General features: G+C 42.4%; 2 protein-coding genes and 1 pseudogene across 5 annotated transcripts; 2 read left to right on the top strand and 1 right to left on the bottom strand.

Moving 5' to 3' along the window:
• Positions 1-62,961: 62,961 nt before the first annotated feature.
• Positions 62,962-86,050, top strand: SERPINE3 (serpin family E member 3). Of its 4 annotated transcripts, XM_053563167.1 has the most exons (8): positions 62,962-63,431; positions 66,323-66,556; positions 68,252-68,419; positions 69,286-69,484; positions 76,571-76,671; positions 82,353-82,439; positions 82,925-83,008; positions 85,389-86,050. In XM_053563167.1, the coding sequence occupies exons 1-8, from the start codon at positions 63,176-63,178 to the stop codon at positions 85,430-85,432; spliced, it is 1,173 nt and encodes a 390-aa protein (XP_053419142.1). In that variant the 5' UTR covers positions 62,962-63,175; the 3' UTR covers positions 85,433-86,050. The 4 variants fall into 4 exon arrangements, 3 of the variants coding, with proteins under 3 accessions (XP_053419142.1, XP_053419140.1, XP_053419141.1); XR_008374561.1 differs by lacking the exon at positions 62,962-63,431 and having other exon boundaries at positions 66,077-66,556; positions 82,925-84,779; XM_053563165.1 differs by lacking the exon at positions 62,962-63,431 and having other exon boundaries at positions 66,077-66,556; positions 84,529-86,050.
• Positions 86,051-86,331: 281 nt separating this feature from the next.
• INTS6 (integrator complex subunit 6) lies at positions 86,332-179,652 on the bottom strand. The gene is made up of 18 exons (XM_053563163.1): positions 178,860-179,652; positions 178,426-178,503; positions 177,570-177,719; positions 157,069-157,158; positions 117,333-117,516; positions 112,607-112,732; positions 108,148-108,302; positions 103,379-103,531; positions 103,117-103,249; positions 101,924-102,018; positions 99,833-99,943; positions 98,579-98,794; positions 95,926-96,052; positions 94,964-95,106; positions 94,525-94,756; positions 90,166-90,540; positions 89,060-89,153; positions 86,332-86,971 (listed from the first exon to the last, which is right to left on the bottom strand). Exons 1-18 carry the CDS (start codon positions 178,968-178,970, stop codon positions 86,878-86,880), a joined length of 2,667 nt encoding a protein of 888 aa, XP_053419138.1. The 5' UTR covers positions 178,971-179,652; the 3' UTR covers positions 86,332-86,877.
• LOC128566976 (small nuclear ribonucleoprotein-associated protein N-like) lies at positions 138,770-139,828 on the top strand (annotated as a pseudogene).
• Positions 179,653-214,938: the final 35,286 nt, after the last annotated feature.

Genomic DNA, 214,938 nt, shown 5'->3' with positions numbered 1-214,938 from the left:
GTGGAGGTGAGTGCTTCCGGCACCTGGCAGCAGGCTCAGGGAACCTCAGTGACCCTTCCAGGGAACTATGCTTGGTCACATTCTCATTTGATGCTAACCTGGACTTTGCTCTCAAATTTCACAAACACTGGAGCTGACCCTTGAGTGAGCGCTGGCCTGCCTGCCTGTCCTGCATGGCAGCCTGACCTCTCTCATACACCTGTCCACACTTTGTTGGGTGCCAGGCCTGAATTTCCCTGTGCTTCCAAATCAACCCACACCAAGCCACCATACACACTTATTCACAAAAAGGGATCCACTCCTCCCCGCCTCTGGATTGACTTGGTTCTGTTCATGGTTTCTTCTCTCTCCTCATCACTCACATTCAAAACCTGGGAGTGAACCACCAGGACAGCCTACTAGAGGGTTTTGGAGTAACACATACCCCAGTCTGAACCCTACACCACGACCTACGAGCTGTGCCCTCCCCAATCGAGTTACTTTGCTTCTCACTCTTGCTTTTCTTATTTGCAAAATCAGGGAATAAAGCTTTGAACTTGGGTGAGGTGCAAGGGCAAAATCTAAGAGGGTGCCAAAAAACTCATTCATCGAGAGTAATACTATTTTTGATCTCATAAAAGTAAAAGGTAAAACAGGGGATTCTAGAGGAAGGGTAGGGAGAAGGGAAGATAGGGAGAGATTTGTTAAAAGATACAAAATTACTGCTAGATGGGAGGAATAAAGTCTAGTGTCCTACAGCACAGTAGGGTGACTAGAGTTAATAATAATATACAATTTCAAATAGCGGAGAATATCGAATGTTCCCAACACAAAGAAATAAAAAATGTTTAGATGATGGATAATTACCCTGATCTGATCACTGTCTTTTCTATCTACTGAAACATTACTGTGTGCCCTTGATACGTACAATTATGACTTGTCAATTTTAAAAGATTAATACTATTTTAGGTAATGAGGCCTTTTTCAAAGAGTCATTCATTCTGTGAACTAAATGAAATAAAAAGACAAAGCCTGGAATAGTGAGATGTTATTTCCACCTTCGTGTTAGCAAAGGTTTTAAAGATAATTACTCCATTTGTATTGACATGTGGCCTTTAGCAGTAAAAGGTACAACCCTTTTGGAAAGTGTGGCAATAGATCCATCAGTAGCCTTAAAAATGTCTCATAATTCAATTTCTGGGACCCTATCCAAGGAAGTGATCCAGAACAGAGGTAAAGACTTCCACACCTGCTTGTCACAGTACAGTTCACGGTGGCAAACCATCGAGGAACAACTTGAATGTGCAGTGAGGTGGAGAGTTAAGAAAGAAACCGAAACGGGGTGTACATTGCAATGGCTATTAGAGAACAAGGACAAATAATACTTTGAATGACGATGGAAAGCTGAATATAACTTTTAAGATTGAAAAAAATCAGGATAAAATGTTAAATATATCAAATGACCTGATGATGCAGAGAAAAACAGACTGCCAAGACATGTGTCAGAGTGCAATGCACTTGCTTCCGTGGTAGAATTATGGGTGGGATTCTATTCTATTTCGTTTTTCCTTTTGAAATTTGACATATTTTCCAAGATAAGCTTTTAAAAACTTTATAATTAAAAGGTAAATGTAATAAAAGTGGAGATACTCACCCACTGGAGGGCTCTCCATCTTCACATCACATCTGACCTCTCCTGTGCGTTCACGCTCTCCACATCTGTGGGTGTCTGCGCCTTCCTTGCCCGACAACCCCAGTTACACAGGGGATGTGGACTAGTGGTTAGAGCAGGTGTCTCCTGATCCTTCACCTGAACAAGTTCTTTAACCTCCTGTGACTCAGTCTCTTCACCTGTAAAGTGGGGACATTCAGATACTCACTCACACCTCAGGGCATTTATCTTCATGGTACAGAAACTGCCTCCGGGAACCCACAGGCTGGGACAGTGAGGACAACAGCAGGATGGCCACGAGACCAGTGGCCCTGATTCCATCTTCACCTATCGTGTGATCCTCCGAGACTCGGGCATGTCCAGATTTGGGAGAAGAGGTCCCTAATTGTGACCATAACGGCAATTCCTGATGACACACAGGATGATGGCTTTGAGTCAGAATTAGTTTCATTTAAAGGAAATGTGAAGTATTTTTTGCACCCCGATGTTGTTACCTGAGAGTCATGCCCTCTGCCGTTACAAGCTGAGTTGTCACTGTCCTAAGCTGGGGCCATAGACTCTCAACTGGTCTCGTGGCCCCAGCATCACCCCCTCCTGTCCATCTAAACACAGCTGCCAGTTATTTTTTTTAGGTGGTACGCACTCCTTCCTGCCAACAGCTTCCCTCTTACCAACCAGGTAAAAGTGCCCTTTTCCCAGGGACGCTTACTTGCAAGGCCTTCACTACGTGTACCACCTTTTCCACCTTAGCACTTACTATTCTGTGCCCCAGCCAAAGGAGCTCTTAACTCCCCATCAAACATACGTTTTGTGCTCCCATCTGCAGCCCAAAGCTCAGGGTGTTCCTCCGGCTCGCCCTCTCTGCCCACCAACTCCTACCATCTACCAAAGCCCAGTGCAAACACTGCTTCCTGCAGGATGCCTGCCGGGTCAGCCCCACCAGACCACCCATCCTGCTGTTGAAGTGAAGTAGCACTGGGTTGTTCCTGACTCAGGAGAAATCTCAGTTACTTAGGTGCTTATAATTCTTTAGGCATAAGGCTTATCTACCCAAGAAAAGTGTAAACTGGTCCTGAGCCCAAAATAGTCCTGGAGCAATTAAGATTTGAATGTGTGCACACCTGTGTGGGGCAGTCTCTCAGCTACCTAGCACGTGGGCTTTTCACGGTAAACCCCCACTTTCATATTCCCGTACCAAGGCCCCCACCCTGCCCAGGCTGCTCTTTTCATGGTCTCTAATCCAAATGCCCTGGGGGGGCTCCAGGGAGAAGTTGTGCACAGAGGGGAGGACTCCGAGGCCGTGACCGAGCTCATCCCTGCTCACCTTCTCTTTGTCCATTAACTTTGTGTCCAGTTTCCAACCCTGCTGCCTTCATCCTTCCAGACTAAATAGTTCTGACTTTTCCAGTCTGTTTATATGGAATTTTCTCTCCCTGTCCCTCCCCCACCTCTTCCTAAAATTTTAATTATTTTCTTCTGGGCTTTTAATTCTACCCCTCCCACCCCACTTCACCACCCTCCACCACCCCACCTGCTCCCAGTGGATCCAGCTGCAGACAAGGCTGCCACCTTGACCCTCAGATGTTTCCTGTCTTCGCTAACATTCGGGGCTGAACAGTGAGGGGTTTACCCCCAGCCCCTACAGACATCCTACATGCATACAGTTATTTTAAAATGTTTCACCCACAAAAAGGTTGGCAAAAACACAAACCGAACAGATTCCAAACCTGGCTGCTTGGACCACAGGTTCGAGAAGAGCATTCATTTGCTCGTCAACATCTGAAGGCTCACACTTGTAGCATTTCAAGATAGGGCTGGGGGCTCAGGCATTTGACTTGTTTCTCTGCCTTGGACTGGAAATCATTTCCATTGTCACTTTCCAAATTTCCCTCAGTGTCGGCCTTCTGTGCCTCCAAAGCCACATGTGTAACATAAAACAGCAAGTGGGGTCCTCCAGGGGGATGGGGCTGTGTGTCCAGAATTTCCACGTGGAACCCACTATGCTGGCTGTTCCATTACTGCTCCTGCAGGGGGATGAGGGGGTGTGCAGGCTGAGCCCAGCACTGGGAGGCCGCAGGGCAAAGGGAGAGGGTGGAGGCTGGGCAGGCCACGGTGCGCTGCTGCCCTCTGTGCTCTGGGCTCTGACCTCTCCCTCCTTCATCCATGGTTGCAGCAACCTTCCTCCCAGGTTGGTCCAACTCAGCGGATCAGCATGCTCTGGTCTGTCCTGGGAGAAGAGGCACATGAGACCCCGGAAGTGTAGCGTGAAGAGCCTCCCCACAGCCCCAGGGGGAAAATGGAAATAAAAAACAGGGAAAGAACCTGTAACCTGGAACATGCCCAGGTCCTGCTGAAAGCCCTTCAGTGCTTACAGTTAGCCTTGGACTGAAAATCCATTGCCTGTCCCAGGGCTGCCGAGGCCTGCATGCCTCACCCCTCTGTGAGCGGCCTTGTCCCCACACCTGCTTTCTATCTTCCTGTCCCACCAAAGTCCTGCAGCACGTCAGACATTGCCGGGGTACCCCTCTCCTCTGTGCTTCTGCAGCCCCTTTACATTCCCTCCAGCTCAGCTAAAATGCCACCTCTCCTAACAGCCCTTCACTGGCCGTCTGTCCACCTGCCTCCATCCCACTCTCCGCCCACCCTCATGCATTCCCTCCTTCCACTCTTGTCAGTCTCCTCTGTGACACGGATCACAATTTGTAAGTCCATATATCTCTTTTACTGCATTATTTATGATCTGACACCCTGACTACGGTACTCTCCATGACAACAGAGGCTGCCTCTAACTCACACACGGTTGTTCCTCAGGGCCTGGCGTCTAGCAGGTGCTTGGTAGGTCTGTGTTAAATGGACCGTGTTCAATGGACGTCCACTTGAATCACAGACATTGATGAGGTATTGGTTTAATGTTAGACCACAACTCCAGAGTACATGCTATATCAGATTCCTTTGTTTCTACCGATTACATGTTACCCAAAGCACCCATCTGCTATCCCCGAGGGAATTCCATCCCAGCCTTCTCCAAGGTTCATACAATAATATTGCCTTATGTGGTACAGAGAAATCAGGGGTGGGGCTGACTGGTCCATGGTGGGAGCCAGTGGGCCACTGGAGTGCAACTCTGGCCCCGTTTGTGACAGCTATCTCACAGATGTCCACTGCATGGGCCACTGGAGTACAATCCTGTGGTGCCTGGGGGAGGACAGTGACCCCTTCATGGGAACTAGGGGAAGCTTCTGCAAAATGAGTGAAAGTTCAGGATGCAGATGGAGAAAGATACAGAAGAGCTTCCCGAAACAGGAAACATTGGTCAACATGAGGGGAAAAGGCTGGATCCAGCTCTTAGTTTGGAAAAATGAAGCTCCAGGGAGATTCTGCCTCCCCCTCGTCACCGAGGGATGTGGACCAAACCTACTTCAACTGTTGACCGGAGAGTCACCGAGTGATTGCAAAAGTCTCTGCTTGCTGTGGGGAAATGAATGCAGAGAAAAATAGTCATCAATTTAATCATCCTTGGGAAGTCCTTGTAAAAGAGCAGCGTACCCAAGGCACCCTCCAAAGCCACGCAGTGTCACACGGAGACCAGCACAATATGAGCTCACTTGGCAGCGGACGCAGTTATCCTGGCTGTAGATCAAAGTCATGATGGGGCTGAGCTGTGGCTCTATGTACTCAATGTCTGCTGCACTTCTGGAAACTGCCCATTACTGTATATGGAACTTGCTGCATCCTTTTACCGTTGAAATTACTCTTCATTTATTGCTCTTACTTTGTTTCTATGGGATACTCTTCCTCATATCTACCCTTCATTTACTGCTGTGCCCTTGGTCAGCAAAGAAACCACCCTACCTCAATGTATCTGCTGAAAAATACTTTCCATGTTAACAATGATAAAACAAACAGCCAACATTTACTGAGAGCATGGTGTGCCAGGCCTTTTGCTAAGCAATTATATATACGATCTCTCATTCCATCTAACATGCCGGAGGCTGCAGTTGTCACCACTTTACACACAAGGAGACAGAGGGTCAGAAATTACCTGAGGTGACACAGTCGTCCAATAACAGATTGTCCGCCTGTATTCATTCCTCCTTTCTTTTAAGTTAGTACACTGAATATTGGTAAGTCGCATCCGAACATGTGACGTTGTGTATGCCATGAACTTTCCCCAAGGATTCCACCATAGACTTCACAGGTAAAGTAAGACAAAGCACGGGTGTGTGGAAGGAGGAGCAAGGTGTGTGCCGAGCAGCGTGAGCACCTGACTCACAGAGGAGTGGGACTCTCCTGGGAAGGCAGTAACAACCAGGCTGCAGCTGGAGAGAGTAACATTTTAGAACAGGATGTGGGAAAGTCTTTCCAAGCAGGAACAATTCTCAAGTTAAGCTCCCCCGAAACAAGAATAATAAAAGCAGCACACACAGCACAACCCATTTTATTATAATATTTGTAATGTATATGCATTTTAGTTAGTATGCGTTTTTAGAAGTTCAGATAGCAATGTTGCTCTATTTCTCAGAGGCTATTGCACCCTCCACGTATTTCTACCTAAAAATACGTTAGACATGTTTTGTTAGCAAAGTATGTATGCATTTTAGTTATTAATCCACATATTTAAATGTAAGCATGAATCACAGCCCTGTTTTTCTCAGAGATGGCACTTGAGTCTGAGATGAGAATCTGGCAGGAGTAGCGTGTGTTGCTGGGGACACCGTTCAGGTTTTGGAAGCCCTAAGCAGATTCTAATAAAACTATCCTATCCACCCAGTGGTGGTCACTGCGTACCTGTGACCATACAGGCTACCTGTGACCTGTCTACTTTGCATGTCTAGATCCTGCCTGTTGCAGGTGGAAGCAGGGAATGCTTGGAGAGTCCAAACTCTTCCTTTGAGGAAAAGCAGGCAGGAGCCCTGCGTGTGACTCGTGAAAGATCTGTCTGTATGACAGTCAAAGACACAGAATGCCAGGCCTGGCCAGTCAGTCAGTGCACTGAGGGGATGTCGTTCATGGGAATGTCCTCGTCATTCCACACAGGAATTTAACAGGGCTATCAGTTTCTTCTCTCAGCAACTAGGGTGTCCTGGGAAGGGGACAGGGGTGGCTCACCTTCCCAGTTTAGGATGAGAGGAAGAAGAAATGGGAGCAAGTCTCCGTCTTTCCTTCACTCCCAGCCCGAATTCTTTCACCACTTTGATGAATGGAGCAGAAGGAAAAAGGAAAAATATGTAGTGAGAAGGAAAGAAGACAGAAAGAAGGATGGAGGGAAGAGAGAGTCCCCACATGGGAATCAGACAAACTCACCCATCTCAGCCCCGTCTCACTGGTATGGTCCCCAGAGCAGGGGCAAGAGCCTGGAAGGGACCCCCAGCATTTTGCACTGTGCCTTCAGCCCCACTGAAGCTCTTCGTACCTGATTTGGTTTATTTATTCTCTTTTTTGTAGTGGCACCACAAATTATAATTCAAAACAGACTCTTAACACAGTAAGTAAAAACGTAATAATAAAGTTCAACAATCTGTCTTTCTGAACTTACAACCAAGTACACCAACAATCACAGGCCAGTTTCAGAATGGCCTCAGAAATGCACAGTATAGCAGCTGCACACAAGTATTGCATTTTTAAAAGTTCCGACAGTGAAGGATCGGAGCAAGATGGCAGCCAAGTGACAGCTTCCTTGCAACTGGGCGCAGTGAGTCTGGGGAGACAGGACTCCAGGCATCTCTGGCTGGTGGGACTGCCCTATGATCATCCCTTTGAGGACACAGGGAGTCGGCGAGAGACTTCTGGACCCCAGGAGGAGGACAAAGGCAATGGAAAACTGGAGGGTGGTTGCATATGTTCGTTCGGTCTGATCCTGCCAGCAGCTGTAAGTGCAACAGCAGTGAGACTGCAAACTGGAAAGGCCTTACCTGTGAGCTGTTTTGGTATTTTTTGCATGTGGCACTCAGTTGAACTGCCTTGGGAGAGCTGGGGCAGGAGTGCGGAGAAATTTGAGTGTTGTCTGGGGACCCAGATTGAGCTGCTGAGCCCGATGGAGCTGATTGTGTTCAGCTGTGGGCCAGGTGGAGCCATTGTGAGAGAATTGCCCTGGCAAGCTCCTGCCCTCAAGGTCACAGAGCAAGGATCAGTTGGGAGCTAGTAATCTAGTGACTGAGCAGCATACAGGTGGGGACTGAGCCGCCTTACAGCCTTAACCCTCAGAGGCAGAGTGAGACCAGTTTTGGCACGTGGGGTAAGTGGATAGCTACTTCAGCAGTGATCCCATCAACAAGCACTTTCCTGGGAAAGCTTCTGCTTAGCCAAGTTTAGAAGTCTAAAGTGCCTTTTAAGAGGGCTCAGGAGAGATTTAGGCTCTCCACCCTGCGGGGCTTGAGAAATCAAGCAGAGGCCTCCAATCATATCAGCATTGTGATTAACATCTCATACCCCAGAAGATCACCTGTTGCCCAGACAATATTCAACAAGATATATATACTGCTTTGTTTTTGTTTGTTTTGTTGTTGTTGTTGTTTTGTTTATTAATTTCAACCTTTTCCCTATAGATTTTTTCTTTTTTTTCTTTTCTTTCTCCATTTTTCTAGTTTAAATACAATTTCCCATTCTTGCCGTTTTCAATAATTAGAACTTCATTTTTGCTAGTGTTTTTATGCCTATTATTTGGTTTTTCCCCCAATTTTATCCTATAAAGTTTTCTGTTTGCTTGTTTTGGTTTGATTTATAGCATTTTTGTCTTTCCTCTCTACTTGGTGGAGGTGGAGTACTGTGTCCAATCAGGCTAGCCAATAGCTGCTGACCTCAAGGGAACCACCCAACTCGGCACTCCCAGAGGTTGGGGTTTTTTTAAGGTTGTGTCAAAGTACCCTACTGTACACCTATATTTCTCTGTCTCTCTCTTTCTGTGCCTCTCTTCTGTTTGTCAATATTCCCTTTTACCCACCCCTTCTCCTTTGGGAGAACTGGATATCCACAGGTAAAAGACTAAAACTGGACCCACACCTTTCTCCACTCACAAAAATTGATTCAGGATGGATAAAGGACTTAAATTTAAGGCATGAAGCAATAAAAATCCTCAAAGAAAACATAGAAAAACACTGGAAGATATTGGCCTGGAAAAAGACTTCATGAAGAAGACTGCCATGGCATTGCAACAACAACAAAAATAAACAAATGGGACTTCATTAAACTGAAAAGCTTCTGTACAGCTAAGGAGACAACAACCAAAGCAAAGAGACAACCTACACCATGGGAAAGGATATTTGCATATTTTGAATCAGACAAAAGCTTGATAACTAGGATCTATAGAGAACTCAAAATAATCCACATGAAAAAAGCCAACAATCCCATATATCAATGGACAAGAGACATAAATAGAACCTTCTCTAAAGATGACAGACAAATGGCTAACAAACATATGAAAAAATGTTCATCATCCCTATCTATTAGAGAAATGCAAATCAAAACAACCCTGAGATACCATCTAACCCCAGTGAAAATGGCCCACATCACAAAATCTCAAAACTGCAGATGCTGGCATGGATGTGGAGAGAAGGGAACACTTTTACACTGCTGGTGGGACTGCAAACTAGTACAACCTTTTTGGAAGGAAGTATGGAGAAACCTCAAAGCACTCAAGCTAGACCTCCCATTTGATCCTACAGTCCCATTACTGGGCATCTACCCAGAAGGAAAAAAATCCTTTTATCATAAGGACACTTGTACTAGACTGTTTATTGCAGCTCAATTTACAATCGCCAAAATGTGGAAACAGCCTAAATGCCCACCAACCCAGGAATGGATTAACAAGCTGTGGTATATGTATACCATGGAATACTATTCAGCTATTAAAAAAAATGGAGACTTTACATCCTTCGTATTAACCTGGATGGACATGGAAGACATTATTCTTAGTAAAGCATCACAAGAATGGAGAAGCATGAATCCTATGTACTCAATTTTGATATGAGGACAATTAATGACAATTAAGGTCACGGTGGGGGTAGGGGAAGGGGAGAGCAGAGAGAGGGAGAAGGGGGGATAGAAAGAGTAGAGAGAGGGAAGGAGGGAGAGGGGTGGGGCCTTGGTGTGTGCCTAACAAATGCAATCAGTGTCATCTGGTTTATTGTACCCTCGATGGATCCTCAACAATAAAAAAACAAAACAACAATGACGTTCCGACAGTAATGTTGCTGTATTTCTCATAGGCTGTTGCATCCGCCATGTATTTCTACCTAAAAATACGTTAGACAGGCTCCTGAGCTGCATCCACCATCAGTGTGACTTAGGATTTAAACTGGCCTCCCTTCCTGGCTCTGGTGCTTTCAGTTATTCTATACCGAGTGGGAGGGAAACCTGCTTTGGTTTAAAGAGGGGTGGATTTATCTCTCCACGGTACCCGTGTGGGACATGAGGATGGGTGTTTTAAAACTCTTGTCAGCAGTAAGGATAATCAGGCACAGGAAAGAATAGTAATGCAGCCAAGATCAGACAGTTTATCAAAGTAAGATCTGTGACAATTCTAACTGGGTCACTGGGTGTCATAAATTCTCAAAACAAAATTAATTTTTACTTGCTGTATTTGGCAAGTTCCAGTGTTCGTTTGCAGCTGGGGGGAGTGAAGAAGAAGCGAAGTCCAGCTGTGGTCGAAACAAACACAGCCACAAGGGTGAGGTGTCTGAAACAAGCAGACGAATGAGCCCCAGCTCCCACGCTTGGATTTCACCCTTGATTGAAAGTCATTTGTGCAGGTCAGGGCTGGTCACAGAGTCCCCTCAACTCATTAGCTGGTCCAGCTTTTCCTCAGCTGAGTACAACCAACTGGGGAACGTATTTGATTTTATATAACCAGTATCTTTAAAGCACCAGCCCCGCCTGTCTGGATTTCTGTCTGCCATTTAATTACACTGTCTCATTGCTCTAGACATTGTAAAGATGGCACCATAGTCCATCCCACTGAACTGCAAATGTCTTCCCTGCGGTTGGCAGCTCACTGCCCTACCGCACATCTCTAGCGGGGCACCAGAAACCAGCAAGGTCTAAACAGCTAAACCAGAAATAACCCAAGAGGATATTTGGACCAAATGGTGTAGGAGGCCAGGATGAAAGATTTCAACGCTGAGGGGAAGTGTACGCTGAAGGAACGCAGACATACATATTAATAGAAGCTGCTTTTATATTTCATGGAATAAACGGACATATTTACAGAAGCCTTGGGGAAGTCATGCCCAGCACTGATGCGTGTACTCTGTCCTTTATCCATCCAGTTTCTGTCTTCAGAGTTGCTATCGCATTAGCCTGATTGGAGCCAGTGACAGAGCCAGGATCCATTGTAGGAAAACCATCCATATTATGGGGAGACAGCGCTTTCCCCCACTGCTGGCTTACAGAGGATTCTAAATGGCCTGGGAATAGCAAAGTTGGGAAAACCTCCTCCACGGGAGAGAAAAGGAGGGGCTTTACCTCCAGCTAAGCCCAACCCTTCATCTTGCATGTTCATGGCAGAAAAATTTTAAAGTATCTAACAGATTAGCAGAGGAGATGTGTGCACAGCTCACGGGAACAGCTGCCCTTCCACTCGCTGATGTCAGCGACATGCCAGGAGTCGCGCTGAATGCTTCACCGACATTCTTTCTTTATTCTATCTCTTTACCCCTTTACTAGCTGTGTTAAGAGGTCTCAAAACCAGACCTGTCAGATTGCACAGACCTTATTCTAAATCACCACGTGGTACTGTCTGCCCACCATTTGGTTTGTTCTTAGTGTAAACAACAGAACCCAGAACCCTGTCTTCTAAATGAATGTTGGAAGAAATGTGTGAAAAGATGCCAGACTGGGCGGCGCCTGTGGCTCAAGGAGTAGGGCGCCGGTCCCATATGCCAGAGGTGGCGAGTTCAAACCCAGCCCTGGCCAAAAACCAAAAAAAAAAAGAAAAGATGCCAGACAGATCCCAGAGCCTGAAGTGGCAGAGCTCTAGGCCTGAACGCCACCAAGAATTAGGAGCCAGGACAGAAACCAAACCACCCTCTGCACTGTTTCTAGTGGAAATGCCACCACTGCTGTGACCCACTGCCAGTCCTGAGCACTCCTGGGTATCAGATTCTCCACTAAGAACACCCTGGAAGGGCCAGAAGCCTCTGCCACCACATGTCCCAGGAGGCCATCCCTCCCCCCTGCGCTGTCTGCCCTGGCTGGCTTTCCATTTGCGTTCTGTGCAAATGCTTCCCATCAAATCACATGTCTGCACCTCGTTGCAAGGGACTCTGGGAGTTGTAGTTTGGAGGTTTTTTTCTGGAAAAGGTGAGACTCACATGGACACTATGGGGGAAAGAGGTAAACAGAAAGATTCAGGTCCACTAAAAGTAGCATTACCGAGCATCTCCTGAGGACCTGCTGTGCACAGAACATGGCGCTAACTCGAGGATCTCAACTACGAGGAAATACAGTCCAAGATCTGGTCCTCAGAGGATAAAATCTGAGGATAAAAAGTAAGTGGTCCCCCACCCAAGGCAGCCCACGGAAGGGCTAAATGAGCAGTCAGGGAACAGATGGGACAGGGGTTCAGGGTCAGGGGCCATCTTGGTGGGCTGGGACATCAAGATGTGATGATTAAAAGATAGGACCAGACGCTTGGACCCTGAAAGACATAGAAGCCCACCCATAAGGAGAGGAGACCCGGGTACTGCCCAGCCTGGCCTCCCGTGCAGGGGGCAGGGAAGGAGGCCACATCCTGCACAGGGCTGGGTGTAGATTCCACTCCACCCAGATGGCAGAGGGCTCACGGTGCCCACTCACTGACCCAAGAGTGGGAAGAGGGAGGGGACATGGTGAGATGTAGCAGGGACCCTCCTAGCAGCCTGCTGGGCCTTCCAAGCATGGAAGAAAGAGAAAACCTTGAGGTTTTCCTCAAGGAAAAGTCCAGGTTCCAAGGAAGCCTTCAGAAGGAGAAGGCTGCCCGACAAGTGTAAAGAGAGTGACAGTTTAACAGTGGACTCCAAAGCTAGTTAGAGCCACCAGGAGTCCCAGTTCCCTGTAGAAACTGAACAATAACATCTCAACATATGTCTTGGGTAGTTTTTCAGAAACCCAGACCTCCACCAGATCACAAATGCCATGGCCGCTGCCACCTAGACCTCAGACGAGAGGAAGCCCAGGGCTGAACTCTGCCTGGTTCTCTGTTCTGAGTTTCTTCCTGTGGGGCTGGAAAGTCACACCCACAGGCCAAGCCCTAGCATTCCTTTCTCCTGACCCGAGTTTTCGCTTAAAGCCTGGCTTCCTTAACCAACTGCAAATCAAGGAATCCATGAAATAATCTGTAAGCCCCTCTTCAAGATATCCTGCCTTTTCGGCCATACCAGTTGTTTTGATTTATGATTTTCCCTACAACTTCTGCAATGTACTTTTGCCTTTAAAAATCTTCGTTTATGAGCCTCCAGGGAGTTCAAATCGTAAGCATCAGTGGCCACGCTTCTTGCTAGGCTCCATGCAATAAATGTCTCACTCTCGCAGCAAGGATTTGTAAAGGAATGTAGTCAGCTCATGAAATCTCAGAAAGACCAAAGGGTCAGCTTGGGGCTGTGTAGCCAGGAGCCATGCCCAGTTTCTGTCCCTCTGTTGCTGCTACTCAGGGACAACCTTGTAACCCAGAAAAGAAAATGGAGTCCACAGGGCACTGTGTGTTCAACAGGGCACCTTGAAGAACACTCAGTGCCGTGCAGTCCACGGGGTGCCATGAAGACCATTGAGCACCATGCAGTCCATTAGGCACCGTGAAGACCAGTGGGTGCCCTAAAGACCACTGGGCATTGTGAAGACCACTAGGCACCATGAAGACCACTGGGCATTGTGAAGACCACTGGGCACCCTGAAGTCCACTGGGCCCCATGAAGACCACTGGGCACCGTGAAGACCACTGGGCATCGTGAAGATCACTGGGCATCGTGAAGACCACTGGGCACCGTGAAGACCACTGGGCATCGTGAAGACCACTGGGCACCCTGAAGTCCACTGGGCACCATGAAGACCACTAGGCCCCATGAAGACCACTGGGCACCATGAAGACCACTGGGTCCCATGAAGACCACTGGGCATCGTGAAGACCACTGGGCAATGTGAAGACCACTGGGCCCTGTGAAAACCACTGGGCACTGTGAAGACCACTGGGCACCGTGAAGACCACTGGGCACCCTGAAGTCCACTGGGCACCATGAAGACCACTGGGCATCGTGAAGACCACTGGGCCCCATGAAGACTCCTGGGCACTGTGAAGACCACTGGGCATCGTGAAGAACACTGGGCACCATGAAGACCACTGGGCTCCGTGCAGTCCACTGGGCGCCGTGCAGTCCACTGGGCGCCGTGAAGACTACTGGGCTCCGTGCAGTCCGCTGGGCGCCGTACAGTCCCCGGGTGCCATCTTCCATTACTCTGATGTGACAGCATCTCCTTTTTGGTGCCTTTGTCACACACCAGTGTCCTGGCTTCCCGGGAAGGCTAAGGAAATGAGTTCTGCCTTCTCTCTTGGGGAAGCAGGACAAATATTGTGTGAAAGTGTTGTTGAGGGGATCCAGGTAGCCACGTTCAGAACAGCTATCCATATAGACAGTCAAACACCCTCCAGAGGGGCATAGTTGAGCTGGCCTGTTGTGCCTGCCTAGAGCACAGTGACATTGGACTTGGCTTTGCATCTCCTAACTAGGAAGCAGCATCTCCTACAGCCACACAGAGAGGCTCAAGGGTCCCAGACTCCGGGTGGAGGGGTGGAGGTGCTTCCAGGCAGCTGGACCTGGTGAGGAAAACTGATGTCTGAAAATACGGTCCAGGTGGTCATGTGACCAAGTTTTGGCCTTTGGGGTTATTATAAGCAAAGTCAACTGGGAGGGATTCTAGGGAAGCTATTCTTTCATTGATGAAAGGGGACTGACTCCACTGGCTATTCGTTTATATATATAGTTTTTAATTTTTAGAGAAGTTTTAGGTTCATAGCAAAATTGAGCAGAAGGTATAGAGATTCCCACATGCTCCCTTTCCACCCCGTGTGCAGCTCCCTGACTACCCACATCCCCCCACAGTGAACCTTCTCTGATGCGTCATCAGCACCCACCGTTTACATTAGGGCTCTCCTGGTGCTGGGCATGCTGTGGATTTGGACAAATGTGGAGTAACATGTCCACCACTGTGGGGTCGCCCTGAACAGTTTCACCACCCTCGGAATCTCTGAGTTTCTTTCTCCTCACAGTTCCTCCTCTGAGTCCCTCTGCCCGACAACCCCCAGTGACTCCTGACCTGTTCCCGTCTGCCATTTTGCCTTTTCCAAAAAAACCATATAGTTGGAATCCCAGCCCTTTCAGATTGGCTTTTTTTCACTTAGTAATATGCATTTAAGTTTCCTTCACCTTTCCCTGGCTTAACGTCTCATTTCTTCTCAGCACAGATTAATATTCCACCGTCTAAATGCAGCACTGGGGGCAATGGCTTGGTTCCCAATATGTTGTCAGCCTGGGAACAACTGTGGAGGTCCCCTACCCTTCTTTATTGCTTGATTTATGTTCCATAAGATATGAATCTTGAATCTTTTACCTTTTAGTTAAAATAGATCCCCCTCCCCCAAGTAAATCTCAAAGAAAGGAGAAAATGCCAGTGTTTGAGAGCTAGGCCCCTGCCGTCCTCAGCAAGTCCCTAGTTGGAAATGGAAAACACCATCTGCATTGCAGTACCTGCTGGGCAGAAGACTCGATTCTGAGCAGAGAATCCATTTGCTTTTATGAGAGAGGAGTTTTTTTCGTTCTGTGCAAGTCCTATTATAAAAACAGTCTCCTCGAAGCATTTTGTTCTGCAAAAGAACTAATTCTCTGCACAGCTGCTCATTCCTAGAAAGGGCCTAAGTACCGAGAGAGAGGGTGGTCCTGATACTTCTGCAGAGTCTGTTTCTGAAGCCAGATCCCACTCAGCCAATGCAGGGCCCTCCTACCCTGGACCCCAGAGCAGTGAGGGCTACAGACCACGGCGTTGCTTCTGCCCTCCTGGTCAGGCACGGAGGAGGACACCCCCTACTCCACATGTCCAGAACCAGGGATCCAGGAGACTAGCCCGGGCCTCCAGCGATCAGCACTGCTCTGTGGTCAAGAGACCCAGTGGCTCAAATCCAAGGGGATAAAAGGTTCAAGGCCACCTAGTTCATGTGGGCAGCTGACAGCATATTCTTCAAAACCCTCCATACTTCACAGTGTGCTCAGCTGCATTAAAATGGGCCTTTCCAGCATCTTTACTATTACTGACATTTGCAATCTGAGTGAGGAGGCTCCCCTTATGAAATATAGACAGGAAGCAGATTTTCTTCCTAATAAAGCATTATGCTTTGTGAAATTCAACTTTTCTGCTGGGTGGCTGCTCCCCTTAAGGACAGGTCAGGCCCATATAATAGATAAACCTTCATCTTGTCCATTTTTAAGTCTCCATCTTGTTTGACCACGTTCTCTCCCACCCCATGCTGGGCTCTAGGAGGTTGTGAGCACCCAATACCACCCCCACTTGGGGAAGAGGCGGCACCAGTCTGAGATCTTGCTTATTCCTGCAGCAGAGCTCCCCACCAGAGTGGGTTTCCAGCTGTCCAGGGGAAGTCACTCAGCCCAAGCGAAGCTGGAAGAGCTGGGCACAGCAGCTCCTGCGGCTGAGCACCCAGAAGAGCTCCGTGTGGGGCCTGCAGAGATATGGCCTCCTTCCCTGCGCCCTCCCTCAGGGCAGGGTGGAGAATAAGGAGGCCGAGACACGTCCAGATTGAGCAAGTGTGCAGAGGGAGCAAGCAGCTGTCACGCCCCCCCTTTTACTGACAATTATCACAGATCTGGCCTGTAGGCATGGAGCCCCAGGCAGCTCCCCCAACTATTGACAGTGAGTTGTGGCATGGCTGCCCCTAGATGGTGACTCTGCCCTGCCAGGGAGCCTCTGTGCCTCACTCTGCAGCCTGACAAGCTGCACAGCCTGGTTTTGTCTGGCTGAGCGCCTGGGCAGGTACATTTCTGTATACCCTAGAATGGGGACCTGGGAGCAGTAAGAGCTCTCTGTTCCAGGGAGGAGCAGCTATCCATCTAGGGGACAAGGGACCAGGATATGAACCATCTCCAGCCCCGCCCAACACAGTCCCCAAAGGGTGGGCTCTCACTCCCTTCCTCTAGCCCAGCATGGATCACAACCCCTTTGGACTGTATTAAAGGTTCACAGCATTAGGAAGATTGAGAACCACTGCTCCAGCCCCTTTGAGGGTGGGAGAGGTGGGGAATGACACCCAGACCAGTGGAGAGCTGGCTTGCCCAACAGAAGATTAAGTACTTACAGTTGTTTTTTACTCTGTGGGCTGTGCCTGTGACTTTGTAAAAACAGAAAAGCTGGGCTTGGCCGTCGCCTGTGGCTCAAGAGGCTAAGGCGCCAGCCACATACACCTGAGCCGGTGGGTTCACATGCAGCCCGGGCCCACCAAACAAGGACAGCTGCAACCAAAAAATAACTGGGCATTGTGGCGGGTGCCTGTAATCCCAGCTACTTGGGAGGTGGAGGCAGGAGAATCACTTGAGCCCAGGAGTTGGGGGTTGCTGTGAGCTGTGAGGCCATGGCGCTCTACCCAGGGCGACAGCTTGAGGCTCTGTCTCAAAAAAACAAACAAACAAAAAAAAAACAGAAAAGCTGCACATTCTTTAGAGCACACAAAAGGTATGTTACCTCCATTGATCCTCACAACCAGTGGTCTTTAGACTGGGGTCCATGTATTGCTGGGAGTCCCCAAAGACTTTCTAAGGTGCGAATGCTAGACATGAATGAGTTGGGGGGATCCATTTCTGGCTGTCCACCCTACTCTGCCACCTTCCTACAGTTGATCTGCTGAGCATACCCTTGGTTGGGGGTGTTAGGAACTCGCCTTCCCATCTCCCCTTTTCCAACTGCCTTCTCCCACTTTACAGGAGAGAGGTATGGCTCTCACCCACCCCAAACCCCACAATTAATTTGTATCATAGATGACCATGTACAGTTAGTGCACCACTCAGAGGGGTCCAGAGAACTGACCGGCCTCACTGTTATAAAACGCCGTCCACCGTCATCCACCTGTCTCAGTGAGCAAGGGTGCTCCGCGCTGAAATCCACAGACTTGGAAATCAGAATGCCATGGAAGCCAGCTCTGCACAACTGCAGCAGTAAATAATATTCTTTCAGTGGGCATGTTTTAATAGCATTAAGGAAGACATTTCCAACAAAATAAAATTGGTTTTATTTACTTATGAAAATTTATACTATATAGTGTTCTGGGTAGTTGTGCCCTGACTCATAGATCAAAACAAGAACAATTCAAAAGAAATGTTTGTGACAAGCCTTGCAGTCCTGGGAGATGAAGTTTATCTATTTAATTGGCAGTCATGTGTGTTCATGGAGGCACCTGAGGCCCTTGGAGCAGGCACGTGGCTGCCTGTCGTGTGGCAGTCGCAGCTCTCTGAGGGGGCAGAGTTCCTTCCACAGTGTACCCTCATTTCTCCAGCCAACTAGCAGCCGGGACACGGCCCTGGGATCCTGAGGAAAGTCTACAGGGGATTCTGGGAGACATTGTCCTCCCTGAGAAAAGGAAAAGGAAGAACCCCCTTTTCCCTTCCCGTCTTTGGATGGGTGGGAGGATGTGAGCGTCGAGCTGCTGCAGACGTCTTATAACTATGAGGGAAAGGCCAAGAGAACTGAAGCCAAGGTGAGCCAGGGTCTGACACCACCGAACTACTAAACCAGCCTAGGAAACACCTCCCTCCCGATCTCTTATCATGAGAAAAGACACAGCCCCAATGTTTAAATTATTTTCAGTCAGGAATTGTGTTGTTTTCAGCCGAAACTAATTCTGTGTAGCTTCTATCTCACGCTAAGGGTTTGGGCTTTTTGGTTCCTAGCGAGCCAGCGGAGGACTTCAAGCCGCAGCAAAGACTGTCTCTGATGCCATTTTGAGGAAGGTCAGAATGAAAGCGGTCACTTGTCATTAGAACCCTGATAGCTTTAAATAGCTTTCCCTGAAATCTCTTGCATTCTCTAACAATAAGGGGTACACATTTTTAACAGTTTAATCACCTTCTATCTTAGTTTAGGAACAGACCATGAGGTTGTCCTCATCACTACCACCCACAGGCCAGTGGTCTGGGACAAATGGAAGGAGTGTGGAGGCTTTAGCCCTCAACACAGGGCTTGCAAGGTTGCTTCAGTCTTTGCCTCTCCCAGGCACTATGAAGAACAAAGGGAGAAGCTAGGACAAACGTCTTTAAGTGGAAACCCCGAAATTGCACACATGATGTCCACGCACATCCCATTAGCCCAGCCATATATAGCTGCAAAGGAGTCTGGGAATCATGGTTTGTGCAGGAAGCCAGGTGCCCAACTAAAACTCACACAGCTCTATTTCTAAACGGAAGAAGGCAAAAATGGATATTGGGAGACATGTTGTTTGGATACTAATCACAGGTATGGTTTAAGATGATTTTGAAGATGAGGCATCAGACGTCCTTAAAATTAGTCAATTCTTTCGAAAGTAGACAAGATAATGTAAGACTTTGGAAAGTCTTATGTTTGAAATACTGCTCACTTCATTGCTTACTGGCTTTTCTTACCGATCCAGTAATGTACAGATGGACATGGCCTCTACGTGGATGTCAGGAAGAGGAAAACATGGCCCAGCACAGGGCCAAACACCTCCAGTAAACAGTGGAGGAGGATGAGGACTGTGACCTGATTTCCAACAGTGCTGTCAGTTTCTACTGAACCATGATGACATTAAAGAAGACATGCTAAGAGAAGATGTCACTTACCCCTTTAATTTCCAAATATATAAGTATAATTTCCAAAATATAAATGAATTCCAAGCTGTGAGGGATCGTGTGATGGGCACACCCCTGCACCAGGGATGCAGACTCATGGAGTGCCGTTACCTGAAGTGAACGGCCATTAACCTGTGGCTTGAAAAATGGAAAAAGAAGAATAAGAGATCTGGGCAGGAAGTCCAGGCAAAGCAGTGACAGCTTACTAAAGAGCTATCCAGTGAAGTCTCTTCTCCCAGCTATGAGAAATCACAAGCTCGTCAAGAGAAAACTCTGAGAGAGCTGCTCAGGTGGCTTGCCCTGGCAGGATAATGCCGTCCTGCCTGACGCAGGTCAGTGGTCCTAAGTCCCCCCAGTGAAGCTGCAAAAGCCTGCTGGTGTCCAGCTTTAAGTAAAGAGCTGCGGCACACACCACACGCACGTCCACACGGGCTAAGCCTGCCCAGGAGCTCTGAGCCGCCTCCTGCATGCGGAAGATCTCTGTGAAGTGTCACTTTGTCATGGGGCTCTGTAACAAACCCATGCGGTATCTGATGAGGCTTTTGCTGTTGAGAGAGGCAGGGCATACCACCTGGAGCCTCTGCCTGCCAGCTGGAGGGTCAAAAACACCACCCAAGAAGCCCAAAGCACCAGGGGAAACCTGCTCCCACAAGGCAAGGCCTCTCCGCCCTGAGGGAAACCAGGCTTTTTTATCATTTGGATAAATTAGCCTCTTAAAAGGAGCCCAGGAAGCTATGACTCATTCCTTCTTCTGTTCTGACAGGCCAAAGAAAAAGATAGTAAGATTGTCCTTACCTATATAGTGAGGTATTTACACATATCTCCAAATTTAAATTAATAATTAATAAAACAGAGAGCAAAGGCGCACTAAACTATCCTGGATAATCAAGTCCGACACGGCATCGACCATCATCGTTTCTTTCCCTGTACGACCCAGGAACTCCCCTCTCCCACTGCCAAAGCTGTGAGATAAAAGGAAAAAAGCCTAGAAGATGAGAAAGTGCTAACGGCACACTGTCACCAGACTGTCTCAGCAGTGACCGAGGTGTGGAGATATAAACAGAAAAGCAGGAACAGGGTGTCCCTGTAAACAGTCTTTTCCACAGACGCAACCACAATACAACTCTCCAAGTAGCAAAAAGAGATCAGCTATTCATTCATGTCAGCAATATTAAATGCAGTCAAGTTTGGGAACTTGACAACGGACCATCCCTTAGAGTGTGCTGTGACAGCGCTCAGTCCCAATGCCCTGTGGCTTCCCTGTCACACACTGTGTTCAAGGACACCATGGCAGTGGCTGCCTCGGGAGGCAGCTGGAGCTCACTGCTCCCTGCGTACCTGACTGCCGAGGGACTGGGCCTCGCTGCCTTCCTTCCATGACCACTGAGACCCAGAGACTCCACCAAGTGTCCGGCCCTCCATGTCCATGTTTGACTTTGGTCCATCCTCAAACTCTCTCACGCTGTAGAGACACTCCATGAGCCCCTTCTCAGGCCTGATTTGGCCTTCTGGTCATACATAGGCCCATACCAGCACTCGCAGGCCACAGTGTGGATTCACATCCAATTCAGGCAAGGTGTCACCGCTCTTTAGTAATTGTGCAATTATTTAACATGTTACTGCATTCTATCTTTCCCTCTTAAAAGAAAAGAAAAGAAACAACTGGGCAGAGTCTCTGGCTCAAAGGAGTAGGGTGCTGGCCCCATACGCCAGAGGTGGCAGGGTCAAACCCAGCCCCGGCCAAAAACTGCAAAAAAAAAAAAAAAAAAAAAAAGAAAGAAAGAAAGAACTACTGGAAAGTCAGGATTAAAATGTTGCAATCACCCTCCCTCCGCCCATCCTCCCCCCTCCCTCTCCCCCTTCCCCATATTCTTAGGTTATAACTGGGTTATAGCTTTCATGTGAAAGCCATAAATTAGTTTCATAGTAGGGCTGAGTACATTGGATACTTTTTCTTCCATGGGCGGAGGGAGGGTGATTGGTGGGATTACACCCGTGGTGCATCTTACGAGGGTACATGTGAATCTTAGTAAATGTAGAATATAAATGTCTTAACACAATAACTAAGAAAATGCCAGGAAGGCTATGTTAACCAGTGTGATGAAAATGTGTCAACTGTTTATAAAACCAGTGTATGGTGCCCCATGATCGCATTAATGTACACAGCTATGATTTAATAATAAAATAAAAAGCATTTTAGGCATATACTTCTTAGGTTATCTCATCTTCAGATGTGAGTATTGCCATGATTACTGTTTTCTTATGCCTCTTGGTCATCTCAAATTCTTAATAAAATACTTGCCAAAAACAAAAATAAATAAATAAATAAAATGTTGCAATTAGTGCCATAAGAATGATCTTCAGCAAATTGAATTGATGTGGGCTTTTTCTCCAGTACCATTGCCTCCACTGATCTCAGTTGCTAAGGATGCTATCTTCGTCTACTAAGGATTTTATCCTCTGTTTTGGGGTGCTTATGACTGTCCTAGGTCATTAGGAAAAGGGTGCCCATGTGTGGAAGTCCACATAGACTCCAGGTCTCAGGGCCAGAGCAGGCATCGCACCCCCTCCATTCTGTATCCTGATGGGAACAACAACTGTGCCTTCCACCTCAGCTCCTGGGCAAGAGGGTTTCCTCAAAAGTTGGTGGAGGTCCACAGACATTGGCTGGGCCCGTGTGGCCCTCTGGTGTTCACGACGTGCAGGGATAGTCCATCCCCAGATCCTGGCCACCTCCTTTCCTCCTGATGTGGTTCCTTCAGGTTTTGTGTAGAAAAAAATGTCCCCAAAGATGTTCTCGTCCCAAACCCTGGAGCCTTTCAGTGTGCAGGGGACGTGCGATGGAGATGTGAGCTGCGGGTGGCGTGAGGTTGCCAATCAGCGGACCCTCACATGGAGGTGAGCCCAGTGCAGTCACGGCGGTCTTTAAAGTAGAAGGAGGCAGAGGATAGGCAGAGAAATCAACATGGTGATACACGCAGGATCAGAAAGATGCTGTTTCTGGCTCTGAAGAGCAGGAAGGTGCGATGAGCTGAGAGGACAGGACAGCATGTCGGAGGAGAAAGGCCCCTTCCAGCCTCTAGAGAGCGGCACAGCCCCGCCGGGGCCTGGAGTCTAATTTCAAATTTCTGAGTTACTGTAAGATCATGAATTTGTGCATTGTAAACCACTACTTTGTGGTGACTTGTTACAGCAGGAATCTAACACGAACAGACCATTTTCTAGCTGTCCCCCTCTCATTGCCCCTCCTGACAGTGCCCTTCTCCCTGAACTTGATGTGAGCAGCTCACCCTGTGGATGAGGCAGGTGCAGCACCGGGTGAGATACTGTGAGGGCTTCTCTTGGTTCTGTAGCAACATGAAGCACAGACGTGTACTAAGTGTTATATGCTTAGAAGATGGGACATACCAAAACTGGCGAATGAAGGTTCGTTTCAAATCCAATGTCTTAATCAAACCCTTAATCAAATACATAGCCAGGCTATATATTTCATCAAGGTTTATTATTGATATAAACATTTCTGTTATCATCATCACTTTCTGCCAGGAACCTGCCTGGCAAAGAGACCCTGGGAGTAGATGGGCACGGGATGGAAAAGAGAGGCAGAGAATAGCAGGTCAGGAGGGCTTTTCCTCAATAGGAACAAGCAAGCTCAGCTTTATTGCACAGCTTTTATATACAGTAGCTTGGAGGCATGAGCTTGTCATAATTGCATAACTTGATTAAAAGCAGCCTAGGAGGAAAATAGCATTCTCAGCAGTGGGTGCTGACCAAAGGGGCATGGCTCCATTTTAACCTGGTTCAGGAACCAGCCGTAACAGGAAAACCACTGAGGCCAGGTTTGCACTCAGTCCTTGACTCGAATGCAGTTTCTCAAACTGGGCGGCCTGGCCTCCAAGGAGGTCGGCTTCCAACAACTTTCTGTCTCTTTCTCTCTCTTTTTTCTGAGACAGAGTCTCACTCTGTCACCCTGGGTAGAGTGCAGTGGCATCATCATAGTTCACAGCAACCTCAAACTCCTGGGCTTAAGTGGACCTCCTACCTCAGTCTCATGAGTAGCTGGGACTAAAGACATGGGCCACTTCACACAGCTAACTTGTTTGATTTTCTAAAATGTTTGTAGAGGTGAGGTATTACTATGTTGCTCAGGCTGGTCTCTAACTCTTGACCTCCAGCAATCCTTCTTCCTCGGCCTCCCAACATGCTAGAATTACAGGTGTTAGGGCTGTAACCACACAACCAAAACTTAAGTCATCCTGATTTCATTGAAATGCTATTTCTCATCATAAACACAAAACAGCTTTACATCCTTGTTAGCATGATTTAGTGGAATTAAACCAGTCAGCTATAGACAAATCAGCTTAAGTAGCTCTTAAAAAGTTAATATACAACAGCCAATCACAAAAAAAAGATCAAAATTTTAATACTTCCTCCTTTATGCTGTATAAATCTTGCTTTAATTATTATAAGGTGAGCTTCCTATTACTTGATTTCAAAGTCACTGGATCAAGATCTGAACTTTTATTTATTTATTTTTTTTAATTAATTAATTTTTTTTTTGTAGAGACAGAGTCTTACTTTACCACCCTTGGTAGAGTGCCATGGTGTCACACAGCTCACAGCAACCTCCCACTCCTGGACTTAAGCAATTCTCTTGCCTCAGCCTCCCAAGTAGCTCGGACCACAGGCGCCCGCCACAACGCCCGGCTGTTTTTTGTTGTTGTTGCAATTTGGCCAGGGCTGGGCCTGAACCCACCACCCTCGGTATATGGGGCGGGCACCCTACACACTGAGCCACGGGCCGGCACCCCAAGATCTGTACTTTTCATATGGAAATAAAATGTAACATTTTTCCTAACTTGATCTGGTTTTATTTCGACACATTGCCATCTGAGCCCAGTCAAAATAGAAGCTCTCTCTTCTTAGGGATATACCAATGGTAAAATACATACAATTATCAACACCGTGCATTATTCTTTCTTTATCTATGGTAATTACATTAAATTTCTTAGAATTCCTATGTCTGTAACATGCAAATCTACTGCTAATAATAAAAATAGTTTGTGCTTCAGTAATGAAGTTTCACATTTTATACATCCTGACACCAATCATGGGAGAGAAATGTCTGAATTATCTTTCTAGTCTCTCTACAGAAAATGATATTACAAAATCATTGTTATAGGAATTAGACAAAAACCAAAAAAAAAAAAAAATTAAGGAAAAAGTATTATGGAGGCATGTCAGGTGCTTGGCTCATCAAAATATTAGGTTATTTTTGTAAATTTTGTGATTTTTGCACTCCTTGTCAGATGTTGTGGTGTTTTTACTCACTCTAAGTATTCTCCTACCTAATTTGTTTCAAGATTTTCTATCCTTTTTCTAAAAGATGGTCCCCAAAGTACATGAACTTGGGCCCCTCCTGGGTACTATCAATTTAAAATTTGAACTCGTCACTCTCCCATGTGAAGATCAGAACTAGAGAGCCAGGTGATTTTTATACTATACAGTTTTTATACACACAGGAAAAAAAAACTATATTGTTTTTTTTTTTTTTTTTTTTAGATACAGTCTTGCTTCATCCCCCAGGTTAGCTAAAGTACAGTGGTGAGATCACAGCTCACAGCAAACTCAAACTCAAGCCATCCGCCTGCCTCAGCCTCCCAACTAGCTGGGACTACAGGGGCTCGCTACTGCACCTGGCTAATTTTTTCTATTTTTAGTAGAGACGAGGTCTCATTCTTGCTTAGGCCGGTATACAATCTCTTTATACAGAAAAGAAAAAGAAAAAGAAAGAAAAAAAAAACCTACATTTTTTATACTAAAGACTCTGACATCCAAATCAGCTCAGTAACCTGAGCCAGTGAAAATGCTGGAAACAAAGCCCCGACTCTTGGTTTGCCCAGAATTCTCCCGTTTGGGCACTAAAAGTCCCATGTCCTAAAAAACCTCCTTAGTCCTAAGCAAATGGGACACTTGTTATCCTACTAATTGCAAATGAATTAACAATTAAAAATAATTTAGAAAGTGCACAAAACTGCTTTTACGTGCAGCGAAGTTTCACAGATAGTACAAAAACCTGAGCAGGGGATTAGAAACATCCACTTTCAACCAATTTTGTTTTTCAGGCGGATCATTCACTAAGAGCTAAAGGGAAAATTTTAAGAATTCATGGAAACATCAACCAACAAGTAAATCTGAAATTGGCTAAAAGAAAATTGAAGATAAATTATTATAAAAATAATAAAATCCATAACTATTAAAAAGCTTCAATATTCTAGAAAATGAGCAAAAATGCTTGAGCACATGCAAGAAATATTGTTGAACTGCCTATATGACAACATAAGATTCTCACTCTCTGGGGAAATGGTCACCACTTTGGCCGGTGTGTTACTGCAAGCAAGGCGCTCTGGCCAGCGTTCTTGCCAAAGTGTTTCGTACCATTCTTGGCCATTTGTGTTCATCAGAGGGCAGTGCTGATCCTCTGAAGAGAAGCTGTCAGGGACAACCCACCCCCAGTGGCCCTGCCACACCTGGGCCCCAGCTCCTTGCTGTGGAGCCATCTTGGTGGAGCTGCCTCCCGCGGCCTGCTTTTCTGCCCACATTATCACTTCTCTCTAGCACTGAGGCCACATGTTCCCTCTGGGTGTGCTTCCCTGTTCCGTGGTCCAAAATCTCCCAGCCCGAAAGGCAAGTCTAAGCAAAGAAAACCCAAGAAGAGCCAGCTCCCACGTTCTCTCCAGAAGGAAAAGAGGCTTCCCCGGTTACTCCCACAGGGACACACACACAGAACTCTCCGTCCCCTCCCGTGCACTGACATCACACATCCATTCGGCTTCTGCAAGTGGCCTGAACCTCTCACGGGACTTCTCCTTCACTGCTCCGTGGACTCCTCCTGGAATTCCACACTACACCTGACTGCTCTGAGCTGCTCAAAATAGCCTTGCCCTGACTTAAAAATGTCTGATGAAGGATGGATCCACAAACTTTAGTCTCGTGATAAAGTAGAATTGTCTAGGTGGAGATTGGAACAGCTACGGCATTGGCAATTTCTGTGAGAAATTTGAGCTCTAGAGGGCCACACGGACAAATCTGTAAATGCTCTCAGCTTCAGCTGTTGGGAGCCATAAAATTTTCCCTCTTTTTCCATGGCCGTTCAGGGTTCAAGACCCTGATACCAGCTGAGTCTCCCAGCCACTGGGGTTCAAGCACTTAGGTAGTTGCTGATTTAAAGGAAGTCAGGGGGGCTGAACTAACTTTTGCTCTTCACAGCTATGAATCACAGCTGTGGCCCCCAGAGTGCCGGAGTAACAGAGCAGTGCACTAACCCAGCCTGTCCTCTGCCCCGGGGCTGTAGTTACTGCACTCAGGGTGAGCACAGGACATGAAAAGCTCCAGGGCAGCCACGACGCTGCAGTGTGAGAAGTGACACAAAACCAGGTCTGGGCCACACTGAGGAGCTGTCAGCAGAGGACGAGGTAGCCAGAGGCCCAGGGACCATATCACAGGGTGTCCCAAAAGCCACCTAGAGTCACCATCCATAGGGAAAAATGAAAAACTGTAGCTAAAATGTTCTCTACATGATGGCCGCCTCTTTGTAAAATTTTGTAATGAATATTTTGTAAATAAAGGGACATTTGGCTATAATTCCCCATTGTTCCCTATGGATGCTGAATTCAGGGGCAACTTTTGGGACCCCCAGTACTATAGCCACTAAATATACTACTGTGTACACGTGCAGGAAACAAACCTGCTCCACCCACCACACACGTGTGTCAGGACACACACAGCCTCTGTGCCTACAGTGTGCTCAGCGTGCAGCTGTGTGTGTGCTCAATGTGCAGCTGTGTGTGTGCTCAGCGTGCAGCTGTGTGTGTGTGCTCAATGTGGAGCTGTGTGTGTGCTCAGAGTGCAGCTATGTGTGTGTGCTCAATGTGCAGCTGTGTGTGTGCTCAGTGTGCAGCTGTGTGTGTGCTCAGCGTGCAGCTGTGTGTGTGTGCTCAATGTGGAGCTGTGTGTGTGCTCAGAGTGCAGCTGTGTGTGTGTGCTCAATGTGCAGCTGTGTGTGTGTGCTCAATGTGCAGCTGTGTGTGTGCTCAGCATGCAGCTGTGTGTTTGTGCTCAGCGTGCAGGTCATGTGTGCACATGCATCACCACTCCAGCCCCCACCACAGCTCCTCCCTGCTGTCCTGAAATCCGCCCAGTGCGCTGCCCCCCTGCTGTCACCACACTGCCTTCTCCTGGCACCTTGCGTGTGTCACATTGTGTCTAAGCTGAATTTTATAGGTGAGGCCCTTTTTACAGTCTGCCCGGCCGTGACGGGAGACAAGCTCCCCTTACAGATGTGAGAGCAGTGGCAGGGGAGGATATACGGGGGCTAAGGCCTTTGGAATATCAAGACGTCTCACCGTCATGGGCCACGCCATGTCCCTCTAAACTTCAAATGTTAAGGTGTCGCCCTCAGTAACTCTGAATCTGACTGCATTTGCAGACAGACCCTTGGAAGGCCATCAAGGCAGGCCCTAGTCCAGCATGACTGGTGTCCTTGTAAGATGTGGCAGTTAGGACAGAGATGGCCCAGAGGGAAGACCACGGGAGTTCTCGTTGAGAAAGGGCCATCGATCGGCAAGCCAAAGAGAGAGGCCTCAAAAGAAACCAACCTTCCAACATCTTGATCTTGAACTTGTCATTTCCAGAACTGTGAGAAAACAAATTTGTGTGGTTTCAGCCACACAGTCCATGGTTCTCTGTGACAGCAGCCTGGGCAGACTAAGACACCCACGCACCACATCAAACGTCCTCCCTCACGATCTCCACCTGACACAATGTTCCACTGTCCTGCCTGGACTTGGCTCCCCTCAGTGGAGGGACATTCAGCTGCTCCACCTTGGGCCAGCTAATCCGCCCTGGCAGATAACCCAGACTGGTTAATCTCCGGTACCTGGCAGCCCACTTCCGTGCAGTGACCAAATGTTAAGAGGTACGGGTTACGTGGGGCTACTTTAATCCGTGCTGACTCCTTTGCCTGTATATGTGGGGCATGGGAGGTTAACAGTATTAAGAACCTTAACCATGGACTTGACACTGCAGGTTTCCAAGGTCACAGACATGAGACCCAAGGCTACCCTCTAAGTTTCTCAAAGAGAAAAGCTTTTCTCACAAGACTGGTCGGCTGTCTGATATCAAGGCCGTTTATGCGGATCCGTCAACAATTATTTATCAGTCTCTATTGGCACTGTGGCAATTTCAAAGAAACATTTTACTTGACCCCTGCCCTCAGGTGGTGACCGTATAGCTGGGATGAGTGTCATTTAACATCTGCCAAACTTAAATAAAAACAGAACAGCTAAGTAACAGAACGGATTCCTGATTCTGACTCTGGTTAGCCATGTGATGGAAGCAAATTCTTCCACCTGAGTCTCAGGGGGCTCATTGGCCTAATAAGGGAAAGAGTGTCTTCTTCACAGGGCTATTGAGAGCATGAAACAAAACCGTGCATGCAGGACGTGTCCAGCCGGGGGACAAACGTCCTACATTTGCCCCATACTTGCTGAGTACCCGTACCTGCCAGAAACCTAGCTCTGTGTTGGGACCACTGGTCACAAGACACCCAGTCTGGTGGAAGCAGGCAGGTGAACAAGCAATAGCGTCCCAGTGCCGGGGAGGGCAAGGGCACTGTGACCCCAACTCTTCAGACCACCCATCAGGCCAGGGTGCACCCCAACACACGCACTCAGGGGATTCGTGGACGGTCCTCTTCATTTTGCAATGCCGTGTTTTGCCTAGAATAGCACCAAGAGAAGCATGAGGGTTTACATCCATTTTCAGGTTTCTGTAACGTGATAGTTTTTACTTTCTATTTCAGTTTCTACAGAAAATTTAAAAAGAATGTCTATGAGATGATTCAAAATGTAAAATAGTTACAGGTGAGTGGTCTGTTTCCCTAAAGTCCTAATGTTGATCACGGGCTGACGTTCTAACCCAGATGCGGTTGCACATTCAAACTGCAGCAGCTGGCCTTGGAGTCTGGGCCGGGGGCTGCCCTAACCAGGGAGGGTGGGGGACTGGGTCTCATATGCCAGTGTAATTCTTCTGGGGTGGGGCTGGGGGTCTGCATGGGCAGGAGCAAGACCCAATGTGACACGGAAATAAGGCTGTGGCTCTCTGTGGCCTGTCTGAACGCAGATAGGGCCCCAAGCGCATGCAAAGCGTTTCTAGGGGTTCCAGAGAAACAAAACCAATAGGAAATAAATACATATGTACATATATATTCACAAATATATACTTGTTGAGGGAGATTTATTGCATGTGGAAGTATTGTGTATGTGGAGTGACAGAGGCTAAGAAGTCCTATGCCCTGTCTGTAAGCTGGAGACCCCGATGGCATAGATTTCAGTCCAAATCTAAAGGCCCAAGAAGCAGGAGCACCAAGGGCAGAAGACCTCTGTCAGAGCAGGTAGAGAGTGAATTCCACCTTCCTCCAGCTTTCTGTTCTATCCCAGCCCTCAGCACCTAAGCTGAGGCACACACACTGCTTCGTTCAGTCCCCTGTCCTGTGGCCCAGGCAAGTTGGCACACACAACCAGCCATCATAGCCAGGTAAACAGTCATCACCGAGGCCAAGCACAGCCAGAATCCAGGCGTGGTCACTGTCCTCGGGTGGGGGTGAGGAGGTGCTATTCCTGCAGGAGAAGCAGCAGAAATCCTAGGACTGGGGGCGGGGGAGGCTCACAGTGGGAGGAGGGCGGGTATTAAAGGTGCACTAGCTACTGGGAGTTGAGGACTCATCCTACACCATGTACTTTCCATGTGATCTCCCCTGAGCCTCACAGCAGCCTTACGGGGTAGGTCTTTAAAATCCTGGTTTTACAGATGAGGAATTGGAGGCTTGGAGAAGTGACAAAGCAGCCCAAGATCTCACAGCCTGTAAGAAAACAGTGACCCAGCTCGTGTCTGATCCTAGAGTGCATGTCTGTCACCTCCACCCCCACCATCTTCAGGGGGACCAGGGGGAGCCTGGGCATTCAGGGAACACTCTCAGGTTCCCACTAGCGCGATTAACCCCAGGCCTCCCTCACTCAAGGGGAGAGATTCTTCCCATCTTCACTGACCTGGGCAGCACCGGCTTTCAAGCCAGGTGGGGCAGAGCTCACAAATGCTGGCCCCATCACACTAGCTGAGAAGGGCCAGGGAAGGCAAAGGTAAAGAGCTGACAAGGGTAACAAAGAAGTGAAAAGGTCAGGCTCTGCGTTCCTTCCATCCAGATCTATGCAGTGGACATCTGGAGGGCAAACGGCCTTGTCTGTTCTCTATTTGTGTGTTCTGATTAACAGAATCTAGAATACCTTCTGTTCTTATGCTTAGGACTTTTCTGGTCCTTCGCAGTCATTCTGATACTTTTTTTTTCTTTTGCAGTTTTTGACCGGGGCTGGGTTTGAACCCATCACCTCTGGCATATGGGGCCGGCGCCCTACTCCTTTGAGCCACAGGCAGCACCCTGATCATTCTTAGTAATACAGTGAACTCTCGGTAGGAAGGGCTAATGTTTCATCCTGCACTTTGTCCGCACATACACACTCCAGAGGCTGCGTCTTGCTGTAGCGGTCACTAGAAATGTTTATTTCATCACGAAGAATGTTGTAATATTCAGACCTGTGAAATGGGCTTCCGGCCAGGGGTCAGCCGGCAACAGCCAGCAGAGTAGATCTGGGGAAGTTCCACATCCAGACCCCAGACCCAGCTCCTACCTTCAGTACCAGAGAGAGAACCCCAGGCGTTTTTAGGGAAGTGAAGGCTCAGCCTTTGTTGGGTTCCAGGAATAGGAAGAGGATGTTTAATAGGGCCGGCCCGTGGGGTCCCAGAGTTCCTTCCCAGGAGCAGGTGAAGCCCTAGCTCCCAGGACAGATGACAGATGGGGAGCAGAAGGGACAGCAGCAGGACAGCCTGTGCACCTGGGCACTGGCCGGAGAGGCCTGGCGCAGGGGACACGGCCTGCTGATCACAAAGCATCTCCTGGTGCTCATCTCCACACGGGGCAACACCTCCTGGCGTTGGTTCCCCAGAGCTGCCACAACAAAGTACCACAAATTGGGTGGGTTAGGATTAAAAAATGTGTGGTCTCACCGTCCGACAGCCAGAAACCCAAGATGAAGGTGTGGGCAGGGTCCTCCTGCGGGCTGTGCAGGAGAGTCCGTCCTGCCTCTCCTGGCCATGGGCAATTTGCCAGCAACCTGGGTGTTCCTTGGTTTGTAGGAACGTTGCCCTGACCCCGCCCTGCATCTTCACCTGCCTCCTTCCTGCACATACTGTCTCCGAATGTCCCTTTTTACAGGGACACCACTTGTTCTAGATTACGGCCAACCCCAGTGGCCCCATCTTAATCTGACTGCGGATGCAAAGAGCCCATCTTCAAATAAGGGCCCAAGTAGGTGTGAGGGGTGAGGGCCTCTGCGTGTGTTTGGGTGGGTGCAGTTTCACCCACAGTGCCCTCTTTGAGCAGTTGGTGCTCCTCAAACCCAGCTGCCCACCAAGTATTAAAAATTACTAACATCTAGACCCCATCCGCAGAATTCTGATTCCACCAGGATGGGAGGGGGCCCGGGCATCAGAAGTTGCTGGAAGTTCCACCAGGCTGGGAGTGGTGGCTCACGCCTGTAATCCCAGCACTTTGGGGGGCCAAGGTGGGAGGAGTGCTTGAGGCCAGAAGTTGGAGACTAGCAACATATTAGATTCCATCTTTACAAAAAATAAAAAATTAGCTGGGTGTGATGGCTTGCACTTATAGTCCCAGCTACTCTGGAAGCTGAGACAGCATGACCACTTGAGCCCAGAAGTTCGACGTTACAGTGAGCTATGATGACGCCACTGCATTCTGCCTTGAGTGACAAGGGAAGACCTTCTTACTATTAAAAAATAAAATAAAATTTCCCCTAGGTAATCCAAAAGCAGAGCCAGGTTTGAGTACTTCCATCCTGGGAGTTAAACAAAGTAGGCAGTTGGACTGGGAGGCCAATGTCCCTGGTGGGAGCACTCACTGGGCTCCCTGCCATCAGGCACGGGGTAGGCTGAGTGGCTCTAAAAAGAACACATAGGTTAAAGACACCAGCTCTTTGGAGCAATATTAAATAATAGCCCCCAGTGTCCTAGAATGAGGGAGTCTAGGGCTTTTGTACTTTTCAACAACTAACTAAAAATGGTATAACTAATCTTTCTGTCCGTGAAGGTACATTTGCGGAGGCCAACCCTGAGGAGGGTTAAAATTCTGATGATTCTTTTAGCGCTCACAATTGTCTGCCAAGCCAAAGAGCCAAAGGCGTTAAGTCAACCTGAACATTACAGAGAAGACTAAGGCTGGTTCACCTTGCGGCAAGGTTAGACAGGCGATCACAGCCAGGTCTCCTGCCAGGGGAGAGAGAAGCAAAGAAAATCTACACTCCCGTGGCAACGCCTTAAACATTCAGAGGCCTGATTGTGCACTAGGCAAAATAATTTTGCTCTATTTTTAAACACTGTTGAAATGAAAGCTGAATTAACATGAGCTTAAGTTTGAAGAGGGGAAAAAAGACACCAAAATCCATAATGAACTGACAGGCTAATTAACGTATCTGAACAGAGGAAGGAAACCATAGAAACAGATTGGAAATCATGTGAGTTTCATTCACATGAGGGAGCAAGCAATTGAAATGCTCTTTTGCAAATTCATTAAATTTCTAATGCACCCAGACTGCCTGTTCCAGCTTCCCTCGGAGTCCCGTGTAACAGGCCGGCAGCATTGCCTTCTGACCAGTAAGAATTTCCCTTCTGAAAATGTATTTTAGAGGCAGGAAAGAAAAGACAAGTGTATGCTTGGATCCCTGTCACTGGGCCTCTGTGGGCCCAAGCTTACATAAGTTTAGGTCCCAGCAGAGACTGTGACATTCCCCATGGCCAGGTCCTGGCCCAGCCTGTCATTTTCATCTTTCTAGGCCCTGCCTCCTCCACTCCAGCCTGGGCAGGCTCATATGATACCCCAGGAGTAACCACACCCCACAAGATGCCACAGCCAGGGTGCCCATGTCAGAGCAGGTGGGTGGCAAGGCCTGTTAGCACTCTTTCCATCATACGCCAGGGCAGCAGCCAGCCTGGCCCATACCGAAAGCTGACGTGAGCAAATGGTCTTGCAAGATTCATAATTTTTTTTTAATTTTTTAGTTTTTAAGTTTTATGAATACATAATAATTTTACATATTTATGGGGTACATGCGATATTTTGATATAAGCATACAACGTGTTATGATTAAATCAGGGTAAGTGGGATATCCCCCACCACCTTGACTATCAATTCTCTCTTTGAGGAATATCCCAATTCCACTCTTTTAGTGAATTTGAAATATAAAGTAAATTATTTTTAACTACAGTCACTCTATTATGCTACCAAAGGCTAGCTCTTATCCCTTCTCTCTAACTGTATTTTTGCACTCATCAACCTTCCCCACTGTATTCCCCTCTCTCTGCCACCCTTCCCAGCGTCTGGTAGCCATCGTTGTACCATTATTTCCATAAGTTTAATTTTTTTTTTAAACGCAATGAATGAGAACATACGATATTTGCCTTTCTGTTCCTGTTATTTCACTCAGCATAATGTTCTCCAGTTCTACCCGTGTTGTTGCAAATGACAGAAAGATGTTGCTTTTATGGCTGGACACCATTCCATTGTGTATATACCACATTTTCTTTCTTTTCTTTTTTTTTTTTGCAGTTTTCAGCCGGGGCTGGTCTTGAACCCACCACCTCTGGTATATGGGGCCAGCACCCTACTCCTTTGAGTCACTCCTACGTGCCGCCCTACACCACATTTTCTTTATCTATTCATCCCTTGACAGACACTTAGGCTGATTCCCTGTCTTGGCTGTTATGAATAGTGCTGCTTCCTTTCCTTTGAACATATATTTTTAATTTTTTTTTTTTAGAGACAGAATCTCACTTTATTACTTCGGTAGAGTGCCATGGCGTCACAGCTCACAGCGACCTCCAACTCCTGGGCTTAGGCGATTCTCTTGCCTCAGCCTCCCGAGTAGCTGGGACGACAGGCGCCCGCCACAACGCCCGGCTATTTTTTGTTGCAGTTCGGCCGGGGCTGGGTTTGAACCCGCCACCCTCGGTATATGGGGCCCCACCCACTGAGCCACGGACACGGCCCTATGTTTTTAATTTTTTGAGGAATCTCCATGCTGTTCCCCATAGTGGCTGTGCTAATCTACATTCCCACCAGCAGTGTACAAAGGCTCCCCTCGCTCCAGCTCCTCACCAGCAGCTGTTACGGCCTGTCTTTTTGTTCTTTTTTTTTTTTCGTAGAGACAGAGTCTCACTTTATGGCCCTCGGTAGAGTGCCGTGGCCTCACACAGCTTACAGCAACCTCTAACTCCTGGGCTTAAGCGATTTTCTTGCCTCAGCCTCCCGAGCAGCTGGGACTACAGGCGCCCGCCACAACGCCCAGCTATTTTTTTTTTGGTTGCAGTTTGGCCGGGGCCGGGTTTGAACCCACCACTCTCGGTATATGGGGCCGGCGCCTTACCGACTGAGCCACAGGCGCCGCCCACGGCCTTTTTGATAAAAGCCATGCTAGCTTGTGCAGCGACGTGTCACTGAGGCTTTAATTTGCATTTCTCTCGTAGTGAGGATGAGCGTGTTTTCACACACTGGTCGCCCGTTTGTATACCTGCTTCTGAGAAATGTCTACTTAAATCCTTTGCTCATTTTTCAGTCCAGTTTATTTGGCTTTTTGCTACTGACTTGTCTGCACTCCCGTCTCTTCTGTGTGGCCCCTTGTCAGATGGGTAGTTTGAGGAGTCATCTCCTCTTCCGGGGCTTGCCTTTTCCCCTTGCTGTTTGATTTCTTTGCGGGGCAGACGCTTCTTAGCTTGATGTCATCCATGCAAGTCAGAACCCGCATTCGTCCTCAGGGCTCCATGGGCCAGATGACATCCCACCTGGGCTCTAGGTACAACCCTGTCTCAGCCTCGGCATGGTTTCCTGCAGACTGCCTGCATCTTCAGCCCCAGCCCTGCCCAGTTCCCACACACTCCATGGTCTGATTGAGCAACTCTACTGCTCAGACCCTTCAGGGGCAGGGCCCTTTCCTGGTAAGAAAACTAGACCCCCACCCAACCCGCCCTTCTAAACCACTACCACCACCACCCCCCAACATCACTTCTCCTCCAGGAAACCTTTCTGCCCGATGGCACTGCCCATGGGAGGCACCGTGCTGGGTGCTCCTGGGGGGCCCCAGGTAGACTCAGCACATGACGGAAGTGCAGCGTGGTGCTGACACCTCACCCTCAGACTTGACCCGACATACAACGTCTTCATTTGAATCTCCAGCTCCTAGCCTGATGCCTCAGCCTGAAATTTATGCTCCATGGTTTTGGAGGAAAGAATGAATAAACACATGCATTCATGTGAATTCATATTTTCATTATAGTTATTAATAAATGAAATGACACACTTTCCTGTGATTGGTCCAGATGTGCTTGGTATCCTTGAGGACTCTGGGCTGGGAGCCCTTTGCCTACTGCCAGTTAGAAACAGTCCACACTCTAGTACTAAAACTCCACTGCTGTTCAGCTGTAGATTTTTCCTAAAGCCACAGTCCTAGGTCCAGGGAATAGTTGCCTCTTCAAGGACCTGATCACTACTTACACCCAGGGAGGTCCTCAAATCTTCCGTCCTTTACCACATAGCAAGCAAGACCCAAGGGCCTGAGTCTCACCAGTGACTTTGGTCATCGCCTCTAGTTAAGCTCCTTGGGCCTTTACTTTTCTCGTTTTTAATGCTATTATTTGTGTACTGACTATACCCCCAGCACTGCAACCTAGCACAGGGCCAGGCACATGGGAGGTGCTCAGTAAATTTTTGGTTAATGAAGAAAAGAAAAAAGGAGAAAAATAAAGAAAGGTGTAATGATGAGGAGGAACAGACCGAGAAAGAGAGACAGAGAGAAGACAGACAGGAAGAAAATTTTTCTGTCTTCATTAACCAAATATTCAGTTTCTTCATCTATAAAAATGAGCCAAGAACTCCTACCTCCCCGGTTGTTGCAGTGATTAAATATGTTAACTATTTGCGCCTTCTCCCTCTTCCCGTGGCCTCTGTACACGGTGTTATCACAGACCTTAACATATATATTTATTTATCTCTACCTTGAACTGTGAGCTTCTCTGAGGCAGGGGCTAGTTCTTCTTTCCCCCATGTAATCCCAGCTGGCACTTAGTAAGCATGTTGCACCTGCCTGCAAGCTTCCCGGCATCCCGGGAGAGCTGAGGCCCTAGTGCACTCACCAGCAGGGCCCCTGGCAGAAGCAGCCAGCCCAGATGTCAATGCCAGCACCTCGCTCTGAATACTCTGCCCGAGCCTGCAGAGGGGAGCACGCAGGGACAGGCAAAATGTCAGAAACCAGCGGGGAATCAGAACCATGTTGCTGTTGTGGTAAGAAAAGTGCCAGGACTCCTGAGCCTGCTGGCTAGTTTTCACACACTCCCACTCACTCACATGCATGTATCCCAGACTCAACCCATCCTCTGTCTCAAGGACAGAGATTGGAGCTCCCCGGTCTGGTAGGCTCACTCTCATCCAGGTGTTTCAGACCAGAGGGTGCTACAGCTGCATCCGGGGCTCAGCTCCCACAGCCCTGACCTCCATTGCTATGGCTGTGGCCATGGATGGATGGAGGACTTTCTAGGACCTGTACTGGGCTCTTTCTCCCACAGAGTTACCTTCCTATTCATGGCAGCCTTTGCCCTTGTTCAAACCAATTTGTATTCCCAGCTTCTACCGTAAGTAACAGGAAGGCCAGCTGGTCCCCCCCCCCCACCGAAACCCCCACCTCACAGGCATGGAGAGGGACCTAGAGACTTCAGAAATTGAAATTCACCACCTGTACCATCCTTTGCTGTGACAGTTAACTTTACATGCCAACTTGTTAGGCCACAGGGTGCCCAGATGTTTGGTAAAACGTGCTACGTGTGTCTATGGGAATGTTTCTGGATGAGATTAATGTTTGAATGGTAGATTGTGAAAAGCAGATTGCCCTACCCAGTGTGAAGGGCCATCATCTGATTAGTTAAAGACTTGAATAGAATAAATGGCTGAGTAAGTGGGAACTTCTGCCTGATTACCTTGAGCTGGGACATTGGTCTTTTCCTGCCTTTGGAGTCAAACTGAAACACAGGGTCTTCTAGCATCTTGAGACTGTTGGCCTTCAGAGTGGAACTTACACCACTGGCCCTTCTGGGTCTCCGGCTCCCAGCACCAGATGCTAGGACTTCTCAACATCCAAACTCACGTAAGCTTATTTCTTCTGTGTGTGTGTGTGGGATTGTGAGTATGTGAGTGTGTGTGTGCGCATGGATATGTGTATGCATACATGAATGTGTGTGAGTGTGTGTATGTGCATGAGTGGGTGTACACATATATGCATGTGTGTGTCAGTTCTGTTTGTCCGCAGAAACAATTGTACACTTGCCAGAGTTGGACAACAGACGTAGGCTCTGCACCCTGCCTTTCTGCACCCTCTTGAGGGTGAAATAAGGAACTAACAGTCCCTGCTTAATATGGAGACATAATGCCCAACCAGGTCTCTGATAAAACAGGAGATGGTGGAAAAACCAGCCAAAACTAGCTAAAGAACCAAGATGGCTAGAAAAATTACCTCAGATGACCCTCACTGCTGATTATACTCTGCTTGCGATATACATAGTATTAGCTACTAAAAGAAACTCCTACCAGTGCCATGACAGTTTACAAATGCCATGGCCACTCCCAAAGTTACCCTATGTGGTTTGGAACAGAAAGGGACCCATAAGAAATCTTACAAATAATTCTCCCTCTGTTTAACATAAAATTAAATAGAAGGTATAAATAAGACCCTAGAAACTCGTGAAGTGCTGTCGGTCTGAGAGGAGCCACTGCCTGTCTATGGGGTAACCCCCTTTTTTTCTTCTTACTTCAGCAGACTTGCCTTTGGCCTTATTCTGACAGCTTGCTCTTGAGTTCTTTCCTGCATGAAGCCTAGAACTCGCTTGGCCTTCAGGCCAGATCCTAGTTTTGAAGTCCACCTTCCTGCACCAAGGTGCAACCCTGCCCCCCACACACAGTGCCACAGCACAGCCGTGTGACACTCTGCACACGTGCGCACGCACACGCACACGCACACGCACACACACGCACACACACTCATGTTCGTCCCCTGCTCCTTCTCCTGAACTCACCCACCAGCAGCGTCTCTTCCAGAGGAAGAAAGAAAATTGAAATAACCAAAGCACCTCAGTGGAGGAGAGGAATCATGGCATTTAGAGTTCCTTTTTCATATTTTCCCATTTGATTAAAACATTTCTGAAATGACCGTGAGGATAGTTATGAAAATTAAATGAGATGATGTCTGTAAAAAGCTTCAGGGCACCTCTCAATAAAAGTAAGCTCTGGTTTGACAAGTTTGAAAAATTTAACTAAAAATAATAATACAGTCACACGCCACAAGTGACATTTGGTCAATAGCAGGCTGCATATATGACAGTGGTTCCATAGATTATTTTGGAGCTGAAGAAGTCCTCATAGTGACCCCCCGTGACCTCATAGTTGTCGTAACATTATAGCGCACTCTTCCCGTCTGTGATGCTGGTGTGTAAACGTCCAGCATGCACATTAATATGCAGGTTGTAACACTTGATAATGATAATACATGGCCATGTTACTGCTTTCCGTATTTACTATACTGTACTTTTTTATTTTGGACTGTATTTCTTCTACTTATTTTTTTTTAATTTCACATTAATAGGAGGGTACAAATGATTAGATTGCATTTGTTAGAAAAGGTCTCAGCGTGTGACACCTGCATCCAAGAGATGTCCCATGAACCCTGACATTGTGCCCATTAAGTGGGAGCAACCCACCCCCCTCCCTCCTCCCTTCTTTCCCCTCTCTCCTCCCCTTCCCCGAATTTGAATTAAATTGAGTTTTCTCTTGTGTGGGCATGGATTAGCTTGTCTACTGGCTTATTAGTGTTGAGTACGTTGGATACTTGCTTTTCTATTCTTGTGATATTTTACTAAGAAGAATGTGCTTCAACTCCATCCAGGTTAATACAAAAGATGTAAAGTCTCCATCTTTTTATGCCTGAGTAGTATTCCATTGTATACACGTACCACAGCTTGTTAATCTATCCCTAGGTTGGTGGTATTTTTTTAAGTTAACTGCAAAACAGCCTCAGGCAGGTCCTTCAGGAGGTATCCAGAAGACAGCTTTGTCATCACAGGAGGTGACAGCTCCACAGGTGCCATGTCCCCTAAAGAGCCTCCCAGGGGACAGGACGTGGAGGCAGAAGACAGTGACGTTGATGATCCTGACCCTGTGCAGGCCTAGGCTATATGTGTGATAATGTCTTAGTTATAATAAAAATGTTTAGAAAGGGCAGCACCTGTGGCTGAACGGAGTAGGGCGCCGGCCCCATATGCTGGAGGTGATGGGTTCGAACCCAGCCCTGGCCAAAAAAAAACTGCAAAAACAAACAAACAAAAATGTTTAGAAAGTGAAAAAAGAAGAAAATATTTCTGTACAGCCATTCAATGTGTTTTAAGCCAAGTGTTATTACAAAAGAGTCAAAAAGTTAAAAAATTTTAAAGTTTATAAAGTAAAAGTACTACAGTATGTGAAGAAAGAATTCTTTTTTTTTTTTAGCAATTTAGTGTAAGCATGTAGTGTAGTATATTGTCTGGATTGAAATAGTTTCTCAGTATTAGGTGCTAAGGAAGAATTACAAAAAGGAGCTCAACTCAGCCCAGCCGTAGTCAGCCAAGTGCAGGAGAAAGAGCTTGACTGAAATTCAGTGACCTGGGGTTTCTTGCTCAGGAACATGGAATTTATGACCCTACACGAATTCTGTAATTATTGATTCATTTATCAAATGAATTCATTCCCAACGTATGGCCTGGGGCCCAGTCTTTACTTTACATCTTTTGCATTTACCTGGATGGAGTTGAAGCCCATTCTTCTTAGTAAAGTATAAAAGAATGGAAAAGCAAGCATTCGATGTGCTCCATACTAATATAAAGCCAGTAGACTTTCATTCATGCCATTCATTTATACGTTGTTTAGACGATGTAAAGTCTGCAGCAGTGAACGGTGACAGCCCAGGCCTGCCTACTCGCTCCCCACCCACTCACAGACTCCCCAGAGCGACGCCCAGTCCCACACACTCTGTCACGGAAGTGCCCTAGGTAGGTGTGCCATTTTTAATCTCTTACAGTGTGTTTTTACTGTACCTTTTCTATGTTTGGATCTGTTAGACACACAAATACTTTCCACTGAGTCCCAATGCCCACATACTCAGTGACCAGCCGCTCAGGGGTGCAGCCCAGGAGCGCAGACCCGGCTCCCAGCGGCGGGGCCGTCAGTTGGTGTGAGTCCACTCTGTGCCAGAATCAGCTGCAGACACATCTCTCAGAACAGGCTCCCCATGGTTAGGTGATGCTGGACAGTGTACATCGGAAGAACGTATATTTATGTACTTCATTTCGATACAACTTGACATGCATTTATTTCTGTTTCACAGATTGGGAAACTGAGGCACAAAGACTGCTTTTTTTTTAAGAGTTGCCATATTTTGACCATAAAATTTGTTCAGAAAACATTTGATAAATGAATCAATAGAATTGGTGTAAGGTTATAAATTCCATGTTCCTGAGCAAGAAACCCCAGGTCACTGAATCTTAGAGCAGAGCTCTTTCTCCTGCACTCGGCTGACTACGGCTGGGCTGAGTTGAGCTCTTTCTCCTGCACTCGGCTGACTACGGCTGGGCTGAGTTGAGCTCTTTCTCCTGCACTCGGCTGACTACGGCTGGGCTGAGTTGAGCTCTTTCTCCTGCACTCGGCTGACTACGGCTGGGCTGAGTTGAGCTCTTTCTCCTGCACTCGGCTGACTACGGCTGGGCTGAGTTGAGCTCTTTCTCCTGCACTCGGCTGACTACGGCTGGGCTGAGTTGAGCTCTTTCTCCTGCACTCGGCTGACTACGGCTGGGCTGAGTTGAGCTCTTTCTCCTGCACTCGGCTGACTACGGCTGGGCTGAGTTGAGCTCTTTCTCCTGCACTCGGCTGACTACGGCTGGGCTGAGTTGAGCTCTTTCTCTTGCACTCGGCTGACTACGGCTGGGCTGAGTTGAGCTCCTTTTTGCAATTCTTCCTTCAGCACCTAATTACTGAGAAACTATTTCAATCAGGACAATATACTAGACTTTTTTTTATTGCTTTGGAATATAGGATCTTTTTTTAAAAAAAATTCAGGTCAATGTGAGGGTACAGACAACTAGGTTACGATGTTTGCTTTTGTTAGGTGAAGTCCCTCTTATGGTTGCGCTCTGCACCCAGGAGGTGTGCCATGTAGCCTTACATTGCGCACACCTCCCTCCACCCCTCCAGCCCATTCCTCCTTCCTCCTTTCCCTCAGTTTAAATGAAATTCAGCTTTTCTCTTCTGTGGGCTGTAAATCAGATTGCCTACTGGCTTTATATTAGTATTGAGTACATTGAATATTTCCTTTTCCATTCTTATGATACTTTACTAAGAAGAATGGGCTTCAACTCCATCTAGGTAAATACAAAAGATGTAAAGTAAAACCTGGGCCCCAGGCCATTCAATAAACAGCAGTGTGACAGAACTCTGGAAGCTGTGGAAGGGTGACAGCAATTCTGCTCACTGCCTCCCTGGCCCGGTGACAGTGCCAAGGTCCTGCTCACAGGACCTTGCCTCTTCCCCCACAATGTCACCTCAGCTCCTACCTCAGTCTCTCTGAGAGAGAAGCCCGGCATCGCCAGGCACTTATCTCTGACTCCCGGCTCCCTGCTAACTCCTGAATTTAAAAACCAGGCATTTGTCCCCTAATCCCCACACCCCTGCCCTCTCTGTGGAATCTAGATAAACCCGAGACCCACAGGAGGGAGGCCAGTTTCCCCAGTGTGACCAGCAGGACACAGCCTTCCTGGACCAGTGTGGGATGTGGACAGACAGGTGGCTCATAGGTGCCCCCACCTCTCGCTGCTGGGCCGGACCCCTGGATCCTGGGATGAGAAGCCAGGAGACCCACTTTCTATGAATCCACTTGGGTAACCAAAGCTAAAGCTCTAAAGTATTTTTTTTCTTATATGTACTTGCCCTTTTCTTATCTCATAGGCAAGAAGTTTGTTAGTCAAAATTTAGATCTTTATAGTACTTTAAACTTTTTGATTCAGAGTTTGGGGTGACAAATTGTCAGTTTATAAAATCATTCCCCCTTTCTTTTATTCGTTAATCCATTCCTGCAGTCAGTAAGTATGTACGGAGCACCTTTCATACGCCATACTCCCTTCTCAGAACTGAGGACAAGAGTTCTGGGACGGGGCAGCCTCTCTAGCACTGTGAACAAGAGAAAACTTCCCCCATCCTCACGGAGTGTAGCATCCAGAAAATTCAAACCCAAGCTGCGAGTGGCCAACACAGTGAGATCTCCATTATTCTTTCACGCATTTTTTGTAGCTTATTTTTCCATTGGAATGCTCCCAAAAGAAAGCAGCAGTCCCCTGCTATTAGGATGACAGACCCAGTTATTGAGAAGTGCAAACTCACCTAAATACACATTGAAGCAAATAACAGGTGCTGAGAGTAACCACTGTCTCGTCTGGGGCGTGCAAAACGAACTTTCAGAAAAGATGCCTCATCCTACCTTTTAACAGGCATGAATAAAATTCCATTTGCTGTGCTTGGGACTGGTAAATGAGCTTTTCCACCAAAAGTGGGCCTTTGCTTGTCAACAGGTTTTTCTCCAAAGTAAAGTAGGAAACCTGTCACCCCATTACCAACAGGTCATCTCCGTTAAAGGCTCTAAATGGCTGTGCCCCCATGTTTGGACAAACATGTCCAAAACATGTTTTTGACTACGCAGGAGCAACATTATGGCACACATTAGTGCATCATGGAGTCATCTGGGGCACAACCAATATAGAGGAGGCAACCGCACCCCATCAGCCTGCCAGGCAAGCCAGAGGGCCCAGCGTCCCCGTCCAGCTGGGTCTGAGTGGGCAGATGACATGAGTGCTGGGGACGCCCTGCACCTCCCCAGGGTGCCCTGAGCAAGCTGTAGTTCACCATGTGCTGACCGTGAGGAACTCCTGCCCTGGGGAAGGTGGAAGCCCTTGGCTGGAGATGAAGTGGCTGCCAAAGCCATGAGCAAGGCTGGCCAGCCCCAGACAGGTGCCACACACCCTCCACAGCCACCTCTCTGGCTGCTCCCAGGTGCCCCTTCACTTGTTGAAGGAAATAAAAGCTCGAACCCTGTTTAAACTAAGTGGGGTTCATGTGTGATGGTTCAGTGCCCACTCCTTGACACCCTGAATCTAGATTCTTATTTTGACTCAAAATGTAATTCCTCAGGATTAAAAAAAACAGTTGCATCACTACATGCGTTGCTAGTTCCGACGAAGAGGTTCTGGGGCGCCTCAGTCAAGAGGCCAGCAGGACTGACCAGCTCCATTATCCAAAAGGCCAAGGGCCAGCCTCCTGGGAGCCTCGCCAGCCTTCTGCCTGTAGCCCAGCACCAACACTCTCCTGCCCAGTGGGCTTGCTGGGATCTGTGGGGGTTTTTTCAGTGCCTTTCACACAGACACTGTGTCTCTGACTCATGTACCAGAACATTCCAGAACAGTGCCAGCCTTTGTGGTTTCTCTCTGCTGCCTCATCCCTAGCACTCACAGACTCTCCCCTCCCCCATTCTGCCACCAACTGAACCCCACCACTCTCACCATCACTGTCACTGTCGTGTCGATAACAGAAATAATAAAGTTTTTAAATCTCAGCCAGGTGTGGTGGCTCACGCCTGTAACTCTAGCACTCCGGGAGGCTGAGGTGGGAGGACTGCCTGAGCTCAAGAGTGTGAGACCAGCCTGAGCAGGAATGAGACCCCATCTCTAGATAGAGAGAAATAGAAAACAGAAAAACTAGCTGGATGTCAGGGCAGCATCTGTAGTCTCAGCTACTCAGGAGGAGGCAGGAGGATCGCTTGAGCCCAGGAGTTAGAGGTTACTGTGAACTTTTACTCTCTCTATATATATATAGATAGATAGACAGATAGATAGATAGATAGACAGACAGACAGACAGACAGATAGATAGATAGATAGATAGACAGACAGACAGACAGACAGACAGATAGATAGATAGACAGACAGACAGACAGACAGACAGACAGATAGATAGACAGACAGATAGATAGACAGATAGACAGATAGATAGATAGATAGACAGACAGATAGATAGATAGACAGATAGACAGACAGACAGACAGACAGATAGATAGACAGATAGATAGACAGACAGATAGACAGATAGATAGACAGACAGATAGATAGATAGACAGATAGACAGATAGATAGACAGACAGACAGACAGACAGACAGATAGATAGACAGATAGACAGATAGATAGATAGATAGACAGACAGACAGACAGACAGACAGATAGATAGATAGATAGGCAGACAGACAGATAGATAGATAGATAGATGTGTATGTGTATATATATATATTATATATATATATAGAGAGAGAGAGAGAGAGCACGCAAATTTGTAGACAAATTTTGACCCTTCCCCTGCTCCCTCCCACCTCTTGGTCTCCAGTAAGGCATGTTCACAGACTGTGCATTCTGGAAGCCTACACCTGCTTATAAAATATCTCCATGCCTGTCACTTCACCTGGAAAATGGACGTGGTGCCTCCCGGTAGCACATTAACCCTCACATCACAGAGCCAAGGGCCGCTTTCAAAGATAGCACTCGCGTAAAGTGTTTAAACCCATTCTATTCATTTATTTATTTATTTATTTATTTGAGACAGAGTCCCACTTTGTCCCCCTTGGCAGAGTGCCATGGCGTCTTAGCTCACCGAAAAGTCAAACTCTTGGGTTCAAGTGATTGTCTTGCCTCAGCTTCCCAAGTAGCTGGGATTACAGGCCCCGGCCACAACATCTGGCTGTTTTAGGAGACCAGGTCTCACTCTAGCTCAGGCTGGTCTCTAACTCATGAGCTCAGGCAATCCACCTGCCTGGGCCTCCCAAGTGCAGGGATTAAAGGCATGAGCCACCATGCCCTGCGTTTATACCCATTTTAATTGTTCCTCTCCCCATCTCTCTCCATTAAGAAAGAGGGAAGGAAGGAAGGAAGGAAGGGAGGGAGGGAGGGGCTCTGGCTTGTGCAGCTTGCACAGAGAATCAGAACTGATTGTGTTGATGTGTGGACAAGGTGTCCTGCTCTCAGGCTTCTCTCCGAGGGCCTCAGGGCCTGCCCAGTGCCACAGGCCTCTCCTGTGGACAGGACTGTGTCAAGCCACCAGGAACCCTGGTGAGTCCCCACTCACACACTCTGACAGTCCTCAGGGCCTGCCCAGGGACCCAGGGACCCTCCCGTGGGCAGGAGTGTGTGAAGCCACCAGGAACCCTGGTGAGTCCCCACTCACACACTCTGACAGTCCTCAGGGCCTGCCCAGGGACCCAGGGCCCCTCCCGGTCAGTAAGACCTTAGCCAGGTCCTGAGTTTGCTTGGTCTGAGCTCGAGTTTGCTTCTCCTCAGGGGTCTCTCTGTTGTTGTACACTTTCTCTGCTGCCGCCAGTAAATCCTGTAAAGACTTTTCAGCCAGCCTATCTATTCTACGTACAGAATGCTTCCATGATTCTCTCTAGGAAGACAGTAGGGGACTCATTTTTCTCCTGTTGTACATTCCGTGCCTTAGCCAAATTAGTGGGCTTACGAGCCGCTTTCCGGAGACCCCTCATTAGAGTCTGGCAGTAGACCCGTAGACTCACCTGACCCAGCCCTGTATTAAAATTCCAATTGGGACAGGTAAGGGGAAAGGCAGCATCCATCTCAGCAGGGTTGGTAGTGGGAGTCCCATCTGCACCCTCGACCGACTTCGGGGCTGCCGACAGAATTCTTTCTCTCTCTTCTGTAGTAAACAGCACCTGTAACAGCTGCTGACAATCATCCCAAGTGGGCTGGTGGGTGAAAAGGACAGACTCTAAGAGATGCAATGGGTTTTTCAGAAAACTTAGGATTCTGCATTTTCCAGTTATACAAATCACTAGTGGCAAAGGGCCAATAATAAAGGTTCTGAGCCCCACCTGGGCCCCAGGGGGCCCATGGCCCAAAAGGGTAGAACAACAGTCAAGTCGGCTGCCCCTCTCAATGAGCTTGCTGCCTGGTCAATGGCGGACTTGCAGCAGCAGGTCCTGCCACGCCTGCTTCCACAACAGGCTCCCCCTGGGTGGGTGTTACCCCTGTGGGGGGTTCCACGGGGGGTGATACAGAGAGGGCAAAGTAGATCTTGGTCTGCACTATCCTGCAAAATGGGATAAAGCAGCGCAGAAGGTTTGTGGGGCTTCTTGTTAGGGGAGTCAGGAGATTTCTCTCACATTGCGAGAACCAAACTGCTCAGGAAGTGCTTTCAGCCAGGGAGGGGGAATCTTCTACCAAGTCCTGCCAGGTAGTAATGTACAGGACCTGGTCAGGGTGACCGGTTCATGGACAATAAACAATGTCCTTAACCTGAAAGATAATGGGAAGATGAAAAGTTCCCTCTGGAGGCCAGCCAACATTGAAGGTTGGCCACTCACTCCTGCAAAAAGTAGTCAGTGTAGTTTAGTTTTGTTTTTTTTTCACCACAAGTCCCAAATTTTGAGCTCTGAGTTTAACATCTGAAGAGTGATTAAGAAAAAGAGAAAGGGGGGCGGCACCTGTGGCTCAGTGAGTAGGCCGCCAGCCCCATATGCCGAGGGTGGCGGGTTCAAACCCAGCCCTGGCCAAACTGCAACCAAAAAGTAGCCGGGCATTGTGGAGGGCGCCTGTAGTCCCAGCTGCTTGGGAGGCTGAGGCAGGAGAATCGCCTAAGCCCAAGAGTTAGAGGTTGCTGTGAGCTGTGTGACACCACGGCACTCTACCCAAGGGCAGTACAGTGAGACTCTGTCTCTACAAAAAAAAAAAAAAGAAAGAAAAAGAGAAAGGGGGGTCGTCTGAGTCTGTCCCATTTTAGGCAGTCAAAGTCACCCCAAATGCAACACGCACGACACACTGAGGACACACAAAATCGACAATCTGAAGAAATGAAACTGAAAATAGGATGACAGTCTCTGACCAAGCTGTGGGAGCGACTCGCTACGTCTGTTCAAAAGAAACACAAGGGGAACTGCGTCCACATCACGCCCTGCAGATTCACCCCCACTTGCTGCACCGCATTATAAAAATCCCCTGTTCCAGAGCTCGGGGCTCCAGTCGGGGGGCAAGGTCCCTTCCAGAAGGGGCCAGGACGTGTCCTCGGCACCCCTGGCCAGCAGCCTCCAGCACATCCGCTTTACAGATTTCAGAGTTCCAAAAACAACCACAGCAGACAACAGACACTTACCACGTGAATAAAATTGCAACGCCTGCTTTTTTCTGCTTTCCATTTGCCTGGAGTATAGATGACCATCCCTTCACTTTGAGTCTATATTTGTCTTTTAATGTAAGATGCGATTCTTGTATGCAGCAGATATCTGGCTTGAGTTTTTGTATCTAGTCAGCCAACCTGTTCCTCTTTAGAGGACAATTTAAACCATTCACATTAATTGAGAATATTGATAAGCCTTTCGAGAGTCCAGTGGACATTTTTAATACTTTTGTGACTGTGGAAGTTGGAATTTGATCAGCATTTTCTGGGCGGGTTTACTTTTGTGGTGGAGGATTACACTGGTCTTTATGAAGGATAGGTCTGAGAATATCCTGGAGAGCTGGTTTAGTTATCACAAATTTCTTCAACATGTGAGTGTCATTGAATTATTTAATTTCTCTGATATAAATGAAACTCAGTTTAGCTGGGTACAGGATCCTGGGTTGAAAGTTATTTTGTTTTAGGAGATTAAAAGTCAATGACCATCCTCTTCTAGCTTGAAAGTTTTCAGCAGAGAGATCTGCACTTATTCTAATATTCTCGCCCTTGTAGGTGATGGTTTTCTTTTGTCTGGCTGCTTTCAGAATTTTCTCCTTCATATTAACTTTAGTGAAATTGATTATGATGTGTCTGGGAGATGTCTTATTTGGGTTGAGTCGTGCTGGAGTTCTGAAACTGTCTGCTATCTGAATTTCAGAATCTCTTGGCATGTCTGGAAAGTTCTCCTTCATAATCTCATAGAGAAGAGACTCTGTGCCTTGTGAAGCCACTTCGTCACTTTTGGGGATCCCTATAAGACGAATATTGATTTTCTTCGAATTATCCCAGAGCTCTCTGAGAGAGTGATCTGTTTTTGCCCTCCATTTCTCTTCCTGTTTGAGAGTTTGGGAGTGTTCAAAAGCTTTGTCTTCAATGTCAGAAATCCTTTCTTCTGTTTGCTCCATTCTGTTACTGAGGGATTCTACTGTGTTTCTCAGATCTTTGAGGGCTGCAACTTCTTGTCTCAATGTGTCAAAATCTTTGGTCATTTGGTCTTTGAATTTGTTGAATTCTTGAGATATCTTTTGGGTTACTGCTTGGAATTCTAATTCGATCTTAGTTGCTATCCAGATTCTGAATTTGATTTCTGACATCTCAGCTATTTGTTTGCGCATGGGATCTTGTGCTGTGTCTGCCCCATTGATCCTTGGGGGAGTTGATCTACTCTGATTATTCATATTGCCAGAGTTTTTCTGTTGATTTTGCCTCATGATTGTTTTTCACCATTGCCTCTGGCCATCCTCAGAGTTGGGGAGGTGTCTCTCCAAGATTAGACCCCAGGGGGATCACTCTATTGTTGCTGGATCTTTGTAGGGAGTGACCCTGTGTAGTTCCTCTGGGGCTGCTCCAGCTAGGGAGTTCTGGTTGTTGAAGCAGCTCTGGAGTGTGACACACTCGGATCCAGAAACAGGGCTGGAGGGCTCCAGAGGGCATGCAGTTACCAGAGTCCCTGGCCAGACGAGCAGGCTGGTGTGAAGGCAGGGAGGGTACAGGAGGGAGAATGCAGGGTTGCACGGCTCTTGCAGTCAGAGCACATAGAGGCCCAGTGGGCACAGGTCGCGGTTCAGCTCTTATGGGGATCCAGGCGGCACCAAGCCCAGGAGTTTGAGGTTGCTATGAGCTGTGACACCACGGTGCTTTACCCAGGGCAACAGCCCAAGGCTCCAGTGTGCCAAAACTAAGGGTTAGGGCTGTAAGGCAGCTCAGTCACTGTCTTTAGGTTGCTCAGTCGTTAGGTTACTAGCTCCCGCCAGATCCTTGCTCTGCAACCCTGAGGGCGGAGCTTGCCAGGGCAGTTCTCTCACAATGGCTCCCTGTGGCCTACAGCCAAACACTATTAGCTCCGTGCGGCTCAGCAGCTCAGTCTGGGGCCCTAGACAACACCCAAAATTCTCTGCACTCCTGCTCAAGCTCTCCCCAAGGCTGTTCAACTGAGTGCCAAGTCCAAAAACACCAAAACAGTTCACAGGTAAGGCCTTTCTGGTTTGCAGTCTCACTGCTGCTTGTACTTACGGCTGCTGGAGGGATTAGGTCAATCAAACACACGCAACCACTTGCCAGTTTTCCACTGTTTTTGTCCTCCTCTTGGGGTCCAGAAGTCCCTTGCTGACTCCCTGTATCCTCAAAGGGATGATTATAGGCAGATCCCACCAGCCAGAGATGCCTGGATTCTTGTCTCCCCAGATTCACAGTGCCCAGTTGCAGGGAAGCTGTTACTTGGCCGCCATCTTACTCCACTTCATCCCAAGTTCTTAGAGGACGGCTTTTCCTTTCCAACCGGAGAGCTCAAAGCTGGATGAAAAATGGCCCCAGTGGACAAGCACCACGTGGAGGGACTGGGCAGAACCAGCAGGTGTCCATCCTGGAGGAGATGCGTTTGGTGACCCAGAAGGCTCCGGTGGCTGGCCCTGCTGACAACCTGGGCCCTTCAGGGGACCCCTAGGAAGGTGCTGGACAGGCCCTGCAGGATTCCACACCCTCACCCTCCCCGGGGGAGGGAAGGCTGGGAGGGGCTGGAGAAGTTCCCGCCCAGAGAGTGGCAGCATGGGCAACTCCAGGCAGCATCTGCCACGCCCTGACTCCACGCGTGCTGCCCAGGCCTGCGCCACATCTGTGGGCAGTGCTTGACCTCATCGTCTGTGGTCACAGGGGTCACCAGCTGCTTTTTGAGCCTAGGTCTTTGGCGTCAGCGTCTAGTCTTATGACCCCTGCTCGCAAGATGGGATAGAAGGGTTCCTGGGAGTGCAGAGGGTCTACCCGTCATAGACTGTGTGGCCTCCGAGCGACTGCATCCCCTGCTGTCTCATCGCCTGGTCGAAAACTGCTGTCAAGCAGATGCGGCAGGAGCCTTCCTCCTAAAGGCAGCGGAGCGGCAGGATGCAAGAAGCCCCTTAGCTTTGCTCAGAGTCCGCTGAAGGTGCCGCTGCACTCCCCACTTGGCATCACTTCAGATGAGGGACACAGCTGCCACCCAAATCCGCCCGGAAATTAGGTTGAATCCCAGAAATCTTGAGAAACTGTGAGCAAAAGACTTCTTTGTCCTGCCTGCACCTCAGTCAGTAATAGACCAGCAGGCGATAAATCCAGAGCTCAAACGTGCCTGAGCACGGGCCTCTTGGGTGTGGCTGGGAGGCCATCCGCAGCCCTGGCAGGGGTTGTCCCATGCTCATCCAGAGACAGCCCACAAAACAGGGGATCACCCAGAGCACTTCAACCAGCAACAGCAGAGACGCCAGGAGGGAACGGTTCAGATGGGGCCTGGCACCAAGAGACAGTGAAAAATAGATGAATGAAGAAATGAAGAATTTGATGATCTTTTTAACTGATTCTGAACATACGAGCACTGGATGTTGCAGTGTCAACACTATAAAAGTCAGAAAGCTGAAGATGGCCTCTGCTGCGAGCCGAGGATGTGATTTATTAACAATTAACTCTGTTACTGTGTGTTGTTTTTCATCTGTGTGCCAAATCACGATGGATAAATAGAGCTCTTTTCTTTTCTTTGGTTTTGTTTTGTTTTCTTTGAGACAAGGTCTCATTCTCCCTCACCCCAGGTAGAGGGCTGTGGAGTCATAGTTCACAGCAACCTCAAACTCATGGGCACAAGAGATCCTCTTGTCTTGACCTCCTAAGTAGCTGGGACCATAGGTACTCACCACAATGCCCAACTATTTTTTCTATTTTTAGTAGAGACAGGGTCTCACTCTTGCTCAGACTGGTCTCAAACTCCTGAGCTCAAGCAATCCACCTACCCTGGCCTCCAAGAGTGCTGGGATTACAGGCGTGAGCCACTGTACCTGGCTCAGCTTTTACCTTTATCAGTCCATGGGGCAGAGCAGGTCCTGAGCAGGTGCATCAAGAGTTCCAGATACAGAAATAAAAATTAAGAGGAAATCCCCATCCTGTGACTCTAGTTCCTTCGTTCCACAGTGAATGGTTACTTCTTCTTGCCAATGGGAAGACTAAATTACTACAAAATGAGGAGCAAACACTTTACCTGTTATGAGATATCTGTGTACTAGGACTAAAGACCACACAGGCTCCTGCAGAGACAAGAGCCTCTCTCACATATGAACTGCACAGTGAGCAGGCACATTGGTGAGAGGCTCCACACTCCCCTCTGGAGATGCAAATATGTATATATATACACACACATTATATGTGTGTGTGTGTGTGTATGTGTGTATATATGTATATATGTGTCTGTATACAGATATATATATATATATAATATATATATATATATATCGGGTTTGACAAGCTGTCTGTACTCAAATATATTTTCTCAGTTTCATATCCTCAGCTATTTTACCAAGTGAGAGGTTGAACTAAAAGGATTTAGGAGTAATGCTGCATTTCTTTCTGTCTCAGGAAGCACTTTATTGTGACTCATAAAATTGTCTAGGAACAAACCCTCTGTCTCAGACACTGACAAAGCCTTCTTTTCGTCACATGATATTTATACACTAGCACTTCAGACAGACAAGACTGACTTTAACAAATCACATTAGATTTATATTACACGTTCCATTTGTAGTCATTTATAAATCATTGCCTTTGAACCACCCCAGCTTCCATCAAGTGCCCGAGGTTGTCAGGCTTCAGCTCCCCCTGCCAGCTGGGGGCAGAGTGTGGCAGCCTGGCCGAGGAGACATAGATCTCCCTGTGACTCAGGCAGGTGCAAACCCTGGGAGCATCTGCTCATTGGAGGGAACTGGGTCCCAGCCCTGGGGGGTTACCAGTGACTGGGGATGACAGAGGTGCAAGGTGGGGAAGGAGGCATCAACCTTCGCGGACTAATTCATTTGCTAGGTGGGGAGCAGTGGTGCGAGTCATACTTGAGCTTCCAGCAGACCCCTGCTATCTAGTTGCTGGACACCTTTTGAACTCTCCCACTTGACACTGGGTGATGACTGGGACAATCACCCAAGGACTATCCAAAGTGGTACCCTGGGTGTGTGGGTGTGGAAGGATTGATTTTCCTTTTCTAGTTGTTGCCTGTGGGGGGGTGGGGTAACTTAATTGCTGGTATTTCTCCACAGATGAGACTTCAACCCATAGTAACTGATTCCCTAGGGTAGGACAGAGACCAGCTAAAAACAAGACAGAGCCACTTAGCTCCACCACACCAAGCAGGTCTCCAGTTTGTCAGGCCATAGCACTGTATAGGTCCTTTGCAAAGCTCTAGGGGAAAAGGTACAGACACCAGTTCCAGCTCCTGGGCAAAGGGCTGGTTAATCACTACTCCAGGAGCCCCCAATCCAACTTCACCTTATCTGCTCATCTAGCCTAATGATGTAAAATAATCATAGGGAAGAATTAGCAGAAAAATTTCGGTAACATGAATAACCAAAGTAGATCGACTTCCCCAAGGAGAAATCGAATTCAGAATTTGGATTGCAAATAAGATTAATACAATGGAAGTAAAGTTGGAATTGGAAATTCAAGGAGCATTTCAAAAGTTGTCTCTAGAATTCAATGAATTCAAAGACAAAATCACCAAATATTTTGACACATTGAGACAAGAATTTGCAGCCCTCAAAGACTGAGAAATACAGTAGAATCTCTCAGTAACAGAATGGAGCAGGCAGAAGAAGGGATTTCTGACATTGAAGACAAAGCTTTTGAATGCTCCCAAGCACTCAAAGAGGAAGAGAGGTGGAGAGCAAAAATGGATCATTCTCTCAGAGAGCTCTGGGATATTTGAAGAAAACTATTATTTGCCTTATAGGAATCCCTGAAGGTGATGAGGTGGCTTCAAAAGGCACAGTGGCTCTTCTTCATGAGATAATGAATGAGAACTTTCCAGACATGCCAAGATATTCTGAAATTCAGATAGCAGTTTCAGAACCCCAGCATGACTCAACCCAAATAAAACATCTCCTAGACACATTATAATTAACTTCGCCAAAGTTAAAATGAAGGAGAAAATTCTGCAAGCAGCCAGATGAAATAAAACCATAACCTACAAGGGTAAGAATATTAGAATGACTGCAGACCTCTCTGCTGAAACCTTTCAAGCTAGAAGAGGGTGGTCATTGACTTTTAATCTCCTAAAACAAAATAACTTCCAGCCCTGGATCCTGTATCCAGCTAAACTGAGTTTCATTTATGATGGAGAAATTAAATATTTTAATGACATTCCCATGTTGAAGAAATTTGCCATAACTAAACTAGCTCTCCAGGATACTCTTAGACCTATCCTCCATAATGACCAGTGCAATCCTCCACCACAAAAGTAAACTCACTCAGAAACTTTTGATAAAATTCCAACTTCCACAGTGGTGAAAGGATTAAAAATACCCACTGGACGTTTGAAAAACTCGATACCCAAAATTCTACCAGGCTTATCAATATTTACAATTAATGTGAATGGCTTAAATTGCCCTCTAAAGAGGCAGAGGTTGGCTGACTGGATACAAAAACTCAGGCCAGATATCTGCATATAAGAATCCATCTTACTTTAAAAGATAAATATTGACTCAGGGTGAAGGGATGGTCATCTATATTTCAGGGAAAAGGAAATCAGAAAAAAGCAGGTGTTGCGATTTTATTCACAGATATAATAGGCTTTAAATCAACAAAAGTAAGGAAAGATAAGGATGGTCACTTCATATTTCTTAAGGGTAACAGTCAACATGCTGAGATTTCAATTATTAACATTTATGCACCCAACCAGAATGCACCTCAATTTATAAGAGAAACTCTAACAGATGTGAGCAACTTGATTTCCTCTAGCACCACAATAGTTGGAGATTTTAACATTCCTTTGGCAGTGTTGGATAGATCCTCCAAAAAAGAAGCTAAGCAAAGAAATTTTAGACTTAAATTTAACCATTCAACAATTGGATTTAACAGACATCTACAGAACATTTCATCCTAACAAAACTAAATATACATTCTTCTCATCAGCCCACGGAACATACTCCAAAATTGATCAATCTTAAGTCACAAGTCAAACCTCAGCAAATTTAAAAGAATAGAAATTATTTCTTGCATCTTCACAGACCAACATGGAATAAAAGTTGAACTCAATAACAACAGGAACCTGCATACTCATACAAAAGAAACTAAATAACCTTATACTGAAGGACAGATGGGTTATAGATGAGACTAAGAAGGAAATCACCAAATTTTCGGAACAAAACAACACTGAGGACACGAATTACCACAACCTCTGGGATACTGCAAAGGCAGTTCTAAGAGGGAAGTTTAAAGCACTGCAAGCCTTCCTCAAGAGAACGGAAAAAGAGGAAGTTAACAACTTAATGAGACATCTCAAGCAAATGGAAAAGGAAGAACATTCCAACCCCAAACCCAGCAGAAAAAAATAAATAACCAAAATTAGAGCAGAATTAAATGAAATTGAAAACAAAAGGATTATATAACAGATTAATAAATCAAAAAGTTGGTTTTTTGAAAAGGCCAATAAAATAGATAAACCTTTGGATAATCTAACCAGAAAAAAAGAGCAACATCTCTAATTTCATCAATCAGAAATGGCAAAGACAAAATAACAACAGACTCCTCAGAAATTCAAAAAATCCTTAATGAATATTATAAGAAACTCTATTCTCAGAAATACGAAAATCTGAAGGAAATAAACCAATACTCGGAAACATGCCACCTTCCTAGACTTAGCTAGGATGAAGTGGAAATGTTGAACAGGCCTATGTCAAGTTCAGAAATAGCATCAACTATACAAAATTTCCCCAAAAAGAAAAGCCCAGGACCAGATGTCTTCATATCAGAATTCTACCAAACCTTTAAAGAGGAACTAGTACCTATATTACTCAACCTTTTCAAAATATAGAAAAAGAAGAAATACTACCCAACACATTCTATGAAGCAAATATCACCTTGATCCCCAAACCAGGAAAAGACCCAACAAGAGCAGAAAATTATAGACCAATGTCTAATGAATATTGATGCAAAAATATTCAACAAGATCCTAGCAAACAGAATCCAGCAACACATAAACAAATTATATGCCATGACCAGGGTCTCAAGGCTGGTTCAATATACATAAATTTATACATATAATTCATCACATAATTATAGACCAATTATCCATGCTCGTGGCTGGGAAGAATCAACACTGTTAAAATGTCCATACTACCCAAAGAAATATACAATTTTAATGCAATTAAAGCTCTACTGTCATACTTTAAAGATCTTAAAAGAATAATATTTTGTTTTATGTGGAATCAGAAAAAACCTTGAATAGCCAAGACATTACTCAGAAATTAAAACAAAGCAGGAGGAATCACACTACAAGACCTCAGACTGTACTATAAATCAATAGTGATCAAAACAGCTTGGTACTGGCACAAAAACAGAGAGGTAGATGTATAGAACAGAATAGAGAACCAAAAGATAAACCCAGCTACTTACCATTATTTGCTCTTTGACAAGCCAATCAAAAACATTCAATGGGGGCTCGGTGCCTGTGGCTCAAATGGCTAAGGTGCCAGCCACATACACCTGAGCTGGTGGGTTCAAATCCAACCCAGCCCACCAAACAACAATGATGGCTGCAACCAAAAAATAGCTGGGCGTTGGAGGCAAGAGAATCACTTGAGCCCAGGAGTTGGAGGTTACTGTGAGCTGTGATGCCACGGCACTCTACCCAGGGCGACAGCTTAAGGCTCTGTCTCAAAAAAAAAAAAAAAAAAAAAAAAAGCATTCAATGGGGAAAAGATTCTCTATTTAACAAATGGTGCTGGGTGAACTGGCTGGTGACCAGTAGAAGACTGAAACTGGACCCACACCTTTCACCATTAACTAAGATAGACTCTCACTGGATTAAAAATTTAAACTTAAGACATGAAACTATAAAAATACTAGAAGAGAGTGCAGGGAAAACCCTTGAAGAAATTGACCTGGGAGAATATTTTATGAGGAGGACCCCCCAGACAATTGAAGCAACACCAAAAATACATTACTGGGACCTGATCAAACTAAAAAGCTTCTGAACAGACAAGAACACAGTAAGTAAAGCAAGCAGACAATCTTCAGAATGGGAGAAGATATTTGCAGGTTATGTCTCCAACAAAGATTTAATAACCAGAATCCACAGAGAACTCAAACGTATTAGCAAGGAAAGAACAAGTGATCCCATCTCAGGGTGGGCAAGAGACTTAAGGAGAAACTTCTCTGAAAAAGACAGGTGCACGGCCTACAGACATATGAAAAAATGCTCACCATCCTTAATCATCAGAGAAATGCAAATCAAAACTACTTTGAGATATCATCTAACTCCAGTAAGATTAGCCCACATCACAAAATCCCAAACCCAGGGAGATCGGCGTGGATGTGGAGAAAAGGGAACACTTCTACACTGCTACACTGCTAGTGGGAATGCAAACTAATATGTTCCTTTTGGAAAGATGTTTGGAGATCACTTAGGGATGTAAAACTAGACCTGCCATTCGATCCATCAATTCCTCTACTAAGTATGTATCCAGAAGACCAAAAATCACTTTATAACAAAGATATTTGTACCAGAATGTTTATTGCAGCCCAATTCATAATTGCTAAGTCATGGAAGAAGCCCAAGTGCCCATCGACCCATGAATGGATTAATAAATTGTGATATATGTACACCATAGAATATTATGCAGCCTTAAAGAAAGATGGAGACTTTACCTCTTTCATGTTTACATGGATGGAGCTGGAACATATTCTTCTTAGCAAGGTATCTCAAGAATGGAAGAAAAAGTATACAATGTACTCAGCCCTACTATGAAACCAATTTATAGTAGGTTTCATATGAAAATTTATAGTTTTCATATGAAAGCTATAACCCAACTATAGCCCAAAAAGAAGGGGAAAGGGGAGAGGGAGGGGAGGGGGGAGGCTGGCTGGAGGGAGGGTGATTGGTGGGACCACATCTATGGTGCATCTTACAAGGGTACATGTGAAATTTACTAGATGTAGAATATAAATGTCTCAACACAGTAACTAAGAAAGTGCAGTGAAAGCTATGTTAACCAGTTTGATCAAAATATTTCAGATTGTATATAAAACCAGCACATTGTGCCCCATTTTTGCATTAGTGTACACAGCTATAATTTAATAAAAATAAATAAATCATTGCCTTTTTAAAAAAAAAAAAAGATATTCTATTTTGAGCCTGTGTATAGGTTTTTGTGACAAAAGAAAAACTTTAAAACTGCCCCAAACAGAAAAACAATCATCATCAGAGGTACATTTTGTTTCAGTATAAGTTACAGTTAACTGTATTTTTTATTGTAAACCAAGTGGACATTTGCAAGCCATTAAAAAAATACTTTAGAACAGTGGTTCTCAACCTTCCTAATGTCTGCTAATACCTTGACCCTTATAACCATAAAATTATTTTTGTTGCCACTTCATAACTGTAATTTTGCTACTGTTATGAATTGTAATGTAAATATCTGATATGCAGGATGTATTTTCATTGTTACAAAGGGGTCGCGAACCACAGGTTGAGAACCGCTGCTTTAGAATGAAATAGCACAGATTCACGTTCCAGCCTGTCACAGAGTGATTTCTGAGGCCCCTTCCTATGTGAGCATAAAAGGGACGTCAGTGGTCCTCTCCTGAGGTGAGGCTGGAGACATTGTCCAAAGAAGCTGAGGTTTTCAGCCTTGCTGCTTCTCAGACGCCGCACCACGCTCTGTGGAGCCATCTCCACACATCTTCACAGGGACACGTAGGTATTTTATGCAGGAAAGGGAACAAAAGCGCCGGGCAGCTCAGTGACTTTCCCAAGGAACTCAGTTGTTAGGAAGCAGGTACTCTAAGCCAGGCCGTGTGCTCTCTCTGTGCACAGGTGGGAGGCCCCGGGGCTCACTGTGCCTCTGCGTGCCAGTGCCTCCCAAGAATTTGAGGGCCATGTTGTAGCTGTCAGCTGTGGCTGCAGGCAGCCCAGCAGCAGCTCTGTCTAACTGATCTGCTGGAAGGACAGGTGGAGGCCCACCCACGCTATTTCCCATGAAGGACTCGCCGTTTACCTCTCTGTAGCACCAGCTGCCTGGCTGCCTTACGTCCTGACTCTCTCCTGGGACTCCCTTCAGAGGTGACTATGTCTCTGTCAGGGGGGACGCCCTCTTCCCACAGCAAACCCCTCAGGGGCAGAGCTAGGAATGGGAACTCTGAACAACCCAAGAGACACAGCCTGTAACATGACAAGCAGATGCCTGCACCTTAATTATGTTCTAACTGAATCACGGGTGTTTCCATCCATCACATGGGTTTCGTAGACCTCTGGGTTTGAGTGATTTGTGTATGCCGCTAAGAAATCCACTAGTGAAAAATTAAAAATCAAGAATTTAAAAGGTGCTGTGCCTTCCAGCCATTTGTCTACAGGTGACTTGCCACACCGTGTGTCTCTGACATGTGTGAGCAGAGTGGATATGTCCTGTGAGCCAACAGAGTCTGGGCTGGCTGCCAAGGGCCTCCGAATCCCACAGCCACCAGGGTTTTCAAGAGTCCCAATACCTCAGCTCCTGACTGATGCCACCAAGATTATAACAAAGAGTATGAGCCGTGGGGTCAAAGAGGCCCGAAGTTCAAACCCCAGCTCTGCCTGGCAGAAGCTTAGGCAAGATTTTAAGCCCTCCACCCTTAGCTTCCTCACCTGAAAAAGAGGAATAATAACACACTTCTCATGAGATTGTGTGGAGGACTCACTGCGGTCGTGAATGGAAAGTGTCCTGCAGAGCAGCCGGGACTCAGCCAGTGCTCAGCGGTGTTCACTGTTTCTGTTGTTGTAACTATGAATAAATATCTCCAAGAACAGTATTCGCAGTATTACCACACCCTTAGCAGTGTTACCAATACCCACCCCTGCAGGGCAGAAAAAAACATGACTATCTCTGCTTGAATAGTCAGAGACCAGAACGACTGACCCAGGCTCACAGCTGATCACACAAAGGAAAACACAGTGGTGGTTCATTCTCCATTCATTCACACTTTGAAATGTTCAACCTAGGTAGGAAACATTTCTTGTATATTAAGTCTAAGTCTTCTTAGCGTTTTTCCTTGAGAATGTTTTTGAGAAGCAATCTAGAATGGCGTATACTTAGTTAGAAAGGAATGTTCATAGAAGTCGCACGGACAACCCTTTCAGTACTTTAGGAAATGTGTTGTACAAGCATCTCTCTGCCCCCATGGCTGGCAGGGAGTGAATCAGCTTCTGTTCAAATAATTCCAGCCCGAGGAACTCACACCATTGCAAGACAACCTTCACAAGTTACTTTCCTCTTAACATCCTTGGTGGAAAAGATTCTAATTCCCATAAGAGCTGGGCTCAGCTTGCAAGTTCACAGCCATATCCCAGGGCCCATCACAGTGGCTTGTAACCCTCAAGCAGTCGGTAGATGGTTTTTGGATGAATGTATGAAGGGAGGGATGGACAGATGGGTGATGAATGGATGCTATGCCATCTCTGGGTACTAGAGGATAAGGGAATCATTTATTCCCCTCTCTTGGGGCAACTTCATGTGAAACAATTCCAGAATCACAGAACTGTAACTATTGTAAGGCCTATAAACTATCCCAGCGTTAGGTGTTAGCAACAAAACTCTTGAAAGGGTAGCTGTCTGCTGAAAAACAGTCCTTTAATTTTCAAACATTAACACTGACAGGTGCCAAGAGAACCATATCCATTTCCAAATGTCTTCTCTTTCATCTTTAAAAACACACTTGTATAAGCTACTATCTATTTTGAACTTAGGCCTGACACCTAAAGAGAAATGTATGTCACTCTGAATTGGTCACAAGAACGACCTTTGATAACCTGCTCGCATTTTCAAAAAATGTGCATTTATTAGACGATGACATGGTCTGTCTCAAATTAGTCATTGAGCTTATTACCGTTCATCTGAGAAGAATAAGATTATTAGTGGTGCTCATACCACATATAAATAAATTACTATATTCACTTTTAATAATAAATAAAGCAAGTCACCCTCTTCCAAACGAAACATGCCGTATCCTGCGTTGTTTTCTCTCTTGTGAAGAATTTCGCTTGCTACAAGTTTCAAGTCATGCCCAATGACTGATTTATTGTTTTCTTCACAGGAGGAGGGGGTAGCTTTAGGTACCTGGCACCCAGCAAAAGCCCCATAAGCAGAGTTATCAGTGGAATTCCTCAATGTGACAAAGGGCCGATGAGGGGTTCCTTGCTGGTACAACCAGGTCACAAGCCTAAGAAGGCTTGACGGGTGTGGCTGGCTCCCTCCCCAGGACCCTGCTCTGTCCGGATCTGGGCTTTGCTGCCCTGGGCTGGGCTCCCTGCGGGACCTCCAGGCTCCAGGAATTTGGACTGAGTGGCAGAGATATCGCCGGCAGAGACGGCAATCACCAGCTTCCTTTCTGTGCTGTCTTGTGATTCAAAGCAGATTCTGCTCCACTTTTTTAAAAGGGGAGCACATAAATTCAGGAGACCCACAACGGCAGGATCGAGCAAGCAGACGTCAACAGTCTGACAGGAGAGCTAGGAGTCAGCAGCTCATCCGAGGTGAGCCATGGCGGGGATTTGGTCATGGGAGCCCAGGGTGTCAAGGTCCAATTCAAGAGTGAACTTCTGGGAGAGGATAGGAGTTGCCAGAGCAACTAGAGGCCAGGCAAATGGCCTTGTGCTGAGCCCTGTCACCCCCAAACACATACCCTCACTCACTCACACACACCTGATCAGCCAGCACACTGCATTTGTGCTTGGCTGAGGGGAGGAGGGACTGGAAAAAAGAGGATGCTTTGCTTTTCTGCCTTAGGCCGTTATCCAAAGATATGCACAGTGGAGCCCAATAGCCTTGCTCACAAACCTCCATAGGAAGTGACCTTGGACTGGGCCTCTGCCATCCATTGGGGAGTATACCACAGTTAGACAACTTAGTAAAATTGCCACTGGCTGGATGTGTGCTGTGGCTGCTGCACACGTTTCGTTTGGACTTTCTCTTCTTGTGATACTTTTTAGCTAATGCTCTCTTCCTTGGAAGGGTACATCTATCTTTGTGAACGAGTCCCTTTTTTTTGTAGAGACAGAGTCTCACTTTATGGCCCTCGGTAGAGTGCCAGGGCATCACAGCTCACAGCAACCTCCAACTCCTGGGCTTAAGCGATTCTCTTGCCTCAGCCTCCCGAGTAGCTGGGACTACAGGCGTCCGCCACAACGCCCGGCTATTTTTTTGTTGCAGTTCAGCTGGGGCCATGTTTGAACCCACCACCCTCGGTATATGGGGCCGGCACCTTACGGATTGAGCCACAGGCGCCACCCATGAGTCCCTTTTTACAAGAATAGTTCACATCATCGGTAAGGCGCCGGCCCCATATACCCAGGGTGGCGGGTTCAAACATGGCCCCGGCCAAACTGCGACCAAAAAATAGCCGCGCGTTGTGACAGGCACCTGTAGTCCCAGCTACTCGGGAGGCTGAGGCAAGAGAATTGCTTAAGCCCAGGAGTTGGAGGTTGCTGTGAGCTGTGTGAGGCCATGGCACTCTACCGAGGGCCATAAAGTGAGACTCTGTCTCTACAAAAAAAAAAAAAAAAAGAATAGTTCACATCACAAGAATTCTGATATGAGTCCCTTTTTTTACAAGAATAGTTCACATCACAAGAATTCTGATACCCTAGCCACGCACACATGTGTTCTCAGCAGCACTTCTACACCCCTTGCAGAAGACCCGGGCTTGAGTCGCAGCCCTCAGCCTCTCCTGATATAATATAATTATAGCTCCTGAGTGAGATTGTTGGAATGATTAACGGATAATGTACAAAATCCTTTTTACATGGTAGATAATTATTTATTATTGTTATGATTCCTGATAGACACGGCACAGCTGTAAGTGAGCTAAATACCAAGAGAAAACGAGTGGGATTATTTCTCACATTTCCCTCCCAACATAATGGCTCACTTCTGATCCTGCCAGGCCCTTGCCGAAGTCACACATCCAGGCGGTGACAAAGCCCCCCGTTTGGCTCTCAAAACGATCACAGTATTTTAAACGTTGATACAATAGGAAACGGTAACGCAGCCTGCGCAGGTGGGCCTGGGGGTGGGGAAGCCCCACAGCTCAGGCCGATCCAGCCCCTGAGCACAGGGCTGGCATCTCAGTCCTCCGGGGACATGACCCTTCATTATTCTGTCCTCCCACCTCACCTGCATCTGTCCCCTGTGAACTGCAGGGTCACTCCCAGCCTTCATGCTGCCTCTTCTGGTCACCCTCTTCCTTCTTCACTCATCCTTCCTCCGAGGAGATGGCCACCTCCGTGAAGGCCTCACGCTGCTGAAAACGGAGTTTGCGCTTGGCCTCTACCAGAACGTGGCCACAGGCAGAAATGGGACGAACTTTGTCATCTCTCCTGCTGGTGTGTCCTTGTCCCTGGAGATCTTGCAGTTTGGAGCTGAAGGGAACACTGGCCAGCAGCTGGCAGATGCCCTGGGGTATACCGTGCGAGGTAAGAGGCCTGCTCACACACACACTCACACTCACACTCGCACTCGCTCTCCTGCCTGGGCTCCTGGGGAGGTGGGGGCTCAGCTCCCAGCAGCACACACACAGGGAAGGGCCACCACTCCGTAGACCACCACAGAAAGCACTCAGCCTGCCCCTCTCATCTCACAGGCTTCCGGGCAATGTTGCAGCTTCATGGCAGAGTGTGTTGGTGTGATTGTTGCTCGCTGAAACCTCACACTCCTGGGCTCAGGCAATCCTCCCATTTAACCTCCAAAAGTGTTGGGACTTCAGGCACACGCTACCATACCTGGCTCATTTTCCTATTTTTTTGAAGAAACATTGTCTCACTATGTTGCCCAGGCTGGTCTTGAACTCCCAGCCTCAAGCAAATCTCCCCCCTTGACCTCCCAGAGTGCCAATCACTGGTGTGGGCCACCGCCCGGCCCAGACACCTGTTCATAGGGCTTCCTAGGTGCTGGGCGGTGTGTGCAGCTCCTAAACAAATGTTAATTGAATTAATTGCCACAATTCCCCTGATGAGACTGGTAATTTTCATCCCTATGTTAGGGATGAGCAAACAAATTCAGAGAGTTGAAGTGACTTGCTCAAGGTTATGGCGCAAGCAAGCCACAGGAGAGGACCCCGTCGGCCCGTGTGGCTCCAGAGCTCACGCTTCTGACCAGCCTGATTCTGTGAATCTGGGACTTCCGGGCCGTGCCAGACCTGCCCCCTTCATTCTATGGATTATGTATTTTAGAACAGCCACACCAGCAGCAGCCGGTCTCCCCTGGTAATACACAGGGCCTCAGCACCAACGTACCAGGTCCATGCTGAGACCGACACACACACAGAATTTTACCTTCCTGGACAAGAAGCTAGGAATCCAGTAAATACAAAAAAAAAAAGGAGGCTACAAGCGGCATGGCCCCACATCCATCCCAGGAACGAAGCTCTTCTGAGCAGGGTCTTCCCACCCTGTGGCCAGGCAGGGCAGTGAAGCCCCACCGCCTACAACTGGGTGACCCCGGGCAAGTTTGCTTATCTGTCTGGGCCTTGGGCCCTCATCTACAAGCTGGGGACAACAGTGGCATTTAGTTCACAGGCCGCTGAAGTATTTGTGTGACTGGGGCAGAGACCGCCAGCCTTCTGTGTTTTTTTATGCGTGTCCCAGTGGGGCCAGCAAAGCTCTTCCTTTGTGCAAATGGGCACAGACAAACCAGGCTCAGACAGAGAAACGATTTCACACATTTACTTCAAGCCAATTTACTCTGCTGTTTTAAAGTTTCTGGCTAAGAGGATGCTGGTCCCCTGGCCCAGCGAGGGTGGGAAGATGGAGAGGGGAGTGATCATTCCCAAGATCACTTTACACTATGGACCAATACAATATTTCCATTCTCTTCTGTAGACAGTCAATACCCTACAAGAATGTGAGCCTAGAAGTACATACGACCTCCCTCCACAGAGTACATTCTGATCACAAACATGTTTGTCGTCTCTTTTCTCACCACAATAAAAAACGAAAGCACTCAGGCTGTAATCTCTGAAATCTGTAGTCCGACTTAGGTTTCCGTGGTTGTGGATTCTAAGAAGCTGCTTTGGTTGTGAATGTTTGTAGACAAGGGACATGTGCCTGACACCATGGTCTGCAGCCTGGTGGCTGGAGGCCCTGTCTGGGGTGCAATCTGGATTCCCCTGCCCCAGCCAGAGGACATTAGGCAACTAACTCAGGGGTCCACTGCTGTCTCTCGGAGTGGACTGCACAACATGAAGGGGCGTCAGAGTGAACAGACTCCAACGCAAGTAAGAGATTCATCCCAGTGAGAGAAAGCTGGGGCCAGATGGTGCAGGAAGAGGTACCCAGCCTTGTCTTACAGGGAGGGTTGGTGGACAGCTACAGGGCTGTGCCTAAGAATGGGGAGAGGTGAGGAGGAGGAGGAGGAGGAGGAGGAGGAATCCCACAGACAGCTGCGCAGCAGGGCACTTCACTCTGGAAACCCCCAGCTCGCATGTGCCGGGCTGCAGGGCTTGGGGCACTCAACTTTGTGTGGACTCACCAGTGGGCAGGAGGCTTCATTCCAGCTATGAGACGCAGTCTGTGAGTAATAGCTGAAAATAAAACTCACTATTGATTCCGGAGGGAACGCAGCAACCTCTGTATAAATAGATAGTGAATGCATAGAAGTCCAGCTGCCACCCAGGGAGGTGGAAGCTATCAACTCTGTCAAATGCTTATTATTTCCTCAACATCCTCGCAGTTTCTCGCTGACATTAATAAAGTGAGCTGTCTGCTGGGTCTTAGGGAGATGGGAATGGGAGGACTTCTCACTTTGTCAAAACGAAAACATAGTCATAGAGGAGGCTGTGTCCACATGTGACCCGGGCTCACGGTGTGCAGCTGTGAGAATGGATGTAAGGTCCCTGCGTGAGGTACGTGGATGGCACAATGTCCTGGCCACCCCTGTCAGTGTCACGTATGACACTGCACAAAAATCTCACTTTGTATTTGAAACCCCATCAGCCTGCTCATTGGACCTGCTGTTTTCCAGGCCCTAGAATCTTCACCCTAGAACTCATCCGTGTTCCTGAATCAGGAGGTTAGGAAAGAATAGGCCCTGTTCCTACTCGAGGTGTGGACAGCAGTTTTCTATTTGACTTAATTGCAGCCTAATTTCCTTCAGACCTGGTATGGTTTCTTCCCAAGTTTTAATCTGTGGTTCCAGTTTGATTTCTGAGCAGTTTAGCTCTGACCTTTCCAGACTGACTACATACGGTGGATGAACCTTATCAAACAAGCGTGGAGTTGCTGGGGTCCCTTTTCAGTGGAACGTACCGACGGAGGTCACGCTGTCCTTACACTCACCATTGTCAACTATCCCATCTCCTTTCTCACAGACCAAAAGGTGAAAGATTTCCTGCACGCTGTTTATGCCACACTACCCAACTGCAGCCAAGGTGCTGAGATAGAGCTGGCCTGCAGCCTTTTCGTGCAAGTGGGAACACTGCTGTCCCCCTGCTTCGTGGAGCAGGTCTTGAGGTGGGCCAACAGCAGCCTGGAGCCAGCCAACCTCAGTGGGCTCAACGGCACTGCCATCCTAGCCAAGGACGAGGCCTCCAGACACACAGCAGGTAACAGAGAACTAGCCACCTCCACAAGCTGCAGATCAGAGGCCTGCAAAGGCAGAGTCTTACCTGTCACTGCTCAGACTCCGGCGGTGTTCAGGCCGCTTGGTGGCAGCAGCAGGAGCGGGTCCTGCTGGGAGACTCTGCCCTGGGGTGACACACTCGGGGAAGCAGCCAAAGCTGGCTGTGGTTCCCTCCTGCCTCTCCCATTCCAGCCCCCCACGTGTGAATATCCATGTGCACACGCGCACGCGCGCGCGCACACACACACACACACACACACACACACACAGAAGCATGCTCTTTGAGCTTCCCATCTTTAGGGAGACCACACAGGCTCTGCCCATGCACCTGTCTCTCAGGGGAGTGCTTGCTGAGCTCTGCTCTTGTGTGTGAGTAACTCCTCATAGCAGCAAAATACTGTGGGAGCCAAAAAAGTGGCTTCTTAGGAACTCAGGTTAAAGAAATAATTCCAGAGAAGAAAAAGTCATATGCAAAGAGATGTTTAGCCCAGTGTTATTGAAGAAAAAGACTTACAAACAGCCTGGGCTGTGCCCTTTTTACAAGTGGACAGAGGGAAGCACAGAGGTTTGAGCCTCCTGCCCCTCCAAAGCCAGGATTCTGCCCAGTGATTTGGCTCCAGCAGGCTCGATAATTACAAAAGCTACACAGATATAAAGAATATTCAAGACCCAATGTATTTAAAACACAGAATGGAAAGTGATGGGTCTGGATACAGTGATGGAACTGAGGGCGCAGTGTGTGTGTGGAGAAGCTCAGAGTTAAAACACAGAAATTAAGGTCTTTTTTGATAAGGTTCCCTCTCTCTCTCTGTCTTTTTAATTTTCTTCATAATGTTTAATTCCCTGTGTCAGCTTCTTATGCTGTGCCAAGCAGTCTAGAGGCAGGCCACGGGGTTCAAATCTGGGGTTTCTACAGGGGGCACCAGGGTGGGTGGTGGCTTCACCCCTCACAGGTATGGGACCTTGGCCAGCTTCTCTGGTCTCAGTTCCTTCGTCTGTGAACCACTGGGAGGAGCTGGGAGGACTTGTTAAAGCATGCAGAGCAGGGCCTAGCAAACCAACAAGGGGCTGGGACCGCCGCCCCTTAGGGCCGCTGTCTGCTCCTCTGCTTGGCTCTGCACCAAGCTGTAACTGCGGCCCTCGGAGCACGGTGCCCTGAACACTGAGGTCCAGGTGAAGGGGTGGCTCAGCAGTGGCCATTGGACAGACTGGGGTGACACGTAGCACCTCCCCATCACAGCACTGAGTCCCTCCAGGGGTGAGCCAGGGGAGGAAACATCTAATGATTCCTGGAAAATGGCCCTGGACAGACTCAGAGGAGAATCCTGATCTGTCTCTGAAAACAGCTGGCGGCGACACTTGTGGCTTCGCTATGGTGAGAGAACTGCACACCCAGCTTCAGGGAGCCGCCCCCGCACCAGGCACCCCGGCCGACTTCTAAGTTCTCACCTTCCATTCCTCCTGTATCCAGCTCTCGAGCAGGAAGCTGGGAGCAGCTCCTGTGGCCTTGGCCCTGGCAGCTGATCAAAAATTAAACATTTTTAAGAAAAGTGAAAAGACATGGTAAAACGAAGAAAGAGAAACCACCTTATCAAAAACAGACCTCGATTTTTGCACTGTACCTCTGCAGTCTGCAGCCACATGCACAGCTGACCTCAACCCCGCTTCCTGCCTGCAGGGCAGGGTGCGGCCTGGGCGCAGCTGGCGCTGGTCAGCACCATGACCTTCCAGGGCACGTGGCGGAAGAGGTTCTACCCCACGGATACGCAGCTCCTGCCCTTCACCTGTGCCCACGGCCTGGTCCTCCAGGTCCCCACGATGCACCAGATGGCCGAGGTCAACTACGGTGAGCCCCTCCCCGCTGGCGGGGAAAGGAGAGGAGGCCAGGTCCCTGCTCTTACAGATGAGGACGTTCCCACAGTCCACCTGCTGGACTGAGCCTGTGGTGGGAGGAAAGACCAGGGGCCTGGGAGCCTTCGGGGTCTGGGTGGACCGTGCACCCTCACAACATTTGAGGGACTATCTTGCAGGACACCCCACTCCTGTGCTTCAGTTTCTTTCTGCTGCAGTAAGGGAGGGGTTCACTGGAAGTCAGCGTGTAGGGAAAAGCACCGTGCGACAGCCTGGGATCGGACTGGCTGGCTGTCCCTCTAAGACAGCAGCATCCCCCAATATGTATGAGGTGTCATTTTTTAAGGTCACAGTTACCCATAAACGAGAATAATAAATGGAAAATTCCAGAAACAAGAATTTAATTTTATGCTGCACGCTATTCCGAGCAGCATGAACTCTCACACTGTCCCCCTCTGTCCCAACCCTCCTGTCCCCGGGCATGAGCCTGGTCCCCGCCTGCATGCTGTTTGTGATACCCGCTAGTCACTTAGAGGCATCTCTTACCGCATTGTAAAGAACGGTAAGGTCCACAGGCTGTCCTGGCCATGTCCCCTGAGGCTAATAAAGGCTAAAGGCTAAAGGCTAAAGCTTTCCCACGTGCCATTGTCCCCACCACGCCCACCCCCTGCAGGGCCTCTGACTCTGAGGCTCAGATTCCAGATCTTAGGATCAGAAAAAGTGACCAAATCACCCAACAGCAGCCTCCTAAGGGGAGGTGCCTGGGTTAATTTTGTTGCAAAGCCAGCCTCTCCTGGGTCAGCTGTGTCAGTTGCCCTGGCTCCTGAGACAGAGTTCATCCCCCACTCACTGAACCCGCAGGTCAGTTCCAGGATGCCGCTGGCCATCAGGTGGGGGTTCTGGAGCTACCTTACCTGGGAAGTGCGGGGAATCTGTTCCTGCTGCTGCCCCGTGACAAAGATGTCCCCCTGGGCCACATTGAGCCACACCTCACAGCCAGAACCATCCTCCTCTGGACCAGCAGCCTGCGGAGAGCCAGGATGGATGTGTTCCTCCCCAGGTGAGCAGCTGCGCCCACCGCCCCTTCTGCCCCCACTGGGTTCTTGGCAGCTGCAGTGAGAAGGGCTTGGTTGAATCTGGGTGGTCTGACTTTAGGGTCTGGCCCCAACCACTTGTATGACTTGTCTAATGTACCCGTAGAGGTTAGGCCAAGAGGAAGCAACCCTAGTCTCACTGCTGACTAGCTCATGGCTCAGACTGAAATGAACTAACTTCTGGGGCTTTTGTGGGACCAACCTGGAGTCCCCAGGTCCCCTGATCCAGCCTCCGGCCACAACCAGTTTTCAGGGCAGGGGAGAAAGCACAATAAGATTCCTTTGTAGAAAATGTGCCCCAAACCCTTATTCCATCCTAAGAGTATACAGCTGTCATTTTTCTGAAACCAATATGGCTTATGTAATTGAGGAAAGACAGATATAGTTCTGATCAGAAGCCAAATTCAGGCATAAAAATTTGAGACTTTAGGTCCCTACAAAGAAAATTCTTATTCTTTCTAAATAGAGGTAAACCTTCCTTTAAGAAAAATCAATAGTCAGAGAAAGGAGAGGAGGGGGATGGGCACGCTCCCTCTTACTGGGCACAGTGTAAGGGTGTATGACACACCTCCTGGGTTCAGGACACAGCTACAACAGGGACTCCACCTGACAAATGCAAACACTGCAACCTAGTTGTTTGTACCCTCACATTAATATAAAATTAAAAAAAAAAAAAAGAATCAGAGGAGGAGATATAACAGCGGAGGCCGAGGTCAGAGTGATGTGATTTGAGAATGTCTCCTCTGGCCACTGGTGACTCTGAAGATGGACAAAGGCCTCAAGAGCCAAAGAACGCAGGCGAGGTCTAGAGTTTTAAAGGAGATATACTAGCATATCTCTGCTGACACACTGATTGAGGCCCAACAAAACCCAGAGGTCACCCAGTGACCTTCAGAAGAGTAAGGTGATGAAATTGTATTGTTAAAAAAGAAAAGAAAAACCAATAGGTACAAATGCAAATTTCCAAAAAGTTAAACGATGGCTCTCAATTTTGCTTTCCCAAAGCAAACCCCATTAGCTTAACTCATTACTTTTAAAAAGCATTTCTCTTAGGACTGCTTTAAATGGTGAGCTTCTCCAGTATATCTGAACTCAGAGTAAATTTATAACCCATTTGTAGACCAGCATTAAGCAGGGAACGATGTCCAGGGCTCATTTTTGCAGATGAATTTTTCACGCTGCTGCCCATTAAGCACCTTGGCCCTCCTCCACTGCCCAGGCCGGACCTTGGCAATGCTCCCTTGAGGAGTTAAAAATAAGTCTGTGCACTGGAAGAAAATGCACAAAGAGAGACCCAGCAAGCCAGGGGCCAGCATGCAAAGTAGCATCTGGCATGGCCCAGAGCGGAAGTGAACTTAACTCTAAGATAAAGTCTATCTCTCCAAACTAAATATATGGATCCCAAATCAAAGCACAAAGGCTATTTCAACAGATCGCTGTGGCATGGGGCAGAAACAACTATGACCTTCCTGTTATAGTTGAGAGAAGCTCAGAGCTTTGATGTCAAAAGCAGAGAGAAAATACAGGCTAGGGCAGGCCTTTGCCAGTCTCTCTGGGTTTAGGAGATGTGTGATCCTGAAACACAGAAGAGCAGGGAAGGAGCGGAAAGGCTAGAATCTTAGTAACACAACTATTAATTAACACTTGACCTCATTCTGATTCTTTTTTTTTTTTTTTGAGACAGAGTCTTATGTCACCCTCAGTAGAGTCACAGCTCACAGCACCCTCAAACTCTTGGACTTAAGTAATTATCTTGCCTCAGCCTCCCCAGTAGCTGGGACTACAGGCACCCGCCACAACACCCAGCCATTTTTTGTTGCAGTTGTCTTTGTTGTTTAGCATGCCTGGGCCGGGTTTGAACCCGTAAATCTTCCTGAGACTATCAAACCTGCTGCCCTGGAAGGACAAAGTTTTCAGGAAAATGAGGCTATTTCACAAGTAAAACTAACCAAACTTAAAAAAGGTGGGGTGGAGGGGGGGAGCTAGCTTTAAGTCCACTAGAGGAAAAAAAAAAAAAAGAAGTAAACATTATTTAAGGCCCAGATTTAGGTATAAGCTTTGGATCGTGGTAGACACAAAGTCAGCTTTGGGGCAGGAATTTACCTCTAGTTCTTACAAATCATTTACTCCCCATTTGGTGTTACCTGCTCTGGAGCCAGCTTGGATTGTTCATGTATGATGTCTCCCTCCCACAGCAACCCTTTATTTATAAAGAAATAAAATAAAACACATAGGGACTGCTAGTCTCCATAGGGACATTTAGCAGAGGAAAGAAATAATCAAGAAAACCACGCATGTTAAGGGTCGTTTATACCCATGGTTATATAATGCTCCACAAGAAAGACTAATAATGTCAAATCCGTATTTAATGAATAACATACTTGGTTATTAGGTCAACATGGAAGGAAGTGGAGCATGAGCGTGTTTTTACATGATGTGTATCTTTTAAATCCACCAGAGCTCGTGTATCCAGAGGGCTTTTCCTCCCTTCACAGAGGTGCTCATCACCATCTTGTATGGCTTATTTAGGCTTTACATAGGGCATTTTCTTTCTTTTTCAAAAAATTGAGATATAGGTGGTGCCTGTGGCTCAGTAGGTAGGGCGCCGGCCCCATATACCGAGGGTGGCGGGTTCAAGCCCAGCCCCAGCCAAACTGCAACAAAAAAATAGCCAGATGTTGTGGCGGGTGCCTGTCATCCCAGCCACTTGAGAGGCTGAGGCAAGAGAATCACAAAGCCCAGGAGTTGGAGGTTGCTGTGAGCTGTGACACCACAGCACTCTACCGAGGGCGACAAACTAAGACTCTGTCTCTACAAAAAAAAAAAAAAAAATTGAGATATAATTCACATACCATAAAATTCACTTAGAATCCTACACGCGTGGCCCTGGGGTCCGGCTTCTTTGCATGATGCTTTCAGGGTTCACAGTAGTGTGAGCCACTACTTCATTCCTTTTTACGGCTGAATAATACCCTCCTGTTTGCATATTCTGCCATATGTTCATCAAGCTGTACATGTCTGGGTGCCATTCTTGTGTGAATATGTATTTTCAGTTATTTTGGGCATATGCCTAAGGATGGAATTCCTGGGTGGAGTTCCTAGAGTGGTAGGTCCACACTCTGCACCTTGAGTACTGCCGTTGTGCATTCCCACCAGTGGTGCGTGTGGAGTCCAGTCTCTGCACATCTGTGCCAATACTCGCCATTGTCCTTCTAGTCTCTCACTGAAGTGGAACTCACTGTGGCTTTTATTTGCGTTTCACTCATGACCAGTGACGTACAGCATCTTTCCGTGTGCTTCTTAGCTATGTATATATCCATTTTTGAGAAATGTCTATTTGAGATCCTTTGCCCATTTTTAAATCAGTTGTTATTTTATTGTTGAATTGTAATAGTTCTTATTTATTATGGATAGTTGTTCTTTATCAAATATATAATTTGTAAATATCTCTCCCAAAATGTGGGTTTTATGCTTCACTTTTTTTTTTTTTTAGAGACAAAGTCTCAGTTTGTCACCCTCTGTAGAGTGCGGTGAAGTTACAGCTCACAGCAACCTCCAGCTCTTGGGCTTAGGCGATTCTCTTGCCTCAGCCTCCTGAGTAGCTGGGACTATAGGCACCTGCCACAATTCCTGGCTATTTTTTTGTTGCAGTTTGGCCGGGGCCGGGTTTGAACCCACCACCGTTGGTATATGGGGCTGGCGCCCTACTCACTGAGCCACAGGCACTGCCCTCACTTCACTCTCTTGATGCTGTCTTTTGAAGCACAAAAGTTGTTAATTTTGGTGAAGTTTAATTCATCTATTTTTTCTTTTGTTTTTTGTGCTTTTGATGTCATATCTAAGAAACCATTGCCTAACCAAGGTCACAACGATTTATAGATTTATGTAGATATTTTTATAAGAATCTTGGAGGTTTAACTCTTCTATGTAGGTCTTTAATCCATTGGATTAATTATTACATATGGTGTAAGGTAGAGGGTCAACTTCGTTCTTTTGCATTTGTTTATCCATTTGTCCCAATACTATTCTTGAATTTTCTTGGCATCATTGTCAATATCAATTGCCCGTAAATGTCTGAGTTTATTTGTGAACTCTCAGTTCTATTCTATAGGCATAGACGTCTACACTTTGCCAACACCACAGAGTCTGGATTACTCTAGCTTTGAATAGAGTTTAGAAATCAGAAAGTGTGAGTTCTTAATCTTTGTTCTTCTTTTTGATGATTGTTTTAGCTATTCTGGACCCCTGGTGTTTCTACATGAATTTTAGGGTCAGCTTATCAATTTTTGCCAAAAGGAGGAGGAATTTAGGTAGGGAATGCGTTGAGTCTATAGATCAATTTGGGGAGTTTTGCCTCTGACACTATTAAGTGTTTCAAGTCATGAACTCAGGACGTCTTTACCTTTGGTGTGGGTGTTCTGTAGTTTTCAATATCCAAGTCTTACGCTTTTTTGGTTAGATTTCTAAGTGTTTTATTTATTTTGATGCTATTGTAAATGAAATTGTCTTCTCAATTTCATTTCAAATTTTTCGTTCCTACTGTATCTAGGTCTTGTGTGCTGCTGTCTTAACAAATTCCTTTATTTGCTCCAATAGTTCTTTATGTGACGGATTTTTTTTTTTTTTTAATATATAAGACCAAGCTATCTGTGAATAGAGATGGGTTTACTTCTTCCTTTCTCGTCTGGTGCCTTCTGTAACTTTCTCTCACATGTGCGCCCTGCCCACTCTGGTACAAGGGGAAAGAGAAACGCTCAGGGTGGGCATCCTTATCTTCTGATTTTAGGGAGAAAGCTTTCAATTTTTCAACACAAAGGATGCTGCTAGCTGTGGGGTCTTTTTGTACACACCCTTCATCAAATTGGCAACATTACATTCTATCCCAAGTTTGTTGAATGTTTGATTATTTGTCTTTCATTATGAAACTGTAGGATTTTCTCAAATGCTTTTTCTGCACCTATTGAGATGGTCATGTGGGCTTTGTCCTTTATTTTATTAATATGGTGTATTTTATTAATTGATTTTCATATGTTGAACCCATCTTGCTTTCCTGGGATAAATCCCACTTTGTTGTGATAGGAGTTATCTGGTGCTAGATTCAATTTAGTAGTATTTTACCTAATGTTAACCTCTAAGATTTTTCAGATATATTTATCAGGAATATTGGTAGTGTTTTTTATTTTTCTCTCTCTCGTGATATCCTTGTCAGGTCTTGGTAAAGAGTGTTTTCTTCTCTTTCTACTCAAACCATTTTTGTAGGAATTCTTCTGCATCTGGCTTCATAGCCATACAAGATAATCACTTTAATCTTTTATAGTCACACCTCACTTTTACAGCTGTTTTTAGTTTACTAAAAATGATACTACCCAGTTTTATCACCAAGCACAATCACCATATTTGGTTTCACGTGGCCTCTTCCTCAGTACCACTGAGAAGGGATGACAGTGAGTACAAGGCCGTACTGTGGATGATTCTGAGCCCTCTGCAAGGATTATTTCATTTGATCTTTACAACCCTGCAAACGAGCACTACTGTTCTGCTCACTGGACCCATGAGGACGCTAAGGCAAAGCAAGGTAAAACAAGCTGCCCCAGAGGTGAAGGGACCAGTTCCTGGCTAGCAAGAGGCTGAGCCAGGATGCACCCTCAGGCCCTGGAGAGCTGAGTTCGGGCCCTTAACCACTGTGCTTCAGCATTTTGAGGTTTCAAAAAAGATGTGTTTTCAGTAATTTAGAAAATTTCATCAGAAATGTTCCAAAATGTTTTTGAAAAATGTCAGCATCCTTGAAGAAAGCATATATTCTTTTTGAAAGCTATTCTGAAGATGCAGAACATACTCTTATGAGAAAGTCTTATGCCTTTGTTTAAAATATCAGTCACATCATCTTGTGTAGCAGTGATATTGATATTAAATGGTCTTGTCAGGTTTCTTTATTCTTCTGCAAATTCTGCACTATGTTTTAGAAAAAGACCATCTAAATTCCATTTTGAACTTTTTTATTTTCAAAGAAAAATAATAGCAGTAGTCCCTTTAAAGGACTCTTTAACAGTAAACTTTTAAAGGCCTCGCCTTAAAGAAATATTATAAAATTGGCATGCTGATTCTTTTGGCTCACATGGCTTACTAGGAACACCAAGGCTTTAAGTCACACTCCTCCCAGCTGCACACAGCAGACATGAGGGTGTATTGCATCCACTATAAACACTATCGAGAATCAGCCCACAGCTCCTTTCCCCTCCTCCTGTGTGTGAGACGCCATGTGAGATGGGTGGTGTTGGAGAACAGATGATCAGAGCATGGGTTTGACTTGAATTGAGTCCATCACACACTCATCACGTCATCTTGGGCAAGTTTTATAAACTCTTTCAAGTCCTGATTTTTCCATCTATAAAACGAGGATGATAGTAACACATGAAAATGAAGTAAGATAATCTACAGAAAGCTCTTACTACAATGCCTACCACAATATAAGCACTTGTTGAATATTAATTATTATTAAATAAAGAGGAACGGAGATGCTCTCTCCCCTCAGGTGGTTTACGGTAACGTAAACAAGGGTAATGGGAAGCAAATGGTCTGTGCATCCCAAGAGTGGAATGAAGCAAAGTGTTGATGGGACTTTGGGAACCAAAGGTTACAAATCAGTTGGAGGAAAGAGGAGCGGTGACAATTGAAAAATGGCTAATGGAGGTGAGGGAAATGTTTTACATCTTGATGGAATGTGGCTGCCAGGGGCTTAAACAATTTCTGAACAGTCACTGAATTGCACGCTTAGATTTGTACATTTCATTATATGTAAATTCTCCCTAAAATACAATACTGAAAAATTAATGGAAAAATTGAAAAAATGGGTAATAATTGAAAGGCAATCAGAAGAAAGGGAAGGACTTAGAATGAACAGAGGGACAGAGGCAGCACAGAGCCCTGTGCCTTGGCTCAGTCGCGGGTGGGGTTATGGGCACAGTGGAGAGCAAGGCTGGAGATACCCAGAAGAAGGGCTCTGGACTCCAGGATGGTGAAGTGAGAGTTGATGGTTTGTTTTTGCTTTTCAGATTTAGGATCCAAAATCAATTCAACTTAAAAAGCATTTTAAATTCTTGGGGCATCACTGACCTTTTCGATCCACTCAAAGCCAACTTGAAAGGAATTTCAGGTAATAACAGTTCTCCTTCTGAACTTTCTGGCATTGTGTTTTGGGCAGTTTTATCATGCTTTAAGGGGTTCTCATGGTTTTTATAGTAAACCAGGTCAACATTATGTAAAAGAATAAAGAAAGTACTTTGTTTCATAAAAGAGCGCGTTGCTTCTCAGAGTGGTCGAATTTGGGTCAGACTTTGTGGGAAAGGGATGTTTCTTGAGACCTTTCAACACGGTTTTGGGAGACGACCTTCACAATGAGTGGACACAGGGCGCACACACTCCTCTCCCCCCACCTATCGTGACCAGGGGCCACCAGTCACCCGTCCTCCTGACGCTCTCCATCCCAATCTCTTGCTGTCCCACCAGCCTCACGGTCAACCCTCGTTTCTACCTTCTCTCCCTCCCTGCTTCCTTATGCCTCCTCAAGCTAGGTCTGAAACTTTCCTTCCTCTGTCCAATTTCCCTTCTTCGAATCTCCATGCTCCCGTAACCCTGCCTTCCGAGGTCCTCCCTCTGGCATTTATGTTGAATTTCTCAGCTGACATACTACTGCTGACCAATAGGGGCCGTGTCTGCCTGTGATCTGAGAGGGGACTTACATTAAAGGTAAAAAGGGAGTGGAAGGCCAGAACCTGTGTTCTAGAATCTTCTCAGGACACCATTGGCTAAACTATGGCTGACTCGAAGGCTCAGATTTGTTTCTCCTCTGGATAAGGGGTTATCTGTGCAGAGATGATTCTGTAGATGCTTTTTTCATCAGCCTTGACATGCCCCTTATCTGATGAGCTTGAAAAATCACTATTTTGAATGTTAGAACTTCCTCATGCAGAGTTTTCTCAAGTGTTGCTCAGAATTTTTCCTCTTAAGTAATCAGAAAAAAACATGAGATTTTGATCCACAAGAGAAGTTTTGGCTTGGGCTTCAGGTGTGACCAGAGCTTCTTATCCAATAAAACACAGGAGGAAGGATCTATCCTAGGGTGTTTAAAATGCACAGGCTCTATTCTCACTGCACGAGCAAGCAAGGAGATGAGCAAAGCCACGGTCCAGCTGGGCATCGGGCCGGGACAGCGCTTGGCATACACACAGCTAAAACCCATGAGTATTGTTGGCTTGGTGCAACACTCAGCCAGAAACTTTCCCAGTGACGCAGACACCACGTGACACTGCAGGGAAAGGAGGGTCCTGGAGTGAAGAGCAGAGGGCAAGGAGAGAGCGGGTGGTGACGAGCTTGAGTGCATTCACGCGCTGGTCATGTGCAGAATCCAGTCCCAGCACCGTCTGTGGCTCCAGAGCTCAGCCATGATGTCCTTGTTGTCGATGGCACGTCTGCTCCACTCTGGACCATCCTAGTTCAGAATGTTAGGGCCATTCTTCACCTTCTCTCCCACACCACTGTACTCAGCTAATTGCTACGGTGTACTGATTGTTGCTGCGTAACTCTTAAATCTCTCTTCCTTCATGTCCTAGAAGTACATAGTACATCCTAAAATGCCAGCAACGCTGTGTCCTCAAACAGTAACGTTCTGACCCACACTGTGCTGCTCCCCTGCTGTAGAGATGTCCAGCTTCTTTATGTTCCTCTGACAACACCTAACAAGCAAGCTGGCATTCAAGTACCTTTTTCTGATCTTTTTTTCCTAATGCAATTCAAGTCTACTTATATTCATTCATACCAGCAGAAATACAGGCTTATGCAGTAATTATCCCAGGCAGTTGCCACATGCCAAGTGTGAGGCTTACATTCATGCTTCCTATTGACAAAATGTGCCAGAATAACCTCCTCCCATGAAGTTCTGTTCCTCTAAAGCAGGGGGTCAGCAAACCATGATCTACCACCTGCTTTCATAAACACACTTTTATTATAAACACAGCCACTCCCTGCATTTGCTGATTATCTGTGGCTGTCTTCCTGCTACACCAGCAGGGTTGAGTAGTTGGGACAGAAGCCACATGGCTTGCAGTGACTAAAATACTTAATATCTGGCCCTTTATAGAAAAGGTTGCCAACTAAAGTAGTGCTGCTTTCCAATGCTTTTTTCAAACATAATCAAGAAAAGAAAAAAAAAAAATCAAGAGACTAATCCCTTCTGTGCCCAAATAGGCTTTTGATATTATTCTAGAAACGACACTGAATCTCTCCACAAAACAGTTTCCTAGTTCCTAAAATGAGGGTCACCACCCTCCACCTCACACCTTAATTGTAGAAACAAAATGACTTAAGACACAGCACATCATCAGCAAAGCCCTTGCCAGTGATCATGAGGTGCTGGCTTCCCTCCCTCCATACGAGGGGTTAGCAAGCGGTTTTTGTGCTTTTGATGGAAGCCCAACCACCACAGGGAACATTCTGCTTTGGGGTTCAAGAGCCCAGAATCATTGTACCCAAGTTTGCCTTTTCCATTTACGTGTCACTTATGTTTTCCTTCTCGAAATCAAATCCTTTTTTGCTGCCTACAGAACTTGCTCCATTAACAGAAAAAAATAAAATAAATAAATAACACCCAATCATTTCAAGGCCCAGTTGAACCCAGGGTGTAATTCTGTGCCCTGTCTCCCTCCCCAGCACCCTCTCCAGACTCCTTAACACCAGCTGTTATAAAGCTTCTAGGAGTCTGGACACAGGATGCAGCAACCTCACCCTCCCTTCCCCCATCATGAGTAGGAGTGTACAATTCCAGTGGCATTGACGCTGAAGATTCCCAGCTAACGATGCATCAGGAAGCCTGGGTACAGACCCAACACACTTCTTGTGCACAAACTTTAAACTTTGAAGAAACTATCTCATTCCTGGCTTTATAACTGGGTAATTAGCTTCCAATCTCTCTTAACTATGACCTAAATGAGCAAACCACCAGGATGGTCGGGTCGAGGACACAAATTAACTCTGCCACATCAGCTGTCTGGACAGAGCTGAGGAGTGGGCTGGGCGGGTGGGGAACTGGTGCTACTTTCAAAGGCTGCTCCAGGTCCTTCTTAGAGCTTTCCCTCTGTGTGTCTGGGGCTGGGGGTTATTTCTGTTTCCCACACACCCCCTCTGGCTTTTAGCAACTCGGTAACAAGAAGATAGGCTTACCTTGCTACATGAGAAGTAAGAATCAAACATAGGGACATCGATTTATATTTCTGTAAGTCTTGTGTTTATACCATGTCGTGTGATGTAGAGTCAAACCTGTTGAGAACGTGACACACACAGAGTCATGGTCTCCCCTAACCAAGCGGGAGGAGGCTCGCGGTCATTCCTCAGACTCACAGAAGGCCCCTCAACACCGTGCCCTGGGGCTACATAGACGCCAACATTTCCTTACACGTGAAATCTGCTTAAAGACCATTAGGCAGCTTCTTTCATGGGAAAAGGAAACAAATGGACAGTGTGAGGACTATTACTAATTCATCCGAGATTCACCAAACTTACATACGTGTGCACACCAAGCATTATTACGCAAGTTGGGAAAAAAGCGTCTAAAGTGAAGAAGACGTTCCTTTTGCTTTGTAGGAGATAAAAGTCTAAACAGGGAGGTAAAATCCATAGAAGATGTTTTGGAAGAAGAGTGGAGATTATGCCCTGAGAGGGTGGAGGGGGAGTCCTTTCCTTTGGATGTTGAATGTAGTGCAGGAGCTAATCCGTTTATGGTGGGCTACGGTTTCCCAAAGGATGTCTCCCAGGATACTAATCTGGTGAATTTGGGGATAGGGGATGGTGTGGGTGGTTCCATGATTAAGTGCTAAGTATTGTGATCCTCCTGTAGAGATTCATTGTGTTAGCTAAGGAGAAGAAATCCCCTACTAAGAACGAAAGTACAAAAATGTTGAACTTGCATGTCCCACACTTAATTTATCATGGAACCCCCTTTACCACCTCTAAGCAATCTTGAGAACAAATTTTGGAAAAACAGGTTATATGCCCCTTAATGGCACTGAGCAACTGCCAACACTTCTCAGGGGAGGAGAAAGACCGGGGAATCTCCTAATCAACTTCCTGTGGGTTGCTTCACCTGCTGCGTAATCCAATAGCTGCTAGACAAACGTAAGCCAGTAGGAATCTGTAATACAAGATCAAGAGGAAAAACACAGACCTACAGAGGACTCCCCCATTCTTGTTCTTATCACACACGTTAGTCTTTTGAAATATCAACTCTCTCCCCAGATAAATTTTAAGAGCTGCTGATGCTCAGTTAGGCCAGGCTATGGGTCTTGGCTTAAGAGCTGTGCAAACATACGTTAATTACTAGACCACTTCAGTATTCTGATGAGAAAAACCTATTGAAATGAAACTCTTCAGCTACAGCTTCAAAAAAATGAAAGCGTCCAGCCCACGTAACTGAAGCTCACTGGGCCCCCTGGGCCTCCCAGCACTGCGCCCCGAGAGCCTGGAACACTTGCAGCGCTGTTCTCGCTGGTGAGGAGTCTCACAGTAAACATCTCATTTCCTGAACAATCGTTTCAAATGCTGAGACACCATCCTAAACGTGAACTGAGGCCTGGAGATTACAGACCCTTCTCCTGACTGTGAAAGAACCGCCCTCTTCCCACAGGCCCCCTGGCAGCTCCGGCACTGCAGGTCAGCTACATCTATGAGCTAGTGAGAGAGGCTAACGGTTGATAAAAGATCCCATAGGAGAAAGACCAACTGCTAAAATAAATCCGACTCTTCACTGGTTTTGGGACAAATGATGCTAAGCATAACGTTTCTAGTGACTTTTCCACTTCCTCAAAAATTGCCAGTTCTTCTAAGGCTCAGCTTTTGTCTTTGAAAATGTCAGCACACAGATCAGGGACACTCACTTGTCATTCACTTGGCAGATCCCAGCCCGTGAGACAAGCTAACTGCATAGCTGACGTTAACGGGAGTACATGGAACGCAGCCACTGCAGTGTTAGGCACATTTTTAAAATACACGGAATTGGCCTCTTCAATTGTGCCCATAATATAAACCTTGGGAATGTCATTCAAGTCAGCTCTTAAAATGCCATTCAAGAAGGGAGTAAAGGAAAATCAGTTCAGAAGCTGCTGAAAATAATGCCTGGGCTACAGAGCCTGCATTTTAACACCCAGGCTTGCCAATTTTTATGACCACTGGGATTTTACAAGTATTAGCTAAAGGAGAGTTTTTAATATTCAGTAGAAATCATTTTGACTAACCATTGAAAGATGGGGCAGCATTCTGAATATTAATTTGGGAGATTATGTAAATTTAACAAATTAAAGTTTTGAAAGTTGTATAAAATATTGAAACTTAAGAATTTTCCAGCCAAGCATTGTGGCTCACACCTGTAATCCTAGCACTCCAGAGGCTGAGCTGGGTGGATTGCCTGAGCTCAGGAGTTTGAGACCAGCCTGAGCAAGAACAAGACCCCCATCTCTACTAAAAATAGAAAAACTAGCCTGGGTGTTGGTGGCAAGCGCCTGTAGTCTCAGCTACTTGGGATGCTGAAGCAAAAGAATTACTTAGCCCTAAGAGTTTGAGGTTACGGTGAGCTATGACACCACGGCACATGACGAAGGGCAAAATAGTGAGACTATGTCAAAAATAATAATAATTTCTCCAAGCATGTTTCTCCCTAGCTATACAGTGAGCAGCACTGGGTACTGAAGTTCCCTAAGGACATTCTTTTAAAATCACACTTAAGTCCTATGCTAAACATATTGAGAAATGTAAGCAAGCAACTCACACTTCTGTCATTTTCTGGGTTAGGCCAAGATGGCTTTTATGTCTCTGAGGCTATCCACAAGGCCAAGGTTGAGGTTTCAGAGGAAGGCACCAAGGCATCTGCAGCTACAGGTATGTTCATAAAGGGAAGTATTTGTCACATTTATACAGTTGAATCTTCATACTTCTAAATATTTCCATCTAAAACCCCAAGTTCAGCTGTAGTACAGCATTTTTAAAAAAAGAAATAGCAACAGAAGGCAAAAATGTTTTGGAAAATAATGGAAATCATTTTGGAAATGTTTTGGAAAAAAGACCATTTTGAAAAGGATTGTGTCATCATACCATAAACAATAGTCATTCTGAAAATTAACTTCAATGAATTAATTTATTTCACGAGGTATTTTGAGAACAGGAGACAGGCTTGGCTAAGTGGTCTTTACTGTTTAGTTTTCCTATTGGCTCTCCCATCACAACAGTGAACAACAAAATGTCATTAGGATGCTTTCAGGTACTTCAAAAATTAAGGGATGCGACTGACTTCACATCCAATTTAAACAGATTTCTTTACAATTAAAAATGCACTGAGATTCTTCTATTCTTTATCTTTCCTGTAGCTCTGTTGTTACTGAAAAGATCTCGGATTCCTATTTTTAAAGCAGATCGGCCGTTCATCTTTCTCCTGAGAGAGCCCAACACAGGTACTACAGTATTCTCTGACAGGGTTCAGATAAGTAACGGGCTGTCCATAAATTTATGTGCTAAAAAATAGGACATAAACTTTAGGACACCCTGTATCTACCAGTGTACCTTAGCAACAAGGGGTCCAACTCTGTCCACTACGGGCTGAAACAAGAGTGACTTCTGGCTGTTTCTATGGTGCTTCTGAAGCTTCCCAGCTGCTGGGTCTTGAGAAAGGACTATCTCATAATTAAAAAGAAACAATTATCCTCCATCCTTTTTGCCTTTTGATCTCGGCACATCTGAGGTTTCGTTCTACTTCTGGAAAGACTTAGAAAAACTGTTAAAAGTAAAATAAATGGTATTCCCCCCCTCCCCCAGTGGGTCCCTGTCTTTAGTGTCATTTGGAAGTCAGCTTCCTCTAGACACTAGAGTGGAAGAGGGTGGGGACTCTGCTACTGCAGTTAAGGCACCTGGATTTCTATTCTGCTCCTCTCAGCCTTCTCAAAAATCAAATCTTTAAGTCACACTATACAAGCTTATTCAAAGGTATGGTACAGGCAAGGACCCAGTACATCACAAGGACAGCAGATGTCCTTAATTTTCAACACAACATTGAACAAAGTCTTTTTTAATTTCTTTCAATGTTCCTCCTCCCCCTTTGACAATTATTTATCAGCCTAGGAAGGAAAAGAGATTCTCAGTAAATAGTTGTTGGCAAGTCTAAACAGCGTATGAAAAAGCAATAGGATGAAACAAGACTAATAAAATCAAGCAAAGGTGGATCTACTTTAACTAAACATCAGGCATTACTTTTATTTATGAAGAGAAAAAATGTCAAAAGTTAGAATAATGAAAAGTATGCATAGTTTTACACAAATTAAGGAAATACTGTCAACATCATTTTATCTGAGAATCATTTGCATACTGCTGTAACTTTCGCTAGAAATCAAAGGAACATTTTTATGACAAAAAGGATGAAAATCATTTACTAGAAAATAATCTATTTGAGCATTACTGGGGGAGAAAAAAGTCCATCAACACAGAATGTATGCTAGTATTTCACCATGATCATCCCAACCCACATTCATTAGATGAAAATGTTGCTTATCACTCAGAACAGGCAGCAAGGAGCCCTCTTTTAGGAAAGGTATATGTCAAAAAAATGAAAGATGAAAAAAACAATAGGTCCTATTCCCTCAAGAAATAAAAAGAGAACTAAACTTGAACAGAAAGGTCATTGCCAGAAGCTGATAGTCAATAAAGATTGATAATAGCTAAAAAGAAAGATTCTGATTTTGGAATTCAACTGCATGAAAATGATGAAAATCCTTGAGCAAGGAAAAGACACACCACTATTTCAATGGTATGAGTTTTGAGAACTGCCTTAGTAATCAGAACGAAAACGTAAGGGTAATCCAAAACCAGTTCCACAATCTGCCGCAACTGAAGCTTTAGTTCTCATGAATTTATTCTCACCTCTTTCTGGGAAGCGTTTAGTTCTTAGTTCTCATGAATTTATTCACCTCTTTCTGGGAAGCGTTTGCCCACATCACACAGCGAAGCGGCTACTCCTCTGGTGACAGTTATTTAAGAGATTAGAGATGAGTTTCAGCCTTCAAAGAGTGACTGTAATGAGGCCAACAAATGAGACACGGGGAACATTAAGAAAGTGATCTAAAAACCTCAAGATTAAACTTTGGGAGAGAATCATTTCTCCAGCCTAAAGTCAGTGGTCTATAGGCCCAAAAAGATGTATTCCACCCCGTGACCACAGATGAGAATTCTATGGTTAAGTATTTCACTAATGTAACTAATATGCACGGTTTTTAAAAATGCAAATAAAAGAAAAAACATTGAGGGAGATGGGATATATTAACTTTTAGTCTTGATGAGTTTCAAATCTCATGACTAAGTTTTGAGATGGGGGGTAAAAAGTTTAGTGGCAGAGAAAAGACAAAGGATAGGGAAAGAGGAGCGGGAACAAACTGCTACTTCCCAACTCCTCTGGATGATGTATTAAAAGATCAAGCGTCTAAAGGACGTCTAAAGGATTTTTAACTCGTGAGCAGCCTGTGAAATGGAAGAAAGAACTTTCTGGTAAGGAGAGCTGCTAAGCACTGGGATGGCCTGAACACTTGTTAAGTATGAATTTTTTATCTGATGACTCTAAACCCTCTTACCAATCTCACAATCTATATATATAATTCAAGGACAGTATGTTCTGGATTTGTGTAACTCTTGTTGAATTTAGCAGTGTGACTATAGAGTTACTTAACAATTCCCTGTATTAAATGATACCCTACTTGAAACACATTTTTGTAGAGATAAGCAAGTTTTAAAGAATTGCGTATGAAAATACTATGTAATGTTACATTAAAAGCTTCTTTTTCTTGACAGGGTTTGTCTTCAGTATTGGGAGAGTTTCGAATCCCCTGGATTGAGTCACCAGATCTCAAGCTCGCTCTCCACTTTCTGCTTCTCTTCACAGTTCTAACTTCATTTTGCTACACTCTTAAAATTTGAAAACTGTAAAACATAAGGTATATGATTTTTCAACATGACTTCTATTTTATTAAGTTTGTGCTGCCCTCTCTTAATCCGAATCTGTTTAACTTTCTTTTCTACTGTTACCCACCCCCACCCACTAAAAGGCACAGCAGGGATGCAGGAATGTCAGTGAGTCGGGCCACAGGCCCCCTCTCCATGGGGGGACTGCGGTGGGGAATGAACAGTGTTTGTTTTTCCTCATCCTTTGTAACTCAAAGGGGATGCACATTCATCTTAAATGTTTCCGTCCCATTCAGCTTCTAAATAAAATTGGAAGTTTATGTTTAAGCTGTGAAGTTTAAGTGTGAGAACAGCAGGGCAAAAAAAGACTCTGGTTCACCTCAATTTGTTCCAGCTTTTGTAGGCCTGGTATCTGGTATCGAGCTGCTAACAGACATTTCAGAGTACACTTACCACTCCCTAGCAGCTTCAGTTTAGTGCCATCCACAGTCTTAGTGAGAAAGGAAAAGGGGTTGAGGGAAACCAATAATGTCCAAAGTTGTCTGCTTTTTAAAGAGCATTTAAAGTGTCTCCCTGTCTGCCACAGACACAGTAATTCCCATCATCTAGGCAGAAATAGGAGCATGTTGGAGTGGCCAACAAAAACTACAAACACAGAGTAAAAAGACAGTATAGATCACGTCACACGTAATTACAGTTGGGTTTAACAGAAACGAACTTTGAGTGGTGTATTTTTCCAATGCTAAAAAGCAAGGCCTTTAAAATTCCATTATCTTAGGATTTTTTTTAAATGATTACTTTAAATGTGATTATTTCCTAAACCACACAAGAGTAAAATAGAGCATTTATTGATGGAATAACAAAAGTGCTTTTCTTAAATATTCTTCAAAATACATTTGTACAACTTACAATAATATATCCAAAATAACTGTATATACAAAACATTACCTAGTTTTAATGTATGTGCTTTTTCCCCAAAAATTACAAAGTAACTTTTTAATTTTTTTGGCAAAGTTCAACCTTAACAGAGGTGACAATTTTAAAGGTTGCTTTAAGAAAATAGAACCTGAGGGAAATTGACACGCGAGAGTCAATGACAAGCAAGAGATGTGGAGGAGATTTTATAGTTTGTTAAATAAAAATGGTGTTTAGAGTGATGCTTTTCACATTACAAAAATAAACCAAAATGAAAAAAAGGTCACTGTAAAATGATGGGAAAAGGATCTGTAGACTTGCTTTTAGTATTTCAAACAGCCAACAACGCATGTCAAAAAAACAAACAAAATAAAAAAGAGAACCGATTCCAAGATCACAACAGGCTTGCGTTTACTTTGTATTTGGAGGAGGCAATGGAGCAAGCGGCCACATCCCATTTCCTTTAATTGCTGTTGACATGGTTGATCTGACTGGCTCTTCGATGAATTTCATCCAAGAAGTTTTCCAGCTGTTCTATTAGCATTCGCTTTTTAAACCTGTATGAAAAAATAAATAAGAGCACTCTTACTTTTTAATGGATGGTATATACCAGAATGATTTTTTCAAAAAGTGAAAATTGCTTCTGAAGATTTTTTTGCAGTGAAATGAAAATGAGGAAAAAAAAAAAAAATCAACCCTTTAATGCCATATCTGCTGGGAGATTAGTCAGTACTGTATTCTAATTTGTCCCTAAACACGTACGCCAGGCCTAGACAATGGGCAAGGGGTTGTTCCTTCCACAACCCAAAAATACTAATATATTTGTAATACTCTTGCAAAATTTGGGCTTCCAAATCATTACTCCAAGAGCTTCTTCTCATGCTCATTGAAAGTTAAAGTTGAAAGGAAATGTGAACAGAGTACAAATATAATCCCCATAAAACAGAAGGGGAATGAGCTGGCAAATCAAAGATTTTTAGACATCTCTGATACAGGACATAGCAAACAAAGTTCAAGTGACAGTTTTTTAAAATTTCAGTAATAAATATAGGTAGACTGAAATTCGTTTATCTATGTAAATATTATTGCTGATTTGTTTTAGAATACCCCAAGTACAGGACATTCTATTCCCACTTCTTCTCTACTTGAAAGCTAGCATGATTTGCCACCACCATAGTGTTACATAACTCTCTCAAAGGGGGTGAAGTATGGAGAAGCAAGAATCCAATGTACTCAACTTTGTTTGAGGACAATTGATGACCTAGTACATGGTGGGGGATGGGGGAGTGGAGGGAGTGGACAGAGGGAAGGAGGGGTGGGGGTCAAGGGGTCTCGGTGCCGGACACACCTCTTGGGGGCGGGACACAATTATAAGAGGGACTTTACCTAACAAATGCAATCAGTGTAACCTGGTTCTCTGTACCCTCAATGAATCCCCAATAAAAAAAAAAAAAAGTGGCTAAAGTAGAGTGTACCTGGAAGACAGATAAATTCACCAGGAGGTCTGAGCTGGCAGAACATTACCACAAAGAGCAGAAAAGGTTAAAGACTCAAAATTACATGACAAGTTACGGCTTAGTCTTGATCCTTCAGAGTGTTCTGTTCTCCAGCCATTCTCTCTCCCCCCAAATTAACCGCTTTATCTAAAACCTTTATTTTAGCATAGAAAAGACAGGGGAGCTGATTAAAGGGAAGGTGTGTTTACATTTGTACAATCAGGCAAGATAAACCCTAAGTTTTATAATCTAATAATACCCAAATTCTAAAACTATTGAAGGAAAAATAAAAAGTGCTTTTAAAACTCTTACAACTGCTTTCCAGCTGATTGCACTTTATAGTTATTATCACTATAACCTAGGCCCTGTTGGATCCATTATATACCCGCCCCTCAGTATTCATGGGGGATTGGTGCCAGGACCCCTGACAGATATCCCTCAAGCAATCCAGGGATGCTTCAGTCTCTTACATAAAATGGCACAGTACTTGCATATAGCCTACATACATTCTCTCGTATACTTTAAATCACTGCTAAATAACTTATAAAACCTGCACAGTGTAACCAGCACGATGTAAATGACTGTCACACTATGTTGTTTAGAGAATGACAAAAAAAGAAGCACATGTGTTCAGTACAGACAGAACCATCTATTTTTCTCTCCCAAATACTTTCCATCTGCAGCTGGCTGAATCCATGCATACGAGGTCCAGGAATAAAGAAGGCTATCCTCAGATTAAGGCCCATTTGTTCAACTCTGGTCCTCTTAATTATATGTCTTTACATGTCAACTGAACAACATACAGATAATGCCTTTCTAGGTTATTTCTTACCACTAATTAAGATAAAAGGAAAAATTACAAGCTATAAAATATTAAAGTCACCAAAAAGGTACAGAGAAGATACAACGAGTATTATGCAAGTACATAGTCATTTGCAGGAAGAAAAGGTCTTTAATTCCTGCAGAATTTTTATGTGACTATTTTCTAAGTGAACTTCTTTCAATACACTAAAAATAAGTACTTACATGTTTGTGAGTGTGTCATATACATGTATAAACAACACAAGCACAAAACAGATACTGTTAAAATACTGCCTATTTAAACTGGGGCTCCTTTTGTCACCATTTCATAACATGCAAAATTCTTACCTTGATGCTTCCTTAATGACATTCTGTAAAAATATTAGTCTTGTTTGTAAGCTGCCTTGCACGTGCTTCAGTAAAGTGAAGATCCTTTCATATTCTTAAAACAAAAGCAGTGAAAAGAAAAATTAAGTGGTTTCCAATTGGACCTATTCAATTTTTTCTATTGTAGTTTATTATTTTAAGATATACAGACAAAAACATCCTATGAAAAATTTTGTCACTCATTTTTATAATGAGAACATAATACATTTTATCATGTTGTGTAAAAGAAAATACTTATCAATGAGGATAAAACAACTTGTTAAATACTACTTTTTTGGTGAACGTTTCCATTAAAGCATCAAATATAAAGCTTAGAAAGATGAGTGAATAGCTTTTTGGTAATACTATTGAAAAAGAAAAGACAAGTGGCCTTATAAAACCAATCCATACAATTTAAATTCTAAAGTACAGCTAATATGAGTAAATAGATGGTGAAAAAGGGGGAAAAAAGAAAAGTGAAATAGGTTAATAGTGCTATTTCATTTTAAAGTTTTCATATAAAACTTCACAATGACTGTAAGTTTTCACATAAAACTTTGCCAAGGACTGATTCTTACCCACTTCTGAACCACCCAGGTCATTGTATTAACATTACAGCAGGTGGTCTGTTAACATCTTCTGAAGAATTACTAAATTTTTTTATTGTTCTTTTGTATTCACATAATAGATAGCTTTCGTAACTTTAGTTGTTTGGCCTAAATATATCCCTCGTCATTACCATAGTTCAAATGTTAAACACAGTGACAGGCACTGTGATGAGAACTTTACATAAGTCATTTAATTCTCAGTGTATCTTTTTGAGTTAGCTGTTATATTAAAACTCCTCCTCTGGCCAGGCAGGGTGACTCACACCTGTAATCTCGGCACTTTGGAAAGAAAGCTGAGGCCAGGAGTCTGGGACCAGCCTGGGCAACACAATGAGGCGCAGTCTCACCAGGCATGCTGGTGGGCCTGTCGTCTCAGCCACTCGGCAGGCTGAGGCATGAGGATCCCTGGAGCCCAGGAGGGTGGGTGCAAGGCAAGTACACACAGAAACCGAATCTGAGGTCGCGTCTGAGCATACGTACTTCTCCCTGGCTTCCGGATCTCTTTCATTATCTGTGCTTTCAGCTCTGTGTTGACCTCTTCGTGGCCCCGGCAGTGCGTCGATTTCTTGCCTTTGCTGAGTGATGCTGCCGGCATATTCTCTTCAACACAGTGTTCTTTACCTCTTGGCTCCTCATGATTTTCTAAAAATCCACCAACGTGGAGGTCGTTGGTTCCTAAGTGGTCATGACCAAGAGCCTCTGTGTGATTGGCTGGCCGTTCCAATAAACTGGCTGGAGAGGATGGTGAAAATTCAGCACCCATAGCATTTGGTGCAATGTCTGATGAAAGTTGGTCTGCAACATGATTCTCAACCACATCATCTATTATTGTTGAATCATTAGTGGTTTCTGAAACTAAACAGAAAGATAAGGGGAAAAAATTACACACACAGCCACAAAGGAGTGTGGTGACAGCCAGTCACAGCAGCCCTCCTTGATTAGTGCAGACTAGGGAGCAACACACCATGGTTCTCAGATTTGCCAATGACACGATGGATTTCAATGTGAAACATTTACAATATTTGGTAGCTCTGTACAATCTTTGCCCTTGAGGAAAAAATGAAGCCACTTTCAACTAGATTTTAGTTCTCTGCTTTATTCTATGGCAATTTTGTTGAACAAAGATTGATACTTTAGTGAAATATGTTATGATCAAAATTATCACAGTCATGATACCTTAGAGAGCCCTAGGCATTCCAACCTACCTCTGACTTAAATATCTATTATCACTTTAGAGGCAAAAGTAAAATTCTGCAGGGAACGTGCCACCAACTACGTCTCATTTCACAACACACTCTTTTCTTACAGCCACCCACTTGGTTGTCATTAACTGAGCAATGCAGAGCAACCTGACACCCACTTTCAGCTCGATAGACCCCTGGACCTCAAAGCTACAAGCTTGTCATGTAACACCAGATGACCAGACTTGCTCCCCCTGAAAGCAGCTGAATTTTAAATTCTCTGATTGCTCAACAGCTTCCAGGATACCTACTGAATTTACCTCTACTGTCCTTGTTTACCACCCAAAATTAAGCTTTCTGTACACTCACAGCCCCCGAAAGCTCATCCTCACAAGTCCCCCAAACTCGTGTCTCTTAAACCTTCTTCTGTGATCTACAAACTCTTCTTGACTGCATGTTTTCGGTAACAACTTACGTTTTAACTGAAATACCCACCCCTTTCCTTAAATAAATTGCTCTCCTGTTCAGACCAGAATAGAAATCCCTTTCTCTCAGGACATGGAGTCACTGATTCCTTCACCTCTCAGCACCCTTTCAAGACTTCATGCACTCTTGTCTAACTCCTGCTCTGAAGACGCCGCAACACCCCTCACACTCCCTCTGCTCATCACTGTCTTACACTGAATGGCAGGGCACGTGCCTACATGTCACTCATGTCCCTGGCACCCAGTTCACAGCCTTCCTTCCACTTTCAAGTCCTTCCCGACTTCATTCTTGGTCCTTCCTAGCCAGAGTGCAATCCGTGGACAAGTGGTAGTAGACCATCGGGGAGCTTGCCAGAAAAGCTCCTCCTAAAACCCCAGCACAGACCAGAGGAACGGGAGTCTGTAAGTGAACTAGACTTACAGGTGATTCACTTGCACATTCACGTCAGAGGAAGTGCAATGGTGACTTCAATGTCTAAGCAGATCACCTGTCAAGAACCTGGGTTCATTCCCCAACTTCCTATCTCCAAAGAAGTTTCCATTCACACTTCTGCCTCCCACGTCCAGCACAAATTTGGGCATGGAAGAGGACAGTGCTCATCTCTGCAGCACCCCTGCTGCTGCTCCTTAACGCAGCCAGACTTCCCTCTGCTTTCTCCCTTCTGCGAGTCATCCCGCCTGGACAGCCACTTTCTTATCTGTCAGGCTCACAGCCCAAGACCTATCTATCCCTCTTTACCAATGTCCTCCTTTCTCTTGTTCTCTTGTGTTCCCATGACACCTGCCAGGCAAAACTCCAGATTTTGATGACTTATTCTACCTGCCTCCTCCAGCCCGGCCTCTGAATGGCACACACTGGTTTACGGAGTGTCACGGGCACCAGCTCCACTTGGATCCTCTGCAATGTGTAACAGTCACAACCTTTTCCCCACAAAGATTATCCAAACCACCAGCTTCCCAACCTCCCCTTCCCTCTCAGCAGCATACGTCACCTCCCATTCCCAGAGGAATCTCCCCACTCCTTCTGCCCAGCACGGGCAGTGTCCTCTGACCGGTACCACTCCCTCTCACCGTCCCAGTGACTTTGTGGCACTTATGCCTTCTCTCATTTTCAGGGTCAAATTCTTCTTCTCTAATGATTGTCCCCAGCACTGAAATTTGCTTAAATATCTTTGATCTTAAAAACAAAGCAAAATCTCCATTTTCAACTCTGGGAACTCTTCTGGCTACCATTCTCTTTTCCCACCTTCCTTTTAAAGAAGTTGTTCACACTCATTGTCTGCAGTTTCTCACTTCACTTAATGCCTTTTTTAAGGCTTCTGTCCCCTTAAAATCTCTACACAGAGATTGCTTTTGCTAAGATGTAGCAGCCCATATAGCCTCTGGCTAGGAGGATTGAGAGTTATAAGAAATACCCGCATAGCTCAATAATGGAACACCTTGGTGGAAAGGGCATGGAGAGAGATTCTGCTCTCCTAACAAGCATGAGAGCTCGCGAGATGAGAGCATTAGTGGTGAATTGGCAGTCTCTACACCACAGGTGTAGAGAGGCACGAGATCAGCCTTACATTAGGCTGGAGGAGCAGGCAAATGGGAGCGTGCGCATTCTGTCACGGACCTGCTTACTCTGACTCTGTCTCCTCTCCTGCCTGCAGGACGCCAGCATGGGGTCTCTCTGCTGAAGATTACCAAGCTCTGCTAAACTTGTGTCTCCTCTTATGTCTTTACAAGTGGCTTAACTGCCTATGAATTTGTAAAAATTCTTCTCTATTGTTCTTTTTTACTATGCATTTTTTTCTCCTGGTTGGGGGGAAAGGAGAATCAACAGATTGTTAGTCTTGCAGTTTTCTACAATCTGAATTTGCTAATTGTATCCCTGTTTTGTCATTTAACATGTCTCTCTGTTCCCTGTATTTCATACAAATTGGTTCGATCACATTGAGGTTGATTACTTCACTGGCATACTTCCACTAAGAGGTGTGCAGTACTTGGTTTCTCTCCAGTTAAGATGCTGTGAGCCATGTATGATCACTGTAACTGATAAACCCATTAATTCATTAGGGTGTCCCTACATTCACTCCTCGTCCTCCCTGATAATATTCCATACATTATCGTTAGCCTGGTCTTTACAAAATGCTGATCAGAACCAGGGGCAGTGGCTCTCACAAAAAAAAAAAAAAAAAAAAAAAGGAAGAAAAAAGCTAATCAGATCGGGTCATTATCTTTAAAAAACCTTTCAATGGATTCTCCCTATCCTAAGAATAAAGCCTAGACTATTCACAATAGCGTCTAAGTCCCTGCATGATCTGGCTCCTGTCTCTGCCTCCCCCACACCTTGCCTCATGCCCAGCACCCGTCAGCTCCCCCTCCGTACATGTACCTACTTCACACATGCTCTTTTTAGACAAATGCACAGCCTTTGCCTTCCACATAACTCCTTCAATATAGTGCCTTGACCTCACAGACTATGTTAAATTCTCTTGCCAAAAGCTTCTACAACATACTTGACTTCTCTTTCCTAACATGCATCATACTTCTAGTTACCCACTCAGTGACTTTCTTTCCCTGCTGATTATAAACAAGGACAGACACCACTATTTGTCTTCTTCAGCGCTAGACCTCGAAACTTAGCACTGTCTAAAACAGCACATGTATTTAATAATTAGTTGTTGGATTAAAACCTCGGCCTCTCAATCCCCAGGTGGGGCTCCTTGACCAAACTCAAACTACACAGAACAAATCCCTTTATTAAAAGGATCTGGTCTGCAGAATTTAGGTTCAGTCAAAAGTCCACACTCAAGGATCCAGAAGGCCACAGGTTCCCCATCTGTTAATTAAACTAGGAGTGAAAACCATCCTTCCATGGACAGTGATAAGGAGCCTTTCAAAAATATTATTTTGAAATACTTAAGATTTACAAATGATATTTTAGATTATCATAATAATTAATAAAGCATCATAAATACATGAAATGCTCCACATTTTTTAAAAAGACATATAAAAATGATCATATCCTAATTTGGAATAAACAAATATCTCTTCTCTAGACACTCTGTGGATTCTACTGATCTGTTTCTTTCTATAATCTGTGACAAAAATATGTCTCTAAAGAACCAAAAAGCAGCAACTATTATTAAAAAAAAAAAAAAAACAAAAACTAAAATGACTCTCACTTTTATGGAGAGGAAGGGGTTTGATGAGATCCGTCTGTGCCTGAGCCACAGGTGCAGGGGGTCCTTTCCCCCCGATGTGGTTGTTCACAACAGTGTTCTGCTGTCTGCCTCTTAGCAGTGGAGACATACACCGGCGTCTTTTGGGGATCCCCTGCATATTTGGTTCTCCAGGTCGTTTATGTTTATTTTGAGGTCCAGCTACAAATTCATCTGCTTCATCTATCATCATACCCTTTAACAAAAAAAAAATATATATATATTATTTTCTTAAATTTACACATAATGTTTAAATGGTACAACCAATCTCAATTAAAACAACTATCTTCCAACTTTTTTTACATTTATTAGATACTCTACCAGGAAAATAGTTTGACTTACTTCAGTTAAATTAATAACTATTAAATTGACAGTGTCTGCCACAAACACATTTCAAAGTTACCTTTTTATCCAGCTTAAAGGGGTTTCCAAATGTGTGCAACCTTCTCGGCTGATCAGGATCAAGTTCTCTCAGTGGAGAAGGTACTTGCTTGAGGTACTCCTGGTAATTCCCCATTTGTGCTATAGGAACACTGTGTACTTGATCTTTTAAATAAAACAGCAACGAAAGTTAACCTCACTAAAACTATACCCCATTTCATTATAAAATAATGTCTTCTTAAACATGAATGCTGACTAGTGTTATTTGAAACAGTCCTCCCTTACCACATAGTCTAAATTACTGTAGTTTGGTGCATTTATAAACACTATGGCATAGTCTTTCAGAATTTTAAAATAAAATTTAAAGTATTTCATCTTCTAAATAAAAGAAAAATACTGCTGTTAATTTCAGTACACAGAATAACATGTGATCTTACCATGAAAAGGAGTATCTCTTCTACTCTTTTCCAAATTAATTACAGAATTCATAGAAAACAGAAATACAATATAGTAGCAAAGAAAAGTCACACAGATAACCCTTTCTATATAAATTACCGTTAGAATGCTTAACTCAGAGATGGCAAAGGGTCAAAGCCTCTTCTGACTTGATTTACAGTAGGCGCCGAAGGAAACATTAGTATAAACCACGTAACTGGCCATCCAGAATTAAACCATCAGATACCAGTACATCTCAGGAAAATGGGGGGCAGGGAGGTATGTGTGCATGAACACATGAGTAAAGCTAAAAAAGGAAACTGAACTAGTCAAAGGCTGTTTGGAGAAGAAAATCTGGGGCGACAATGATGGTAGAAAGAAGGGTAGAGAATTAGGCATGACCAACCTTTTAATTCATTTGTTTCAATTTACAAATGAGAATATTAACACTATCGTGTTCTTCAAACTTTACATTACCATACTATGCTTTTTCAGACTAGAAAGGAAAAAATACTATTAAAAATACCAATATTAAAACCATAATCTAACCTTCATCTTGTCCTTTAAGAAATCTGCGGGTGCTCTTCAGAAGATTAGATCTCATTCTTGTTAAGTGATCCAAAAGATTTCGTCGTGGTATATCATAGGCATTTCTAAATGTCTGTGGCTTCAAATCCTATTGAAAAACATTCAAGCACAAAATTTATTGTCAAACATAGAAGTAAAAAGACTAAAATCTTTATCAAAGATATACAAGTTAAGTAGTAAGCTTGAAACAGTATAATGAAGACAGATGATACAACCTTAATGTACTGTTTTACAGCCAAAAGATGGAAATTTGAGATACTAAATTATCTCAAATTCAAAACTAACTCTAAAGATTTTATTGTATATTCTAGATAAAAGAAATAAACTGACTTAAGTTTAATATCCAAATTTTAAGAACTGAAGGTTTTTAACAAAGCTTTGGTATATCATTTACGCACCACAAGATCACCTATTTTAAGTGTGATGAATAAAACCATTGCCACAATCCAGTTTTAGAACACTTCCACCATCCCAGGGCTGGGTATGATGGCTCATACTTGTAATTCCAGCACTTTGGAAGGCCAAGGCAGATCACTTGAGGCAAGGAGTACAAGATGAGCCTGAGCAACATAGCTAGACCCCCATCTCTATTTAAAAAAAACAAAACACTTCGACCATCCCCCAAAGTTCCATGTATCCATTTGTAGTCGATCACTATTCCTATTTCCAGGCAACCTCTAGATCTGCTTTCTGTCTTTCTATGTTCCACTTTATAAATGCAATTTTGTAATGTATGATTTTTTGCATGGCTTCTTCCCCTTGGCATGTTTTGGACACTCACTCACACGGTTTCTGTATCCATACTCTGTTCCTTTGTGTTCCAGAGTAGTAGTCAATTACGTAGCTATACCACACTTTTTAATCTATTCACCAACTGACGGACACTTGGATTGTTTCGAAGGTTTTTTGTCTATTTTATAAATAATACTGCTATGAACATTTGCATACTAAGCCTTTAAACAAACATATATTTCCATTTCTCTTGAGTAGATACCTACAAAAAGAATTGCCGGTTTTATAGAAAACCGATGTTTAACTTGTTTTAAAAAATGCAAACTACTTTCTATCAGTGGTATATGAGAGTTCCAGTTTCTCCATAACCTCATCAACAGCTGGGATTTTTCAGTTTTTAAAAAATTTTAGCCATTCTAGCAGTTATGAAGTGGTATGGCTTTAATTTCCATTTCCCTAATAACTGGTAAGATTGTTATTTCCCTAATAACCGGTAAGATTGAGCATTTCTTCATATTCCTAGTTGCATTTATATGTATTTATATATTTTCTTTGGTCAAGTTTCTATTCGAATATTTTGCCCATTTTTATTGAGATGATTATCTTTTATTATTAAGTTGTACAAGCTCTTCATTTACTTTGATACAAGTCCTGTTTTCAATATATGATTTTCTCCCAAGCTATACCTTGCCTGTTTTAAAAATAAAGTCTCTTTTGAAGAGCAAAACTTTTTTTAACTTTCATAAAGTTCCACTTATGGACATTTTTTGGTTTGTACTTGTATGTTGTATTTTCAAAATCTTCGCGCTAACCCAACAATACAAAGATTTTCTCTAATGTTTTCTTCTAGAAATTTACAGTTTTAGTTTTTTTTTTTTTTTTTTTTAATGAGACAGTCTCACTCTATCAATCTGGGTAGAGTGCCATGTCATCATAGCTCACAGCAACCCCAAACTCATAGGTTGGAGCAATCCTCCTGCCCCCTCAAACCTCCCCAGTAGCTGGGACTACAGGCGTCCACCACAATAGCCAGCTTGTTTTTCTATTTTTAGCAGAGACAGGTCTCACTCTTACTCAGGCTGGTCTCAAACTTCTAAGCTTAAGCTATCCACCTCCCTCTGCCTCCCAGAGTGCTAACACTATAGATGTGAGTCACCACACCTGACTACAGTTTTAGTTCTTAACATTTAAGACCAAGACCAATTTAAGTAACATGAGTTAAAAGGATCAAATTCATTATTTTCAAAATGGCATCCAATTGTTCTAGCACCATTTGGTATTTTAACATCTTTGTTAAAATTCTGTTCCGCTCATTTACATGTATCCTTATGTGTATCTACCCTGTGTTGATCACTGTAGTTTTACAGTAAGTTTTAAAATCACATAATTTAAGTCCTTCAACTTTTCTTCTTTTCCTACATTGTCTTAGCTATGCTAGGACCATTACATTTCCATATAAATTTTAGGATAAGCTTCACTACTTCTACAAAAAGGCTGCTAGGATGAAGATATTTTTAATAATGAGTATTCGCACAACATTTTAAGATCATGCTGTAGACCAAAGGTATCAAGCACCAAACTACAGTGAATTCTGCCATTAGCTATGTAACTTCAGTCAATCTCTAAGTCTCTGTTTTCTCATCCATAAAATGAATGGGTCAGTTTACTCCGCATCAATCTATCCATTCATCACACGCCACTGACAATGTGTTAATTCTTGAATGACAATTTAACAATAATGTGATGATCGTTCTGTGGAAATGCTAGAAGCAAGCACTTTTTAAGGTTTGTACAAACTGAATGTTAGCTAACAAAAAATTTAATTTATTCACCAACACAACAGAACATAACCAGGGCAGTACTGAATTCCCGTGACTATTACCTTATTCAGCAGAGCAACTTGGAAGCCAGTATATTCCTTCATATTAAGGTCTAGCAGTCTGTGAGGGACATCCTCTGAAATTCCCTGGAGTAATTGTTGAAAATCTTTCCTATACGCCATTGATAAACCATGTGATCGGCTTCGGACCTTAATCCCAGTTTCCTGCACTACTTTTTTGCCTACAGAACCGATGACTCGATCAGATTCTATTTTGGCCTAAAGTAAAAATAAGTAAGAATTATCTTGATATAATCTATAAATTGATAAATCAAGATACTAATGATTATGGTCTTCTATAAATTATGTTATATTTTTTCAAATATGTAAGAAATTAACAACAACATAGTTCATGTCAAGTACTGGGTAACCTAAATATAGTTTAAATAATAATGTCTTATGATTTTAAACCATTACTCTTAAGTTTTTAAGGCAACACCAATATAATTTTAATTGTTATTCATTAATAGCCATCACACTTAAACCACGAAATATAAATGTACCCTAAATAAATATGTATATTCCCAACTGACAGGTGATTTAAAAATTAGAAGAAAAAATCATCAATTTTTATTTAAAGATATTGTTATTAGCCCTTAACTAAATGTTCAGGGCCATGGCAAATAATGATACAGTTTCTTCAATAGAAGGTAAATAACAGTATTTTGACTTCTCCCAAAGTGCATCTTGGTTACTAGTTAGAAATGTCAGACATACTGGAAAAATAAGACATTTCATGGAGCAGTCATTCTGTGTAACTCGGCAGTCAAACTGTATGCCAGGATATCTGTTAATGTAATTTACAGCCAGAAGAACCAATGTCAGTACTTTTATAAACCTGGCAAAAGAAACTCCCGTTTTATTCAGAGAGTTGCCTATATCTTAAAAAAACACAGAAGGAAAAGAAACTCCTCCTATTTTAAAAGAAAAATCTGCGGGTTTTAAAACACAAAACTAAACAACATTTTTTTCTAAGTAAAAACAATTTTATGATTTTTCAAAACATAACTGATGTTCGCATATAGAAAGTCACAGTAAGTGAAGCCATTTTCACAAGTTAGGAATGATTATAAAACTTTTAACAGCAACACCTCAAAACAGTCCCACTACAGACTGCATACAGAATCATGTTAACGTAACACAAATGGCTTTAATGTAATATATTAATATAATACGAGTCCGTTAGAACCATCCATAACTAGCTTCAGGCCTATGAAGCATCTTGACCTGCTGCCTCCCTCTCCCTCTGGACGTTACCTGCTGACTCAGTTTCTTGAGGTATGAAATGACGCTGTAGCTCAGCCCATATTCCACGCTGTCTGCTATTAGGTTAGGTGCCCCCATCATTCTAACAGCTTTCTTCAAGGGCTACAGCAAAAAAGGGAAACATCATTCAACATTAAGCTTGTTAAAAATGTATGGTTCAGCCTGTAGGGTCAATGTACAGACATTTTTAAAAACATTTTTTCAAAAGTATTATTTCTCCTTTTCATCAATAAAGAAGTATTACGATTGTAATTGTATTTCAGTACAATGTTTTGTCAGAGGCATGACAAGCAGAATGAAGTAGTTAACAAGGATTATAGGCTGTCACAGTAATTCCTGGAGCACTCCTTAGTCCCGCTGGGAGATCCTATGTTTGAAGAAATGAGTAAGAGACACACTGTAGAGGCAGATCCCATTAACACTTGGGAGTAAGGAAAAAGGACTCAAAGCAAATACAAGATTTCTACTACTGCTGTCATAGGCTGAGGTGAAAATCAAACGAGCCCTCAAGAAAACATAAATAGAAGGAAAATAGTCTAACATTTATTACAGATGTGGCATAAACTTTCAATTGTAAGGAAAAACAGAGAACCACTTAGTGCAATTATAAATATCACTAGCAAGAGCGTCTAGCACACGTGAATGGGACAGAGCCAGAAAAAGGATGATCGCTGTGACCTCACAAGTGGACACAAGCACCGGTGTCAAACTGGAATCAAACCCCAGCTCCGGTATTAACACCCATGCGCCTCTAGCGAAGTCCTCAGGACGGCTCTGACACGTGAACAGGCCGATGGTCAGCAGCTCTGACAGTTCCTATTCAGAGCATGCTTCTTCCCTTTCATCCTTTTACATGATGGGCGCTGTGTGCTAGACGTTCAATACAACTTATCCCTTACAACTAGAAAACATGCCATGCTCAAAGCTCAAGAAATTGATCCTCTAATCATATTAGTAATTACTTAGAAAGATTACTTATAGCTAATTGTTGTTAGTGCATCAATAGCAGAAGTAATATGTAATAGTGGTTTTAATTAAGGTCTTTTTGTTAAAAGGCTTTTTTTCACAAACTAAGTAAGTCCATGTATTTAAATAAAATATTTGTTACTGGTCTTACCTATACACTAATTTTAAAGTAATCAAGTTTATTAAAAGTACATGGTTCTATGAAAACCATGTCTACCATAGAATCATGGTTCTATGAAACCATGTCTACCCAATAAAGGTATTTCTGGAGATTTGAGAAATAATGCAACAAAAAGCATTTTGCACCCTTAAAAAGAAATACAGTAGGCCCTTTGTACCTGTGGATTCCTCATTACACGAATTCAACCAACCACAGATCCAAAATATTCAGACAAAATAAAAATGGGATTGCTGCATCTGTACTGAACATGTTTAAACTGTTTTTTCTTGACATTATTCCCTCAACAATACGGTAGAACAACTATTTACACACAGCATTTACCTTTTATTAGATATAAGAACTAATATAAAAATGATTCAAAGTACACGGGAGGATGTGTATAGTTATATGCAAATATTATGTCATTTTATATAAGGACCTTAAGCATCCATGGATTTTGGTAGACAGAGGGGGTCCTGGAGCCAGTTCCTCACTAATACTGAGAGATAACTGTAATCACAAAACTTAAATTTTAAAAAGTACTGATAGTACAACAATCAAGGTTAAAAAGCCTAAGTTCTAAGGCCAGACTGAATTCTAGACGCCCTCATGCCGCAGTGTGATAACCATGAACACAGAGACAAGTCACCTCACCTTTCAGTGCCGTAGTTTCTCTACCTCCTACAGTAACTCTGAGTCAAATAATGTCAATGCACATGAAGTGCGCAGGACAGTGTCTGGCCTAGAGTGAGCAGCACGCACACGCTCTCACCATCACTACCAGCCCTGTTCTCCAACTCGCTGAACCCTATCTTTACTATTACATCTGTATGGATCACTTGTACATTCAGTTTTCATTCCATATAATCTATCACAGCAATAAATAAAAGTGTTAAACTATGAAAAGAATAAAACATTTTATAACAAGTTCTATTTTTAAACAATAATATTCTTACCCCGAGATAGTAGGGAGGCATTGTCTTCAAATAACTTTCAAACGACTGTCTCCATTTCAATGTTGGTTTTGCTTTATGGACTTTAAACAAGTCATCTAGAAATGTATAACATAGACTATCATTGTTCATTGTTTTTACATGTAAATCAAGTCAAAGTAGTTTCCTTTTTAAAGTCTGCTTTGTTCCATGTGAGAAAGTAACATCAGACGTAAATCGCCCTTTGTTTTTTTGAGACAGAGTCTCACTCTGTTGCCTGAGCTAGAGTGCAATGATGTCATCGCAGCTCACAGCACCTCAAATCTCTGGGCTCAAGCAACCCTCCTGCTTCAGCCTCTGGAGTAACGTCAGCACACCTAGCTAATTTTTCTATTTTTCGTAGAGGTGGGGTCTCCCTCTTGCTCAGGCCCATCTCCATCTCCAACTCCTGGCCTCACACAATCTTTCCACCTTGGCCTCCCAGAATGCTAGGATTACAGGCATGAGCCATTGTACCATCCAGACATAAGTTTTTAACAAAATTAAAAGTAGTGAAATTTCTGGCCTGGCACTTTCTATTTCTAACACCATTTTAAGAACAAAAAGGCACCAGTTATGGTCTAAAATTACATACGATAATGAAAACAGACAATGCACAAGGAACACATATGCCCTACCTAGACATAAAACAGGAGGAAAAGTAGTATGTATAACATTTTCTATAAAATATACCTACTACTTTTTTTGACCAGAACTTTTTAAATTTGGTGTGATTTCATGGAGGAAAAGAAGTTTTCTCCAATAGCACTCCTCTAAGTCTGCCAAATAAAAATTATAGACAAATTCTTAGAAAATGTACTCAGGATCTTACAACTATGGTATGCTTCTACAAAGCGCCTTATATACCCAATAGAAAGCCTACATTGCCAATTCCAAGAATGTTAGAAATCTAACTTGCAGAAAAATTAGAATATTTAATTAATTAAATTTTAAATACAATAACATTATTAATTGGTAGACTAAAGGGTGTTTTAATACCAACTTTCAATTTGCCACAAACATGAACAGGTTGTTATGATTATTTCTTTAGTAGGTTTAACATTTCAAAATATTCAAAACATTTTCATTAATTTCCAGAAGATAAGAAAAAGGACAAAGAAATGTTTCCTAACATTTGTGTGTGCTGAGTCACAGAGGATGTGACGAGAATGACTTACCGAGAAGGGGAAGGAGGACGGGGTAATTGTAAGGCATCACAAATAGATTGACACAGTTCAGGGCTGTGCTGGCTTTCAAGTAACCGAAAGGGTGACCAAGTTCACTATATTTAGCACTATTGCTCACATATACCTGTTAAGAAGGAGTGGTTAAAATTTTGTATTTAATAACCTTTAAAGAATGTTATATAAACCACTGATTCAAGTTAGCATTTTAAGGAATACCTCACTTAAATTTTTAAATTACCATTGTTCAGCTCACCTGCCAACATGTTTGAGGAGATTTCCTCTCCAGGATAAATTGAGTCAGGGGTGAAGGTTCCAATTCATATTTGTCAAAAGGAAGTTTGTCAATAACCATTGGTTCACAGTCTGTACAGGAAAACTTCACCACGGGATGGGACGTACGAGGTGGCTAGAGGAAAAAGTCTTATTATTACTATTTACACGAAATGCTGCAAGCATTCAGTTTAAGTATCCCTTGCTGTTAAAATTTACTCAGCTCAATTTCGCTAGTGAGTACGATTTACAGCTAAAAGCTACACTAAGCTGAAAGAAATACAGCAGAACCTCCACAGCTGACCACCTCCTTAAGCTGACCTACATTTCACGGACCAGGCACGTACCACAGGTACGTATCAGCACACGGGCCTAGCTCCTTATGCTGTCCACCTTTGTCATGCAGACCAGCCTGTGACACGGTTCCTTAGGTGGTCAACTTACATTGAACACACAATGCTTAAATTATACATTTAATATTCGTAAGGAAAAGGCAAACATTTTAAATCTAGGAAAAACGAAAATCATTTTAAATCGTAAAATCAAATTTACTAGAAGTTAAATGCAAAACTTTGGAATCAAATGAGTATTCATTAATTTTAACACCTAAGAAACAAGAAATGTATAGACACTTTCCTAAGTCTTCATTTGTAGCAATTTCCTTACTTACGTACAGTAGTGGCCTCCAAACTCAGCACACACCTCAATCACTTTATGAATGCACATTAGGATATGCATATATTTACTTCTAAATTATTTATAAATATTAATACATACTTATGTAATATGCACCAAAATAATATTAACATAGGAGAAAAATAAACAAACAGAAGTTCCAATGTCTCCTTCCCTATTCCAGCAATTGTTTTGGTAATGCCTGTGGTACATACCCTACTCTGCAGATCCTGTTCTGGAAGTATAAAAGATAAAATACTTTTTTTAAAGGTATATTATTATCCCCTTATTTACCCTTTAGTAGTCTCCCTTCCTAAAAATCACACCAACTGTGAACAAGAGATGAGCTGTAAGGAAATAATCTGAAGGACTCTACTAGCCCATTTACTGTCCCCTGGTGCCTGACCTACAGCCTATAGAGATTGTGCAAGGACCATTTTTGCTCATCTGTAGTGTTGGATACCATGAAAAGTTAGTACAGATCTTTTTTTTGCTCATCAGCTTTCCTTAGTGTTGTGTATTTAATGAGTAACCTAAGACAACTCTTGTTTTCCAGGGTTCAGCGAGGGGGAAAGTGGGTTGGACACTCCTCATTACCAAATCTAGCGAGTTGGAACCAGGTTCTTCTCATTCCCCTCATGTGTATCCAACTACGTACTGCACATAACCAGACTCTTGCAGACATCCCTTAGACACATTATATCCAATTCATTGGATTTTCCCTAAACCACAATACCTACTCTAAAAACATTTAACCGTGATATTTCTTTCTCATTCTCCATATTTAACGGTCAGAAAGAACAAGCTAAAATGATAACCACAACTCTCAGGCCCTCACACGCAGCATGGCAGGAGCTAGGGGCTTCTCCTGTCCCTACTCAACCAGCAGGTTAGACGAGTCCGACTGGGTTTTTTTTTTTGCGGTTTTTGGCCGCGGCTGGGTTTGAACCCGCCACCTCTGGCATATGGGGCCGGTGCCCTACCCCTTTGAGCCACAGGCGCCGCCTTTATCAATTTTTTTTTTTGAGTACGACTGCTTTTTAATTACTCTCCCTAACTAGTCAACCCTCCTCCAACCAGTCCTATGACCATGAGATAGAAATACGATCATATAATTCCCTATCTAAAATTATTTTGTAAAAGTAGTAGCCAACCACCTAAAAACAGTGTCCAGACCCTCAGTATCCATACAAAGACCTGCCTTCCCACCACCAGGCCACATCAACTACTTCACAGTTGCCCCAGCCGGTCATCACCTTTCAGGCCTCCGTTTCACATGTCAACCCTGACTGCTTTATTATTTTCTCCCTTGTATGTTGCAAACAAATTAAGTTTTAAAGAATGAGTTGGCAAGTACCAAGCTCCAAGGAACTTCTTCCTTGCCACCCTTCCCTCCCTGTACTCTAAACGTACACTGGGTTTGAGGTGTCCCCTCTGCTGGCTCTGCTCCACCCTCTATGACAGCGGCACGCCGTACACTCTGATACGTCAGTGTCTGACCGTCAAGGGGATAAGCCCTGTGTTTCCCTCATCTTGTACCCCTGTGCCCATCATGCACCTGACCAGTGCCGTATTGAACTGATCAGTCATGACATACAGTTGTTGTTGTTTTTTTTAATTTCAGGTTAATGTGAAGGTACAAACAACTAGGTTACAACATTGCATTTGTTAGGTAGTGTCTCTCTTGTGGTGGTGCCCCACACCCAGAAGGTGTGCCGTGTACCCTTACACTGTGCCCACTGGGGGGCTCATCAATCCCCCTCTCTGCTCCCCTTTCCCCCATGCCTTGTTCTCTCTCTTCCCAACTTGAACTGAGTTTTTCTCCTATGTGGGGAGAAATACAATAATTTTTTGAATAAAAAATTGAGATCCGAGAAGAAAAGTGGAGGGATAAATTTCTAGAACTTGGCAAAGAAAATTTTGTATAAAATCATTGTCTAATCCCCATAACAATCCTATGAGACAGGAGTTATTTTTTCCATTTAACAAATGAGAAATCAAAGCTTAGAGAAGATAATTAACCAAAGGCACACAGCTAATAACTGGCAGAACCATGATCAAATTCACAACCAGTCTCTAATAAATCACATTTCATTTTAGTAGCAATACTTCTTGTTTGAAATGCTATTATAATTTATAAAAATTTCATATCCCCTCTAATAGCCTTCAGTTACTAAAGTTTGCAAGTTCTTTCCAATATTATTTTCTTCTTATGATTCCTCTTCCATCATTTTAATTCAAACTCTTAATATCTCTTACATGAGCCGCATCAATAGCCCTCCAAGGAGCCCGCCTGCCTTCCAACTGCACCCCATCCAACCTTACTTCATATAACCATCACCAAGTGAATTTTTCTCAATTAGCACCCTGTTAAAAGTGACAATCTTCAGTTGTTCTTTGAATTCCACTGGAAAAAAGCTCATATTCCTTAACCTTCCATTTAAAGTTATAAACAATTTAGTCTTTTTAAAGGCACTCTCAGTGTCCTACCCAGACAGCATGATCCACTCAATACTCAGCTTCTTGTAACAGCTTCTAAATACATCTTGTTCATTTCCACTTTCAAAATTTTTTGTCCAAGTATATCCTCCTCCAACTGAAATCTTATCTACCACAATGGCTTGCAACAATATACAATGGACCACTAAAACAATATTAATAAATAAGGCTTATGACACTGGTTTTGGATTTCTTTCCATTATAACTTAAATACTACATGTAAATTTAGTAGATGTTAAATTAACACAACATAATGAATCACCAACAAGGTAACTTATCATACAAAATTTTATGTTTTTCATGAGTCAAAAGACCTCCAGAAGAGAAAGTAAAATTACTAAGAAAATTGGTAAAAAGTTTCTCTGTAAGGGCAGACTAAAAAAATATGGTTCGGGCAGCACCTGTGGCTCAGTGGGTAGGGCGCCGGCCCCATATACTAAGGGTTATGGGTTCGAACCCAGCCCCAGCCAGCTAAAACAGCAGTGGCAACTGCTACAGAAATAGCCGGGTGTTGTGATGGGTGCCTGTAGTCCCAGGTACTCAGAAGGCTGAGGCAAGAGAATCGCCCTCCCCCAAGGGCTGGAGGTTGCTGTGAGCTGTGATGCCACAGCACTCTACTGAGGGCAACAAGGTGAGACTCTGTCCCCAGCTCCCCCAACAGAAAAAAGAAAAAAGTTACAAGGAAGATAACTCAGTAATACTTATAAAACCTTAATTTTATATACTAGTATATTAAATCCCTAATGAATAAAGGAAATATCACTTTATAGAATTTATAGACTCAAAGCAAAAATTATCCTGAAAAGCTGATACAGATTCAAAGTACAAAATGTCTCAAGAAAGGTTCTAAATAATAGGCACATGAAGTATCATTAAAGATCATTTAATGATCTTTGAAATACAATTCTTATTGCTAAAGTAATTATCAAAGAGAACCACTGCCATGCTCACTATAAAATACTCCTAATTCCTTAGGAAAAAACAGTAATCTGAAAAAAATAATGTATTGAGACCAAATAGTTATTTGCATAAATTTATCCTTTTTAAAACTCATATACATAAAATGAATGACAATTCACCATGATCATTCATGAAGCATCAGTATTCCTAAAAATTCATGTTAACAAATCTTTTCTAGCTTAAGTCTCCAATCTCTAACCCTGGATATAACTAAAACCATGCAAGGCAGCATGAATTTCTAAAACTAAGTCCTAAAAGATGGCAGGCAAACTATTAGAATTATTTCCTAAACCTTCATCTAAGTTCCAAATTGTATCCCAGAGAAAAACCCTCATGCTTCCTTATGTTTGGAGTCTAAAGAGGGAATTTTATTACATTTGTGATTCTGAACCCAGATGCCAAAAATGTAAGCACTGTATTAGATTCTAAAGGAAACATGCCCTCTTCAATTAATTCATAATGAATAATACAGTATACCAATGTAAGTAACAGCACTTCAAACATCCATCACCCTAAAAACTAACCACGCCTTTCACTTACAATAGTGTTTACTTAAAACTAATGTAAAAGGCAACTAACTGGTTACTGTTACGTAGTTACAGTCTCTCTTGTACTTACTAGTGTTGGAGAATTTTGATCTGGCCAAAAAGATTCTGGAACAGGCCAATGACCTATAGGAACCCCAGTTTTAGGATTTGGTCTGACATATATGAGCTTGTGACAGCTGTGCCACGGCTGAGATCCAAAAGGCCTTGATACATCTGGCTGCCCATCTACAGCAAAGACATGAAGACAAAGAAAGCATGTCATCATTATAGGGGGGAAAACGTAAAAAGTTAAATTATATTTATTACTACTTATGTTAATAAAAATGCCCTAATACTTTTCAGTGCCGGATTTTCCTAAGATGGCAGAATGTTATGACCGCTCAACATTGAGATTACATTATAATGCATCAGACAGTAACATCTGCGAATTCCAACTATCGGTTCACCAGTGAAGGGAGCTTCCAGGGCATCGTTGCTTTCCCAGGCTCAGCCTGTCCCCTGTTGGTGCACACGGGATCAACAGTGACCTGTTTCCTCCAGTAGATAAGGGCAAGGACCCACTGTGCTGTGCCTTCTTTACCATCGCACCAGCCACACGGTAAATACTATGTTAAGTATTGATAATCACATATTTCTTAGTCACCAATTTAACTAAAGCCTAATAGTAACAACATAAAATGATATGCAAATCTGGATTCAAACACCTCCTTTAGTTGCAGACACCGACTCACCCTGTAGCCTGGCTAGCGTGCCATGGCCTCAGCCTAGGTTACAGGAACCTGAAACTTCTGAGCTCAATTCTCCTGCCTCAGCCTCCCAAGAAGCTGGGACTATTGGTGCCTACCACAATGCCGGGCTAATTTTTCTTCTCTTTAAAGTAGAGACGGGGTCTCACTTTGCTAAGGCTGGTCTCAAACTCTTTTCTTAATACAAATAATATAAAGTCATCCCCCTTTTTAGTGGCTGAATAGTATTCCATGGATACATATAGCACAGCTTGGTAATCCATTCCTGGGTTGGTAGGCATTTAGGCTGTTTCCACAATTTGGCGATTGTAAATTGAGCTGCAATAAACAGTCTAGTGCACTTGTCCTTATGATAAAATGATTTTTTTTCTTCTGAGTAGATGCCCAGGTAGATTGCAGGATCAAATGGGAGGTCTAATTTGAGTTTATTGAGGATTCGCCATACTTTCTTCCAAAACAGTTGTGTTTGCAATCTCACCAGCAGAATAAAAGTGTTCCCTTCTCTCTACATCCATGCTGGCACCTGTGGCTTCGAGATTTTGTGATGTGGGTCATTCTTACTGGGGCTAGGTGACATCTCAGGGTGGTTATGATTTGCATTTCTCTGATAATTAGGGATGATGAGCATTTTTTCATGTTTGTTAGCATTCATCTGTCTTCTTTAGAGAAGGTCCTATTCATGTCTCTTGCCCCGTGGGATACTGGGATTATTGGCTCTTTTAATGTTGCTTAATTTGAGTCCTCTGTAGATCCTAGTTTACAGGCTTTTGTCTGATTCATAATATGCAAATATTTTTTTTTCCCATTCTGAAGGTTTGGTCATTTCCAAACCTATTTGGTTGTTTCCCATTGCTTTAATTGTTGTCTCCTTAGCTGTACAGAAGCTTTTCAGTTTAATTAAGTCCCATTTGTTTATTTTTATTGTTGTTGCAATCGCCACGGCAGTCTTCTTCATGAAGCCTTCCCCACGCTTATACCTCCAAGTGTTTCCCCCACACTTTCTTGGAGGATTTCTATTGTTTCGTGTCTTAGATGCACCTTGTTTATCCACCTTGAATCAATTTAAGTGAGTAGAGAAAGGTGCGGGTCCAGGTTCAGCCCTTCACATGTGGCTACCCACTTCTCCCAGCACCATATGTTGAATAGGGATTCTTTCCCTCAGTATATGTTCTTATTTAGTTTATCAAAGATCAGGTGGCTATAAGGTATTAGTTTCATCTCATGGTTTTCTATTCAGTTCCAGATGTCTATGTCTCTATTTTTGTGCCAATACCATGCTGTTTTGATCACTATTGCCTTGTAGTACAGCCTAAAGTCTGGTAGGCTGATGCTCCCGGCTTTGTTTTCATTACTAAGAATTGTCTTAGTTATACGGAGTTTTATCTAGTTCCACACAAAATGAAGAACTTTTTTTTCCAGTTCTTAAAAGTATGATGTTGGCATTTTAATGGGGATTGCATTGAATCTGCAGATTGCTTTGGGAAGTACAGACACTTTCACATGTTGATTCTTCCCTGCCATGAGCATGCTATGTTCTTCCATTTGTTAGTATCTTCTGTGATTTCTTTTCTTAGGATTTCATAGTTTCCTAATTTATAGTGGTCCTTCACCTCTTATTAGGTATATTCCTAGGAATTTGATTTTCTTTGAAGATACTGTGAAGGGAATTGTGTCCTTGACTAGCTTCTCATCTTGGCTGTTATTGGCATATACAAAGGCTACTGATTTGTAGATGTTGATTTTATATCCTGAGACATTACTGTATTTTTTGATCACTTCCAGGAGTCTTGGGGTTGAGTGATTGGGGTCCTCTAACTATAAGATATCGTCAGGAAAGAGGGAGAGTTTGACTCCTCTGTCCCCACTTAGATGCCCTTTGTTACCTTCTCTTGCCTGACTGTCTTGGCTAGAACTTCCAGGACTGTGTTGAACAGTAATGGTGACAGAGGACAGCCTTGTCTGGTTCCAGTTCTGAGTGGAAAGTCTTTCGGTCTTACTCCATTCAGTGTCAACATTCACTGTTGTAGATGGCTTTCATCAGTTTAAGAAATGTGCCATCTATGCCTACGTTCCTCAGAGTTCTAATTAGAAAAGGATGTTGAATCTTAGCAAATGCTTTTTCTACATCTGTTGAGAGGATCACATGGTCTTTGTTTTTGCTTCTGTTGATATGGTGAATATCAGTATCTTCTGCTGAATTACGCTTATGGACTTGCATATGTTAAACCAGCCTTGCATCCCTGGGATGAAGCCTACTTGATCATGATGTATGACTTTTTTAATGAGAAGTTGTAATCCCTTGGCTAGGATTTTATGGAGAATTTTTGCATCTATATTCATCAGTAAAGTTGGTCTGAAGTTCTCCCTTTTAGCTGGGTCTTTTCCTGTTTTTGGTATCACGGTAATAGAATGTGTTAGGGAAGATGCCTTCCTTCTCAATTTTTTGGAATAGTTTCTGTAGAATGGATATAAGCTCTCCTTTGAAGGCTGACAGAATTGTGGTGTAAAGCCATCTGGACCAGAGCGTTTTTTGGTTGGAGATTTTTTATTGTTTCTTTGATCTCAGTGCTTGAAAGTGGTCTGGTTCAGGAGATCTATTTCTTCTTGATTAAGTCTAGGGAGAGGGTATGATTCCAGGTATTGATCCATTTCCTCCACATTATCAGATTTCTGGGCATAGAGTTTCTTGTAGTACTCAGAGATGATCTCTTGTATCTCTGTGGCTTCTGTTATTTCCCCTTTATAATTTCTGATGGAGGCTACTTTTCTGTTTCTAGTTAGTCTGATGAAAGGATTACCTATTTAATTTTTTTTTTTTTTTTTTTCAAAAAAACCAACTTTTTGTTTTGTTAATTTTCTGAATGATTTTTTTGGTTTCAATTTCATTAATCTCTGATTTAATTTTGGTTATTTCTCAAACTCTCAGTCAAATGATCCTCTCACTTCAGTCTCCCAGAGTGCTAGGATAACAGGTGTGAGCCCCTGCACTCAAGTCTTCAAACACCTATCTTTAACATAAAAATAATTTTAGCAAAATAGTAACTCCCTTCAACAATTCAGTCAACATTTAATTAGTGGCTAACTATAAGCTAAGCATTAAAATAATTTAAAAAAATTAAACACATTCTATGTCTCCCAATACAACTAAAACAATTTTGAGTTTGTTTGGTTTTTTAAACCAGATGCTCTGCAACTTAGTCTTATCCCCATTCTTTCAGTTCCATGACCTTTCTCCTTTCCCAACTATCCACTCCAGTGATCATCACCGTTGCCAAGCGTCATTAATGACTTTACAGTCTTGAGGTAAGTTACACACAGCGCAGAAGGTCACAGCTATGAACCGTCCATTGGTTCTAGTATGGTGTCTTACACCCACTGGCTATTGGAACAAGTCCATGATCACAGAAGCAGAGAATAAACACCTAGAGTTGAACACTCCAGGGAATTAAAAGACATGGGAGAAATACATAGACTGGAAAGGTGCAGTGGTATTAATGCTACAAAGGAAATTAAAAGGTTCCTTATCTGTAAATGCTTAAAATGCTTTTTGGCTCTTATAAAATTTCAGGCAATAAACGATCATTAATATGAAAAGATAATGGTACTGAACTACCACCCGTTTACTCTGACTTTCCACGTAATCTTCCTTCTTTACTAATAGCAGTTTTTTCATCTTGGTAATATGGCTTTGTCAATCTCAAGGCCAAATTATAGTAATATTTTTTATTGTAGTTGAGTAAATGATAAAGCAAGTTTAGAATATCTATATGAAAAGTACAATACCTTCTACAGGGGAAGGATCTGGTCCCGCTTTTTCAAAGTTTATTACTACCCCACTTTGCACTTTCTGCACCAAGGACTCCAGACACTGATTAAGCATTCTTGGAGAACAAACAGAATATGAGCGGCCTGAGATTAAAAAGAAAAAAAGAAGAGAACAGGAAAAAAAAAAAAAAAAAAGAATAAAAACTAGTTAGCTGTAAGAATTTCTACCTTTATTAAGAAAAAAATATGGTGGGGTTTCTGACAGTACTAATTTAGCAAAAGTTCAATGATAAAGATGAACTTATTTCATCAACTTACAGAAGAATGAATAAAAATAGTTATTTCCAACCAACAAGCTCATTTTGAAAGATAACGTATTATTTTTTACTTTAATAACAGGTATTTAGAACACAGAACTCTTAGTCTGAATAAACCATACTAGAGGAAAAAAAAAAATCACACATATAAATTATGTATATAAAAACACTATTTCTGTTATCCAATTTATTAATAATTTATCTTTAACACACACAACATCTAATAATTATCTCCCCAAAATTTTATTCCTGCTTAACAAAAAATACTGTCACTGAGATTTACATTAAGCACAGAGCAGATATTTATAATAACTATTTAACTAGCCTGCTGGCAGTTTTTACAAGTGTGAAGTACTTGCACTTTAATATATAGATGGTAGCATGTGTTTTTCTGGCTTTCATCTGGCTCATGGACTTGGTAATTCACCTATTTTAAATGGATACCTCGTTCATATATCTTCACCTACAATACTTTCATTTCACTTCAGAAGCATTAAAATGCTAGTGTGTTTTTTTTTCTAAGATACCAGTGAAAAAGTCTATTAAACAGGATTTTCAACACAGGTTATCTAGACCTTTGCTGTCCAACACTGTAGACACTTAGCTATGTGAGGGTGTTGAGAACTCAAAATATGGCTAAGTCTGAATGAAGATGGTAAGTACATACATACACCAGTAAGTAAAACATACACCGGATTTTTTATATCTCATTGATAATTTTGAAATACCAATTTCATGTTGAAGTAATATTTTAGATATAGATTTAAAGAAAAATATATTATTAAAACTAATCGCACCCGTTTCTTCTTATTTTCAGTGTGGCTACCATGAAATTTATAATTATAATATGGAACTTCAATCATATTTTTAATACAAATGCTGATCCAGACCAACACTTAAAAAAACTGAATGAAAAAACTTATTTTCCCCCACACACCTTGCAAAGTTACTTGTAATAAGCACAATATGAAGTGCTACACTTCCACAACTTCCACCTATTACATCAGAACACAACTACAGTGTTACACTTGACGTATCAAGTTACTCCGTCAACTGGTATGTGATTTGCTAATGGCTACTCAGAAAAGAGAACATTCAGCTTTACTCAGAAAAACAAGTGTCTTTCCAACAACTTACCTGCATACAATAATGATGAACATAATCATAAAGATACCTCCCAATTACTGAGTACCTATGTGTCCGGCACTGTTCTAACCATTTTATCATATTAATTTAATCCTAAATACTACCAATGAGAAAAGTGAGGCATTGAGAAGTAACTTTTCCAAGTTAGTACAGCCACGACTCAGTACTTAGAATCTTACATAGAAGTTGAGTATCTTATTGCATGAGATGTAAGCATTCCCAGGATGTCATTAAAAAACAAAAATTTTAAAGTATATAACCGTGGCAATTCTCTACTTTCCTAATCAATTACTTGATTAAAAAAAAAAAAAGCAAATGAGTTGTGATCTCAACATGAAATAAAAATTACTAGCAAAGATATTTTATGAAAGATTACAGAAAAGGTGAATAAACATTAGTTATTTGGCAAATAATAAAACTCCATTAATCTTTGGAAAGTTAGAAAGAACAAATTTTGTTATCTTTATAAGTGAATCTACAGTCTGCGTGATATTCCTCTTACACTTAACTTATTGCTATGCTGAAGCTCACTCCTTAGAACATATAACCCTTTGTGCTGAAGCATGAAGTTTTCATGCTTTCACAAGGATCACCAATCATAATAGTGAAAAAACCGTATTGTCAACTCCTTCAAGGCAAGAAGCTGTCTCATTTTGGGTTATGTCAAGTGCACAGGAAAAAAAAACTAAAACTAAATATAGTAAGTCTAAAGGTAGTGTTAGCATCTTAGTAAAATAAGGCAAAACAATATTTCTAAGTTACACAACAATCTTATTGACTCTCCAAAGACTTCCTCTTCACCCTTAGAAAATAGAAAAATATTTGTTGTGGCCTAAAAGGCTATTTGGTATGTGGCCCCTGCCTACTCTCTAAACCTCTCTGCTAGCTCTGAACCTTCCTGTCGGCTTCCTAGCACACAGCGTGCCCCTCCCTTACCATTTCTCCGTTGGACATTCACATAATTAACACCTTTATTTGGGTCCTTGCTCAAACGTTACCTCCTCAGAAGAAAGCTCCCCTAGAAAACTCATTCTCTGTTTCAAGTTAATCTCTACTCCCTTACCCTAATTGCCTAAAATATTATTTACTGTTTTACAAAATTATTATCTGTTGCCCAGGGCAAAGATGTAAGCTTTCAGTCCATTGCTCCTGCTATAGTCCCAGAATCTAGAACAGTGATTTGGCAGAGTGGGCACTCATTAATTACTTGTTATCAAAAAAAAAAATGCTTATAATGACTACAATTACACAACCCTTTTTTAAAAGCCTACATAGAAAGAAATACAATCAAACATTATTTTGGCAAATAGGTCATTTCCAATTTTTTCTCAGTGCATATGAATTATTCTATAATGTGAAAAATAAATGTATACAACACAAGCACACAACTCTTAACACTAAGTTAAAAAAATGCCCAGGAATTGTTAGCAGTGATTACATATTTGGATGGTGCAATACCAGTAGGTATTAGCTTTTTTGTTCTTTCTACTTTTCTGTTTTTCTACAAAACTTTCCAAAGTGAACATTCTTCCTTTTAAATTAAAAAAGAAAACACACTATTCAAAGATATGAAAAGGTGAGTGGCACTGAAGCAGTTTCCATAATTACTGGTAAGAACATGGAAAGGGGCAAATGAACTATTCTATCAGGAGGAATTCAGAATGTATGTTTAGGGAAAACTTGCTCATTTCTTGACTAAGATTTTCGGGGTCATTGAAAGATATGACCAAGGTGACTTCAGAATCTTCTCTGGACATGTTCCTTTCAAAGAATAAACAAAATAGCTTTCCTCCATTACTGCCTGCAGGCACGGACAGTAACTGCTACATGATGTCTCAAAGTTCTTTTCAAACTCTCTGATTATAAGTTCTTTTCAAACTCTCTGATTATAAACTCACTTCATTTCATACTCCACCTGATCCTAGAAGACAAAAGTTACAGCACACGTAGTCCCAAAACTTCGCCGTAACTCTAACTTCAAACTAAGTAACTCAGAGTAAGGAATTTCCAATGTGAAGATGTTTAAATTATAGCCTCAAAGTTCAAAGCCCTTCGTTAAGTAAAAACCTTAGCGTTAAAAAAAAAAAAAATCAGGACGTTAACCAGTGGATCAATTAAAAGCTGAAAACTAAAATTTCACGAATACAAATCACATGAATAAAATTCTGTGCATCCTCCCACAGAAACAAGTAGGACTGTCGCTGAAAAATATTATCCAATTGTTAGCAGCAACTCTTTAAACTTAGATAACAAACTGCCCTTAGAATTATGCATGCCTTTTCTCCTGTGTGAAAATGCGAAGCCCATTACAAAAGTTCTATAAAATGGGAACACTTAGTAAGTTTCCTAACTTACCTACTTCATCTGTGAATCCCTTTTCATCTGTGAATTTTGTGGATTTCCAAAACTCATATATTTTGGAAGAAAGGCACCTAAATTACTGATCACAACTGCACTTTCTCTTAGAAGCTGGCTCTGGTGGAATCTCACTAGAGCACCACAGACTCGGGGAGACTACGTCACAGGTCCTTATCACAGGTGAGAACAGTAGAGTAGAGCTTTTAACACCAAATTCTCAGGTGAGAACTAAAAAGCTCCATGAAAGCAAAAATGCCAAGTCTGTCTCATTCACTACTGAAAGTGAGCAATGCTCACTTGGGGTGGAGCAACATGTGGTCCCCAGTAGGCACACAACATACATCTGTGTCAATTAAATACATCCGCTAACCAACCGCACATTACAGAAGTTCTGAGTTTATTATATATTATATTCCAAGACTTACATTAATGTTCACTTAGCATACTGGCTATCTGATCTGATTTATAAGTGAAATATGAACTGGATAAAAGACCTGATTATTTGTTACCTTTTTAACCTATCTCTTTAACCTTGCCTCTAGGAAAACGTGTACTTAACACCAAGCATATTCCATCAAATGTATAAAGAGATCATTCTCAAAACACTGTCCACAGAAAATAGTCCTGTGGTATTTCTAAATCACTGACAATCTTTATAAATAAAATTAGTTTAACAACTTCAAATATCAAAATTTTCTACAGAAAAAATGACTTATGATTAATCATTATATCCAATAGTAACCGTATTCTATTCAAATCAAGATCACTGACCATCATCAATAAACGCAGTTTTAAAACTGTACATCTAATAATTGCTAATATTAACTTATTAAATAAAAACAAACACGGGAGGTTTGAAATGTACATTTGAAAATCTTCAGATAACATTTGCTATTAGTCACGAGATTATTGCCGACACTTACCACCTGTCACCTCACACATTGGTGTGATGGCGGAGTCATCTAAAGGCACACCTGTCAACTGCTCTGATTCTACTGACACGGTGCCAGGCAATCGCAACACTAATGCAAACAGCCTCTGATCCCAACGAAAGGGTTCCTTGGTCAATTCACTTCCAGGCAAAGGAGAATTAAGAGGTAAATGGAGCTAAAAGTAGGAGAGGGGGGAAAAAAAAAAAATCAGTAAGATTTCCGCATACTATTTTTTGAAAATGCTACTTTAATTCAAGTGTTTACATTGAAACCGCACTGAGTCTCCTATCACTCCAAAAAAAAGTTCAAATATAAAAGCTTCAGATATAGCTAAAATAACACAAGATGTTATTTCAATTTTCTTAAACTTTAACACTATGAATTGAAAAAAAAAATTTATTTATTGTAATGTATTTCAGACTTTAGACTCAACTACCAGGTGCTAGGCTGCTTCCAATTAAATCATATCATTTAATCATAAAACAACCCTCTGATAAATTTACTACACCTATGTTCTATTAACAATTTTAAAAGTGCTTCACTTTATACAAGACAAACATTCCCAAAATATCTGCATAAAGGCACATTTTGTCACTCTAGTTAAGTATTAAATGTATTGAAGGCAGTGGTTCTCACCACATCTGAGAGTAAATGTAGAGAGGCTGGGGTTTTCTCTGAGTGTGTGTTTTAACAGATGTTTTGCCCCAAGCCCACTAAATTAGAATCTCTTCTCAGATTCTTAAGAATCTTAAAAAGCTTTAAAGTGATTCTAATAGGCCCCTCTGTACCAACCAGAGCAACAGTATACAGAGTCCACATGTTGATCTCGAGATCACAACACGAGGACAGCAGGCCTGGTACATGCCATAAGAAGCTCACAAGACCAACTAGTCAGTCACACAGGGAAGGCCGGGGACAGAAGATGAAGTGGAAGCCCAGCATCACAAAGCAGCCATCTGTCAGATCCCAGACGCGGGACATGACACTGTTTCTCCAATAAACCAATGGCATGAAAAAGCAGAGGAGGAGAGAGAGAAGGGGGTGGAACTGTCATAGAATAAGAGATAAAACAAAAACAAATATTTTTAAAGTTAAAAATTTGAAATACATGTTACTATTTAAGTGTGATAACGGTATGCCATTTAGGAAAACCAAAACCCTTAACACTTACTAAAAATTTTAAAAAATAAAGTCCAAAATCAGTTCAGGACTAATTTCTGTAATTATTGGAATGATTTTTTAAAAATATAGAGCACAGTTTAAAATTATCACTTCTAAATCAATGTCCGAGTTTATAATAACAATTTTTTCAGAAGGCAAGACCAAATTGTAATTGTATTGCGCACAGACTTTCTAAATCTCACACAGAGAAGGCTTCTCAACTTCATGGCGGCTGAACTCATTCTACTGGATTTACAATTCAAGTTTCTTCATTAACTTACATCAAACTATTAAAAAAAGAAATCCAACTCTATTCTAGGATGAGGAATCCCAGTGAAGCTGTGCTGGTGTCTCTTTATTGACTGGCACCACAGTAGCACGCTACGTGACTCCTTCCTTGAGATTAGCCCAGTTTGTGTGACAGTGGAAAGGAGTCCTGAGCTCTTTCTCTGGCACTGGTGATACTTAAGGCAGAAGGCAGAGACAATAGGGAAAGAATGCTTAAGAAATCTGGGCCAGAATGTTCTCTGAGGAGGTTCCCCAACCCCCAAGGCTCTGTGACAACGGTTCGGGAACTCTGGACCCTTGATGCTGTTACCCACACCCTACCGGAAGATAAACGAGAAAGTGCTGCTTACCTCTCTCTCCTTTATCCCAGACCAACCACCTCTGTGTTTGGGAGACACAACTACCAAATGCCAAGATCACAGAAATGTCAACACAGCTATCAACTACCAAGACCACAGAAATGCCGAGGAATCAGTGGCAGTGGCTGAAGGTTTCCACATTTGACGCTGTTGCTCTACGTAACAGCAGATGCACGGGTCTGTCTCAGAGTCAGAGGATAACAGGCACGTGTGCCGTGGACACACCCACACCCGCCCAGCATCCGCAATGCAAATAATGGAAGATGAAGTGATTGGTCTTTGGCTGTGCAAAGCTAAACTACAACACATCTGAAGTACAAAATTAACAAGGACCACAAGCAACTTCCAAGCATTTTTTATACATAGTTGTTATATCAATTTTATAAACTTTTGGCAAATTTATCTTTATTTTTTTTTAATTTCAAATTAATATGAGGGTACAAACTTTTAGATTAAATTGTTCTCACTTACCAAGGCAAATTTCCCCTTATAAAAGCAGGCCTCACCCAGAGGACGTGCTATAACACCACTCACCTGGGGGATGCACCATACACCTCTCACCAAGGGGGACGCACCATACACCCCTCACCCAAAAGACGCGCCATACACCCCTCGCCAAAGGGGACGCGCCTTACACCCATGAAGGGAGACGCGCCTTACACCCATGCATTGTGCCCATCAGGTGAGACCCAGCCCAACGCCCTCTCCCCTTCAGTCAACTGTCCCCTCCCTTCTCTCCCTATCCCCATACTAGACTATATTTGTGTTTTATTGTTCACATGAACATGTAAATCTTTACATACTGGTTTCATATTATTGAGTACATTGGATATTTATTTTTCCACTCTTACAATACTTTAATAAGAATGTGTTTCTATTTATTTCTCCCTCCCCAAATCACTGCCAACCTCTCAAAACCAACATGGGGAAAATTCTGCTACAGTTGAAATTTATTAATATAACAAGTGGCAGGCAAACAAAAACAGTAAAAAGATTAAAACCTGAAGCAAAAATATTCTTAGGAGGATAGAATCACTTCAAATCTAACATTTACAAGTTGAAATTCTAATAATGTGTTGAAATCACAAAAGGGAGATCTCTTCCTGAATATATGGACTTTGAGAATCAAGGCAAAGTGCACAGAAATCAGAAAGAAAATAGAAAACTAAACATTTGAAAAATGTGCAATAAAAATGGATCGATCCCAAAAGAAGAAAATGGGCATAAGATAAAAATATCCAAGAAGAGGGCCAGGCCCGGTGGTCCACACCTGTAATCCCAGCATTGTGGGAGGCCAAGACAGGTGGATTGCTTGAGCTCACTAGTCCCAGCTATTTGAGAGTCTGAGGCAAGAGAATCACTTGAGCACAGGAGTTTCAGGTTGCTGTGAGCTGTGACACCACAGCACTGTACCCAGGGTGAGAGAGTGAGACTCTGTCTCAAAACAAACAAACAAACAAAACCAAGAAGTCCATATGGCCTATAAACATGTAGAAAGATATACAAATACACTAGTTATCAAGTAATGTAAATTAGAATACTGATGAGATACCATTTCACACCCACAAGATTAGCAAATATTTTGGAAGTTTGTCAATAACAAGTGACAAAAGAACACAGAGCAACAGGAGAGAACTCTGCAGCATTCCTGGTGGGCACGTAAACATACAGCCTGCTATCATCCCGTAAAGCCAAAGACGCACATATCCTACGACCCAGCAACGTCACTTCCAGAGAAACTTACGTGTTGTCATAAAAAGCCATACAAAAAAAAATACTGACTACAGCATTATTTGAAACACAGGAAACCCAGAAACAACCTAGAAGCCCGATAAAGGAATCAATAAACTGGTCTGTTCACATACCACTTGAATGAATAAATTAGATCTCTAGGAACCAACATGAAAAGATCTCAGAATAACTAGGAGGCAGGTAATATAACACATATACAAGAACATGAATCTAAAAGGTAGAGTTGAATGAGTTTTCACAAGTTAAATACACGTAAGCAATAAGAATTCTTACCAAGAAAGTGTCTGATGTCCCCTCCAGTCACGACTCCTCCCACAAATTAATTCTGCCTGAATTTTAATTTTATATAATTAAGAATTAGAGAGTATGATCTCTTTGGCTTATAGTTCCCTTCATCGTTTAAGGGTGACAGCCACTTACAACGCTATACACACCATTCCTATTGCCAAATCACGTCTGTGTGTGCATGACATAATTTACCCTTTTTTGTGCTGACAGACATTTGGATTGTTTGGATATATTATGAATAATACAACTATGAAAGTGCATGTCGTTATAGAAAACACGTATGCATTTTTTGCTGGTTATACTTAGGCGTGGAATTACTGGGATTAATATATTTACTTTTATCAGGTATTGTCAGAACAGTTTTCTGAAGTTGTCAGATGCCACTTTGTACTCCCACCAGCACTGTGGGAGGAACCCGGCTGCTCCACGTCTCCTTGGTATCGACTGGCCTTTCAGTTCTAGCCTTTCTGCTGTGTGTGCAGTGGCGTCTCCTTGGTATCGACTGGCCTTTCTGCTGTGTGTGCAGTGGCGTCTCAGTGTCGACTGGCCTTTCTGCTGTGTGTGCAGTGGCGTCTCCTTGGTATCGACTGGCCTTTCTGCTGTGTGTGCAGTGGCGTCTCAGTGTCGACTGGCCTTTCTGCTGTGTGTGCAGTGGCATCTCAGTGTCGACTGGCCTTTCTGCTGTGTGTGCAGTGGCGTCTCCTTGGTATCGACTGGCCTTTCTGCTGTGTGTGCAGTGGCATCTCCTTGGTATCGACTGGCCTTTCTGCTGTGTGTGCAGTGGCGTCTCCTTGGTATCGACTGGCCTTTCTGCTGTGTGTGCAGTGGCATCTCAGTGGGGCTGAAAGTTCCCCAGTGTCTGTGGAAGTTGGACACCTTCTCACACATTTACTGGCCATTTCAATGTGCTCTTTCGTAAAGTGCTTGTTAAAGTTTCCTGCATTTTCTTTAAAAATTTGGGTTGCTTATTGATTTGGAGAATTGTTAATATATTCCAGACTTGAGTTCTTGGTTGGATATACTATTGCAAATATCTTATGTCACTCTATGAAATCTTTAATTACCTTATTAATGGTATCTTTTGATAAAGAGAATTTCATTTCACAGTGCTTTTTAGGTCCTCAAAGATCATGAAGATATTCTTTTCTATTTTCTTCTAAAACCTTTATTATTTTGCACTCACAATTAGAGCTGAAATACATCTAGGATAAAGTACGGTGTGTGGTATGAGACAGGGATAAAGGTATATATTTTCCCAAATGGATATCCAGTTGACATAATACCATTTATTGAAAAGACCATCCTCTGTAAGTTGCACTGGAAGGGGCCCTTTTTCTCATATATGAGTGAGTCTATTTCTGTGTCAAAACTATATTAGATGGAAAAAAAAAGATGTAAAATGACATGTACAAATAGCATCTCTATACTGTTAAAAGTGAACAACATTTAGAATAGTGAGTAGAAGACTGTGCATCACATTCATCGTTTCTGGGAAGGGGAAAAGAGAGGACCTTGAGTGAGCAGAGCAAAGGAGACTACACACTGGCTGTCGGTAAAGTTCTCTCTCATGTGCTGACGTTTTAAAAATCCAAAACAGAAAATAACAAAACTAGACAAATATGGCAGAAATGTTTCCACTTCTTATCCAGAATACTAGATCACATTAATATGAAGATAATTACCAAAAGTAAATTATTAATTCAAGTAATCTACACCTCCTTTATAACAATACCATTATTTAACACAAAATCAAAGACAAGAAAACTTCATATATGCCTAAACACAGTAAGGGGTAGACGAGATTACTAACCTCAAAGCTGAGACATCTGTAAAGACCCTAACACAGAATTCCTCTTAACCTGCTATTAATACAGCAGGAGGGCCCTCCCTGAAAATGATGCATTCATCCATCATTTTCTACGAACCTACCAAAGGTTCTGAAAATTTGAAGATAAATAATAAAATACAGTCCCAGTACTTCAAGAGTTCTGAAGACTTCTATTCCTAAAGAAATCTGCTTCACAGATATGTTTAAAGATAAGCCAACAAGAAGAAGGTTAAAAATCAACAGTACTAACTATCAAGGTATATAGCAGGATTTTTATTTCTGAACATGGAATGGAAAAATAGTTTTATTAGAGCCTTTATCTGAAACTTGATCCCAGAAAACTTTATTATAAAAGTCTTCAAATTGCCTCAGCACCCACAACACAGTGGTTACGGCGCCAGCACATGCACGGGGCTGGTGGGTTTGAACCCGGCCTGAGCCAGCTAACAACAATGACAACCGCAACAAAAATATAGCCAGGCATTGTGGCTGGCACTTGTAGTCCCAGCTACTTGGGAGGCTGAGGCAAGAGAATCGCCTGAGCCCAAGGGTTTGAGGGTCTTTATAAGATTATTCCTGGCAAGGCTTCACTCTGATGGACTAATAAGCAAAGAAAATTATTGTTTAGAGGCGGAGCAAGATGGCAGCCGAGTAACAGCTTCCTTGCATCTGGGCACCGTGAGTCTGGGGATATAGGACTCCAGGCATCTCTGGCTGGTGGGATCTGCCTATCATCACCCCTGAGAGGATACAGGGAGTCAGCGAGAGACTTCTGGACTCCAAGAGGAGGACTAAAACAGTGGAAAACTGGCAAGTGGTCGCGTGTGTTCAATCCGTCTAAACCCACCCGCAACTGTTAAGTTCAGTAGCAGCGAGACTGCAAACCGGAAAGGCCTTACCTGTGAACTGTTCTGGTGTCCTTTGGACTTGGCACTCAGCTGAACTGCCTTGGGGAGAGCCTGAGCGGGAGTGCGGAGAACTTTGGCCTTTGTCTAGGGCCCCAGTCTGAGCCCCTGAGCCAGACGGAGCTAATAGTGTTTGGCTCTGGGTCACAGGCAGACATTGTGAGCGATCTGCCCCAGCAAGCTCCGCCCTCAGGGTCGAAGAGCTGGAATTGGGTGGGAGCTGGTAACCCAGCGACCAAGTAGCCTAAAGGCAGGGTCTGAGCTGCCTTGCAGCCCTAACCCTCGGGGGCAGAGGGAGACCAGTTTTGACACACAGGGTAACTGGATAGCCACTTCAGCAGTGATTCCAGCGACAAGTACTTCCCTGAGACAGCTTCTGCTCAGTAAGTGAACAAGTTAAAAGTGCCTTTTAAGTGGGCTGAAGAGAGATTTAGGGTGTCTACCTGCTGGGGTTTGAGAAACTAGCAGCCTCCAGTCATATCAGAACTGTGATTAACATCTCATACCCCAGAAGACCACGTGTTGCCCAGACAATATTCAATAACATATACATACTGCTTTGTTTTTGGTTGTGTTTTTTTTTTTTTTTTTTGGATTGGTTGTTTTTTTTGTTTATTTTGATATTGTGGATTGTTTTGTTTTTTAAGTTCAACCTTTTCCACACAGATCCTTTTTCTTTCTCAATTTTTCCAGTTTAATTATAATTTCCCATTGCTGCCTATTTCAATAGTTAGAACTTCATTTTTGTTAGTGTTTCTACTGCTATTATTTGGTTTTTCCAGCCAATTTTATCCCGTAAAGCTTTCTGTTTGCTTGTTTTGGTTTGATTTATAGAATTTTTGTCTTTCCTCTCTACTTGGTGGAGGTGGGGTACTGTGTCTGATCAGGTTAGCAAAGAGCTACTGACCTCAAGGGAACCACCCAACTGGGCACCCCCAGGAGGTGGGTTTTTTTTTTAAGGTTGTATCAAAGTACCCTACTGTACACCTATATTGCTCTGTCTCCCTCTTTCTGTGCCTCTCTTCTTTTTGTCAATATTCCTTTTAGCCACCCCCTCTCCTTTCTCTATTTTTCTTTTTTTTTTTTCTTATCACTTGGTCCTCCTTTCTTTCATCCCTTTTTTGCTCTTAAACCTTCTCACCCTTCTGCTCCTGTAACCCTTAGTCCACAGGCACGACAACTTAAAGAGCAAGAGGAAGTGAAAGGAAAATTAGGGCAAGGAAACAGATAAAAGAAATCACTCATGAGGAAGAATCAGCAGAAAACTCCAGGCAACATGAAGAACAGTCCAGAACAACCCCGCCAAGGGACCATGAGGTAGCTACTGCAGAGGATTCCACCTATACAGAAATGTTAGGAATGACAGAAAGGGAATTTAGAATACACATGTTGAAAACAATGAAAGAAATGATGGAAACAATGAAGGAAACTGCTAATAAAGTGGAAATTAACCAAAAGGAAATTCAAAAACAGAATCAAATAAGAGATAAACGATATGAAGAATATAAAAAGGATATAGCAGAGCTGAAGGAAATGAAACAGTCAATCAGGGAACTTAAAGATGCAATGGAAAGTATCAGCAACAGGTTAGACCATGCAGAAGAAAGAATTTCAGAGGTAGAAGACAAAGTTTTTGAGATAACTCAGATAGAAAAAGAGGCAGAAAAGAAGAGAGAGAAAGCAGAACGTTCACTGTCAGAATTATGGGACTCTATGAAGCGTTCCAACATACGAGTTATAGGAATCCCAGAAGGGGAAGAAGAATGCCCCAGAGGAATGGAAGCCATACTAGAGAATATTATAAAAGAAAATTTCCCAAATATCACCAAAGATTCTGACACACTGCTTTCAGAGGGCTATCGGACCCCAGGTCGCCTCAACTCTAACCGAGCTTCTCCAAGACACATTCTGATGAACCTGTCCAAAGTCAAGACAAAAGAAAAGATTCTGCAAGCTGCCAGGAGTAAGCGCCAGTTGACCTAGAGGGGCAAATCCATCAGAGTGACCGCAGACTTCTCTAGTGAAACTTTCCAAGCAAGAAGACAATGGTCATCTACCTTTAATCTACTTAAGCAGAACAATTTCCAGCCCAGAATTCTATACCCTGCTAAGCTAAGCTTCAAAATTGACGGAGAAATCAAATCATTTACGGATATACAAACATTGAGGAAATTCGCCACAACAAGACCAGCTCTACAGGAAATACTTCAACCTGTTTTGCACACTGACCACAACAATCGATCAGCAGCAAAGTAAGAACTCAGAAATTAAAGGACAGAACCTAACCTCCACACTGATGCAAAAGATAAAACTAAGCAATGGACTCTCACAAAATAAGATGAACAGAATACTACCACACTTACCAATTATCTCAATAAATGTTAATGGCTTGAATTCCCCACTGAAGAGACATAGATTGGATGACTGGATTAAAAAACACAAGCCATCCATTTGCTGTCTGCAAGAAACACACCTGGCTTCAAAGGACAAATTAAAGCTCCGAGTCAAGGGTTGGAAGACAATTTTTCAGGCAAATGGAATTCAGAAGAAAAGAGGAGTTGCAATCTTATTTTCAGATACATGTGGATTTAAAGCAACTAAAGTCAAAAAAGACAAAGATGGTCACTTTATATTGGTCAAAGGAAAAATACAAGAAGATGTTTCAATTCTAAATATCTATGCACCCAATTTAAATGCTCCCAGTTTCTTGAAACAGACCTTACTCAGTCTGAGCAATATGATATCTGATAATACCATAATAACAGGGGACCTTAACACTCCTCTTATAGACCTGGACAGATCCTCTAAACAGAAATTAAACAAGGATATAAGAGATTTCAATGAGACCCTAGAACAATTGTGCTTGACAGACGCATATAGAACACTCCATCCCAAAGATAAAGAATATACATTCTTCTCATCACCCCATGGAACATTCTCCAATATTGATCATATCCTGGGACACAAAACAAATATCAACAGAATCAAAAGAATTGAAATTTTACCTTGTATCTTCTCAGACCATAAGGCACTAAAGGTGGAACTCAACTCTAACAAAAATGCTCGACCCCACCCAAAGGCATGGAAATTAAACAATCTTCTGTTGAATAACAGATGGGTGCAGGAAGAAATAAAACAGGAAATCATTAACTTCCTTGAGCATAACAACAATGAAGACACAAGCTACCAAAACCTGTGGGATACTGCAAAAGCAGTTTTGAGAGGAAAATTCATCGCTTTAGATGCCTACATTCGAAAAACAGAAAGAGAGCACATCAACAATCTCACAAGCCATCCTATGGAATTGGAAAAAGAAGAACAATCTAAGCCTAAACTCAGTAGAAGAAAAGAAATATCCAAAATCAAATCAGAGATCAATGAAACTGAAAACAAAAGAATCATTCAGAAAATTAATGAAACAAGGAGTTGGTTTTTTGAAAAAATAAATAAAATAGATAAACCATTGGCCAGACTAATGAGGAATAGAAAAGTAAAATCTCTAGTAACCTCAATCAGAAATGATGAAGGGGAAATAACAACTGATCCCACAGAGATACAACAGATCATCTCTGAATACTACCAGAAACTCTATGCCCAGAAATTTGACAATGTGAAAGAAATGGATCAATATTTGGAATCGCACCCTCTCCCTAGACTCAGCCAGGAAGAAATAGAGCTCCTGAACAGACCAATTTCAAGCACTGAGATCAAAGAAACAATAAAAAATCTTCCAACCAAAAAATGCCCTGGTCCAGATGGCTTCACTCCAGAATTCTATCAAACCTTCAAGGAAGAGCTTATTCCTGTACTGCAGAAATTATTCCAAAAAATTGAGGAAGAAGGAATCTTCCCCAACACATTCTATGAAGCAAACATCACCCTGATACAAAAACCAGGAAAAGACCCAAACAAAAAGGAGAATTTCAGACCAATCTCAGTCATGAATATAGATGGAAAAATTCTCAACAAAATCCTAGCCAATAGATTATAGCTTATCATCAAAAAAGTCATTCATCATGATCAAGTAGGCTTCATCCCAGGGATGCAAGGCTGGTTTAACATACGCAAGTCCATAAACATTATCCACCATATTAACAGAGGCAAAAATAAAGATCACATGATCCTCTCAATAGATGCAGAAAAAGCATTTGATAAAATCCAGCATCCTTTTCTAATTAGAACACTGAAGAGTATAGGCATAGGTGGCACATTTCTAAAACTGATTGAAGCTATCTATGACAAACCCACAGCCAATATTTTACTGAATGGAGTAAAACTGAAAGCTTTTCCTCTTAGAACTGGAACCAGACAAGGTTGTCCTCTGTCACCTTTACTATTCAACATAGTGCTGGAAGTTCTAGCCAATACAATTAGGCAAGACAAGGAAATAAAGGGAATCCAAATGGGAGCAGAGGAGGTCAAACTCTCCCTCTTTGCTGACGACATGATCTTATACTTAGAGAATCCCAAAGACTCAACCACAAGACTCCTAGAAGTTATCAAAAAATACAGTAATGTTTCAGGATATAAAATCAATGTCCACAAGTCAGTAGCCTTTGTGTACACCAATAACAGTCAAGATGAGAAGCTAATTAAGGACACAACTCCCTTCACTATAGTTTCAAAGAAAATGAAATACCTAGGAGTATACCTAACGAAGGAGGTGAAGGACCTCTATAAAGAAAACCATGAAATCCTCAGAAAGGAAATAGCAGAGGATATTAACAAATGGAAGAACATACCATGCTTATGGATGGGAAGAATCAACATTGTTAAAATGTCTATACTTCCCAAAGCAATCTACCTACTCAATGCCATTCCTATCAAAATACCAACATCGTACTTTCAAGATTTGGAAAAAATGATTCTGCGTTTTGTATGGAACCAGAAAAAACCCTGTATAGCTAAGGCAGTTCTCTGTAACAAAAATAAAGCTGGGGGCATCAGCATACCAGATTTTAGTCTGTACTACAAAGCCATAGTGCTCAAGACAGCATGGTACTGGCACAAAAACAGAGACATAGACACTTGGAATCGAATTGAAAACCAAGAAATGAAACTAACACTTTACAACCACCTAATCTTTGATAAACCAAACAAGAACATACCTTGGGGGAAAGACTCCCTATTCAATAAATGGTGTTGGGAGAACTGGATGTCTACATGTAAAAGACTGAAACTGGACCCACACCTTTCCCCACTCACAAAAATTGATTCAAGATGGATAAAGGATTTAAACTTAAGGCATGAAACAATAAAAATCCTCCAAGAAAGCATAGGAAAAACACTGGAAGATATTGACCTGGGGAAAGACTTCATGAAGAAGACTGCCATGGCAATTGCAACAACAACAAAAATAAACAAATGGGACTTCATTAAACTGAAAAGCTTCTGTACAGCTAAGGAGACAACAACCAAAGCAAAGAGACAACCTACACAATGGGAAAGGATATTTGCATATTTTCAATCAGACAAAAGCTTGATAACTAGGATCTATAGAGAACTCAAATTAATCCACATGAAAAAAGCCAACAATCCCATATATCAATGGGCAAGAGACATGAATAGAACTTTCTCTAAAGACGACAGACGAATGGCTAACAAACACATGAAAAAATGTTCATCATCTCTATATATTAGAGAAATGCAAATCAAAACAACCCTGAGATACCATCTAACCCCAGTGAGAATGGCCCACATCACAAAATCTCAAAACTGCAGATGCTGGAGTGGATGTGGAGAGAAAGGAACACTTTTACACTGCTGGTGGGACTGCAAACTAGTACAACCTTTCTGAAAGGATGTATGGAGAAACCTCAAAGCACTCAAGCTAGACCTCCCATTTGATCCTGCAATCCCATTACTGGGCATCTACCCAGAAGGAAAAAAATCCTTTTATCATAAGGACACTTGTACTAGACTGTTTATTGCAGCTCAATTTACAATCACCAAAATGTGGAAACAGCCTAAATGCCCACCAACCCAGGAATGGATTAACAAGCTGTGGTATATGTATACCATGGAATACTATTCAGCCATTAAAAAAAATGGAGACTTTACATCCTTCGTATTAACTTGGATGGACGTGGAAGACATTATTCTTAGTAAAGCATCACAAGAATGGAGAAGGATGAATCCTATGTACTCAATTTTGATATGAGGACAATTAATGACAATTAAGGTTATGGGGGGGAAAAGAAAGAGGGAAGGAGGGAGGTGGGTGGGGCCTTGGTGTGTGTCACACTTCATGGGGGCAAGACATGATTGCAAGAGGGACTTTATCTAACAATTGCAATCAGTGTAACCTGGCTTATTGTACCCTCAATGAATCCTCAACAATAAAAAAAAAAGAAAAGAAATGTTTCTAATGCCAAGGAATGATAAATGACTGCGGTGATGGACATCCCAATTACCCTAATTTGATTAATTCACATTGTATGCCTATATCAAAACATCACATGTACCCTGTAAACAGAGAACTATTGTGTACCTGTAGTAACTAAAAATAAAAATTTTTAAATAGAAGAGGGAAGAAATATAAAAAACAAACACAAATAAAACCTAAATTAAAGTTTAGAACAACTGAAGAGGTGAAGTGCAAAGGTGGAGAGAAATTGAGTATTTTAGGAAAGCCTTCAATCCTTTACAAATGTGTAGGCTTTTAATATAGAGAGACAGAGGGGTGACACTCAGGAAAGGAAAAGCCTGAGAGGAAATGGGGTGCATTCAGGAACTAGCAGCCCAGTTTAGGCCCAGTTCAGAGAAGAGGCAGAGGGATGATTAGAAATTTTTGTCTCCTACTCATTCCCCAGTCCTCTCACTCTACCATGAACAACTCACAATCATCAATAACCTTTTTTTGGACACTGGTAATGGCACAGAACGGGGACAATGTTCTGGGCCTATGCCTTTCCCGGCCTTGCAGTTTTGTTTCTTCCTGTATACTCTCTCCCTACCTCCCTGGAAGCCAGTTCCCACGTGAAGAAGCTTGGACGGGACCACTGAACGATGGAAAGACAGAGGCTGCAGCCACAAAAAGATGTCCTTGCTAACAGTTAGAAATAAAGCTCCCGTCATTTAAATAGGACTATCTTGTATGCTGTAGCCCCAACCCACAGAATTGTAAGAAATAAAAAAACTGTTGTTCTGAGCCACTGAGTTTTGGGAGAATTTGTTACACGGCAATAGATAACTACAGAAGCCATTAAATCCAGGGGAGATTTTCAGATACAGCCTCCAAGCAGCTTTCAGAACTACTTCTTACTCTTTGAAAGACATCTTCCTCGGGCTCTCACACTGAAATGAAAGATGCTCACAGTTCTCCTCCTCTTCTCCAGCTGCTCCTCTCTATTTTCCATCCTCCCTACCCCCACCCAGCCTCACCTTCTAATACCTGACCATAAAGAGCTATAGATCCCCAAGGATCGGTCTTAGGCCTTGGCCAATTTATACCCTCAGCCCTCAACCTACTCACTCACAGCTTCAATTGCTATCTATCCTCAAATAATACTCAAAAATTGTGTATGCCCAGCCTGTATCTCTTTTCTGAGCACCAAATGTCTTCAGCCTACTTGACTTTCCTATTGACTGGCTCATGTTCAAAACTGAACTTATCATTTTCCTCCACCAAAACAGTCTTCTTCCAACGTTCCCTCAATAAAAGGCAATGTGATTCTATCCATTTTTACAAGAAGCCATCTCTCTGTTCCTCTACCCCCAAATCCTATATATATCAGCAAATTTTATTGATTTAATACTAAATATCTCTTGAAACTGTTGTTTCTTTCCATTTCTTTTATCATCATCCTCCAGAAACCACTTGCCTCGCCCTCTTCTAATCCCAGCCTCTAAATAAAACTGTCAAATGACTTCCGAGAGCTTTTATATTAATAAAAACGTTACTTCTCATGGTCTCCAGCCCCTGGTACGGCCGAGTCCAGCCTTTTCTGCCCTGCCCCACTGTCTCTCCTGGTTCACGCTCTCAGCCTCGTCAGCCTCGTCTCACTCGCTCACTCTCAATACCTCCTCCCTTCAGAGAGAAGCCTGTGTACGTGCCAGTCCCTGCGCCTGTAGCATCTTCCCTTCCACTTTCTGGGAAGTAAACCCTTCTGTTTCTTCAGCTCCTGGTCTCCCACGACCTTCCTGACTAGATCCAGTGCCTTTCACTGGAAGCTCTTACAGCACATATTCCGCCCTCTTTTAATTTTTTGTCTTTTTTTTTTTTTTAAGTAGAGTCTTGCTCTGTTGCCCAGGATGGAACTCCTGGGCCCAAGGGAGCCTTCTGCCTCAGCCTCCCAAACAGCTGGCACTGCAGGAGCAAGCCACTGTACTCCGCTCATTCTTTGTAGAGACAGGGTCTCATTATGCTGCCTAGGCTGGTCTCAAACTCCCGCCTTGGCCTTTCTAAGTGCCAGGATAACAGGTGTGAGCCACTGCACCTCACCCCTCCTTCTTGTAGAATGTATGATCACTGCAAATTTACTTTCACCTATGATTATATTAATATTAGTAGCTGTCTTCTCCAGGACAGGGTACCTGTTTAGCTTGTCATTTATTCTTAGAACCTAGTATACTGGCTGGTTTATAGAAAAGGCTCAATAAATACGGCTAAATGAATATATAAGTGAACGGCTGTAGAGGAAACTGAGCCCTGATCTTTAGCGTAAGACTCACTTCCTGCTTGAGCCATCTGGAGATCACAAGGATGGCACATGGGTTGTGTGTGTGCAGGAGATGAGAAAACTGGCCTCCAGGGGAGAACGTATGTGTCTGTGAGGTGTGGCATCACCAGGCCTAATGGTGACCGTAAAGATTCTCTAGATTCCAAAGGTCTCTTGGATGCTAGAGGCAGAGGTTTTGCTTAAGGTCTGAGATTTTGAGAAACAAACTGGAGACATTCTGACACTTTCCATGTTCTCCCTTTTTAGTGCTAATGTCTGAAAGTAACTTTTAACTACTTTTTCTGCTTTGTGATAATAAATACCAACCGAGGCTTACTCGGGAGGGCTCCTCCCAGAGCTCCTCCGTCCCCCGACACACAGTTAAGCCTCTTGATTCCTGGTGTCAAGATCCATCTTCTGGTGACCCCAAACCCCTTCAAACAACTAAATAATGTGACTGTCTAAGCTGTGGAGGGCCTCAAGGACTCTAGTGAACAAAGGAAAGTGATGAAACCCTTGGAACAGCAGAATCGCACGCTCAGGGGTACACGCTTCAGAGTGATTCTGCCACATGGAAGACAGACTGAAGGGGCCAAGACAAGAAAGGGAGCAAATACCATCATTTTAAGAAGTATGAGGGTGACTGGCACAAAAAAGAATAGGAATGAAAAGAAGAAACAGATGAATGAAAGCAAAAAACAAAGGACTTGAGACCAAGGACAATACAGAAGGAAACCAAGGCCTGGTAGGCCCTGATGCTTCTGTCTGCCTCCATTGTTACAGTGACGATCTCACATGTTCAAAACACTAACAATTTAAGACGATTTAAAACGGAAACTACAAAACTATTAGTTTTAAACAGACACACATACACCAGAAGAGTATACTTCTCAGAAAATGTGTAACATTATCAACTCCAACCATACATAACTGTCAAAAAAATACCCCAAATTATTCAGATTCTAGCATAAAAAATTTAGAATAGAATAAATCATAATGTAGTAAGTCACGATGTTAATTTTTATCCAACCTGTTTTCACAAGATAGAAACTTTTAAAATGTACTACAGAAAGTTTCTATGATAAGCTTTTAAGTGCTTGAAGCAGAAAGTATTCTCCATTACCAGAAAATAACAGCTCTCCAAAGTGATTCGCCTGGACTTTTACTTTTCTTCTTTCCCCACTGTGCAGTACTAGCGTTAATTCTTAGGAGAAGAATCTGCATCTTCTGCTCTCTCACTGAAGGCAAGACAACAAAGTGGAAAGCTCAGTGTGGCTTCACAGCAAGGGATACTTGAGGCCCCTTTGCCTGGCTCACCATTTCACAACACACCAGCACATCTACACGCAGCTGAGAAACTGATCCAAAAAACACTCATAAAATAACTGCAGAGTAATTATTTATATATATAATAAATGCTAAATTTTGCGGCAGTTATAATGCTTAAAATTTCATTCAGGATACGAACATCAACCAAGTAACTACCACGTGACAGGCACCGGGAAGATCGTTCTCCCTGTGGAGCAGGACAGACAGCTGACTAGTTAAGTAAGTACATAGATCTCTGTATAATTATATACTATGACAAAGGTAAATGGGAAAAGATTTGTTTCTTTTTGTAAAGGATCAAAATAGAATCCTGTGCCTCAGCCTTGACTAGTGCAGATCACAGGCCCGGGTAAGTCCTTTGCCCAGATTATTTCTTCCAATTAAGCCTCTTCATCCCACTTAAACCCAATTCTCCCTGATGGCTCAAACGTTACCTTTAAGAGCAGGTCTTCCCTAACTCCTACGGGAATTAGGAGTCTCTCCTTTTTGTACTACGATAGAGAATAAAATCAGTAAATTTTTTTGAGTATTTATTATCTCATTTCATCATTACAACAACCAGGAAACAAAAGTTAATTATTGTCCCTATTTTATAAATGAGAGAATTGAAACTTGGAATAAGAAAGAAAAACAGTAATATCTCCAGCAAGTTGCAGTATGGCCACCAGGAATCAAATCTTGGTCTTCATGACATAAATTCATTCTTCAATCTGTACATTTTAAATACGTACCTTACATCTGAATTGGAAATACTAGTATGAATTCATGACTTATTTTCCTTTAGGAAAAAAAGTCTCCTAGCTCTGTACTGAAAAGGCCTGAAAACAATGGCCAACTCAAAGCAATAAGGTTATGATCGCCTCTAAAACCCAGGTTATGGTCTCCCTATATCAATTCCTAAATTAATGGAACCTGAGCTGATTTCAGATCTGAGGCAAAGACAGACAAGATAAGCTTAGAACAAGCTGTCATACTAGAAAGCAAAAACAGGTGGCGTCCATAGCTCAGTGGGTAGGGCACTGGCCACAAACACCCAGGCTGACAGGTTGGAACCTGGCCTGGACTAGCTAAACAACAAAGACAACTGCAACAAAAAAAACAGCCAGGCGTTGTGGCGGGCGCCTGCAGTCCCAGCTACTTGGGAGGCTGAGGCAAGAGAATCGCTTGAGCCCAGGAGTTTGAGGTTGCTGTGAGTTGTGACACCACAGCACTCTACCAAGGGCAATACAGTGAGACTCTGTCTAAAAAAAAAAGATAGCAATAAAGCTTTCAAGCTTTTAAAGTGTAATTAATTTCAGAAACAGATACATACCCCTCAAATCTAATCTCTACTTTTTTCCACTAATCAACCCCCCACATACACATTTTAGCTGGATGCATAGCCAAGCTGGCAGAGATGAGTTTCCGGTCTGTCTTATGGCTAAGTGTGGCCAGATTCCAAGTAATGGACTCTAACTGGAACTGCCATGTGTGTTCTAGGGCACGTTCGCATCAGGAAGCTGCCTGCCCTCTGCACTATTCACTGCTCCCCACAGGCTGAAATTCAGTTGTAGATTACGTTATAAAAACCAGCATCCGAAGAGAGGAAAGACAGAGCAATAAGACAGAAGGAACCTGGGACCCCCAATGATAGCCCGGAGCAGAACCATCTCACTGCCTCAACTTCTGGCCAGTTCTATCCTTGATGCAAAACGAAAACCCTTCCATCTTTTTTACATCACTAGTATTTTTGTTCCAATTAAAGCAGCTAAACCAATATCCTAAAAGAAATTACCTTGCCAGAAGCTTTTCAGAATCCTTGAAAGTTCAACTAGATGCTTTTCAATTTGTTTTTCTTTCTGCAGAAAATATGCATTCAAAATGGCACTACGTATGTGTGAGCAGAAAAGCACACACTCTGATTAAACTAATGCTAAATGCCTTTGTGATTTGAAAAAGGTAAAGCTGACACCTCCAAACTCAAGTCCCACTCTACTCCCAATTATTCAGATTTATTTGGATAATATAGAAGGGGAGGGTGTATTAAAACCTTCAAAAAAAGCAAATAAAATTTTAACATTTTTGGTGAATTCTTAAATCCCATTCTTCAAACATAATACAGCCTTAGGTTCTCCTCTTAACATAAAACATAATACTAAGAAAACGTGTAAGCCATTTGAGGCTCTGATGGATTTCATTTCAGTTTCTTCCTTGTAAGTATATACAGAAATAGTTCTAAGATTCAAGATTAAGTCCCTCAACTTCCTTTCTCTCTCTAAGGTTTTACCCTCCAACAACTCCAATCCCCAGTTCTTTTCCTAACTACTTCCAAGAACAATTCAAAATTCAAGGGTATCCAAACTGAAATAATCTAGTTAAGGAAAAGTAGATGAAGAAGATCTGCCTATCCTAGAACTTGCTGCTTAGAAAACTCACAATTGAAGAACCATGCACCTTGTTATAGCACCTTAATACTCTGCCACGAACTTGCACACAGTTTAAGGAAAACTCTCAGGAAGAACAACAAAGAAGTTGGAGATAAAAAAAACACCAGCAACAAGTCAGAAGTCTTATACCCAGAAAGAATAGAGGCCTAGGAGGGGTAAAAACTGTCAAAGAAATAATATAGCATTTCTGAAACTTAAAAGATATGAGTTTCCAAATTGAAAGGGCCTTCTAAGAGCGAAGAAATATCTACACCAAAGATCACCATTTCTTTATTCCTGGTAAAAAGAGAAATCCTAAAAACTTCAAGAGACAAAAGAAAAGCAACCCGCAAGTCACCAACAGAAATATGAATGGTTATTAGACTTTTCAACAGCAACGCTTGCAGGTGACATCAGTGGGACATCTTCCTCTTGAAGGAGAACTATTTCCAAACTAGAAACCAAACACACAAGAACCGAATATCAATCACGTGTAAGGCGAGGACAGATGTCTTGATTTACCTCTATGAATCATTTCTCAGGAAGCTGCTGGACAATATGAACCATTAAAGGAGGATATTTAAAAAGAAAAAAAAAAAATCAAGAAATAGGATAACATGATACTCAACAGAAGAGAGAAGTAAAAGGAATCCCCATGATGATTTGTGGAGAAATCCTGATAAGATTACTCTTCATAGGCCTACAGAACAATCCTGCAGACAGGAGCAGTCCGTGGAGATCTCCAAAAGAAACGTATCAGAGACCAAAAAAAAAATGGAACTGATGAATTCCCTTATCTATTTGACTCTATACAGAGGTATTCTGTTATTTTGGGGAAAGATTTTCAGTAGTGATAGCTACATAATTTTCTTAAAAATAATAATAATAAAATGAAATGAAAAATATAATATATACTGAAGCAATCAGATTTTTACATAATTACAACAGAAAGATGTAAGGAAAGAGCAGTGGAAGAAAAGTTGATTCCTTGTCTCTACCAGGAAATCAGCCAACACTGTCTATGCAATAATGTTGAAGCATTTTAATGATGATTTCTGGAAACAGGAAGTCAAAACAGGTAAAAGGGTTAAAAGCAGAAATTAAGGGTGATGAAGAATAGATAAATGTCTGCTATTTTGCATAAAAGTAGGTGACCATTCATCCCCATTCCGCAAGGATAATCTCAGTGTAATTCTTAGTAATGTCTCCTTTAATTTTCAAAACATCAAGTTTACATGATCAAACTATATGATCTACTTACAATCCGGATAGCATATTTAATTTTTTAAATTATTTTACAATTTATTTATTTATTTATTTTTAGAGACAGAATCTCACTTTGTTGCCCTTGGTAAAGTGCTGTGGTGTCACAGCTCACAGCAACCTCCAGCTCTTGGGCTTAGGCAATTCTCGTGCCTCAGCCTCCCAAGTAGCTGGGACTACAGGCGCCCACCACAATGCCCAGCTATTTTTTCATTGCAGTTTGGCCAGGGCCAGGTTCAAACCCACCACCCTTGGTATATGGGGCCAGCACCTTACTCACTAAGCCACAGGTGCCGCCCTATTTTACAATTTAAAAAAAACATTTTAACTAAAAATATTATAATTTTCAGAAGGAAATGTATTTAAAAGATATTCAGGAAGTAAAACCAACAGGTTTAAGTGACAGATGATATATCTGAGTCAGAAAGAGAAGTCAGGGTGATTAGCTATGGCAACTAGGTGAATGTTACTCCCACAAAGAAGATGGCAAAGGTTGGATGTGTTGAGTTTGAGGTATCAAGACATCAAAGGAAAAATACCCAGTACCACAGCTGGGTTACAACGGAATGAAATGAAGGGAAAATCCATAGGCTTTGTGAGTTATCAGCCTATGGATAGTAAATGAAGCAACAGAATTACATGACGGCTCTCAGAAAAGTTACAAGAGATAGTGGACAGCTCACCCCCTCTTTCCCTCAAAATCAGGTAGTGTCAAAGACAATAGCCTGAAAAGAATCTGGCATTAATTGAAAATGTTAAGTCCTACACAGAGCCAGTTGCTGCTGGAGATGCCTGATGCCTCGACCTGAGCGATGGAGGAGCAAGGGTCCACTGACTCCTGAGACAGACTGCAGACGAGCACGGGCCAGGGGTAATGCCCAGGTCAGATGCAAAAGAGGGGCCTCACTGACCAACCAAGAGCACCAGTGTCCGTTGTACCTGAGACGCAAAGCGCCCGTGGTGGATTTCCAGGCTGGCGGAGACACAGTGGAGATACCAGCAGGTGGTTAAAGCAGTATTGGAATAGTGAAGAAGCTGATTCCAAGCAAGAATCAGGCTTCATCCACTGTTTGAAGCTTCTGCCCAGTTTTTTCCTGGCAAAACTCGTGTCATACCTTAATCTATAGCCTTCCCTTTGGTCTTAAAGATCAAGAAATTTTAACTGTGGAAAAAAAAATTTAAAAAGAAAAATGAAAACTTCTAACTGTGGACATCAGATGTGGCAGAACAGCGAGGAGGAGCACAGGCAGGGCAGCAAGACGCTGCAGCACACTGCCCACAGGAGGAGCACAGGCAGGGCAGCAAGACGCTGCAGCACACTGCCCACAGGAGGACCACAGGCAGGGCAGCAAGACGCTGCAGCACACTGCCCACAGGAGGACCACAGGCAGGGCAGCAAGACGCTGCAGCACACTGCCCACAGGAGGACCACAGGCAGGGCAGCAAGACGCTGCAGCACACTGCCCACAGGAGGACCACAGGCAGGGCAGCAAGACGCTGCAGCACACTGCCCACAGGAGGACCACAGGCAGGGCAGCAAGACGCTGCAGCACACTGCCCACAGGAGGAGACGCCTCCAGCGACACGCCAGACCTCTGGCAGCTCCCAGGCTTCTGACACACAGGAATCTGATCCTCCATGACTGTGATGACTTCAGGAAGACCAAGCCAAAGAATGCGAAGCAGCCAAAGCATGAAGAGAAGCAGGTTTCAGTCTGGGGCTGCTGCATGGGGAGAACCTGGTATCCAGGACTGTGGAGGGGCTACCCACAAAGATACTGGCACTGCTCAGTACCATTTGTTAGAGCTGCAGGAGGCCCTGGAGCTGGGAGGGCAGTGGCGGAGAAGGACCAGCTGGTGTACCAATTCTGCAGGCTCCTGCCTGATTAGCAGGCTGGGTCTGAAGGTTTGGGGACTGTGCCAGCAGGTAATGACTCCACAGAGAAGAGGCACTGTACAGCTGCTCCTATTGCTGCTACTGCCAGCATTGCTGGAACCCCAACCCAGCACCCACCGTGACAAGGGACGCCCCCCACCACCTGCAGGCAGAGCAACACCACCTCCAGGCATCAGGGCTCCTCCACCTGGTATGAGACCACTACGCGCCCACTAATTGGGCTTCTCCTTGCTCAAGGGACACCACTAAGTGTGCCCCCTCCAGGAACGAGATTCCCTCCACCAGGAACACAGACTCCCAGACCCCAGGATATTGATGCCGCTGATCCTTCTCAGTCACTTTTTTCCCTGTAACACATCTTGTGAAATTGTGTAGTGTTTATGAGCTTTTGGTCCCCTTTCTGCATTAATAATAGATAATAAATGCATAGAGCAATTAAACTATGAAAAAAAGTTTTTAAAAAAACTTTAAATGCTTAACCTTTCTTAGTATTCAAATAACATGACTTCAGTGGGCTCAAATCACTCTACGACATATCCTATTTGGTCAATCCAGGAAACATTCATTTTCCACTCTGAAGTATTTACAGGCCGGGCACTGTGGCTCCCACCTGTAATCCTAGCACTCTGGGAGGCCGAGGCAGGTGAACAGCCTGAGCAAGAGTGAGACCTTGTCTCTAAAAACAGCCGGGCGCTGTGGGAGGCTCGTGTAGTCCCAGCTACTTGGGAGCGGAAACAAGAGGATCACTTGAGCTCAGGAGGTTGAGGTTGCTGTGAGTTATGATGCCACAGTACTCTACAGAGGGTGACAAAGTCGGACTGTCTCAAAAAAATAAATAAATAAATAAAATAAAAAATTAAAAAAGCATTTACAAAAGGGTTATCTCCAGGAACTCAAAGAGGCACAGTAAATAGAGCTTTCTGTCCCGGAACTCTAAGTCCAGCAGCAGTAAGTAAACAAGTAACATAATTAATATAAAAACTGTGGTGACAGTAACAAGAGCTAAGCCCTCAAAGTGCAGAGAAGACACAATGGAACACTTAAAGCTGTCACATGAGCAGTGTCTCAACAAATAAAGGAGTGCTTTGAGGAGAAACCGTAAGCAAGCACCACAGAATTATGGATCAGGCATCAATAACTGACAGAGAACCATGTACTCAAGACACAGTGGGGACAGTTCAGTGTTGATAAAACACATGTAAAGAAACCACAGAAAGAGGTGAAACCAAATCATAAACGACCTTTTAGGGAGTGTAGTATCCCAAGGTAAGAAAAAGAGGAAGGGAGAGTACCGATGGATGAAGTTGTGGGAATTAACAAAATTATCCAAGAGTCTATTAGTAAAAAGGCAAGAAAATCTAAGATTAAACCAGCAACTTAGGGACCGGCAAATATGCTAGGGTCAAGGCTGGGCATTACAACAAACAGAAGGCCAAGGGCAGCAGGTGCAGTGGCTCACGCCTGTCATCCCAGCACTCTGGGAGACCAAGGGCAGGTGGACTGCCCGAGCTCAGGAGTTCGAAACCAGCCTGAACAAGAGCAAGACCCTGTCTGTACTGAAAACGGAAAAACTAGCTAGGCATGGTGGTGGGCACTTGTAGTCCCAGCTACTTGGGAGGCTGAGGAAAGAGAGTTACTTGAACCCGGGAGTTTGAGGTTGCTGTGAGCTATTGACACCACAGCACTATACCCAGAGCAACAGAGTTTGAGGGGGTGGGGAGGATGGAGGAGAAGAAAGCCAAAGGAAAGAGTGTAAAAAAGTTGAAAGAAGCTTTAAGTGCCAGGTAGGTGGCTCATGCCTGTAATCCTAGCATTTAGAAGGGTAAGACAGGAGGATCACTCAGCCTGGGCAACAGAGCAAGATGCCATGTTTATATTTAAAAAAAAAAAACAAAACTGGCTGGGCACAGTGGCTCCTGCCTATAATCTCAGCACTCTGGGAGGCTGAGGCAGGTGGGTCGCCTGAACTCATGAGTTTGAGACCAGCCTAAGCAAAAGGGAAACCACTTCTCTAAAAAAAATAGCCAGACGTTGTTGTGGGCGCCTATAGTTCCAGCTACTTAGGAGGCTGAGACAAGAGAAATCACGTAAGCCAAAGAGTCTGGCGACCAAAGAGTCTGTAAGCTGTGACCCCCACAGCACTCCAACCCAGAGCGGATAAAGTGAGACTCCATCTCAAAAAAATTAAAAAAAAAGAAAGAAAAACAAGTTAGCCAGGTGTGGTGAGATATACCTGCAGTCCCAGCTACTTGGGAAGCTATGGCAGGAGGATCCCTGAGCCCAGGAATTGGAGGTTGCAATGAGATATGATCATGTCACTGCACTCCAGCCTGGGCAAAAAAGGAGACTGTGTCGCCAACAATAAGTAAATAAAATTTTTAAAAAATAAAGAAATGTCCAATAGTGCTGGCAAACATGATGAATAGAAATAAAAAGCAAATTTTAATTTTGAAGATAGGAAATTATTAGTGACCTTATAAGAAAGGTCAATAGATTCAGAAAGCAGACTGTAACAGATGAAGGAAGGCAGTGATAAAGTGAGGAGGTTATCAGAAATGAACTCCACCCACACTACAGGAGGAGATGAGGACAGTTACTAGTCAGGGAAGGAGGGTGTGTGGGGGAGTAAATACAGGCGTTTCTCCATTTGTTCCATTTCTTTTAGAGTGGCTGAACCAGGGAGGCAGAGTGGGGAACCCACCCCCTCATCTAACTGCAGAACATTCCCTCGCCTCAAAAGGAAAGGCCACAGGCACTGACCTACCACCCGGCTGCTTCTAGGCATTCATCTATTCTGGACACCCACTACGAGTGGAATCCTGAGGGAGTGGCCTTTCACGTCCAGCTTCTCTCACTTGGCCTATTTTCAAGGTTCCCCCGAGTTGCTGCATGAGGTAGAACTCGACTCCTTTGTAAGGCTGAATACACTCCCCTGTATGGATATACTACGTTTGTTTATCCACCCAGCTGGTGACAGACTTCAGGGCTGTTTCTACCTTTTCGCTATTACAAACAACACTGCTGTGACATTTATTTACAGGATTTTATGTAAATAATATATTTTCATTTCTCTTAGGCATATATCCTGGAGTGAGATTACTGGGTCATAAGGTAACACTATCTTTAACTTTTTTGAGGAACAGCTAGAATGAGGGGTCCACTGTCCCCACATTCTGACATCTGTCACTCCCGGCCTTCCACAGCAGCTGCTGTGTAGGTGTTAAGCAGTATCTCATTGTGGTTATTTGCATTTCCCTAATGATCCCTTATGACTAAAGACGGCTGAGTGTCTTTTCATGTGTTTACTGGCTATCTGTCTATCTTCTTGGGAAGTAACTAAGCAAATCCTTGACCATTTTATTATTAGATTATTTGTCTTTTTATTTTTGTGTTCTAATAGTTCTTTATAATCTGGATACTGGGCCCTTAAAAGATAAACGATTTGTGAATACTTCTCATTTTGTTACTATCTTTTCACTTTCTTGACAGTATCCTTCAAACCACAAATGTTTTTGAGTCCAGTTTTCTTTTTTCTTTTAATTTTTTTGTTTTGGATTAGTTAGGACGTTTGCCTTTGTTAGGTAAGGCCCCAGTACACCCTTCCGTGAAGCCCACCAGGTGGGAGCACACCCAACCCCCCGTGTAGGCAATCTATTATACTGTCTCCCAGCTTCATATTCGTACTGAATACGTTAGACTGGACACTTGCTTGTCCGTTCTTGTGATAATTTACTTAAGAGAATGTTCTCCAACTCTGTCCAGGCTAATACGAAAAAGACGCAAGGCCCCCTGTTTTTTGTGGCTGCAGAGTATCCCTGGCACACATTCACCACATCCTTTTTCTTTGGCTGTGCTTTTGGTGTCATGTCTACAACTTGCCTAATCATACGACATGAAGATCTATGCCGATGTTTTCTTCTGAGAGTTTCAAGAGTTTTAGCTCTATCATTTAGGTCTTTGAGCAATTCTGATCTAATTTCTGTATCAGATGCCAAGGGGTTCAACTTCATTCTCTTGCATGTGAATATTCAGTTATCCCAGTGCTGTTTGGTGAGAAAATTATTCTTCTCACTAAACTATCTTGAATTCCTTTTCAAAAATCAAGTAACCATACATGTATGGGTTTATTTCTGGACTCTGAATTTTATTCCATTGACCTGTATATATAACTACCCTGATGGAGCAGAGTACTGTTTTTTTGTTTTTTTGGAAAGGAGTGTAAAGAACAAGGGACTTGAAGTAAGCAAGGAAAATAGCAACGGTCAAGTCCCAGCTGCGCCTCTGACATATTAAGTTAGATGTCAAATTACTCTGTAAACAATAAAAAGTTACGCAATTAAGTTTATAAATATTTTCTTAATGATTATGCTTAACCTCATACGTTATTTTGACAGGTAGGAATCAAAGAAATTGTATCATAAGAATGTATCGTAAGAATCCCTCCTGATGTCTTTCCAAGAAACAGAGCCTAGCACATAGTAGGCCCTTAACACGTATTTATTAGATTCAATAACCATTTTTCAGTTGTTTTATATTATTTCTATTCATTTTTTGTGACTGTTAAGATTATGTGGAACCAATTTCTAAATTTAAAGGCATCATATTTCAGGCTCATTCTTTAGCAATTATTTCTGGGGGAAAAAAGAAGACATTTCCCTTGGAGTATTTCTAACTTTAGTAACTATTATCCAATATAAACACTGAATAAGTTTCTCCTTATTAATAAAGAAAGAAAAATTAAGAAATGATTAAAAGCAAGGTGAACTCTATAAAATCTCACAACCACCTGATTACGCTCCCACAGTCACACTCTTGTTAGAACACATACCCTTCACATGCCTTTAAAAAAACAGTAACAAAACTTTTTCCAGTTCTAGTAGTTTAAGGTCAATGTTTGCAATCTCTTGGCAACCAGCAATATGGAAGTACTTTCTTTAAACAATGTTTTACTCCAACAAATTGCAAAGGTAAAGTCTTTCTAATTTTTAAATAACTTTACTGAGGTATAATGATCTACCATAAAATTAATCCATTTTAAGTGTCCAACAATTTTTAGTAAACACACAGAACTGTACAGTCATCACTACCAGGCAGTTCTAGAGTATTTCCAACACCCTAAAAAGATCTCTTGTGCCATCTGCAGTCAGTCCCCCAACTGCCTCCACACAGTAACTGATTTCCTTTACGGACAGTCCTGGACAGTCCGTGTAGATGAAATCATCAGTATGTGGGCTTCTGCATCTTGTATGTTTTTGAGGTTCACCCATACTGAAACATTAAAGCAATTCATTCTCTTTTATTGCTAAACAGTATTCCAAGTTTCCGTACTTAATGTCTGGCATAAATCCGCTCACAAACAACTGTGTCCTCTTTTACAAGGAGGTAACAACAGATGAGGTATCAAAAAAATATCTTCACCTTGAATACCATCCATACGAATTCCACCATCTCTCTAAAACGCAAATCTGATCACTAGTAGGAACCCCTGCTAAAGTTTCTTCAGTGGTTCCTCCATCAACCTCTAAGGCAAAGTCCCAGCCCCAGTCTCATTTCCAGCTGCATTTTTCTTGAACACATTTGCCAACTGACAACACTGAAGTGCATGTGATTTCCCTGAGCTCTGCTCTGTCACCTTTACTGCCTTTGTACTCAGCTACTTCACAAACTTTATTTAATCTTTCAAAATTTACCCCTAGACGTTTTCCGGAACCATCTCCTGCCTCACTTTCTCATTTTACCAACTTGTGCCTTGATCATTTTACTTCTTGCACCACGTCATAACTTTATCTCTCTTACCAAACTCAGGACCCACGCTTCACTGCTGTTCAGCAAGTAGCTGTGCAATTAAACTGATCACATTCTGACTACCAGTGTTCTGCCTATTTCATTAAGGAAGATCAACAGGATAAAGTCGACTCCAAAACTGATATGCACAGGACCTAACAGAAGCAGCACAACACAACTGCAAGGTCTGGGGGGCAGATTTCCACAAAGCAGGGTCCTACTCCAGCAGCCGCCTCCGTGAGCAGAACCGTATTGCGGATAGTCGTGCTCGGCACTCCCAGTGTGATCTACAGGCTGCTTCTGCCCTCCAACAGCAGAGTCGGGTACTTCCAAGAGAGAGCACATGGGCTGCAAACACCAAAATGTTTATTATCTGGCCCTTTAAAGAAAAAATCTGCCAACCCCTGGTATACATCATAATCCATGCTACGCAGAAAGAAAATAACAGAACTTGTTTTTGTTCTTTCAACTCACCTTTTAAAATTTCTATTTTTGTATGTTTTCTAATAAAATATGAATATGGTAATAATATATAATATCGAAATTTTGAAAATGTACATACACTGGGGATGGTACATGTCCCATATTATATTTTTACGAATGTAAATGGCCCAATTAAAAAAAATAGTTAAGTGTTAGGATATGCTTTCAGGTTCATTTAAATTTAGCAATCGAGATTATTAGCAATCCAGGGTATTCCATGAATGACTGAAGTTCTGTTAGTACTTCGAATAAGAAAAAGAGGCCTAAAATTAAACTCTTCCAAACTGAAAAACTCAAAACATCTCTAACCAATCTTTTTATGGTGCTAAAAATGTTATTTAAATGATGCAGGTAGTACTAACATCCTTTAAGTTGAATGCAATAAAATATGAACTACATAAATCCAAATTGCTTCAAAGGTAGCTATATTGTTTAAAGTTTATTATGATAGTCAAATCAAATGCAAACTTGTCCTTCTAACCCCTAAAGCTCAAATGCCTGATAAATAATTGGCATATAATAAATACACAAACCAACAGAGTGTCTTTGTAGCTAAATTAAAAAAAAATGTATCTGTAATTTTGGAACCAAAGTATTCTTCAGTTATGATAGCAAGGCTATTTCTGCTTAAAACAACAGACACTAACCTAAGGCTCTAAAGAACACAGGAAATACAAAATTCCTTTCTTTATAGATCTTAAGCTTAGAAAAGGTAGTTTCTAATTAAACTAAAAGTTGGGGTCTGATCAGCAGCAACAGCAAATTTATAAGCTCCACCTTAATTTACCAATTGAACCTGGATTTATCAGGCCAGGATTATCATCCTATGTTGAGTCAGATTCTCCAACAAATAGTCACAGCCCCCAGAGAGAACTACACTCTACTCTGCTCACCTTTAAGGCTTTTTCTGAGGCCTTCCGAGATGACTAGCAACAGAGTTTGAGGAAGGCTAGCCATCAGACAAGGCTTTGCCCCACGTTCTGACTGCTTGAAGTGACATCCAGGATCAGGTCGATCCTGGATCCAGGAATCACGACCCTCCCTGAGGCACCAGTCATCATGAGACAGTCAGTGCACTTTAGCACTTCTTGAAAACCACTGGGCTGCTCCTTTAGCTGAAAGGAAAAAAAACATCAAAACCACAACAAACAAAACAAAGGGGAAAAATCAGTAATTCAATCTGAAAAGACAGAGCGTGGGGAAAAATATACCAAAACAGCCTTGTCTAGATAAAAATATAGCCTTGCCTTGATGTAAATCTTAAGTCACTGCACAAAATTTATTCTCGATATATAATTCTAAAAGATTAAAAACCTGCTATATTGTATCTGAAAAGAAAACTGAAAGGGGAAGTTTAAATGAAATGACTCTGGGAACACAGCTAAGTATAATCAAAACACTTACGGACAACTAGTAGCCTGAGGCCTGTGTGCAAACCCCCATCAGGAAACCAAATCTCAACATTTTCCTTCCCTCCAACCGTAATCTTAATGGAACGGCAAAAAATAGCCAAACAGGCCAAGTTTACCAGAAAACTGCAAATGTACGTTTAAAGCTAATCTACTAGTATTCTTAAATAAAAAATTAGGCCTCCATCCTCTTTAACTGACTTGAAGCCTAGTACAAAGGTATATCCTACCCACACATAACACTCTTTTGTTTTGTTTTTTTTTGCAGTTTTTGGCCGGGGCTGGGTTTGAACCCGCCACCTCCGGCATATGGGACAGGTGCCCTACTCCGTTGAGCCACAGGCACCGCCCTAATATTGTTGACCCTGCATTCTATTGTATTTCAATGTTAAAGCCTGGCTGAAATAAGCAATTTTTAAAATATTTCTATCATCATATCCTTAAATGTAAAAAAACTTTAAAAGCTGATAAATAAATAATAGGATGATTTCAGCCTTATTTATTCAATCCACTTCAAAATAAAAATTTTAACTATCAAGAATCCAGAGATGAAATTTTGCTTATTTCGGGCTGGGTGTAGTGGCTCATGGCTATAATCCCAGCACTCTAGAAAGCCCAGGAAGGAGGATCACTTAAAGCCGGGAGTTCGAGGCCAACCTGGGCAATACAGCAAAATCCTGTCTCTACAAAAAATAAAAGATGAAAAACTAACTGAGCGTGGTGTTGTGTACCTGTAGTCCAGGCTACTCAGAAGACCGAGGCAAGAACAAGGCTGCAGCGAGCTACAATCATCTCACTATATTTTAGCCTTGACAACAGTGTTTCCTCAAAAAAAAAATTAATAAATAAAATAAATAAATAAAAAATTCTGCTGGTTTCTATTTTCAAATGCAATGTATTTTCTTAAGACATAATGATAATAAAAGCAAAAAAAAAAAAAAAAAAAGAAAGTCTTTGAACTCGTTTTAAAAGTTGAATTATAAGCTGGGCGCAGTGGCTCACGCCTATAATCCTAGCACTCTGGGAGGCAGAAGCAGGTGGATTGCTTGAATTCAGGAGTTGGAGACCAGCTGAGCAGGAGCAAGATCCCATCTCTAAAAACAGTTGGGCATTGTGGCAGGCACCTGTAGTCCCAGATACCTGGGAGGCTGAGGTAAGAAGACAGCTTGAGCCCTTGAGTTTTAGGTTGCTCTGAGCTATGACACCAAGGTGCTTAACTCCAGGGAGACCAAGTGAGACTCAGTCTCAAAAAAAAAAAAAAAAAAAAAAGTTGAATGTTGACTCCTTTAAAATATCCTTACCCTAAAGGTAATGATATTTTGTCTATTATTTTACTTTTCCTTCTCCTACTTTATTATGTTATCACCTACATCTCAGTAAATACTACCAACATCCACCTGAAGTGCCCAAATTAAAACCTAAAAGTAACATTAAACTAGTGTATTTTTCCTTTTTTCAGAATACGATCAAAGCTATGGCTCTCTCTCCCCAGAAAAATGCACATACACACCGCTGAACAATTCTCCCCAGAAAAATAGGCATGACCACAGTTGAAGAATATTTAGATAAGATTTTAAGGAATTCACTGGACCCTCTGAAATCTAAGCATGGACCCCCGGTTCAGAATCACTGTCATATACTTTGCTTTTTTCCTCCAAACTTACATATCATCTTTGAAAACCTGCCTGGCATACCTACCAAACCTCTCAGATTTCAGCCTGCCAGGCCAGCACTAGCTTAGTTCTGGCACTTCCCAAGTTTTTACCGGGTTCTTACAGTAGTTTGCTAATTCTTCCCAGCTCACCATTCTTCAAGCATCTTCTTTCACTTTGTGGGTAAATCTAATCAAGTGGCTCGCCTGCTTCAACTCTTCAATACAAATGTTAACAGAATGAGAGCCTAGAACATCCCAGCGCTGTCCATCTGTCCTCTCCCTACATTTCAAGCATCTACTTCTCCCACCTACTCTTTCCACACTCGTCATTTCATTTATAATCTCCAAATACACTGTTTTCATGTCTTTATAACTCTTGCACACTATTGCCTCTTCCTGAAATGTCATGGCTCAATTTCTTACTTTTCCTCAAAACTTAGCTCCTTTCTTTAAGCTCTCTCAAAACCTTCTGTTTATTTCTGCCATGAGATTTATCTTAATGTATTACAAATGCTTATTTACTTGCCTGTTTTCAAAGACAATACGTTTTCTAGGGCAAGAGCCTTGCTTAATTCCTTCTGTGTGTCCCCAGTACCTAGAACATAAATACAGAACTAAATATAAATGTATGGAGCCGCCACTATTTTTGTACACAGCCAAAGTTACTATGCATCACAGGGAAAACCATGCTGAATTTATCTAAAAATACTCTTAAATCGAAATCTAAAGAATTCATTCTAGAAAGGTATTTTTGCAACAACTCTCTAGAAAATTATGTGTAACCATCACCAGTTCTTTATAAGTTCCCTTATCTGCGTCAGGTATATATTTTTAAAAGGATACTAGTTACATGAACATCGAAAACAGGAATTACAGCTTAGAAAAGACAAGGTAATCCTTTGTATAAAAACTCCTAAGCAAGCAAATATCTGGCAGATAATATAAATTAGCTACACCTCTTAGCCTCTCTCCTTGTCGACACCACTCACACGTGGAGGCCAAGCAGAGCCCTCCTTAGTACAGCACACTTCAAGCAATTAACTTCTGACTGACTGTACTTGGCACAAGTTAATTTTTCAAGGCAACTGATGAATCTACTCTAAACTCTATCAAAAAGGTTAGAAATTATTCTATTAAAAATATTCCCATAAGGCCAGCTCCATATCCCTTGGAAAACTATCTCCAAAGTTTACAGATTCTAAAGGTCAAGAATTAAACGTTTTTGGGGACTGCAAACTAATACAACCATTTTGGAAAGAAACATGGAGAATCCTCAAAGAACTCAATAAGACCTCCCATTTGATCTTGTAATCCCATTCATTACTAGGCATCCACCCAAAAGAAAAAAAATCCTTTTATCACAAGGACATTTACACTAGACAGTTTATCATATCTCAATTCATAATCACCAAAATGTGAAAACAACCTAAATGTCCACTAACCCAGGAATGGATTAACAAACTGTGTGTATGTATACCGTGGAATATTATTCAGCCATTAAAAGAGATGGAGACTTTACACCTTTTGCATTAACCTGGATGGAAGTAGAACACGTTCATCTTAATAAAGCATCACAAGAATGGAGAAGCAAGAATCCAATGTAGAGAATTCTAATATGAAGGCAGTAGATGAACTAATACATGGTGGGGTAGGGGAAGGAGGGAGTGCGGACGGGGAGGAAAGGGGGTTAGAGGGTTCACGGTGCATGGTACACCTCCCGGGAGCAGGACACACTTGTAAGAGGGACTTTACCTAACAAACACAATCAGTGTAACCTAATTGTTTGTACCCTCAATGAATCCCAAACAATAAAAAATTAATCATTTTTTTATATTAAAATACTTTTTGCTACCCTCTTAAGTCAAAAATATTTCTAACCTATTTTGTTAAAGTTGTTTATTTTGACATGTTTTTGGTATGGTTTTTTAAAAGAACAATTATACGTACTATGTTCTAAAACTATGTTTTCCAAATTTGATTGTATATCAGAGTCAATTGGAACACCTTAAAAAACATATTCCCAGGTCCCTACCCAGATCAACAGAAACAAAATTTCCAGAATTAGAACCGAGGCATATATATTTTATAAAGCACAGTAGGTGACTGTGATGTAGCCATCTCAAAGCTACTGTTCTAAAGATCACAGAAGTTTACATATGAACGAACTAGAATGTTTATTGGTTCTGACAAGCTGATACACCCTCTGAACAGAAACTCTTGTGAGGTATCTTACCACAGAACTCTAGAGAATAGATTAGTTACTGCAGTCACACGGCTTCATCAGCACAATCAACAGCACACCTGTAACTGCTCTACTATTGAGTTGAGTTTGCCTAGCAGTATTCCAGTATTCCTTAAGACTGTTTATCACATAACCTTAGAAAAAGGGATATTCAGTGAGAGTAGTGCACATGGGAATGGCTGAAAATTCACCACAGATATTATATGGGAATATTTCATCAACTCCTTTCAATTATTCATTTTATTATGTTTTCAATATACCAATTGGATGTATACATTTCCATAGCATACAAGCAGTAATAAATTCAGGGGCTGACAGAATAGAGCCAAAAATATGGGTAGCAAAAGAAAATCCCAATGATTTGCATCCACTGAATTCTGATTAAATGTTCTTGGGAAATTGAACTGACAAATACTGACATACACAGAAATGTTACACATATGTTTAGAACAACTGAATCACAAATTAGTAAGAAGTACTCTTGAGATTGTTACTAAGTCCCTGGTAATGTCAATATGAAGAGGCTATTACAGGAAAAACAAGAAAACTCAGAAACACAGTCACACCCAGTTCCTGGGCTGGATGCTCTCCAACTTACTCCTGCGGCAAATGTTTCCACACAGAAGGCTCCCCAAATTCTAAGGGTCCTCAGAAAAGAGCAACTATTTTAAATATATGTTGAAAAGTCTTTACACAATTAAATACAAGTTTTGATAGCTGTTGGCACATATTTTCAGCAATTTTAGTGAATTAAAAACATTTTATGGGGGTAGGGCAGAACCGTGGCTTCTCAATCATTTTCAGATACTAGAACAGATGTCAAAAAATTCTGGATGATCTTTGAATCATCGAGAATTAGAAGAAAGCCACAATTAAGATAAAATTGCCGGCTATGATAAAATCACTTACACTGCCCTAAAAATATTCCCTATGTGAAATACTAATGAACTTTTTGCATCAACTTTTGAGAACTAACAAGTTAGAATGTAAGACTCCATCTATGGCTACTTGAATACACAGCTGATGTTACGCTGACATTGTCTTTCTTTAAACACATGCCCTTACTGAACAAGTGCCCCAAAAGTTATAAAAGTAGGTGTTCCAGTTGGGCTTTAAAAGCTGGGAAGCATAATAAGAGAAAGCAAAACTCTTGGATGTGAAAAGACACAGGATTATTTTGACTGCAAATATCTTCACTAAAATGACAGCCTCGTTAATAAAGAGATGCAGAAGGGCTCTACAGCATATAGAAACCTCAGAATGTGAAGGATAATACTACTATCAGCACTTGCAAGGTCGAGAAAAATAACTGCTACATGATCTTGGAATGTCCTTCATCACTAAGCAAGTACTGTCAGGATTTCCTCTGGCCTCCTTTATCATGGAGCAATCTAGTCAGCCAAAGTTCCTGGAATCACAGTGCAGAACAGTTTTCCATTGCAAAACAGTATTAGAGAGGATCTTTGCAGAAAATAAAAATCAGAAAAAATCTTTCTCCGTAACTCTAACTTGTTGACTCTACCAAAACATATGATACATCAGTAATATAACATGACAAACAGAACTACAAGTATCTGGATAATTACTAAGAGGGTAAGCAATATAGTCTTCGTGTGTGTCAGAATTCAAAGTCGTATCAGAGTCACTCCCCATAAATTAAAAATATTGCAAATCAACTTTATCAAATATTTTTTAAAAGGCAAAAAATACCCACGTACAATTCAACCCAAGCAGTCATCAAAAGAGCTAGACACAGTTCTCCAAACATACTACATGGAAACATAGCTTATGATACCTATGACAATGTCCTGGACTTTCATTAAATAAGGCCCAAGAAGATAATTAAAGACATGAATTAATGTAAAATTAATGTAAAATGATCACATACAGCTCAATATTTTCACTCTTTCCCAACTTGTAACACATTGCTAGGTGATAGGCTGTCACAGAGAACATATTCCTATATTTTTCAATATTTTCACTCTTTCCCAACTTGTAACACATTGCTAGGTGATAGGCTGTCACAGAGAACATATTCCTAATATTTTGATATTCCTATATTTTTTTTGACAAATTATAAGAAATTGGGTCATTTTGGCCTGTAACATACTTAGCCAAGTCAACACATAATATGGCACCAAGTTTTTCCATTAACTGTTTCCTGGACTCAAAACAACTTTACACTGGCTTCTTTATAAATTTCACAAACTATGAGCCACTCCTTATATATCAAACCATCCATAAGATGCTTGAATTTAGTCATTAAAAAATGAAATTATAATATAAAAATCCACATTATGTAAGATTTGACACATGACCAAGACAAGTAATATTACCCTGCTCCACCTTGAGTGTGTCCATACACTTAGTACACACCTCCATCTTATCACCATGAAACCACTTCAGAGGCGAGCCCCTCCATAGGACCAGAACATTAAGAACCAGAAATCCATCCTGTTCATATATTTGTTATGCTCATCAGAAATGGTCTGGTCATAACTGTCATTCCTAGAACTCTGAAGGAGTAAGAAACAAATACCTGTTACACTTATACAGAAACTGAAGAACACAACAAGAAGCCAGTAAACAGAGGTAAATTTGAAGAACATACAAAAACAGAATCAAATAAAAAGGCAGTAGGTTTATCAGGAAAAGCCCTGGTCTGGAGGGCTGGGATGGCTCTGAAATCTAGATAAAGTCTAGTCTAGATTTTGGCAGTAACAAACGCTATAATCTAATTACTCTGCCTCCCTGGATCTTGATTTCCTCATTTGTAAAAGACCTAATGAGCTCTATATTTCGTCATATGCTAAGAATGATTTTAAAACAGAAAAAAACTTACTCCTAAAAAACAGAACAGATGGGATACACCATCTTAGAGACATGACTCTTGGACACACAACTCTGCCAAGTAGCAACAGGCCACACAACAGCAGCCACAGCCAACCAAGATCATGGGCCCACATCCCTCACGTGGGGATCACTGACACATTCACTCATTCAATACATCTAAAAAGGAGTCAAGTTTTGCCAAAGGCCAAAGTTAAGAAACTGAAGAGAAATGTAAAGGCAAAATTCTGTTTATTATTTCCTAAGGGAAACCACAATCCAGATCATATCCCAGCATGCATCTACACATAAACACACACACACACACAATACAAAAAGCATCATTTATGTTTCTATGGAATAGAAACAGCTCCTTAAAATGAATCATATAATTTAAATATTCAGGTATTTTACAACATCTTATGTAGGAAAAATTAATCAGGAGTACATTCCTCTGCCTCAACAAGATCCATCTATTTGAGACTTTAAGACAAAACATACAGGGAATCAAAGACATTCCTAAACTTGAATACTAAAACAATTCACAGGCCTATGTTCCAATGTCATAAACAAAATAAACCTTTGCCTTCAAATAAATGAACCTTCCACCTCAGAGAAGTAGCAGCAATAGTAATCATTTTTGAACTCGATGACAACCAGATTCAACACAACAAAGTATCAATCTTTTTTTTAAATATAAGCTCTACTATTAGTACTATGCTAAGTATTGTAGAAAATAAAAGGGAACTAACTAAAAGGTAAGATCCCTCCCCACAGGAAAATCTTTTCAACTAACAAGCTATGTAGTCTCAGATTATTCTTAACAACCTATTTCTCTAAAATCGTCCCGAAGGAAAGACCTAAGAAGAAAGGTGACCAATTCCAATACCTATGTACATATTTTCAAACTAGAAAAGGTCCCCACAAAGTAAATTTCACAAACAAAACAGATCCAGATATTTGGGGAAAAAAATATACTGTATTGTTATGTTCTCCAAAGGGCATTTCTACAAAGGCTGATAGAGCACCTTGAATAGTTAATTTCACATGTGGAAATATTTTACAGTAGAAAATAAATAGCTTTTCAACCAAAATCATTAGTAATAAAAAGACTTCTAGTTTGTATAAAATAAAGCTGAATAATGATGTTAATTATTATAGGTCCTATTAAGAGGGAAAAATCAATTTGAGGGTTTTAAATTTAAAGTGACATTCACTACTTGTTTATACACAATCAATGTCTACCTGGTCCCTGGTGTAACAGGACCAAAATTGGTATACATGTCAACTAAGGCTAAGAAAGCCCAAAACCCATCAAGTTCAGCTACGAAGCACTCCAAGGCAACCAATTATATACAAGACTGTAAATTAACGATGGATTATAATCTACCTAAATGTTTCAGCTCTATCTCCATGAATTATACCCTCAATCTCTTGTTTTGCTGAAACAAAACAATTCTAGCTGTCTTTCGTCAAATCAACATCATGCAATCATAATTCTTTAATGGTTCCAAAGCTTCAAGACACAACAATGCTATGTACTTTCCTTTGCAGCCTATCAAATACTCTCACGTACATGTATTTCATTTCAAATTTCCAACAACCTATGAAGTAAGGCAAGTAGTATTCTCTCCATTTCATGGATAAGGATAAAGATGTAGGGAAGTCAGGTCACTGGTACAGAATTCACTGCTCGAAAATAACTGAACTAAAACTAGAACCACATGTCCTGACTCCTCTAACACATACTCCACATCATCACACAAAGGAAAGTAATTCTGAAAGTCACTCAACTTACAATCTATACTTTTCTTGCTTAATCAATCCCTTATAAATCGTAGGAATTAAAATCAAGATTCTAAAGCAAATGCAAACAATGAAGAGAATGGTCTGAATAATCACTTTTCTATGTATGTTAAAAAAAACAATCATTCAAAAGCAATTCAAATAATATAGTAAAAATATCTTACATTTTTTAAAAAGTAATTTATTGTATTCATTCTACCTCACCACACACATTAACTCTGTATAATGCATGGTGACAGAGAATGGCCAGCTGCAAATTATTTATATAATACCTGATTTAAAAAACATAAAAATGGGGCAGGTGTGGTAGCTCATGCCTGTAATCCTAGCACTCTGGGAGGCCAAGGCAGGTGGATAACCTCATCTCTAATAAAAACAGAGAAACTAGCTACATATGACGGCAGGCGCCTGTAAAGCCAGCTACTCAGGAGGCTGAGGCAGGAGGATGGCTTGAGCCCAGAAGACTACCGAGGGCAACAGAGTGACACTCTTGTCTTTAAAAAAATGAATAGGCTCGGCGCCTGTAGCTCAGCGGCTAGGGTGCCTAGCCACAAACACCGGAGCTGGCAGGTTCAAATCCAGCTCTGGCCTGCCAAACAACACCTACAACCAAAAAAAAAAAAAAAAAAAGAAAGCTGGGCATTGTGGTGGGCACCTCAGGAGGCTGAGGCAAGAGAAATGCTTAAGCCCAAGAGTCTGAGATTGCTGTGAGCTATGATGCCACAGCACTCTACCCAGGGCAACAGCTTGAGACTCTGTCTCAAAAAAATATATAAATATAGGGCGGCGCCTGTCGCTCAAAGGAATAGAGTGCCAGCCCCACATACCAAAGGTGGCAGGTTCAAACCTGGCCCCAGCCAAAAACTGCAAAAATAAAATAAAATAAATAATAATAATAAATAAATCAATAAAATTTTAAAAAGAAAATAAATAAACAAACATAAAAATATCCAAAAACCTTCACTATTCCTATACCTCCTCTTGGCTTTGCTGTCCTCTACCCTAGGGGTTGCCACAGCAGGTGCAAAACAACAATCCACTGAAATATGGGGAGAAATTATTAGAATGCTGTTTCCATTTTTTAAAACTTGAAAAAAAGGAATTAATTTTATGTGTATTTATGATATGTACTGATACTGCCATCCTCATACAGACCCATGAATGTGCACATCACAGGGTTGCTCAGAAATTTTACATAGAAGGACTCCTATTCAAGAAAATACAGAGACCCCTGTTATCAGCAACCAAGGTGGGCCCCAGGAAATACCTGGTGACTCTAGACTGCAGCCAGCCATCAAAGAGAAAACCTACAGAAGGTGTCCAACATCCTACAGATAAAGATTTTAACTCCATGTGCATAATCCATGTGAAGAAAGTACAACTCACCTCATCCTGGACTCCACTGGTGGTAGTCAACTTGCTCCCATCAGTAATTGTAATAATTATTGCTGGCTCCAAGAAAAAAGGATTTCTTCCCTAAAGTCAAAAAGCAGATTAATCATATTAAAGTTGAGACTCTGGTTTAATATTTTTGAATTAAAAGTTAATTCTCAGAACAAACTTTACGATTACAATCCTCTTTTCTTGTTAATAAATTTTACTTACAGTATATACCTATGTTTGTATATTTTTTCAAAAGATTTAGAAGCACACATAAACAGTGTTTAATCCTGAAAAAATGGAATTAGGTAAAGAGCAGATTTTTCACTTCTTTAAACATGTCTGTATTGTTCCAGTTTTTACAAGGAACATATATATTTATATAAATGAAAGTATTTAATCTCTTTTTTTTTTTTTTTGGTAGAGACAAGAGTCTCACCCTATCGCCCTCGGGTAGAGTGCCGTGGCGTCACACAGCTCACAGCAACCTCCAACTCCTGGGCCCAGGCAATTCTCCTGCCTCAGCCTCCCGAGTAGCTGGGACTACAGGGGCCTGCCACAACGACCAGCTATTTTTTTTTTTTTTGTGGTTGCAGTTTGGCCGGGGCTGCGCCCAAACCTGCCACCCTCAGCATATGGGGCCTGCGCCCCACCCACTGAGCCACAGGCGCTACCCAGAAAGTATTTAATCTCTTGAAAGGGACCCCAGTAGTTCAATTCTAATAATTTGATTTTTTTAGATAGTATAAATTATAATAATAAAAAAGACAGCATTTCCTGAAAAACTTTCTTAAAGAAGAAGACAAGACAGGTGAACATTATGACTAGGTACATGGTTTGAAGTACCGTAAAAGGTAGCTCCTCAGAAATACTAGAGCACTCTGAGCTAGGCAAAATTTAACAATAATCCAAAATGAAAAGGTGAAATCAAGGATGACTACCTAATAAAAATGTTGGAGTATAAAAACAGCTGTTACCAGAGAAATGGAACACAGTGGCACAGGCTTTCAAATGCTCTAGAAGGCAAAATAACTCTAACAACTACCATTCAAACCTCAGGCCAACCCATTCCATGAGCAGCACAATCAGTACCAGGTGACACATCTGGTAAGGAACTGAGCATCCCTTTTACATATAAATGGCGCTCATCTGACATATTAAGCACATTCTGTGTAACTCTAGGACAAAATTAAGACCAAAGGGTAGACGTTTTAAGAGAGTAAACCTTGTGTTTAAAAGCAAAGGTATCATATTTTTTGCTACTAATGGCAGCAAGAACCAAATGAAGTTTTGTTGGATGTAATAAAAACAGCATACAACAAATTTTAATGTGCATATGAATCAGTTGGTGTTCTTGAAAAAAAAAAAAAATGCAGCTTTTGATTCAGTAGGTCTGGGATAGAGACTAAGACCCTGCAGAGGCTAAGAGATCCTAGTGTCCAAGGACCACACTTCGAAAACAAGAATACAGAAGAGACGTATGCATATAATATTCTATGGTTCTATCTCACCTTTCCCTTATATTTGGATAACTCTTAATGCCCAACACATTACAATATACACTCAGTGTCTGTTGAATGAATTTGTAGTTACAATAATCATGTGGTCACCTTATCACATAAGGCTGGGAAGGAGATCTCACAGATTAAACGTCTTGATCAAGTCCTACAATTTTTAAGTGGCACGTGCACTATTCTAATTTGGTGCCCAAGGAAAAAAATGGTTCAAGAAAAATTCTTCTGGTTAAATAAAACTTAAAATTATGTTAGATATAACTTCTAGAAGATTCTGAATGCACAGCAGTAATAAAATGTCACCAGAGTCCTGCAGGAAGAAAACATCAATTAATTTATCCTTCCTTCCTCTTCTGTAATGTTTATGTAAAAACAAACGCCTTTGGGGAAACATCACATTGTATTACATTCCCCACTACACCATTCACCACCACCCCCAAATAAATAATAAATTCTAATACACAGGTCTCGTCAGGCAAAGTGCATTCCTACTTAGCTTTGACTGTTTCCTTCAAGTGCAATGCTTCTCCCTTCCCCTAGTCACAACCTATCCAATTTCTACTCATTCTTTAAGACCCAGTTTAAATCTTCCTATTTACCACTTTCCTATAGTAATTACTCTCTCTCCTTTTCAAATAATTTTTAGTTTAAATATAAGTCTAAATATTCATTATCTGGCACAGTAATGTGAATATATACTTGAAAATGATTAAGATAGTGAATTTTCTATTTTTTACTACAATTTGTAAAAACTAAAACACCTTGTACTGTTGGCTACCTTTTCATGTGTTTGAACACGCTGAAGGCAAGGAGCATGTCCTGTTTCTTCTACACCACTAAGCAAGTACTGAGCAGAAAATATGTGAACACTTTAAATATTCATTCGCTAATTACAAATATAATAGATAGCTTAATACATATCTGTCCAGCCACACAGCTACAAGCTTCAAAAAAAGTACAGATGTTTCCTTTACCTCAGTATTCATCAGGACTCCCCAAACTCAAGACACAGCTTGTGAGAATGTAAAAAGGAGCAGCACCTTCCTCCTGGGTCTGTCCAACCATCCAGCATCTACTCAACCATGTTAGTCATTCAAACATTCACTGGATGACTATCAGACACATTGTGCTAGACACATGACACACAGAATCTCTGCTTTCATGAATGATAAATATATGCACATATATACACATACAAATTACTCTCCTCTCTTTCTTGGTCTCTTGACAATAGGATTTTAGCTTGCAAAGGAAGACAAAACTAAGATGTTCTAACCTCTTCAAAACTATTTTATCTTGCTTATACTCTTAAGTTAAAACTATTTTTGTTGACTTGCTGCCTTTCAAAAACAAATCAGCAGAGCTCTAAAAGCTACCACCAACCAGACCAAATACTTACACAGCAGTGTCTTTTGTATCACAGATTTTCTGACCACAAGTCTGATCCCATCCATTCTTAGTGCTATGTAAGTACCCTCAGAATTATCTTTCAGAGGCTAAAGTCATATTTGTAATTAAAGAATAACAATCTACCATGTATCAGATCCTTAGAGATTACGGTGTCCACCCAAAAACAAATATACACTTTAATCAAGTTAAAATGTGTTAAAACCTACCAGAAAGTCTGAGTTCTTAAATTTATTTAAGCTAAATTCAAACACTAAAATCAAGTTACTTTTTCTTACACAGAACAAAGCTGTCAGTTGAAACTTTTACTAGTCTTATACAAAATACTCTCCACAAAGGCTAAGCCTGACATTACTATAACCAGGTTCTTGATTATCTCTTTTGGTTCTAAAAAAACTTGGATGTGGTAAAATATTTAGGGAGAATTACATGATGTAATTCAAAGCAGCCTAGTTGGTAAATGGCAATGCCAGAATCTTCCTCAGCTTCTAATTCTAAACCAGTCTTTCTGCAGCATCTGGAGGTACTGTTGGTAGCTGCTGAGTTCTTCTGGACGCAAGTCCACATCAACCTGGATTGGGCCATATTCACCCAATAATGAAGGGTATTACAATCGAAGTTTTTGTTTTGCTTTGTTTTTAATACTGTCTAGCTACAATAAAATTAGCTATAATAGGACTATCCCTTCATTTAGAGATTTTCTGTTCTGTGATTTCCTGCCCATCAATTTTTTATGTATAATACCTCCCCCAACACATTATACACAGCAATGTTTACTTTTTAAAAGTATGTAACTTTAGCACTGTGGCAAGCTCCTGTCCCAGCTACTTGGGAGGCTGAGGCAAGAAAATCCCTTAAGCCCAAGAGTTAAGAGGTTGCTGTGAGCCGTGACACTACAGCACTCTACCAGGGGTGACATAATGAGACTGTCTCAAAAAAAAAAAAAAAAAAAAAGTATATAACTTTAGTCAACTTGCACAAAGCATATATAAATACAGATTAAAATATGTTCTTTAATGACTTTAGATTTTGGAAAAGTCAGAGGACGATCGAATGTAGGAAAAAAAGAAAAATACTATTATCTTCATTACACCAATTTAATTTTCTCTACCATGCACCTAGAATCCTTTCCTAAGATGAAAAGGTTTAGTAAAATACCACACTAGGAGCTGGCCCAGTGGCTCACGCCTGTAATCCCAGCACTCTGGGAAGCCTGCCAAGTGGACTGCCTGAGCTCAGGAGTTCGAGACTAGCCTGAGCAACTAGAACGACTTCATCTCTACTAAAAACAGAAAAACTAGCAGGAGCTTGTAGTCCCAGCTACCTAGAAGACTGAGACAAGAGAATCACTGGAGTCCAAGTTTGAGGTTGCTGTGAGCAATGATGCCACAGCACTCTACCCAGGGTGACAGAGACTGTCTCAAAAAAAAAAAAAAAAAAAACAAACTAAGAAAAACAATAATTTATTTAGTATAAAACTGAGAAAAATGTTTAATCTACATGCTAAAGGAGGTTTTTTATTTCTTCAGGAAAAAAGTATCCCTATCTCTATTATATAAATATTTGATATTAACAAATTTATTCAAGCATGAATTTCTGAATCACTAGCAGAAAATGACCCGAACATGTTGCTCAAGGAAAGTTTTATATCCAGGCTTGCACTTTTTCTCTGCTGCCTTTTTTTTTTTTTTTGCAGTTCTCTTTCTTTTTTTGTTGGCCGGGGCCGGGTTTGAACCCACCACCTCCGGCATATGGGATGGGTGTCCTACTCCTTTGAGCCACAGGCGCCGCCCTCTCCACTGCCTTTTATGGTACTTATTCTTGGTAGTTACAAAATAAACAACGGGCCTATCTGTCAACATTATTGTTTACCTAGAAAATTAAAACATGATTTTATTTGTCGACCAATACTATATTTTGTCATGTTTAACAAAAATTTATAAGTCTAAATTAGAGTTTTGATTTAATTACTGCAATATAATGTTACTTATTACCTGGTGCCAAGCTTATAATACAGCTTAATAATTCTCAAATCTTCATTTAAGATCAAATATTTTACATTATTAGTAATTATGTTCATAAAAGCACTCAATTTGGAGATAATCCATTAGAATTTCCTTCAATATTCTCCTTAGTCATAAAGTTATTAATGGCCTTTACCATAATTACAAAATTTAAAAAAAATCTCTGCTACAACAAAGGCAGCCAGTAGAGGGACTAAAAGTTTACTTTTGCCATTAGCAGAATAAATTCCTGTTTTACTCTCAGAACAGTGGTTCCTGCCATAAAGAAATCCAGACGTACCACTAGAAAATACAAAGTATAATGTTCTGCCTCTACAGCTATATACTAACAGGAATCTTTTTGTCACTTAAAAAAATTGATTTCAATATTGATTAAAAGCCTCAAATAAGAGATGTGCTATATTATAAAGAAAAATTTTCACCTCGCTTAAAATTTCCTATCGTAAGTTCTCTTGACAATTGATTATCATGGTGTTAAAAAAGTCAATGAAGGCATGAAATCTGAATAAGAAAATCAAAATAATGTAATTAAAGTAAGCTAATATCCATTAGAACCTATTTTTGCAAAGAAAATACTTTTGAAAACATTACAGTAAGTTATTTTGAAAAGAATTCTGTTTGCTATGCCCTTAAACAGGTTATTATGCTGAATTATGCTATGCCCTTAAACAGGTCACAACTAATCCTGTGAAAACTCAAAGGAAGTAGCCCTGGGCATTCAGTAAAAACTGTAGCCCTAGCTTTGATGTAGGACCAAAATGCTCAGGTTTTCTTCTAGTGCACCACATTCCACCATGTTTCTAGTCCTTTAAAACAATCCACAGAGGATGCCCAATGCCTGTGTGTGTGGCGATTTCCTTGTGGTAGAAGGCTTCTACTGAAGGGAAGCTCTGCAGCTTCCGCAGGTCAGCTCCCTGGCGCTCCCGTGACAGCCCACAGAATTCAACAAGTGAGACGTTAAGATGGAGATCCCTGGGTCATACCTCATCAACCAGCAAAACAACCAAAAACTTCCACAAATAGCTTGTGCTGTTTTCAATCTAAAACTTGTTTCAAGTGAACAGTAGCAACAAGGGGAAACGTTCAAGACTGGGAAGAGCCGCTACAAGAAGTTTGCACTCCACGTCAGTAAAGGTTTCCATGCACACACCGGGCAAGTATTTCACAAGATTATCGTTAAAACGTTGGTAGTGATTAAACTGCTACACTAGATGATCTGTAGGTTCCCTTTTTTACAGAATCTATAAAGAAAGAAAACTATTAAAAAAATAAATAAATCTGCATCATCTATCCTATTTCCTTTACTCCCATAGTTGAGAGGTGGCAATATGTTCATCTAAAATGAAAAACCACCTTATATTCATTTAGAAAATTTTTCTGATATTCGGATATGTGAACCTGTCAAAATTCAGATTCTATAAAGCAAACATTAAAGTACAGAAACATCACAGTATAAACCTAATACTTTTTTTTTTTTTGAGAGAGAGTCTCACTATGTTGCCCTTGGTAGAGTGCCATGGCATCATAGCTCACAGCAACCTCAAACTCCTGGGTGAATCTCTTGCCTCAGCCTCCCAGTAGCTGGGACTACAGGCGCCCGCCACAATGTCCAGCTATTTTTTTTGTTGTTGCAGTTGGCCCCAGGCAGGTTCAAACCTCCCAGCCTTGGTGTATATGGCTGGCACTGTAACCACTGTGCTACAGGTGCCAAGCCTAAACATAACATTCTTGTATTTTATGCCTATTTCTAAAATCGTTATCTTAGGATGCAGTGTACATCCAAAAATTCAGTAGTCATAATATTACTGTAAAATTATATGCTACTATAACTATACAAAACAGGGGAAGATTTTGCAGAATCTTCAAATCAACACTTTGCAGAATCAACGATATGCAATAAATAACATTCTTTAGATCAGCAGTGCTTAAATCTCAAACGTGCACAACACAATCAGAACTTTTTTCCACATCTGCTTATTTATATACTAATATTTAGATACTTAACATTTTTCTTTAAATCAATTCCATTTTTTATATTCAAATGACAGCAATGTGATCTGTGAAATCACAGCTTTGATATGCCAATTCTATTCATTGTCTTGAATACTGTTAATTCTTTTAAAAGGTAGGGAGGAGGTTCATCAAATTATGGGATCAATATACAACTAGTTAATTACACATTCCAAAGAAAATGTAAGTATTTACGTCAATAAAAGGCTTGACAATTAAATCAACATTCCAAGGCTAAAATTGTAGTTTGATGATTTGTTTTAAATTTCAGCAAGATTATTACTTTTATTTTTAAAAATCTCAAGTGAGTTTTTTATGTCAAAGTCTGAAAAATTCATCTTAAGAAATTGGTGCTTTTAAAATATCTTTGACTATATACCAAAATCCCCTGTATATAAAAATCCCTGAAAGAGACATTAGAAGCTGATTAGCTATGGTTGCCTCTGAGAAAAGAAAGGAGCAATTGTGTAACTTTTTATAATACTTCAACTTTTTTTAAACCATGTGCATTTATTACACATTCAAAACAAATACTCTTCAAAATTAAAATGTGCCTAGTATCCCAAAATAAAACCTTTAAAAAACCTGCTAGTGTATATAAATCTAGTAACTCAGAATACATTAAGGTCTCTAACTACAGAAAAACATGTTCAAATCCTACATTAAATATATTTTTAGTTTCAAGTAATTCCATTATTCAATTGTGTACCAATACAACGCCTATATTCAACCATACGCTTCCTTATGTTAAAAGTGTGGCAGTGTTATGCCGAGGGTGGCGGGTTCAAACCCAGCCCCGGCCAAACTGCAACCAAAAAATAGCCGGGCGTTGTGGCGGGCGCCTGTAGTCCCAGCTACTCGGGAGGCTGAGGCAAGAGAATCGCTTAAGCCCAGGAGTTGGAGGTTGCTGTGAGCTGTGTGAGGCCACGGCACTCTACCGAGGGCCATAAAGTGAGACTCTGTCTCTACAAAAAAAAAAAAAAAGTGTAGCAGTGTTAAAAACAGAATAATAAATAAGACTTGAACAAGAGTAGGGGGAAATTCATATATAGAATGTACAAAAAAATATATTAATACATGTATTAAAACTGTAATGCTCAAGTCACATTTGACTTATATAATTACAGGAGATACAAGGTAACAAAGGCTATCAGTACATATTGAGTATCACAATCTTAATACAGTTTTTTCCTTTCTGAAAATGTACATACATTTTGGGGGCACCCTTTGTTTTATTTTAGTAAATGACTAAGGAACTCTATGTAGCAATCTGACTTAAATAATAGGCCAAATAGTAATAATGTCAGAAATACTAACAGTCATCATAGTAACTGAAGAATTACTAAATTTAACTTCGTGAAACACCTGGAGAAACTCAATAATTGATAAAGCTAAAGTATAACTGCAAAAGACAAAAGTATAAATTTAATGTATCTGAAATGTTAACATTCATAATATTTAGTTTGAGTTTTATATTTAAACTGGAGTCTAAAGTCTAAAAAAGATTATTCTAACAAGTAATTGAGCTTTAGCAGTAACTAAACAGTAGCAGGCAAACAGTGCTTATGCCGGCATTGAAAGACTGAGGGTATCAGAAACATGAACATAATTTAACTTAAGAAATACTAACATTCTAAATAAAGAACCCATAGTTTCATAATAAAGAATCTAATATGTGTGTATTATATAATCATATTGATTGGATAATATTAACTTAGGGAAAAATTATTCCAGCAAAGCATTTAATAATAAACATGGTAGAAATATTTAAATAAAAATAAAAAAGCCAATATGTAAACACATTTTCCGAGACAGATGAATGAAGCTACATAGCAATGATAACAATTTAATTTGACCTCAACGAACGTACCTACTCTCTTGAGATTAATCATCTCCTGGGGCTGTTGATTTCTAAAAACATCTACAGATACGACATTTGCAAAAGACAAAGTCACATCTTGAACTCAGCACTGAACTCAATTCTAAACACTGTAACAAGCAGACTCTGAATGTAAGAAAAAGTGATAACTCTGATAATTGCTTCTAAACATCCCTGCTATGAATATGCTACCAAAAGATTCAATTCCCACAAACTATCCACTATAAGACAGAATTCTATGACAGACTTCTACATAAATTGAGTAAAGATTATACAATTGAAAAAGAAAAAGAACTGCCTAAAAAATGTTTCAAATCAGAAAAGTCAGCAATAAAACATTACATTTTTAAAAGGAAAAAGAAATCTTGATAAACATTTGGAAAAACTGACAGTGTATTATTTCCCATATGTTATAGCTGAAGGCCAACCTAAAAACAATTTAACTGATTAAGACATAATACGAGGTTAGTTTTAAGGAGCCTTGCTTTAAGCACAGATTTCCAATTTTCTGTAAGATTTCACTAAGATTTTTTCAGGAGTAAATACTTCAATTTCAATTTCTACAAATACACTGTATCAATATATGTACTTGAATAAAAGTTGCTAGAAATCCAATCTTGCTAAATTCTGATGCAAATGTGTTGATGATTGTGCCAAATACCTTCAAGGGCTTGTAGATTTCAAATTTTCAAAATAGATACAGTATTTAGGCCTATGCTTTTAAAAATGTATGAGCTTTTCTAATATATACAAATCCCCCAATGGTTCACCTTGGAAACGTGCCTCGTGAAGAAGCGGACGTCACACATGGATAACAACGTGGACTGGTACATCTTTTAGGATGTCACTATAGCTTATTAAACGGAAACTCGAAACACACAACAAGATAACCCATTTTTACATTAGGGTTTGCATTTAACATATAGTCACACCTGTGATTATACATTACCCATTCTGGGTTAACAGAGAACAAAGACCTTTTACTCTTTCTACGGTAACACATAGGCCTAATCTTTCGGATGTAATCTCTTGGTTTTCCTAACTTACTGGTTTGAGAAATGGAACTGCCTCACTAAATTCAAAATTGTATATTCACTGTTACCTGAAAAGGACATAAATGATCAAGAACCATTACAACTAAGGAATTACCACAGGCCCCCAAATATTACTTTGCTAATTCCTGAGAACCCAAAAGTATTGTACCTTATAATTACCTTGCAGGCTAAGCCCTTGTAAACATCATCTACCTTCGCTTGCAGCCCACCCTTTCACAGTAAGTACACTGCATATTCAATCACCTTCAATTCCTTTTTTAAAATAATCGATTATTTTCAATTCTAATTCCGTTTAGACATTTGAAGCACCAAACCCCAAAATAACCACAAGACCTTGCTTTAAGACAAAGAGGAAGTTTTCTTTTAAGATGCTGACATCAATTTTTTCATCTACTATTTATAAACTATATCACCTGACAGTGAATACTATACAGTTGCTTTGACTCACGTACTTAGAACTATTTTCACGTTCGTAACATTTTGTAGATGATACAATCCTTTAAGGGTGAGTCCCACACTTTATTTGGGCAAAACTAGTGCATGGAAAATACTCAAGTATCATATCCTTTTAAGGCACATGTAAAACAGGCAATAGCACCAAAAAAATTGTCATGGTAATAGGACTGCTCACTAGACTGACATAAATTTGTCCTTTAGTTTACCACTGACATAAATTTGTCCTTCAGTGATACCAAGAGGAAGGATTTTAACTATGAGATTTTTAAGTTAAAGTCCTCTTCATGTACAATTTTATCTCCGAATGTATCAATAATCAAATTTCAGGGCAGCACCTGTGGTTCAGTGAGTCGGGCGCCGGCCCCATATACAGAAAGTGGCAGGTTCAAACCCGGCCCCAGCCAAACTGCAACAAAAAAGTAACCGGATGTCATGGCGGGCACCTGTAGTCCCAGCTACTCAGAAGGCTGAGGCAGGAGAATCGCCTAAGCCCAAGAACTAGAGGTTGCTGTGAGCGAGCTGTGATGCCACGCACTCTACAGAGGGTGACAAAGTGAAACTCTGTCTCTAAAAAATAATAATAATCAAATTTCAAATCATAATATGCCCTTAAAAAAATCTTCATACAAAAAAAAAAAAATCTCACCAATGCTTATCTTATGTTTCTTCCCACACAAATCTACACAGTAAAAGCATCATATATTTTACCCTTGACATTCCTTCTGGACAAGAACATTCTCCCCTAGACTCCACCACAACTATCACCAACTTGAATTCTAAAACATGCAATACACAGCCCTAGAAATGGACTCCGCTCTAAACTTCCTCAAAGAAGCTTAAAACCTTTCTTTGCTCTAATGTGTCAAACGGTCTATGGAACTAGTGTATGGTGCCCCATGATCACATTAATGTACACAGCTATGATTTAATAAAATAAAAATTTTTTAAAAAAACCTTTCTTTGCTCTAGAAGTCAAAAACACGGTTGCTTTTTTCAAACAAAGTACTCATTGTTATGGAACCATTATTAGAAAATTACTGAGATTTTGTCCAAGACTTCAATGATACCAAGAGGAAGGATTTTCAGAGCAATCTATATGGTTTTGATTCAAAACCAAAAACCACTGTTGTCTGTGGCAGAATTCTACCTTAGCAGGGAACACTAGACAGCTGCCGTTAGCCCCTCAAGACAGACGCACTGCCTCAGGACATTTCTGTTAGCCTTGGGCTACTCACACAGCAGTGGTCCTGAGCAACTACGATGCAGCTAAAAATCCCCATTGCCTAGTGATGTCTAAACATTACTGACTTTGTGTAGGCCTAGGCTAAGTGTGCGTGTGTCTTAGCTTTTAATAATAAAAGCTTAAAGTTTTAAAAATATTAAAAACAGCATCTTATAGAATATGGATAAAAAGATCTATTTTTATATGTTTATATTTTACGTTAAATGTTACTATAAAAGACCCAAAGCTAAAAAAATTTAGAAGTTTACCACGTAAAAGATACAGTAAAAACCAAGGCTTATATGTTAAAATGTTTTTAAATAAATTTAGTGTAGTCTAAGATTGCAGTATTTATGAAGACCACAGGAGTGTACTCCCACATCCTAGGCTTTCATGTTCCCTCAGCACTCACTGACTCACCTGGAGCAACCTCCAAACCACAAGAAGTTTACCATGTTTTATCTTTTATATCATATATTTACTACACCTTTTGTATGCTGAAATACACATATACTTACCACTGTGTTCCGAATGCCCATAGCACTCCACAGAGTAAGGTGCTGTAGGTTTGCAGCCTGGGACCCACTGGCTGTACATATAGCCCCGGCGTGCAGCGGGCTGTGCTGCTACATTTGGGTAAGTACACTCTATGATGTTCCCACAAAGACAAAACTGCCTAACAACACACTTCCCCATTGTTAAGTGATGCATGACTGTATGTTGTTATGAAACCACCTTAATTTTGCTTTTGTCAAAGGTTTCAGATTATAAACCTTTTATCCTGTTAAGTATTTACCATAATATTGAGGATGACAATAATCATTACCAAATGAGTTCTTACCATGTGCCAGGTAGGTACTTTACTAGGTGATTAACAAATACTATTACTAATCTCACAAAAATTTTTAAGATTGGTATTATGACCGTTTTGCAAATGAAAAACTTAATGCCCAGAGAGGTTAGGGCAATTGTCAACACAACGTAAGCTAACAAGTGGCAAAGTCAAGCACAGCCAGTTCTAATACAGCCGTTCATTCAGTGTCACCACACTGCTCAGAAAAAAGCAAGGTAAAAAAACTTCTATGGATCCATAATTTCAATCTTTAAAATTCAAATAAAAGGAAATTCACCAAAATTTTAACAGATGTGTTAACAATGATACATGATGCTGCAGATCAGTCTTCATCATGTGCAACCAAGTCCTTTGATCATGTTCATCTAGTGGGAAAACTGAGGAAGAGGAGTTATGTGACTTCCTACATCATGGGTGGAATAGAAATTCATAAACCAATTGGATTTTCCTGAATCTTGAGACATAATGTTAAAAGTTTTCAAAATTACCTTAATTCAAAAGGAAAACGTGGTAGTTAATTAGTTAAAAAACTGTCCAGGGAAAATGTTATAAATGTAGCTGTAGTACTGGCTGGCACGCTACATTGGAAAAGTTATTAACAAGGTTAATAGCTCCGTATTAACTGTATCAGAAACTTAATAAACTATGAAGTACAAAACCAAAGAGTGCCATTAAATGTGTGTACATTAGAATCTAGGCCTTAATATAATTATGGAATAAAATACTGTCAACTATCCCTAACATTCATATTCTTACTTTTTTCCAAACAAGGGGGGAAGAAGAAATCCAACTAAAGCAAATAGTTAACAAATAGTATTTAGATACAGTGTTACAGGAAAAGCTACATGTAACACAGTGACAAGAGGAGCGGAAAGAACTCGTACTTATTACAGAACTATAGACAACATCCGGAACGGCAACCCACACCTACTGGTTATACCACTAAATAAAATGCTATTAAATAATATCCAATCTACTAACAAAATCTATATAACTATACTATCACCAATCATAATCTTTTAAAATAGTCCATAAATGCGAGGAAATTAAGCATTTTAACCATTCTGGGTTATTATTTATTTTCTTTACCTATAAAATGAGAAAGATGGAGTAAACTTCTAACATAACTTCCATTCTAAACCCCTATACAATAATCAGAACAAAGTCTAATGTAAAGTTCTGTTAACAGACACAACATCTCAATTTTTTTCAAGACTATAAACAGAAACTCACTAGGCTTCACACTTAGGCTTTGTGTATTTTAAGTTTTATCACAATAAAAATGTTGAGGAAGGGAAAAACAGTAAGGGAATAAAGGCAAAGCAAAAAAAGCTAAGAAAAATCCAGCATTTGGTTTAGAATCTGGCAACCATTGTTGCAATGTATAGATTAAATAGTAAGATTTGTTGGGTGTGGTGGCTTCCACCTGCAATCCCACACTTTAGGAAGCCAAGAACGAGGATCACTTCAGCCCAGAAGTGTAAGATCAGCCTGGGCAACATAGTAAGACCAGACCTCATCTCTAAAAATTAAAAAATCATAATAATAATAATGATGTTAGAGTATAAATTTGAGTGAAGGTTATGATAGTCAAGAATAATTTTAAATGTTTAAGACACTTAATATATTAAATTACAAAATATTGTGTAATTTCTTTGGAGAAACCAAAAAGATGAACATGAAATAAACATGGCTGAATAATGTTTGCTAACTCTGACCTTAAATCAATTCAAAACACTTGAATAAGTAGAATTTTTTCATTCAAATATTAAATTTGTTCCTAACCTTTTAATTTCTAGCTGTCTGCCACTTAATACATAATTACTGACATTCTTTTACATGAGGAGAAAAAGTAAATTTTTCTTCTGTAAAAGAAGTTCAATCTAGGGCAGCGCCTGTGGCTCAGTGAGTAGGGCACTGGCCCCATATACTGAGGGTGGCGGGTTCAAACCTGGCCCCGGTCAAACTGCAAAAAGTAGCCAGATGTCATGGCGGGCGCCCATAGACCCAGCTACTTGGGAGTCTGAGGCAAGAGAATCACCTAAGCCCAAGAGCTGGAGGTTGTGAGCTGTGATGTCACAGCTCTCTACTGAGGGCAACAAAGTGAAACTCTGTCTCTTAAAAAAAAAAAAAAGTTCAATCTGTGATTTTTGCCTTTTATACCTAAGATGTGCTTTGAACGTCTAATTAAGATGTCAATCATGTCTTTAAAATACTGTGTTTTGGTTTTTTGAAGGATGGTGACCAGGCTATTTTGATTATTTAGAAAACAAAGACTTAAAGTATAAAAGGATAAAATCATGAAGAAATATTGTGGCAAATATTTTGAAAGAAAATAAAATTTAGGTCTTGAAATATTTCACCTAAATTACCACTATTAAATTAATGCTCAATAAGAAATAAATCATACGCATTTTATGCTACTTTGAGCTTACTCAAATTTTATTAAAATATCCCTTGATTTACCCAACCCACGTGCTCCTCAAACATCCCTTGCAAATCAAACTTGTGTAAATCTCATCTTAACCACACTAGGGGGAGCTCCCTAATTGAAAGAATCCTCAATGTGCTTTTGTTACCTAAGAATTCCTACAAAAAAAGACTTTGTCACCTATCTGCTGTTCTTATCTGGCTGTTATTTAACATACTCTTTAAAATAAACACCATCCCTATATTTTATCATGTTTTCATTTAACATCTTTCTTTAAAAACACCCTCCTATGCTTATCAACTGCCACTGAGACAACTGCGGGTACAAAGGCTTCATTACTTTGGAGTAAGCAGCAGCAGCACTGGGTGCCGATGGGACTGCCAATGTTACAGAGTGATTCAATGGCAAGGTCAAGACTGAGATTCCAATTTTCACATTTCTGGCCACTGCCCTTCTTTTATACAGTAAAGATGGTAAAAAAAAAAAAAATTAATCAAGTTTGACTGTAAAGTCTTCTCTGCACCAATAACAATTCTTGAAAACATCTTTTAGGAGGCTTAAAAGTTCAGTGCCTTTCCAACACCAAAGCGGAAAGGGCAGTTTCTTCAACAACTGATGCTGGAAAAACTGGATAAACTGAGTATACACATGAAAAATAATGAAGTTGGACCCTTAACTCAAAACAGATTAAAGACCTAAACATAAAATCTAAAACCATAACTCTTAAAACATACAAGAAAATCTTCAATGAAAAAGTACAGTGACAACAAAAGTAAAAATAGATAAAAAGGATTATGCAAAATTAAAAACTTCTGCGCATCAAAGGCCACAATGGATTGAAAAGGCAATCCACAGAATGAAAAAATATTTGTGAATCATGTATCTGATAAGGGTTTAATACCCAGAATATACAAAGAACTCCTAAAACTCAACAAAAACAAAAATACCCAACTTAAAAACAGGCAAAGGACTTGAAATTTCTCCAAAGAAAATATACAAATGGCCAAGAAGGGTATGTTGATGCTCAACATAAAAATTAGAGAAATGCAAATAAAAACCACAATGAGATAGCACCTCACACCCACTCGAATGATTAATATCAAAGAAAAACTGGTAATAGCAAGTGTGGGTAAGGATGTAAAGTAAAGTGTAACCTTTGTGCACAGCTAGTGAGAATGTAAAACAGTACAATGCTATGGAAAACAGCACGGTATTTTCTAATAAAAGATGAAAAATGGAATTACAACACGATCTAGCAATTTTTCAGGGTGTGTGTCCAAAAGAATTTGAAAGCAGGATCTGAAGAGCTAGTTGCACACCAACGTTCACTGCAGCATCATTCACCACAGCCAAGGGGTGGAAAGAACCCACATGACCATCAGCAGGAGTGGAGGAAGAATACGTGGTCTACACAGACAATGGGATTATCATTCACCCTTAAAAAGGAAAAAAATCCTGACATACTACACAAAATGGATGCGCCCTGAGGACATTGTGCTAAGTGAAATTACCAGTAACACAAAGACAAACATTGTATTATTCCACTTATATGAGGTATCCAGAGTAGTCAAATTTGTAAAAACACAGGGATTGGGGAGGAAGAGGAAATAGGGAGTTATGTTTACTGGACACAGTTTCAATTTTACAAAATGAAAAAGTTGTGTTGGTTGCACAACAATGTCAATACACTTAACATTACTAAACTGCACACTTAAAAATGGTTAAAATGGTAAATTTCATGTTATGTACTTTTTCACAAAATTTAAATTTTTTTAATTAAAGGACTTTAAAAATTTACAAAATCCCATTCACCATTGGTTTTTCCAGTTCACATTATGCATAGCGGTATTTCACTTCTAGTAATGTGCTTTCATTTGGAAATATGAAATACTATAGCTTAGTTTATACCAAACTATCGCTAATACCTTTCTTGACAGCTTAAGAGAAATGAAAAACCCAAAAGGGAACCAAGTTTTCACTATTTCACCTACCAACCTTCAACCTTTTCAAAGCCTGTAGTTTTTACCACCTGAGTACTAAATGGGTACTACTTGGGTAAAGGTAAAAAAGTAGGATCCAGTAGTAAGTAATTTACCTGGATTATCTAGCAAACTCACAAATAGACCTTTATACTCAAGAATAAAATTGGTTAAAATTCTCCCTAAGGGTCACTCAATTTGATCTTACCCTAAAAGCCACCATTTCTTCAACAAGGTAACACTCACTGTTGGAAATCCTCAAAAAATTAAGCACACATTTTATCTCTTTTTAGAGTCTCTGTTAAGGATTATCTTTACCAAGGGCACACAGTAAAATACACACCATTCTCAGTCCTGGAATGCTATCTCATCAGTACTAACATGTTGTGTAGCAGGTGTGTACTCAGGCCAGTGACAAAAATGACACGTCACAGCCCGGAGAAAGATTTAGCAGCTAATCCTGACTAAAACCTAACTTTAAAAAAGAAAAAAAGACAATGTTGAAAACAGGCAACCTGCAACAAAATGAAGATAAACTGATCCACATTTCAATCTTTAATCAGACTTCTAAAACTTTATACATTTCCTAATTTTAGATATTAAGTCTGGTTCAGATTTTTCAGTGGCTCTCAGGATCAGCATTTGAAGCTGTTGAACACACAAAAAAAATGTTATCAAATTTACCTGCAATGATAAGCAATTTAACAAGGTCTACTACAAAGAGTGACCGAGGCTACACGTTCCATGACTGTACCAGCAAATGGTATTGATTATCAAAATTAAATATTTAGAAGAACTTCTATAGGCACAGAATTTCTTAGTAGGGCATCCCAAGTGATTGAGGAAAACAGTCAAGATCATCATTCTTTTTTCTCAGCTACTTTCTCAGCTACCTACGTTCTGCAAATCCTGACAGCATCCTAGCTAATAATGCAGAGATATTTTATTTGTAGAATGCTAGCTAAGTTAACAAATGTAATACAGGTATTAATATATTCTTGCAACTGGTTACGGAAAAGCACGTATGGGCATGTACATAAGATGGATTATCTATATAATACACAAATACTCGTAAAAAGCCATTGACCCATAGTTAAAGAGAATAATTCACCAATAGTTGTTTGGATGCTCTATAAATTGGGTATGTTCTGTCTTCTACGTAACTCACTCTCATTTCCTTCAACTACTGAGATTATATACAAGTATTTAGTATTGTGGGCTCCGCAGATGCTAGTACAGAGCATGAAAAAGGAAGCACGGAAGAACACTGAAGTTACACAACAAAGATATTCACAGAAAACAGGCAGATACAAAAGCACTTTTACAAGGAAAACGTAAGAACGTTTAGTATTATATATGTGACGTTATCTAAAATTTCTAATAATTTATCTCTTGTGAATAGAAAATATTCGTGCTTAAAGTCAGCAAGGGCAACACTTCTATGATGAAAAAAGTCTTCTGCAAGGATGTTTTCTTCTAATTGAACACTTTACTCAAATGATCAGTTTCATTTGGAAACTGGTTTCTTACATTATTTTAATGCCAATGTCATTTTTATGTGCCAATTAAGACATAAGCATAAATATTATGCCTTGCATCACTGCTTATTCATCAAAATAGTGGAGAAGTATTATTCCTCCCTGCTGTTGAACGAAGCTGTATGAACCCTGACACGCATATCCCCCTCTTCAGGCTCTTCTCTTTGTCAAATTGTTAACAGCACAGCAGCACCACCTCGCCCTCAAACTTTCTGTAAGCTTTTTAAACTAGTACTACAAGTGTTCTCTGGTGGAAGCCAGAAACTGAGAAAAGGAACACACAGGAGTTACAAATGTCCTCACAGCCTCTCCATTACAAGTTCTTCTAAGGAAGCATCCTAAGAAATATTTTCAATAGGTAGTCAGTAGGAGGTGAATGTGTGTAAATGCCCTGCCCACTTACGAAAAGTGATGTAGAAAAACAGGAAATCAATAGTTCTGCTATACACTGACAACCCAATAAGGCAACCAGATAATGCCAAGTTTTAAACTTCTTTGAACACTTAAAAAAGATTGGGTGAAAATCTTAAGAAATAAAATACTGTATAGTACTACATATAACAAAGAAGTATGAAAGTGAAAGAAACTATTTTACAGCAACAAACCAAAAAGTTCATGGCAAATCTACTTAATTACTGACCTATAAAATGAAGCACCACAGAGAAGGGAAAAAATAAAAATACTAATGTGGCAAGAAAAAACCTTTAACTAATGACAGAAATTCAATGTGGTAAATAAGTCTGAATTGTAATGTACATTCTAAATGCTACAGGACTAAATTTAACCATTTCCAAAGATTCTTATCCCTGAGAAGTAAAGCATACAAATTTTTAACACAGGGGACTGATTCAGTTTCCCTCTACACAAAGCAAATAAAAGTTGTAGTCAGGGTGGTACCTGTGGCTCAAAGGAGTAGGGCGCTGGCCCCATATAACCAGAGGTGCCAGGTTCAAACCCAGCCCTAGCCAAAAAACTGAAAAAAAAAAAAAAAAAAAAAAAAAAAAAAAAAAGTTGTAGTCACACAAAGAATTTCCCTGAAATGTGTAAAAGTCATGACACCTGGGGACTATGGGAACTGGGAAAAGAACACAACACATACCTAAAATAGTAGAACCTCTGTAAGTTGACCACCCAAGAGACTGTAACATACTGGTCAACATACAGAGGTTGGTCAACTGAAGAAACTAGGCCCCTATACTGATATAAACTTGTGCATGTCTGTTCTGTGAACATTAGGTCAATGTAGGGAGGGGGTCAACTATAGAGGTTCTACTATATATCAATTATGGTAACAGTATTTTGGACAACGTAATAATTGAACTCCTTGAGAATAATATTTCTTGCTTATGTGTAACGTAACACATTTCTTCAGTATCTTTTATTTCCAGGGTGGCAAAAAGTTATGAGGGACAACCTTGCTTTATTCCTTAGTGAACCATCCTGTGATAAAGCTTGTCTCAGCCTCAAATGAAGTGCAATCAAGGGACGTGAGGAAGTTATAAAAGGAAGACTTCTTTCATATTTTCCAGACAGTTCTTTTATCTAAGGGTTTGGAGTTTAAAACACTCTAGACCTACAATTTAATTCAGAATTCTTCCTGCAAGTTGTGTATGCTGCAAAAGAGAAACCTTAATATACTCAGCCAGTGCACTCTAGTGAAAATCTTACCCTTCAGAATATACATACAATATGGTTAAATTAAACCCTAATGCAACAACCTGAACGACTCCAACATTTTTACTACACAGAGATCACAAATCATTGGTGTCTGTAACTCACTCAAACAGCTACACACGTGGCTGTGGGTAGAGTATAAAGTAACCCAGTTTAGTGAGGCAGGGTGTTTTCCCCTTTATGTCTTTAGTGAACTTCCAAGGGATTAAAAGCAAACTCGTGTCAACTTTACAGTAAAGAATTGAGATTCTAATTCTGAATACAAATACATTTTAAAAGAAAAAAACCCGAGGGCTGTGACACCACACATAACAGGATGAGAGCTGCTCCTCTGCACTATGTGCATATCATATTTCAATCTGAAATGTTTTATACTTGCATTTCATGTCATATAGTTTTTGGACTGGACTGTGTTTTTCCACAAAAAGTAACTAAGTAACTATTTTGCCTTATTATTCAACCTACCTGCCCATAGTTGTCTATGCCAGTTACTAATCTATTTAAATTTAATAAATCAAAAGCTGTCCTTAGTGATTGGCCAAGAGTCGTAAGTCCTTCAGCCTGAAGGTTTTTCAGTTCATTCATAAACGTTGCATGGTTTTCTTTCCATCCAGCCTGAAAAGAAAAATGTAAGAATTTTTTTTTCATCTTTTACAGCCAGGGACACACGGACAGCCGTTCTAAGCAGAAGTCCACCAAGCAGCCGCTGCACTTTTGGCCCCTATTAATAATACCCTACCCGGCCAAGGAAACGCTCTTCCACTCGGTGCCCAGGAGCAAAGCTGCCTGCTGCACAGCTGAGCTGCCGGCCGTAATTGCTCCTAACTTCCCGGGCAATCCCTCCCCCCCGACACCCAAATGCGGGGGCGCGGGGCGCCAGCGGGAGCACTCGGGAGCCGGGCTTCTGGAGTTGTCCCGCAGCGGCCTCGCAGCCCCCACGGGCCGCCCGCCGGTTCCCCTTTAACGCGGCCGGGCCGCGGCCGCCTGTCACCGGCTCTCTGGCACCAAATCCCCCACAGTTCATTGCTGCGCTCACGCCGCGGAGGGGAAATGTCGGCCATGTTGATCGCAGCGCCGCCGCCGCCGCCGCCGCCGGGCGGGCTGGGCCGGGCCGGGCCGGGGAGGGGACCGCGGTGGCCCCGCGACTCCGCGCCGCGCCGGGACGTTCGCGAGCGGGGGAGGGGGTGGGAGCCCGCGGGGAAAGAGGCCTCGGAGCCCCGAGCGCGGCGGGTGGGGGAGGGGAGCATAATGAAGGGTGAATGGGGGGGCGGGGAGGGCGAGCGAGGAAGGAGCAGGGACGGGGGAGGGCGCGGGCTGTTACCTTGATAGCGTAGGGCGGCTCTTCGAAAGTGACCAGCATATACCTGTCTCCTCTGCTGGCAGGGTCCCGGGCACGCAGCTGCGGGACGGGAGGAAAGACGGGGCGGGCGAGAGGGAGGGAAGCAGAGAGACGAGGTTACCCGGCAGGGAAGGGGCTCCAGGCGCCCCCCACCCCCCAGTACCGCACACGCAGCGGCCCCCACACACAGGTCGCTCCCCAGAAGGCGGCCGGGGCCGGAGCTCGGGCCCGGGCCGAGCCCGGCTCGCAGCGCCCGCCCGCCCGCGCGGTGGGGGAGGGGGTCCCCGAGCCCGGCAGCTCCCTCCCGCAGTCAGGTCCCCGACACCCCCGCCCGCCGCCCCCGGCCGCCCTCCCCCCACCCTGCCTCCCGCGGGCTGCCGGGCCGGGGTCGCCGCCCGGGCTCGGTCAGTCGGTACCTTCATGAAGGTCTCTACCGCGCCTTTGGCCGTGTCCAGGTAGGTGGTGCCCAGATGGCTGCGCTGGTTCATAGAGGCAGACGTGTCTATCAGGAACAGTAAGATGGGCATAGTGCTGGCCGGGGACACCGGGGCCCGAGATGGTGGAGAAAGAGATGGTAGAGGTGGAGGCGCCGGTGGCGGCGGCGCCGCTACGCGGGGCGGGGAAGCGCGGCCACCGGGAGGAAAACACCGTCTGGGTCTTTCCTCCGGCTGCGGGGAGTTTCTCCCCCGATAGTTGAGAGGAAACTCCCCAGACCCACTACTCCCCGTCGTACCCGCGCCTCCGCCTCCTCCTGCCTGCCTGCTCGCTGGGGCGAGCGCCCGGCCGTCTGTCTGTCGGTCCGTCCCCCCCGCCTCGGGGGTCCCGTCCCCGCTCCCGGCCCCTGTGTGTATCCCAGAGGGAGACGGGCCTGGCTCCCCACCCCACCCCCGGTGCAGGGAGTGGGGACCTCGGAGCTGGCGAAGAGGGGAGTGGGCTGAGGGGAGATTGGCCCTGGGGCTGTTGGTAGAAGTTTCAGGGACTCCCTCCGCACCCCGGCGGTGTCACCACTTTCTCAGCCCCTCTCGCTACTGAAGCTCTTTTCTCTCTCACACTCCGGTTTTAACTCGGGCTGGGGCTGCAGAGGCTCCACCCCTGACACGTACCCGAGTCACGTGATGCACCTCCCCGCTGCTCTATTGGCTACCCCCTAGCTTCTCATTAGCATATTCAAACAGCTCAGGGGCGGGGGAGGCTCGTAAGCCAGCTCCGAGGACAGTTATTGAGCACGCGCGGAGGCGGGGTGTCGGGTGCGCGCGAGAGCGGCCGAGAGGGACGAGCAAGCGGGCGGGCAGATGCGGAGGCGGGCTTCGGAAAGAGGCGGGGACGAGCCGCGGAAGGACTGCGGGTTGGGGGCGGGGTCGCGCGGCCCGCGTCGGGTGACCTGGGCTGTGAGCCTGCGCGGCGGGGCGCTCGGCCTCTCCTTGGCTGTTGGGGTTGGTACGGGTCGGGGGAAGGGAAATGGGGGCCAGTGACCCCTTCCCCCAATGAGGTCCCTATATCGTGGACGAGTGAGGAAGGCTGAGTTAAAGCAGGCAGCGGTCCGGAGGAGAGGGCGGGTGCGCCCGCGGTCGCGGGAGGAGGTTCTTGGCCTCGGAGGGCCGGCCCTGGCGCGGGCGGGCCCGGGCGGGGGAGGGGAAGTGAGAGGTTGTTTATGACCCGGGACTAATCTCCGCGAGCCGTCGCTCTCTCCGGAGAGTGGGAGGAGAGGCCGGCTCGCTCGGAGCCTCGCCGGGCCTCGGGAGCCACCGAAGGGGCGAGCCGGGAGCTGTAGTCGGAGGACCCGCCGAAGAGGGAGCAAACCGCCTTTCTCTTACCCACAGGGGCCTAAAGGAAAACTCAAATGCCGATAAAAGTTTGTTGCCCGTTTTATTCTCGGTGGAAATGTAACTGGTCTTACCGAAGAAGTACCTTTTTCCAAGCCGTGTTTACTTAGGCCCGTAGAATGTCAATTTCAGAGCTGGAGGGACCTTAGCAAGTCATAATGGATTACTGTCATTTTAAAGTGGAAAAAACTGACTTCACCTGACTCAGCACAGAGACTGGGTCCCCCGGAGCCCTGCTGGTGCTTTTTGCTCCCGCCATATACTGCCTCTCAGGCTCCTTCCCGTAGTGTGTGTGTTAAACTCCTGTCCTCTTACCTAAGTAACGCACCGGCCCCCTGCTTTATTACACTAGTTGAAAAACGGAAGACACCGTCTTAAATACGAGTTGAGTTAGGGACTTAGCCCTACGTAGTATAACACTGTGTAGCGGGACTTTCCTGCCACCCTTCCATTTCTGGATTTTATTCTTTATCCTGAAATTCCTGTTTGCTTACTGATCATTGAAGTGTTCCTATTGGCATTAACACAGCAGAGATGTGCTTATGGCACTTTTTACAATCTAAGTTTCATAACTTGGACTTTTCCTTTAAGATAACCTCTGAAACTTACTGTTAATTTATGGTAGGACTATTTAAGGAATATGTTATTCCCTGAGTGTGGACCACAGAAGAGGTGTGATATTTTTAAGAGATTTGAACTAAAAAGTAAGATGGAATACAGACAGGTTTTACAGCCAATATTTGACAAGGACCACTGTGTACTAGATATGATGATAGAAATTAAATGTGTTCTCTGCCTTCAAAGAGTTTATACTTTTCTAGGAAAATACTGCACATAGTATTAGTTATTCCAAAGTAGAACGTGATTAGATATCTCATAATTCAGAAAAAAAATTACTACCTTGGGGTGGTAAAAGAACATTTTTGCAAGGTCATTATATATAAGTTGTACCTTAAAATAGTGTTTGTTGAACTTAGATCATAAATCTGAAAATAATCAGTTCTATGACAAAATATTATGGTCTGTAAACCCCTGGCTGTCTGAAAACATACTCTCTAGGATATAAGAATTTCTTCAAGTAAATATGAGAAACACTGCTTTAATGGATCGATAGGATTTGTACATGGGAAAAGGAAGGGGAAGCTACTAGTGAAGAAAATCCTTCCAGACATTGAAAATACGAAGAAAATGTTAAGACAGTATTGCTGCTGGCTTCCTGGAGAATAGTGAAGTTCAGCTAGGTTGGAGCACCAGGTGCATGAAGAATATGATACATCTGGAAATGTCGGTCAGGTCAACGTGGTAGAAGCCCTTTGTAAATTGGAGTTTTTAGTTGGGTTGCCAAGTACAAAGCAATGTTTGAAGGGAATCAAACTAGACTACTGAAATAGATTAGTATGCATTCATAATGACCTTACCTATTATAGTTATTTGAAATCATTTTCCAGAACAGCCTTCATGACTTTCTTTTCTGACTCAGTGGTTTTGGCAGGTTGTCATACCAGGGCCATAAGTGGAAGTGCACGGGATGGACAGGATTAGATAGAAAGATCAGGAGAGCTAAGCGCAGTGAGCCAACCTGAAGCATGTGACCACACAACCTATGCTTATGAATGGCTGCTGAGGTCAAAGATGAGGTTTCCAGTTAAGCAGTCCAGAAGTACTGGAAGGCAAGTCCCTGAGGCAGAACCAGAAAGAAATCAGGACATGCTACGTACATAGGCAGCAAATCAAGAGGCATCAGAAACCAGGATGCACTGACAAGCTGTCCCTAGACAAAATTGTGAAATAGGCCAAGTTTATTCTTAGTGACTGGTTGACAGGTTAGCTATTGCTTGATGGTAACTTAAAGCAGTGATTCTCAGCCAGGAGATGCACGTCAGCATTATCCATAGAACTTTTAAAGAGAACATACCAAGTGCTCATCCCCAGAGAAAAGTGATGCGTTAGAATTGGGATGGGCTCTGGTCACTTCATTCTTTTTTTTTTTCTAGTTTAAAAATAATCTCTGGGCTCAGTGCTTGTGGCTCAAGCAGCTAAGGCGCCAGCCACATACACCTGAGCTGGCGGGTTCAAAGCCAGCCCAGGCCCGCCAGAAAACATGACGGCTGCAACCAAAAAACAGCTGGGCGTTGGGGCAGGTTCCTGTGGTCCCAGCTACTTGGGAGGCTGAGGCATGAGAATCGCTTAAGCCCAGGAGTTGCAGATTGCTGTGAGCTGTGATGCTACAGCACTCTGCCCAGGCGACTGTTTGAGGCTGTGTCTCAATAATAATCTCTGATTTTTAGTTTTTTTTTTTTTTTCTATTACAGTTTTTTCCATTGGTCTATGTGACTTTTAGCTCATCTCATTTTTTAAAACTCTTCAGGCAAGTCTTATAAGTCTGATTAAGAACTATATGCTTGGGCGGCGCCTGTGGCTCAGTGAGTAGGGCGCCGGCCCCATATGCTGAGGGTGGCGGGTTCAAACCCAGCCCCGGCCAAACTGCAGCAAAAAAATAGCTGGGCGTTGTGGCGGGCGCCTGTAGTCCCAGCTACTCGGGAGGCTGAGGCAGGAGAATCGCCTAAGCCCAGGAGTTGGAGGTTGCGGTGAGCCATGTGATGCCACGGCACTCTACCGAGGGCAATAAAGTGAAACTCTGTCTCTACAAAAAAAAAAAATAATAAAAAAAAAGAACTATATGCTTAAAAGAATAAGAATATATATGCCTGGCATCTAATATTTCTCAGTCAATAACTAAAAAAATTCACTATCCTTAGAGTTATTACATTTCGAAATAGAACTCCTACAATAAATCTGCATACTAAAGGGAAAGAAAAACTATGTGATAACCAATATATTTAACAGTGGATTTGTGTCATATGCTCATTTAAATTGCTTAAATTCTACTATGTTTGGCAAAAAAGAGAAAACTGGTGCTGGAAATTCTCACTGTTCTCCCAGTGAGCTTAGGCCGTAGAGTAAGCAAGAAATGAGAACCATGAATCACATCAATCTTTATCTGTGATTCTAAGAAGATTCTGTTTATATTTGGGCTTATTTTTCTCAAACATGGCTCCTCAATACAAGACAACTATTTCATCAGGCTCAACTGAAGAAACAGCTCTTGCAATGCTAGAGGGAAAACTAGTTGGAATAGTGTGTGCTAAACTGTTCTGTTGCCAGTCCAGAGGATTAGGAAAGATTTGTCTGGGAGACATTGGTCAGAATAGGTGTACGGGAGAAAACTTGCTCTTTACTGCTTCTTTTAAAGGAGTGTTGTCCAAATGTTCTTGCTCCAATTTGAAAGGAAATCAGTTATATGAAAGCCCTGTAGGAATGGGGTCTCTGGCTTGAACAGTGGCCTAAGACGTTGAGATGGAACTCAACAGAATTAAGAACTGATGAATAAGACCCAACCAGAGCCCTTTTAAATTATTTAAACCAATTAAATGAAGTAACACAATTTAAAAGTAATGTGCCACTGCCTTGGCTTCTGGTATCTGGATGTGCCATCTGAACAAAACAATCAGGTGAACTTAGCATTCCTTGTACATAACCTTACATGGTTTCTTTTGGCTATATTGCCATTCCCTCAGCTCTCTTCTGTACATATTTCCCCTGAGATATTAATACTGATGGTCAGAAGTTCAGAACATCAAAAAGCATGTAAAAGTAATAGCATAAAAATTAGTTGTAAAGCTGAGTGCTGTATCTCAGCTCACCCAGACATGGCAGGTTCAAACCTCGCCTGGGCCTGATTAACAAGAAGAAAAAAAAAAAGTGAAACTATCTAGCAAATGTAATCAGATAGTACATATACCGTAAAGAAATTTAAGTTTGTGTATACTGTTAATAGTAATATATATCATATATATATCAGTCCTCACAAGAAAATACTACTTACTAGTAAGGCATTAATATCTATTAAGAAATTAGATCTTTTACAGTAATAGTTGAAGTCTTCGACAGTTCAAGATCAGCCCTGAAAGTGTACACATCCAGACTGAAAATTAGAATGAGTGGAACGGCAAAGGAGCATGAATGTTGCAGTTATTATTTCACTAATATTATCTGCACACCTATTAAATAAGTGACAGACATTATTGTAGGCCCTCAGAGTTTATGATCTAATGGAAAGGCAGATAAACAGATAATGAGAATATAGTGTTATGATGTCAGCAAACCCTGGGCATGATATAATAACATAAGATTGCTTTGAAAATTTGAAGTAACGTATTTCATCAATTTGGAGACACCATGAGTTGTAAGAAACACTATTATTTTTGGACCAGTGGGGGAATACTGCTATTTAAACTATAACATAGTGGTTTCTTATCACTTAGAATTTTCCACACTGTTGAATTCTGCCAAAAGAAGCATTAGTGATGCAACATTTAAAAAAGAATACTTGTAGGCCTGCAGTGGCTCATGCCTGTATTCCAAGTGCTCTGGGAAGCTAAGGCAGGTGGATTGCCTGAGCTCACAGGTTCAAGACCTGCCTGAGCGAGAGAGAGACCCCCCACTCCACATCTCTTAAAAAAAAAAAAAAAAATAGCCAGGCGTTATGGTGGGAGCCTGTGGTCCCAGCTACTTGGAAGGCTAAGGCAAGAGGATCGCTTGAGCCCAAGAGTTTAAGGTTGCTGTGAGCTCGGCACTCTACCAAGGGCAACAAAGTGAGACTCTGTCTCAAAAAAATTAATTAAAAGAATACTCCACTATCGTTGGCATTTTCTTCCAAATTGTTGGGATCTGTTCTTTGAGTTTTGATGCTGGTGCTTTTTTTATCCAACTGGAAGGTATCAATGAAAGGTTTTCAGACCAGAACCAGGGTTAAATTCTTTCTTTAAATGTTCGGTTGACTAAAATATCCAAGGGTTTACAATTGTCTAGTCACACCACCAGGAACAAGCACAAAGTCTGCGTGCAGACTGAGACGACCACATGACAGCTGCCTGCAAGTGACAGCACTGCACGAGGCCATGATGGTAAGGCACATGCCAATTTTAGAAATGTGAAAATGGGAGGAAATGTACATTTTAGAATTAGCAAAATATCATTTATTGCTGGTAGCTATTAAAATAAGTTATTAGAATATACAAAGAGCTCTTTGAGCACGGAAGATAGTAACAGCTAACTCTTGCAAAGAAAAGTGACATTTGTACAGAGAAACATACCAGATGTGTGAGTGAGTTAAAAAGGGGACGTGTGCACGTGGAAAAGTGGTGGAGCAGAGGCCGGCCACATCGTGAAGGGTTTTTGTGTACCCAACTAAGAAATTTTGAATCTTATTCTTTGGGTGATAAGGAGACAAAGCTTTGGGGTCAGAGAGGGACCTCAATAATCAGATTCACATTTTTTTATTTTTATTTTTTCCAGTTTCTGGCCAGGGCTTGGTTTGAACCCACCACCTCTGGCATATGGGGCCGGCGCCTCATTCCCTTGAGCCACAGGTGCCACCCCAGATTCACATTTTAGAAAGATAATTTCCATAACATTTGGAGAATGGATTAGAATAGGAAGACAATGGTAAGAAGACGAATTGGCCAATCTCTGTATCAATCCATGGAACACATAGGAATCGCCGTGCAGGTAGCATGAAGAAGGTGAGGAGAGGGTTATCAGACACTGAGGTGGTAGAACGGACAGTGCTCAGTGAACTAAGCGGTACACATGGAATCCCAGTATCATGTAGGTAAGGCAATCTGTGTCATGTAAAATGAATATGGTCAAGATAGAAATTCTAGAAATTCCCTAAGGGTTAGGACCAATGGTGTTGATTGAGTCATTTGCTGAACACGTTTTTATTGAATGCCTAGTATTATGTGCAGGAGCTGGGAATTCAGTAATGAATAAAACGGAAATAATGCCTTTCCTTATGAAGTTTACCTTCTAGTGGGAGAGGTAGACAAATAAGTAAAATATGTTGTATATTCACACTGAGGCTAAGGAAGAAAAATGAAGCAAGGAAAGGAGACAAAGTGTTGCAGAGGAAGAAAGGTTAGAGTTTTAAACGTGAAGAATAGGGAAAGGCGTCACTGAGAGAACATTGCAGGAAAGACTTGAGAAAAGGGAAAGTGCTCAGAAGTGTTTGTGTCACTGCAAAATTCATATGTTGAAATCCAAAACCCCCAGGGTAATGGTATGAAGATGTGGGGCTTTATGAGGTGATTAAGTGATGAAAGCAGAGCCTTCCTGAATGAGATGGGTGCCCTTCTGAAAGGCCTGAGGGAGCTCACTCTACCAGGTTATGACACAGCAGGAGTGCCAGCCCTGAACCAGGCTCTCACGAGATACCAGATGTGCTGGCCTCTTGACCTTGCACTTCTCTGCCCCCAGAACTGTGAGAAATAAGTTTCCGTTTATAAACTACCTATTCTGTGGCATTTTGTTATAGCAGCCAAACAGATTTTAATACGTGAAGTTTAGTAAAACTTTTGTAGTTTGACATGTTGATAGAAATTAAAATCTTGTTCTTTGCTGATACTTAATAAGTGTTCTTATCAAGAATAAATATTAGTATATATTCCCTGCTGATACTTAATGCATATTCTTATTAATAGTATTAACAATATTAATAAGTATTCTTTGCTGATAAGAATTTTTCCTGACAGGCATAAAATGAATTGTTTGTGAAATATTATTTAAATATTTATCTGACAGTAGACAGGTACAGTTTCAGATTCTGGGGATTCAGTAATAGCTAAAATAGGTGCAGTCACTAACCTTGTGAGGTACCCAGATAAAATACAGGACTCACCAATTAATTTGGAATTTCAGATAAATACCACATAATTTTTCTAGTATAAATACATTTCTTGTGATATTAGGGATTTACTTAGGTGAAAATTTCTTTGTTTAACTGAAATTAAAATGTAATTGGGCATAATGTATTTTTATTTGGGAAATCTGGCAATTCTGTGCCATCACTAATAACCTAACACGCTGGAGGCAGAGAGTAGGAAATACATTGGGCATATATGACCCGAGAAGCCATAAATTAGAGTTCACTGGGACCCTAAATTTGCAAAGGAAACCTGTCTGCCAACAAAGAACACCCACCCACAGAGCAAGAAGTAAGTCGCTGTCATGTGTGAACACTGATGTACAGTGTTTAGAGTCCACGTGTGCCACGGTCTCTTTGTGATACCAGCCCAAATTAACTGATAGGTTAATTCTGAAATCCACTATCATTCCCAGATTTACTCCAAATCAAAAGGTTTAATGAAATGTACCAACAACATATAAAAATATGTAAATAAAGGCAACAGAAAGATAGGCCAAACCCTAAAAATACTTGTGCTATAATCATTTTGATGTAGTTTTAAACCTAAGCATTTTCAAGACAGTCGTAAGAAACATCAGAGTACTATTAAAAAATTATGCAATTTGGGGCGGTGCCTGTGGCTCAAGGAGTAGGGCACCGGTCCCATATGCCGGAGGTGGTGGGTTCAAACCCAGCCCTGGCCAAAAAAATTATGCAATTTGATGGTTTTCCTGAGCAAATAAACTATACGTCATATCTGGCTATTAAAACATTTCAAATAGGGCGGCACCTGTGGCTCAGTCGGTAAGGCGCCAGCCCCATATACTGAGGGTGGGGGGTTCAAACCCTGCCCCGGCCCAACTGCAACAAAAAAATAGCCAGGTGTTGTGGTGGGCGCCTGTAGTCCCAGCTACTGGGGAGGCTGAGGCAAGAGAATCACTTAAGCCCAGGAGTTGGAGGTTGCTGTGAGCTGTGTGACGCCACGGCACTCTACCAAGGGCCATAAAGTGAAACTCTGTCTCTATAAAAAAAAAAAAAAAAATTTTATTTTATTTATTTATTGTTTTTTTGAGACAGTCTTACTATGTCACCCTGGGTAGAGTGCTGTAGCGTCACAACTCACAGCAACCTCCAACTCTTGGGCTCAAGCAATTCTCTTGCCTCAGCCTCCCAAGTAGCTGGGACCACAGGGGCCCGCCACAACACCTAGCTATTTTTTTGTTGCAGTTGTTTTAGCTGGCCAGGGGAACTTGCCACCCGCGTGTATGTGGCCAAAACTGTAACCACCGTGCTATGGGCACTGAGCCAAAAAATAAGAATTTTTTTTTTTTTTTTTTTTTGAGACAAAGCCTCAAGCTGTCACCCTGGGTAGAGTGCCGTGTCACAGCTCACAGCAACCTTCAACTCCTTGCTTAAGCGATTCTCTTGCCTCAGCCTCGCAAGCAGCTGGGACTACAGGAGCCCACCACAACACCCGGCTATTTTTTGGTTGTAGTTGTCGTTGTTTGGCAGGCCCAGGCTGGATTTGAACCCGCCAGCTCTCTTGTATGTGGCTGGCACTTTATCCACTTGAACTACAGGCGCTGAGCCAAAAAAATAAGAATTTTTAATAAGTACATAATTTTTTTTTTTTTGAGACAGAGTCTCACTATGTCACCCTCAGTAAAGTGCTGTGGGCTCACAGCTCACAGCAACCTCAAACTCGTGGGCTTAAGTGATTCTGCTGCCCCAGCTTACCATGTAGCTAGGACTACAGGCACTCGCCACAATGCCTGGCTATTTTTTTTTTTTTTTGCACTTGCCATTGTTGTTTAGCTGGCCTGAGCTGGGTTCTAACCCTCCACCCTCGGTGTATGTGGCTGGCACTGTAACCACTGTGCTACAGGCTCCGAGCCAGCACATAATATTCTATCCCTTAGATGAATTATGATTTATTTTCCTCTCATTGGATATTTTGTTCATTTCCAGATGTTTCACTTTTATAAGTAACTTTGTACTGAACAGCCTTATACATAAATCTTTGTAATAATTCATCAACTATTTTTTGAACACTAATCATGCTATGGATGTTGGAGGTACATTAATAAACAATCAGGCCAAAGTCCCTCCCCTTATAGGCAGGAAGAAGCAGATAATATAGTGATGAGTGCTCTAGAGAAAAATAAAGCAGGGATGGGAAATAAGAAGTGGTAATGTGGGGGCCTAGGGATTGTATTTGTATTTTTATTTTTATTTTGTATTGTTGAGGATTCATTGAGGGTGCACTGATTGCATTTGTTAAGTAAAGTCCCTGTTATAATTGCGTCCCACCTCCGAGTGGTGCATCACACACCGTGACCCCCACCCCCCTCCCGCCATCCTTCTCTCTCCGCTTTCCCCTTCCTCCACCCCCCACCGTGTAATCAAATGTCCTCATATCAGAACTGAGTACGTTGGATTCTTGCTTCTCCATTCTCGTGATGCTTTACTAAGAAGAATGTGTCTCACCACCATCCAAGTTAATACAAAAATTGTAAAGTCTCCATCTTTTTTTTTATATTTTATTAAATCATAACTTTGTACATTGATGCATTTGTGGGGTTCAGTGTACTGTTTTGATATACAATGTGAAATGCTTACATTGAACTAAGTAACACATCCATCACAATGATACTCCTTTCTTCATAGTTTTGAAATGTACCATTGCATCATGCACATGAGGTGAGGTCTCCCCAAATACCCTCCCTCCTCCCATGTGCCCCCTCCCCTCCCCTCTCTCTCCTTTTCCCTTCTACTTTCTGGACTATAGTTATGTTTTGACATTCATATGAGTGTTCAGGTGATTATATATTGATTTCATAGTAGTATTGAGTACATTGGATACTTTTTTTTCCCATTCTTGAGATACTTTACTAAGAAGAATATGTTCCAACTCCATCCAGGTAAACATAAAAAATGTGAAGTTTCCATCTTTTTATGGCTGCATAGTATTCCATGGTGTACATATACCACAATTTGTTAATCCATTCGTGGGTCGATGGGTACTTGGGCTATTTCCATGTCTTGGCTATTATGAATTGGGCTGCAATAAACATTCTGGTGAAAATGTCTTTGTTGTAAAATAATTTTTGATCATCTGGGTATATACCTAGTAGAGGAATTGCAGGATCAAATGGTAGGTCTACTTTTAGCTCCTTGAGTGTTCTCCAAATTTCTTTCCAAAAAGGTCATATTAGCTTGCATTCCTATCAGCAGTGTAGAAGCATTCCCTTCTCTCTGCATCCACACCAACATCTGTAGTTTGGGGATTTTGTGATGTGGGCTAATCCTACTGGAGTTAGATGATATCTCAAAGTGGTTTTGATTTGCATTTCTCTGATGATTAAGGATAATGAGCATTTTTTGATGTGTTTGTAGGCCATGCACCTGTCTTCATCACAGAAGTTTCTATTCAAGTCTCTTGCCCACATACAAATTAGGTTATCTGTTTTTTTCTTATTGATTAGCTTGAGATCTCTGTAGATTCTAGTTATCAGACCTTTGTCAGAGCATAACCTGCAAAAATCTTCTCCCATTCTGAAGGTTGTCTGCTTGCTTTACTTACTGTGGTCTTTGCTGTGCAAAAGCTTTTTAGTTTGATCAGATCCCAGTAATGTATTTTTGGTGTTGCTTCAATTGCCTGGGGGGGCCCTCCTCATAAAATATTCTCCCAGGCTGATTTTTTCAAGTGTTTTCCCTGCACTCTATTCTAGTATTTTTATAGTTTCATGTCTCAAGTTTAAATCTTTTATCCAGTGAGAATCAATTTTTGTTAATGGTGAAAGGTGGGGTTTTAGTTTCAGTCTTCTACAGGTCGCCAGCCACTTCACCCAGCACCATTTGTTAAATAGGGAGTCTTTTCCCCACTGAATATTTTTGATAGGCTTGTCAAAGATTAAATGACAATAAGTGGCTGGGTTCATCTCTTGGTTCTCTATTCTGTTCCATAAATCTACCTCTCTGTTTTTGTGCCAGTACCATGCTGTTTTGATCACTACAGTTTTATAGTACAGCCTGAAGTCAGATAACGTGATACCTCCTGTTTTGTTCTTACTTCTGAGTAATGTATTTGCTATTCGAAGTTTTTTCTGATTCCATATAAAATGAAGTACTATTTTTTCAAGTTCTTTAAAGTATGACAATAGTGCTTTAATAGGGATTGCATTAAATCTGTAGATTGCTTTGGGTAGTATGGACATTTTAACAATGTTGATTCATCCCAGCCATACGCATGGTATGTTTTTCCATTTGTTAACATCTTCAGCTATTTCTTTTCTCAGAATTTCATAGTTCTCTTTATAGAGATCTTTCATATCCTTTGTTAGGTAAATTCCCAGATATTTCATCTTCTTTGGCACTACTGTACAAGTAATAGAGTCCTTGACTATATTTTCAGCTTGACTATTGTTGGCATATATAAAAAGCTACTGATTTGGAAGTATTAATTTTGTATCCTGAGACACTGCTGTATTCCTTGATTGCTTCTAAGAGTTTTGAAGTTGAGTCCCTGGGATTTTCCAGGTATAGGATCATATCATCAGTGAAAAGTGAGAGTTTGATCTCCTCTGACCCTATTTGGATACCCTGATTGCCTTCTCTTCCCTGATTGCGATGGCTAAGACTTCCATTACTATGTTGAATAGCAGTGGAGACAGTGGGCATCCTTGCCTCATTCCTGATCTGAGTGGAAATGTTTTCAATTTAACTCCATTCAATATTATATTGGCTGTGGGTTTGCTGTTGATGGCCTCTGTCAGTTTAAGAAATGTCCCTTTTATGCCTATTTTCTTAAGTGCTCTGATCATGAAAGGATATTGGATATTATCAAAGGCTTTTTCTGTGTCACTGGAGAGAATCATATGGTCTTTGTTTTTTGTTTTATTGATGTGATGTATTATATTTATAGATTTGTGCATGTTGAACCAACCCTGTAACCCTGGAATAAAACCAACTTGATCATGGTGTATAATTTTTTTGATGTATTGTTGAATTCTGTTTGCTAAGATCTTATTGAATATTTTTGCATCGATATTCATTAATGAGATTGGTCTATAATTTACTTTCTTTGTTGGATCCTTTCCTGGTTTGGGGATCAGGGTGATATTTGCTTCATAGAATGTGTTGGGAAGTATAACTTCTTTTTCTATGCTTTGGAAAACGTTGTATAATACAGGTACTAGTTCCTCTTGAAAGATTTGATAGAATTCGGATGTGAGCCAACTGGTTCCAGACTTTTCTTTTTTGGGAGATTTCATATTGTTGATGCTATTTCAGTGATTGATATAGGTCTATTCAAGATTTCTAATTCTTTCTGGTTGAGTCTAGGAAGGTGGTGTGCTTCCAGATATTGGTCCATTTCCTTCAGATTTTCATATTTCTGGGAATAGAAATTTTTGTAGTAATCATGGAGGATATTTTGAATTTCTGAGGTGTCTGTTATTTCTCCTTTATTGTTTCTGATATACAATACTAGAGATTTTACTTTTCTGTTTCTGGTTAGGTTGGCCAAAGGTTTATCAATTTTATTAATCTTTTTTTTTTTTTTTTTTTTTTTTTTTTTTGTAGAGACAGAGTTTCACTTTATTGCCCTCGGTAGAGTGCCGTGGCATCACACAGCTCACAGCAACCTCCAACTCCTGGGCTTAGGCGATTCTCCTGCCTCAGCCTCCCGAGTAGCTGGGACTATAGGCGCCTGCCACAACACCCAGCTATTTTTGTTGTTGTTGCAGTTTGGCCAGGGCTGGGTCTGAACCCGCCACCCTCGGTATATGGGGCCGGCGCCCTGCTCACTGAGCCACAGGCACCACCCCTTATTAATCTTTTCAAAAAACCAATTTTTTGTTTTGTTGATCTTCTGAACAATTCTTTTGTTTTCAATTTCATTTAATTCTTCCCTAATTTTGGTTACTTCTTTTCTTCTGCTGGGTTTGGAGTTGCAATGTTCTTCCTTTTCAGTTGCTTGAGATGATCTATTAAGTTGTTGGCTTCCTCTCTTTTTTCTTGATGAAGGCTTCCAATGCTATATATTTCCCTCTTAGGATTGCCTTTTCAGTATTCCACAGGTTTTGATAATTTGTCTTCCTTGTCATTTTGTTCCAAAAATTTGGTGATTTCCTTCTTAATCTCGTCTTTGACCCAGCTATCATTCAGCCTAAGATTATTTAGTTTCTATAACTTCGTTTGAGTCTGAAGATTCCTGTTGGTTGAGGAAAGTTGAGTTCAACTTTTATTCAGTGGTGGTCCGAGAAGACACAAGGAATAATTTCTATTCTTTTAAATTTTCTAAGGTTAGACTTGTGTACTAGGATATGATCTATTTTGGAAGATCATCCATGGGCTGTTGAGAAGAATTTATATTCAGTTTTATAAGGGTGACATGTTCTGTAGAGGTCTGTAAAGTCCATTTCTTCTAGGGTCAGATTGAAGTGTAATTTTTTTTGTTTAGTTTGTTCTTGAAGGATCTATCAAAACTGTCAAAGGGGTGTTAAAATCTCCAACTATTATAGTGCAGGGAGATATCAAGTTTTTCATATCCATTGGGGTCTGCTTTATGAATTGAGGAGCATTCTGGTAGGGTGCATAAATGTTAATTATCAAAATCTCTTCATGTTGGGTGTTTCCCTTGACAAATATGTAGTGACCTTCTTTATCTTTATCTTTGTTGGTTTAAAGCCAATTGTATCTGCCACTAAAATTGCAACCCCTGCTTTTTTCTGGTTTCCATTTGCCTGTATTATACAAGTCCATCCCTTCACCCTAAGTCTATTTTTATCCTTTAAGGTAAGGTGAGATTCTTGTATACAACAGATATCTGGTCTGCATTTATGTATCCAGTCAGCCAGCCTGTACCTCTTTAGAGGACAATTTAAACCATTCACATTAATTGAGAGAATTGATAAGCCTGGTTGTGTTTTGGGTATCATGATTGTTGGATATCCAGTGGACATTTTTAATCCTTTCACCACTGTGGAAGTTGGGTTTTGTTCAAAAATTTCTGGGGGAGTTTACTTTGGAGATAGAGTATTGCGCTGGTCATTGTAGAGGATGAGTCTGAGAATATCTTGGAGAACTGGTTTAGTTATGGCAGATTTCTTCAACATTTGTATGTCATTAAAGTATTTGATTTCTCCATCACAAATGAAACTCAGTTTAGCTGGATATAGGATCCTGGGCTGCAAGGTGCTTTGTTTTAGGAGATTGAAGGTCAATGACTATCCTCTTCTGGCTTGAAACGTTTTGGCTGAGAGATCTGCAGTCATTCTGATATTTCTCCCTTTTGTAGGTGATTTTTTTTTTTTTTGAGACAGAGCCTCAAGCTGTCACCCTGTGTAGAGTGCTGTGGCATCACAGCTCACAGAAACCTCAAACTCCTGGGCTCAAGCGATTCTCCTGCTCCGCCTTCTAAGTAGCTGGGACTAAAGGTGCCTGCCACAATGCCCTGCTATTTTTTGGTTGCAGCTGTCATTATTATTTGGCAGGCCTGGGCTGGATTCCAACCCACCAGCTCTGGTGTATGTGACTGGCACCTTAGCCACTGGAACCACAGGCACTGAGCCGGTGATACTTTTCTTACTTCTGGCTACTTGCAGAATTTTCTCCTTCATCTTCACTTTGGCAAAGTTAATCACAATGTGTCTAGGAGATGCTTAAGTGTCTAGGAGATGCTTTAATTGGATTGAGTCTTGCTGGGGTTCTGAAACTGCTATCTGAAGTTCTGTGTCTCTTGCAATGCTTGGGAAATTCTCCTCCAAAATCTCTTGAAGTAGAGCATCTGTACCTTTCAGACCATCCTCTTCTTCAGGAATTGGTATAAGACAAATGTTTGATCTTTTGGAGTAATCCCACAACTCTCTCAAGGAATGATCAGTTTTTGCTCTCCTGCCTGCCTCTTTGAGTGTTTGGGAATGTTCAAAAACTTTGTCTTCAGTTTCAGAGATCCTTTCTTTTGCTTGGTCAACTCTATTACTGAGGGATTCTACTGTATTTTGGAGCTCCTCAACTAACTTTTTCATTTCCTTGAGCTCTGCTATCTCTTTTCTCATTATGTCCATATCTTTGGTGACTTGGGCTTTGAATTCATTAATTTCTTGAGACAACTTTAGAACTACACTTTGGAATTCAATTTATATCTTTTCTTCCATTCTATTTGTCTTATTTTCAATCCATATTCTGAATTCTATTTCTGACATTGCTGCCATTTGTCTGTGCATGGCATCTTCAGTTGTGTCTCCTTTGTCATTTCTTGAGGGAGGGTGTTGATCTACTCTGGTTATTCATGTTGCCAGAGTTCTTCTTTTGGGTGTGCACCATGTTTATTTTCCACCATTTGGTTATTATAACTGGTAGGGTGAGATTGAATTGGGGTTCCCAGGTAATAGAGATGGCCCCTTTCAGAATTTTGCCCGGAGACTCCGAGGATCTACTTGGTAAGATAGCACAAGCTAGCTCTATTTTGATATCAGCCAATGTCTACCCTATCCTAAGAAGCCACGGTATTAGGTTTAAATCTCAACTGTGAAGAGATATAAACAGCTGCAGTGCCCGGCCCCCACCCTTCAGTTCTTTTCCACTACAGAACTTCGAAAGTCAACCTCAGAATGTCCCCGAGTGAACAGCCCCAAACACGAGTTCCAATTAAATTGTCTCAGGCAGTGTAAACCCTGCTCAACAGAGAGGGATTCAAGGGTCTCCAGCAGCACAATTGGAGCCAGGGATCCACACCCCTGCTCACCAGACTCAGTCCATACTGTTGTCCCCTTCCCTGGTCACAGGCCCATTTGGAGCCAGGGATCCACGCCCTGCCCACTGGTCTCAGTCCACACCCAGCTAGCCTCTGCTTGCCAGACTAGTTGGAGTCAGGGGACCACCCCCCCCCCCCACCTGCCAGTCTCAGTCCACTGCCTGGCAAGCCTCTGTTCGCAGGTTCTGTTGGAGTCAGGGCACCACGCCCTGCCCACAGGTCTCAGTCCTCACATGGTAGGCTTCTGTTCACCTGCCCAATTGGAGACAGGGGACCACGCCCTTGCCCTCAGGTCTTGGTTCACACCCAGCAAGACACTGCTCAAGGGTTCTGTTGGGAGTCAGAGGACCAAACCTTGCCCTCAGGCCTCAGTCCATGTGTGCCAAACTCTGCTCACAGGCCCAGCAGGGGCTGGGGACCAGCCCTGTCTGCCAAACGTAGTCCACACATGGCAACCACTCTCCTGCTGTGGGTGCCATGAGACCTGGGGGTTCTATACTCCATCCTGCCAGACACAGCCTGAACTGTGGGTCAACACCACCACTGGCTGGGCATAGTCATAACCAAAGGACTGCTCTTCCTCCCACCGAGTATCCCTTTCTTCCCACACCTTCTTTCTTCCCCGTTAGTCACAGATTCCGCCCTGATGGTTGGCGGTCCACACTATGCCCGGATCTCTCAGGAAAAGACCAAACACTCTGGGCTCTGCAGGGGGCAGAACTTCAGACCACCATGTGAGGGGGGAAACGGTGGACTGGGAGTTTGGGTTTGTGGTGGAAAATATCTGTTCAATTATATGCCTGGTGGGGTGGTGTCTAGGTTCATAGTGGGACCTCACTAGAGAAAGAGACCTGGAGTTTAGTGGCTCTCTCCAGTGAGGTAAAATGAGAAGTTTTTTATTCCCCCGCTTGTTCGCAGATAGCCTGCAGCAGGCCTCCTCCTTGGGGGAGGGGTCTCCTGTCCTCTAGTTGATAGGCTTTGTATCTGTAATTTGTTTTTGTTTTTGTTTTGTTTTTTTGAGATATAATCTCACTTTATCACCCTGGGTAGAGTGCTGGGGCATCACAGCTCACAGCAACCTCCAACTCCTGGGCTTAAGTGATTCTCTTGTCTCAGCCTCCCAAGTAACTGGGACTACAGGTGCCCACCGCAATGCCCGGCTATTTTTTGGTTGTAGTTGTCATTGTTGTTTGGCAGGCCTGGGCTGGATTTGAACCCACCAGCTCTGGTGTATGTGGCTGGCACCTTAGCTCCTTGAGCTACAGGCACCAAGCCTGTAATTTGTTTTCTTAAACTCTTCCTTGGAGTTAACAGCTTGCCAAACTTCTTTCTTGGCTCAGCTCCCCCACTTTGGCTTCCTAGAGTCCGATTCCATCTAGTTTTTCTCCCTCTGGTCAGGAGCCTCTGCCAAGGGTTGCTACCAGTAGGCCATCTTCCCAGAACTTCTAGTCTCCATCTTTTAATGGCAGAATAGTATTCCATGGTGTACATATACCACAGCTTGCTAAACAGGATGATCAAGGAAGAACCTATTGAGAAAGGGACATTTGAATAAATAGCTGAAGGCAATGAGGCAGAAAGCCAGGTGGATGTTGGAGGAGAGCCTTCCAGGCAGAGAAAAGCATATAAAGATCCTGCACTTAATGGGGGTCCAGCATTATTTAAGGAATAGCAAGAAGGCCAGTCTGGCTGAGGCGGAGTTAGCAAGGAAAGTTGTATGAGGTGAAGTCCAAGAGGCCCTTGATGATGTGTAGAACTTGGCCTCCATGCTACTGAGATAGGAAAGCATTGGAGGGTTTTAGTAAGAGGGCTAAATTAGTAAGAGGGCTGATTATTTTGTAATCAAAATTGTTTTAGTAAGAGAGCTAAATTAATAAGAGAGCTGATTATTTTGGCTGTTCTATGATAGTGGACTGCCGAAAAAGGGTAGAAATAGGGAAAATAGGAGGTAGGGCTTCAATCCAGGTGGGCAGTGATGGTGTCTTCTGGACAATGGGGATAATAGTAAAAGTTATCAGAAGTGGGTTTTTATTGGCTTAGAAGTGAGGTTTGAGGAAAAAAAGGAATCAGAGATTACTTAAAGCCTCTCATTAGTTCCTTAGGAAAAATTTCTAGAGGGGGGAGTTATTAGATATATTTTTAGGGATCTTTACACATATGGCCAAATGGTTCACCTGTTGGTTTCTATTTCCAGGATTCTCTATGGAAAAAATTTATAAAAATTTTTGAGAAAAGGTTTTTAAGCCAGAATTTTTGTTTGTTTTTGAGACAGATTCTTAAGCTGTTGCCCTGGGTGGAGTGCCGGGGCATCATAGCTCACAGCAACCTCCAACTCAGGTTTAAGGGATCCTCTTGCCTCAATTTATCTATTTTTAGTAGAGACACGGTCTCACTTCTGCTCAGGATGGTCTCGAGCTCATGAGTTCAAGCAATCCACCCACCTTGGCCTCCCAGAGAGGTAGGATTACAGGCATGAGCTACCATACCCAGCTAAGCCAGAATTTTTTAAATAGCTTTACAAACTACTTAAATCTACATAGAATTATTAGGGATATGATTCATTCGCTTAAAATTTGCTTATACATTTTACATTTTAAGCAGAAAAAGCTTTCTCATAGATATTACCAAAGTCTAAATATTTCTGTTTTGAACTTAATACTATGAAATAACTGAAACATGGAATGGAATTTGGTAAATGTCAAAAAAAAAAAAAAAAAAAGAAGAAGAAGAAGTTCCAAGAACAAGGACAAGAAAGATGAACTTTTAACAATTTGCAAAGAAGGAGGCAGAAAACCTGGAACCTGATTTGCCAAAAGCAAAGAAAAAAGAGAATTTCAGAAATGTGAATGTATGTTTTTTTCCTAAGTTATGAAAATATCAAATAAAGTGAAGACTAAACAAAAAACATGAGGTTAAGAAAACCATTGTTGGTTTTTGTAAGAGTCTTTTTAGTAGAAAATAGAGCAGAAGAAATAAGATAGATTAGATCACCAAGACTTTTAGTGAATGATTGAAGGCAAAGTATATAATTTTCCTTTTGCACATAAAAAGGGGAATTGTATGATAGCTCAAAAGATTACACAGGACCTTTTTAAGGTAAAGGAAACACCTGAATATATTTTCAGATAGAAAAAGAAGGAAAAACTAAAGGATCTGAAAAGGGTACAATTCATATAACTTCTCTCAGGAGCAGGAAAGGACGGGTCAGCAGAGCAGGTGGGAGTGCTAGGATGTGGAAGACGGGGCATCGCAGGAAAGGACGGGTCAGCAGAGCAGGTGGGAGTGCTAGGATGTGGAAGACGGGGCATCGCAGGAAAGGACGGGTCAGCAGAGCAGGTGGGAGTGCTAGGATGTGGAAGACGGGGCATCGCAGGAAAGGACGGGTCAGCAGAGCAGGTGGGAGTGCTAGGATGTGGAAGACGGGGCATCGCAGGAAAGGACGGGTCAGCAGAGCAGGTGGGAGTGCTAGGATGTGGAAGACGGGGCATCGCAGGAAAGGACGGGTCAGCAGAGCAGGTGGGAGTGCTAGGATGTGGAAGACGGGGCATCGCAGGAAAGGACGGGTCAGCAGAGCAGGTGGGAGTGCTAGGATGTGGAAGACGGGGCATCGCAGGAAAGGACGGGTCAGCAGAGCAGGTGGGAGTGCTAGGATGTGGAAGATGGGGTATCGCAGGAAAGGACGGGTCAGCAGGGCAGGTGGGAGTGCTAGGATGTGGAAGACGGGGCATCGCAGGAAAGGACGGGTCAGCAGGGCAGGTGGGAGTGCTAGGATGTGGAAGACGGGGCATCGCAGGAAAGGACGGGTCAGCAGAGCAGGTGGGAGTGCTAGGATGCGGAAGACGGGGCATCGCAGGAAAGGACGGGTCAGCAGGGCAGGTGGGAGTGCTAGGATGCGGAAGACGGGGCATCGCAGGAAAGGACGGGTCAGCAGAGCAGGTGGGAGTGCTAGGATGCGGAAGACGGGGCATCGCAGGAAAGGACGGGTCAGCAGAGCAGGTGGGAGTGCTAGGATGCGGAAGACGGGGCATCGCAGGAAAGGACGGGTCAGCAGAGCAGGTGGGAGTGCTAGGATGCGGAAGACGGGGCATCGCAGGAAAGGACGGGTCAGCAGAGCAGGTGGGAGTGCTAGGATGCGGAAGACGGGGCATCACAGGAAAGGACAGGTCAGCAGAGCAGGTGGGAGTGCTAGGATGCGGAAGACGGGGCATCGCAGGAAAGGACAGGTCAGCAGAGCAGGTGGGAGTGCTAGGATGCGGAAGACGGGGCATCGCAGGAAAGGACGGGTCAGCAGAGCAGGTGGGAGTGCTAGGATGCGGAAGACGGGGCATCGCAGGAAAGGACGGGTCAGCAGAGCAGGTGGGAGTGCTAGGATGCGGAAGACGGGGCATCGCAGGAAAGGACAGGTCAGCAGAGCAGGTGGGAGTGCTAGGATGCGGAAGACGGGGCATCGCAGGAAAGGACAGGTCAGCAGAGCAGGTGGGAGTGCTAGGATGCGGAAGACGGGGCATCGCAGGAAAGGACGGGTCAGCAGAGCAGGTGGGAGTGCTAGGATGCGGAAGACGGGGCATCGCAGGAAAGGACGGGTCAGCAGAGCAGGTGGGAGTGCTAGGATGCGGAAGACGGGGCATCGCAGGAAAGGACAGGTCAGCAGAGCAGGTGGGAGTGCTAGGATGCGGAAGACGGGGCATCGCAGGAAAGGACAGGTCAGCAGAGCAGGTGGGAGTGCTAGGATGCGGAAGACGGGGCATCGCAGGAAAGGACGGGTCAGCAGAGCAGGTGGGAGTGCTAGGATGCGGAAGACGGGGCATCGCAGGAAAGGACAGGTCAGCAGAGCAGGTGGGAGTGCTAGGATGCGGAAGACGGGGCATCGCAGGAAAGGACGGGTCAGCAGAGCAGGTGGGAGTGCTAGGATGCGGAAGACGGGGCATCGCAGGAAAGGACAGGTCAGCAGAGCAGGTGGGAGTGCTAGGATGCGGAAGACGGGGCATCGCAGGAAAGGACGGGTCAGCAGAGCAGGTGGGAGTGCTAGGATGCGGAAGACGGGGCATCGCAGGAAAGGACGGGTCAGCAGAGCAGGTGGGAGTGCTAGGATGCGGAAGACGGGGCATCGCAGGAAAGGACGGGTCAGCAGGGCAGGTGGGAGTGCTAGGATGCGGAAGACGGGGCATCGCAGGAAAGGACGGGTCAGCAGAGCAGGTGGGAGTGCTAGGATGCGGAAGACGGGGCATCGCAGGAAAGGACGGGTCAGCAGGGCAGGTGGGAGTGCTAGGATGCGGAAGACGGGGCATCGCAGGAAAGGACGGGTCAGCAGAGCAGGTGGGAGTGCTAGGATGCGGAAGACGGGGCATCGCAGGAAAGGACGGGTCAGCAGAGCAGGTGGGAGTGCTAGGATGCGGAAGACGGGGCATCGCAGGAAAGGACGGGTCAGCAGAGCAGGTGGGAGTGCTAGGATGCGGAAGACGGGGCATCGCAGGAAAGGACGGGTCAGCAGAGCAGGTGGGAGTGCTAGGATGTGGAAGACGGGGCATCGCAGGAAAGGACGGGTCAGCAGAGCAGGTGGGAGTGCTAGGATGCGGAAGACGGGGCATCGCAGGAAAGGACGGGTCAGCAGAGCAGGTGGGAGTGCTAGGATGTGGAAGACGGGGCATCGCAGGAAAGGACGGGTCAGCAGAGCAGGTGGGAGTGCTAGGATGCGGAAGATGGGGCATCACAGGATACCTCCCCTCCCCTCCCCTCCCCTTCCCTCCCTTTCCCTCCCCTCCCCACCCCTTCCTTCCCCTCCCCTCCCCTCCCTTTCCTTTCCTTTTCTTTTCTTTTCTTTAGACAGAGTCTCACTATGGCCCCCTTGGTAGAGTGCCGTGGCATCACAGCTCATAGCAACCTCAAACTCTTGGGCTTAAGTGATTCTCTTGCCTCAGTCTCCCAAGTAGCTGGGACTACAGGTGCCCGCCACAGTGCCCAGCTACTTTTTGGTTGTGATTGTCATTGTTGTTTAGTGGCCCAGGCTGGACTCGAACCTGCCAGCTCTGGTGTATGAGGCCGGCACCCTAGCCACTGAGCTACAGGCACCAAGCTCTGATTGCCCTTTCTAATGTGGGTGGGCCTCATCCAATCAGTTGAAGTCCTGATTACAACAAGAGGCTGAGTAAGAGAGAATTCCTCGTATGGGTTTTTTGACTTCGGACTCAAAATGAACCATCAACTCTTCTTGGGTCTTGAGTTTCAGATTGGAAATTCACCATCAGCTCTCCTGGCTCTCAGTTCTCAGGCCTTCACCCACAGACTAGAACTATACCATTGGCTGTCCTGGTCTCCAGCTGCTGACTGCAGATCTTAGGACTTCTTAGCCTCTGTAATCATGTGAGAAAACTCCTTATAATTAATCCCTTTACATATAATGAGGGTCCCCAACAAAACTATACACATTTTAAGAATGAAAAAAAATGTTAAAATTATACTCATATATGCCAATAACAAAAGATGAATACAACTCATGTTTGAGCACCTCCTATAACTGCAGAAGTCACATGTGACTTGAATGTTACAATATTCATACAATTTTTTCCTTTTGTATTTCAAAAAATGTGTCTACGTTTTTGGCATCCTCTGTGTGTGCTTATGTGTGCCTGTGCACGTACCTTCCAGTGTTTCTGCTTTTCTGGAGAACCCAGACTAATACACCTAGTATATAGTAAATGTTTAACCTACGTTGAATGACAAAATACATTATAGAGAAAGGCACAGGTGGAAAAAGCAGATGCCGAGGGGCCTAGGGAAGTGGACAGTGGCCTCTGCTCACCAGTAGATTAAAGGCCAACCCGAGTGCTCTGGGGAAATGGCTTTGGTAGCTACCGGGGCTCTGTTTAGGAGCATAATGGGAAGCACCAGGCAGAGACCAAGTGCTATTGGCATTAAGGAAATGAGGAGAAAACAAACACTTCACTGTCCACTTGTGGTAGGGCTTCTCCATGGTCATTTAACCCACAAATCTGTAAGCTAATTGTTCTCACTTTTTCAGAAAAGGAAATGGAGACTAAGTGATATTAGTTACCACAGCCCAAAGTCTAACCTGGACCTGAATCCAGAGGCAGCGTGTTAAGCCTGACGGTAATTACTGTTGATCCATCCCTGGGAACTGGGGCTTAGGGACACGGCTGCCAACCCTGTGATGACTCCAAGAACTGAGATCCAAGGGAGAGACTCAGGCACAAAGGACAGTGATAGGCAGATAACCAATATAATATAAAGCAGCAATTTGCTCGTAGGAACAAGATGGAAAGGATAAAAGGTGATGTTAGTGAGAATATCATTTTAATATTCAGTTCACTAATCTCCAAAGATCCATGTTCTAAGAGAGTGAATAAAATAGCTTCACATCTTATAGTATCTACCACTGATGACAGACACATAAGAACCTCTCATGACATCTACTTAATTTGCCAAATTAACCATGTTCCCCATTCCCTCTTTAACACATGCCCACAGCATGGCGCGCGCTCAAAGCGGCAGAGATCCCACCGATATGCTGGTGAACCTCCCTCTGCTCCGCGTTACTACTCCCGTGCCGATGAGTCAGTTGCTTTTTCCCCAAATCTGTTTATAAACACGTTTAAACTTGTTACTGAAATTATGTTAATTAATTACTATAAAAATGCATGAAATACGAAACAAAAGTCACTAAAGAAATTGCTGTCAAATTAGATATAAGCCAAGAAGATTACAAAATCTTAGGGAAAAAATGAGTAAATTTTACAGGTGTTTTGCTGGCAAGTGAAATACATCTGTAGGTATATATGCATCATTGTTTTTCTTTCTTTTTTGTTTTTTATCCTTTTTTTTTTTTTTTTTTTGAGACAAAATCTCCTTCTGACACCCTGGGTGGAGTCCAGTGGTGTCACTGTAGCTCAGAGCACCCTCAAACTCCTGGGCTCTACTGATCATCCTACCCCAGTCTCCCCAGTAGCTGGGACTACAGGTGCCCACCACTATGCCTGGCTAAATTTTTCTATTCTTGATAAAGATAGAGTACTCCTTCTTTGTTAAGCTGGTTTAGAACTCCTGAGCTCATGAGATCCTCCCAGAGTGCTAGGATGGCGAGTAGGAGCCACCACGCCCTGCCCAGCATGCATTGTTTTTTTCATTTCTTTGTTTTAATTTACCTTTTTTGTCCACCAATCATCTATTGGTATTTACTATACTCTGTGTTGTATTTGTTCTTTCTATAACAGCACAGTCTGTGTAGGATGGTGAAGATAAAGGCTGGAACTGTGTTCTTTCAGGGACACCATCCAGCACTTCCATGGACAACGTCGTACAGGGTCTAAAGCCACACGTGTGTGTCACTGTCCAAGTCTCAGGGGCATTCTGACTCTTACACATTACTTTTGTGTCATGAACATTTGTGGCTCACTAATATTCATAAAATTACCAGGGGTTATACATTTAGGGGGCACATTGCTGTCACTGTAATTTCATTATAGGCCCCAATGTGCACAGCATTTTTTTAAATAAAGAATGATTCTTTATTTTATTTATTATTATTATTATTATTTTGTAGAGACAGAGTCTCACTTTATCGTCCTTGGTAGAGTGCCGTGGCATCACACAAATCACAGCAACTTCAACCACTTGGGCTCAAGCAATTCTCTTGCCTCAGCCTCCCAAGTAGCTGGAACTACAGGTGCCCACTACAACGCCCAACTATTTTTTGTTGTAGTTGTCATGTTTTAGCAGGCTCAGATCGGGTTTGAACCTGCCAGCCCTGGGGTATGAGGCCTGGCACCCTAACCCCTGAGCTACGAGCGTGGAGCCAATTTGGGGAATTTATTGTCAGAACATCCATGACCATAGAGTGTCTTAGGCACTTCTTTCTTTCTTTCTTTCTTTCTTTCTTTCTTTCTTTCTTTCTTTCTTTCTTTCTTTCTTTCTTTCTTTCTTTCTTTCTTTCTTTCTTTCTTTCTTTCTCTCTCTCTCTCTCTCTCTCTCTCTCTCTCTCTCTCTCTCTCTCTCTCTCTCTCTCTTTCTTCTTTCTTTCTTTCTTTCTTTCTTTCTCTCTTTCTCTCTCTCTCTCTCTCTCTCTCTCCCTTCTTTCTTTCTTTATTTCAGAAACAGAGTCTCTCACTTTGTCACCCTCAGTAGAGTGCCGTGGTGTCACAGCTCACAGCAACCTCCAGCTCTTGGGCTTAGGCAATTCTCTTGCCTCAGCCTCCCAAGTAGCTGGGACTACAGGCGCCCGCCACAACGCCCGGCTATTATTTTGTTGCAGTTCAGCCAGGGCTGGGTTTGAACACGCCATCCTCAGAATTTGGGGCCAGCACCCTACTCACTGAGCCACAGGCACCGCCCTATTTATTTATTTAGAGACAGAGTCTCAAGCTGTCACCCTGAGTAGAGGGCGGTGACATCATAGCTCAGAGCAACCTCCAACTCCTGGGCTCAAATGATCCTCTTGTCTCAGTTTTTCTATTTTTGGTAGAGGTGGGGTCTTGCTTTTTGCTCAGGCTTGTCTCGAACTCATGAGCTCAAACAATCCACCCCCTTCGGCCTCCCAGAGTGCTGTGATTACAGGCATGAGCCATGCACCGCATTTTAATAGTTATCTCTGTAAGGAATCTTAGAAATAATCTAATGCAACTCTGTTGGATTAAAAATAAGTAAGGACTAGAGCTAAAGAAATGTGTCCAATATAAAAATTTATTGAAATAAAATTAAGGGAAATGTAAACGTAGCCCTTCACACTGTATCTTCCCCATGATCTGTAGCACTTTTAATCCCGGCTCTCAAAGCATTTTTAAATCAGATCATTAACTATTCTAACTCCTATGTATCAAATTAGCTTCTGTTTTCTACCAGCTGGGTTGCCTCCTGGTCAGACACTTACTTAAAAGTCCATAAATGAATCAGTTGAGAGTTGCATTCATTTGTCCATAAGAAACCTAAAGATGAGCGTTGCTTTTATCACACTCCAGGCGTTAGATCTGTCTATTGTGTGTTCCATAATGGCATCAGAAACACTGAGGTTTGTCTGTTTTCTTGTTCAGCCATTCTCAATGTATGCCTGTCAACGCGTAATGAGCTAACTCACCTCCAGTGTAGGTTTGCTTTGGTGGACATAAATGCAAGGAGAAAAGAAAGCATGCCAGCCGAGCTTTAAAAAGACATTTCTGGGGAGGGTAATTGATGGGACCACACCTACGGTGCATCTTACAAGGGTACATGTAAAATTTACTAAGTATAGAATATAAATGGCTTAACACAATAATTAAGAAAATGCCGTGAAGTCTATGTTAACCAGTTTGATGAAAATATTTCAAATTGTATATAAAACCAGCACATTGTACCCCATGATTGTATTGATGTACACAGCTATGATTTTTTAAAAAAGAGAGATTTATGGAACCGCACCTAATAATTTACTCTTAAATCTGATTGGCCAACTCTGTCAGTTGGCCACTTCTATGTGCCAGGGAGGCTGGGCATTGTAGTTTTTGGCATATTGCCTCCTCCAACAAAACCAAGGCCAGTGAGGAAGGTGAGAATGGGTGTGCGGAGAGCAACGGAAAGTCTCTGTTACTACACAGGTGTTGCCAAGATCAGAAAAAAAGCACATGTGGTCCCTAGCATAGGCCTGACACCTAGTAGATGTTGAAAAACTTGTTAGAAAAAAATGAAATAAGTGGTAATGTCTCCAGACTTCTTTCATAGTAATTAAGAAGTGTTTTAATATATGTAATGAATCTAATGCGGTATAAAATAACTTTTACTAGAAGAACAAATTTTTACTAACCTGTTATTTGACACTAAAATGTTGATTGGCATAGCAACTTTTTGTTGTTGTTGTTGTTGCAGTTTTGAACTCGCCACCTCCGGTTTATGGGGCCAGTGCCTTTGAGCTAAGGCGCCACCCTGGTATAGCAACTTTTAAAACACTCATTCAATTAGTCACATTATCATTTAGACAGTGAACAATGAATATACACAACAGCCTCAACATTTTTAAATATAAATGACCTTTTTGTCTTCTCGTGTTTTATGAGTTAGAAAATATTGTACAGTCATGTGCCATGTGACACTTTGACCCTGGACAGCCGCATTCATCGTGGTGGTCCCAGGAGATTGTAATGGAACTGAAAAGTTCCCATTGTCTAGAGACACCTTAGCAGCCGTAATGTCATAGTGTGACACATCACTCACATCTTCGTGGTGATGGCGGCTAAACAAACCTACTTAGCTGCTAGTTGTATATAAGTGTAGCACATACAATTATGTACAGAACATAATATTTAATAATTATAAACAACAATGTTAATGATGGCTCCTCACCTGTGACTGCCCCTAAGATGGGAGTGGGAGAAGATGTGGATGTGGAAGACGGTGAGGTTGAAGATCCAGACCTTGCCTCGGCCTAGGCCAACATATGTGTTCGTGTCTTAGTTCTTAACAAAAAAAGTTTATAAAGTAAAAAAATAAAATAAAATAAAATTTTGAAAATAGAAAATAGGGCCAGGTATAGTGGCCCCCACCTGTAACTCTGGAAGGCTGCGGCAGGAGAATGGCTTGAGGTCAGGAGTTCAAGACCAGCCTGAACAAGATTGAGACCCTGTCTTTACCAAAAATAGAAAATTAGGCCAGATGCGGTGGCTCATCAGCCAGTGGTGGATTGCTTGAGCTCAGGAGTTTGAGACCAGCCTGAGCAAGAGCAAGACCCTGTCCTAAAAATAGCTGGACTTTTTGGTGGGTGTCTGTAGTCCCAGCTACTCTGGAGGCAGAGGCAGGAGGATTGCTTGAGCCCAAGAGTTTGAGGTTGCCATGACCTATGATCACACCACTGCACTCTATCCCAGACAACAGAATGAGACCAAGGAAGGAAGGGAGGGAGGGAGGTAGAGAGGAAGGATAGGAAGGAAAGGAAGGGAAAAAAGGAAGGAAGGAAGGAAGGAAGGAGCGGTGCCTGTGGCTCAGTGAGTAGGGCACTGGCCCCATATACCAAGGGTGGCGGGTTTGAACCCAGCCCTGGCCAAACTGCAATAAAAAATAGCTGTTGTGGCAAGCGCCTGTAATCCCAGCTACTTGGGAGACTGAGGCAAGCGAATCGCCTAAGCCCAAGAGCTGGAGGTTGCGGTGAGCTCTGATGCCATAGTACTCTACCGAGGGTGACAAAGTGAGACTCTGTCAAGAAAGGAAGGGAGGGAGGGAGGGGAAGAAAAGAAAAGAAAATAGCTTGTAAAATAAGAATATAAAAAAATTACAGCAAGCTAAAGTTAATGTATTACTGAAGAGAGAAAACTTTTAAAATAAGTTTAGTATAGGCTAAGTGTTCAAGACTTATGAAGTCTACAGCAGTGCACAGCAGTGGCTGAGGCCTTCACAGCACTGACCCCTCCTCACTCCCACGCCCAGAGCACGTCCAGTTCTGCACACTCCATTCATGGTGAGTGCCCTATACAGGTGTGCCATTTTTTATCTTTTATACCATATTTTTACTGTCCTTGTTCTATGTTTAGATGTACATGCACTTCCCATGTTTTACAATTGCCCACAGTATTCAGTACAGTGATGTGCTGAGCAGGGGTGCAGCCCAGGAGCCACAGGCTGTGCGGTCTAGGCGTGAGCGTGACACTCTGATGTTCACAGAGTCACCAAGGAGCGTAGCACACTGCGCTGTTCAGGTGTGTGTGTGACACTCTGTGATGTTCATGGAGTCACCAAGGGGTGTAGCAGGGTGTGTGTGAGACACTCTGTGATGTTCACACAGTGCCCAACACTTGAGGACAAATTTCTCAGAACATATCCCATTAACTGATGTGTGACTATATTCAGTTATTATTAAATTATGTATTTTTTCATAAGCAAAGTCTGTTCAAATTGATGGTTTGTTGAAAAATAGCATCTGGGGCGGCGCCGGTGGCTCAAAGGAGTAGGGCACCGGCCCCGTATGCCGGAGGTGGCGGGTTCAAACCCAGCCCTGGTCAAAAAAAAAAAAAAAAAGAAAAGAAAAATAGCATCTGTCGAACCATTAAAAATTTACTATAAATATTTGTACTATTCATATGTTGGTAAGTCTTTATCTTTATATTGCCCTTTGAAAGATGTATCTGTAAGATCATTGGGTTTTTTTTTAGAGATGAGGTCTTACTTCTTGTCCAGCTGGACTCAAACTCGTGGGCTCAAGCAATCCTCCCACCTCAGCCTCTCGAGCAGCTGGGACTACCACCACTTCACCCAGTAGGTTTTTATTCCAGTAGCAAGAATTTCTACTAAGACATTTGATTGTGTGAAGCAAAGAGGAAAAAGACAAATTATTTTTATACCATTATTCACATACAAAACTAAAAAAAATTTAGTGGAGTTTCATAGACATAAAAATACCTCGAACTAGTATCTGCCTCACACACATGATACATTGGGTGCAGTCAATCCCATGATAAAACAAAAAGCTGAAACACTATGCAATATTTTGTTATACTGGATTTGTGTCCTAAAGAAGTCATTTTTAAATGAGTGGACCAAAAAGTTAGTTTATATAAAGGCTTTATCTAAATTTTTTTTTTTAGAGACAAAGTCTCACTTACTGTCCTCAGTAGAGTGCTTCGGCGTCACAGCTCACAGCAACCTCCAACTCCTGGGCTTAGGCAATTCTCTTGCCTCAGCCTCCCAAGTAGCTGGGACTACAGGTGCCTGCCACAATGCCCAGCTATTTTTGTGTTGCAGTTTGGCCGGGACCGGGTTTGAACTGGCCATCCTCAGTATATGGGACCAGCACCTACCCACTGAGCCACAGGTGCCACCCTAAATTTTTTTTACATGAACGGAATGTGAAAGGTGTGGTTGTGTAATAAAACGAAGGGACTCCAGCCATTTTTAAAAACCCATTGAATTTATTAAGTAATAATCCATTTATAAAGTCCAAATATAAACTTTTCCCCTTGATTGCAAGATTTCTTTTTTCTATAAAATTACCAAAAAACTCCACTCCATTATCCAATTCATTTTACACATATACATATCTTCAAACTTCAGCTCTGTAACTACCAGAGTTCCCCTAGGCATGGTGTGCGCTTTTTTCTTTTGAACTTTTTCTTGCTTATTTTTTCTTGATTTAGATTTTTCTCATCACCTGTAGTTCAGCTTGTTTTAGAGAACCCGTGTCTTTCTCTAAATTATTTCATGTAGCCTAATTTTACCTCTTCTGTCCCCGGGCCACAACCCCAATCCCACCCCAATTTAGCATGTATCTTGTTCTTTCTGAAGTACCCGTGTCAACATTTTCATTGTCAACGTTCTTACTGCTTTGAAGCCAGGCTTGGTAGTGAAGGAGAATTTGTTTAGATTTGTTTTTTAATTCACAAATATAATAATTATATACATTCATGGGTGTATAGTGACGTTTCAGCACCTAGAATATGTATAGTGATCAGATCAGGGTCACCGGCATCAGCTCAAATGTTTATCCTTGCTTCCTGTTGAGAACATGCAACGTCCTGCTAGCTATTTGAAACTGTACACATACATTATTCTTTAAATTTTTTTTTTTTTTTTTTTTTTTTTGCAGTTTTCGGCCGGGGCTGGGTTTGAACCCACCACCTCTGGCATATGGGGCCGGCACCCTACTCCTTTGAGCCACAGGCGCCGCCCACATACATTATTCTTAACTACAGTCAACTACAGGGGTATAGAATGCTAGCCTAGAATTTATTCCTCCTATCTAGTTACAATTTTGTATCTTTTATCAGTTCGCTCCCTATCCCTCCCTTCCCCTGAAAATTTGTTAAGGTACCAATACCTTTTCAAAATAACTGAAATAAAATACGCATGTGCGTTTCTTTCCATTTTTCTCCAAACTTCTTAGCCATCCGGATAGTACTTTCCCAACTCTGTCCTCCACTCCCTCCATGTTTATATTTCTTTCTAGTTTTTCATGATCTCCTTTATAGGATCCTTGTAACCCTCAACTTGTTTTATGTTTTCGCCGCTCCCACACAAACAGAATGTGCGTTCATTTCACTAAACTTAATTGAATGGTATTTTCTGGGGACAGCTGTGTGTCTTTTATGACTGATAATACAGTTCTCTCCCTGATTCCAAATCACTCTCTCCCAGTGCTCTATTCGCCATCCTCAACTTGCCCTTATCTAGCTCAACTCCTCACTGTCCCAGACCCAGTTCAGAAAACCACTCCGGGCTCTTGAGCACTTGAGTAATTCCTCAGTTCCAGGACTTAGCAGAGCTTCAGACTATGTCTTAATCATTGTAATATCTGCTCAGATATTTGTTGAATTAGTAGGTCAAATGCTTTATTCCAAACTCCCCATCCAATTCATCTATCAATAATTTTCTGAACAAAACCCTCATTTTACAGTAAGTAATAAAATCTTTTTCTTTTTCTTTCTCTCACCTTCCTTCCTCCCTCCTTCCCTCCCTTCCTTTCTTTTTTTGAGACAAGGTCTCACTTTGTCACCCTCAGTAGAGTGCTGTGGCATCATAGGTCACAGTAACCTCAAACTCTTGGGCTCAAGTGATTCTCCTGCCTTAGCCTTGCAAGTAGCTGGGACTGCAGGTGCCCGCCACAACGCCTGCCTATTTTTAGAAACAGGGTCTTGCTCTTCCTCAGGCTGGTCTTGAACTCCTGAGCTCAAGCAGGCCTTGGCCTCCCAAAGTGCTAAGATTACAGGTGTGAGCCACCACACCTGGCCCACAATTTCTTTTTCTTGAGCTTTTCTTGAACATTGCACCTTTTGTTGTTATTTGACATCTTCCTTTAATCCATTCGATCTTTTGCAGATAAAAAGTGTTTTATTTAAGTTAAAATACTGTTTTTCTCACTAAGGCATCCAAGATCCTTGTACACTTTAAGGAGTTACATTGTCGCTTTCATAAAGAATATGAAACCTATCACCCTGTCTCCCTGAAAACAAGACATCCTCCGAAAATAAGACCTACGTACAGGAACGATAAGATGTCCCCTGAAAATAAGACCTAGAAAAAAAAAAGAAAGAAAAGAAAATAAGACCTAGCGCATCTTTGGGAGCACACCTTAAAACAGGGTAGCTACTCAGATCCAACAACTTGCTTCTTTCCATAGATCAGGCTAAGCAAATTTCTCTGGCAGGAAGCTACCAGAAATTCCAGTTGCAGAGTCCTGCCATACTCCTTCACAAAAGGGTCTGGAAAGTACCAGCTGTGCCCTATTTCTCTTAAGTATCTCAAACCCTGCTTCAAAGGGTAAGGAAAAACATGCGGCCTGGTTGATTTTTCAAATGAAATAAAAATGCACGCACACATTACGGATAAACTACTTTCAAAAATATGTTCTGCCTTATTTTCTCGGGTATAAAAACATTTCAGGGACGTTTAACTAAGTCAAATGTTAAGAAACTAATAAAACATTTTATGTGAGTTCCTTTCATTTTGTCTGATTTATAAGATGTATTTCAACACAGAGTAGGTACGTAGGCCTGTCTGTCATATCACAGCTTTCAAAGGGGAAATTCTTATTTTAAATGTCTACATCATCATTAAATAGTTCTAATAATAAGAGGCCTAAATTTTAAGTCCTCAGAGACATCAAGGTGTCTATCTTGTATGTTATTCAAACTCTGGCAGAATACTGCAAAATAGATATGTAATAGGCAATAGAGGGCAAGAAACTTAATAATGTTACCTATTGTTGACAACTCCTAAGATACAGCCTAAGATTGTTAAAAATTTTGTTTAAGACTATTAGGCTATTTTAGTAAGTGAACCAAAGGTGGTGGGGGGAGGCCTGCAGACCTCCAGGTATATCCATTTCAAGATACATCTTGTAATTGACAATTTTTCTTCCTTAAATAAATGTATTTCTCTTAGCATATAGCTCAGATAATTGTAAAATTCTTAAGAATAAGTCATTGAAAAATGTAGTTTTTGGCTCGGCACCTGTGGCTTAAGCAGCTAAGGCCCCAGCCACATACACCTGAGCTGGCAGGTTCGAATCCAGCCTGGGCCCGCCAAACAACAATGACGGCTGCAACCAAAAAATAGCTGGGCATTGTGGCGGGCGCCTGTAGTCCCAGCTACTTGGGAGGCAGAGGCAGGAGAATTGCTTGAGCCCAGGAGTTTGAGGTTGCTGTGAGCTATGAGAGTGCTGTGAGCACTCTACCCAGCGTGACAGCTTGAGGCTCTCTCAAAAAAAAAATAATAAATAAAATAAAAATGTAGTTTTTTTAAAGTCCACATTTCAGCCTTGTCAGGGGATGTAGTTGTGTGATGACCTTGGAGATTTTGCTCCAATGGTGCAGTCCAGTAAAGGAGACCCAGCATTGCATAGAAAGTACAAGACCCCAAAATTCATTTTTACTCTATTAAATACTTTTACTTCTTAAAGTTTCCTTGAGGGAGGATTGAAGGCTGGTAAAAGGGCAACAGGCATTTGTGTAATAGTCTGAAGTTTGACAGCCAAAAATAAACACAGGAAAATCATGACTTTCAGATGTGTCACCTTGAGATTTGGCTCAGCTGAAGTCAAGTTTACCTCTGAACTGTGAAAAAAAGGTTTTCTAGGCAGAGGGGCAGGCAGTAGCGTTTATCTTTCTTTATAACGAATGTTAAATTGTCCGAGATCTTTTAGTGTCAAAATCGTTTATTCACCAATAATAAAGCATTGTAGACCCCTAAAAAGTCACATTTTCATAACCTGACCCTTTCCTTTGCTGATCAATTATTCAATGATGTTGCTATGTTTTTAAAGTTATATCAGCTGTTAAAAATTATGGACTTATAAGAACTTAAGAGACTTTTGGAAGACGTCTGGTATGTGTGTGTGTGGGGGGGGCTTATATAAGCATTTATTTATTTTTACGTGATATAGACTTTTCCCCTGTTGGTTCTCAAAGACACATTCAACTGGGAAATATTGGGAAGTACATGAGGCAATTTTGATTTCTCGGTGATGGAGGAGGGTCAGGCAGGGAGATATTGACATTCAGTGCTGAGAACTAAGGACATGAAACATTCTGCAAAATATGGGTCTGACTGTCCTGCACAACCATGAATATCCCATCCAACAAACCAATGATATTGTCACCCTTAAGAAACCCAAAGAACATAGCCATAAAAATAAAATTGTTCATTTTGAACAATTACAGAAGCAGAGGAGTGAAGGGTCTCCATGTAGACTGTGGAGCCAGACAGCTTGAGTTCTAATCCAATTCGGGGTCTGCCTGTATGACCTGCATGTTATCAAAGGCTTTGAGACTCAGTTGCTCCATCTGTAAAATGGGCATAATAGTAATGCCTATCTTGTAGAATTTTATTCTAAGAGCTAAACACATTAAAATATATAAAGTGATTGGCATATGTAAACTTTCAATTAATGTTGGCTAGTTCACTCAGGTCCATCTTAAGTTAATTAGTATCAGTGAGGACATTACACAAATATATGGTTTTATACGTGAAGCTCCTAATTTTAAAAATTTTCAGGCTAGAATCCATCACGTGTCATAGATATTTCTTGATGACGACGATCATAATGTAAGCAAACTCTCAGTCACTAAATGTGTTCAAAGTAGTAGGAGAGTGTTAAGGGGTGAGGGGAGCAGTCCCAGACTGAAGAAAAGCTTTGCGGCCCATAGAAGAGGGAGGGTGTAAGGAGGACGCTCCGCAGGGTAAAGAGGTGGAGAGGAAGCCGGACTAAATGTGTAACTGTGCGTTTGTACAGGGCAAGCATAGGTGATGAAATGCAATGAAGGCAGACTAGTGTCGACCTGGGACCATAAGGAAAAATGAAATAAAAACCACAGTCAAGTTGGAGGACATTTGCGGGATACTCTGCATGTCCACGGAGTCTGTAAGCCTGAGTCTATCAGTGCAGACCTGGAACATTCTGAATGGTTAAATGCCTCTTTCTGTAAAAGAGGAGAGCTCTCATTCTCTAGCTAAGACTTGGACTTGTTTGCTTATGTACCACTCGCTATAATTCACAGTCCTTTGAACACATAAAGGAAAAGCCACTGAAAGCCAGTTTGGCTTCTATTAAGGATTTAGAAGCATAAAAGTGAACAATGTTCAGTAAGCCTAGTGTTTTATACATAAAAGAAAGAAACCATTGGGAGGCAGGAGGATAATCTGAGCCCCAGGAGTCTAAGGCTGTGGCGAGCTAGGACTGTACACTGCACTTCAGCCTGAACTATAGA

This window comes from Nycticebus coucang, chromosome 15 (genome assembly GCF_027406575.1).
Source record: "Nycticebus coucang isolate mNycCou1 chromosome 15, mNycCou1.pri, whole genome shotgun sequence".
NCBI classification, from domain to species: Eukaryota; Metazoa; Chordata; class Mammalia; order Primates; family Lorisidae; genus Nycticebus; species Nycticebus coucang.
The sequence above is the reverse complement of the archived record's forward strand: the minus strand, read 5'-3'. Positions and strand labels throughout refer to the sequence as shown.

Excerpts from the sequence above, each read along its gene's own strand:
- INTS6 (XM_053563163.1), bottom strand. The coding sequence starts at position 178,970 with ATGCCCATCTTACTGTTCCTGATAGACACGTCTGCCTCTATGAACCAG. Across the intron at positions 157,159-177,569 it reads GCATAGACAACTATGGGCAG|GGAAGAAATCCTTTTTTCTT; the intron begins GTAGGTTGAATA and ends TTTTGACTTTAG. Across the intron at positions 112,733-117,332 it reads AATGTGTGAGGTGACAGGTG|GCCGCTCATATTCTGTTTGT; the intron begins GTAAGTGTCGGC and ends TTTTAATCTCAG.
- SERPINE3 (XM_053563167.1), top strand. The coding sequence starts at position 63,176 with ATGCTGCCTCTTCTGGTCACCCTCTTCCTTCTTCACTCATCCTTCCTC. Across the intron at positions 66,557-68,251 it reads GGCCTCCAGACACACAGCAG|GGCAGGGTGCGGCCTGGGCG; the intron begins GTAACAGAGAAC and ends TCCTGCCTGCAG. Across the intron at positions 82,440-82,924 it reads CAAGGCATCTGCAGCTACAG|CTCTGTTGTTACTGAAAAGA; the intron begins GTATGTTCATAA and ends TCTTTCCTGTAG.